Source organism: Neoarius graeffei, chromosome 23, assembly GCF_027579695.1.
Source record: "Neoarius graeffei isolate fNeoGra1 chromosome 23, fNeoGra1.pri, whole genome shotgun sequence".
Taxonomy (NCBI): domain Eukaryota; kingdom Metazoa; phylum Chordata; class Actinopteri; order Siluriformes; family Ariidae; genus Neoarius; species Neoarius graeffei.
Window position 1 is genome coordinate 11,448,244 of NC_083591.1, and position 288,358 is coordinate 11,736,601.

The 288,358-nt window shown below is 42.4% G+C and overlaps 5 protein-coding genes across 5 annotated transcripts; 3 read left to right on the forward strand and 2 right to left on the reverse strand.

Moving 5' to 3' along the window:
* Nucleotides 1-8,715: 8,715 nt before the first annotated feature.
* On the forward strand, nt 8,716-66,106 carry crsp7 (cofactor required for Sp1 transcriptional activation, subunit 7). The gene is made up of 3 exons (XM_060905262.1): nt 8,716-9,033; nt 61,599-61,673; nt 62,978-66,106. The coding sequence occupies exons 1-3, from the start codon at nt 8,962-8,964 to the stop codon at nt 64,580-64,582; spliced, it is 1,752 nt and encodes a 583-aa protein (XP_060761245.1). The 5' UTR covers nt 8,716-8,961; the 3' UTR covers nt 64,583-66,106.
* A 16,728-nt stretch (nt 66,107-82,834) lies between these two features.
* On the forward strand, nt 82,835-130,049 carry trnau1apb (tRNA selenocysteine 1 associated protein 1b). Its single transcript, XM_060905758.1, has 9 exons — nt 82,835-82,995; nt 86,364-86,461; nt 86,554-86,653; nt 95,209-95,261; nt 98,110-98,241; nt 98,654-98,773; nt 99,074-99,305; nt 124,980-125,022; nt 129,699-130,049. The coding sequence occupies exons 1-9, from the start codon at nt 82,960-82,962 to the stop codon at nt 129,824-129,826; spliced, it is 942 nt and encodes a 313-aa protein (XP_060761741.1). The 5' UTR covers nt 82,835-82,959; the 3' UTR covers nt 129,827-130,049.
* A 685-nt stretch (nt 130,050-130,734) lies between these two features.
* cdyl (chromodomain protein, Y-like) lies at nt 130,735-153,863 on the reverse strand. The gene is made up of 7 exons (XM_060905757.1): nt 153,609-153,863; nt 145,652-146,378; nt 143,941-144,212; nt 141,887-142,059; nt 133,167-133,377; nt 131,790-131,933; nt 130,735-131,437 (listed from the first exon to the last, which is right to left on the reverse strand). The coding sequence occupies exons 1-7, from the start codon at nt 153,633-153,635 to the stop codon at nt 131,282-131,284; spliced, it is 1,710 nt and encodes a 569-aa protein (XP_060761740.1). The 5' UTR covers nt 153,636-153,863; the 3' UTR covers nt 130,735-131,281.
* A 21,122-nt stretch (nt 153,864-174,985) lies between these two features.
* On the reverse strand, nt 174,986-220,892 carry rpp40 (ribonuclease P/MRP 40 subunit). Its single transcript, XM_060905759.1, has 8 exons — nt 220,635-220,892; nt 208,087-208,228; nt 207,933-207,998; nt 190,222-190,317; nt 189,995-190,120; nt 175,706-175,898; nt 175,496-175,630; nt 174,986-175,362 (listed from the first exon to the last, which is right to left on the reverse strand). The coding sequence occupies exons 1-8, from the start codon at nt 220,749-220,751 to the stop codon at nt 175,164-175,166; spliced, it is 1,074 nt and encodes a 357-aa protein (XP_060761742.1). The 5' UTR covers nt 220,752-220,892; the 3' UTR covers nt 174,986-175,163.
* An 18,500-nt stretch (nt 220,893-239,392) lies between these two features.
* Nucleotides 239,393-242,318, forward strand: LOC132871976 (succinate receptor 1-like). The gene is made up of 2 exons (XM_060906629.1): nt 239,393-239,410; nt 241,389-242,318. Exons 1-2 carry the CDS (start codon nt 239,393-239,395, stop codon nt 242,316-242,318), a joined length of 948 nt encoding a protein of 315 aa, XP_060762612.1.
* Nucleotides 242,319-288,358: the final 46,040 nt, after the last annotated feature.

Sequence of the window (288,358 nt, forward strand, 5' to 3'; positions counted from 1 at the left end):
ACCAACTTTTCTGGTGTAATCCATGGAATCATTGGACATTCTGGTCAAAGCTGCTCTCACCTTTGCTCACTCAGAGAGACACAGGAGGAGAGGAAAATGCACTGGTGCACTTGTGTGCCGCTGTACTCACGGATTTTGCACTCCACTACCTGTGATATTTTTCTCCAACATGCTTTCATTGGGCAACAAACTTGATGAACTCCAGCTGCTGATGGGGAGAAACAAGCACTTTTCTTCATCTTGTGTTTTACGCTGGGAGGCATGGTGGTGTAGTGGTTAGCACTGTCGTCTCACAGCAAGAAAGTCTTGGGTCCGGCTGACGGGGGCCTTTCTGTGTGGAGTTTGCATGTTCTTCCTGTGTCTGCATGGGTTTCCTCCGGGTGCTTCAGTTTCCCCCAAAGACATGCAGGTTAGGCTAATTGGTGGCTCTAAATTGACCATAAGTGTGAGTGTGAATGGTTGTTTGGCTTTGTGTGTCAGCCCTGTGATGACCTGGTGACTTGTCCAGGGTGTACCCCGCCTCTTGCCCATAGTCAGCTGGGATAGGCTCCAGCTTGCCTGCGACTCTGTACAGGATAAGCAGCTACAGATAATGGATGGATGTGTTTTATGCTTCACGGAGACATGGCTATGCAGACTCGTACCGGACTCTGTGCTGTAACTGACCAGCTTCCAACTTTTCAGAGTGGACTGTAACACAGATCTCTCCAGTAAAATGAATGGAAGTGGAATCTGTTTTTATGTAAACAGCGGCTGGTGCAGTGATGTGTCAGTGATACTGCAACACTGTTCTTCTGACCTGAGATCATTTTTCATTAATTGTAAACCCTTCTACTCCCCCTAAGTGCACTTCATTCATTCTGGTCAGTGTTTACATTCCAGTGAAGGCCAACGTGCAGGGCGCACAAGTGCGTGCTGGACGACCAGATACTGGGTGTGGAGCAGACTAGCCAAGACTCCCTAGTTATTGTCCTTGGTGACTTTAACAAAGGTAACCTCAGCCACGAACTACCCAAATATAACCAGTTTATTAAATGCCCGACTAGAGAAGAGAATATTTTGGATCACTGCTACACTACAGTCAACAATGCCCATCACGCCATCCCCCGAGCTGCACTGGGCCAGTCTGACCACGTCATGGTCCACCTGATTCCTGCATACAAGCAAATATTAAATCTGAGGAAACCTGTAGTAAGGACAACAAAGATGTGGAGCAATGAGGCTGCGGAGAACCTTCAGGCATGCTTGGGTGAGGCTGTGACGTCCAACATCAGCTTCTGTGAGGACTGCTGCATTCCATCATGAACCAGGGTGAGTTAGAATAATGACAAACCCAGATAAGCTGTGAACCAGGTGATTGTAGACTTCAGAAGGAGCTCTGTCACACCCTCCCCATCACCCTGTTTGACTCCCCAGTAATCTCTGTGAAGTATTTCCACTTCCTGGGCACTACAATCACTTAGGACCTCAGGTGGGAGACAAATACCTGCTGTCTCACTTAGAAAACACAGTTGAGGATGTACTTCCTGCAGCAGTTGAAGAAGTTTGATCTGCTAAAGACAGTGATGGTGCACTTTTACACTGCCATCATAGAGTCCATGCTCACCTCCTCCATTACCTTCTGGTACACTACTGCCACTGCCAAGGACAAGGGCAGACTGCAGCACACTGTTCGTTCTGCTGAGTGGATGATTGGCTGCAACCTTCCATCTCTTCAGGACCTGTACGAGTCCAGGACCCTGAGTAGAGCAGAAAGGATTGTGGCCAACCTCTCTCACCCAAGACACAAACGTTTTGAATCACTCCCCTCTGGTAGAAGGTTGCGGTCCATTAGAACCAAAACTTCATGCCATAAAGCCAACTTGTTCCCCACTGCAGCTGGCCTCATCAGTAAGGTCAGAGACCCCCACCAACTCTAAATTCAAACTTTCAATCTGTATCATTAATGCACTTCGTCTCTGAACTGTGATTTTGCACATCTCATGGTCATGTCATACATCTTCATTCTCCATCCATCGATTATCCATAACCGTTTATCCTGTGCACAGTCACAGGCAAGCTGAGCCTGTCCCAGCTGACTATAAGTGAGAGGCAAGGTACACCCTGAACAAGTCACCAGATCATCACATGGCTGACACATAGAGACAAACAACAATTCACACTCATATTCACACCTATGGTCAATTTTGAGCCACCAATTAAGCTAACCTGCATGTCTTTGGACTGTGGGGGAAGCCGGAATACCTAGAGGAAACCCACACAGACACGGGGAGAACATGCAAACTCCACACAGAAAGGCCCCTGTCGGCCACTGGGCTCGAACCCAGAACCTTCTTGCTGTGAGGCGACAGCGCTAACCACCACACCACCATGCCGCCCCATCTTAATTCTGTGAACTTTTATTGCACATTCAGGCTCACACTGTACAGCTTGGTTATTTATTTAACCAAGTGGCACAGCTGTGTAGTGGTTAGCACTGTCGCCTCACAGCAAGAAGGTTCCGGGTTCAAACCTCACGGTCGACGGGGCCTTTCAGTGTGGAGTTTGCATATTCTCCCCGTGTCTGTGTGGGTTTCCTATGGGTGCGCCAGTTTCCCCCACAGTTCAAAGACATGCAGATTAGGTAAAATACCCAGCCACTGGGTTTGTACAAGACAGTGCATACTTAGTGCTGGTTCCAAGCCCGGATAGACTGGGGAGGATTGCATCAGGAAGGGCATCCGGTGTAAAACCTATGCCAAATTTGAAGGCCCAGTGAGTATGAGCTAAACTGGTTATTAACCTTCTGAAAAATAAAGTCAATTAACCCGTTGCACATATTCTCTTCTTCTCACACATTCATGTCATGACTTTTCTTCATCTTCATCCTGTGCACGTTCTGGGACATACTGTAGAGATTGGACTTCATAACAACCCAACCCATGCACATACTCCTTAAATATGTCCAGTTTTCAAATTTGTACATTTTAGATTCTTCTTATTTTTTATTTTATTTATATAACTACTTTTTTTATTCTTCTTTAACTGTTAAAGCACGAATCACCAAAGCAAATTCCTTGTATGCGAGAACATATTTCTTCTTCTTCTTCTTCTTCTTCCAAAAAAAGTTCAGGCCACCTTCTGGTGTATTATCGAACTTGTACGTGGTACAGGTTCCATCCATCCATCCATCCATCCATCCATTATCCTTATCCTGTGCAGGGTCGTGGGCAAGCTGAAGCCTATCCCAGCTGACTATGAGCAAGAGGTGGGATATGCCCTTGACAAGTCGCCAGATCATTGCAGGGCTGACACATAGAGACAAACAACCATTCACACTCACAGTCACACCTATGGTCAATTTAGAGCCACCAATTAACCTAACCTGCATTTTTTTTTTGGACTGTGGGGGAAACCGGAGCACCCGGAGGAAACCCGCAAACATGGGGAGAACATGCAAACTCCACATAGAAAGGCCCCTGTCAGCCACTGGGCTCGAACCCAGAACCTTCCTGCTGTGAGGCGACAGAGCTACACACTACAGTGGTACAGGTTAATTATCAAAATGTACAACCCCAATTCCAAAAAAGTTGGGACAAAGTGCAAATTGTAAATAAAAACGGAATGCAATAATTTACAAATCTCAAAAACTGATATTGTATTCACAATAGAACATAGACAACATATCAAATGTCGAAAGTGAGACATTTTGAAATTTCATGCCAAATATTGGCTCATTTGAAATTTCATGACAGCAACACATCTCAAAAAAGTTGGGACAGGGGCAATAAGAGGCTGGAAAAGTTAAAGGTACAAAAAAGGAACAGCTGGAGGACCAAATTGCAACTCATTAGGTCAATTGGCAATAGGTCATTAACATGACTGAGTATAAAAAGAGCATCTTGGAGTGGCAGCGGCTCTCAGAAGTAAAGATGGGAAGAGGATCACCAATCCCCCTAATTCTGTGCTGACAAATAGTGGAGCAATATCAGAAAGGAGTTCGACAGTGTAAAATTGCAAAGAGTTTGAACATATCATCATCTACAGTGCATAATATCATCAAAAGATTCAGAGAATCTGGAAGAATCTCTGCGCGTAAGGGTCAAGGCCGGAAAACCATACTGGGTGCCCGTGATCTTCGGGCCCTTAGACGGCACTGCATCACATACAGGCATGCTTCTGTATTGGAAATCACAAAATGGGCTCAGGAATATTTCCAGAGAACATTATCTGTGAACACAATTCACCGTGCCATCCGCCGTTGCCAGCTAAAACTCTATAGTTCAAAGAAGAAGCCGTATCTAAACATGATCCAGAAGCGCAGACGTCTTCTCTGGGCCAAGGCTCATTTAAAATGGACTGTGGCAAAGTGGAAAACTGTTCTGTGGTCAGACGAATCAAAATTTGAAGTTCTTTATGGAAATCAGGGACGCCGTGTCATTCGGACTAAAGAGAAGAAGGACGACCCAAGTTGTTATCGGCGCTCAGTTCAGAAGCCTGCATCTCTGACGGTATGGGGTTGCCTTAGTGCGTGTGTCATGGGCAGCTTACACATCTGGAAAGACACCATCAATGCTGAAAGGTATATCCAGGTTCTAGAGCAACATATGCTCCCATCCAGACGATGTCTCTTTCAGGGAAGACCTTGCATTTTCCAACATGACAATGCCAAACCACATACTGCATCAATTACAGCATCATGGCTGCGTAGAAGAAGGGTCCGGGTACTGAACTGGCCAGCCTGCAGTCCAGATCTTTCACCCATAGAAAACATTTGGCGCATCATAAAACGGAAGATATGACAAAAAAGACCTAAGACAGTTGAGCAACTAGAATCCTACATTAGACAAGACTGGGTTAACATTCCTATCCCTAAACTTGAGCAACTTGTCTCCTCAGTCCCCAAACGTTTACAGACTGTTGTAAAGAGAAAAAGGGATGTCTCACAGTGGTAAACATGGCCTTGTCCCAACTTTTTTGAGATGTGTTGTTGTCATGAAATTTAAAATCACCTAATTTTTCTCTTTAAATGATACATTTTCTCAGTTTAAACATTTGATATGTCATCTATGTTCAATTCTGAATAAAATATGGAATTTTGAAACTTCCACATCATTGCATTCCATTTTTATTTGCAATTTGTACTTTGTCCCAACTTTTTTGGAATCGGGGTTGTATGTGCAGGTTTAAAATCAGCCAGTATATATAGATAAAAACATTTAAAATGAGTTTTAGCAGCGTAGGATCATGCTCTGCAGCTCATTCTTGAAGGTGTTAACTAAGGTGCAGGCAATAGTAGATGATTGCAGGTTGTTCCACAGTCGGATTGTATCAGGAAAGAATGAATGCTGATAAATCTGCGGGCTGTTACTAAAACCCGTGACACAGAACGGGCAGTGACCTCCCCACAATACGGGACGGGATGCGACACCTACCTTATTGTCCATTATGGGATATAATTTGTTAATTAATAAATAATTAATTGAAAAATTCTTGTGTTGAATTGTCATTTCTTCTTCTCATGTCATACTCATGTAATCTACGAGTCATCCTGCCATTGTAATATGGGACGTGAAGACCAAAGAAGAAATAAATATTAACACATACACACTAATTTGTTTATTTCTTTCTTTTCTTTCTTTTGATTATTTTTAGGTGGCACGGTGGTGTAGTGATTAGCACTGTCACCTCACAGCAAGAAATAATTTTTAAGTGTGTTTCCTTTGTTTTGAGTGGTATTGGGAAGGTTAGATACATAGTTCTTCGTCTATCGACTGAATTTTCATCAAACTTATGTCGGATATCATTTTTGTTCTGTCTTCCAGTGAAGAGTTTCTCAGTTAGACAGTTTATAATAAAATAATTATTACATTTCTTGTACAAGATTAAAATCCCCTGAATTGACAGTGGGGCCAGTTGTGGCTGTATAGGTTGATGTCCCATTATATTTTTCATTAGAAACACAAATTCTAGGGGTATTGCTTTAGGTTATTTAACAAAGTCTGATTTGGAAGGGTTGAAACTGTGTTTAGTACAGAATTGTTCATAGTCTAATAAATTACCATTTGCATCCATTAAGTGAGCTACAGACCAGATAGTCCTCTCAAACCAATCTTCATAGAACAAAGATTTATTCTGGGACAAAATATATCTATTATTCCAGAGAATGGTCATGTGGGGTGAAAAGTTATGTGCATACAACATTTTCCAATATATGGTTATGGAACTCTGATAATGATACAGGAAGTTTATTAATGTCAAAGTCTGAAATAAGAAGAAGTTTCAATCCTCCAATTTTATTAAAGAAGTGATTTGGAATACAATACCCAAAGGAGTTGGCATGTTTGATCCAAGGTTTTAGCCAATTTATTTTCAAGGTTCCATTAAGGCAATCAAAATCAATAACTTTTAGGCCTCCATCTTTTATTTCTTTAACCATATTCCTTTCTTGTTTCATGTAATGCGGATTGTTTGTCCAAATGAAGTTCATATTAATTTGGTAGATAGATTTTATTAATTTGTTTGGAATAGGGGCGGCACGGTGGTGTAGTGGTTAGCACTGCCGCCACACAGCAAGAAGGTCCTGGGTTCGAGCCCAGTGGCCGACAGGGACCTTTCTGTGTGGAGTTTGCATGTTCTCCCCGTGTCTGCGTGGGTTTCAAACCGGGTGCTCCGGTCTCCCCCACAGTCCAAAGGCATGCAGGTTAGGCTAATTGGTGGCTCTAAATTGACCATGGATGTGAGTGTGAATGGTTGTTTGTGTCTATGTGTCAGCCCTGCGATGATCTGGCGACTTGTCTAGGGTGTACCCCGCCTCTCGCCCATAGTCAGCTGGGATAGGCTCCAGCTTGCCTGTGACCCTGTAGATAATGGATGGATGGATGGATGATTATTCTTAACTAACTAGAGTATGTTATCCAAAGTATGCCATGACAATGAAAACTATAGTATGTTATCCAAACTATACTGTGACAGGACAGCTAAGGTAAGATCCCCCTGGATGGGACAGGACAGCTAAGGTAAGGTTTAGATTCTCATTTGTCCCCAGTGCCATTTCCCTGTTAAACTCAGATCCTCACTGATCACTTGACTTGATTTCTGGTGTTGTTTATGGCATTTTATGGTGTGATGATGATTTTATTTTATTATGATGTTTTTTTTTACTTTCTTTTAATCTTTTAACTTTTTAATGACCAATTGCACTTTATGGTCTGTCCTGTGTTATGTGTTGTCTATATGTGTTTATGTTGTCTTGCTGCACACTCAATCGCCCCTTTTGGGGACAATAAAGTTGAAAGTTGAAGTTGAGTAAGATCCCCCTGGATGGGACAGGACAGATAAGGTAAGATCCCCTTGGATGGGACAGGATAGACAAGGTAAGATCCCCCTGGACGGGACAGGACAGCTAAGGAAAGCTCCCCCTACATGGGACAGGATAGATAAGGTAAGATCCCCCTGGACGGGACAGGACAGATAAGGTAAGATCCCCCTGGACAGGACAGGACAGATAAGGTAAGATCCCCCTGGACGGGACAGGATAGATAAGGTAAGATCCCCCTGGACGGGACAGGATAGATAAGGTAAGATCCCCCTGGACGGGACGGGGCAGATAAGGTAAGATCCCCCTGGATGGGACGGGATAGATAAGGTAAGATCCCCCTGGACGGGACAGGACAGCTAAGGTAAGATCCCCCTGGATGGGATGGAACAGCTAAGGTAAGATCCCCCTGGATGGGACAGGACTGATAAGGTAAGATCCTCCTGGACGGGACAGGACAGATAAGGTAAGATCCCCCTGGACGGGACAGGACAGATAAGGTAAGATCCCCCTGGACGGGACAGGACAGATAAGGTAAGATCCCCCTGGACGGGACAGGACAGATAAGGTAAGATCCCCCTGGACGGGACAGGACAGATAAGGTAAGATCCTCCTGGACGGGACAGGACAGATAAGGTAAGATCCCCTGGGACGTGACATGACAAGAGTTCAATGTCTGTGACAATTATTCCAGTCTGTGACGGGATGGAGAGGCCATTGACCATGAGCAAGAATATGTCATGTCACATCCCGGGTTTTAGTAATCGTCAAATCTGGGTCCGTGTGAATGGTATACTTATCAGTAAACTTGATCCTAATTCTAATTCTGATTTTAATTCTGATTCTGAACAACAACAACAAAGAACCTGACAGGAAAGTATTCTGTATATTCAAGGTGTGTACCAGAACCAGGTCTGTGACGATTCTCAGTCATCCAGGTCATGGTAAACTATGGGTGGTAAAAGAGAGCAACTGGACTTGCTTGAAGATTCTTGAAGACGTTTCACCTCTCATCCGAAAGGCTTCTTCAGTTCTGTCTGACTGGTAGGGAGCATCAGGTATTTATCCTCTCATGGATGAAAAGCTCATCTAAGGTGTCACTGAGTCATCCTGTCGGTGTGGGTCAACTGGCGGCTGGTTGTGAACGGCCTCGAGAGTCGTTAGGATGATCAATGGAACTGGACTTGCTTGAAGATTCTTGAAGACGTTTCACCTCTCATCATTACCAGTCAGTTCTGTCTGACTGGTAATATAGTGTATTATACAGTGTATTATACTCACTGGTTCTGATTATACCAGAACCAGTCAGTATCATACACTGCTGCGAGCTGAGCAGGGATCTGTGCGTGCACGCGCGCGTCCGCGCTGACGTCATGACGTTTTCAGAGCTCCAATTTCCCATAATGCATCGAGAGAACGTTTTGATCCAATTCACTTCATGAAATCGGGGAGGCACTCACCGCTATGAAGCGAAAAGAAACGACAACTGGCCAATCTTCGTTATTCGGCTGAAATGGTTGAGGAGTTCTTAAGCTAACAGTCATATAAGAAACATGCGGGTAGGATACGTCAAGAATATTCAGAAAGAGCTGTAGTTTCTGCAGTGTACGAACCCTTAAACTCGGAGGATTTTCCCCCGTCGGCCGCTTCGCACCGACCAGGCAATGACAACGGCCTCCGCAACCCCGCAGCAGATGAGAGAGCGGCTGCTGCAGGCCATCGACAGCCAGAGCAATGTGAGTAGCTCGTTAGCTAACTAGCAGCACCTTGTTGGTTTGCCATTTCGTAACGTTAACTTGTGAATTTTTTTATTTTTCGAAAATACATTTCAAGCAAATTACCTCAACTCGACGTCGGTGTCAAAAACGGCTTGGTTTATTGTAAAATAAGATGGCCGGTTAAGCTGCTAAAGCAGCCGGCTAACTGTTAGCTGAAGTTTAGCGACGAAGTTGTTGTTCTTGTAGCTAGCTTACCTCAGGTAGTTTTATTAACTTCGGATTTCACACGCTGTATTTGTGACGAATAACTAGTTACTTGCGTTGTTTGAGTTCCAAAAACATGAACTTGTATGCGTTATAAATATTAGACAATAATTAATGTAAGCTAGCGCTCAGCTAACTGCATCTTCTCAGTCAGTCAGGGTGCAGGCTAGCAGTTAGCTGTTGAAGTAAATTAGTTGTAAAAACAAAACATGACATTTATTAGCTATTCTAGGATAATGAAGCATTTTGTAGAGGCATTATTAAGAATGCCACCTAGTCATGTTCACATGGAGCTAATGAAAAATAAGTTGACGCTAAATTTGCTAAGTAAGTGGGTCTCTGGGCTGCACTTTCTTAAACTTTTTTTTTTTTCCTTTTACTGACATTCAGTGTCGAAGGTCTTTAACATTGTGCTGAATATGTAACGCAATATTTTGTACTAATTAGCTGACGTGATTAAAGGAAAATAATGTGCTACTCATCCCAGGGCTGTGTTGATTTTGTTTGTATAGTTGTGAACATGTTCAGTTAGTCAATCGACCTGCAGAGTTTTCACATCAAGATCCTACTTCTGGATTTATCAGCGTCTCAGCAGCCTCACAGCAAGAAGGTTCTGGGTTCAAGCCAGTGGCGGCTGGTAGTCTTTCAAACAGGGGAGGCTGGTCAGTTACGATATTTCCAGATTTTAAAAGAAAAAACATCAATTTTGCCCATACTCTTGCCTCTGATCTGGCTGATTGTTGGCAGGGTCACAAACTGTGAAATAACAGGTTCTTTTGGCCCATTAGCCTACTGTCCAATATACATGATGGTGGTGTTGGGGGGGGGGTATATTTTAACATTTTATATTTTAAAATTGTGGCATGTTTAAAAATTTTTCATTATTGAAAGCAGCTCTTTGTCAGGAACCTCAGCAGTAGAGCTGGGTGCCACACATTTCATTCAATGACACTTTCCCTATATTTTACTTATTTTGACTGAGAAATGTTTTATTGACAATTTTGATAACCCTTCACTTTTAATCCAGGTCTGTAGTGTGAAATGTTCTCGGCTGTGTTTTTGTTTAAAAATGTTTTCCAAATTGTAGCCGTGTTTAATTCATATCCAGAAAAATATATATTCCAATATAATATACTCAGCATAAGCATTTTAAATAGATTCTATATTTTTGGTCCATCCATGACGTATTACTAAAGTAGCCTATTTACTGTTGTTGATGTGGGTCACTTGCTGTTAGCCAATTCACTTTCTCGTACCAGGAGAGCTGAAAGGAACGAGTATTATTCCCTACCTTTTTCACCAAGTCAATTTGAGGCGTTGGTCTACCCTGCTCTTTAATTTTAATTTTTTCCTCGAAAGGAAGACTGGCAAATGGCTTCGCCAAAATTAAATCAGCAATGCTTGGCATCCGTGTGCAGCTTTCTTACTAGCTGACTAGCCCCCTCAAGTTCAGTCACTCAAATAAACGAAATTTCTGGAACTAAGATGCGTAGCAAACTTGACAACACTACACTTTATTTACAATGAAAATATATACAAACTAAAAAAGCTGGTAGAAACCATATGTAATGAATGAAATCGAAATGTAAGCTGATCTCTTACAATACAGCACAGCACTTGCGAATCCGCATGGGACTGAACTGAAATTCACCGCTGCCTGTTGAAACGAGCTGTCAATCAAAGAAAATATCCGGCCGCTTTCACCAATCACCAGTCTCCTCGCGGAAACTGCCATGTCCCTCCCATGTGAGGCTGGGAGTCCGTAGGCGGGCATTTTCGCAGTATTTGTCCAATAACCGTCTTGCATTTTGATATTGAAAAGCGCATAGCTCCCAAATGCCATTGAAGTCCACTGAGGCTGGGCTGCATCGCGCTGTCACGAGGGGGAAAAACTCACGCGCACATTAAAGTTATAAGGGAATGATTTCGCACTGTAGTTCGGTTGAGCACATATATTTCTATGATTCTGGATCTGAAATAGCAATGTTATAAGGTCGGCTATAACATAAGCCTAGCGCAATTCATCCTACATGATGTTCGTCATTTTTAGAGGAGGCTGAGCTTCCCTCGTTGTCTTGGAGCAATCGCCCGTGGTTCAAGCCCAGCGGCCGGCAAGGGCCTTTCTGTGTGGAGTTTGCATGTTCTCTTCGTGTCTGCGTGGGTTTCCCCCACAGTCCAAAGACATGTGGTTAGGTTAATATTGGGCGGTCTTGGGCTGAGGTGCCCTTGAACGAGGCAACTGCTCCCTGGGCGCTGTTAGTATGGCTGCTCACTGCTCTGGGTATGTGTGTGTGTGTTCACTGCTTCAGATGGGTTAAATGCAGAGAGGAAATTTCACAAGTGCGTGATGGCACGGTGGCGTAGTCGTTAGCATGGCCGCCTCACAGCAAGAAGGTTCTGGGTTTGAACCCAGCGGCCGGCAGGGGCCTTTCTGTATGGAGTTTGCATGTTCTCCCCGTGTCTGCGTGGGTTTCCTCCGGGTGCTCCGGTTTCCCCCACAGTCCAAAGACATGCGGTTAGGTTAACGTGGGGCAGCCTTGGGCTGAAATGCCCTTGAGCAAGGTGCCGAACCCCTGACTGCTCCCCGGGCGCTGTAGTGTGGCTCTGGGTGGGTGTGTGTGTGTGTGTGCGTGTGTTCACTGCTTCAGATGGGTTAAATGCAGAGGATGAATTTCACTGTGCTTGAAGTGTGCATGTGATTAAAGGTTTCTTTCTTTCTTAAGAGAATAAAGTTTTTCTTTCTTTCTTTCAACATTTGAGGCCAGTAGGTTCATACATGTTTCATGTAGGACCGTGGCCAGTTACAGCTAACAGGTTACGATGATTAAAATGCCCCGTGAAATAGTAATTCGTTTATCTTCAGTCCGATCAACTTTTATTGTCGTCAGGGTTATGGTGGATATCTCAGGAACACCGAGCGAGTGACGAGAACACAGTGTGAATGGGACACCAGCCCATCGCCTAACACCATGCGCACATGTTGATCACTAGGAATAATTTATCATACTTGGTTTATTTACCAGCTTGATTTTGGAACGTGAGAGGAACCTGGAAGAAACCCACGTGGAAGTCTGCTCCGATAGCGCAGGTTCAAACCAGAATCTCTGAAGTTGTGAGACAGCAATGCTACCTGCTGTGCTGCCCTAATTGTTGTTAATAATGATGACAATGACAAGAATAATTCATTTTAAAGCATGTTCATTTTGTACAAACTATTTCCATGTAGCATAGAATTGCAACTAATAGCTTGTTTGTTGTGGCTACTTGTAAGAATGAGTGTAACAATAGCGCACTGCGCATACCCGTTACAATCATCAGAACGGCAAATCGTGATCTCACGATACGAACAGTTGATCTCGCGTTATCAAAGGTATACAAGAACGAGTGGCGGAGCCACTAGGTCATCGTGATGTAAGAATGAATGTAACAATAGCGAAACTTTGTAACCAATCAGCACTTATCCTTATCAAGTTCGATTACACGTTCTACTCCGCGATACACTTCGGAACCAATCAGAGCCAGAAACGAAATTAGAGAAACCTCGTTTATAACTTTGTAGTATCGAAAGATAATCGGTGGATAAAAAGATAAACAAAATTCACCTTCTCATTTGCCAAGGCTACTGATTCGATATCAAGTAAGTGGTGATTTATTTTAAGAAAATTTACCGTTTGGTCCTTTTGAAAGGTCAAATGAAAGGTTTTGTAAAGGTGTTTTTTTTATTTTTTTTTATTTTTTATTTTTTTAGCTTTTTGGCAGATATTTATGTCAAGAATTCCAGCCATTCAACAAAAACTCGAGAAGGCACCGAAAACAATGTTGGAATCTTTTGAGTGATCTGCTCGGCTTGCAATTACAAAATTCCCATGTGGGAATAAATCAGCTCCTTCGTGGGAACTAAGAGTAAAAGTATAATTGGTCTCACTTCTGCTATTTGCTTTAGTTTTTTAATTTGAATTTTTTTTAGTGTCTTTATACTTGTGAAACAAAATGTGCTCATTAGTACTAAATAATACTTCTAAGACAATTCATGAACAAGTGCTTTCTTACTATTTTGAAGAGTTCACAGCAGTGTATTTTGAACAAAATGCAGTAAACGAAATTGGTAACCAAAATACTACAAGCCCTGATGCTGCTCACAGCTTGGTTGATGCTTGCATGAGGTGAGGATCATTGATAACATGTATATGTGCTATATTTACTGTATGGACATGGGATCAGAAAACAGTTTTATTTATAAGCAGTAGCCACATGTACCCGTACCTGTTTTTGTTCTGAGGCTGCAGGTCCTTGTTGCGTGTAGTTGTGCAATGTCTGTGCTCATGGAGGTCTCTTTTTCATAATTGTAAACAGGAATACACTGCAAACTTGCGATAACAAACTCTTTTACTAAAACTTTCACATATAATGAACAAGCTTGTTCCCCCCACCTTTAGTGACGATGAGTCAGTCTTAAAAAAAAAAAATTGATCACTGTGTTGCGTCCACGTGCGTTGGCACTCTGAGTGTGTGCAACACCATTAGGGCTAATTACAGTACTTTGCACCTGTTCTAAGTTGGAGTGCAATCACAGCGCACACTTATAAGTCACTTCGCAGACTTGAAGTATATGCGCTGCATCTAGCGTCTCACGTTACCAAGCCGTTGTTCTGTAAAGTTATCCTACCTCTTGGATTTGTCCTACCAAGCCTACTGCGCATGCGCAGAACACATGACGTCATATCTTGGAATTTGGACCGAGTTTTGTCCTACCGATCAGCTGGGCTGATAGAAAATCGGTGAGTATTTCACGCATTTGTAATGCGTAATGTAGGCATATTTGCAATTCAGAAACGTATAAAATACAGTATTTATAAACAAACGAAACGATGCCCCGTCATAACTTTGACTGCACAGTGCCCACTGCGTGACAGAATTAGCAAGTTCTCATCCAGACCGTTTTATTATTCAAAACAAGTCATTACAAATTATTTGACTCTGCCAAAGACTCGACCAATACGCACAAAACACAAAAATCGGCAAATGCGTGAAATACTCACCGATTTTCTATCAGCCCAGCTGATCGGTAGGACAAAACTCGGTCCAAATTCCAAGATATGACGTCATGTGTTCTGCGCATGCGCAGTAGGCTTGGTAGGACAAATCCAAGAGATAGGATAACTTTACAGAACACCGTGTATCTGTGCGTTGCCTCCCTGGTTTTGACTTTATTTGGACTCTGCCATTCTGTTTGTGCCTTGTTTGACCTTTTCTCATTTCATAGTCCTGCGTTTGTCTTGCGTCTTTGAACTCTTTGCCTGCCTGTTTGTAAATAAGCACACTTTTTTTTTTTTTCTGCAATTACATCCGTCATTTGCCTGCTTACATGACTCACTGACTACGTTTACATGCACATCCAAATCGAGCTGCTGTCGGTAATCGAGCTGAAGGTCCCAGCAGGGTGCCAGAGAAATCCAATCCTACATGCACAGTGTTTAAATCGAGCTATTGTTATGAGGTGCATTGTGCACCCGAGCCACAGGTGGCGCTACACGCCCCATCGTGTTGGTACACTTCCAGTTATCGTCATGAAGAAGAGGTATTCAAGAGTATAAACAAAGTGACTACAGGCGGAAATTAGCATGCACTGCTATAACCTGGTACAGACATCTGTCCTGACCACAAGGATAATGTTTAATTTGTGCACTGTCCCTTTTAAAAATAAAATAAACTCTAAACTCTAAGAAGAGTGTTTGTAGTTTGTATGTACGAACAGAAGTGTTCCTAATAAAGTGGGCGGCTAAGGTGACGTGTCATGCCGACCGACGCTGTTTTTTCGACACAATTCACAGCTATGCAACAGCTGTACAGATGTATTTGGTGATACAGTAAGTGAGCTAAATTTTAACAGTGCAAACAATGCCACAAAAAGAAAAGATTCATGCCGTTGTCATGATTCGTTGTCATGCCGACCGAGGCTGTTGTGTTTCCCTTGTGGTCTTGTCACTTCCGGAAGGGGCAGTGCTGAAGTAAGTAGCTCGAATACGTAGCTCAATAGGGTTTACATGCACAAAGTAGCTCGGCAGAAATCGCATAATCTAGGTCGTGTAGCTCGATTCCAAGAAATCAAGTTCGGTTCAATTTCAGCCGAATTAAGGTGTATACATGGCATTTTGAACTTCGATTTCAGTCGAGCAACGGCAGAAATTCGATTCTCTCTATGTGCATGTAAACGTAGTGACTGAGCCATGCGTTCCTCTTCCCACTATAGGCAAGCAATAAGTAATCAAGTCTGCAGTCAAGTTAACAATTTAATGCCATAAAACAAAGGTTTAACGAGCCTCGCTTAGGTGTCCATCACTAACAGTTAGAGACTGGTGATCAAAGGATTGATATAAGGATGAAATGACTGCTGATGCTGCTAAACTTAACACCTAGTTAAAGTGTACGGTTGGTGTTTTTATACCCCCCGCCAAGACCCGCAGCACGATATAAAACCTCATCAGTGGTTTGCAAAACATGAATGAGCTGAATGGTGAAGATTTAGGAAACCTAGTGAGTCAGTGTGTGGACATTGACAACGATACACTGGTAACCTACGTCATTTTCCATAAAAGATGAAGAAATCCTCACTTCTGTTCATGATCCTTTAACTTAACTGTGATGGTGACTCAGAAGGAGAAATTAGTGGTGAGGAGAACGTGCCTAAAATTTTGCAAAGAACATGAATGTTTGGTGTGACACACAGGTCCATTTCGGTATTACGGACTTTTCAGTATAACCAACTATTTGGATATCATCCAAGGAGTTCGTTATAGTGTGGTTGCAGTGTACATGTAAATGTTTCTTGTCAGACGTCGGGACGTGAGGCCCTGAACTAGTGACTCAAGTCCTATTCACAATAAGTCTGTTGTGTCGAGACCTCATTCTCTATCATTTGAGCCCACGCCAGCTGTGTAAGCATTAGAGGTATGTTAAAAAAAAGTTCCAGCTGTAAACTCAATAGAAATCACGTTAATGCCAGAGAAACCCATTGAAATCACAAACCCGCACTTTTATTTAAAATCATAATGCACAAGGCTGTCATGATGCAAGATGTAGCTACGTAAAAGTTGTGCAACATAGGAAAACAAAATAAACACACCAATTATTCACTGTCTCACTGACTGACTCATGTCGCATTTTTGGGTTTTGTCATGACCGCTGACAGGTCCAGGGTCTCCGCGGATCCTTAAAAAGTCTTATTTTTAATATGTGTTTTTTAAGGTCTTAAAAAGCATTATATTTCGCTATTTTTTGAGCTATGGTATTAAATTTCACATGGGAGGTATTAAATTTCATCCGGGTAGCCTACGGTAAATGGAAAAAAAAACATATGTCTGGATTTTTTTTCTGCGCTAACGTTATTTATTCAACCAGCGTCGTTTATTATCAAGATGCTGAACAAGTAGCACAAGAGCCGTTGTGTGTCTAGCACTAGTTCTAATAGCGCAGGAACCACGCCACAGGGGGCAGTGTGTTCTTTTATCCATGTAGTAGAACCATTGAGAGTAGAGCAGACGAGGAAGAAGTGGTTGAACTTGAACATGAACGGAGATGGGGAAGTGTAAGTTTAGTAACAAGTGGCTTGAGGAGCCAAAATACAAAAGTTGGCTAACAACAGCAACTTCAGAATATGAAGCGAGATGTAAGGTATGTCGGAAAGACATCAAGTTAACAGCAATGGGCTGTAAAGCCCTTGACGCTCACTCGAAAGAGGAAAAGCATATGCGCTATGCTGCTAGTCGGGCAACAACAGTCCCCATGCCAATGTTCGCCTCTACGGTCACAAAAAGTGCAACGCCAGCTTTAGCGTCTCCGGGTCCCAGCACAAGTGCTTTCGCGGCATTCGCCTCAACCGCTACGCTGAAGGCAGAAATACTGTGGGTTCTGCAGACGATTACCCGACACCACTCATACACTTCAAATGAAGGTGTGGGCGCAGTCTTCCAGGCAATGTTCCCCGATTCCGAGTATGCCAAATGTTCTGTTTTGTAAACTGAAGCTGCACTTATTTATTAAAAAAAATGCTTTGAACTTAACCTAGAGTGTGCTTTTTTTTTTTTTTTTTTTAACTGTACTTATTTGTTCCGCGGTAGTGGTCTAATTTTTTATACTCGGTGGTCTTAAAATGGTCTTAAAAAGTATTATTTTTGCTGACCCTGAGGTCACTCCAGACAAGGCTTCAATGAAGATGAATGAGAGCTCAAGACAGGGCGGACAAAATCTTGCATCGCAGTATGGATAATTTTGTATCTTGAAATGCATCACGATATATTACGTCTTTAAAATTGAAAAATAATCTGTGCAAAATAAGCCCATGCATTCATGACTGGTCTTCAACATGGCTTATAAATAAGCATTTTGTGATCACTATCTATCTGATTTGTTAAAAAGTAGATGGCCTTTTGAGTTCATAAAATTGGTGAAATTTAGTTTCCTCTGAAATCTGGTCATTGTGATGTGTTTATTTCTGTAATATCAAAAAAAAAAAACCAGGCCATTCTGTGGCTGGGAAGTTATTTAATTTGAGGGGATTCCTGAGCAAATAATGTGCATGAAATTGCTCACTTCGCACAGTCAAGCAGACAGAGCGAGTCCATGTGCACATGTGCCAGTTTACCTTCATCTTCATCTTTTGCATTTTACAGCAGCTGGCATCCAGTGTCACATTACTGCCATCTACAGGTTTACCTTTGACCATGCACTTACAGTTCCATCATTCTGTCGCTAAACGAACAGCTGATCACACTGAGGTGCTCGCTGAGCGCCAGTATTTATTAGTTTGGTCCTGCATTTCCTTTCCTTCACAACATGACGTCTTTTCTTCTTGCTTTCCGTTACTGTAGTCGGTCTTTCCAGTTTAATTTGCATCTTCGATTTTTCTCTCCTGTTTCAAATTTGTATCCCACAATGCCTTGTGCAAACAGGGAAAGCCCACCACATGATGATGCATGATGTAATATCTTGAATTGCGTCATGGTGAAGTGAGAAAATGCCAGAGAATTTCAAGCGACGTGGCCCAAAATTTATTAATTGTTCTATTTTTAAAAAAAAATCGAAGTCTGTTATTCGAATTCAGTAGCTTGAAAGATCTGAAGGGCAGTACAGCTTTAAACTCAAACCACGTCCAGGCGACGGAAGTACCTCCCTTTTTAGGTGCATGTTCCCCATCTTTTAGTGGGGTCAATGCCTGTTCTGTGTCGGAGTGTGTCCTACGGTGTGTATCATTGTAACGCACAGCCCAAGCTCAAGAGCAAATGAGATTCAGCAGTGTGAGCTCTTCTTGCAAAAAAACCAATTTGACTCTGTACCTGTTATGGTGGCGTGTGAGTTTGTGCAATATTGATTTGATTTTTTTCAAATATCACACACTATATTTAATCATCCTGAACCATTAGCCTAAAGACAGGAAGGTAATAATTTCCACCATTTAAATTTTTAAGAAAAGTAGGAGACCGTGTAATAATTGTCTTGTAAAAGATAATTTCCTGCTTGTAGTGATGCCATTTGTGGAATCGGGAGAAAACATGAACAACTTTAGTTTCCGTCTTTTTTTGTTAGCAATAAGCTTTCCACTTAACTGTGATGTAATTTATCCGCTCAAGCAGTGATCTTTGTAGTCATTGTTTTAGATTTAACAAGCTAATATTTCTGCACGTTGATTTGATCCAAAGCAAATACAGCACTTGTGTATAGACAGTATCTCATTCACAGTTAAAGGAGAACTGAAGTCATTTTTAAACTTGCTTTATTTCTTAACGTGTTAATTCAATTACATTTTCGGTTTTAATAACCTTGTATTGTGACTCGTATTGGCAACTAAATATTATACTTATCGGCCTGTTCAGTTTTTAGCCATGTTGAATTTAGTTTGTTCGGTCCACGGCAGGTGTCGCTTATCCGTGTGATCCCCACGAGACTTGTGCGAGACTTCGAAACGTTAAATGTCAGCTAGGTGTCCGTGCCGCCATTTTGAAAACTGTTTTCCAAACGAAATATTGCACAAAAACAAGTTTAAATGACGATTACTGCCGACTTTTTTTTTTTTTCAAACTTTCCTGATTGCTATCAAAACAAACACAACTTCCAGCTTGATTACATCATTTGGAAGAAGGCGCGTGTGTCTTTTGACAACGTTGGCAGATGTTGGTCACTTTGATTTCCGCTGTACGTTTTACATCCGTCCTACGATGTCTCGCACAGGTCTCAACAAATCTCATTTACGGCCATTGCTTTGACATACGGACTGATATTACATAGCATATTTCAAACACTCATAACTTGCCATAGCGGTGACAAAGTAGCTGTCAAAAGTGCATTCCTATATTTAATAAAATGAGAAATAGAATTTTGATGATGATAACTTGCCTTCAGTTCTCCTTTAAGAAATGCTGCTTTATTTCTGATGCGATGCCCAGCCATGTTGTTTTGACGTGACGCCGTTTAATGAGGCATGGAGTTGTAGTTAAGATGATTACACCTGGCTGAAAAATAGGAAATTCAAATGAGTTTTCTTTGGCTTTTACTGGTTGGAGGTGGGGAATTACATTGCAACCTTGAGTCAAATACATGTTATCAGCTACACAGTCAGGAACTGTGGCAAATGCGAAAAGTCAGCTGGATGGTGGATTTTTAAGTAAATCTGTAGTAGTAAGCAGTTGGGAGGGAGGAATTGCATTTAGATGTGTTCCTTTTACAAACGGAGTTCACATGGCTAACGTTTTCTCTGTTGATGCTGCTCAGTGTTGAGCAGGAGAGCAGCAGTCAAAAACACAGCATTTTTAATCACTATCACCATTAACAACTTTTTATAAAGTGTTAGATCTTGCACATTGTTATAGGCTAATTTAAAAGTAGACAGCCTTTCGATTTCATAAAATCAGTGAAGTTTAGTTCCTTCTTTTAATTTGGTCATTGCGATGTATGTCTGTTTTTTGTAATATCTTTAAAAAAAAAAAAGAAAGAAAAAGGAAAAAGGCCATTCTGTGGCTGGGAAGTTATTTAATTTGAAGGGATTCCCGAGCAAATGTGCATGAAATTGTCCGCTTCGTGCAGTCAAGCAAACGGAGGAAGTCCATGTGCGCATGCGCACGCTTAGCTTGGTTGTCATCATTGTCTTCATCTTTTGGGTTTTACGGCAGCTGGCATCCACGGTGTTGCATGACTGCCATCTACAGGTTTACCTTTGACTGTGCACTGACGGTTCCATCATTCTGTCGCTAAACAAACAGCTGATCGCACCAAGGTGCTCGCTGAACGCCGATATTTATTAGTTTGGCCCTGCGTTTCCTTTCCTTCACAACATAATGTATTTTCTTCTTGCTTTCCGTTATTGTAGTCTGTCTTTTATGTTTCATTCACACACTCGCATCCTCCATTTTTCTCTCCTATTTCATATTTGTGTATGTACCGTATTTTCTGGACTATAAGCCGCTACTTTTTTTCCTAGGTTTTGAACCATGCGGCTTATACAAAGGTGCGGCTATTCTGTGGATTTTTCTTCCACCGCTAGGGGCGCTCTAACCGGAAGTAGAATCAAAAATAAGATAGACGAAAAATCAATGCAAAGAAGAATTAGCAGCTCTTTAGCAGATAGAACACGCACGACAAATTACTAACTGGTAATTATTTTCAAATCCAGCGAAGATGATTAAAGTGACTTGTGGTTTCAAACACAGGAGAAATGAAGGTAAATAAATACCGGTTATTTTCTCTTGGTTCTGTTCCGTTTTAATCAGCAAAGTTGCTGCCGTGTTAAAAGGCACTGTTCGGAAAGAATCTGTTCAGGTACATACATGTACATTTACAGTACAAAATCGTTCTGTACATGCAGTAAATATCTAATTTTTCAACATAGATATCTGCGGCTTATAGCCCGGTGCGGCTTGTATATCTTTTTTTTTTTTTTTTTTTTTTTTTTTTTTTTTTTAAAAATAGAGCGGATGCGGCTTATATTCAGGTGCGCTCTATAGTCCAGAAAATACGGTGTGTGTGTGTGTATATATATATATGGGATTCAAACTTGCATCCCACGATGCCTTGTGCAAAAAGGGAAAGCCCACCACGTGATGTATGACATTAGTATCTTGTATTGGGTCATGGTGAAGCAGGAAGAAATAGTGGAGAATTTAGGGCTGTGTGACCCTACGTTCATTAATTGTTCTATTTTTATAAAATAAAATTGGAAGTCTGTGATTTGAATTCAGTAGCTTTTGGTCCACTAAACACAAATATTTGGGTGTCAGGAAAAATTTTTTGTATGACCTATACTTGAAAAATCTGAAGGGCAGTACAGCTTTAAGGTTAAAATCTGATTCCCCCAGTGTTTTTTGTTTGCTTTGACTGGTGATATCCCTACTACTACTACTTCGTCATCATCTACCACCACCACACTGGATGCCCTTCCTGATGTAACCCTTCCTAATTTACTTGGGCTTAACATGTTAACGTAGATTTTCTTTCACGTTTAAAGAACTTTTTTTAAATATGTGCCGTCTACCTTGACAAAAAGCAAAGGAGCCATGCAAGATGAGAGCGAAAACTTGGTCGTTTTAACCATTTTCATTTAAAAAAATCCTTCAGTAGGGCAGCACGGTGGTGTAGTGGTTAGCGCTGTCGCCTCACAGCAAGAAGGTCCGGGTTTGAGCCCCGTGGCTGGCAAGGGCCTTTCTGTGCAGAGTTTGCATGTTCTCCCCGTGTCCGCGTGGGTTTCCTCCGGGTGCTCCGGTTTCCCCCACAGTCCAAAGACATGCAGGTTAGGTTAACTGGTGACTCTAAATTGAGCGTAGGTGTGAATGGTTGTCTGTGTCAGCCCTGTGATGACCTGGCGACTTGTCCAGGGTGTACCCCGCCTTTCGCCCGTAATCAGCTGGGATAGGCTCAAGCTTGCCTGCGACCCTGTAGGACAGGATAAAGCGGCTAGAGATAATGAGATGAGATGAAAATCCTTCAGTATATACTGTCCAGTGTATATACTTTATTTAATGGTGATTTTAATATCCTCCGTGTACCTCAACCAAACGTCAGAGTGCACGAGATGGGGGAAGTGGGCACAGCTTCCAGGAAGTTTCTGTGCAGATCATTCCAGATTCACATGTCGGTTGGCTCGCCTGTCATTTAATTGGGCTGTAAAATACTGCTCTGCCATATTTTTGAGTGACAACTTGTACAAATGTGTCGCCAGTGTTTTTGCAGAGATTATGTGCAAAATAAGTAATGGCTGGTGGGTCTCGTTTGTTTGGGAGTATATAATATTACATCACTGGATATTGTGGCAGTGAAGTGTAATGCAGGGACAATAATATCGTTATTGCACAAGCCTAGCGGAGTGTGGAGCAGATTTCCTCATCATGGTCTTGTCCCATTATAGAGTTAAGCAATATCGCACAAGCGAGCGTGCGGTTATACTGAATTTCAGCACGTATTGATATTGCTGTGTGACTGCAAGCGTGATATCACTTTTTTTTTTTTTTTTTTTATTAATATTATAGAGCGGCAGCTACAGTTATCGGCACCTTAACAATCTTTTGGCCATTTCAAAAGTAAAGAATTTCAATATGTAAATTGTGCATGAATAATTACTCAAACTTCCACTAGGGAAAAAAGTCGATTCCCGATTGCTTAGCGTATCAGATCATGTGACACCATTACACAATTATATAGACACCTTTGTCCACAATTATCGACATCCAGATGATTTTATAAAAAATAATCGGTATGTGGTATTGTTAGTTTTTATTTCAAATTTGTTTTATATAGACTTATATTTAGTACAAAATATCTTTTAGGCAGAAAAAAAGTGTTTCCGGTTACCCGACCGACCCTAAACTTTTTTTTTTTTCGTTTTTTTCCCAGTCGCGACTTTTACATATAACCCAACCACGTGAACCAGAAGTTTTTGTCACTCACTGGGAAAATCAGGGCTTTCCACAAGCGCCGGCTGCCGGCCATACAGCCGACTACACAATTAAGTCCAGCCGGCTACTTTAATGACTTATTTTTGTAGCCCACAGGCTCTAAATATTAATTTTCGATTTTAATAAAATTAAATGTTTATCTAACGGACTGACAATGTCAAACTGAACCGCACTCATTTAAGTTGTGATTCGCGCTGTTTGTACCGATAATAACCACAAATTCCCCGCAGACTTCGTTGATCAGGGGAGAGTAATGGTGCGTTCATGTGCTATGGGAATTATGGTAAATACCAAACGCCGACATGGAAAGCACACATGAACGCCCCCTCTTGTGGTATTTTCCACTGGGCAACTCGTAGAAAATTTTGATACACGAGTTGCTGAGATGAGATGAACTTTAACCTTTTCAACATGGCGGCGAGCGGTACAAGACTAGCTTATGAACCAAGAAAGAAGTGGTTTTCACCTACGGAAAGCTGACTCTCACCTTTTAAACGAGTCATGTTATGTATATTATATTATAATATGTATATTATAGCCTAATACAAAATATTCTGTGGCTGTCCAAAGAACGCCAACAATGATCTAGATACTGGCTACTCTCATTGTGGCTACAGCCAAATTTCCAAAAACTGCGTGGCATTCAATGTGTCAAGAAAATCTCTACTTGTCATGATCAGGAAATATTCAGCATTTTTTGACTTTTGATAACTCATATTCCTGCTGCAGATGATGAACAAGGCAATCTATAATTGTTTTAGCCAAATAACAGGCCTGATTCTGAATCTGGTCCACCATCTTTAATTTGTCAACAACAACAAAAGCATGTGAACACAACACACTGGTAAATACCACTTCCCAACTGGAAAATATCATCTTCCCATAGCACATGAACGCAGCATAACTCATCCGCGGCCCCGACATGCGGTGTGTGCGCGCACTCGGCGGAGGCAGTAGTGTGTCGGAGGGAACAGAAGCAGAGATAACACTTATTTTGTCTTTCACTTAGAGACATGATTCAAACTTTAAAACGGAGACAAAATTCTCCTGTGTGGATCTGGCATTCAACTTTTTTGCTAGGTTCTATACTTTTTGATCAGTCACAGATCAAACACCATGAGCACATCTGGAGAAATTCAGGCTTTATAATGGGTGTCTATTGCGTTACACACCAGTGGCGCTCAGGAGTTTAGGCAGCTTGAAAAAAAAAAAAGCTCTAACTTTCTCATTTAAACTGTTTTCTCAGCCACAATTTTCACTCTACACACAGTTTTCTCAAAAGTTGTAGTCACACATTGTGTGAATCAAGACAAGTGTCTCCCTGAGCGATAGGATTTACAGTTTTTGAATGAGAAGCCTGAAAGTAAGGAGAGGACAGCCGCGCTCTCCCATAGACTCCCATTATAAACGTGGCAGCGCTTTTACTGCAAAATCAGAAAAGTCACTTGTTTTTAACTCGCTCTAGTGTCCACATTTTTTACACCAGGGAAAAAAAAAATACATTTATGTGTTCATGGGAGCCTTGTAGCACTCAATGTGAAAGAATTTTGTGAATGGCTCCTTTCGTTTCCGTGTAAATCAGCGTTGTTCGAGGAGAGGGAACTCTGAGAAAAAGCGCTCTTTGCTTATATTGTGTCTTTTCCCTGCACCTGAGCACCGTTACCAAGGCGACGAGCTCCACTCAGGGAGCAGAGAGGGGCGGGGCTGCTCTCTCTCTCTCATGGTGTATAGAGATCTTGCAGTCACGTGACCGGAAAGTACACAACCCCCATCTTGTCGGTCAAAAACACTGCTGAATACTGCTGCACTTGTGTACAGAATGGATCAATTTCAACCGACGGACTACACGGCTCATTTTTCTAATGAACAGATAACTAGATACATGTCTAAATTAAACGATCTACAGATTAGTGACCCTTATGGCTTTCCGGACAGAGTTTTCACGACCGGATTTTGAACTGCCAGCGGAATACCCGGATGTGTATGATTACCTCATCAACTTTCCCTCACTGTTCAGTGGTGAAGCACTGCGTGCTTATAAATCTCTGGACAGGTATCTTTACAGAAATTCAGGATTTGTCAGTGACTCAGATGTGGCATCTTGTAAACAAGAAAATAATACTCATTGGATGGGTAAGTCACTTAAGTATTGAGTATAGCACTGACCAGCCGATTATAGAATAAGGTAATTCCAAATCGTCCGTCTTGTTTACATGGATCTGGCGTTGGAGAGGTAGAGGCTTGGCAGTGGAGGTTTGAGTAGCTGTTTTCTGAGCTTAGTCAACAGGCCGGCTCTGCCTGTAGCCTCGCTTTTGCTTCGGCTCCTGGCGCCGCCTCCTTCGCTTTGCTTCCAATAACAATCCACGGAGACCCCGCTGGTCTCGCTGTCTCGTCCGGAATGTTATTATTATTTCTTTTTCTCGTCCGGAATGTTGTGCATGCTATGGAAATCGCTACAAACCGTCATTTTCTGCTAGAAACCAATGTCCAGTAAGTCCATATGGTTGTAGTGGATATTGAAGTCCGGTACAGACGAACAACACGCAAAAATACACACAAAAAACATAAACATGCACAGGTAGGGAGAGCTTGTAGCCGCAGCCGTTGTAGTAGAATTGTATATAGTAGGGTTTTCCAGAAGAAAAGGTAGAAGTAAAAGCAGAAGTAGAACCAGAAGTAGAAGTAGAAGGCGGAATATGGCGTTTGACCGACACGATGGCGTCTGTCACAATCTGGATCGGCTGTGACGTCACATGCAAGTGCTCCATTGAGCTGTTATATTTACAGAAAAATTCATGTTAAAAGGTGTCTCATGCTGCATCAGATTCATCAGAAGGTGGTAACTCAGGTGACCTGCAAAGAAACTCATTATATTTTGTGAAATTATTCCTGTCTAAATATAGGTTATGGCAGCCATCTTGAAAAAAAAAATTCAAAAAAAAAAAAAATGCCTGCCTACCGGCCCTAGTTTTGAAATCTACGTAACCGGAAACACACCTTTTTTTTTTTTTGGCCTTATATAAATATGTCGGTGCTTATGTAAATGAGGAAGTAATTGTAATGTTTGTAAACAAATGAACTGATGTTTAACTTGTGTCAAATCTTTTTGTTCCACTTTCTAAGTATTTTCGTAGATTGCATTTTGTTCATCATTTGTTTGTATTAATTTCTAGTTTACCAATAAATATCAACAGGCAATTGACACTGCAACCACATGAAAATCCAGGTCAAAGGTCTATATATAAAATTTTTTTAGATTAAATTTATCTAAAAATATAAAATGTATACTAATATTGTAATATGTGGTAGATCTTTACAACAAACTGCAAAATAAAATATTTTCTGAAATGGAATAGAAAAATCTGTATTTCAAGCATATAATTTTTTTTATATGCTAAGCATTTAATTCATGTCTAATTCTATTTATTGCAATAAAAGTCCATTCTGTTACGAATCAGAAAAAAAATATATAAATCACGGCAGTTTTATTTTTTTAAAGTACTTCTACAACGTTACACAAAGATCGATCCGTAACATTTGTAAATGTCACTTAATTCCACAGGGTGTCGATAATGGTGGACGCCGGTGAAAGTGATCACTATTATCGACACCATGTGACTTCTCAAACGCGTGTTTAGATACAAAATGGCAACTGTGAAATGAACAGATAAGAAACAAAGTAGGTTTCGACAAGGAGATCATGAAATATCTGTGAATTTGATGAGTAAAAGCATGCCCATGATCTTTCCACCATGCTTACCTGCGATGATAACATCCGGGTTTTCCTCAAATTGCTGATCGTGCTGAAAAAAATTCCATTTCGGGGAACGAGCTGCGTCGTCAGACGACAAGATCAAAGGGTGAGGAGGGTCTTCCCGTTTGATTTAATTAACCAATAATTAAATTGAACAATAACTGTTGTAACTGAGACTCACCTTTTTGTGTAAATAAAATAAATTTGGTAAATCTGAAAAGGTGTTGATAATTTGTAACCATCACTCTAGTTCTATAAACAAGAAATGAATATTGAATAAGTGACTTTTCAGACACAATATAGCCAGATGTTTGTTTGGTGGGTTTTTTTTTGGTCTGCTAGCAGAAATGGATCCTGAAGAAGCCTTTATTTCTCGTGTGTGTGTGTGTGTGTGTGTGTGTGTATATATATTACAGCACAGTGAAATTCTTTTCTTTGCATTTCCCAGGGTTTTTTTTAATTTATTTTTTAAGGAAGTTGGGGTCAAAGTGCAGGATCAGCTTTTACTGTTGATCCGCCCTCACTAGCTAGCTCATACTGATTTGAGTTGCTTCTGTTAAAATTTGTCCTTTTCGCATTCAACTGACAAGCTTTCATATTTTAATCATTTGTTTCCGAAAAGTATTGTTTGCTATGTCCGCTGATGCCATGTACAACAGTCGTGTAGTAGCAATTTGGAACCGACGAGCAGAGTGATGCACACAGTGAAATGTCTTGGTGCGGTTATAGGAAATGTAGGCACTCGTTCCTGGAATGCTGCTCGGTCATTCAAATTCATGAACCGGAACTAACCGTTTTCTAATCCTGTATAGCAGTGTGACAAATTGAGTGACCTTTATAATGGGCAGTAGAGAAATAATGTTAACTAATTAATTAGTAAACAGTAGGCATGGCTTTTCAGTGAGGGTTCCTGGTAGCTCTCAAACTGGACTTGTTCTGTTAATAAACAAACAGGTAGTCTTGCTCTCCAAATAAAAAAAAATAAGCAGAAATTAAATTTTAACTGCTTATAACTGACGATCAAATGCTGGAGTTGCTTATGACGGATTAAAAAAGGTGGTTGACAAAATAAGCATACATCACAGTCTACGGATTGCGGAAATATAATGGTGGTTACAGATTTTAATACAGATGCATCACAAATGCTAGTAATTTACGGCTTTGTCACGGGCGTTTCGGTATATTACAGATTGGTTACGGATTTCATACGAATGATGCATCACGGATGGTTAATTTTACGGACGCTACTATGAGTCTACGGAGCGATGACACAGACATCACAAAGATTGTCTCCATGGTGACGTTAGCTACCATCGGCAGATACATGATGGAGGTAGAAGCACCAGATAAAGTTGAGCCAGTACTAACTAAACAGCAAAGATGTGGAACATCGAATAATATACAGAGGACACAGCTCTGAAGTGCCGTTTCAGACGTGCACTTTTGCCCTTTCTGCTGCCAGGAGCTCATACGGAAAATGGACCGAGGGTGATGCTTAATGAGACCCTTGACGCTGCACTGTCGTAACACATCCCAGCGAGTGTAGATCCCTGGACTGCCAGAGAGCCACCTCTGATTTTAAACCGGTATTTGCTCACTGGAATACTCAAGCAAAATGTGAAATGCCCTAATGTCTGCGTGCTTGTTGAACATCCCTTTCCAAAGTTGGTCCCTGCTTTGCCGCTGTAACATCCTCCACTCTTCTGGGAAGGCTGTCCACTAGGTGTATTTTTTTTACAATGAAGGGAAACCAGACTTCTACAAAGGCATTGAATGCAATTGTGTGCTTGTAAAGTTGTGGCGACAATTTGGAGAAGGCCTGCAGACTGGTGTGATGGTCAGGTGTCCACATACTTTTGGCCATGCTGTTAATACATGAGCTAACTCAGATGAGTGTACTTAATCGGTTAATGATTTCTCTGAAGTAAACGTTGCTTAACTGCATATTTGAATCGTAGGTCATGAATGTCTGTGAAACAGCCTCTGTGAACAGGTTTGTGTTTAAAAAGTCTCCTATTTAAAAGTCAAGAAAACTAATGGCCATCGTCTGCCAACAGTTCTACCGTTCGTGATTAGGGTAGTCAAATAGTTAACCGCTTGAGGCACCAGTATTCAAATACTCGAATCACTGTTTGGTTATGTCCTACTTTCACATGTAGTCAGTGACATTGTACAAGAAAAGCACGAATCTGAGAAATCTGATGGAAGACAGCGCTGTCGTGTTGTGCTGATAAAGCCTGGTTTATTCTAATGTTTTGGTATCTGTGAACACGTGTAGGTGTTGTACGCAGGTGACCGTGCAAGTGTCTACCGATATATTTCCATTATGGTGCAGGAAATTTGTTGATTTATCTTCTGTAACTGCTTTATCCTTGTTAGGATCATGGTAGATCTGGAGTATATCCTGGGAACACTTGGTGCCCTGAATGAGCAACATGAACACGCACGTTGGCACAGGGGCATTTTGGCATGGCCAGAGTTTCAGAAAATGAAAAACTAAAGTTTCATGGTCATAACACTGAGGTTGACTACCACTGGGTAAATGGCATCAAACAAAATTGGTTGTGTTCAAATTAGCGTGGAAGGAGAGCTTCCTGAAGTATAGAAAAGCTCTTAGTGCTGCAAGATCAACATCTCATCTCCTTTCGTTATCCCTAGCCGCTTTATCCTGTTCTACAGGGTCACAGGCAAGCTGGAGCCTATAGAAGATAACAAAAATAATCCTAGATTCCTGTTTAATACTGTAGCAAAATTAACCAGGAATAAGTCCACTATAGACACATGCATACCTGTAGTATGTAGTAGCAACGATTTCATGAAATATATATATTTTTTTTAATGATAAAATTGGGCACTAAGGTTGCCCAAATGAGGATGGGTTCCCTTGAGTCTGGTTCCTCTCGAGGTTTCTTCCTCATGTCGTCTGAGGGAGTTTTTCCTTGCCACCGTCGCCACAGGCGTGCTCATTGGGGATAGATTAGGGATAAAATTAGCTCAGGTTTTAAGTCGTTCAAATTCTGGAAAGCTGCTTTGTGACAATGTTTATTATTAAGCGCTATACAAATAAACTTGAGATTTTTTTTTTTGCATGCGCTACTTGTTACGACTATCTGATTGGGGCCCATTTACGATGGTTTTATTTTTAAATTAGCAGAGTGGAAAATGTATTTTCTGAAGTCTAGTGAGTGACTGACTCACATTTGCCTTTTGGTAATCGTTACTTTTGCTTTGTGCTATGTCGAGGTGAACTTTGACCTGTGAATTGACCAGCTTCATTCTTGTGCGCTAATGGAAAACAAAGTTATACTGTTGTCTTTTTTGGTTTTTAAAGTGTGTGTGTATTTGGGGGGGCTGCTAATTATTAGGTAGTAGTTACAAGCAACTTTTGCTTTTTTCATACTGTTTCATGATGCTCCTCTCATCTCATTATCTGTAGCCGCTTTATCCTTCTACAGGGTCGCAGGCAAGCTGGAGCCTATCCCAGCTGACTACGGGCGAAAGGCGGGGTACACCCTGGACAAGTCGCCAGGTCATCACAGGGCTGACACATAGACACAGACAACCATTCACACTCCCATTCACACCTACGGTCAATTTAGAGTCACCAGTTAACCTAACCTGCATGTCTTTGGACTGCGGGGGAAACCGGAGCACCCGGAGGAAACCCACGGGGAGAACATGCAAACTCCACACAGAAAGGCCCTCGCCGGCCACGGGGCTCAAACCCGGACCTTCTTGCTGTGAGGCGACAGCGCTAACCAGTACACCACCGTGCCGCCCCATGATGCACACATTTTCTCAAATCTTATGCCATTTGGACTCCCTGAAATTATTTATATTTTTAATCACCAGCAATCGGTGCTTTCGTAGCTACTAACATTTATTAGAAACACGTGTTGTAATGGCTGAAGAAGCCTTTGTCACATGCACACTCAAGTACAGTGAAATTCCTCCTTCTGAAGCAGTGAACACACGCGTGGACACAAGTGAGCAATGAGCGTGCACACATACCCAGAGCAGTGCTATAGTGCCTAGGGAGCAGTGGGGGGTGAGGTGCCTTGCTCAAGGGCATTTCAGCCTTGATACAGACGGAGGGGAAAGTGCTGTTCATTCACTCAACTTCCCTTATCTTCCTTTCTCTCTCTCTCCCTCCCGGTCCGGGGAATTGAACCAGCGATCCTTTGGGCCCAAGGCTGCTTCTCTCAAACCTTCAGGCCATGGCTGCCCCAATAATAAATCAACTATAAGATCACAATAACAACATATGATGCATCAGACTTGTTTTGTTCCATACATTGCTGCACAATAAAATTCGTTCATCATAAAGCACCTAATATTATGTGAGGTGTAGGGTGGCACGGTGGTGTAGTGGTTAGCACTGTCTCATCACAGCAAGAAGGTTCCGGGTTTGAGTCCAGCGGCTGGTGAGGGCCTTTCTGTGCGGAGTTTGCATGTTCTTCCCATATCTGCATGGGTTTCCTCTGGGTGCTCTGGTTTTAATGTGGGGTGGCCTTGGGTTGAAGTGCCCTTGAGCAAGGTACCGAACCCCTGACTGCTTCTCGGGCGCTGTAGTGTGGCTGCCCACTGCTCTGGGTGTGCGCGCGTGTGTGTTCACTGCTTCAGATGGGTTAAATGCAGAGGATGAATGTGTGCATGTGACAAAGGTGGCTTCTGTAATAAACATGTGTGTTCTGGTGGTGAAAATTGTGGTGTCATGCTGTGTTCGGTTTGTAAATTGACAGGAAAACCAGCTTCCTTCACTGTTGGTTGGTCCAAGATTCTTCTCGACTCTGTTCAATTGGAAATCAAGTGTTCTGTTGAAGTAAAGGCTAAAGGGAGTCTGAGCACCTCTTTTGAATGATTCCATGCTAAAATAATCTGAAGGAAGCTCCAACTAAAGAGGTTTATTTTAGCTTGATGGTGCACAGACTGCCCAAAGTCAAATCTTTCTTATTAGAGGCTGGAGTGGAGCACAAATTATGTGTAATGGAGAGGTCTAGCTGTCTCAGTACACATATTTGAATTGTGCCAGTTTGGTTGGTATAAACCTGTGATAAGTCAGAAACAAAGAAAAAATGCAGACAAAAAGTGAAGAATACTTCTTTTGACTTTATTTTTCAAGGAAATAGTGGAGAATATGTTTCAGAACGCAGGTGGAACCTGCAACAGTGCGGTAATATTTTACGAAGCCAAGGACCCTTCAAAGCGGTCAAAAGTAGGGTTGTTAGTGACTACTTCTAAAAATTGATCTTTTTTTTTTTTTCAACTTGCTGATTTGCAAATACAGTTGTGGTCTGGAGTTTATGTACAAAGACATGAATGTAATCAATGTCATGGCAATATTGGGTTTTCACTGATCTCTTTGAACTGTTCTTTTTCTGTGACAATGACTATACAGCATCTTTAATAGGGGGAAAACGAGAATTATTATTATTATTATTATTGAAGCCACAGCCTAATGGTCAGAAAAACAGCTTTGGGGCCAAAAGGTTGCTGGTTTGATTCCCTGGACCAGCAGGACTGGCTTAAGTGCCCTTGAGCAAGGCACCTAACCCCCAACCGCTCTGGCAAAAGTAGTGGCGTACCTTGTGTCTGAATAGCCCATGAAAAACTGATTGTGATTCTCAGTTTGGGCATTGAACCCGACGGATGTATTATTTTTTTATTAATTTTACGTTTTCTGAAATCAAAACTGCATCAGCATTTCACATACAGGGTCAAAAATGTACAGCACACCTATTTTTGTTTAAATATCCCTTAGCAGATTTCACTTTGACCAGATGCTTTTGGTACTCATCAGCGAGCTTCTGGCAGAATTCTGGTTGGATATTTGACCACTTTTTCTGGCAGAGTTGGAGTTGGATTAAATTTGTGTTTTTCCTGGTACATACATGACCTTTTTCAGTCCACATATTTTTGCTAGGGTTGAGGTCAGGATTTGCTGTAAGCTTAAAGGAGATACGCAGAGCCTTTTTATTTAAAAAAAAAATTGAGTGGATAGTATCTCCATCCTTGACTCTTGTATGCTGCATAAATGGGAATAAAAAAATAAATATTTGAGAGTTAAAATCGACCGGAAAGTTGGCATTCGAGTTGCCCCGCTGAGCCAGCCAGCCCTGAGTGCGTGACATCACAGCGGGAGCTGGTTTTAAGGCCGAGGCCGTTTACAACTATAGACTGAAGTCGTCATATAAATAATTTATGGTGAAAGTAAGAAATACTGTTACCGACTTGCTCAACTAAGACTGATTTGACTTCATTGATTGTGGGTTGACTCTCATTAAAACAGGATAGGCGTTATAACTTATGCAACATGCATGCATTTTCACTGATAAAACGTAAAAGGCTAATTAAATAATCAGATGAACTGAGACAATCGCATTCTGAAGCAAATTAAATCTTATGCCAGTAACTTAAATACACAATACAAGTTACATGTATTAATCTAAATGCAGGTAAACGAGTTGTTGTTTTGTATCCAAATGAGGGTCGCATCTTACCCGTCTGTGTTCGTGCTTCTTGAAGGCTGATTTTGTTTTTGAAACCATCTGACTTTCAGTTCATTCACTTCCACGTAAGGGCGAGATGGCAGCAATATCCAGTTTAGAAATCAGACGGCTGCTCCACTCATTCACTTTTCTTCATACTGTGTATTCCACCATTTACTGCTGGGCTCAGGCAATTACTAAAACCCGGGACGGAACAGGATGTCACCGGTTTTGGCAACAACTGCAGGGAGGTCACTGCCTGAGCAATATGTCCTGTCCCAGGTTTTAGCAACAACCCTCGACTCACTCCGGGAGGACTGGTGCAACTGAACTCGCTTTGCTTTTTTAAAAAAAAAAAAAAAAAGATTTTTCCTCCCCCCCTTCCCCCCCAAATTGTTGGGACTGCACCCTCCTTTCAATATGGGCTTATAGACCCCTTTCACTGACGTCACCCGAAACCGGAAGTAAACAGACCCGGCGCCATTTTGGAAGACCAACAAACTCGTGATTAGGGGGAAATAACGGCAGCGGTATGTGAACCCACGAGAATAAAGTGGAGTGGCAAACGACTTAAATCTGAGCTGTTTTATTTATGATTTATTGGCCCAACAGTAGACTTGAAAGAAACCTGTGAGAGACTTGGCAAAAAACTGGATATAATGGATGAGTCTGTGCATGATCTGCGGACACTTTGAGGTAAGCAAATGCAAGAAATTCAGATTTAAAACATGCTAAATTGGCCCCAAGTTGATAACTGGATGAGGAGCAAGCCTCCCAGACTTCTACAATTTAATAATAATAATTTAGGATGGTTTGGGGCTTGCTCTCCCTCCTATTATATAAATAAAACATAGTTGTTGTGTAGGCATATATCATAAATACATATGTATAATTTGGATAAATTAACCTAAATTATGGATACCTTAATAGTAACAAGGTATTAATTTTTCAACTGAAAAGATACATTATTAAAAGATAAATATCAACAAGATTTACCTTGGCCATAACTGTGTAGGTTATTCTTAACAGCTGTAATATCATGAACCAAGCCACTAACAACATAATTGTAAGCCTGTAGCCCTTTGTAGGCTTTCAAGTCATCAGCAGTGTAGGCACTGGGTGTAAACAACAAATAGTTTACAATGTCTGGGTAGCAAACAGATGGCAGAATTAGTGTCAGGTCCTCCTTATGTTTCCATTCTCCCTTGCCCCGAGTCTTATCATATGGGTCAAACCCATCAATCACAGCCAGTTTATCCACATACCGTGCCCTTTCTGCAGCTGGTAATGTACTCACATAACCCGAATTATCATCCATCGTGTCACTTTACTCTCGCTCGTACTTTGCTTTATATTGTGAGTGCATGTACTTGGTCTTCCAATATGGCGCCTAACAAAATCTCGCGGCGCGGTGACGTCATGCGGTAGCCCTCTATAGCCAACGCTCCTCAACAGATCAGAGGTCTCGTACGAGTCTTCAGTAAAATGAGCAGAGGAGAGACCACTTCATCGGCTCCCAATGTGCCCGTGAACAACTCGCAAAACGCGTCCAAATCTTTGCAGTTTGAACGTTCTTGGACCATGAATGCAACGCAAATCCACCTTCTGTCGTTGCTGTACCTGCCAGCAACACATCTACGTGGCATGGTGATAAATTACCTCAAAATGGAGGATCGGAGTTGCAGTCAGCTCTGTGTTTTTAGTATAGCGGAAATGGCGATGAGACCGATAGACTTCCTGCTGTGACGTTGCGGCCGTCAAGGTCATTCACTCAGACCGCTATCTATATAAATCACTTTAATTGTAAAAATTACTATATATAGACTTATTGTTGGCGCTTAAAACTGTTCCTGTGCCATTCTTGAGGTCTCAAGGCATTTATAAATGAAAGTGAGGCCATGGCTCTGCGTATATGCTTTTAATGTTAGCCTCCTTTATCCATTCCACAAACAGCTTTGTAATTTCTGTCTGAGGTTCTGGGTTTGAACATGGCGGTTGACTGGAGCCTTTCTTTGTTCTCCAGGTGCTCTGGTTTCCTCCCAAAGACTTGATTTATAACAACTTGCTGTTCCACATTGCCCATAGATGTGAATGAGTGTGAATGGCTCTTTATCTCAGCCTTGTGATACTCTGGATGGCTAAAGTTTTGCTGAAGAATTGAGGTTGTCCTCCTTCATTATTCCATCCACTTTGTGCTATTCACCAGTTCCATTCCCAGCCTCAGAACAGGATGCTACCACCACCATGCTTAAGTTGGCACAGTGTCCTTCAGTACCTTTGGTCATTGTAGCTGAACAATTCAATCTTTGTCTCATCTGACCGCAAAACTTTCCTTCAGAAGTTATTTTCTTTGTCCATGTGGTCACTTGCAAACTTTTAGTCGGGCTTGAAGGTGTGGATTTTGGAGCAGGGGCTTCTTTCTTTGGACGGCAACCTCTCGGTCCATAGCAATGTAAAACTCGCTTGACTGTAAGGTGTTCCATCAGCTCCCAGTTCATGGTAGGTCTGTACCTTGGTGGTTCCTGGGTTATTCCTGACCATCCTTTGGGAATCCATTAGTATCTGAATCTGTTTAGAAATGTCTCCAAGAGGCATTCCTGAGTTGTGTAAATCTATTATCCTCTTTCTCTGATCTGCACTGAGCTCCTTGGGCTTTCCCATTGTACTACACGTCAATCCAGTGAGTGCTGTCAAACAAACCCTTATGTTGGCATGGAGAAGCTACAGTACCAGCTGTTGTCAGTCATCACTAACAAGAAATTAAAGGGCGCTGACTGCAAAATCATTTATATATATATATATATATATATATATATATATATATATATATATATATATATATAAAATTTTTTTATATATAAACTTGTCATGCATGGCATTTTCTTATGTCCCACAAGAATATCATCTTGTGGACAAAATGTGATTGTTTTGATGTGCTGAGTGTCGCTTTTCTCCATTTTGGGACCATTTTCCTACCTCTTGGTGCCAAACAGTATGACCCCACGGGAACAGTCGAACACGAGGAGCTTGAATTAATTAGCAGAACTATGGAACTGCATCACACCAAGGTGATGTGTGGAAAACATTGTGACACTGCATCGACCTCAGAGTTTTGAGTCCCAGGTATGTAATTTGTGGTTGATATTTGCAAATGGATCCGTGAAACAGACGAATATATCCTTTCTCTGTTACTGCTTTTATGTTCTCGTTTTTCTCTGTAAGCTCAAAACATTAGGTGTATAACTCCATACTCACTCACCAGTCCAAGACCAGCGCTGCAAATTCTTCGTCAGATTTTGTGCCCATTTCATCTTGTGGTCGATCTGAACCTTCAGGAAAATTCTTGCGGGCAACCTTTTGGTTTCCATCGATTTTTCTGGCGTCTTCTAGCTGATTTTGCTTTCGTATTTTCCTTTTCTTTTCCTTTGGCTTTTAGCTGGCGGGAGAGCGGAGTCTGCCGTTTTTGTTAAAAGTAGGTCAAACGCCCCATGGTGGTCACATTGTTGCTCACTTGCTTCAGGAGTCTCTGGAATTGTAAAACATGGGGCTTTTTTTTTTTATATATAAATATCACAGCAAAACACTAACACACAGGATACACTGTGTGCAGCAGTGCAGCTCCTCAATTTCAACTCAAATCAACATGAAACATCTCAAAACTCCAACAGCAATAGAAATGGAACATTTTTAAGAGGCCTTGGCAAGTTAAGATTTAGAAAATGTTGGAAATTATCACTGAAGTAATAATCTAAGTGGATGTATGTATATTTTTGACCATATAAATGTATATAAAAAAGTGTGTATGTGTTATTTTACCAGCTGGGAGGTCCGTATGGTGAAAAAGCGTGACCGAGGTCTTGAAAGCACTGACCGAGGCCCTCTGGGCCAAGGTCAGTATTCAAGGCCGAGGTCACGGTGTTTCACCATACGGACTGACCTTAAGCTGGTAAATATTATAAATTAATATATAATATATATTAATTTAATATAATAATAAATTTGGCTAATGTAGCCACTATTACTCCCTTGCCCATCAATTGCCTTTTTCAGTATTTTTTTTATTTTTATTAAAAAAAAGGTTTTCATGGTAATGCTCTTATCCTTGGGGGAAAAAATATATAACTTTTTTTTTTTTTTTTTTTAAATACAAGTACAGTGGGGAAAATAAGTATTTGATGCACTGCTGAGTTTGCAAGTTTTCCCACTTACAAAGAATGGAGGGGTCTAATTTTTATCGTAGGTACACTTCAACTGCGAGAGACAATCTTAAAAATAAATAAATCAGAAAATCACATTGTATGATTTTTAAATAATTAATTTGCATGTTATTGCATGAAATAAGTTTTTGATACAATAGAAAAACAGAACTTAATATTTGGTACAGAAACAATTACAGAGGTCAGACGTTTCCTGTAGTTCTTGACCAGGTTTGCGCACACTGCAGCTGGGATTTTGGCCCACTCCTCCATACAGATCTTCTCCAGATCTTTCAGGTTTCGGGGCTGTCACTGGGCAGCACGGAGTTTCAGCTCCCTCCAAAGATTTTCTGTTGGGTTCAGGTCTGGAGACTGGCTAGGCCACTCCAGGACCTTGAAATGCTTCTTACGGAGCCATTCCTTAGTTGCCCTGGCTGTGTGTTTCAGGTCATTGTCATGCTGGAAGACCCAGCCATGACCCATCTTCAATGCTCTTACTGGGGGAAGGAGGTTGTTGCCCAAAATCTCGCAATGCATGGGCCCCATCCATCCTCCCCTCAATACAGTGCAGTTGTCCTGTCCCCTTTGCAGAAAAGCACCCCCAAAGTATGATGTTTCCACCCCCATGCTTCACGGTTGGGATGGTGTTTTGGGGGTTGTACTCATCCTTCTTCCTCCAAGCACGGCGAGTGGAGTTTATACCAAAAGCTCTATTTTGGTCTCATATGACCACATGACCTTCTCTCATGCCTCCTCTGGACCATCCAGATGGTCATTGGCAAACTTCAGATGGGCCTGGACATGTGTTGACCTTGAGCAGGGGGATTTGGCGCTGCAGGATTTTAATCCATGACGGCGTAGTGTGTTACTAATGGTCATCTTTGAGACTGTGGTCCCAGCTCTCTTCAGGTCATTGACCAGGTCCTCCCATGTAGTTCTGGGCTGATCCCTCACCTTTCTCATGATTATTGATACCCCACGAGGCGAGATCTTGTATGGAGCCCCAGACCGAGGGAGATTGACAGTCATCTTGAGTTTCTTCCATTTTCTAATAATTGCGCCAACAGTTGTTGCCTTCTCACTAAGCTGCTTGCCTATTGTCCTGTAGCCCAGTGGTTCTTAACTGGAACAGTCTTGGGACCCACAATTTTCCATGGTCATTAGGTCGCGACCCAATTTTTTTTAGCGTTCAAGTCAATTTAATGTAATTCTCAAAATATAACCTGTTGTTGTGTTTGCATCTGCATGGCCATTATATGCTCGATGTCTGATCAATAAACATAGGCAAAACATTTAAATTTTTAATTCATTTAATCAAGACGTTAACTTTATACATTTAACATACGGTAGTAGGCTGTATGAACATTGCAACATGAATTTGAGCTACAACAACTATTTCTTGACATTAAAAAGACCAGGTATTGGGCTTTCAATACAGGGTTGGGAAGATTCCCATTCTGGTTTGTAATGAATAGCAAGTATGAATGCAGCAATTAGCAAAATAACACTTGCCTATATTCTCACGTATGCCTGTACAATGAGGAACACCTTTAATGAGAGAGTTGGGGATGTTTTTTACTAGGTACCAGGGCTTCAAAATCAGGTAGGATGGTAGACAGAGCAACTCATAGATCGTGTTCAGTGTCCAACCTGTTCCTCTGTTTTGATTTCAGTTGGACAAGAGTGGAGAAGCCACTTTCACAAAGATGGGTGGTGCTGAAGGGCAATAAGATTTTAATTGCCCGGCTTGCCAACGTGGAATACTCAGCTGTCACACTGCACCAGAACTGACAGTGACTTTGCCAAATTTTGTTTTCATTGACTGGTCACACGACAGTTCGATCAGCTGGTTCTCTTCCTCACTTGGCAGCGCAGCGTTTTCAACGTCGGTTTCAAAGGGATCACGCACCCATTCTTCCTCTCTGCTCTGTGCACTCTCCGGGAAGTAGTCATTAAACCGCGTTTGCAGTTTGTTGAGCTGTGCAGAGATGGTGCTCTTCAGAGCATTTTTGTCCGTGACGCTATCCAGCTGAAGTATCTCTTGACAGGCGTTGGGGAACATGTCAAGCCTGTTTTTGGGTACTCTAGCTTCCCACAATGCGAGCTTCCTTTTAAACGCACTGACTTTTTCGGACTGCTCGAACTTACTATGTCCCTTCCCTTGCAAAGACATTCAGTGTGTTCAGGTGCTTGAACACATCAAGATATGCAACTTTGGCGAGCCACAAGTTTGCTGTCCAACAGCTCCGCATAGGGCGAGTTGGTCTGAGAGAGGAATGCCGCTAGTTCTGCTTTAAGTTCGTAAAATCTGGTCAAAACCTTTCCTCTCGACAGCCAGTGAATTTCCGAGTGATGCAGCACCTGTAGGTGCTCAGCGCCCAGGTCCATACAAAGTGTTTTGAAACACCGACTATTCTTCCCACTGCGCTTAATATGATTGACCACATCTTTCAGTGTGCAATCAAGCGCTGGCACCATGTCTTTTGCTGCTAGTGCCTCCCGATGGAGAAAACAGTGGTTCCAGGTTGCATTTGGTGCCCTCTCAAGTATTCTCTTCACCACTCCCGAATGCCTGCCTGTCATACAAGCTGCACCATCAGTCGTGATCCCAACGCAATTGCCCCAGGTCAAACCCACTGAGCCCAAGTACAAATCCACCGAGTTGAAAATTTCATCCGCAGTTGTTGTGGTGGGCAGATCTCGGCTGCAGAGAAACTGTTCTTGTATGTCTCCTTCCCAAACGTGTCTCACATAAACGAGTAATATTGCATGATTGGCGACATCTGTGGGTTCATCCATTTGCAATGCGAAGTGGGTGCTTGTCTGGATACGACTTGTAACCTGTTCTTTTATGTTCTCAGACACGTCTTCAATGCGCTTACTTATAGTATCATTCGATAGCAGTATTGTCTTCAACTTATTTGATGCTGCTTCATTGACCATATCCATAGCAGCAGGTAAGATGAGGTCTTCTGCTATGGTGTGAGGTTTCTTGGCCTTCGCTATCCGATGAGCTACATGGTAAGACGCACGGAGTGCCTGCACTTGTGTGGAGCATGCTGCTGTTAGCCGCATTTGCGAAGCCCTCAGTCCTTGGTGCCGTCTTTCAAAATACTCAACTGGTTTATCTTTGACCGTCGGGTGTTTTGGTGTCTAGGTGACGTTTCAGTTTCGACGGTTTCATGCTCTCGTGTGCAAGTGTCTCACCACATACCACACAGATGGGTTTCTGTACCATTTTGTCCTCAACACAAATCCATATTTCAAATATTCGGGGTTGTACCGTCATTTCGACTTGTTGTTCACCACTCAAATGACTAGCACGCACGTTATGTCCCATAAAAATTCTGCGTCTATGGCAACAAATGACACGGAGCTGGAATCGTCTATCAAAATAAGAGTTGTAAATTGTCGCAGAAAAAAGTTGCACTTTTTTTTTTTAGTGAATCAATGAATTAGCTTTTTTTTTTTTTTTTTTTTTTAAAAACACCACAGCTCCGCGACCCACCCAGGACCCCTCCGTGACCCACTTTTGGGTTGCGACCCACCAGTTAAGAAACACTGCTGTAGCCCATCCCAGCCTTGTGCAGATCTACAGTTTTGTCCCTGGTGTCCTTAGACAGCTCTTTGGTCTTGCCCATGGTGGAGAGGTTGGAGTCTGTGTGGGGACAGGTGTCTTTATACAGGTAACGAGTTCAAACCGGTGCAATTAATACAGGTAATGAGTGGAGAATAGGAGGGCTTCTTAAAGAAAAACTAACAGGTCTGTGAGGGCCAGAATTCTTGCTGGTTGGTAGGTGATCAAATACTTATTTCATGCAATAAAATGCAAATTAATATTTTTTTAAATCATACAATGTGATTTTCTGGATTTTTTTTTTTTTTTAAAGATTGTGTCTCACAGTTGAAGTGTACCTACGATAAATTGCAGACCTCTCCATTCTTTGTAAGTGGGAAAACTTGCAAAATCGGCAGTGTATCAAATGCTTATTTTCTCCACTGTATAGAGATCTTGCAGTCACGTGACCAGAAAGTTAACAGCCGCCATCTTGTCGGTAAAAAACACAGCTGAATACTGCTGCACTCGTGTGCAGAATCGATCAATTTCAACTGACGGACTACACGGCTCATTTTTCTAACGAACAGATAACTAGATATGTCTAAAATAAACGATCTACAGATTAGTGACCCTTATGGCTTACCGGACGGAGTTTTCACGACCGTGTCAGTGGATATTGAACTGCCAGAGGTGGAATACCCAGACGTGTATAATTACCTCATCAACTTTTCCCTCGCTGTTCAGTGGTGAAGCACTGCGTGCTTATAAATCTCTGGACAGTTATCTTTACAGAAATTCAGGATTTGTCAGCGACTCAGATGTGGCATCTTGTAAACAAGAAAATAATCCTCATTGGATGGGTAAGTCACTTAAGTATTGAGTATAGCACTGACCAGCCGATTATAGAATAAGGTAATTCCAGCTGTAATTCCAAATCGTCTGTCTTGTTTACCATGGATCTGGCGTTGGAGACATAGAGGCTTAGCAGTGGAGATTTGAGTGGCTGTTTTCTGAGCTTAGTCAACAGGCCGGCTCTGCCTGCAGCCTCGCTTTTGCTTCCTCTCCTGACGCCGCCTCCTTCGCTTTGCTTCCGATAACAATCCACGGAGACCCCACTGGTCTCGCTATCTTGTCCGGAATGTTGTGCATGTGATGGAAATCGCTACAAACCGTCATTTTCTGCTGGAAGCCAATGTCCAGTAAGTCCATACGGTTGTAGTGGATATTGAAGTCCGGTACAGACGAACAACACGCAAAAATACACACAAAAAACATAAACGTGCACAGGTAGGGAGAGCTTGCAGCCATTGTAGTAGAATTGTATATAGTAGGGTTTTCCAGAAGAAAAGGTAGAAGCAGAAGTAGAACCAGAAGTAGAAGGCGGAAATATGACGTTTGACCGACGAGATGGCGTCTGTCACAATCTGGATCGGCTGTGACGTCACATGCAAGTGCTCCATATACGTACTAAATTATATATGCTTGATTCTTTCATTTTAGGAATTTACATTTTTGTTCTTGAGTGCACATTTATTAAAATTTGTGAAAAGATACTTTGGTCTAAGTGGTCTGTCTTTGAGGTTGAGTTTTCTTGTGGAGCTATATTTTCATGAATATGGAAATAAGTTTGGTTTCTCTGCTCAGTAACATTGCAAAACGGCCTTAAAAACCAACGTAAAAATGTGATAAAATTGTGGATGGTGATCCAGCCTGAAAAAGGTTGTTTTTTTTTTTGTTTGTTTTTTTTTCAAAGAATTATACATTTACAACGGGATATGCTAATCATCAATTTGATTACCAGCATCCTCCACATCAGTCAGGTTAAAGCCACCCAGGGCATTTGAGGATCTTCGTCCTCTCTTCATTTGACTAACTCCCAGTGTTTCCAACTCTTTCCAGAGGAAAGTAGCTAAAGCACATTCTTGATGTCAGGCAAATTTGCATATTCATTATCATGGTTTACTGGTGCATCAAATTACAATTTGGGATACATGAAGGAAAGTTTTTACATATAGTGTGATTATCAGAATGGGGGGAGTCATTTTTGATAAATTTTCTCAAGTAACTAATTTGTCATTACCCCACAAACTAAACATTGTTTTTACGAAATGCTCTACTTTCTGCCAAGAATGGAGGAACGTATGTTACGGTGAGTAGTCATGAAGGAAACGGTCACGTACTTTTTTATAATTTGTAAATATCTCCAAGGAATGGACTTTAAAATGGTGGGCGGGGGGATGTTATGAGGGAGGGTGGCGATGCGTGACTGGCACAACACGGTCAGGTATTACACACAGTGAGTCGAGTGAGCCTACTCTCTCAACTCGTGTGTCCACAGCTATAAAATGAGCTGGAGAGCCGTATCAAGTTCAACAGGGTCCGGGGTCACCGCGATCAGAGTCGGCCGAGTCGCTGTCCAATTCCGAGGCCGCACGGTCAAACCAGTGAGCCACGTTCACAGATTGCTTCGCAACAGCCATAGGTTCATACGTATATGGTTTCACCACTCTATTCAATTTGGAGAGTTCCTACTTCAAAATCACTATCGCTTTCAGACATTTTACACAATCTCTCACGACAAAAGTCCGTACACGTGCTCAGTTCGCAAGTAAACGCAGAACTGCTCCCAGTCTGTTTGCCTTGAATGACGTCACGACGACGGTCCCCTGGCGGTGAAAGTGCGCATAAGTGAGATGTAAACAAACGTTTGGAAATTGGGCAAAACAGTATATTTTAACCGCTTTTTATTCAATTTTAGGGTGCAAATTAGACACCAGGAAGATTGAATTTGCTTTTTGGGTCGTTCTTCTAGACAAAGTTGATATTCTACATTCCATCTCCGACCCTTGCCTATGACCTTTTAAGCTGCCGGTTTCTCATCCACTTGGCGCTCCTCATGTGCGCGAAAATGATTCAAACAATAGTTAGCAATGTCGGGGAAGGCCCCCCCCCCCAGTGGCAAAAGATGGAGGACATAGGACTCTTCCCTTCAAAAAAGTGTGCAAGATGTCTTCAGATGCACTGTTAAGTTAGCTAACGTTTACATTACGAATATTCATCATGAGGTCATGTTGGAATATGATCACTTTGTAAACATCAAGTTAGCTCGCCATAGAAAATGACCTTGCATGTTATTTCAAACGAGCAGTCTGTCTACTACTGTACTTCACTCAACACAGTAGTGATAAGCAGTAGAAAAGTGAGGTGGAAAAATTACAGAAAAGAAAGCTATCCGACTTTCTAATTAGAATTATAAATCAGAACTATAAATGGGTCCTATTCCATTTTAATCTCTAAATCAGTATGGTTTTTTTTTTTTTGTTTGGCTGGGTTTTTTTTCCCCTCCCCATGAAAGTATTATTTGGAAATAACTTGTCTAACTCAGTAGGGACAGCTGCCCCGCGTGATGAGCAGGAACAGCATGTAGAAAGTGGAGAGGTGAATGAATTACGGAATTGAGCAGTAAGGTATGAGAGGCTGTGGTACAGATGGGTGACGGAGGTGACGCTGCTCTGGGACTACAAGGAAAACCCAGCTTCCTGTAAAATTTTTGGAAAAAGTTTAAATCATTTGTTTACACTACTTAACTCTTAGGGCAGCACTGTGGTGTAGTGGTTAGCGCTGTCGCCTCACAGCAAGAAGGTCCGGGTTCGAGCCCCGTGGCTGGCGAGGGCCTTTCTGTGTGGAGTTTGCATGTTCTCCCCGTGTCTGCGTGGGTTTCCTCCGGGTGCTCCGGTTTCCCCCACAGTCCAAAGACATGCAGGTTAGGTTAACTGGTGACTCTAAATTGTCCGTAGGTGTGAATGTGAGTGTGAATGGTTGTCTATGTGTCAGCCCTGTGATGACCTGGCAACTTGTCCAGGGTGTACCCCGCCTTTTGCCCATAGTCAGCTGGGATAGGCTCCAGCTTGCCTGCGACCCTGTAGAACAGGATAAAGCGGTTAGAGATAATGAGATGAGACTTAACTCTTATTCCATATTGATATTTTGTGCTAGAAATTTGTTCAACTTTACGGCTAGTTTATTTAGCAGTTATTTCTCACTGACTACGTTTACATGCACGTCCAAATCGAGCTGCTGTTGGTAATCGAGCAAAGGGTCCCATCAGGGGTGCTAGAGAAATCCAATCCTACATGCACAAGTGAAATCGGGCTATTGTGCAAGGTGCATTGTGCACCCGAGCCACACGTGGCGCTACACGCCCCATCGTGTTGGTACACTTCCGGTTGTCGTCATGAAGAAGAGCTATAGTGTTGCCAGATACTGCTGACGTTTTCCAGCCCAAAACATGTTCAGATCTGCTAAAATGCACTTAAAACCCCCAATCTGGCAACACTAGCAGTTCCGTGTTCAAGCTGTTCGGCTTGCTCTAACAGACTATGGCTACAAACTGTCCGGCGCAGACCACTGTTTTGTAAGACAACTTATTTTGCACAATAATATTTTTCTAAAGTCCATTTTTTGCTTACAAAAAATTTTTTTTTGCTTACAATTTAACTTATGTCTTAATAAACACACAAAAAGTTCAATTGTTTTGTTTTTATTGACATTCTTCAGATGTTGGACATTATATATATATATATATATATATATATATATATATATATAAATAACACACACACACACAAATACAATGACTTGTTTATGTACACAATTCACAGCTATGCAACAGCTGTACAGATGTATTTGGTGATGCAGTAAGTGAGCTAAATTTTAACAGTGCAAACAATGCCACAAAAAGAAAAGATTCATGCCGTTGTCATGCCGACCGAGGCTGTTGTGTTTCCCGCTTGTGGTCTCGTCACTCGTCACTTCTGGAAGTAGCTCGACAAGTAGCTCGATAGGGTTTACATGCACAAAGTAGCTCGGCAGAAATCGCATAAACTAGGTCGTGTAGCTCGATTCTGAGAAATCAAGTTCAGTTGAATTTCAGCCGAATTAAGGTGTATACATGGCATTTTGAACTTCGATTTCAGTCGAGCAACGGCAGAAATTCGATTCTCTCTATGTGCATGTAAACGTAGTGACTGATGCTCATCTGATAACACCCCCCACCCCCATTGAAAACCCATTGATGTTCAGCGTCTCTGTAGTTTAATGCTACTACGGGATGTACTTTGATCTTAGTGCAGCAAAGCTAGACATTTTATTGGACAACATGCTTTTAAAACGTTATTTCCTGATGCCCAGCTTCACTGGGGATCTATGGAGAGTCACAAACAGTAAGGTAGGACTGGACGCTGGGCTTCTGTATGATGATTGGAGGAACTCTCAAATCTCCTGAATGTCATGTGACTGACAGCATTTTAAAATTAGACGTCGCATCTGAGGGATTCAAAGCTTAGTCCTTGCAGTGTGTTGGCAATTGGAATCGTGAGACTAGCTGCCGCTCATTCTTGTTCTTTACCTACCAACATACAGTTCTTATTTCCATTTGTATATACTGTAAATAAAATTTGTAAATATAGAGTTTGAGTTTGGTTGCTTTCATTTTGGTTCAGTAAAGGCTGTTTATTTTAAGCCAGGCAATGGAGGGGAAATCTAGCCAGCTAGCTGTTAGCGGTGCGAAATGGCAAACGTTGCTAATGTTGGTGACCTGATTTTGGAGAAGACATTTGATGCTCTTCCATAAGCCAGTATCTCACTGGGCTGCGACAGCTTGCGACCAATTGTGAACGTCATTCGTGAGTGTGTTTCAAAAGTGTCTTGAAACATTCGCGGGGCTTCTCAATTTCCTCCCGTGAGTCGCAAAGTGTTGTTTCTTGGTCGCTGAAATTTTGAACATGTTCAGAAAAATTTGTGACAGTTTCTCTCAAAATGGTCGCAAATGCGTCGCTGGTGTCATAAGGGTAGTATCTCACTGGGCTGCGACAGCCTGCGACTAGTTGGAGACAACAATTGCGATAAAATATGCGAATATCAATTCAGTGTGATTCCAAATAATTCGCATATTTTATCGCAATTGTTGTCTCCAACTAGTCGCAGGCTGTTGCAGCCCAGTGAGATACTACCCTTATGAGGAGAGGCTCAGAACTAAATAGGGCAGATCAATGCCCAAGATGGATTTATTTCAAAAGTCAGGGAGACACACTTGCTCATTTTAGCTGTATTGGTATGATGAAGTAAACTGGTTAACTGGGAGTGCTTTGACCAAGAGAATGTACTGCTGACCTTGTCTCTTAATGACACCATCCCAGGGATGGATTATTTGGTCAAAACTGGGTTTTGGAGATTTGGCCAACTTTGACAGGGCATACAAAAGGCATGAGAAAAACAAGGAACACAAGGTCGTCTCATCTCATTATCTCTAGCCGCTTTATCCTGTTCTACAGGGTCGCAGGCAAGCTGGAGCCCATCCCAGCTGACTACGGGTGAAAGGCGGGGTACACCCTGGACAAGTCGCCAGGTCATCACAGGGCTGACACATAGACACAGACAACCATTCACATTCACACCTACGGTCAATTTAGAGTCACCAGTTAACCTAACCTGCATGTCTTTGGACTGTGGGGGGAAACCGGAGCACCCGGAGGAAACCCACGTGGACACGGGGAGAACATGCAAACTCCGCACAGAAAGGCCCTCGCCGGCCCTGGGGCTTGAACCCGGACCTTCTTGCTGTGAGGCAACAGCGCTAACCACTACACCACCGTGCCGCCCACACAAGGTCATGTGCACGCTTAAGTTTACTTGGTAGAGTCAGAGTAGAATGCGTATTAGAAAGAGTTCTCTTTTAGAACAATACTTAATTTTTACAATAAATGTAAAAACTTTAAAGAACTGAAGGCAATTCTTTTTTTTTTTTTATTACCAAAATTCTATATCTCATTTTAAATAAGTGCATTTTTGATCGCTATTTTGTCACTGCTATAGCAAGTTGTGTTTGAAATATGCTATGTAATATCAGTCCATATGTCAAAGCACTGGCCATAAACGAGATTCGTCAAGACCTGTGCGAGACTTCATAGGATGGAAGTAAAACGTACAGCGGAAATCAAAGTGGCCAACGTTGTCAAAAGATGCACGCGCCCTCTTTTCGAATGCTGACGTAATCAAGCTGGAAGTTTTGTTTGTTTTGATAGCAATCAGGAAAGTTTGGGGGAAAAAAATGGCCAGTAATCGTCATTTAAACTCATTTTTGTGCAAGATTTCATTTGGAAAACAGCTTTCAAAATGGTGGCACTGACACGTCACGTTTCGAAGTCTCGCGAAGGTCGCGTGGGTAAGCGACGCCTGCCGTGGAACAATTTAACTAGATTCACCATGGCTAAAAACCGAGTAGGCTGATAAGTATAATATTTAATTGCAGTTAGTTGCCGATACGAGTCACGATATAAGGTTCCAAAAACGTAATTGAATAACACGTTAATTCAGAAATAAATCAAGTTTAAGAATAACTTCAGTTCTCCTTTAAATATGACTTTGTTCAGATCCTGTAATTGGAGCTACAGGGAGAGGTCCTGCAGGACGGACGGACGCACACAGGGGAAACCCTGGTCAGTAACGTGTACTCACTCACTCGAATTGTCAAAAGGCAGATCATCTCTTCCCCCCCCCCCCCCCCCCCTTTTTAAATTAAAGTCCAATCTAGCAACAAAATTGCTAAGCTGGCAACACTGCTAATCACTCTTCTGTATTACATTGGCAGGGAAATCATTGCTGAATAATTCAGTGAGTTGTGTTGACTAAATTTAATTAATGTGGGGTTTTTATTTATTTATGTCTGCAGTCATCTTTCATGAGCGTAAACCCTCGAACAGTTTGGTAGGTAGTATCTGAACCAATTAGGCTCATATCACTTATGGCCATAGCTGTTCAACCAGTTAATCAAATTGTGCCGTTCACTCTGACGAGCACATTGAGATTTTCGTATGGAATAAAATCAGTCAGCAGAACCCAAACCTCAATTTGTAATATTTTCAGACAATCAAGAAACCAAATGAAAAGCCAGTATTGTTTTTTTTTCCTTTCTTCATACCTGCAAACTAGTCATCTTTCAGCGAAATTCGCCGTTTTGATCCCAAAATAGGTCACTTGTGTGAATCGTGTAGATCCGAAGAGGGTTTTTTTTGTTTTTGTTTTTTTATGGGGGGGGGTGCGCAAGGCTACGTTGCTGAACATCTGGTTTCAATGTACTACTACTTCAAAGTACTACTACTACTTTTCTCCTCACACCCACATTCAGACCATTTCCTCTGCCTTCATACTTCAAACGTCTCTCTGATTGGATGACATTCCAACAAGCCAATAGTCTTACAGAATGCTGGACAGTATCCGCGAATTGTAACTGAATAGAGGCGGGGTTTTCTTGAATACGGGTGTGTATAGGAGGATGGCAGAGATCATCCAAACGCAATGCAGAATGGGACACTGAGTCTTGAAAACAGCTCACGGAATCATATTTTCTGATTGTTTCCGGAACTCTATATTACATCTGGAGACGGGAAAACATTTTTAGTATGCGGAGAAAGCTGTGTTACGATGAGTGCGATTTAAAGAGGCTTTAGGGTGTTTTTTTTGGTACCTGTGATTTGGTGGTCTGTGAGTCGCGTTTTTATGACGTAAGACGCAAGGCTGTTACGTTTGAACCGAACGCGCGACACGGAAGCTGTTTCTGTGGGCTGAAACAAAACAGAAAAAAATGTCAAATCAGTTTGAGTAAAGTCATTTTTTGTTGAACATAAGGCTCTATAAACGCGTGTTTTGGGTAAGAGAAATCATTTTTATGTGAAACTATTGGTGGGATTGTCAAAACTATAACGTAATGTGTTGATCTTGGTTGTATTCAGAGAACCAGTTAGTTGTGTGTGTGTGTGTGTGTGTGTGAGAGAGAGAGAAAGTGTGTGTGTGAGTGAGAGAGAGATATTCTCTCTCTCTCTCTCTCACACACACACACACACACACACACACACACACACACACACACACACACACACACACACTCTCACACCATGAATTTGGCAGCACTGAAGGAAAGGAGGGCTGAATTTGGTGTGCTGCTGGTAATAGGGCAGAGGTGGTGAAGAAGGATAGCATGGCGCGAAAGAGGCACATAGCAGAGCAGCATAAACGTGCCCTTGAACGGCTTGTTCGGGCCAAAAGGTCTAAAAAAAAAAAAAAAAAGATAAACTGGTCTGCTGAAGAAAGTTTCCAGTGTCACACTTCAAAAATTACTTTTTTAAATTTAAATTACTTTTTATACTTTTCCTTCCTTAATGGTAATGTAATGAGGTGTCAGATGCAAAACTGAAAATTGCAAAGCTAAAAATGAATAAATCTTGTCTTTGTTTTAAATGTTGTCTTTTCCCTTTATTTTCCTTGATCGCGCGCTGTTTAAGGGGGCCGGGGGGTTACCGGTAGTTTGTCACCTTTTTCAACCCTCATGAGTTTGCAGGTATGTTTCTTTCTCTGGTGTGTACCTTAACAAGCCCTTGTATATACATGCACATGGGTTTCTGCAGCTGATGTTTGCTGACCCACAGTCTCTTGTAATGACTGCTAATTATTAGGGCTGGGTATCACCAGATACCTCACGATATGATACTATGGCGATATTTTGCCCACGATGGCGATAATATCACGATACAGCGATTCTGCGATAATCGATATATTGCAAGAAATTTCAACCACATCACGATATGTCTCACTGAAGAAAATCAGAATTTATTGACCACTGTAAAATTACATTTCACATACATAACTACACACTCTTGCCAGACATATATTTGTCTCTATTCCACTGCTGGCAAAACCAAGAGTTGCTTCACTACAACATACAGAAAATTCCCATTTCTGTGCTAGTATTCTCAACTTTTCTGTAAGCATGGACACATCAGTGCTGCTTAACAAGCAGAATCAAATTGTTTTATGAAAACTTGCACTGCAGACTGCACATACATTTCAGTGCTAACACTAATATCAATTTGTTCTTTGTAAACTTGAGAACATATACCGGAGAACATTTAACTTGTGCTTATTTTGCAGGAACAACACACTGTCTGAAACATTGAAAAGTGCAGTGTGCAGCTTAGTCTCCTACTGTGCATGCGCGAAGCCTACTGCGCATGCGCAAAACACATGAATTAGCAAGTTCTCATACAGACTGGTTTATTATTCAAAACAAGGCATTACAAATTATTTGACTCGGCCAAAGACTCGACCAATACGCACAAAACATAAAAATCGGCAAATGCGCGAAATACTCACCGATTTTTTTTTTTTTTTTTTTTTTTTTTTTTTTTTTAAATCAGCCCAGCTGATCGGTAAGACAAAGGTACTGTTGAATTTTCCTACTCTCCTGGATTTCGCGCATGCGCAGTAGGCTTGGTAGGATAACTTTACAGAACACCGGCTCACTTTTTTTTTTTTTTCCTCCTTTCCTTTGGAATCCAAAGTGCCTCCAAACATCTGCCTTAAAGTTCGGCGGCGTCTCTAGGTTGACGTTAACAGCCATGCTTACTTGTTTTTTTTCCTCACTGCAACCGCCGGGGAAAAAAGAGAAGACGACGAGTGCCTTGCAGTGAGGGAGCGGCACAGCGACACTCACTGCAGGAGGTGCGGAAGTCGTACTGGATTTACAACCCGTCTGAAACATGATTTTATTATTTGAAAAAATATCGATATTCAAATTGAGTATCGATATTGAATCAGAAGACAAAGTATCGCGATATATCGCCGTATCGATATTTTTGCACACCCCTACTAATTATACATGTAACAGTAGTTTTATCTAATTTTGGAGACAAGGTGCTGGATTTCTAGCCAACCTTTGGTTGGTGAATTCAGTCAAGCTATGGCATGCTACAGAAACCCATGTGCGCACTTGTATGGGATTTTTATGATCTCCACTAGAGGCTTGCTGGGTAAAACTGCTGCTTCTTTGGTTCAAAGCTAGAGCAGTGTGTCAGGCACAGGGCCAGCAGGCTGGGACTGGCCTGATTTTTAAAAACCCTAAAGTTTGCCTAAATTATTTTATTTCAACTCCAAAATCAGACTCTGTTGCCTCTGATTTCATTCTGTACCTTCAATCTTTTTAGGCAGATTGACTGCAGTTGTTGTTGCTGCTGCATTTGTGACACTGGCTCCTTACCTGGTAGGATTTTTGTAGGCAGACATCCAGGTGTAGTAACAACTATGAAGATGATGCACTGGGCAAAGTACGGACACGTTAAATAGTTTTTAAAAAAATTGGCCTAAAAAATAAGTGCCTCTAAATTCATTAAAAAACCTAATAAAATTGGATGTCTGTGATTTGAATTCTGTAGCTTTTGGCCCACTAAGCAAAAATAATTGGGTGTCAGGGAGAATTCTTTTTATGACCCTAAACTTGAAAAATCTGAAAGTCAGTCTACCTTTTAAGCTGCATCTTTTCTTTGCATGTTCTAAAGTGTTGGGCCAACATGAGCCACTAGATGATCAGCTTCAAACTGCCTTGGCTTAGGTTTTACAAGGCCGTGTCCACACGGCAACGGATTCAGGTGAATCTGATAAAATTGTTTATCGTTTCGGCCTGGCGTCCACACGGCACCGGCGTTTTGGGTGCCCCAAAATGAAGTCTTTTGAGAACGGGTTCCAGAGTGGAAAAATTTGGCAACGGCCCCGTTGCGAAGTCGTCTGGATGAGTAGAACGGATTTGTTTACGATGACGTCACAACCACATGACTGTCAGTGCTTCACGCCGGGTAGAAGTGTAACGAACTCGATGCGAGTTGTCAGCAAATCCTATAACTTGGTTCATGAAACGTGCTTACAAAATATTTTCACTGTGAATATTTGTGTAATGGTGCAAAGTGAGAGAGTGAGAGAATAGCCCTTAGGGCAGAGTCTTTAGTCCAAACACTGCAGAAGTACTGAGTATAACCAAACCGTGCACCACCCGTGCGCTTTCCAAAAACAATCCCGCCAGCAAAAATAGGAAAAAAAAAAAGGAGCGATCTCACCTCTTCAGATGTTGGTTTAAGTCCGACAATACATTCCTCAAAAAGGGCATAGAAGAACAAAGTAAGTCCATCAACGTGTAGCATTCAATTTATTCCGGACCATTAAAGAATTCTGGAGGATATCAGAATGTTGGCGCACCGGCTTCCATCTACCCCCATTCATTCCTCTTTCCGTGTCTTTCGTTTTACGCTACTGATTTAATAATCAAAACTTTGTGGCTGATGCTACAGAAGAAGGGGTTTATGCGCATGCGTCTACTTCTATTGTTCTGGTGTCTCCGATGGGACCGTCTTACAGCGCACGCAGTGGTGTGGCATGTGTATTGCATCATTTTCAGCAAGCGTTGCATTGCCATATGAACCTGATATTTTACTGATCCGTTGCCCATATGGACGCAATATTTAAAAAAAAAAAAAATCTCGTTGTCGTGTGGATGTAGCCCAAGTCTCTGGAACTGTACTGGAGTTGACATTACATCACCATAAACATTCTTACAAACAATGCTGGAGAGCACTAATGGTGAACCATGCATGTTGGTCCCGACTTGCCCATAAGTGTTCAATTTTGTTGATCTCGTGTGACTGCATAAAAATCCACAGCGTTTTCCACGAGGAAAATTTCAAATAACTCTATAATGGGATGTTCAAGAAGCACTAAGAGATGATGGTGTGATATTTTGGACTGGAATAATTAGTAACAATGATAAAACAATTGGTTTAAAAAAGTAAGCTGCTGGCATGAAGACACAAGCTGATATTCATGCAGGATGCCACTCCATCACATGCTGCCAAAAAGAGAACTTGAAAGTGGGTTTCAGAAATAATCGTCTGATGGAATGGCCAGCATTTTCAACTGATTTGAGTCCCGTTGAGAATCGATGAAGCCTTATCAAACATCTAGCTGTCTGTTTTCTAAAAAGAATGGTCAGTAAGATGCTTTTTCAACATCAACCATCAGAAATTGAGAATCTAACCAGGCCAGTGGATTATAGACTCCTCTTGGCCATCATGGTTAGATAAATCTTTTCTAAATGAGCAACGCTTCTGGGCAATTCCATGTAAATGTCAACCTCACCATGCAAAAATAAAGCAACATGTAATACATCAAAACCACTCCCAGAGATATCACCTAGGCCTGTATTTTACAGATGTGAATAAGTTGAACCAATTTGTAACCAACCTAATATGTCACTGTCAGTCTTTCTTTCTTATAATGTAAACCCCAAGCTAAAATCAACTTTGATCATGTACAATTCTATATTATTGCCACAAGCCACAGAAATGTATGCTAAAATCCACAAAACAGCAAAACAATAGCCATCCTAAATATTATTTAAGAACTTTGATAGTTTTAGCTGATATTTAGAGAGTTTTTCAAAGGGTTATGGTGGTTAAATTGCTGATTTTCTAAACATATGCCATGTCTATTTCAGACGCGTCACATCCATAACGGAATTTCGTCACATCCATAACGCTGACTTTTCCTTCCGAAACTCTGAATGAAATACAAAATATTTTAAAGATTTTTTAATATTCACCTTGGACCCCTCTATCAAATGGATATCTCCATTTCGACATTAGGTTTACAATTTCACAGAGTTTGATAAAAATGTACAGTCACCCAAGAAAAGTGATACTTTTTCTGTCACATCCATAACGCATCTTTTATTGGCATTTTCTGGCATGCCCTAGATGTACTATGGGAATTGTTCTTGTTCTATCACTTCTCCAGTATGGTACAGCCTTAAAATATGCAACACCTGTTTAAATACTGGGAGACAATAAAACATGCACTGGGTCATTTGTTGCCATTTTGAGTTCAAGTGTCACGTCCATAACGCTGGAATTGCTCTTCTGTAGCAACCGCTTTCATTAAACTTTTTTTTTTCATAGATTTGCATTTGCTACAACCCTGTTTCCAAAAAAAAAAAATCCGAGATGCTGTGTAAAATGTAAACAGAAACGGAATGTGATTTACAAGTCAAGGAAACCCTATACGCTGCAACCCCGCTATAACAGTCTTTTACTGACTTAGTGGGTCAGTCTTCCAAAAAAAAATCTCTCACATCTACACGTGTTGGCCCTGGTGCACTCTGAGCACCATTAGGACTAATTACAGTACTGTACACCTGTTCCGGGTTGGAGCGTAATCACAGCATGCACTTACTGTATGAGGACTTTCTAAACACACAGACTTGAAGTATGTGCTGTACCTCATGTGACCAAGCCTTGTATCTGTGCATTGCCTTTCTGGTTTTGCCTTTGCTTCCACCATTGTTTGTGCCTCGTTTGACCATTGCCTGTTTCACAACCCTGCGTTTTCTCAGGGTTTTGAACTCTCTGCCTGCCTGTTTTTAAATAAACACACTTCCTGCAATTATAGCCGTCATTTGCCTGCTTACATAAGACACTGAGCCATGCGTTTCACTTCCCTCCAGAGATGAGCAATAAGTAATCAAGTACACGGTCAGGTTAACAATGTGTTCATGCCATAAAACAAAGGTTAACGAGCCTCGCTTGGGTGTCCATCACTAAAAATTATCGAGATCATTGATCTTTTAATAAAAGGATGCAGTGTTTCCCACAGACCAGGTAGCAATTTGTGGTGTTCCACTGTGCCGATGAGGGAATCGTGCACGGTGGTGTCGTGGCAGTCGGTGGAGTCGGTCATTGGGGTGTATGCAAAGTGTTTACAGCAGGTGGTGTTCAAACACACAGTATTTTTCTTCAGAGTCACCTGCTGGGACTATTTTAAAGCTACAAGAAGCATTTGAGATTATTCAGTTCAATCTAAATTCTTTTAAGTTCTTTAAGAGAAGACAGCTAAAACAATTTTTACCAGAACCCTGCCTGGTTTCATTCCTCGACCCAACTTTACATTACAGGGCAGGCCATTAGTTTGCTGGGCTTGATGTTGGTGGAAAACCTGTCTTTTTAAATTTATGAAAATTACTCACCAAAATTGAAGTTAAAGTTTAGTTTTTCCCTTAGTTTTTTTTGCCTTTTTGGTGGCAATCTTTCAATCATTCTTTAGCTGACATTCAAGGAATAAATTGCAAAAAACAAGCTGGAGGTTTTTATTTTAAATATTGAACTCAACACTTGGCTCAACCAATACTAAAATGAAATAAATAGTATAATGTAACAACAAAATAATAAAATTAGGCTAGTGGGAAATCCTTATTTATTGTGAATGTCAAGCCATTATTAATAACTTGCATGAATGCTGAAGCGGGATAAACGGGAGAATGCAATAAGGCCGGTTCCTCGCATCAAGCTGCTACTGTATGCATCAAAATTGGTTTATAGCCTGACTCAGGGATGTTCGTTTCCTGTAAGCCAAGAAGGCTATGATAAAGCTCATCACGAGCACGACGTAGGCTACCTTTTAAAATAAGGGGTTGGAAGGCGAATCGGGAAGGCTGCGTTATTTTTAATTAGCCCAACAGGCCTACTTGCAGTCCGGGTATATGCGCAACGGCAGGCCTGTATACACGCTTCTCCGTCTCTCTCTCTCTCTCTCTCTGTGCGTGCGTGAACGAAAAGAAAGAGCACTATGAATGAACGGAACGATACGCAACGGAAATTTTTTTTTTTTTCAAAAATCGCGAGTCTGATTGTGTGGCGCTGCGCCACACAATGGTCTATGTATGGGAAACCCTGGGATGAAATGACTTGACATCAGGAATTTTGCAGCAGATGAATATTTAGAAAACATAGTGAGTCAGTGGGTGGACACTGACAAAGATGCGCTGTTACAACGACACCGCCATCGTTTCCATAATGGACGAAAAATCCGTTCATAATCCTTTAGTTCAGTTGATGAACTACGATAGTGACTTGCAAGGAGAAATTCATGAGCAGGAGAATGTGCCTAAAATTTTGCACATCACGTGAGTGTTTGGTGTGACAAGTGGGTCTATTTCAGTATTACGGACTTTTCAGTATAACCAACTATTTGGACGTCCCCCAAGGAGTTTGTTATAGCGGGGTTGCAGTGTATTTCGTTCTTACAGCTAATTTGGTTAATTGGCAACAGGTCAGTAACATGATTAGGATGCTGTTTTTATACACGGAGAGGCTGAGTCTTTCAGAAGTGAAGATGGGGAGGGGCACTGCATTAAAAGCAGAAGTGTCTGTTGTGGAAATCACTGTATGGGCTCAGGAACACTTCAGAAAACCATCTCTGAAAACAAATCCACAAATGCAAGTTAAAATTCTACTATCCAAAGAAACCATATAGAAATGGTATTCAGATGCCTTCTCTGGGCCTGGGCTCATTTATGATGGACTGAGGTGAAGTGAAACTGTCCTGTGGTCTGATGAATTGAAATTATTTTTAGGAAATCCTGGATACTGTGTCTTCAAGGCTAAGGAAGAGCGGGACCATCCAGCTTGTTCTGTTTGTTCAGTGTGCAATTTTAAAGCCAGGATGGTATAGGGGTGCATTAGTGCACATGACCATGGGGTAGCTTGCACATCTTGGAAGGCATCATAAATGCTGAATGATATATAAACAGGTTTTGGAGCAATGTACACTACCGTTCAAAAGTTTGGGGTCACCCAGACAATTTAGTGTTTTCCATGAAAAGTCACACTTTTATTTACCACCATAAGTTGTAAAATGAATAGAAAATATAGTCAAGACATTTTTCTGGCCATTTTGAGCATTTAATCGACCCCACAAATGTGATGCTCCAGAAACTCAATCTGTTCAAAGGAAGGTCAGTTTTATAGCTTCTCTAAAGAGCTCAACTGTTTTCAGCTGTGCTAACATGATTGTACAAGGGTTTTCTAATCATCCATTAGCCTTCTGAGGCAATCAGTGCGTTTACATGCACATAGAGAGAATCGAGTTTCTGCCGTTGCTCGACTGAAATCGAAGTTCTAAATGCCATGTATACACCTTAATTCGGCTGAAATTGAACCGAACTTGGTTTCTCTGAATCGAGCTACACGACCTAGATTATGCGATTTCTGCCGAGCTACTTAGTGCATGTAAACCCTATTGAGCTACTTACTTCAGCACTGCCCCTTCCGGGAGTGATGAGACCACAAGTGGGAAACACAACAGCCTCAGTCGGCATGACAGCGAATCATGACAACGGCATGAATCTTTTCTTTTTGTGGCATTGTTTGCACTGTTAAAATTTAGCTCACTTACTGCATCACCAAATACATCTGTACAGCTGTTGCATAGCTGTGAATTGTGTACATAAACAAGTCACTGTATTTGTGTGTATATATATGTCCAACATCTGAAGAAATGTCAATAAAAACAAAACAATTGAACTTTTTTGTGTGTTTATTAAGACAAGTTAAATTGTAAGCAAAAAAAATATATTTTTGTAAGCAAAAAATGGACTTTAGAAAAATATACAATTGTGCACAATAAGTTGTCTTACAAAACAGTGGTCTGCGCAGGACAGTTTGTAGCCATACAGTCTGTTAGAGCAAGCCTAACAGCTTGAACACGGAACTGCCAGTGTTGCCAGATTGGGAGGTTTTAAGTGCATTTTGGCGGATTTGAACAAGTTTTGGGATGGAAAACGTCAGCAGTATCTGGCAACACTGCGATTTAACTTTGTTTATACTCTTGAATAGCTCTTCATGACGACAACCGGAAGTGTACCAACACAATGGGGCGTGTAGCGCCACCTGTGGCTCGGGTGCACAATGTACCTCACACAATAGCTCGATTTCCTTGTGTGCATGTAGGATTGGATTTCTCTGGCACCCCTGCTGGGACCCTTAGCTCGATTACCGACAGTAGCTCGATTTGGATGTGCATGTAAACGTACTGAATGAGCAAACACATTGTACCTTGGGTGACTGTACATTTTTATCAAACTCTGTGAAATTGTAAACCTAATGTCGAAATGGAGATATCCATTTGATAGAGGGGTCCAAGGTGAATATTAAAAAAATCTTTGTTTAAAATATTTTGTATTTCATGCAGAGTTTCGGAAGGAAAAGTCAGCGTTATGGATGTGACAAAATTCCGTTATGGATGTGACGCGTCTGAAATAGATATGGCATATGTTTTAGAAAATCAGCAATTTAACCACCATAACCCTTTGAAAAACTCTCTAAATATCAGCTAAAACTATCAAAGTTCTTAAATAATATTTAGGATGGCTATTGTTTTGCTGTTTTGTGGATTTTAGCATACATTTCTGTGGCTTGTGGGAATACTATAGAATTGTACATGATCAAAGTTGATTTTAGCTTGGGTTTTACATTATAAGAAAGAAAGACTGACAGTGACGTATTAGGTTGGTTACAAATTGGTTCAACTTATTCACATCTGTAAAATACAGGCCTAGGTGATATCTCTGGGAGTGGTTTTGATGTATTACATGTTGCTTTAATTTTGCATGGTGAGGTTGACATTTACATGGAATTGCCCAACACTGGAGTGAGAGTTGCTGGAAATGGGCCTCTATACACCCATGTAGTTATTGCACCAAAAACCAGACATTTGCAGCTAGAATAGTCATTTAGCACATTAGCAATGTAGAGTGGATTTCTGATTAGTTTAAAGTGATCTTCATTGAAAAGAACAGTGCTTTTCTTTCAAAAATAAGGACATTTCAAAGTGACCCCAAACTTTTGAACGATAGTGTATACAGTCTTCAGATGTCTTTTCCAGGGAAGGCCTTGCTTATTTCAGCGAGACAATGTCAAACTGCATGGCTCTGTAGTAAGTTTGGGTGCTAAACTGGCCTGCCTGCAGTCCAGACTGTCTCCCATTTAAAACGTTTCATGCATTAAAAAATGCAAAATACGGCAAAGGAGACCCTGAACTGTTGGGCAAATGAAATTGTGCATCAGGCAAGAATGGGACTGCATTTCTCTTCATAACTACAGCAATTGGTCTCCTCAGTTCCCAAACGTTTACGGAGTGGTGTTAAAACAAGAGGTGATGCAACACAGTGGTAACATGCCCTTGTCCCAGCTTTTTTTGAAATGTGTTGCTGACATCAAATTCAAAATGAGCATGTATTTTTCAAACAGCCTTAAAGTTCTCTGTTTGAACATTTGATGTTTTTTTCTTTTGTACCATTTTCAGTGAAATGTAGCTTTCCCATGATTTTACAAATCCTCACATTCTGTTTTTATTTATAATTTACACAGCATCCCAGCTTTTTTGGAAATGCGATTGAAGCAGAGCAGTGGAAAAATGTGCATATTGTTACATTGTGCATCTCTTGGTCTCTCCAAATATTGCTTGAAATTTCTCATAAATTGTGAAACTCACTGGTGTGTATATTCATTATTTTTAGATGTCCGATAATTGGTGTTTTGCCTAAGAGCTTGATATGTACTGTATAGAGATCTTGCAGTCACGTGACCGGAAAGTACACAACCGCCATCTTGTCGGTCAAAAACACCGCTGAATACTGCTGCACTCGTGTACAGAATGGATCAATTTCAACCGACGGACTACACGGCTCATTTTTCTAATGAACAGATAACTAGATACATGTCTAAAATAAACGATCTACAGATTAGTGACCCTTATGGCTTTCCGGACGGAGTTTTCACGACCGGATTTTGAACTGCCAGCGGAATACCCGGACGTGTATAATTACCTCATTAACTTTCCCTCGCTGTTCAGTGGTGAAGCACTGCGTGCCTATAAATCTCTGGACAGTTATCTTTACAGAAATTCAGGATTTGTCAGCGACTCAGATGTGGCATCTTGTAAACAAGAATCCTCATTGGATGGGTAAGTCACTTAAGTATTGCGTATAGCACTGACCAGCTGATTATAGAATAAGGTAATTCTAAATCGTCCGTCTTGTTTACATGGATCTGGCGTTGGAGAGGTAGAGGCTTGGCAGTGGAGGTTTGAGTGGCTGTTTTCTGAGCTTAGTCAACAGGCCGGCTCTGCAGCCTCGCTTTTGCTTCCGCTCCCAGCGCCGCCTCCTTCGCTTTGCTCCCGATAACAATCCACGGAGACCCTGCTGGTCTCGCTATCTCGTCCAGAATGTTGTGCATGCGATGGAAATCGCTACAAACCGTCATTTTCTGCTGGAAACCAATGTCCAGTAAGTCCATACGGTTGTAGTGGATATTGAAGTCCGGTACAGACGAACAACACGCAAAAATACACACAAAAAACATAAAAACGTGCACAGGTAGGGAGAGCTTGTAGCCGCAGCCGTTGTAGTAGAATTGTATGTAGTAGGGTTTTCCAGAAGAAAAGGTAGAAGTAAAAGCAGAAGTAGAACCAGAAGTAGAAGGCGGAATATGGCGTTTGACCGACAAGATGGCGTCTGTCACAATCTGGATCGGCTGTGACGTCACATGCAAGTGCTCCATACATGGCACAGAACATGATAGGATCTCACATTTTATTCAGGTTTCTCATCACCTGTCTGTCTTTCTCTTCTGTCTTTTATGATCAAACCTTAACGTACTGATCTTTTCTGCCCAACAGATCTGTAACATGGTTGCAGTCCTTGATGTTATCACCAATTTGGAGAAATATCCAATCACTAAAGAAGCACTTGAGGTAAGTATGTTCCTCACTGACCTTTTGTGAGAAAGGTTTGTGAAAAGTTTGGGTATATGAGTGAATGAATGGCAAACCATGTAATCGGATGTTTTTCAAAGCCTTGATGATAAAAGGAGGCCTGGCGAGAGCAGATATTCAGGTGCCGGGGGTGACCAACAAGTAAACGGCAGTGGTGATGAGCGGTATTCACACCCACAATCGCTGTCTGTGAGCCATTAGCACCTACTAGTTGTCTTCTGTATTTTGAACAGATAAAGTAGCATAATCGGACTGGTCCAAATGCCATGAAGCTGTGTTTGTTACCTTGCCTGTTGAATGCTGATTCCATGTTTTTGTTTTTTGTTTTTTACTTGAGACAAATTTTAATATTTCAAGTACAGATGTCACGAGGAATGTAATTAATGCTGTGTTCACACTTATACCGGTACAATAGTGGTATAACTGTATCGATACAAAGTATACCGGTTCAGTTTAGTGCATCTGTCCACACTAGTGAGAAATGTTTGCGGTTTTCTTTCATGGAAGTTGAAATGCGCGTGCGCGAAATGTTTCCATGGTTACCGAGTAACTTCCTTCCGAGAATATGGCAGATGAAACGACGTGTGCGCGCTTTTTGTTGTCAATGTAGTCTGTATTTCTGGTGGTCATTTATTCAGTCGAATCGTATAAAACGCGCGAGGCAGTTGAGAAAGGAACAGAAAACGAATCTCCCTTTCTCCCCCCTCACTTTTGTCCCTCTTTCCTTCTCTTCCCCTCCCTTTCTCCCCCCTTTCTTTGCTCCATGTAGCTCCACGGTCGTTTTGAGCCATTTTGACGTTTTATTTACAGCTGGAAAGCACGCGCGTATTGTATGAATAACCCGGAAGACGAATGGTTCATTGCGCTTGCGCATTATATTTGTATCGATACAGAGCCGCTTCATCTGTCCACACTACAGCGAAGCGCTACTGTACCGGTACGAAACCCATACATTTGTGGCTCAAATGTCGTGGCTCAGGTGGATAAGGTGCCATACCATAAATCTGGGGACCCGGATTCGATTCCGGCCCGAGGTCATTTCTCGATCCCTCCCCGTCTCTCTCTCTCCCGCTCATTTCCTGTCTCTACACAGTCCTATCCGATAATAAAGGTGAAAAAAGCCCCCCAAAAAAGTGTCTGTATGAACTGGTTTCAAACAGGGTTATTGCTTTCTTTGTAGCCACTTATTACAACGGCGCAGCCTGACTTACACTTGCTTAGTGATCTGGGGGGGAGCAACACTGGTCAATTTTATTAATTTGATGTTTTTCTTTTAAATACAGGAAACTCGCTTGGGAAAGCTCATCAATGACGTCAGGAAGAAGACGAAAGACGAAGACCTTGCTAAACGTGCCAAGAAACTCCTTCGAAATTGGCAGAAACTGATTGAGCCCAGCCAAAATGATGCTTCTTCTCGAGGGGTGCAAGGCGCCCCAGGCTCAGCCAATGGCAGTTCTCATCCATGCCGAACAGACACGCCTCCAGCTGTTCCCCCGCCCAGCAAAAAATCTCCAGAACTTAAAAACCGAAATGACGTTCACAACACTTACTCAGCTACAGCAGAAAAGTCTAGAAACCGAAAACACAGGGGGGACCAAAGGGATAGTCCACATCTGCCCCCTAAAATGCACAAAACATTCACATATGGGAACACATTTTCTTCCACCCCTCCATCAAATGGATTTAGTGGCAGCCCTGAGCCTTTCCTTGAAAAACCAGATGATGCACCTTCTTCTGATAGAAACTGCCCAGAGCATCTTGACAATGACAAACAAAACAAAATCCCTGTTAATGCTGTTAAGCCTCATCCGAGTTCTCCAGGGCTTACCAGACTCCCCAGCACTTCATCCTTACTCAAAACATCAGTGTTACAGCAGCAATCAAGAACAGAAGGAGATGGCAGTGACAAACATTCAATCAGTAGCCCTCAATTCTCATTAAGTCCACATAGTGTAGCTCGTGAGACAGTGGCTAAGAGGTCTTCAGCTTATGCATCAAAAGGGACTCTGTTGAGCCCGTCTCATAATTCAGCCCAAGTGCCCTCTCTCTTGCCTTTAACCTCCCCAAATCAAATGTCTCATGCTGATGGTCGTCTAACTCTAGACCTAGAGGACTCGGTTCCCTTCAACAGATCAATTGAGAGAACCTCTGAATCCCTTCATAACAGTGCAGCACAGGAGCCTTCGGAACTGTCCAGGCACAATTTCTCACCTGAGGTTCCTAAAGCTGGGTCAGAAAGTGCAACGTTGAACAAAAAAAGAAAGCAGTACAGGTCCAGGAACTACACGGTAAATCTTCAAGGCCAGTGCTCAGAGGACAGGACAAAACCTGTGCGCTTAAAAGAGCGCAGATTGACTTTTGACCCAGTGACGGGACAAATAAAACCCCTCACTCCAAAGGAATCTCACCAGGAGGAGGAATGCCAGGGACCACCAGTTTTCGAGCCTGCAGTTATTGAGAGCCCTCAACAGAGGCCACCTACGACTGCTCAAAATCCTTTCCAGCAAACGAACTGGAAAGAGCTGTCTCGGAACGAGATCATTCAGTCCTACCTTAGTCTTCAGAGCAACGTTCTGACTTCCTCTGGAGCGCAGACCCATGGTGCACACTTTTTCATGACGGAGTATTTGAAACAAGAGGAAAACGCTGTTAGAGAATCGAGGAAAACTCATGTTTTAGTCCCGAGCGGCTCACCCGCTGAACTACCGGGCTTGAGTCGAGAGGTAACGCATGAGGACCTTCACAGAATAGACAAAGAGCACTGGCCAGGAGTTAATGGCTGTTATGACACCAAGGGAAACTGGTATGATTGGACAGACTGTATATCTTTGGATTCTCATGGTGATGAGACCAAATTGAATATTCTGCCATATGTTTGCCTAGACTGAGAACGACTCTGATGGCTTTTGGTTTTCATCGCCCCTACTGTGAGTTTAAAAATAAAAATAAATTAAAAAAAAGTAAAGACTTCTTTATATTCAGTACTGAAGTTTTCTGATATGTGGAGTGAAAAAGGGGGGTGCTTCGGTTTTCTTAAACAAAAGGTAATTAAATAGATGTCCTGTTTGTAATGTGCTGCTACCAACAAAAATTTGCAAACTAAATTTGTAAATGATAGCTCAGAATAACTGGGCCGGTTATTGCACAGTGTGTATAGGAGTCAGAGCACTAAGCAGTGCAGGTTGGAAAGCAAGTCAGAAACTTGTTTGGCAGTTACAAAAAAAGCTTTATGTGACAAAGAATAAATTATACTTTTTTTATCATGTATGCATCTATTTATTTGACTTGATTTTTCCTATCAGAAGGTTTATCTGCCAAGATGTGCGAATATCTTTAAGGCTTTTCATTTTTCATGACTTTTTTTTTTTTTTTGGGTCCGTCCCTCCCTGCTTTGTGATGGACATGTGGTGTGTACATTATTATTATTATTTTTTTTTTTGTCGTCTCATGCTAAATAGTGCAGCCAACAACATTCCATGTTGCATTGTTCAGTTTATCCTGTGTATGTGATTTCCATGAGAGAGAGAAGCTAATCTATTTTTAGACATCTTGGATAAGAAATAATGGAAGTATAATAAATATATTTGCTTAGATAATTATACAAATATCAAAGACATGATGTTTATTTCACTTCATGCCACAGTTGGAGAGGCAGCAGTGTGTGCGCCTCTCCTTTTTATTTAAAGAAAATGTTAAAATGCTGGAACTGTACTCATTACCATTCCTTTAGATGTTTGCCTTACTGGACACACACACTTTAATTTCAAGAGCCTTTGGGAATATAGTTTATTTTTATTTTTTATTTTTTTTTTGTATGATCGTTTCCAGCCCCATAATCTAACTAGCGCACGCGCAAACACAGACAGTAATGTGCATTATCTGCATGTCTGTACATAGTTATTTCAGTCCATGTAAAATGTCTGTCTGTGAGATCACATTGCAAAGTATAAGGCGATTCTTTGTTCTGAAGATCATTCATGTTCGTCAACCTGTCAGTTAATTTAAGATGTAATTATCATGCGCTCAGCATTTTACATGATGTTTTTTTTTTTTTCTTCCCCTTCCCTTTAAATTAAATCTGGTTTGTTTCATTTTCATAACATTTTGTTAAGGCAGTGAAAGTGATTTTGCTGCTGACTTGCAAACACTGTGTGCTCTGCTACTTTCGTACCAATGTGCCTTTTTAATGTAAAGAAAAGAAATTGGAATGGCTTCAGCTAGCTTAACTTGAAAAGTACAACCTATTTCTTAAAACCATGTCCGATATTGCAGGGATACACATTGTTTTTGAAGCAATGAGCTCAACCCTTGTTAAGGGTGTCATGAATCTGCAATAAATCCAGATGGCAAACTATTCTGATCAGTTAGTTGATCAATACTTTTTTTTTTTTCCCCTCCCCCCCAGTGTTCAACATAACTAGTTTGTTCAAAATAAATGACTTGATTTAATCTTGTCCATTATGGTACAGTTTGTTAGTAATCAAAAGTATGTTGGATTTTGCTTCTGTTGTAAAATATTGTCTGCTTTTATTTATTTATTTTATTTATTTATTTATTTTCCTTTTTCGGGGGGGTATTTAAATATCACCGTTTCGAATTGTCCTGTTTTAACCTTGCAGTAGTAGCCTAATTTTTTACTTTAAATGTCTTGATGCCTTACAGAGTATACTGGGGTAAATTCTAATGTAGTATCCCTACTTTGAATGGTGTGTATCCTGACTACATCCCTTGGGGATGGCAGTTTTTCACAGGAGGATTTGAATCATAATCGTAGGTTTACAAAATAAAATGTCAGTGGATCAGATTGATGCTATTCCACTGTTTCAGGTCAGTACTGTATTGGTACATCCACATCCCTCCCTACTACTGTATATATACTTCAATGTCGTCACTGTGATCTGTTCTACATGGCCACACAGGTTCAAGGTTCAGTGGTGTCTGTGCAGCATCACGAGCCTTCACAATGACTGATACAAAACGTTGCAGGAAATTCTGACTTTGATGCTAGGGACAATTGTTAATTACAACATCAATTCCAAAAAAGGTTGGGACACTGTGTGAAAAATAAAAACAGAATGTAAAGATTTGCGAATCATGGAAACTATATTTCATTGAAAATCGTGCAAGGACAATAAATCAAATGTTGAAACGGATTTTATTTATTTTTGAAAAATATGCTCATTTTAAATTTGATCAGGACCACATTTCAGGAAAAGTTGGGACAAGAGCAACAAAAGACTGAAAAAGTTTTGTAATGCTGGGGGGGGGGGGGGGGGAATTAATTTGATTAATTGGCAACAGGTCAATAACATGATTGGGTATTAAAAAGAGCATCACACCGATGCTGAGTCTCAGAAGTAAAGATGGGGAGGGGTTCACTCACCACTCTGTGAAGAACTGTGAGAAGGCAAATGGTGCAACAAGTTAAGAATGACATTCCTCAGTGTAAAATTGCAAAGACTTTGGGGATCACATCATCTATGGTACATAATCTCATTAAAAGATTTAGAAAATCTGGAGAAATCTGTGTGCAAGAGACAAGGCTGAAAACTGACACTGGATGGCTGTGATTTTCAGGCTCTCAGGCGACATTGCATTAAAAGCAGACACGTGTCTGTAGTGGAAATCACTGTATGGGCTCAAGAACACTTCAGAAAACCACTGTCTATGAAAGCAGTCCATTACTGCATCCACAAATGCAAGTTAAAACCAGATATAAACAATATCCAGAACCACTGCCACGTTCTCTGGGCCTGAGCTCTTTTACGATGGACTGAGGCAAAGTGGAAAATTGTCCTGACGTCTGACGAATCAAAACTAGGTGTGGGTGGGGTTTTTTTCTTTTCTTTTTTTTAAAAGGAATCATGGACACCGCATCCTCCAGGCTAAAGAGGAGAGGGACCATCCGGGTTGTTATCAGTGCACAGTTCAAAAGCCGGCATCTGTGATGGTATGAGGGTGCATTAGTGCACATGACATGGGTAACTTGTACATCTGGGAAGGCATCATTAGGCCACACCAATTCGATTAGTTGGTTCTCGGAATCGCCGCTTGAAGAAAATGCAAAATGAAAAAAAAAAAATCAAAGGCAAGTTTATTTATATAGCACATTTCATACACAGTGGCAGTTCAATGTGCTTTACAGAAGTAAAAGCAAAACAGTAAACAATAGAAAATAAAATTACATAAAATAAATGGGGAAGGAAAATAAGAATTAAACTCCTGCTAACAGAAAAGGTCATGTGACGTGAGGTCACGTGACGTCGAAAACCAATCATATCGCCCCTTTTACTTTCGTTAAGGACTTGTGAAGTAGCCTACTCCTGGTCAAATCTTTTTTTTCTGTGCATTGTAGATGTTCAGTTGACTGTAAATTCAATCGTTTATTTAGCCTATCTGTTTACTGGTTTGCCTGTATTGTTTGTTTGGTCTATTTCCACCACTAATTTTACCATCAGAGCATTTTATTTTTATTTCGCCCGTTCGCTTCATATTTTTCCTGAAAAAATCCAAGAACCAATTAATTAAATTGGTGTGGCCTTAATGCTGAATGATATTTACATGTTTCAGAGCAATGTGCTACCATCCAGACAGAATCTTTTTCAGGGAAGGCCTTCCTTCTTTCAGCAAGACAATGCCAAACCGCTTTCTATACATGTTAAAATGGCATGCCTTGGTCCTAAGAGTCCGGGTGCTAAACTGGCCTGCCTGCAGTCCAGACCTGTCTCCCATTTAAAACATTTGGGGCATTATGAAGCACAAAATATGACAAAGTTGAGCAACTGAAATTGTATATCAGGTAAGAATAGGACAACATTTTTCTTTCAAAACTACAGCAATTGATGGTCTGCGTTCCCAAACGTTTACAGAGTGTTGTTAAAAGTAGAGGTGATGCAACACAGTGGTAAACATGTCCCTGTCCCAACTTTTTTGAAACATCTTGTTGACAACAAATTCAAAATGATCATTTTTTTTAAACAAAATTTCTGTTTCAGCATTGTATGTGTCTTTGTACTATTTTCAATGAAATATAGGGTTTCCATGATTTGCAAATTATCGCATTCTGTTTTTATTTACAGTTTACACAGTGTCCCAACTTTTTTGGAATTGGGGTTGTACAACTTCATCATATTCCCAAGCTATTATAAATTTTCTAAACTATTTGTCGGTGTCACTTGATTTATAGTCAAAAGTTGATTTGTAACACTGCTAACATGATTACTACTTGCTAGAGAAAATGGTCAGAATAAGGTCTTAGTAGTTTGTCATGTTAAGATATTTACTATACTATAATTTAAAAAAAAAATTGTGTGGGGGTGCTGATGAGACTTGCTTTGTAAGAATAAACCACATCGGTGTTGCTATCAATTTTCATTCTAAATTGTTTAAAATGATAAATCCTGTGATCGGTCCCGGTAATGCCCTACTGGTTTAACTCTATTATAGTAGGTACAGATGAGGTCACCTAAGTACCAAGATATGCCACATGATGCAATTCAGGAAAGCAAAGTTACCAACCCTTGGTGTCGACACCATCCATCTGTCCTCACCACACTATGTAAGCTTGTGGAGCATCTGAGGAGTTTGGTGGGTGTTTTGAGTCATGAAAGCTTCATTACAATAAATGTGCCATACGTATAAAATGATTTTTATGAACAGAATGTAAGGGAGTAGGGTTCCCCCCCCCCCCCCCCCCTCGTACCATAGAATGTTGCTGGCAGATGAATAACATAATGCCACCTACATATGAAAGCCCTGGCTAACCAGGGGGGACATCCCTGCAACAGATTATTCCCTTGGTCATGAGGGACTTCCCTGCCACAGGTTTGGAAACTTATTTCTGCTGCTTTCATTACTAACTCATTAATTCTAATATTGCCCACAGGATAGAGACATAGATTAAGCAAAAAGCTCATCTCATCATCTCTAGCCGCTTTATCCTTCTACAGGGTCGCAGGCAAGCTGGAGCCTATCCCAGCTGACTATGTGCGAAAGGCGGGGTACACCCTGGACAAGTCGCCAGGTCATCACAGGGCTGACACATAGACACAGACAACCATTCACACCTACAGTCAATTTAGAGTTACCAGTTAACCTAACCTGCATGTCTTTGGACTGTGGGGGAAACCGGAGCACCCGGAGGAAACCCACGCGGACAGGGGGAGAACATGCAAACTCCGCACAGAAAGGCCCTTGCCGGCCACGGGGCTCAAACCCGGACCTTCTTGCTGTGAGGCGACAGCGCTAACCACTACACCACCGTGCCGCCTAAGCAAAAAGCTTTGTCTAGAAACTGACCTACTGTTTTAGAGAGAGAAGCCTTTGTCACGTATACACTTGAGCACACAGTAAAATTTCTCCTCTGCATTTAACCCATCTGAAGCAGTGAACATGCACATACCCAGAGCAGTGGGCAGCTATGCTATAGCACCCAGGGAGCAGTTGGGGGTTAGGTGCCTTTGAACTGTGGGGGGGAAACCCATGCAGACATGAGGAGAACATGCAAACTCCACACAGAAAGGCGTCCGTCAGCCACTGGGATTGAATCCAGAACCTTCTTGTTATGAGATGACAGTGCTAACCACTGCGCTGCCCACCATTTACTACCGTAGACCAGTACAACGATTGTACCGCTATTGCTACTAACCCAATCTATTTGTCAGTTTCACACCCACACTTTGTTTTCCATCACTCATGACAATGATCCCAAGGTACTTCTCTCCACAGGGGTAGGGGATAGGGATTTCTCCTTGTTTGAATGGATCCTACTCTTTACAGGGAGAGAACCATGGCTTTAGAGAGATTTTACCTCAAGCCCCTCCTACTGGAAACTGCTCCAAACTTGTTTGACTTAAATTGAACAAAGCAGACTCAACTGACATGGAGTTCTTAGAGACCAACCCAACTATCCTGTACCCCTGCATTGGCTTTTATGACAAATGGCACAGCACATGGTCATACACTTCTTCCAAACATACAGAGCACTCCTAGTCTGGATGAAGAGATTTCAAAGTGCCTTTGCAAAGGTGTTGGAGAAGTCAAGTGTTTGTGCATTATTCCTTCCGAGTCTTAAGTTGGACTGTCAGACAGTTTGGAAGGCTGAGGAGTGTGATTTCCCTATAATTGGAATGGACCATCTAGTCTCCTTTTTTAAAAATATGGCCCACCACCCTAGTTTGCCAGTCCATAGGTACTGCCGCAGATATCCATGGCCTCCAACTCCAATTTTGTTTATCGCCATTGACATCTCTGGATGAATGTCATACTCTTCTGCAGACTGGTGTGTTTTTTGTATCACTAATGAAGAGCGATGCTGTCTAGTGAAAAATGTAAAATACAATACACAGTGTGATATATAGTTGTTCTTCCCGCTGCCCTGGTATCATACTGTGAAATGCAATGCAGGGGTGTGTAGGTCAGGTACTAATGGATGAGAAGACATGGTTCTGACAATACAGTTGACCCAAAGATGTTTGGTGAATTTGAGGTCAAGGCTCTGTGCAGGCCACTGGATTTCTCCCATACCATTCTCATCAAATTATCTTTATGGACCTCGTGTTGTGCACAGGGACAGTCATGCTGGAACAGGAAAGGACTTTCCCCAAACTCTTGCCACAAAGGGTGGCACTGTCACCTCACAATGAGAAGGTTCTGACTTCCAGCCCAGTGGCCGACGGGGGCCTTTCTGTGTGGAGTTTGCATGTTCTCCCCATGTCTGCGTGGGTTTCTTCCGGGTGCTCCAGTTTACCCCACACTCCAAAGATATGCAGGTTAGGCTAATTGGTGGCCCTAAATTGACCATAGGTGTGAGCCTTGCAATGATCTGGTGACTTGTCCAGGGTGTACCCTGCCTCTTGCCCATAGTCAGCTGGGATAGGCTCCAGCTTGCCCGCAACACTGCACAGGATAAGCGGTTATGGATAATGGATGGATGGGTCTTGCCACAAAGCTGGAAGCATACAATTGTCCAACATGCATAAACATGCCCCTTAGTTCCAGTGAAGGGTACTAGCCCAAACCCTGAAAAACAGCCCAAGGCCATTATCCCTCCTCCACCAATCTTGACTGTTGGCACCATTAGGTAGAATTCTCCTGGCATTTGCCCAACCTGGGTTTATCCATCAGACAGCCAGGTAGAGAAGTGTGATTCATCACTCTCGAGAACACATTTCCACAGAGTCCAGTAACAATGTTTTACACCACTCCAGATGATGCTTGGCATTGGACATTGTGATCTTGTGTGCACCTGCTTGGCCTTGGAAACCCATTTCATGAAGCTGCTGATGCACAGTTCTTGTGCTGATGTTGCTTCCAGAGGCAGTAGGTGATTTTTACATACTACGAGGGTAAGTCAAAAAGTTCTAAGACAAATTGAAAAAAATCTTTATTTATGAAAATAAAGCTATTTCTCTACATATCCTCCATTTAAGTCTAAACACTTCTGCAAGTGATGTTTCCATTGGAGAATTCCTTCTTTGTAGAATTTTGGGGGATGTCTTTCACACCTTTTTGAAATTATAACATCTGTCTTAGAACATTTTGACTTACCCTCATACATGCTTTATCACTAGGCGGCTACGCGCTGCAAATCCATGTGGTCAGCCGAGTCATGGCTGAGCTGCTGTTGCTCATCTCATCTCATTATCTCTAGCCGCTTTATCCTTCTACAGGGTCGCAGGCAAGCTGGAGCCTATCCCAGCTGACTACGGGCGAAAGGCGGGGTACACCCTGGACAAGTCGCCAGGTCATCACAGGGCTGACACATAGACACAGACAACCATTCACACTCACATTCACACCTACGGTCAATTTAGAGTCACCAGTTAACCTAACCTGCATGTCTTTGGACTGTGGGGGAAACCGGAGCACCCGGAGGAAACCCACGCGGACACGGGGAGAACATGCAAACTCCACACAGAAAGGCCCTCGCCGGACCCGGGGTTCGAACCCAGGACCTTCTTGCTGTGAGGCGACAGCGCTAACCACTACACCACCGTGCCGCCCGCTGCTGTTGCTCTTAGACACTTTTTTTGTTTGTTTGTTTGTTTGCTTCACAATAATAACACAGTTGTCCAGGGTAGAAATTTCATGGAATAGCATGAAAATAGATTTCAATGACTCACATTGATGGCAGAGAGCGCCAACGACCCACAGATCACCCTAACGACCCTCTAGGCTGCTAACACTGTTCACACCCGGCCTCCGGTGACCCTAACGCCTACAGGATGACTGAGAGGGTCAACGGCTCATGTGATCTCAACGCTTCCCTTTAGGTTTGCTTTTAGTCCAGTGGAGGATAAATATCTGGAACTCTCCACTAATCAGACAGAACTGAAGAAGCCTTTTGGATGAGAGGTGAAATGTCTTCAAGAATTTCAAGCAAGTCCAGTTGCCTTCTTTAGCACCTACGGAATAGCAAAGATGGCATCCTGTGACTGTGCAAAGTTTTAAAGTCACTGAGGTTGTTTGTTTGTTTGTTTTTTCCCAGCAACACTCTACTGCCAAAATTTGTCTACGGAGATTGTTTGATTTTATACACCTGTTAGAAATGGGTGTGGCTGAAACACCTGAGCTCAATAATAGAGGGACTTCCACATAACTTGGGCTATATAGTGTACTTCTGACACACATTTAATTCTTGAAAGCAATCCCAGGGTGCTGACTTTTTTTTTTATATATATATATATATATATATATATATATAAATTGAAGCGAACTACCATAAATGCAATGCAGCGAGTGTGCGCTTTTCAGTGTGGCACGTTGTCTGCATGTTTACTAATGAAAAGCAATTGCATTTTGATCTGCCACAGAATTGTTTTCATCTTGTCCAACCATTTGATGCTTAATCAGCTGGATTGGAGAGGCTTTGCAGTACTAAACATCTGAAAAAGAAAAAAAAAAACTCGCACAAAATACTATATTCTATTTCTGCAAATTAACAGTAGAAGGGAATTTTAAAAAGTCGTCTTAGGAGGACACACTGCAGCCTTTCCTGTAGTGTCTATAGCGAGACCATGAGATAACTGTCCTGTCCTGGACACACCCTTCAAATACTTACCTGGCAGGGTTTTGTGTGTTATTTCTATAACTTTTTACTTCAATCTATCTGTACTGTGTGCTTTGGCAACAACATTTTATAATGTTTAAACAAGTAAAACCGTGAACCAGTGGTGTCGGTAGGGCCCATCACTGGTATTTTGAGCCTAGCCTTGGGTAATTTTGCCCTCAAAAAAAAAAATGTAGGAGATTGATAGAAAACAACTGACTGAAACGGGTGGGTTTCCCAAAAGCCTCTTAATGCTAAGAACATCTTAACTAGGAGAGTGAGTGTTTATTGTGCTCCTCACAATACCATTTAATGATGATCTTTGTGCTGTCATCCATCCATTTTCTGCCACTTATGTGGGTCTGAGTTGTGGGGGTAGCAGCCTAAGCAGAGCAGCCCAGACTTCCTTCTCCCCAGCCACCTCCACCAGCTCTTCCAGGGGAATACCGAGGCGTTCCCAGGCCAGCCGAGAGATGTAATCTCTCCAGTGTGTCCTGGGTCTGCCCCAGGGTCTCCTTTTGGTGGGGCATATCCAGGGGGCATCCTAACAAGGTGCCCGAACCACCTCAACTGACTCCTTTCTATGTGGAGGAGCAGCAGTTCTACTCTGAGTCTCTCCCGAATGATCAAGCTTCTTACCCTGTCTCTAAGGGAGAGCCCAGCTACCCTACAGAGAAAACTAATTTTGACCGCTTGTATCCACAATCTCATTCTTTCAGTCACTACCCATAGCTCATGACCATAGGTGAGGGTGGGAACATAGATGGACCAGTAAATTGAGAGCTTTGCCTTTTGGCTGCGCTCTCTCCACCGCAACAGACCGGTTTAGCGTCCATCACTGCTGACGCTGCCCTGATCCGTCTGGCCAACGCCCGCTCCCCCCTACCCTCAGTTGTGAACAAGACCCCAAGATACTTAAACTCCTCCACTTGAGGTAGCAACTCTCCCCTGACCCGAAGTAGGCACTCCACCCGTTTCTGGATGAGCACCATGGCTACAGACTTGGAGGTGCTGATCCTCATCCCAGCCACTTCACACTCTGGTGCAAACCATCCCAGTGCGTGCTGTAGGTCACAGACTGATGAAACCAACAGGATCACATCATCCACAAAAAGCAGAGACGCGATCCTGATGCCACCAAACCGGACACCTTCTGCGCCTTGGCTGTGCCTAGAAATTCTGTCCATGAAAGTTATGAACAGAACCGGTAACAAAGGGCAGCCCTGGCAGAGTCCCACATTCACCGGGAACAAGTCCGACTTACTGCCGGCAATGCGAACCAAACTCCTGCTCTGGTCATACAGGGTCTGAATGGCCTGCAGCAGTGGGCCCCAAACCCCATACTCCCGAAGCCCCCCCCGACTTCAAAAAAACAATCCATTATTGTTGGATTTTTCAAAATGAAAACTGAGGGTAAGTTATCAACCGAGAGTGTGTGTATATATAGAATATATCAACAATGTAACCTATCGAATTATGTTGATGCACAAAAACAGCTCTGTGTAGCTTGGTTATGTTGAATTTGTAGGTGCAATTGGTAATTAAGTGATCAGTCTCATTAAATCACTCATTAAATCAGTCTCATTAAATAATACCATTAATTTTGGTGCTTAATAATAAATTAACAAACAGCTAAATTATGGTATATTCCAAATTATGATGATCACTTACTGTATTACATAACTCATATGCACCTTGGAATTCTTTTGAGATTGGATGGCTTCAAAAATATCGGTATAGCAAATAAACACACAGTTTCAATAATAATTGAATTTATTATAACAATGATAAAATTTGAATAATAGCAGTTGAATACATTATATACTGTGTGTGAGAGAGAGTGATGTGAGAGTGTGATTGGAATCTTATCTGAGGTGTGTGTGTTTGTGTGTGTTTTATCCGAGGTGTGGGGGTCACCACGTGTTTCTAAGTAGAACAAAAGAGTTAGCTTTGGTAGCTAACCCACGTGGTGGAGACAAAGATTAGCCTTGTGTTGCTAGCTAAGGTGTGTTGTGAGGCCTGTGGCCTAAACAAAGAATTAACTCTAGGTGAGTGTGACCACGTGTTCCTAAGTAGAACAAAGAATCAGCCGGGAGCTAACCCACTAGCTCATAACATTACTAAATCCCCTGAAATCTTGATGAGGTCAAAATATGTGTAAGAATGAAATTGAGTGTTAGGAAGGAATAGAAGAAGCATGCAAAACCTATCTCATCTCATTATCTCTAGCCACTTTATCCTGTTCTACAGGGTCGCAGGCAAGCTGGAGCCTATCCCAGCTGACTACGGGCGAAAGGCAGGGTACACCCTGGACAAGTCGCCAGGTCATCACAGGGCCGACACATAGACACAGACAACCATTCACATTCACACCTACGGTCAATTTAGAGTCACCAGTTAACCTAACCTGCATGTCTTTGGACTGTGGGGGAAACCGGAGCACCCGGAGGAAACCCACGCGGACACGGGGAGAACATGCAAACTCCACACAGAAAGGCCCTCGCTGGCCACGGGGCTCGAACCCGGACCTTCTTGCTGTGAGGCGACAGCGCTAACCACTACACCACCGTGCCGCCCCTCAAAACCTATCTATTAAACAATTGAGAGATCAACACAAATAGAACAATCATCAATTCAACATGCTGCGTGTCTACAGCGTAAACAATTAAACCGTTCCTGAGTTAAATTCACACTATTTCATAAGCTAATTCCTAAGACTAGTCTTTTTGCCCAAATGCCAGTCTTACTTCAGTATCTCGCCTCTACGCAAGATTATGAGATGATGTTCCGAGACTTTTGGAGTTTCACAGTTTTGGAGGCCTCCATGAAGCGCAGAGAATTTCTTTGTCCGACGCGTGGTCACTCGTGATGAAAAGAAGTCTCTGATCAAACAATGTGCACAGCGCTTTGTTAGAAGGAAGCCGGTCGCTTCTAACTTTAAATTAACTGCTTGGGCTGCAGTCGTACGTACTTATAAGGAACAAATGAAACCGGTTCTATCTCAATCTGAGTCAAAATCGCGCGATTCTAGAGTTTACCGTGGCCAAAGGTAAGTAAAAGAAAAGCACTAAATTCTGATTTTTGCCAGAAAGACGTCTTTATCTGGGTTGCTCGGCCGAGCGGATCTCTTTGTGCCTGCAGACGGCTGGTCCAGACGGAAAAGAGGAAGAGCGGAAACGTGTTCAGTTACTTATGGCTTCACAGAGGATGTGACGTAGTCAACACGGAAGCTGGTGATGGGAGTTGTAGTCCTGAAAGATGAGACAGGCAGTACCTACAAATTTACAGCGTAGGGTCTGTATGATTAGTGTGCCAGGCGAGCTCGAAAGTTCGAGTTGTTTAATGAATATCTACAGTGGTGGTCTATTTGTCCCGACTAAGTTTATTTAACAGGTCAATTAAAATTTGTGTTCATATAGACATTGCCCAGACATAAGTTAATAATCTTTTAATCCTATGCAGAACCAGCCAGCCAACCATCCCATAGCCAGCCTTTGGCATATTAATTGCATATAGGGATAAAATAGTTTTGAGGATTTTTTTTGTTTTGCCACATAATATTAATGTCAACATAAATTTGTGTTGTTCAGATACCACAAATGAGCTGCTGCAGTCAACTGAAAAGATCAGAACAACGACAACAACTTTATCACATACACACTCAAGCAGATTGAAATTCCTCTCTCCATTTAACCCATCTGAAGCAGTAAACACACACATGTACCCAGAGCAGTGGGCAGCTATACTATAGAGCCTGGGGAACAGTTGGGGGTTAGGTGCCTTGCTCAAGGGCACTTCAGCCCAAGGTCGCCCCATGTTAACCTAACTGCATGTCTTTGAATGTGGGGGGGAAACCCACGCAGACACAGGGAGAACATGCAGACTCCACACAGAAAGGCCCTCGTTGGCCACTGGGCTGGAACCCAGAACCTTCTTGCTGTGAGATGACAGTGCTAACCACTACACCACCGTGAGCCTGGATATATTGGAGAAAATGGTATTTGTGTGTGCGTGTGTGAGAGAAAGTTGGAAGACTTTATATGATCATAGTCCTGTGAGATGGGATGTCATCCAAGATTTTAAATTGAGAAATGATATATTTTTATTAAACTGATGGTAAAGTTTCCTGAGACATTATGGGTGTTGATAAAAACAATAAGGAGACAGAAACTGAAGTGAACTATATAAATTTAAAAAGAGCAGTGCAAAAACGAGTAATAAAGATCTGAGAACCTTTGAATGTGTGTGGGTGATATTTCTTGTAAAGTTAGATATAACCTCCCCAACTTATCGATGCCAATCTCCCTTACAATGTATGTAATGCTCCTAAACCACACTTTTTTCCCCTTGTACAAAGCAACAATCATTATGTTTACTGACCATGTGTTTTCGAACCAGAGCTGATCCAAAAGGCCATAAATCAATGGAAAATCAATAAGATCAGCTGATTTTCATGGAATCAGCCAAGACTGGACCGGAAGGTCCTGAAGGAGTGCGTGATGTCACGTGTAACAATCCAGGTATCAATTTTGTTCATGAAGGGGCAGATGATTATCAAGGATATTCCCGAGTAAACGGTTACCTTTTCAAGCATCCAAGATCAGAAACTGCCAGTTCAAAACAGTCCCACTCACCGCCAATAGCGCACCACCAGCCAGAGAGAACTGGAAACACAGATTGGTTTGTGGATTTTTATTCTAAGCTGGCCACTGCAAAATATAGGGAAAATATTTACAAGCATGGGCAGCATGGTGGTGTAGTGGTTAGTGCTGTCGCCTCACAGCAAGAAGGTCCTGGGTTCGAGCCCCGTGGCCGGCGAGGGCCTTTCCGTGCGGAGTTTGCATTTTCTCCCCGTGTCCGCGTGGGTTTCCTCTGGGTGCTCCGGTTTCCCCCACAGTCCAAAGACATGCAGGTTAGGTTAACTGGTGACTCTAAATTGACCGTAGGTGTGAATGTGAGTGTGAATGGTTGTCTGTGTCTATGGTGGGGTTTACATTAGACCGTATCAGCGGATCATCAGATTAACGTTTTTAAAACGATTAGCGTGCACACAGCAACGCCAATACATGATTCGCGTGCACACAGCAACGCCAATACACGGATATGCTCGGCTCCGCAGGCATCCTGCGCTCCAAATCACTCCGCCCTGAACAGCGAGTGCCCTCTGGAGGGTGCGCACTCCGGCCCTGCGCAGCTCACAGAGCGCGCGAGTGAAGCGCACGAGCAGTGATTCGGGACTGAGCCGCTGTGTGTGTGATCCCAGTGCATATCGGGCATGCGCGTCACTTACCACTTGCAAGTGGAAGAATGGCAAGCCTAAAGACAATCATAACTACACAATGGGCAGTATTTGCATCAGTATTTGCAGTATTTTCATACTTTTATACTCTTTAATGAAAGGTGATACAAGGCGGAAGTCCGCGCCGTTTTTCAGCAGTCGTGTCACATGACCAACGCCAGCGAATCAGGAAGGTGGATGTCACAGTGACGTTGTCCAATGACGACACCAGCTAGAGCTCAGCACAGCGTATTCTCAATGTTTACACAGCACCGGACCAGACACGATCTGGATTGAATACGTGGACCCTGGCGGATTCCCGTTTCCAGGCGTTTTAATGTAAACGGACAGTGCATCCGCGAAGAAAACGAGACAGATACGGTCTAATGTAAACTTGGCCTAAGTGTCAGCCCTGTGATGACCTGGCGACTTGTCCAGGGTGTACCCCGCCTTTCGCCCGTAGTCAGCTGGGATAGGCTCCAGCTTGCCTGCGACCCTGTAGAACAGGATAAAGCGGCTAGAGATAACGAGATGAGAATGAGATTTACAAGTACCTCAATAAATGCAGAAATATAGTCTTTAAAACATACACTTATTCAGTGTAATTCCTGAAAGAAAATATGAAGTGGGCAATAATAGGGGAAGCGACGGACTGTCCAAACATCAGATCAAATGTCGTTTATTAAATAAATGGGGTTTTTTGCGCCAGTAATTCCTATGTGGTAGTTCTGGTGGTGATGAACACTTGATGAATCAGATTTATTATTAGTTGGTGACATGAAATCTGCCCCGATCAGGCGGGCCGGCTCTGTGGTCGGCATGAAGCTGGACTCTCTGGTGATGGTGGCAGAGAAGAGGTCTATGGACAAACTATTGAACATCATGGACGATGCCAGTCACCCTCTGCACACCGTCATCAGCAACCAGAGGAGTCTGTTCAGTGACAGAATGCTCCTTCCCGAGTGCAGGACGAACAGACTCAAAAACTCCTTTGTCCCTCACGCCATCAGACTGTACAACTCCTCTCTGGGGGGGAGGAGGGGTAACAGGAGGACAGAGGATGGGAAGGAGCAGTAGCCTAGCCTAACAATAAGCAATACCGGACAATGTGCAATATCTTTCCTGCTCCCCCCTTCCTCTCTTCCCCATATCTTATTCTTTTATATTTGTATATGTAAATCCTTAATTTATTTTAATTTATTTAGAAGTTTTCTCTATTTCTTTTCTCTGTTTATCTGTAATGATGCTGCTGGAATCTTAATTTCCCTGAGGGAACCCTCCCAAAGGGATCAATAAAGTTTTATTTAATCTAATCTCTTCATCCTGGCGACTTGTCCAGGGTGTACCCCGCCTTTCGCCCGTAGTCAGCTGGGATAGGCTCCAGCTTGCCTGCGACCCTGTAGAAGGATAAAGCGGCTAGAGATAATGAGAATGAATGAATCTCTTCATATGCACAAACCTCACCCACTGTTGATTTAGATTAGTGTCATTTCTTGGAAATTGGTGAACTGAATGTCCTGTTGTATATGGCTGTGAGCATCCAAACACAACAGCGCTTTCTCATCATTATTTTTGTAAGATACCAACAACAATATCCAATTTCAGCGAGTAAACAAGCACAGAGTCAGACGACCCAAAATGACCGAGATAACCGAGGTTCCACGTGTGATGTAATGTGAGGTTAGGACAAGGCTGCCTTTTGCCGGGATCCGAAAGCCGTGATTTATCGATAGTTTTGTGCTTGATAATAAAATAACAAATAATTTATATTATTTTCCCCCTGCTTTATTAAGTCATTTTGGTCATTATTAATGATGTATATTTATTTTAAAGCATTACAATAAGCCATTACATCCATCCATCCATCCATTAACCATAACTGCAGGGGTAAGCTGGAGCCTATCCCGGCTGACTGTGGGTGAGACCAACAAGGTGCCAGGTCATCGCATGGCTGACACATAGAGACAACCAATCATTCACACTCATGTTCACACCTACGGTCAATTTAGAGCCACCAATTAGCCTAACCTGCATGTCTTTGGACTGTGGGGGAAACCGGAGGAAACCCACACAGACACAGGGAGAACATGCAAGCTCCAGTGGCTCGAACCCAGAACCTTCTTGCTGTGAGGCGACAGTGCTAACCACTACACCAATGTGCTGCTTTAAGGCACTATCTATCCATCCATCCATTATCTCTAGCCGCTTTATCCTGTTCTACAGGGTCGCAGGCAAGCTGGAGCCTATCCCAGCTGACTACGGGCGAAAGGCGGGGTACACCCTGGACAAGTCGCCAGGTCATCACAGGGCTGACACACAGACACAAACAACCATTCACACTCACGGTCAATTTAGAGCCACTAATTAGCCTAACCTGCATGTCTCTGGACTGTGGAGGAAACCTACGAAGAGAACATGCAAACTCCACACAGAAAGGCCCTTGTTGGCCACTGGGCTCGAACCCAGAACCTTCTTGCTGTGAGATGACAGCGCTAACCACTACACCACCATGCTGCCTTAAGGCACTATCTATCCATCCATCCATCCATCCATTATCTGTAGCCACTTATCCTGTTCTACAGGGTCGCAGGCAAGCTGGAGCCTATCCCAGCTGACTACGGGCGAAAGGCGGGGTACACCCTGGACAAGTCGCCAGGTCATCACAGGGCTGACACATAGACACAGACAACCATTCACACTCACACTCACACCTACGGTCAATTTAGAGTCACCAGTTAACCTAACCTGCATGTCTCTGGACTGTGGAGGAAACCTACGAAGAGAACATGCAAACTCCACACAGAAAGGCCCTTGTTGGCCACTGGGCTCAAACCCAGAACCTTCTTGCTGTGAGGTGACAGCGCTAACCACTACACCACCGTGCTGCCTTAAGGCACTATCTATCCATCCATCCATCCATCCATCCATTATCTTTAGCCGCTTTATCCTGTTCTACAGGGTCGCAGGCAAGCTGGAGCCTATCCCAGCTGACTACGGGCGAAAAGTGGGGTACACCCTGGACAAGTCACCAGGTCATCACAGGGCTGACACATAGACACACACAACCATTCACACCTACGGTCAATTTAGAGTAACTAGTTAACCTAACCTGCATGTCTTGGACTGTGGGGGAAACCCACGAAGAGAACAAGCAAACTCCACACAGAAAGGCCCTTGTTGGCCACTGGGCTTGAACCCAGAACCTTCTTGCTGTGAGGTGACAGCGCTAACCACTACACCACCGTGCTGCCTTAAGGCACTATCTATCCATCCATCCATCCATCCATCCATTATCTTTAGCCGCTTTATCCTGTTCTACAGGGTTGCAGGCAAGCTGGAGCCTATCCCAGCTGACTACGGGCGAAAGGCGGGGTACACCCTGGACAAGTCGCCAGGTCATCACAGGGCTGACACATAGACACAGACAACCATTCACACTCACATTCACACCTACGGTCAATTTAGAGTCACCAGTTAACCTAACCTGCATGTCTCTGGACTGTGGAGGAAACCCACGAAGAGAACATGCAAACTCCACACAGAAAGGCCCTTGTTGGCCACTGGGCTCGAACCCAGAACCTTCTTGCTGTGAGGCGACAGTGCTAACCACTTGAAAAAATACAAGCCTGGTCTTTTCAATAGCTAGAAACGGCCCTGGGTGATCTAAAGCATGGTGGTTCGGTTTGTAAATCGATGGGAAATTCGGGTTCCTTCACTGTTGGTTGGTCCAGAAACGGCTCTGCAGTGAACTGAAATGAGAAACATCCTCAGCAGGGGGCGCTGTGGCTCTGAATCAGCGACCTGTCCGGAACCGGAAATACGGAGAAAAAGAAGAAGAAGACGAGGCGTAGAGTTAGCCAGGTTTTGGCTGGGTTTTGTTTTCCAAATTATATACGCTTTTGTAATTTCGAGTAGCAGGAATATTATAAGCAGCCAAGATGTTTAACAGAATGACAAGTCTGTGGATGGGCGATGTGAGTATTAACAGCGGGTTCGGTTTGCTTTTTATGCGTTTGTAACATGTGCTAGCAGAAAGCTAACCAACTTTAGCTCAGTCTCAGAGAAGAGCTACTGAGGTGTTTTGGAACTCTTGACGTGTTGCTTTATTGTTTGTATTTCTCTCCGACTGTCGCATTTTCATCCAACAAAGATGTGCTCTTGGAAAAATAAACTCTAGTCAGAGCTGTTTTTATTTCTGTTTGTTTTATTCTGTAAAATATGGGCGCTTCAAAACGTCTGAGGTTCTCTTCAGCTTCTCTCAGAACAGACTTAAAACCTACTGGGGATTTCTACTAGAGCGGCGGCTACAATTATCGACATCTTAACGATATTTTGGCCATTGCAAAAATAGAAAAGACTTTCAGTCTGTAAATTATACATGAATAATTACTCAAACTTCCACTAGGGGGACAAAAAATGAGTTGATTCCCGATTGTTTAGTTAGTGTCAGATCACGTGACACTGTTCCACAATTATCGACATCCACATGATTATTTATTTAAAAAAAAATCGGTATGTGGTATTAAGATAACAAAGCATAGTTTTTATTTCACATTTGTTTTACATAGACTTATATTTCGTACAAAATATATTTTTTTAATATAAATATGTCGGTGTTGACGTAAATGAGGAAGTAATTCTAATGTTTGTAAAGAAATGAACTGATAATGTTTAACCTGCGTCAGAAAATCTTTTTGTTCCACTTTCTCGGTATTTTCGTAGATTGCATTTTGTTAATCATTCGTCGTTGTTTGTATTAATTTCTAGGGTTTTTTTTTCATTTACCAATAAATATCAGCAGGGAATTGATATTGTAACCGCATGAAAATCCAGGTCAAAGGTCGCACGTCATTCCTCGAACCAAAATATAAAATGTCTACTGATATTGTAATATGTGGTAGATATTTACAACAAATTAAAAAAAAAAATCTGAATATTTCAAGCTTGTATTTTTTATTTTTTTATACGCTGGGAATTTAACTCTCGTGTAATTCTATTTATTGCAATAAGATTCCATTCTGTTTTGAATTAGAAAAAAAAATATATGCAACCCTGATTCCAAAAAAGTTGGGACAAAGTACAAATTGTAAATAAAAACAGAATGCAATGATGTGGAAGTTTCAGAATTCCATGTTTTATTCAGAATAGAACATAGATGACATATCAAATGTTTAAACTGAGAAAATGTATCATTTAAAGAGAAAAATTAGGTGATTTTAAATTTCATGACAACAACACATCTCAAAAAAGTTGGGGCAAGGCCATGTTTACCACTGTGAGACATCCCCTTTTCTCTTTACAACAGTCTGTAAACGTCTGGGGACTGAGGAGACAAGTTGCTCAAGTTTAGGGATAGGAATGTTAACCCATTCTTGTCTAATGTAGGATTCTAGTTGCTCAACTGTCTTAGGTCTTTTTTGTCGTATCTTCCGTTTTATGATGCGCCAAATGTTTTCTATGGGTGAAAGATCTGGACTGCAGGCTGGCCAGTTCAGTACCCGGACCCTTCTTCTACGCAGCCATGATGCTGTAATTGATGCAGTATGTGGTTTGGCATTGTCATGTTGGAAAATGCAAGGTCTTCCCTGAAAGAGACGTCGTGTGGATGGGAGCATATGTTGCTCTAGAACCTGGATATACCTTTCAGCATTGATGGTGTCTTTCCAGATGAGTAAGCTGCCCATGCCACACGCACTAATGCAACCCCATACCATCAGAGATGCAGGCTTCTGAACTGAGCACTGATGATAACTTGGGTCGTCCTTCTCCTCTTTAGTCCGAATGACACGGCGTCCCTGATTTCCATAAAGAACTTCAAATTTTGATTCGTCTGACCACAGAACAGTTTTCCACTTTGCCACAGTCCATTTTAAATGAGCCTTGGCCCAGAGAAGATGTCTGCGCTTCTGGATCGTGTTTAGATACGGCTGCTTCTTCTTTGAACTACAGAGTTTTAGCTGGCAACGGCGGATGGCACGCTGAATTGTGTTCACAGATAATGTTCTCTGGAAATATTCCTGAGCCCATTTTGTGATTTCCAATACAGAAGCATGCCTGTATGTGATGCAGTGCCGTCTAAGGGCCCGAAGATCACGGGCACCCAGTATGGTTTTCCGGCCTTGACCCTTACGCACAGAGATTCTTCCAGATTCTCTGAATCTTTTGATGATATTATGCACTGTAGATGATGATATGTTCAAACTCTTTGCAATTTTACACTGTTGAACTCCTTTCTGATATTGCTCCACTATTTGTCGGCGCAGAATTAGGGGGATTGGTGATCCTCTTCCCATCTTTATTTCTGAGAGCCGCTGCCACTCCAAGATGCTCTTTTTATACCCAGTCATGTTAATGACCTATTGCCAATTGACCTAATGAGTTGCAATTTGGTCCTCCAGCTGTTCCTTTTTTGTACCTTTAACTTTTCCAGCCTCTTATTGCCCCGTCCCAACTTTTTTGAGATGTGTTGCTGTCATGAAATTTCAAATGAGCCAATATTTGGCATGAAATTTCAAAATGTCTCACTTTCAACATTTGATATGTTGTCTATGTTCTATTGTGAATACAATATACAGACACGTGTCTGCTTTTAACACAGTGTCGCCTGAGGGCCTGAAGATCACAGGCATCCGATGTCACTTTTCAGCCTTGTCTCTTGCATACAGAGATTTCTCCAGATTCTCTGAATCTTTTAATGGCATTCTGTACCATAGATGATGTGACCCACAAATTCTTTGCAGTTTTACATTGAGGAACGTTATTCTTGAATTGTTGCACTGTTTGCCCACACAGTCTTTCACAGAATGGTGAACGTCTCCCCATCTTTACTTCTGAGAGACTCTGCCTCCCTGGGATGCTCTTTTTATACACAATCATGTCACTGACCTGTTGCCAATTAACCAAATTATTATTATTATTATTATTATTATTATTTTAGCATTGCACAGCTTTTTCAGTCTTTTGTTGCCCTGTCCCAACTTTTCTGAAATGTGTTACTGATATGAAATTCAAAATGAGCATAGATTTTTCAAAAAACAATAAATTTCTCAATTTCAACATTTGATATGTTGTCTTTGTACTGTTTTCAATGAAAAATAGGGTTTCCGTGACTTGCAAATTATCCGATTCTGTTTTAATTTACAGTTTACACAGCGTCCCAAGTTGTTTTTTGGAATTGGGGTTGTATGTAATATATGGAACACAGTCCCAAAATACGCAATGACCCAAAATAATTGTTTTATGGTATTAAGTTATATTATTACAGATATTGCCATAAAGACGCTTTCTGAGAGTGAAAAAAGTGGTTCTTAATTCTAGTTAATGAACGTAATCTGTTTTACAGTTAGACCCATACATGGATGAAAATTTCATCAAGCAAGCTTTCAGCACTATGGGGGAGACGGCCTACGGGGTTAAAATTATAACACATCGGGTGACAGGGTAAGAGCGTTTGAATTCTGTTCACAAATACGTCAGCCTTTTCTACCGTTTGTTTTTATTAATGCTCTTTCCATCATGTTGATTCCCCACAGAGGCTCTGCAGGATATTGTTTTGTGGAATTGGCAGATGAAGCGAGTGTTGACCGGTGTGTCCAGAGGCTCAATGGCAAGCTTGTTCCAGGATCAAATCCTGTAAGCGACCAACTTTATGCTACTCACATTTATTTACCTACCTACCTACCATTTTGTCTGTTTCAATATGGATTCATTGTACAGATCCTTTTAACTAAAACATGGCCCCCACCCATGGGGGGAGGTTGGACTGGGTTACACATTTCAGAATGACAGTGCAAACAAAACGGTAGAATAACAAATGAGAAGTACAGTCAGCGAAAGGTGTTAAAAAACAAAAAAAAATCCCACTATAGATAATGCAGACTCTTCAGGTCGGCCTCAGTGGAGCTCTGCCCTCTTGCTTTTCTCCACAGCTTCGTGAGGAAATGGCTGTCTAGCTTGCGCATTAAGCCAATGAACCCTAGGCTGTTTTCAGAAGGGGTGTTCATACGGCAACTTTTACTCCGGTGTAGCACCGGGGCTGCCCCGGTAGAGCGTTCACACGGTACAAAGTTATATCAGTGTAGCCCCTGAAAGCTGCTTAAACCGGTGCAAATCTAACCCTGCTCGGGAGGTGGTTTAAGAAATTTACTCCGGAGTAAATGCTAGTTTGCGGGGCAGCACCGATATAAAATGGGACGTCTGAACGCTACAGGGGTAGACTCGCTACGCGTGACGAGAGTTGATTACATACGGGCATTGCATAATTTGCATCCTGGTATTTTGCGCTTCCAAAATGGCGAATATCAACAACAACAGAACTGCGTGTCTTCCAGTGTTGCCAGATTGGGCGGTTTTAAGTGCATTTTGTCAGATTTGAACATATTTTGGGCTGGAAAACGTCAGCAGTATCTGGCAACACTGGTGTCTTCATCCACGTTGTTTTCCCGGCGCTTGGTGATGCCATGACAACCGGGAAAAGGAAGTACATTTTCACGCATGCGCATATTTAATTTCCGCATTATTACTATCGTATAGCACGGTCGCAAAAACTGCTGTGTGAACGCAAGTGGGGCTGCACCGGTGCTAAAACACTTCTCTCTAGTAAGCAGGTTTGTGACGTGTGAACGCTGCACAAAATTTACACCGGTGTAAGATATATCGCAACAAAATACATCGGTGCAGCATCGATGCAAATATGTGCCGTGTGAACACCCCTAGAGTGATTTCACTATTTTTACTTTTAAGCTCCTTTATTAGTCATTATAACGGCTAGGAACGGTCTAGGCTATCCACATCTTCCCTCGTTTGATATTATACTTGCACATACATATATATTACCGTATTTTCTGGACTATAGAGCGCACCTGTATATAAGCCGCATCCGCTCTATTTTAAAAAAAAAATTTAAAAAAAGATATACAAGCCGCACCGGGCTATAAGCCGCAGATATCTATGTTGAAAAATTAGATATTTACTGCATGTACAGAACGATTTTGTACTGTAAATGTACATGTATGTACCTGAACAGATTCTTTCCGAAAAGTGCCTTTTAACACGGCAGCAACTTTGCTGATTAAAACGGAACAGAACCAAGAGAAAATAACCGGTATTTATTTACCTTCATTTCTCCTGTGTTTGAAACCACAAGTCACTTTAATCATCTTCGCTGGATTTGAAAATAATTACCAGTTAGTAATTTGTCATGCGTGTTCTATCTGCTAAAGATCTGCTAATTCTTCTTTGCATTGATTTTTCGTCTATCTTATTTTTGATTCTACTTCCGGTTAGAGCGCCCCTAGCTCGCTCTCTCTTTTTTTTTTTTTTTTTTTTTTAGTCACCCAGGTTAGTTGTAGAATAGGCTCTTGAACCATACCCCAGTCCAGCAGGTGGCGGTAATGCACCTCATACGTTAAGTTGCCAACCGCCATAAAAATCCAAGAAGAAGAGCGCCCCTAGCGGTGGAAGAAAAATCCACAGAATAGCCACACCTTTGTATAAGCCGCATGGTTCAAAACCTAGGAAAAAAGTAGCGGCTTATAGTCCAGAAAATACGGTAATCTTTATTTCAAAGGAAAAAGATTGCGTCTTATGAAATTTGTTTTTACATGCATCTCACCAGGACGGCACGGTGGTGTAGTGGTTAGCGCTGTCGCCTCACAGCAAGAAGGTCCGGGTTCGAGCCCGGTGGCCGGCGAGGGCCTTTCTGTGCGGAGTTTGCATGTTCTCCCCGTGTCCGTGTGGGTTTCCTCCGGGTGCTCCGGTTTCCCCCACAGTCCAAAGACATGCAGGTTAGGTTAACTGGTGACTCTAAATTGACCGTAGGTGTGAATGTGAGTGTGAATGGTTGTCTGTGTCTATGTGTCAGCCCTGTGATGACCTGGCGACTTGTCCAGGGTGTACCCCGCCTTTCACCCGTAGTCAGCTGGGATAGGCTCCAGCTTGCCTGCGACCCTGTAGAACAGGATAAAGCGGCTAGAGATAATGAGATGAATGAGATGTATCTCACCATAAATTGACCGTGAGTTGGCCTAGTGGTTAGCGTGTCCGCCTCTCGACCGGGAGATCACGAGTTCTACGCAATCTATGGATGATGCCAGTCACCCTCTGCACACCATCATCAGCAACCAGAGGAGCCTGTTCAGTGACAGAATGCTCCTTCCTAAGTGCAGGACTAACAGACTTAAAAACTCCTTTGTCCCTCACGCCATCAGACTGTACAACTCCTCTCTGGGGGGGGAGCAGTAGCCTAGCCTAATAATAAGCAGTGCTGGACAATGTGCAATATCTCTCCTGCTGGCTCCTTTTTTTCCCCTCCCCCTTCCTCTCTTCCCTATATCTTATTCTTTTTATATTTGTATATGTAAATACTTTAATTTATCTAGAAGTTTTTTCTCTATTTTCTATTCTCTGTTTATCCTGTAATGATGCTGCTGGAATCTTAATTTCCCTGAGGGAACCTGCCCAAAGGGATCAATAAAGTTCTGTCTAATCTAATCTACTCGTGGTCGGGTCATAGCAAAGAACATCATAAGAGTGCTCTGAGAGCACAATAGCCCCCGCTACAAAATACAGGGTGTTTCAAAAAAAATTCTATAATTTCACAATCTAATAACTTTGCCAGTTCTCATTCAGTTGACCTCAAAATTTAACAGCATGGGTGGAAACAGGTCAAAATTTTATGTTTAATATATATATTTTGTTTTTATCTTTTTAGGTATAGAAATGCCATTCACTGGAAAAGAAAAGGCGTTTTATGTGTTCGAACAAGTCGAAAATTTCTGAAATCGTTCATGGAGTCCACGTACCTTTTGAATTTCTCATTCAGATTTTGAGGAATAAATCTTGTATTGCTCAATATTAAAGGAGAACTGAAGTCATTTTTAAACTTGCTTTATTTCTTAATTCAGTTACGTTTTCGGTTTTAGTAACCTTATATCGTGACTCGTATTGGCAACTAATTGCAATTAAATATTATACTTATCGGCCTATTCGGTTTTTAGCCATGTTGAATTTGGTTTGTTTGGTCCACGGCAGGCGTCGCTTATCCGCGCGATCTTCACGAGACTTGGAAACGTCAAGTGTCAGCCAGGTGTCAGTGCCACCATTTTGAGAACTGTTTTCCAAACGAAGTCTTGCACAAAAACGAGTTTAAATGACGATTACTGCCTACTTTTTTCAAACTTTCCTGATTGCTATCAAAACAAACAAAACTTCCGGCTTGATTACATCAGCATTCGAAAGAGGGCGCACACGTCTTTTGACAACGTTGGCAGATGTTGGTCACTTTGATTTCCGCTGTACGTTTTACCTCTGTCCTACGATGTCTCGCACAGGTCTCGACGTATCTCGTTTACGGCCGTTGCTTTGACGTTTGGACTGATGTATTGCATAGTACATTTCAAACACTCATAACTTGCTATAGCAGTGACAAAATAGCGATCAAACATGCATTCGTATATTTAATAAAATGAGAAATAGAATTTTGATGATTAAATTTGCCTTCAGTTCTCCTTTAAGCCTGTTCAGTTTCATTTGCTGAGACTGTGTTGTTTCTGGGATACTTGCATCTCAACTAATATCAATTTTTTTTTTTTTGACGCACCATGTATTGCAAACGATATGTATATTACTGTCCTATAACAAAGCCTTTTGCCAAGTTTCGTGAAATTCCTCCAAAAATCATGAGAGGAGTTGATTTCAGAAGGTGAGAACCCTTTCCAGGACGGGCGGGCAGGCTTCGCCACGACATAATCTCCTTTCGGCCAGCAGGGGATAAAAACGGTACCTGCTACCGTCTGGCAAGGCACGCTGCAATATAGATGCGAGTGGGGAAGTCAAACTCGTACAGTTACTAGAGGAGTAGCATAGCTGTATTGAGGTTTTTCACCCACGTGACCAAGTCATATGAGGCTGCCATTTTGGACGTCACGGCTCGAATCAGTTTGAATGCGAGGAAGGCGACAAACGAAAAACATAAAAGAAAAAGGAGCGAGATGCAGAAAACACCTTCACTATCCAGCGACGTAGGGCATTTACAGGGCGAGCAGAGGGAGAGGTATTTGCAAAAATTGAGGTTAGCAGGCTTAGAGAACGACGTTTACCTGCTTCCACCAGGATTGTTCACTGACGTTCGGAAGTACACGAAGCCCTCATCTTTACCTGACTTCGGCCCACATGATCTGTATACCTATGTCGTTAAAAACCCATCGCCATACACAGGTATTGATCTGAAAGCATATAAGAGTTTGGATGCCTACAAATATTTTGTGTCAGGCTGGGTAACATGCCTACATCAGCGGGTCGTCCCTGGAGCCGGTGGTCGCCATCTTATTACAGCTAAGGTTTGTTCACATTTTCATTTACTTTCGGCCCCCAGGATAAACAAAATGTTATTAAATGTCATTGAAATAACTTCTTAGTCTGTTGAGACATGGCCCGTTATAAATTTGCTGTTACCAGGCAATGACCAAGAACTGTATTATTAGGGTCGGTGTCTGTGTTGTAGCAGTGTACTAGCTGTTAGCACTAGCTAATGTCAACAACATAGTAGCTAGTATGTTACTGTAGCAATGTTTACGTTCAGTCATTTGGATGACTGTTAAAACCTTTCAGTCTCAAGTTTTTCCTTTACTGTATTTACTAGTTTACTGTAATTATGATCCGGCAGCTATTTACACCGGATCCAGTGTAAATAGCTGCCGGAGCGCGCTCCGGCTTGCTCCCCCTCAAATTAAGCAGCGCGCTCCGACTTGCTCCTGGAGCACTCCGGGAGCAAGCCGGAGCGCGCTGCTTAATTTTAGGGGGAGCAAGCCGGAGCGCGCTCCGGAACCTCGGCCGGAGCACTCCGGGAGCAAGCCGGAGCGCGCTGCTTAATTTGAGGGGGAGCAAGCCGGAGCGCGCTCCGGCAGCTATTTACACTGGATCCGGTGTAAATAGCTGCCGGATCATAATTACAGTAAACTAGTAAATACAGTAAAGGAAAAACTTGAGACTGAAAGGTTTTAACAGTCATCCAAATGACTGAACGTAAACATTGCTACAGTAACATACTAGCTATGATGCTGTTGACATTAGCTAGCTTGACCTTAAAAATGGCGGACACCGGGGCGTCACGTGACCCTGTGACGTCAGGTGAAAAACCTCAATAGGTGAGAGGTCGAGGGCTATCGAAACGGAGATCGGCGCCACACCCATACGCCTCAAAGAGTTGGTTAGTACTGGGACAGGAGACTGCCTGGGAAGACCAGATTCTGGCGTGAGAGGGACTTTGACTTTTAACACCATAAAATGCTAGCAGTAAAGGAGCCCGTGTTGTGGAGATTGTCTGGAATCCGGCAATATAAGAACCATGATTGTGAGATACTCTGTGACTTGCAAAAATGTGTGCTTAGTGCCTCATGGGAAAATTTTCTAATGTTCTGTGAATTCAAAATCGGATTACTCGACAACGCTTTGTCGCAGAGAGAGAGACAGCTCGTATCATCAGAAAGGTTAACTTCTGCTGTTTCATGATTGTGATATGCTGTACACTGTGAAGCAATAAGGACTTTGTGATTTTATTCAGCGGAGGAGCAGGTGTGTGAAAATGGGTGAAGAAACTTGATTACTTTGCAGAAGTTTGATCTGTGTTCATAGTGTAATTACTCTGGTATGTACAAACGCAGTACAAATGGGACTAGTATTATTCCAAAGCTCCAGTTCCATTCTTTCTTGTGTGTGTGTGTTTTTTTTTTTTTTTTTTTTTTTTTAACATACTGTATATCTGTGCAGTAACCAGCTCATGAATAATTCAAACAAGAGCAATGCATCTGGAGATGGACACAGAGCTGTGTACAAATTATAACCGTGATTAAATTAGATGTAAATGTAGATCCAAAATAAGTTTTCTTGCTAACACTTAGGCCAAGTTTACATTAGACCGTATCTGTCTCGTTTTCTTCGCGGATGCACTGTCCGTTTACATTAAACCGCCTGGAAACGCCGGGAAACGGGAATCCGCCAGGGTCCACGTATTCAATCCAGATCGTGTCTGGTCCGGTGCTGTGTAAACATTGAGAATACGCGGATACGCTGTGCTGAGCTCTAGCTGGCGTCGTCATTGGACAACGTCACTGTGACATCCACCTTCCTGATTCGCTGGCGTTGGTCATGTGACGCGACTGCTGAAAAACGGCGCGGACTTCCGCCTTGTATCACCTTTCATTAAAGAGTATAAAAGTATGAAAATACTGCAAATACTGATGCAAATACTGCCCATTGTGTAGTTATGATGGTCTTTAGGCTTGCCATCCTTCCACTTGCAAGTGGTAAGTGACTTGCGCACAGCCGCTCAGTCCTGAATCACTGCTCGTGCGCTTCACTCGTGCGCTCTGTGAGCTGCGCAGGGCTGGAGTGCGCACCCTCCAGAGGTCACTCGCTGTTCAGGGCGGAGTGATTTGGAGCGCAGCCGCTGAGGAGGAAGCGATGAGCCGCACTGACACATTTCAACTTGCGTGCCGAATTAGTCATGTGATTAGCGTATCCGTGTATTGGCGTTGATGTGTGCACGCGAATCGTGTATTGGCGTTGCTGTGTGCACGATAATCGTTTTTAAAAACGTTAATCTGATGATCCGCTGATACGGTCTAATGTAAACCCCACCTTAGACAAGCCGTCTAAGATCAAGTCGAGCCGTTTCATGTCACATGCCGGCTCTCTGCAATGAACACTTTTTGCGAGCAGTTCAACCAAGACATAATGTGAATTTGGATGTAGTTTACGTCAGTCGGGTTCATAGGGTGAACCTTAAAAACATTCCCTCATCATGCTTTGCAAGAGTTCTAAGTTTCAGAAAAAGTCTTTGGGTGATGTTTCAAAGCAATCTCAAGTATCCTTTTTGTTTTGGAAATGAATCCTGCATCAACTTTTATTGTTTTTAAACTGAATGAATTTCAGGGGACTGAGATTCAGGTGAAAATTGTTACTGTATAGGGGTGTTCACACGGCAACTTTTACTCCGGTGTAGCACCGGGGCTGCCCCGGTAGAGCGTTCACACGGTACAAAGTTATACCGGTGTCGCTCCTGAAAGCTGCTTAAACCGGTGCAAATCGAACCCTGCTCGGGAGGCGGTTTAAGAAATTTACTCCGGAGTAAATGCTAGTTTGCGGGGCAGCACCGATATAAAATGGGACGTCTGAACGCTACAGGGGTAGACTCGCTACGCGTGAGGAGAGTTGATTACATACGGGCATTGCATAATTTGCATCCTGGTATTTTGCGCTTCCAAAATGGCGAATATCAACAACAACAACAGAACTGCGTGTCTTCCAGTGTTGCCAGATTAGGCGGTTTTAAGTGCATTTTGGCAGATTTGAACATATTTTGGCCTGGAAACCGTCAGCAGTATCTGGCAACACTGGTGTCTTCATCCACGTTGTTTTCCCAGCACTTGGTGATGCCATGACAACCGGGAAAAGGAAGTACATTTTCACGCATGCGCATATTTAATTTCCGCATTATTACTATCGTATAGCACGGTCGCAAAAACTGCCGTGTGAACGCAAGTGGGGCTGCACCGGTGCTAACACGCTTCTCTCTAGTAAGCAGGTTTGTGACGTGTGAACGCTCCACAAAATTTACACCGGTGTAAGATATATCGCAACAAAATACATCGGTGCAGCATCGATGCAAATATGTGCCGTGTGAACACCCTTTATGATGCCCCGTTTTATTGTGCTGCTTCACTGTATGGGAGTAAACGTCATCACAGGTTCAGGCACAGATACTTAAACAAAAAAAAAAAGACCTTAGTTTTCGATCAGTATAACAGCGCACTCTGTATTCCTAATTTTTATATGTGAAACACGTACATTTAATCAGATGTGTCCAAGCATTTAAGTGGTGGCTTATTTAAACACGATTATATGTATGATTAGTGATCAAGTCACAGAGCTTGATTTCTTTCTGAATGAAGGTGTTTGAGGCTGTTTACAGTATATAGTGACTTTGTTTGAAGCTGGTGAATAAACTGGTCAGTGTTAGGAACGAGTGGATAAAGCCCAGTACTGAGTGATGAGGTATGTAATCATATACATATGTATGTTAATTTTCTCTATTTTCCAGAGAAATGGGTCCTTCCTTTCGGAATAATTTTATTTTCTGTATTTTAATGACCCTGCCATTATTTTTATTTTATTTTTTTTACTTTCAGCCAAGAAAGTTCAAGCTGAACTATGCAACATACGGGAAAAGGCCTGAGCCTGGGTGAGTCAGGATTTATTCGTGTGCCTTATGTTTCAGTGCTACTCATCTGTAATTCATAGCTGACTAATTAAACTGCCCGAGTGGTTATTAATGATTTTTAGTTGAGACCAAAATGCTCAAAGCTAGACGGCCTTTCGATTTCATAAAATCGGTGAAATTTGGTTCGCTCTGAATTTTGGTCTTTGTGATGTATGTTTATTTCTGTAATATCTCACAAAATATCAGGCCATTCTGTGGCTGGGAAGTTATTTAAGCTGAGAGTATTCCCTAGCAAATAATGTGCGTGAAATTGCTCACTGCGCGCAGTCAAGCAGACAGAGGAAGTCCGGTGTGCGCATGCGCAGGTTTACCTTGACCGTGCGCTGGCAGTTACATAATTTTGTCGCTAAACGAATAGCCGATCACACCGAGGTGCTCGCTGACCGCCGATGTTTTGGTTTGGTCCTGCGTCCTTTCCTTCGCAACATAACGTTTTTTTCTTCTTGCTTTCCGTTACTGTCGTCGGTCTTTCACGTTACATTCGCACACTCGCGCCCTCCATTTTTCTCTCCTGTTTCAAATTTGTATCCCACAATGCCTTGCGCGAACGGAGAAAGCCCACCATGTGATGCATGACGTAGTATCTTGAATTGGGTCATGGTGAAGCAGGAAAAAAATAGCGAAGAATTTAGTGCCACATGCAGAGATGCCAACTAGTACGGATTGGCCGTATTTTGTACGGAAAAGTTACGTAAATACGATGTTACGGCAAACAGTGTTATTCTGTACGGAATTATTATAAAGTCTTTAAAAATTCCAGTGAGTTGTTTTTAAATGTCCAAGCGACTTTTTCAATCCGTGCGCGATTCACGGCTAGGCTATTTATTTTTACGACAACCACACATGCTGTGTGTGACATGCGCAGATTCCGCACATTTGTTCGCGCTATTTTCGATACGGTAGAATGGCCGTGCATTACACCCAGTCAAAAGGGCAATGGATACGCGCACTGCAAACTGTGTAGAACTGACATTAACATCACTCATGGTGGTCGCGATGACTGCACGCGGCATGTCAACTACAAAAAAAACATATGGAGTATGCTGAAATGGCGAGTCAGGCGGAAAGGAAATCTGGGGGTATCCAGCAGTTTTTTACGAAATCTGTGGATGAAAAGACACGGAACGTGACCCGTGCTGAAGCGGTGATGGTTGACCTGTGCTTGAAGTAGAATTTGCCAATTAGTGCCATGAAATGCGAGTTAAACTTATTCAGTTTCTTTTTACATGTCTGATTTTTATTCACTGAAATATCAAACACCGGCTGTACTTCTTTAATTCAAAGTCTTTTCAGTGTTGCAAGTGCAAATGTACATATGGTATGATCAAAAACAGAATTTTATGATTAGTGTTGTTGGGATTGTGGCAAAAAATTGATCATTCCACTGTTTTAAATACAATTATAAATGTCATTTTATTCAATGTCTCTTCTGAAGCATTATGCTGAAGTATTTATATATCGGGACATTAAGATAACAATGTCGGACTCTCTTTGGCATGAAATAAGAAATTTTTTTTAAATTTTATTAGCATCCGTTAACAGGTAGAACATTTTGCCAGGCAATATAATATAATACTTTTGAGGAGTTACATTCAATGCCAGTGATTGGTAGTCAACCGTAATGTCTGCAAACAGGGAACACTATTGTATTTATAAAAATGTGAGAAATTGTATGCTCTAGAACAGACCTGGGCATTTTCCGGCCCGTGGGCCGCATCCGGCCCTTTGGTTCATTCTGACCGGCCCACGTAAGGTTAATGAGAAATTACAAAATAAACGTATTTTCTAATTTTACCTCATGCATGGACTGAATGTGCATTGCTTTTATTTTGAAGTTGTGTTCAACAAAAACGCAACGCGCGCGACATGAACATGACATGAAATCCCACGAAACCTAATCCCGCGATAACTACTTCCGTAATTTGTCCAGACCAACCACAAACTTGTACATCATCCTTCAAACGGTCCAGCCAATCACATCGTGTGACGTCACCAGCAGGTGATTAAACTACAAATGTGGGCATCATTATTATAATATGATGTATCTTGCTTGATATTTGGAGTAGAAAGACAATATTGTGATGTCTTTATTGTGTTTCGGGGTGAATGTGACTGAAAAAAAAATGGTACAAACGTTCACATTTTGTTAACCATTGTTTTGGGAAATTTGATTGAATAAATGACATTTTTTGTAAGGCAACCTCGTTTTTTCCGTACTCTTACCAGTCTTAGCAGCTTGTAAAAACAATGTCATTTACTGCTTTATATAAAGAAATACAATTAATATTATGCAGAATTTAGTTCAGCCTTTTGGTCCGGCCCTCCACAAAATTTTCTGTTTCTCATGTGGCCCCATGAAAAAAATAATTGCCCACTGTTGAGTGGAAATTCAGTTGAGATGGCTGCTCGCGTTTTGTTTATTCAATTCACACAAAACAGTTCTTTTTAATAATTTAAATGTTAAACATATTGGTGTATATATACCTCTTTATAATGGAAATGCGCATAAATTAATGTTACTGAACGTCATTCCAAAATACTGAAAAATGTTTTCAAGAATACTGAAATTCAAAATTTGGGGTAGGCATCTCTGCACATGGCCCTAAGTTCATTAATAGTTCTAATTAAAAAAAAAAAAAAAAAGAATAAAATTGGAAGTCTGTGATTTTTCAAATTTAGTAGCTTTTGGTCCACTAAACAAAAATAATTAGGTGTTAGGGTTTTTTTTTTTTACCTACACTTGAAAAATCTGAAGGGCAGTCTACCTTTAAACTAAATCTGTTGTACTGATTTCTTTCCTGTTTCTCAGGCCTGAATTTTCTGTCTTTGTTGGAGACCTCACACCAGAAGTCGATGATTATCAGCTACATCAGTTCTTTCTGAAAAAATACCCTTCATGCAAAGGAGCCAAAGTTGTCACTGATCCCTACGGAAATTCAAAGTATGAACACAATTCTTGTCCATTTCTGACTGTTTCACTTTTTTTTCCAACCAATATGCGGTGAAGAGAAACTTGTTTCCAGGACTGTTGTGATTTTATGAACCAATAATTTTTGCTTAATATTTATCCTGCTTTCCCAAAAAGGGGCCACACTATACATGGATGTGATTTGCCTTTGTTACATCTGCTAAAACTATCGTTTTTCCCATATAGGATAAGCAAGAGCAGCTCACAAATGAAGTGATGCTACTTCATGTTAAAAGTAAAAGAAAAGTTCTACCGTCAAACTAATTTCAAATTATTTTACCATTCTTTGAAAACTTTGAAATATGTATATATTGCTGCATGGTTCAAAGTGTAGAAACTCGAACATGGAAATATTAACACCTCAGTGTGGTTCTTCATGAAACAGGGGCTACGGGTTTGTGAAGTTTGGTGATGAGAGCGAGCAGAAGAAATCCCTGGAGGAGTTTCAGAATGCTACAGGTCTGGGGGGCAAATCCATCAGAATCAGTATCGCAGTCAACAAAAGGTAAAGGGTGCCAGTTGTTAGCTTGAACAGCTGTCGCATGACTGCTGTGATTTTTTTTTTTAAAGTGTAGCTTGATGTATCGTTTTGAAACACACTGGTACATGTAAATCAATAGTGGCTCAGTGTTCTTGCTCAAGGTGGTTTGGAGCCTTGTTTTTGGTGCATTATGTCAAGGGTAAACCTAAACTGGGCTGTTTGTTCTAGCATGAGGAGTAGCACGTGTTTGCAAGTCTGTCCAAAAGCTGGCAGTGTAAATGTTAGCAAGCCCTTATTAAAACTGTCCTCAATTTACCTTTACAGCAACAAATCAAACAACTACCACAACCAGACTCACAACTATAACAGCAATTACCAACAGCAGTACTATCAGCAACCCTACAACAATTACTACCAACACTGGGGTTATGATCAGTACAACAGCTACAACTATGGCTATAACCCTTACGCAATGCCGCCTCCTGTTCCTCAAGGGATGATGGGACCACCGCCCCCTATGCCCCCCATGCCCCCTGACATGCAGACAACCACAGAGGTAAGTGGCTATTTATGCATGTATGTGTGAAGCCATTACAGCAAATCTGGATAATCACAAGTACCGTATTTTCCGGACTATACGTCGTTCCGGAGTTTAAGTCGCATTAGCCAAAAAATGCATTATGAAGACGAAAAAAAACATATATATGTCGCACCGGACTACAAGTCGCACTTTTTTGAAGGGTTATTCTATCCATAGAATCTGTGATTCTATCTGATAAGCGGCGCGTGGTTACTGCGCAACTGGATTGTTTATTTAATAAACGAACAGCTGAGCAGTGATAACGCGCCCTTTGCCCTGTAAGTAGCCTAGTCTGATTATTTTAAATATCTACTACTATCTTTAATACTATCACTATCGTTATTACTAATAGCCTATATTATTATAATAACTAATATTAGTAGCCTATTACTGATGCATTAATCAGTTTGCTTTTAGAATATTTTTACCGGTAGGGCTTATTATCGCCCCATGGCTCTTTCATCTTTGTTCTTAAAACTGTAGTCATCATCGAGGAGTGTCATTCTTCATTTTTGTCGAATTTTATTTCATCAAATCAGAGGCCAAGTAGTCTATAGGTATATCATCTCCAAAGACAGGTACGGTAGTAAAAACAACCGTCTAGTGAAAAACAACAACAACAACCGCTCAGAGAAAAAAAAACAGGCAGAAAGTGCGCCTGCCAGTTAACGTCATATCAGATAAAAACATTAAACGTTATTCAGACCATTAACACCATAACATCAGAGACGAAGAATAAAGTTCATCTTGGAAGGAGAGTTATTTTGAAAAATGCAAAACAAAATCATTTATAATAGCCCAGAGAAAAACTGGCTGAATATGTACCGCAACATCAAGTTATTCAATAGCCTATAGGCCGAAAATCATTACATAACTTATTTAAATAACTATAGGCCTATCATTAATAATAAAACACAGGTCAGTCAAGTTTATCAAGCTGACGATTTCACTCCAAATCAGCAAATCCATTGAATTCCTCATCCTCGGTGTCGCTTCTGAACAACTCTGCCAACTCCAGCGGCAGACGAAGCACCGTTTCCTCTTCTTCTGCGTGGCTGTCGTCAGACTCGGCGTCAGCTCCAGTTATTCTGCGGTGAAAAAAAACCCATATATACGTCGGACCGGAGTATAAGTCGCATGGCCAGCCGAACCATGAAAAAAAAGTGCGACTTATAGTCCAAAAAATACGGTAACTACAGTTCTGTTTCACGTGTCTTAACCGGCAGCGATGGCGAATATGACCTTGATACTATCTTGTTCTCACACTCATTCATTCGATTACCTTTAATAAATTCAAAAAGGCTGAATAACATGGTATTTGATTTAAATACCATTGTCAAATAGCCATCATTTCCCCGTCACCTTCTTGCTTTGTCCAGGTCAGTGAGTGCCCCTCGCTGTAGGGCTTGTGACTACAGTCGGAGCTTCAGGCAGTAGACACCTATTAGATAGAATCGTCTCCTCTCTTCATGGAGTTCTGAACCGCAGTGCTCAACTCTGGCTTCAGCACCGTACTAAATTTGCCTACCAGCCTGCTAGACCACTCGTACAAAGGATTTCGCAGTGCTACAATGTAAAGACCATGTTGAGAGTATTAAAGGAGGTTTTGGACCATCTGCCATACTGTGCCTGGGTTCTCTGGCATGTGCCTCAGAATGTATGACGGACTAAAAGCTGTTACCTTGCGCTGCATGCCTGCAGTTTCACCATACATGTGCTACTGAAAGGTTGAATGAAGATTACTGATGACGTTCTAACAAGGTATTGCAGCAGTGTCTTGTGTAAGGCGAGTACAAGCAACTTGGTCATTTTGCTCCTTGAATTGGAACAGTCGCTCCAGTCTGCAGCTGTGGCACCGATGTGAGGAAAGTGGTAGGGAGATTCCTAGGCTAGGGAGTAGGGTGGTACACGGCCAATCTGGTTATTTATCTGCACCAAGTATGGTTGGCACAAAGCTCTTTGGGTCTTCGAATCGTCATGTAGCGATATATCATGAGATGATAAATCACGATACAAATTTATAACGACATGAATCGCAATTGTTGAGTTTTCCTAGTTGTAATTGCATTTAGACATTTAGGGTGCAGTAACCCATCTTGGTGGGAATACGTGTGACCTCATCCTAGGCAGAAGTAACGCAGCTCTAATGCCACAAAAAAGCAGATCTAAAATGGGAAACAGTTGTTGTGCAGTTGATTGAACAAATAGATTTAACAACAAATTGGAGTTATCTTTTTACAGGTTGCTGAAAGAGAAGAAAATTGGAGGTAGAAGTGTCCACAAATGTTTTATTAAGAAAAGGCCCAATAGTTAACTTTTTCATTTTTAATAAAAGGAATATTTTAGTTAATAGCCCTCGTGGGGAGTCGAGGGTAGAATAAATCCCCAGCACCCCTTTGCTGACCATAAGAGGTGACAAACGGGGCAACTTGTTGGCTGTGAGTTGTGACCTGTTTTGGTGGTGGAAGAGATCCTGGTAGTTGAATGTGGTCTACTAAGGCTACCACAGAGCCAACACAAAACTTTGGCTCCTGCTTCATTCAGATGGGTGATTGGAAGGGCCCGATTCAACCAGTCGGCTAGTCAAAGGTTTTTCTGGGAAAACATCTGGCAGAAACCCTGGCCATACCTTGACTCTCCCTAGAAGATTTTGGCAGAGGGTCAATCGAGGAAGAACACTTGAGTTCCCATGCTCAAGTATACTATCCCTGTATCCTTGGTGCACATTTGGAGGATAAGCGCAGCTCTGTCTGTCTCCTTATTGGGTTCTGAGGTGGGTGAGGAGCAGAGATGATGAAACTAAACTCAAACGAGCTGGCTAATAAACAAATGCCCAAAAAATGGATGCTAGAACGAGATCTAGATGTTGACTGACACTAGATCAGGGATCCCAGACGTCCGCTATTTAGCGGAATTCCGCTATTTTTCTAGCCAAAGTGGTGGGTTTTTTTTTTTAAATCTCTTGTATATCCGTTAAAAATGTTTAAGTAAAATGACCAGCAGAATACGTTCTGATTTGGTTTGCTTGTTTAGTGATGTTTTTGTCAGCTTCGTTTGTTCTCGTTGACATTCGGGAACACTCGAAAGTTAAATTGATGTAAATACTGCGAGATTGTACGCGATAGAACGAGAAAACAATATGGCTGCGCCCTTTTGCTAGAAAATGTGTTTTAACTCCGTTCGTGCTTTTGTTTCTAATGCGTTGAACTTAATTCAATATGCAGGGCTGTGAAATTTCCGCGGATTCTGTCGCGAAAAATATCATCTTCATAAAACGTCTATTTTTGCATTAAAAATCATTGGGGGGTCTAGTCGGTTTTAATTGCCTTGCACGAGACCGGCGGCTCAATACAGCTGGACTCGCGGAGTTTTATGCCAGCTGAGCGTGGAACACGTCTTGACTGCGAATGACAGAGCTAAAAATAGCTATTGCGTGACCTGGCACCGCGTACGTGGATTTTGTACTTGCAGGGTGTAAGATCAGACATAGTTAAGATGCCATCAAAAAGGAAAGCTAAGGAGGTGTTTGAGAGAGATGCAAAGAGGGCTAGAAAAGAACACACACAGACTGAAGGAAAAGATGAAAAAGAACAAGTTTGCAAAACTGAAAGAGATGGTGTTAAAGAAAAGAAAATTAAAAGACTTTCATTAGATGCTGTTTGACAGACTATGAACATTTTGTAAATAGCTTTAATAGAGGAATGCAAATACTATAGAACTAATAACTAATAGCCTTACTGAAAGCTGAATTGAAAGAAATAGCTGGGAGTGATGCAAAGAGGAATAGAAGGAGCCAGAAGTAAAAGAAAAGATGTAAATAATATATTAGATAAGAAACATTAGTTTTTTTTAAACTTTTGCTCTGTAGACAAGAGACATTGTGACAGATTCTTGGAAAAAGCCAGGACATAATACAAGAATTAAGTGTAATTTGGAAGACAACAGGTATCTCTCACTTAAATATTGAGCATGATTTTTCACAAAGTCATTTTGAAAGGCCTATCAAAGTTTTCTTTTATTGACATTTCTTTAAATTATTTACACTTTTTTAAACTTTTATTTTGATTGAGATAAAATACATAGGCACTTATTAGATATTTCAAGGTATTTTACATGGATCTTTCATTTTAAAAGAGAAAACTGTTGATGGGTATTTTATATGGCAAAATGAAGACCAAGACTAGTCAAATATTTACTTGTTGAGATCAATTTTTTACTTGCAGGAAATGCTCAGAATACACCATGTAACACCTAAAATGGCTTGGTGTCTGGGGGGCTGTGCCCCCAGACCCCCCCTTTTCCTCGGATTTATTATTTACAATTTCACAGCCCTGAATATGTCGTGGAAAAAAGATATCGTCCATAAAAGAGATAGCGGAACAGTGTCCGGGTTAGAATAAGTATATTCTTCAAAGCTACATTTTCATCTAATTTTTATAAATAACAAATTTTTTTTTTGCCACTTATGTCATTGATTACAAAATATGGCATCAAATAGATACACATTATTGTTAAATTCTGTTGCTTTTCTATGTTAAATCTATGTAAAAAATGTGTTCTATAGCATCTTTAAATGTTAAAATCTCAACAGCTTCAGGGGGCTTGCAGCCCCCTTGACCCCTGCTGATAGTTTCTTACATTCCTCTATTTTTTTCAATTACTGCTGGGATCCCTGCACTAGATGGAGGCTTTCCTCAAACAACGATAACTAGCATAGGTTCATAATTCTGGAGTCCCTGCCACCAAATAGGCTTTTCTGTAAACTGTACAGAAAGGAATTTCAGGAGTAGCAGGGACAGTTAAAGAGATCATATACTGGTTGAATGCCAAAAAAAAAATTCCATTTGGAAAACTGGTTGCACCATAACATGCTGGTAAACGTCCCAGTAAGAACTTTCCCACATCCTACACTGAACAACTGCAAAGGAGTAATCTGTACCAGAGAGTTACATGACATGGAAGTGGCTGAAATAGCCTCCAAACTGCAGCAACAAGCTGTGAAAAGAATAACGCTCAGTAAAGATGACAGAATAGTTAAAACCGGTACCTATAACTTCAACCAATACCACCTCCCAGAAAGAATCCTTATAGGCTACCTGAGTGTCCCTGTTTGATACCTTCATCCCTAACCCCCGGAGATGTTTCAACTGTCAAATTCGGCCATGGTTGGGTAGGATGCAAAAACAAGCCAACTGCTGCACCTGTGGCAAAGAAGGACATGAGTGGACTGCCCCAAAATGCAGAAATTTCCTAGGTGATCATGCTGCATTGACCAAAGAATGTCCCATCTAGATCAAGGAAAAAAGAAATTCAAAGGACCAAATGCATTAAGAAAAAAAAACCCTACCCAGATGCGTATAAACTTGGAGAGCTTTCCAACCTACAAATTTGAGAAGTCATTTGCTTCTTTCGTCAAAACAACTTTGCATACTGTTGATTTCCAGATAGATTTGGCCTGGATTAACAAAGACAAACCTCAAATAATCAGCAGCAACAAAAACTCAGGATTCTTAATCAAAAACAAGACTGTGAAGGGCCAAAGGCAGATCACAGCGAGCCAGACTTTTCTTGTTCAAAATAATAGCAGTGTGTTTTAAAAACATGAGTAAAGCTCAAAATCCTTATAATAGTTTTTATTTCCATGCATTGGGAATGCTGTACATTTATATTCTACATCAAAACGAAGAAAAATGTATCAATATTTTAATTACTTTACAGAAAATGAAGAAAAATGAATACTGGGCTGTTCAAAACAATAGCAGTGTCTGCATTTTTCATTACAAACTCGAATATTTACTGTATTAAACTGAAAAAAATCTTTAGGATTTAAGCCATTATTAAAAAATGTTCTGTTTCCGGTCCACCGGCCAGGTGAGTGCCGTTTGTGCGGTTGAAATTTTTTTTTTTTAGCGCCGGTTTTTCGACATTTTTTTCGGGTTCGTAAATCTAAAATCGAACTTGACATTTCCGCATTCCCAGGGCTTTCCACTAAAGGCCTCTGCATGCTCTTGCGACAAGGCTTTCGCAGATAGCTTTTCGCAGACAGTTGTAATTTATTGTTGAGCGGGGAGAAATAGGCGTGCGCGATGTTATTCACCGGCACAACGCAAGGGGGCGCGAAGTCGCTAGGAGTAGTTGGTGGGTGTGGTTAGTGGAGTGTTTATCCTCCGGTTACTTATAATGACTAGAACTTTTTTTTTTATAATGACTAGAACTGGAGTCGTATAGATGTACGTACTTCCTCAATCAACCGCTCTTCATGCTGCTCCATCTTCGCTCGTGTTTTTAAAAATGCCGGTCGTGAAAACAAAACAAACCGGGAAAGTAGGGAAGCGGAAGTGTGTGTACAGCGGATGTAGAGTGGACCAATCAGAGCCCTCTTGTCTGCGAGGCTTCTGCGGTGGTCACAATTTTTGGGAGGTGCGCGCAGAGCGTCTGCGAAGGTGGGGGGGCTACACAGACGCTATCTGCGACACCGTCTGCGAGGACTGGGTTGTCAGCATAAATTGGCCTTAAGGCTCATACTAGCCAGCCATGACAAATAAGTAGCCAGCCGGGGGGGGGGGGGGGGGACACAAAATAAAGTCCTGTGCACGCAGTTCCCAGGATTAAATGTATTTTCCACAGACCATTTATTTATTCACTTTACTCAAATACAAAGTAAAATGGCAGTAAATCTTTCTTTTCTTGCGTATTGCATCATGAGGCGTTCCTGGCTTGTAAACCTCTTATTTTCGGTGCATGACACATTTACGCAGCTGAGCATGCTATGAATTAACAACGACAACGGTCTGCAGTGGCGGCTACACAATTAAACGCTCAGCGAACATTTCTCCATTTGTGTATGCAAATACACTCCAACCACTCAGTTTGGGTTCATTTACAACCAACGGTGTCTTTTGATGCCAGCACGTAATTGAACGAGAGAAGACTGGTTTACCAGAGACAAAATAAGCGTCATCTCTGCTTCTGTTCCCTCCGACACACTACTGCCTCCGCCGAGTGCGCGCGCACTCTGAACTGAATCAGCTCTGCGCATGCGCCGTGCGAGACAAAAAATGGCAGCCACCATGAAGGAGGGAGATCCGGAGTTTTCAAACATTTGCTTAAGTGTGAAATCGCAAAATGGTATTCTAGCGAACAACAAAATAGTAAAGATTCAGAAAAACAAATCATTCAGTGATCATTTTAATAGTGTAATTTCATCCGAACTAGGCCTAACGCTCGATTTAGAGCTACAAAAAGTCCGTGTGTCGGACATTTTAAGTACCTTTGTAAAAGTTTTGCAAATGTTGCAGTCAGCATTTAAAATGCTAACTTAGTTTTTGTACAAGTTTCAGTTGATTAAACCGTCATATTTTATTAAATATGTCTGCTTTTGTAATAAAAAATTACTGAAAGAAAAAGCAAACACAGCATTGTGATTTCTTATCCATCCATAAAAAAAAAATCCCTCCCGACTGAAAATTTTTTTGCTCACCCGGTGGACAGGAAACGGATTTTTTTTTAAGGATGGGCCTTAGCATTCCTGTGAATCACTAAACTAATATTTAGTTGTATAACCACGGTTTCTGAGAACTGCTTCACATCTGTGTTGCATGGAGTCGACCAACTTCTGGCACCTGTGAACAGGTATTCCAGCCCAGGATGATTTGAAAACATTCCACAATTCCTCTGCATTTCTTGGTTTTGCCTCAGAAACAGCATTTTTGATGTCACCCCACAAGTTTTCTATCGGATTAAGGTCCGGGGATTGGGCTGGCCACTCCATGACTTTAATTTTGTTGGTCTGGAACCCTGATGCTGCTCGCTTACTGGTGTGTTTGGGGTCGTTGTCTTGTTGAAACACCCATTTCGAGGGCATTTCCTCTTCAGCATAAGGCAACATGACCTCTTGAAGTATTTTGATATATGCAAACTGATCCATGATCCCTGGTATGCGATAAATAGGCCCGACACCATAGTAAGAGAAACATCCCCATATCATGATGCTTGCACCACCATGCTTCACTGTCTTCAGAGTATACTGTGGCTTGAATTCACTGTCTGGGGGTCGTCTGAAAAACTGGACCCAAAAAGAACAATGTTACTTTCATCAATCCACAAAATGTTTTTCCATTTCTCTTTAGGCCAGTCGATGTGTTCTTTGGCAATTTTTTTTTTTTAAACAGTGGGACTTTGCAGGGGCTTCTTGCCGATAGATTAGCTTCACACAGGCGTCTTCTAATTGTCACAGTACTCACAGGTAACTTCAGACCGTCTTTGATCACCCTGGAGCTGATCATTGGCTGAGTCTTTGCCATTCTGGCTATAGAGATCTTGCAATCACGTGACCGGAAAGTACACAGCCGCCATCTTGTTGGTAAAAAACACAGCTGAATACTGCTGCGCTCGTGTACAGAATGGATCAATTTCAACCGACGGACTACACGGCTCATTTTTCTAATGAATAGATAACTAGATATGTCTAAAATAAACGATCTACAGATTAGTGACCCTTATGGCTTGCCGGACGTAGTTTTCACGACTGTGTCAGTGGATTTTGAACTGCCAGAGGTGGAATACCCAGACGTGTATAATTACCTCATCAACTTTCCCTCGCTGTTCAGTGGTGAAGCACTGCGTGCTTATAAATCTCTGGACAGTTATCTTTACAGAAATTCAGGATTTGTCAGCAACTCAGATGTGGCATCTTGTAAACAAGAAAATAATCCTCACTGGACGGGTAAGTCACTTAAGTATTGAGTATAGCACTGACCAGCCGATAATAGAATAAGGTAATTCCAGCTGTAATTCCAAATCGTCCGTCTTGTTTACCATGGATCTGGCGTTGGAGACATAGAGGCTTGGCAGTGGAGATTTGAGTGGCTGTTTTCTGAGCTTAGTCAACAGGCCGGCTCTGCCTGCAGTCTCGCTTTTGCTTCCGCTCCCAACGCCGCCTCCTTCGCTTTGCTTCCGATAACAATCCACGGAGACCCCGCTGGTCTCGCTATCTCGTCCGGAATGTTGTGCATGCGATGGAAATCGCTACAAACCGTCATTTTCTGCTGGAAACCAATGTCCAGTAAGTCCATACGGTTGTAGTGGATATTCAAGTCCGGTACAGACGAACAACACGCAAAAATACACACAAAAAACATAAACGTGCACAGGTAGGGAGAGCTTGTAGCCGCAGCCATTGTAGTAGAATTGTATATAGTAGGGTTTTCCAGAAGAAAAGGTAGAAGCAGAAGTAGAACCAGAAGTAGAAGGCGGAAATATGGCGTTTGACCGACAAGATGGCATCTGTCACAATCTGGATCGGCTGTGACGTCACATGCAAGTGCTCCATTCTTCGATCCATTCAAATGGTAGTCTTCCGTTTTCTTCCACGTCTCTCTGGTTTTGCTGTCCATTTTAAAGCATTGGAGATCATTTTAGCCCAGCAGCCTATCATTTTCTGCACTTTATACGTTTTCCGCTCTCCAATCAACGTTTTAATCAAAGCACGCTGTTCTTCTGAACAATGTCTGGAACGACCCATTTTTCTCAGGTTTTCAGAGAGAAATGCATGTACAACATGTGTTGGCTTCATCCTTAAATTAGGGCCACCTGATTAACACCTGTTTTTTCACAGAATGAATGACCTCACTAATTAAACTCCACACTGCTATTATTTTGAACACGTCCCTTTCACTTAATTATTCAATTACGCAGACTCAGGAGCATGCATATCATGAATGTTGGGTCTGTTGGTTTTCTATGACTCTACTACACCTACTGGTAAATTGTTTGCCGTGTACAGTGCTCAGCGTAAATGAGTGCACCCCCTTTGAAAAGTAACATTTTAAAACAATATCTCAATGAACACAATTTCCAAAATGTTGACAAGACAAAGTTTAATATAACATCTGTTTAATTTATAACGTGAAAGTAAGGTTAATAATATAACTTAGTACACCCCACAACAAAAACTACTACATCTAGTACTTTGTATGGCCTCCATGATTTTTAATGACAGCACCAAGTCTTCTAGGCATGGAATGAACAAGTTGGCGACATTTTGCAACATCAATCTTTTTCCGTTCTTCAACAACGACCTCTTTTAGTGACTGGATGCTGGATGGAGAGCGATGCTCAACTTGTCTCTTCAGAATTCCCCATAGGTGTTCGATTGGGTTCAGATCAGGAGACATACTTGGCCACTGAATCACTTTCACCCTGTTCTTCTTCAGAAATCCAACAGTGGCCTTAGATGCGTGTTTTTAGTCATGTTGGAAAAGTGCACGAGGGCACGGAGTGATGGTAGCATCTTCTCTTTCAGTATAGAGCAATACGTCTGTGAATTCATGATGCCATCAATGAAATGCAGCTCCCCGACACCAGCAGCACTCACACAGCCCCACATAAGGACACTGCTACCACCATGTCTCACTGTAGGCACCAGGCATTTTTCTTTGTATTCCTCACCTTTGCGACGCCATACAGTTTTGAAGCCGTCAGTTCCAAAAACATTTATCTTGGTCTCATCACTCCAGAGTATAGAGTCCCAGTAGTCTTCATCTTTGTCAGCATGGGCCCTGGCAAACTCTAGGCGGGCTTTTTTGTGCCTGGGCTTTAGGAGAGGCTTCTTTCGTGGACGGCATCCATGCATGCCATTCCTCTGCAGTGTACGCCGTATTGTGTCACGGGAAATAGTCACCCCAGTTTGGCTTTCTACTTCTTTATATAACTGCAGTGAACCTGCATGCCGATTTTCTTCAACCCTTCTCATCAGAAGACGCTCCTGTCGAGGTGTTAACTTCCGCGGACGACCTGCACGTCTCTGTGAGATGGTTGCAGTTCCATCTTTCTTACCACTTTTGCGACAGTATTCTGACTGATAAGTAAAGCTTTGCTGATCTTCTTGTAGCCTTCATCTTTGTGGTGTAAAGAAATTATTTTCTTTGGGGAATTCTGAAGAGACAAGTTGAGCATCACTCTCCATCCAGCATCCAGTCACTAAAAGAGGTCGTTGTTGAAGAATGGAAAAAGACTGATGTTGCAAAATGTCGCCAACTTGTTCATTCCATGCCTAGAAGACTTGGTGCTGTCATTAAAAATCATGGAGGCCATACAAAGTACTAGATGTAGTAGTTTTTGTTGTGGGGTGTACTCATTTTTGCACCACTCTAATTTGAGTAAAACTGAAAAAATGTGTAATCTAAGTTATATTATGAACCTTCCTTTCACGTTATATTAAACTTTTGTCTTGTCAACATTTTGGAAATTGTTTGTGTTCATTGAGATATATTGTTTAAAATGTTACTTTTCAAAGGGGGTGCACTCATTTACGCTGAGCACTGTAGTAATATAATTTCTGCCAAAAACAGTGATTGATCTGGTTAGTCATGTTGGACTGCTATTATTTTGAACACAACTGTATCAAAATCCAAGCATGCTAACAGAACACAGCCGGCCATCAAAAGAGAAGGGGGAGTTGACCCACTACTGTGGCACCCTTAAAAATGTCAAGATATCAGATCGCAGAAGAACAGAAACCCAAAGGATATTGAAATGACAGAAGCCGCAACTTCTTGCAGTCAAAGCCTGTCTTCCAAGGCAAAGAATAAGGGACACGTATCTATCTTATCCACCTGATAAAAGTACTGGCATTTTATCCAATGGAACTGCAGCGGTTTCAAAGCCATCCTCTTTGAAATGCAGTGTTTAGCTTATCTAATTTATCTACACCCGGGACACAGGACCTACTCTGGACTACTACCAAACTTCTCTTGGCAGGTCTGAAGTGACCTCTAGTACCCCTTTTCCACCAAATCAGTTCTAGGGCTGGTTTGGGGCTGGTGCTGGTTCACAACTCGTTCAACTTGCGAGCCAGCTGAGAACCAGTTTGCTTTTCCATAGCTCGCGGTGCTAAGGGAAGCCACGTCAGTTACCTCGTTGTATACGTCAGTTACCTCGCTGTATATGTCAGTTACGTCGCTACGTTTGCATAAACCTTGGCGCGAATATCGAAGCAAAAACACGGAAGAAGCAGCAGCAACAACAACAATAATAATAATATTGGATGACTTCGCATTTGTACAGCTGCTGCTTCTCGTCGCTTAAAAATGGCGATCTTTCGCGGTCTTGTTATTGTTGTCGGTCTTAACAACTCTGCCCCCCCCGCTGACGTAAGCGGTTCTTTCCTCTGGCCCAGCAAAGAGCTGGTGCTAGCCTGGAACCGGTTTTTCTGGCCCCAGAGCCAGTTCTTTGTCAGTGGAAACAGAAAACCCGGTTCCAAACTAAGCACTGGCCCCGAACCAGCCCTGGAACTGCTTTGGTGGAAAAGGGGCATGTGGAAGCAACTACTTCCCCCAGCCCTCTAAGTTCCTTTTTTTCCTAGGGGAGCCACATGGCTCCCATTGTCAATTTTAGGAGCCAAAATCAAGTTCCTCAGAGCCAGAACTATTTTTCAAGGAGCTAGAATCTTAACTTTTAAAAAGAAATGAAACAAAACAGTTTCTGAAGTTTAATCAAACTTCAAGTTACAGTTGCTCAAGTCCACTTTTAAAACCATCGTGACTGGAACAGTAATAGAGTAACTTCAAGTTTCTTCAAGATAACATGCTTAATGCATGTAGATTAAGAACTGGCACTAACAGCCTTAGGTAGCTGAACTGTAACAGTTAAGTCACTTCAAAAAGATAGATGTTCTCTTAGTGTCACTAATGGCCCTTTTCCACTACCCTTTTTCAGCTCACTTCAGCCCGACACGGCTCGCGTTTCGACTACCTTAGAGCAGCACGACTCAACTCGCTTCAGCCCTGCTTAGCACCCAAAACTCGCACGGTTTTGGAGTGGGGCTGAAGCGAGCCAAACCGAGCCGAGTGGGGCTAGGGGCGTTAGCAGACACTCCCCTGTGCACTGATTGGTGAGGAGGAGTGTCCTCACATGCCCACACACGCCCCGCGAGCACGCTGGGATCTGTAAACACCGTAAACCCGGAAGAAGAAGAATTACGAGAATTTCTGAAGCCTTATGCGCCTCGCCTCATCTATACGCTCTTGCCAGTATCTGTTGGCGTTGTCGGTGACAATAAGCCACAGCACCAAGACCAGCAACACTAACGACTCCATGATTATTGTTTACTATCTGGGTCGTGAGACTACCACTTAAAAGGTCACTGATGTCACTGTTTGCGCCGCCTAACGACATCACGTGACGTCCACCCACTTTCGCTAACTCCACCCAATGTGTCCACCCACTTCCAGCCAGCACGGTTCAGCGCGGTTGTAGTCGAAATGCAACTCCAACAACCCAACTCAGCACGGCACGGCTCAGCCCGACTCAGCCGCGTTGGTAGTGGAAAAGCGGCATTAGAGACACTACACAACATTGCCCAATGCCACAGCATGAAGATCAAGGTAATCAGTGTGTGGGGGGGACCATCAGATCCTGTTGCATATTTGCTTGTAACGTAGTGCCAGCATAATTACAACACATCAACTTGAAATCATAATTACAATGAAATTCTTTATTTCCTAAAAATTAAATCAAATTTATTCCAGTATCACACTAATAAATTACTGGAATGCCAAACTACAATTATTGTGTCAATGTTCCCTTTAGGAATTGACTAAACACCAAATGCAAATAATCCACGGACAGTCAACATTCAGCTTTCCCCTCACTCCACCTTTTAATCTATGATTGACGCTTGCACCGTCTGCACAAAATGAAACTAGCTCCTCCTTGAAATCATGTTTACCAGTGCCAGCAAATTGCGAAGATACAGCCTCGATAATACCATGCGCATGTTTCAACTCTGCTAGACCAAGAAGTTTGTTGACAGGTTTTCCATCAGTGTCCAAGTAACACACAATAACAGCTTCAGTTTCTTTAATAGCAGAGTCAGTGGAACTGTCAAACATTACTGCTATGTATCTACTGTTGTTAATTGCAGAAGCAATGTCCGCTTTTAAAGGGGTACAAAATATAATGTATACGGTTGCTGATGTGACAAAGTAACGTATTCTTAAGTATTCTATCAAATTTATGTGCTAGAAAACAACGAAATATCTTGGTAATTGTAAATATAATACTTTATACGCTAAACCGCACAAGAGTCGCCATTTTTAAAAGACCGTGACGTCAGCGCTACCCACTGCACTAGCGGAACTCTCCGAAATAGAGGAGATAAGCGTGTAATCATGGCGTCGGGCGCATCAAGTGAAAGCGACAGCTCTGTCGAATCATACGAAGAGATCCCGCAAGACACACTGCAAGCAGGCTATGGCTTAGAAGGGTACCAGTTTGAACCTAGGAGAGGTACTCTCGACTCCGGTGATGAAATAAGAGAAGAAAGCTCGGATGACGGCAAGGATGAGACTGATGCTGACCATGGGCATGGCGAGCGTGGGGCAGAGCGTCTGCGTGCAGGTGACACGGCGTGGTGCTCGTGCGGAAAATGTAACGTGGAGTTGCTCACGAGTCCAGCAGAATTTATTTGCTGCAATGAGATAGGCGTCACCCGTGGACTTGCGAAATCGTCGCAAGAGGCAGAAACAGGTATTTCACACGTGCTATTCCCAACCTCAATGAGCCAACACAACTGGGCACATACATACGTCATGAGTGTTACGCAGAGAAAATGAACGTGCATTCTGATTGGATAAAATTAATATCATGGCGGGCTGTTCAAACTGCGGAAATATACTAAGTAACTTTAAAAACGCACAATGGAATTCAACACGATATCACTTTAGATCCGTGCATATATTTGAAATTTATGATATTGTATGTAATGCACACACATCTTGAAACATCGATAAAGGACATTTATTGTCAAACTCAAGAATTAATTCACAATAAAAAAATTCAAAGTGACAGTTGGTCCATGTTCGGACCGTCATGCTGGAGATTCTGGGTCTGTGTCGTCCAGGGGTCTCAGCAGCAGTGACTGAGGGTGTCAGGAATCTGTCACGGAGGTGAGCTAGCCTGATGTGCTGATCCTGAACTGGCGTCGTGACTCGAGGCTGACCAGGGCGTGGACGATCCCTGGTGCTCCCTGTCTCTCTGTAACGCTGACTCAAACGGGAAATGGTCGAATGATGAACATCGAAGTGCCGGGCGACCTCTGTCTGTGTACTTCCGGCACGGCCTGTTCACGTTGATTTTGGCTTAGGCGTGGCATCTTCAATAATGACAATTTTCCCATCATTTCCCCCGGGTATTTATAGGCAAGATTGTGTGTACAGTGTATGCAAAATTTGTTTGAAAATTAAAGCCTGTCCATGTCATTGACTACCCGAGTCATATTGTACGTTATTGAGTACAACTCCCTTAAATTCTGATTTGAGCACAGATTTGGAACTTATTCGGGCGGAACGAAGTTATTTTTCCATTGTGATACGTTTCTTTTCTTCTTGAGATAAACTCAGCACGAATTCAGCAAGTTTTATCAATGTGCATTTTTAAAGTTACTTAGTGTAGTTTGCTCAAGCTACTTTCAAAACACTATAACTTTCCAACCTTAGAACAAAAAACTTTTGTAAGTCTTGAATAAGGTTCATCAATGTGTGTTTTATTGTTATATTTACTCTATATATTGCCCTCTGTTCCCCTTTAAATTCGTTAGCGATAGTGGACACCATCTCGGCACATTTCACATCGTTTGCGTAGGTGTAAGATACATCTAAGCGGTTCTTCTTTTGTAATGCTAATAGACCACAAAATTTCGTGAGTGGTAACTCTTCCACTGCAATACAGTAGGCTGTGTTCATCTTGATCAGCAGATCATCTTTGATTTTGTGTGTTCGTGGCTTCCAAACGCCGAAAACAATCAGCTAGCGGTTTACTGTTTGATTGCCAATTTAGGCAAATGTCTCTACACTGCATGTGTCTCTAACTGGCATTGTGTGTTGCGAGCGATTCCACCTTAAAACTCCCATACTTTCCTGTAACAAAGTCCATTTTTCCAGCAACTGAGGGGTTTTCAGTAAAATACGCGCACGTGCTCTTTTGTCGTATCGTAGCCATGTGTATGTGGATAGCCACTCATTACAAAACTTGCGTTTTGCATTGGAACTATTACTTTCGGTGGCCTTGCGTTTGTTGTGCTGGTTTCCTTTTGCTTTTTCGACTGTCTAAATAAGGGGAAAACATGAGGTGGCGAATCATCCTCCACCATTTTGCAAAGCAGAAATGTGGGTGTTACCATGACCACGCTTTCTCCTTTTACATTACGGAAAAGGACAAGTAGTTATGAATAGACGGCGAAGAATTTGATTGGATAGCGAAATATAATTTGGACATATTCGGAACTAGTAAAGTCTTTTGGCGGAAGTAAACAATGGCTGATTATAGACGCGACACCATTAGGCCTAGATCTATTACCGTTCTTCTTTCAGAACTATTGAAACATAAGTCACCAGTGGACTGGAAATGTTAGTAGCCATCATGCGACTAGTAGTATAATTTAGGGCACCAATCACAAAATTTGGTCGCCACTTAGAGGGCTGTCCCCATAATAACCATTACCAAAACAAACATGCAACCAAGAACCCCAAGTTGGTTTACGAAAAAGACTGGAGCACCTTCTAAAGCCTCTGCAGCAAGAAATTTAATCAGAAGCCTCATCCAAAGCAGGATCCCACACACAATTTCACTGAAACTAGTAGGTATTGCAGACGAAAGCGTTCCAAAGACCTCTGCAAAACCAGATCACAGATCCAACCCATGTTTTGATGATAACTGCCAAAAGGCTATTGATGTCCAGAAGAAAGTAGAGCAAGAACCTCACCAAACTGAAAAAATTGTTGTGCCCAAGCACACACGACCATCAATAAAACAAATGGAGAGAACTGGAGGACCTTTTGTATCCAACACATCCACAAAGAACGTATGGGACCTAATCAAAAAGATGAAGGGCAAGGGTAGTGGATCTCAAATTCAACGTATTAAACATCAGTGCAGCCTACTAACTACCAATCAGGAAATGACAAACCAGGTGGCAGAAACATGAGAAGAATTACATCGAGAACTGTCTTCCCAAATTCCAAGCCATCCCAACCCTTCACAATAGAAGAGCTTTTCCAATCCCTAAGGAACACCTATCATACCATATCAGCAGTGGGACCAGATAAAATCTATACTACTAAAGGAAGGCTGTCTTGTCTCTCGTTCACGTATGCAAATCAACACGGCTGGGCGTGCATACTCCATATTTTGAACGTGGCTTGGTGACACCCCAGAGGGGCCCAAGACAATCTTTTCGACTTTCCAAAACATGGGACTAGTGCTAATCCAACACACTCTTCATTTCCCTTAGGTGGTGTTTACATTAGACCGTATCAGCGGATCATCAGATTAACGTTTTTGAAACGATTCGCGTGCACACAGCAACGGCAATACACGGATACGCTAAGCACATAAGTTGAAATGTCTCAGTGCGGCTCAGCGCTTCCTCCTCAGCGGCTGCGCTCCAAATCACTCCGCCCTGAACAGCGAGTGCCCTCTGGAGGGTGCGCACTCCGGCCCTGCGCAGCTCACAGAGCGCGCGAGTGAAGCGCACGAGCAGTGATTCGGGACTGAGCCGCTGTGTGTGTGATCCCAGTGCATATCGGGCATGAGCAAGTCACTCACCACTTGCAAGTGGAAGGATGGCAAGCCTAAAGACAATCATAACTACACAATGGGCAGTATTTGCATCTTACCATGAGCAACATTTAAGAATGACAAAGCAAAGCATTATATTCATACTTTTATACTCTTTAATGCAGTGGTTCTCAACCGGGGGGGCGCGCCCCCCTGGTGGGGCGCGGAGGTACTCCAGGGGGGTCGCGAGTAGGCTTCATGTATGGAGGAAAAAAAAAATCTGGGGCTAACAGGCTATAGTAGCTAAGCAGATGCAACACATTTACCCATGTCAAAATGCAGGACATTGGACTATTACATACAAATCAATACTATTATAAAATCTATCATCAATCTATCATAAAATCTTGTGTGTAGGTTATTTTAAGCCCGTGACGCGAACATGACGCAACGTCACGTGAGTGAGTCTGCATACCGTGGCCACCGTGTGAGTGCTTGCCACACACACACTAGTCTGGTTTCTTGCCGAGTTAACTCGTGCCGACTCTCGCTAGTCTACTATCATCAATCCATCGATACAGCGCAAAACCCAAACAGTCTTTTTAAAGACTACTACCCCACACTGTATTTTTGTTTTCCCCATTTCAGCTCTACCCAAATAATTTGTTGTTTTTGTTGTTTTCTTACTGCTAGTCTACTATGGATAATGCTACTACTGCTGCTACTACTACTAATAATAATAATAATGATGATAATAATAATAATAATAATCTAGCCCAGGGCTATCTATCTATCTATCTATCTATCTATCTATCTATCTATCTATCTATCTATCTATCTATCTATCTATCTATCTATCTATCGGTCGATATAAGGTGCTGTAGGCCAGGTGGCGTCACTGCGGGTGAGTGTGTTTGGGGGGGGGATGGGGGCGGGGCGAGAAGAGGGGCCCCCAACTGCAATGAACCAGCTTTGGTGGGGCCCAGGTTGCAAAAGGTTGAGAACCCCTGCTTTAATGAAAAACAAAAAGGTGATACAAGGCGGAAACAATAGCAGGAAGTGAAGTCCGCGCCGTTTTTCAGCAGTCGCGTCACATGACCAACGTGGCATGAACAACGCCAGCGAATCAGGAAGGTGGATGTCACAGTGACGTTGTCCAATGACGACGTCAGCTAGAGCTCAGCACTGCGTTTCCTCATATCTCAATGTTTACACAGCAGCGGATCAGATACGAACCGGGTTGAATACGTGGGCCCTGGCGGATTCAAGTTGTTCCGCCTGTGGAGTCGTTTCCCGGCGTTTTAATGTGAATGGACAGTGCATCCGCGACGAAAACGAGACGGATACGGTCTAATGTAAACACCACCTTAGGTAGGGATGGGCATTGATAAGATTTTTGCGATTTCGATTCTGCTTAACGATTCGGTTCTTTATCGATTCTCTTATCGATTCTCATTTGAAAAAAGAGGAGAACAAACAGGTCGATTAGCATCAACTTTGTTTAGTTTAGCAGTAACACACATGACCTTACAAACCCAACAGTGAATTACTCACATGTTAAACATTATTCTAATAGAAAATAAAATTCTCCTTTTTAAAAGGATATGTGAGATGAGCACTCAAAATAAAACTGTCATAGACAAATACAATCAAGTAACTGTGCATTGTACAAATCTGCAAATACCAACTATGAAGAATTAACAATTCTTTTGCAGAAAAATTAGCATGTCTGCTTTTTCAGGAAGGATACGTGATCTTTCTGGACTAATGAAAGGAGAAGCTAGAGGTGGAAGTAGTGAACTAGAGCGAGTACTGCCAGCCTCCGAGTCAGTCAGACTCTGTCTCTCGTCGTCATCATGGTCATCTTCTAAATGTAATGCATGAGAAGGCATTCATTTAATGTTAACTGTTAGTAATAGGTTTTACAAAGAAGCAAATGGCGCTAACATGATGTGTGTTACTTGATTACCTGCCGTAGTAACCGCAGAAGACATGCTAGCGTGGCTGCTGCTGCTGGGTTGAGATTCACCAGTCCGAAGCGTGTCGAAAACGTGACATTCATTTAAAAGTATCGCATGCTGTGTGCGCAAATGTTTTTGCATGTTACTCGTGTTCCCTCCCGACGATGTAATATCTACTTTGCAATGGCTGCAGGTCGCCCGGTTGTCATCTTTCCTTGAAAAATGCAGCCAAACTTTTGAGCGTTTAAACCGCTTGGTTGCCATGCTTACTGCATGTCGCTACGCACGTTGCGTAATATACATGACGTTAGTCGTGCCCGCTGGAATCGATAAGGGAATCGTTAGCAAATCTGGCAAACGATTCCATGGAATTGAAACACTGGGAACCGGTTCTCAACAAGAACCGGTTTTCGATTCCCATTCCTACCCTTAGGCTACATGCTCGCGCTAACACACTGCGCGCAGCCTCGGCGGGGAACTCCCTCCCCGACTTGCCTGAGAGTTTCAATTATACGGGCCCTCGCAATCAGCGCTCCTCGCCAGACACTTCTGCTACGGCTGAATCTACGTCGCTGAGGAGACACGAGGAGTGATTTATCATTTTGACAGAACGCAGTGAAAACATTATATATCACGTGTCCACACAATTCTCCACTGGGCTATTCAGAGGAAATCAGGTTCACGGGCAATAACTTCTAGTACATTACCAGTTCCTAAAATACTTAAAACCTCCCTCTCTTCTGGAATCTGGAAACTGCCTCTTCTTCTGGAATCTTTTTCATTAACGTCTGGAAATCAGGAAACGTACTTGGGTCACGGCAAGAAGCAACTATTTTTCCCATCCCCAAACCTGGAAAGGACCACAGTGACCTTAATAACTACTGGCAGATTGCTTTGACAAGCTGTAAAACCATGGTAAATAAACAACTCATCTGGAAACTTGAATCTGAGAACCACTTGAGTAAATACCAAATGTGGTTTCAGATGAAGAAAGAGCACTGGGGATCACATTTGATTTGAGTCCTAGATGTGTGATGGTTTTATGAGAAGATTATGTAGCCATCGAAAAGGCATATGATGCAACTTGGAGAGATGCCATCCAAAAGGACTTATTCCAAATGGGCCTCAGAGATTACGTGCCCATTTTTAATCTCTAACTTCCTGGCTAACAGACACACCCAAGTGGGAACTACTCTTTCAAAACCACAATGATAAGAGCTTGGAGTTCCCCAAGGAAGCATCCTTTCCATCACCCTTTTCAGTGTCAAAATAAACAATAAGTGCTATTAGACCAGGTATTTTCTGCAGCCTTTATGTGGACGTCCTTTGTATCAGCTGTAGGGGGGAAAAGCATGAACACAATTGAAAGACTGCTATAATTATGCATAAATAAGCTCAGTATGTGGTCAGATAAAAATGGTTTTAAAGGGATAGTTCGGGATTTTTGACATGAATCTGTATGGCATCCCCATCAATAGTGTCGTGCAAACACACTGACTTACCCCTGACAGCATCCTGTGAGTCCAGTTCTTGTCCAGTTTTGGTCCAGACGAAAGTAGTCCGGCAAGTTTGTTGGGGTCACGAAAGTAAAACGTTTTTCGTCTCAAAACAGTACGTGTTCAAAAGAGTGATATATTTGCATCACAAAACCGTTGCCAAATAAAAAGTCAGACCTCGAAATCGCTTGGCACTATTTTCTCTCCCTTCTTATCACTGCGCGCTGCCGCCAGGTGACAGCCACGGCTGTTTCATTCATTGTTTACTAGTGATGGGAATTTCGGCTCTTTTGGCTCTTCTTACTATAAGGAGCCGGCTCTTTCGGAAGATTTTTTATAATTATTTCTCATGACTTGTACATTCACATCGAGTACACATATCAATGCAAATTAACACGAAGGGATTTACTAGACCAATTTATATCTGGAACTATTTTCAGCCACAGCACAGGCAAAGCACCGCTGCAGGCGCAAAGACACCGCGCAGCGCCTGAAAACGGGTGCGCAGCGCCTGAAAACCCGTTTTCAGGCGCTGCGCGGTGTCTTTGCGCCTTCCTTTTCCTACCTATTCCTTTAATTGGTGCAATTAACTAGTTAATTCTGATTCTATTTCTCCTCTCAGTTATAATCTGTCCTGCTTTTGAAAAGATCCTCTCTGGGGGGACATGCTGCCACTATACACATCCTCCGTGCCATCACGCGTGTAAGCCGTGGATAGAGTGCAGCCTTGGTCTCCCACCAGCTTAGTGGGTCTGCGTTTCACTGTCACCTGGCGGCAGCGCGCAGTGATAAGAAGGGAGAGAAAATAGTGCCAAGCGATTTCGAGGTCTGACTTTTTATTTGGCAACGGTTTTGTGATGCAAATATATCACTCTTTTGAACACATACTGTTTTGAGACGAAAAACGTTTTACTTTCGTGACCCCGACAAACTTGCCGGACTACTTTCGTCTGGACCAAAACTGGACAAGAACTGGACTCACAGGATGCTGTCAGGGGTAAGTCAGTGTGTTTGCACGACACTATTGATGGGGATGCCATACGGATTCATGTAAAAAATCCCGAACTATCCCTTTAAAACTAGACGGCCTTTCAGTTTCATAAAATCTGTGAAATTTAGTTCCCTTTGAAATTTGGTCATTGTGATTTATGCTTATTTCTGTAATATCTTACAAAAAAAAAAAAAGGCCATTCTGTGGCTGGGAAGGTATTTAATTTTAGGGGATTACCTAAGCAAATGTGCATGAAATCGCTCACGTCGCGCAGTTAAGCAGACCGAGGAAGTCCAAGTGCGCGGGTTCGCCTTCATCTTCTTTTCCTTCTTCTTTTGGGTTTTACGGCAGCTGGCATCCAGTGTTGCATTACTGCCATCTACAGGTTTACCTTGACCACTGACAGTTACATCATTCTGTCGCCAAACGAACAGCTGACACACCGAGGTGCTCGCTGACCGCCGATATTTATTAGTTTGGTCCTACGTTTCCTTTCCCTTGCAACATAATGCCGTCTCGCTTTCTGTTACTGCGGTTGGTCTTTCCAGTTTCATTCTTGTCCTCTGTTTTTCTCTCCTGTTTCAAATTTGTATCCCACAATGCCTTGCGCAAACGGGGAAAGCCCACCACGTGATGCATGACGTGGTATCTTGTATTGCGTCATGGTGAAGCAAGAAAAAATAGTGGAGGATTTAGGGCCACGTGGCCCTACATTTTAATTGTTCTACTAAAAAAAAAAAACTTAATAAAATTGGAGGTCTGTGATTCGAATTCAGTAGGTCCACTAAACAAAAATAATTAGGTGTTGGGGGGGGGGGACGACTTTTAAATATATGACCTAAACTTGAAAAATCTGAAAGGCAGTACATCTTTAAATTCTCCAAAACTGTGTGACCATATTTGTCTCTTGTGGTCCCCTCATGACCCTGAGCTGCTCTGGAATAGAGAACCCAGGAAAGTGGTCAAAGAGTTTAAATTCCTTTGATGATAAGCCGAAGTTCAATCCAAACCTGAAATATCTGAAAACCAGATGTCTCAAAGCACTTCATTATAAGGGTCTTGGCCAGAATCAAATGTAGTGCAGAATACTCAGTGTTACTGTGCATCTACCGAGTGCTTATCGGATCTCAACTGGAATATGGGAGTAGAGTTTATGGGTCCACCAGGAAGTTATACATACAACCCCGATTCCAAAAAAGTTGGGACAAAGTACAAATTGTAAATAAAAACAGAATGCAATAATTTACAAGTCTCAAAAACTGATATTGTATTCACAATAGAACATAGACAACATATCAAATGTTGAAAGTGAGACATTTTGAAATTTCATGCCAAATATTGGCTCATTTGAAATTTCATGACAGCAACACATCTCAAAAAAGTTGGGACAGGGGCAATAAGAGGCTGGAAAAGTTAAAGGTACAAAAAAGGAACAGCTGGAGGACCAAATTGCAACTCATTAGGCCAATTGGCAATAGGTCATTAACATGACTGGGTATAAAAAGAGCATCTTGGAGTGGCAGCGGCTCTCAGAAGTAAAGATGGGAAGAGGATCACCAATCCCCCTAATTCTGCGCCGACAAATAGTGGAGCAATATCAGAAAGGAGTTCGACAGTGTAAAATTGCAAAGAGTTTGAACATATCATCATCTACAGTGCATAATATCATCAAAAGATTCAGAGAATCTGGAAGAATCTCTGTGCGCAAGGGTCAAGGCCAGAAAACCATACCGGGTGCCCGTGATCTTCGGGCCCTTAGACGGCACTGCATCACATACAGGCATGCTTCTGTATTGGAAATCACAAAATGGGCTCAGGAATATTTCCAGACAACATTATCTGTGAACACAATTCACCGTGCCATCCACCGTTGCCAGTAAAACTCTATAGTTCAAAGAAGAAGCCGTATCTAAACATGATCCAGAAGCGCAGACGTCTTCTCTGGGCCAAGGCTCATTTAAAATGGACTGTGGCAAAGTGGAAAACTGTTCTGTGGTCAGACAAATCAAAATTTGAAGTTCTTTATGGAAATCAGGGACGCCGTGTCATTCAGACTAAAGAGGAGAAGGACGACCCAAGTTGTTATCAGCGCTCAGTTCAGAAGCCTGCATCTCTGATGGTATGGGGTTGCATTAGTGCGTGTGGCATGGGCAGCTTACACATCTGGAAAGACACCATCAATGCTGAAAGGTATATCCAGGTTCTAGAGCAACATATGCTCCCATCCAGACGACGTCTCTTTCAGGGAAGACCTTGCATTTTCCAACATGACAATGCCAAACCACATACTGCATCAATTACAGCATCATGGCTGCGTAGAAGAAGGGTCCGGGTACTGAACTGGCCAGCCTGCAGTCCAGATCTTTCACCCATAGAAAACATTTGGCGCATCATAAAACGGAAGATACGACAAAAAAGACCTAAGACAGTTGAGCAACTAGAATCCTACATTAGACAAGAATGGGTTAACATTCCTATCCCTAAACTTGAGCAACTTGTCTCCTCAGTCCCCAGACGTTTACAGACTGTTGTAAAGAGAAAAGGGGATGTCTCACAGTGGTAAACATGGCCTTGTCCCAACTTTTTTGAGATGTGGTGTTGTCATGAAATTTAAAATCACCTAATTTTTCTCTTTAAATGATACATTTTCTCAGTTTAAACATTTGATATGTCATCTATGTTCTATTCTGAATAAAATATGGAATTTTGAAACTTCCACATCATTGCATTCCGCTTTTATTTACAATTTGTACTTTGTCCCAACATTTTTGGAATCGGGGTTGTACAAATGCTGGATACTATTTGTTGTCAAGAACTAAGATTGCTGCAGGGAAACTTCACGACCTCTCTTGTACAGAGCAGTCACTAGAACAGTCTTCTGAAACTTGCCCTCGAATATGCATCCAAACTTAAAGCAAACCAAGATAACCCAGCCTTTGCTGTTCTAACACACAGAGTTAGGAGACCAGACCTGTTTCAGTCCTTTCAGAGTCTGAATAAAACCCCACCTGGAAAATCCGAACAATTAGACTCGGACACACTTTTGCTCCATCCCTTTATGGAATCTGAAAAGACCATGGTCATCATATAAACTTTGGCTTTCAGGAGAAGGCTGTGCCTCAACAAATCTGTCTACCTGAAACAGTTCTCAGACACAAGATGCCGGTTTCCCTTCCATTCTGATAGATTGTTCACTTTGGAACCATTGCGTATCTGCGGCAAGAGCAGCTTGCTATTGACTGCGCGTCCCATGAGAGTGTTCGATTTTCGCAGCTGAAGCCCGGGCCCTTCCTCTAGGACTTGGAATATATACATATAGAAGATGCCAAACAACTAGACTTTCGGTTCCGCAGCGAGGATCATCTCCATGCAAGGGCTACAACCCACTGCATTTTCACGTTTTAGGATTGCCAGCAGTGTAATGCTGGTAGACTGCCAGAAATCTGAAAGGCTTATCAAGTAGTCGTGCTAAGATGCCATCTGCTTTGCTGTACACAATTGATCACACAATTAAACTTTCAAAGTTCAACTTTAGCAGGTGGTGACAGCCCTCATCATTCATACATACTGTACCTCACACCATTTGAATGCATCTTTTTTTTTTTAAACCCTTCTTTAATTTAATCTTTTTTTTTTTTTTTTGTAGCAATCCCAAGAAGCCACTGAAGAAGCTGTGGAGGAGAATGAAGGTAATTGCTTAGTTTCATTTCTCTGCATGACTTTCTCATATTTGCTTTGTCACTGCAGCTCGATTATCGCACCAACGCATACGGGTAAGTGCAGTTGTGATAAGCTCGCAGTACGGCTGGCGTGCACTCTGTCTCAGAGCGAAACTGCAGTGCTGTGCATGGAATGCTGTTTGACTCGGTGCTTCTTTTGGAGCTTTTTTTTTTTTTTGTCGTCATTAATAAGCCACAACATAGGACAATTGTGCGATTGTAAATAATTTCATTATTTACCTTTTTTTTTCCCTTCTCTTCCCTCTCCCAGCTGTGTGCTCTTTTGAGAGCAATCGGTTTTATTCTTGTTTACAGCCTCCAGACACTGAATGCTATCAAATATCTAAAACTCAGACTTAAAGTGTGCATCTTTTGTTATTAATGTATCTAGTATCTTTTTCCTAGAATAGGAAAAAAAGAATCTTTTCTAGTGTCTACGTCTTAAAGCTAGACTGCCTTTCAGAGTTTAAGATTAGGTCATAAAAAGAATTTTCCCTGACACCTAGTTATTTTTTTTTTTAGTGGACTGAAAGCGACTGAATTCGAATCACACACTTCCAATTGTATTAGTTTTTTTTAAACAGAACAATTAATGAATTTAGGGCCACATGGCCTTAAATCCTCCGCTATTTTTTTTTCTTGCTTCACCATGACTCAATACAAGATACTACGTCATGCATCACGTTGTGGGATACAAATTTGAAACAGGAGAGGACAATGGCGGACGTGAGTGTGCGAATGAAACGTGAAAGACCGACTACAGTAACAGAAACTGAGAAGAAAAGATGTTATGTTGCAAAAGAGAGGAAACGCAGGACCAAATTAATAAATATTGGCGGTTAGCGAGCGCCTCGGTGTGATCAGCTGTTCGTTAATGGCCCTTTTCCACTACCCTTTTTCAGCTCGCTTCAGCCCGACACGGCTCGCGTTTCGACTACCAAAAACCAGCACGACTCAGCTCGTTTCAGCCCTGCTTAGCCCCTAAAACTCGCACCGTTTTGGAGTGGGGCTGAAGCGAGCCAAACTGAGCCGAGTGAGGCTGGGGGCATGAGCAGACACTCCCCTGTGCACTGATTGGTGAGGAGGAGTGTCCTCACATGCCCACACACGCCCCGCGAGCGCGCTGGGATCTGTAAACACCGCAAACCCGGAAGGAGGAGAATTACGAATTAGGAGAATTTCTGAAGCCTTATGCGCCTCGCCTCATCTATACGCTCTTGCCAGTATCTGTTGGCGTTGTCGGTGACAACAAGCCACAGCACCAAGACCAGCAACACTAACGACTCCATGTCCTCCATGTTTATTGTTTACTATCCGGGTCGTGAGACTACCGCTGAAAAGATCACTGAATCAGTGACATACAGAGCATCGTGGACGAGTTCGCGGAGCGCAAGGCTCGTCGTATGCCCTTCAAATAATGCGCGCAGTAGGCTATTGATGTTTTATTATGAGCCATGTACAGTATGTCGCCTAATGTTTTTTTGTTTCTGAGTTACATGTTCGTTTGAAGGACTTAATGTACAAAATAACATAGTTGCACCCCGGAGTGTTGAAATTGGTAAACACAGTGCATTCAGTGAGGTTTGCACCGCCCTCCTTTTATTTCTGACTCTTCCCATCACCGTTGCAACCTCTGAGCGCTCATTCGTATGCCCTTCAAATAATGTGCGCAGTATAGGCTATTGATGTTTTATTATGAGCCATGTACAGTATCCTAATGTTTTTTGTTTCTGAGTTACATGTTCGTTTGAAGGACTTGATGTACTAAATAACATAGTTGCACCCGGTAGTGTTGAAATTGGTAAACACCGCAGTTGCGGACATTTTGTAGCCTAAAATGATGTTATGATAAGCTTTAATAAAGGGCCCGGTCATTTGCCCCGCCCCCGGCCCGGCTCTGACTTGTTCCGCCACTGTCACTGATGTCACTGTTTGCGCTGCTTAACGACATCACGTGACGTCCACCCACTTTCGCTAACTCCACCCAATGTGTCCACCCACTTCCAGCCAGCACGGTTCAGCGCGGTTGTAGTCGAAATGCAACTCCAATAGCCCCGCTCAGCTCGACTCGGCATGGCACGGCTCAGCCGCGTTTGTAGTGGAAAAGCGGCATTAGCGACAGAGCGATAGAACTCAGTGCACGGTTAAAGGTAAACCTGCACACGCGAACAATTTCATGCGCATTATTTGCTCGGGAATCCCCTCATATTAAATAACTTCCCATCCACAGAATGGCGAGATATTACAGAAATAAACATGCATCACAATGACCAAATTTCAGAGGGAACTAAATTTCACGGATTTTATGAAATCGAAAGGCTGTCTAGCTTTAACTAAAACTGCCCACCAGCAAATTTTTCCCCAAGCACCTAGCGCTTACAGTAAACCCCCCAAATGTAGGGTTTTTTTTAAATTATTTAAATCTTAGACAAGTGTTTGGTGAAAGGATTGCATCAAAAATATACTGAAATGTCCTATTTTTTTTTGCAGCTGCGGTTAGTGAACTAATAATAGAGCATTTTGCCACTCAAAGAAAAAAAAAAGAGGAAACGGGGTGGGGAAAAATGAAAGGGGAGGAATTTGAATAGATAACTTCAAAAGAATGGAATATTCAATAGTTTTCTTTTGCAGTCTTCATTTTTATTCCCCCCCATGAAGCCAATTAAGGAATTAAAGTACTTCAACTACACTTGAAACTAGTTGTGTGATCCCTCACTATAGTAAGATTTGTATTCATATCGGAACTTGATCAGTCAAAATATAATGCTGAAAGAAAACGCTCACTGCAGGCTTCTAACGTGAATAAAGTTGTGTCTGGCATGTTTTAACATAACTTGTACAATAACTTCAAACACCGCACAATGGCTTCTAAGCCTGGTCATGTGGCCCACAGCTCTTTATCTAAACGCTCATTCCCGTAAACATGGTGGTTCATCATTATTCACAAATTTCCTAGACTATATTTGAGTAGTCTGGCTAACGCGACTTCAAAGCTCTGCGAGCATTTGGTCTGGCAAAGATATTAAGCCCAACCGTTTCCCAAAGGCGTGGTTGACCCGCCTCCCTGAAATGCCACAGTTTGCTACTGGTCGAAGCCAGAAAAGGCTGTGATGAAGCTTAAACCAATCACATCACTCTTTCCTCTGACGTATGTGACGCGACGGAAACTGCTTGAGTAACAGGAAGAAGATAAATACCTCCAGGGCTGCTCTTTGCTCCGTTTTCAATGAGAACTTCCCGTTGAATGCTTTCAATACAGCATCTACCGCTGTGTCAAAGGCTTGCCGCTGCTCCATGTTTGTAATGTTTCTAGTGAATGAAGCACTTCCGGCATAGATTCTATAAACAATCTATGGCTTCCGGTCGCAGTTCTACTACGTCACTGCCTTGAACACGCCTCTACCCAGGGCCGTTGGAGATGCTCAAAGTTGATTGGCTCCCGATTTTTCGGGAGCTTGGAAGAGCTGGAGATAGCTTGCCTTGCCAGACTAAGCTCGCAACAGGCCCTCGTGTTGCGTCACGCTTAGGATGGGTGGGCCCAGGCTAATATTTGAGTACAAGGGTTGTGTGTGTATACGCAGGCTAAGATTTTCACTTATTTTATTACTGCTGTATTTGCTATAACGATTATCGATCTTGATTGAACTGCGAATTGTGGTTTTTTTTTTTTTCTTCCCTTCCCTGGTTGTTGAAATGCTGCACACTTCTTATGGGAGTTTGATTATAGTGAAACTGAGATTTTATATTTGATCATGCGCACCTTTCAGTAACGACTGAACAAAAACTAGATTTGGGCAGTAAACTGGAATTAAGGGTTCGGCTCGGAGTTTGAATTTAACCTACGAAATAACGTCTAAGACCAGATGAGTGTGTAAAACTACAGTTCAGGTTATTTAAAAAAAAAAAGCACAGCTCAATCCAGACAGCAGGAGCATCATCTGGATGAACTAAGTGCTGTAATTATGCAAAGCTCAGAAACTAACTGCTGTTCTTGGTCCAATTTTTGCTCCATATAGGTTTGGTTTGAGGACAAGCAGACTGTTAATCCACTGCTCCACTACTTCATCAATGCTCATGGTTGCTTCTGGGGCGGGGGGGGGGACCGTTAGCAAGCTAAAAAGGGTGAAAGGAAGATATTTTTATTCTCCAAGGTTGTGTAATCCCTTTGTGATGTCATGTCTGTCACTGAGGCGTTGTGTGTTCAGGTTGGCTGTCTGTTCATCTGTGTAATTAGTACGTAATATCCAAGTTGTCGAACGTTTACAGGACTTATATGGTGTGATCGTTACTAGCAGCTTAACTGATTTTTAGATTTGATCCAAACAGGCCCAAGGTCAAATGTCCAAAATAGTTTTTCTTAATCATGTGGAGATATTACTTACTTATTCATTTTCAGGATTAATTCAAGGCCCGTTTTTGGGCCAGCTGCAGTTTTTGCTATCCGCCTGCCAGTCAGATTGTTGAATGTTTATCATTGTAACCATCCAATAAACTGCTTAGATTTTGGAATTGATCCAATCAGGGTCAACCGTCTTCAATAGCTTCCTTCCTATTTGAAAGGTATTTCTGGAACACAAATAATTCACAAGGTTTGTGACTTGCTAAATTTGTTTGTGTTAATCGACCTTTTGGCGTTTTCCCTCCAGAGCCAAACCCTCCAGTGGACGTGGAGTCACTGAACAAGCAGTACATGGAGCGCAGCGAGGAGCTCTACGAGTCACTCATGAATTGCTACTGGCAGCCTTTGGATTGCATCACATCTGAAATCTCTTAATAGAATTTATCCTGATTATCCACATCTCTCTTCTGTAAATGCCTTTTTACATAACACTCTAACTTTTCAAATACACATTTGATCTCTTTCATGTAGAAGTCGTTTTGTACGTGTCTTCAGTCTTTTGTTCATTTTATAGTGTGTTTGGTTTTAGTTCAGTCATGGCCTGGCCGACAATGAGGGAAATGCCTGCTGTTAAAATGTAATAAATTTTGTAAAATAACATGCTCGACAGTATTTAACATTCTGTAGTTCATACTAGAGGACTAATTTGTTGTATTGGAGCTTTTATCAGCCAAATACACTTTCCTGTAACTTTATTTAAACACCACAAGGCTCCACTTTGAAGATAAGGTATTTGGTCCAGAATATCATCTTTGGCTGATGCTTGAGGAGCAGCAGCATGATTTAAATAATTCTGTAGGGTGTTTTTTTTTTTTGTATAAATTCAGGTACAGTATCAACCATATTGTCAATACTGTATTAATGATGTCCAACCCCCTTATTGACAGGAGAATAGATGAAACCAGACACTTTTCTTCCACACACACATGCCCCAGCAAGACTTTGATCTCATTTAAAATGCAGGGGAAAAGTTGTAATTACAACTAGTGTTCTTTATCTGTCTGTTCCTCTTGGGCACAGAGAGCCCTTGAGGAACTTCTTGCTGCAAATATCTAATCTGGGCAGAAAATGAATTGAACTAACCGTGTAGCTGTTAATATATTCATGCATCTAACACTTCTAAAACAAAGTTTAGACGTGTTCAGTAAAGAAATTGGAAAAAAAAAATCCACAATATACTAAATGACTAAGTCATGAGAAAGTAAAGTGATTCTTAATCACCACACCGTCATTAAATTTACAATGAATTGAAGGGGGGGAGGAAAATAAAACACCAAAAGTCATTGTTCAATAAATACTTAATACACTTTATAAAGCATAAATAACTTTTTTAAACTAATTTTATAGGTGGAAGTTTAACACTGTTGACTACCAGGGTACTGCGGTGCAGATAAATCAGAGAGCAGAATAGAAGAGAAGCACAAATCCTGGTAAATATTTTTCTCAGATCCACAAAAGGGGGAAAAGCACAACTGCTCAAGTTTCTGAAAGGAGTTGAGTGTTAAATAAAAAAAAAATAATAAAAAAATCCATCAGCTGCACAGAACCTGAATCAAGGGTCCTGTTTGGATGTTCAGCATCGATTTAGGTATCAGAGGAAGTTGCTGTGTATTAAAAAAAAAAAAAATCTGCAATATTTACAGGCGAAACTGGCATCTTTCCTCAGAAAGGATACACATTTCGACAGTCAAAAGTATAACCATGATCAATACTGAGATTTACAACCGCCATTATTTCAAATCCAAAACTCCAGTCTTTCTCATCAGGCACTTGTGAAGGACGTCCACTGTGTGACGGTGAGTGAATACATTTGTACGTTCTTTTATTAATTCAGAAGTCATTCATCTTCTGCAGGTATTTCAGTATGGAGTCCATGCCCTGGGGGGAGCCCCACACCCTCTTTAGTGCCTCACACTCCCTCTCGTTGGCCTGCTCCAGGGCGGCTCGGTTAACATTCCGCACCAGAGCTTTGGACTCCCGCAGAACCTCCAGGGTTGGCATGGTGGAGAGCAGCATCATGAAAATGAAGTAAAATAAAATACAAAAGGAAAAAAATATATACATGACTTATGGATGTAGATGTACTGTGAAGGTTTACAAAAAATATTCATCAATTTTTTTTTTTTTTTTAAAAAGATGTATGAAATTCTCTTCTGGTTTTAGAAAAAGGGAAGGGGGAAATAAAAGGAAGTTATTCCACCCACAATGTTATTTTGCAAATAAAATGAATGAACAATGGAATGCATTACAAAAGGAGAAAAATATGAACTTGAACATGCTACTGAATTTACAAAAAAAAAAATAATGGAGATTAAAAAAATAAAATATGATGACTTACAACTGAATTACACGAGACTAGCTCTCTAATGCGAGCCATGATCTCCTGAGCAAAGGTCCCTGGCCAAAGCACCTGGGACACCAGACCTTTAGCACACGCCTCCTGGGCAGTCAGCTTTCTCCCACTCAGCAACATCTCATTCGCCTGAAAAAGAAAAGAAAGTATATTTTCATGTGTACCTGTTAAGTGACTGGAAAGTTTAAAAAAAAAAAAAAAAGACTTCATTCTGCCGTTTGCCAACAAGACAACCATTAACTGCTTGAGCATGGACTACTTATATCCATTACAAATATTTGTACATATTGCTAAACAGGTAAACCCCATCAAATAAGTTCCTTAAAAGCTTTTATTAAAATGAATCGTATGCAAAAAGCAATAAAACTCCCCGGTCTACACAAAATAATGACAAAACCCATAAAGCAAAAAGAGGTTCTAAGAATATTTTTTGCATAATCTATTAAAAAAAAAAATAAAAATCTGAAATCTCTAATTTAGACAAATTTTCAGATCCTTTATTCAGTACTTCAGGAATCTCTCTGTACTTGGCTGTATTCCTCCTTTCTAACCAATCTCCCTATCCCTGCCATTGAGAAGCACTCTCCTAGCTTGATGCTACCACCATCATGCTTCGCCATAGGCATAGTATTAGCAGCTGCTAAGCAGATGCATTACTTGAAGTTCAGCTTTTGTCTAAGCAGATCAGAGAATTCTCTCAGAGTTCTTCAAGTACTCATAAGCCTTTTACTCAAGAGTGATAGGAGTATTTCAGAGAGGATTACCCTTCCCGCAGGTTCTCACCTGTGGAGGACTTCTGATGCTCTGTTAGATTGGCCACTGGGGTCTTGGTCATCTCCCTGACCATGGTTCTTCTAGCCCAGTCTACAAAGAGTTTCTTGGATTTCATGGTTTGGTTTTGGTCAGATATACACTGAATTGTGGATCCTCACAGTCTCGCGCCTTTGTAAATCATGTCCAATAATCGAATATGCCATTATGTTGACTCCTGACAAGTTCTAGAGATATCTCCAGATAATCGAACCAAACATTCAACTCAATTTGGAGTGCCTTAGTTAAGGGTCTGAATACTTGAACAATAATGTAAATGAAAGCTTTCAGGTTTTGATTTTTAATACATTTGCAAAAAAAACCCAAATAACTCTGTTGGATTATGAGTTCTTATGCATATATTAATGGCAAAAAAAAAATCAATTTAATAGATTTTAAATTCAATTCAAATCCAAATAAATGTGCAAAAACTGAAGGGCTCTAGATATGTTCCAAACCAACGGCAGTACATCATTTATTTATACACCAAGGAAAGTCGAAGGAACATGAATTAATCAATCTTGCATTTTAGAAAAACGTACACACACTCACCGATGCAACCCCCATGATGTGAGGGAACGTTACAGAGGAACACGCATCTGGTGTCTGGCCAAAGATGGCATAAGGGGTTTGAAACCAGGCCTTCTCATTGGCCCAGATAACATCACAAAGAGGCAGGATGGAGGCTCCAAGCCCAACAGCAGGTCCATTTACAGCAGCAATTATTGGTTTCTTGAACTGGATAAATGTGTTCACAAATGCCCTGAGAATAGATCATTAACAATTAAATAATACAACTGCTATGTTTTGCATTCACTTAAGTAACAGTAGCAGCAGCTCTTGAAGATGGTTTGAAGGGAATGATCACATACAGTGGGGCAAAAAAGTATTTAGTCAGCCACCAATTGTGCAAGTTCTCCCACTTAAAAAGATGAGAGGCCTGTAATTTTCATCATAGGTACACTTCAACTATGAGACACAGAATGGGGGGAAAGAATCCAGGAAATCACATTGTAGGATTTTTAATGAATTCATTGGTAAATTCCTCAGTAAAATAAGTATTTGGTCACCTACAAACAAGCAAGATTTCTGGCTCTCACAGACCTGCAACAACTTCTTTAAGAGGCTCCTCTGTCCTCCACTCGTTACCTGTATTAATGGCACCTGTTTGAACTCGTTATCAGTATAAAAGACACCTGTCCACAACCTCAAACAGTCCCACTCCAAACTCCACTATGGCCAAGACCAAAGAGCTGTCAAAGGACACCAGAAACAAAATTGTAGACCTGCACCAGGCTGGGAAGACTGAATCTGCAATAGGTAAGCAGCTTGGTGTGAAGAAATCAACTGTGGGAGCAATTATTAGAAAATGGAAGACATACAAGACCACTGATAATCTCCCTCAATCTGGGGCTCCACGCAAGATCTCACCCCGTGGGGTCAAAATGATCACAAGAACGGTGAGCAAAAATCCCAGAACCACACGGGGGGACCTAGTGAATGACCTGCAGAGAGCTGGGACCAAAGTAACAAAGGCATCAGTAACACACTATGCCGCCAGGGACTCAAATCCTGCAGTGCCAGACGTGTCCCCCTGCTTAAGCCAGGCCCATCTGAAGTTTGCTAGAGAGCATTTGGATGATCCAGAAGAGGACTGGGAGAATGTCATATGGTCAGATGAAACCAAAATAGAACTTTTTGGTAAAAACTTAACTTGTCGTGTTTGGAGGAGAAAGAATGCTGAGTTGCATCCAAAGAACACCATGCCTACTGTGAAGCATGGGGGTGGAAACATCATGCTTTGGGGCTGTTTTTCTGCAAAGGGACCAGGACGACTGATCCGTGTAAAGGAAAGAATGAACGGGGCCATGTATCGTGAGATTTTGAGTGAAAACCTCTTTCCATCAGCAAGGGCATTGAAGATGAAACGTGGCTGGGTCTTTCAGCATGACAGTGATCCTAAACACACCACCCGGGCAACGAAGGAGTGGCTTCGTAAGAAGCATTTCAAGGTCCTGGAGTGGCCTAGCCAGTCTCCAGATCTCAACCCCATAGAAAATCTTTGGAGGGAGTTGAAAGTCCGGATTGCCCAGCAACAGCCCCAAAACATCACTGCTCTAGAGGAGATCTGCATGGAGGAATGGGCCAAAATACCAGCAACAGTGTATGAAAACCTTGTGAAGACTTACAGAAAACGTTTGACCTCTGTCATTGCCTACAAAGGGTATATAACGAAGTATTGACATGAACTTTTGTTATTGACCAAATACTTATTTTCCACCATAATTTGCAAATAAATTATTTAAAAATCAGACAATGTGATTTTCTGGATTTTTTTTCCCCTCATTTTGTCTCTCATAGTTGAGGTATACCTATGATGAAAATTACAGGCCTCTCTCATCTTTTTAAGTGGGAGAACTTGCACAATTGGTGACTAACTAAATACTTTTTTGCCCCACTGTACATGGCTCAAACCACTTTTAGCTCATGACTCTAGGCTCAAAATACCTGGACTCTGGTTCACTTTTATAGGACAGTTCGTCATACAGTTTTCAAAAACTATACAGACAATTATACTTGACAGTACAGCTGGACAGAGGTTGAAAAAAATGTGTAATGAGGTTGACATGCAATTTGTAGGCAATAAACCTCCATGAGTTGTCACCCAACATCAGCACAAGACCAAATCAGCAACGTTTAGACCGTGGTTTCTTAAATCCATTACAAGTATATGGACACCTGACTACTGAACATCCCAATCCAAAACCATGTTTAAAGAAGGGTGATTCACAATCAGAGCTGTTGGGTATGATTTATTGAAAAGTCATGTAAAATACCAAATACATTCTACACGAGTGTTTCTTAACTACTGGGTCGCAACGCGCCATCTAGTGAGCCGTGAATTTTTTTCCCCCCAGGTTGAAGCCAATTTTTAGTATAGTATCATAAGGATAAAGCACCACAGCCCGTTCTCACTCTGTTTAAACAGCCCTGTTCAAAACGGGTGATTGCTGGGTTGCAGCCGACGTCACATCTGCCTCATTAGATACGCAAGACATGAAGTGGTGGTCAGCCAAGTTCACTGTTCACAAAGCGTTACCATCACTGGGGCGCCTTGCTAGTCATTAAAATGCCCCATGCTTGCTCTGTTTTGGGCTACTCAAATCAAACTGTGAAACTGATAAAAGTTTCTTCAGGGTTCCCCGTGAAGTGATTTACCCCCCCCCCCCCCCAAAAAAAGGGGGGGGTGTGTCAAAGAAACAATTTTACCAAATGTAATTGGTAAAATTACTAAATAATTGACCAATTATTTTTATTTAGTGGACCGAAAGCTACTGAATTTGAATCACAGGCTTCCAATTTTATTTATTTATTTTTTTAAATAAAAATAGAACAATTAATGAATTTAGGGCCATGTGGCCCTAAATTCTCAGCTATTTTTTCTTGCTTCACTGTGACCCAATTCAATATACTACGTTATGCATCATGTGGTGGGTTTTCCCTGTTTGCACAAGGGATTGTGGGATACAAATTTGAAACCGGAGAGGAAAATGGAGGACGTGAATGAAACGTGAAAGACCAACTACAGTAACGGAAAGCAAGAAAAAAAAAAGATGCGAAGGAAAGGAAACACGGGACCAAACTAATAAATATCAGCAGTCAGCAAGCACCTCTGTGTGATCAGCTGCTCGTTTAGCGACAAAATGATGGAACTGTCAGTGCATGGTCAAGGTAAACCTGTAGATGGCAGTAATAAAACACTGTGGATGCCAGCTGCCATAAAACCCAAAAGAAAGAAGAAGGGGGTGGTAAACCTGCACATACGCACACGGACTCCCTCTTGCCCCTTTTACACCAAATCAGTTCCAGGGCTGGTTCGGGGCCAGTGCTTAGTTTGGAACCAGGTTTTCTGTTTCCACTGACAAAGAACTGGCTCTGGGGCCAGAAAAACTGGGTCCAGGCTAGCACCAACTCTTTGCTGGGCCAGAGGAAAGAACCGCTTACGTCAGCAGGGGGCGGAGTTGTTAAGACCAACAATAATAGCAAGATCGCAAAAGGTCGCCATTTTTTAAGCGGCGAGAAGAAGCAGCTGTACAAACGCGAAGTCATCCATTATTATTATTGCTGTTGCAGCTGCTGTTGCTACGATGTTCGCGCCAAGGTTTATACAAATGCAGCAACGTAACTGGCGTATACAGCGATGTAATGACATGGCGCCGCTTAGCACCCTGAGCTATGGTAAAGCAAACTGGTTCTCAGCTGGCTCGCAAGTTGAACGAGTTGTGAACCAGCACTGGCCCCGAACCAGCCCTGGAACTCATCTGTGAAGAAACTCAGTTGTCCAGGTACATAGTAATCTGTGGTTGGTTGAAGAGAGCAACTGGACTTGCTTGACGATTCTTGAAAACGTTTCGCCTCTCCTCCGAAAGGCATCCTCAGTTCTGTCTGACTACTAGGGAGTATCCAGTATTTATTCTCTCATGGATCATCATAGAATCCGAATCAGAATGCTGATGGCTGCATTGTGGGCGGCTGATAAGATGTCATAGACACCCACCTCTGTTCAATGATGGTCGTTCCAGGTTGACAAAAATGAACGATCCACTCTGGCTAAGATGTCTGTCAGTTTTCTGGAGGTCCTCTCATACTCCCGCACCAGTCAAAGGGAACTCATCCCAAAGTGCGTAGAAACATATCTGTGAAAGCGACCTGGAATCACAGATATGTTTCTATGCACTTTGGGATGAGATCCCTTCGACTGGTGCGGGAGTATGAGAGGACTTCCAGAAAACTGGCAGACATCTTAGCCAGAGTGGATCGTTCATTTTTGTCAACCTGGAACGACCATCACTGAACAGAGGTGGGTGTCTATGGCTACGTTTACATTACGTCGAATCAGCGGATCATCAGATTAACGTTCTTAAAACGATTCGCGTTTACACTAAAACCGTTAGCCGTGCACACAGCAACACCAATACACGGATACGCTCGGCTCCGCAGGCATCCTGCGCTCCAAATCACTCCGCCCTGAACAGCGAGTGCCCTCTGGAGGGTGCGCACTCCGGCCCTGCGCAGCTCACAGAGCGCGCGAGTGAAGTGCACAAGCCACGATTCGGGACTGAGCCGCTGTGTGTGAGATCCCAGTGCATATCACTTACTACTTGCAAGTGGAAGGATGGCAAGCCTAAAGACAATCATAACTACACAATGGGCAGTATTTGCATCAGTATTTGCAGTATTTTCATACTTTTATACTCTTTAATGAAAGGTGATACAAGGCGGAAGTCCGCGCCGTTTTTCAGCAGTCGCGTCACATGACCAACGCCAGCGAATCAGGAAGGTGGATGTCACAGTGACGTTGTCCAATGAGGACGCCAGCTAGAGCTCAGCACAGCGTATTCGCGTATCTCAATGTTTACACAGCACCGGACCAGATACGATCTAGATTGAATACGTGGACGCTGGCGGATTCCCGTTTCCTGGCTTTTCCAGGTGGTTTAATGTAAACGGACAGTGCATCCGCGAAGAAAACGAGACAGATACGGTCTAATGTAAACGTAGCCTATGACATCTTATCAGCCGCCCACAATGCAGCCATCAGCATTCTGATTCGGATTCTATGATGATCCATGAGAGAATAAATACTGGATACTCCCTAGTAGTCAGACAGAACTGAGGATGCCTTTCGGAGGAGAGGCGAAACGTTTTCAAGAATCGTCAAGCAAGTCGTTGCTCTCTTCAACCAACCACAGATGACAGCCTTGGAACTGATTTGGTGGAAAAGGGGTATTTGTCTGCTTGGCTGCATGAAGTGAGCAATTTCATGCACATTATTTGCTTGGGAATCCCCTCAAATTACTTCCCAGCAACAGAATGGCCTGGTTTTTTTTTTTACATATTACAGAAATAAACGTATCACAATGACCAAATTTCACCGGTTTTATGAAATCGGAAGGCCGTCTAATTTTAAGCTAGAGTTTTCTCTAGTTGTTACAATATTAACTCATGGATTATATTTTTCTGAAGCAAGAAATACTCAGCTAAATGTGCAGGGTGAGACATGGCGAACAAGGGTTAATAAAAATAAAGTGACTAGGAATTATACGTTTAAGACCGGTATAACAGAGGACGGCTGAGTTCGCAAGTTTTAATCCTCAGCTTTGCAATAGGGCAATTCCAGCGTTATGGACGTGACACTTGAACTCAAAATGGCAACAAATGACCCAGTGCATGTTTTATTGTCTCCCAGTATTTAAACAGGTGTTGCATATTTTAAGGCTGTACCATACTGGAGAAGTGATAGAACAAGAACAATTCCCATAGTACATCTAGGGCATGCCAGGAAACGCCAATAAAAGATGCGTTATGGATGTGACAGAAAAAGTATCACTTTTCTTGGGTGACTGTACATTTTTATCAAACTCTGTGAAATCGTAAACCTAATGTCGAAATGGAGATATCCATTTGATAGAGGGGTCCAAGGTGAATATTAAAAAATCTTTGTTTAAAATATTTTGTATTTCATGCAGAGTTTCGGAAGGAAAAGTCAGCGTTATGGATGTGACGAAATTCCGTTATGGATGTGACGCGTCTGAAATAGACATGGCATATGTTTAGAAAATCAGCAATTTAACCACCATAACCCTTTGAAAAACTCTCTAAATATCAGCTAAAACTATCAAAGTTCTTAAATAATATTTAGGATGGCTATTGTTTTGCTGTTTTGTGGATTTTAGCATACATTTCTGTGGCTTGTGGCAATAATATAGAATTGTACATGATCAAAGTTGATTTTAGCTTGGGTTTTACATTATAAGAAAGAAAGACTGACAGTGACATATTAGGTTGGTTACAAATTGGTTCAACTTATTCACATCTGTAAAATACAGGCCTAGGTGAGATCTCTGGGAGTGGTTTTGATGTATTACATGTTGCTTTATTTTTGCATGGTGAGGTTGACATTTACATGGAATTGCCCAATACACCAAAAAAAAAAAAAAAAAACCCTCACCCCCTGATTTATTGAGGCAGGTACAAACTAGGTAGATTGAAAAATTTTTTTATATTAAATGTTTGCACCTAAATTAAAACACGCTTTCACTTGAGGCGGGGGGGATTAAAATAAACCCATCCTTCATTTTTGCACTCTTGCTGACACTCCAAAAATATACATTCATCAGTTCTACAGCTCAGCTTGATCCCTTGCGGAGGAGGAGGAAGAGAGTTATTACATTAATAGTATCTTTCTCAATCCTAAGGTCGCTTTATATGGGTAAAGAAAAGAGAAATCCCAAAAAAATAAGTAGTACATATTTTCTACATTGTAGCAGATATATATATATATATATATATATATATATATATATATATATATATATATATATATATATATATATATAATATATGCGCATGTGCGTTTGCATGCATGCAATAGGACGTGCCCCGCTATCAGTGTGGAGAGGGGTGTGTGTGTGTGGAAATCACAATGCTGGGCTCAACATTGCGATGAAGGTCAGCCAACAGCGATGGATGAGGTCAATGTCCATCAGCCCAATCCTAGCATGCATTCACACACTGCTGTTGTATGAAACAGGGTCGAAATTAGAAGAGGGGGATGCAAAATTAAGCACTACCAAATGTTTCTTTTCTGTCTACTTTATCCTTTTCCTGCATCTGCCTGGTGGAGGCGAAAAAAAAAAAAAAGCCATTCACATCCATTTCAACAAATGGCTCTTGGGTCTCTCCCTGGTGCGACCTTCCCTACTATAGATGGCTCTGGTTACCATCATTGCCAGCTTTAACCAGAAGGCTGAATCAGAACCTTATGAGACAATTCTGCACCTCTTTATGCTCAGTTGAGCCTCCATTAAAACCAGGAATATCTTTTCATGCAAGCTCAAAACTAGACAAGAACTTTTCTCTCTCAACCAATCATGTTTTTAAACTTGTCCAAGAAAACGGACAAGCAGTGTTCAGTTTCTGATTCTGTACTTTGATGTTTTTGGAAACCAGACTGAAATACAATACTTGTAATTTCTACTTAAAAATAAAACCAAAGGGGAAAAAAAAGGTGGTGTTAGAAATCAGACACTACTCTATCTAGAAACTCCTGAGTATTGTGGTAGGGTAGGATTGTGAAAGGACAATCTATGAATCATCCTTCACATGCATCCCTGGCACCTCCTTTCTTCACTGAAATGCCCGAAAGCTAAGCTCTTCTGGAAACCTTTGAAGACTGAAGCACAAAAACATTCCTCGATTGCTCCTGTCTGGTAGCGGTTAACTTTTGCAATGACCTACAAACTATTTCTTGCTGTTGAATATTTAACAGTTATTCCATGAAATCGAGTTGTACATGAGCTGATAGCCGACGAGGCGCGTAGCACCGAATTGGCTACAAGTCATGTACGATAAGATTGAGTGGAATAACTGTTTTATTCTATCCACATTCACTGGAGTTTGAGAAACGGAGCATTTTTATTTTTTGTAAACTTGATAAATAAAAACTTGATCCAAAACGTCCGACAAAATAATTTCCGCTTAGAATGTAAACAAACCAGTGAAATGACAGGAGCAATTTGTGGACAATGTGATATTTTTTTTTTTAATGACATATATATATATATATATATATATATATACACATAAATATAAATAAATAAATATATACATATATAAACACACACACACACACACACACACACACACACGTTCTTACCATCAAATATTTTTACTCCATATTTTGTTACTTTTTTTTGTATTTTTTTAGGGTCTTGTTTTCGAGTCGAGTTTTCATTTCATCCTCCGGTTGGTTCAGCAACACATTCCGCCATTTTGCTTTTCTCTACTCACGGTATATGAGCTGATTGGCTTCTCTACTACCAGGCTATCAGAGCACGTGATTGCTCATATCCAGTGAACGTGGATGGAATAAATTAATGTTATTACCATTTCAGCATGACTGCATTATTTCTCAGTTGAGGGAATTTAGCATGTGCGGTTTAACGGACTGTGTGTTAACCATCTCATTTGATCACTTAGACCAACCCTTGTGTTGGGTTTAAGTCCGCTATTCTTCATCCAATTTAAACACCTACTGCTCATCCCGTTCTGCAGCACTGTCCATTTCTTAAACAGCCATATACTCAGAATGAATTCTGCCTCACTGGTAGGTTGTTTTAGTTCTACAGTCACCATTAAATACTTGGATGTAAAGATAAACAAGAAATACAAACAACTCTGCAATTCTGTTTCGTGAGTGTCATTTTTACCTAATGGTTTCTGCCATTTTGATGCTCTCTCTTTTGCGGTCGTCTGTAAGTCGTCTGATTAAGTAGATGAAGTCCAAGCCAAAACAGAACACACTTCCAACTGCGCTCAGTAAGACCAACTTGCTGTCGTCAGCCGATGCCGTGGCCATAGCGCTCTGAACCTCCTTCATCACCTGCAGCATTCAGGTGTCAGACAGCACTTTTATCACTTGCTAACAAAACACGTTAAACACATTTAACTTCATGTGTGAAAGCAATATGATGAAATAACAGCATACTTGCAATAAATACAGTGGTGCTTGAAAGTTTGTGAACCCTTTAGAATTTTCTATATTTCTGCATAAATATGACCTAAAACATCATCAGATTTTCACAAGTCCTAAAAGTAGATCAAAAGAACCCAGTTAAACAAATGAGACAAAGTTATTATACACTTGGTCATTTATTTATTGAGGAAAATGATCCAATATTACATATCTGTGAGTGGCAAAAGTATGTGAACCTCTAGGATTAGCAGTTAATTTGAAGGTGAAATTAGAGTCAGGTGTTTTCAATCAATGGGATGACAATCAGGTGTGAGTGGGCACCCTGTTTTATTTAAAGAACAGGGATCTATCAAAGTCTGATCTTCACAACACATGTTTGTGGAAGTGTATCATGGCATGAACAAAGGAGATTTCTGAGGACCTCAAAAAAGCGTTGTTGATGCTCATCAGGCTGGAAAAGGTTACAAAACCATCTCTAAAGAGTTTGGACTCCACCAATCCACAGTCAGACAGATTGTGTACAAATGGAGGAAATTCAAGACCATTGTTACCCTCCCCAGGAGTGGTCGGCCAACAACAATCACTCCAAGAGCAAGGCGTGTAATAGTCGGCGAGGTCACAAAGGACCCCAGGGTAACTTCTAAGCAACTGAAGGCCTCTCTCACATTGGCTAATGTTAATGTTCATGAGTCCACCATCAGGAGAACACTGAACAACAGTGGTGTGCATGGCAGGGTTGCAAGGAGAAAGCCACTGCTCTCCAAAAAGAACATTGCTGCTTGTCTGCAGTTTGCTAAAGAGCACGTGGACAAGCCAGAAGGCTATTGGAAAAATGTTTAGTGGACGGATGAGACCAAAATGGAACTTTTTGGTTTAAACGAGAAGCGTTATGTTTGGAGAAAGGAAAAACACTGCATTCCAGCATAAGAACCTTATCCCATCTGTGAAACATGGTGGTGGTAGTATCATGGTTTGGGCCTGCTTTGCTACATCTGGGCCAGGACAGCTTGCCATCATTGATGGAACAATGAATTCTGAATTATACCAGCCAATTCTAAAGGAAAACGTCAGGACATCTGTCCATGAACTGAATCTCAAGAGAAGGTGGGTCATGCAGCAAGACAATGACCCTAAGCACACAAGTCGTTCTACCAAAGAATGGTTAAAGAAGAATAAAGTGAATGTTTTGGAATGGCCAAGTCAAAGTCCTGACCTTAATCCAATCGAAATGCTATGGAAGGACCCGAAGCGAGCAGTTCATGTGACGAAACCCACCAACATCCCAGAGTTGAAGCTGTTCTGTATGGAGGAACGGGCTAAAATTCCTCCAAGCCGGTGTGCAGGACTGATCAACAGTTACTGGAAACATTTAGTTGCAGTTATTGCTGCACAAGGGGGTCACACCAGATACTGAAAGCAAAAGGTTCACATACTTTTGCCACTGACAGATATGTAATATTGGATCATTTTCCTCAATAAATAAATGACCAAGTATAATATTTTTGTCTCATGTTTTTAACTGGGTTCTCTTTATCTACTTTTATATGACTTGTGTGGAAATCTGATGTTTTAGGTCATATTTATGCAGAAATATAGAAAATTCTAAAGGGTTCACAAACTTTCAAGCACTACTGTATCTAAAATACATTATAGTATTTGTGACATCTCCAGATTGTCTAAAGGAATCCTAAATTCAAAACAGTTACAGCTTTTACTCAGAAAACAGAACTAAAGACACCCTGATCTGACACTTCTGATGCAGGTGTGCAACAGCGCGTTTACACTCACATCAGGATTTAGTGAATTGTTCTCAGAAGTCTTGGTAGAAAACAGAATGTGTGTGAAGCCATCCTGTTTCTTCACAACAATGTCTCTATAGCGATAAGCACTCTCCGTCTGACGAACACTGAATCGCAGGCGCTTGTCGATGGCAGAGCGCTCCTCAAGCCTCCGTTTGCCTATTGCACTTGTTACGCCTGAGCCAGCTGCTACTCCTGCTGTGCCATTCTGTACACTGGCTGAGCCGCTGGCTGAGGAGGCCTCCAGAAGTGTTGATGTACCTTTGACATAAATTACATCAAATGCCAGTCAATACCATGAGGTCAAAGACATACATTAGACATGCATGATGGATGGTTGGATAGAAATGGAGATCAAAAGACAGAAATGAAGATGGCTGACTGACAGATATATTGAAACGGATATGGATGAATGAGGATTGATGGACTTTATTAAATCCCCAAAGGGAAATATTTTCAGACCTGCCAACCATGAAGCGGAACAATGTATTGTCCCACCTAAAGGGAAGTGGGCTATAAATGTAAAAAAAAAAAAAAAAATTAGAAGACAACAGTACATTTTAAAAATCGTTCTTTATCACTTGTCTAATGTCCCTTGTTGAAATATGAGATTATCCCATTTTGCCTTGTTGATCTGCTGCTCAAATAAAAATAGATTTATATTTTTTTAAAGTCATCTTTTTCTCTCTCCCCAGCCAAAATAGCAACTCTTAGGTGATTCCACTGAAGATTCTCAAAAAACGGCATTTTTTGGCCAAATATTTTCGGCGATAAACAGATAACCGATGTTGAATATATACACTTTACAGGTCAGAACTGTAGGTCAGGTGGAATTTTCCAGCCTAGGTTAGAATTTTTAACCCAGTTCATAATTTGCTACTTGTATTCGGGAGGCTAGGGTTAGGATTTAGGAAAACGTTGGACTTTAAGCTACCTGATGACATAAGACTGGACTCATTAATAAATTCAAAATATATCTCTCTCACTCCTTCCATTGCAATCGTTGCTGGTCTAGTGGTTAAGAATCAGAAGGTTCTGAGTTTGAATCCTGGTTAGGTATGAAAAAAGATATATTTTTTAAAAATGCTAAGTGGGTAGACAGGAATAGGTTGACAGACAGACAAGAGGAAATACGAGGTAGGTGTAGACAGAGAGGAAGTGGATGGAAGAAAGAGACAAAAGAAAAGAAATGGGGGGGGGGAACCTGTTAAGAATTGTTGATAATCCATAATTTCACCTCGGTTGGAAATTATGAACTAGGTTAAAAAAATTTTTTAACCCAGGTCAAAAAATAAATAAATCGCCTAGGTTGAAATTTTTTTGACCTGTAACATATACTTGTCTATCCTTGAGTTAGCCAAGTCCAACATTCAATGACATTTTACTGAACATGAATGAACTCAAAACACTGGAAACTGACTGATTTAAGTTGAGAAGAGCGCACCAGACATGAGATTGAGAGAGGATCAGAGCTTCGACGAGTCTCAGTTTATGGAGAACTAGTTCATCTGCGTGTTTTGTTGGGGAAAGAAGAAAACTGCTCTTTTGGTGTATTCTTGGACGATAACTCACACTAGAGTACTCCGATGTTAATATATGGCAAGCCTATACAAAAACGTGTGAAGGTTGGCAGGTCTGTTGTAAATCTCAACGAACAGACAGAGACAAGTACAGCTTTTCACATGCAACACAAAAAGTACCTTTCCCGTTCAGTGTGCGGACAGCAGCAGGTGTGATAGGAACTTGAGGCGGAGGCAGAGCTGCCTGTGTCCTGGGCCGTGTGCCCATGCGTGCCCGCTCCTGTCCAGGCACAAGGACATGTCCGGCTGACTTCTCCTGCACGGCCACCTCAGGTGGGACAGAGTCGGGCTCCTCTCCGCCCTGTTCCAGACTGTGTGCTGCCTCACTGGGAGACTGCTCCGAGTCAGCTCGACTGTTCATCGGGCTTTTCGGCACTAAGATTTTGATCCCGGACTTCACCAGGTCCATACTACAGCGTAAAGTGCTGGCGGTAGGGGTGGATAAAAAAGGCTGCTGTTGTGTGTCTGCTTTAGCATCCATGTTCCTGTTATCCAGTGCGTTCTGTGGCGGCTGCAGTTGTTTTGGAACACTGGTGGAAGGCGTACTCGGAGCAGATGCCGCAGTTGCACTGCTGTTGTGTGGCTGAGGCCTGTTCATCTGCTTGCGTGCATTGTTGTTGGAGGTGTAACCCACAGCCGTGCTGGGAGACCTGCGTGTAGAGCGCATACAGGGTGCGTCTCCCAGCCTCTCGCTGTGCTGACGATTAAACTCATTTATAAACTCCACACAGCTGGTTAGATTAGCTTCAGGCTCCCAAGTGTCCCCTTCAAAAGTATAGCCCCTCCAGCGAACCAAGTACTCCATTTTCCCTTTCTTGTTTTTGCGTTTACCAACAATTCTCTCAACCTGGAGATCACGGAAAAGGGATGACGCAAAACACATTTTAATTTGTGCATAGAAAATGTTCAAGAGAAGAAAAAAAAAAATATGAAAACAGATTGACAAAAAAAAATAAAAAATCAGGGAAATATTACAAATCAGAAGGTGTGGGTTTCCTCAGAGATGAACACAACGCAAATGGCGGGCCAATATAGCACAGAGAGATGGGTCTCAAATTGCTTAGTAACAGGCCTGGGCGATAAAACGATAGCGATAGACATGTCATCAATAACAATAAGAAAATTTTTCTATCTAACGTTCAATAGTTTTAACTTAAACTGTCAGGAAAGTACATAATGAATACGCAGGGTTTGGGTACATGAACAAACCCTCTCTCTCCCTGGCTCAGAAAACACCAGTCATATCCCTTGATAATAGAGTTTGTGACGCATAACATGCAAACAGCCACGCATTTAACAGGTATTATTGTTCAATTGCACCATCAACACATGACACAAACAGAGTGGTGTGAAAAAAAAAAACGAGCAGTGTTTCCCACAGATCCAAAATATACTTGTGATGGTAACCGAAGGAAAAAATGACCAGTATTACCTGCCAGCACAAAAATGCTCTAGCTTGTGTGATTTCGGATCGCGCCATACTCTGCTCAGTACACACAACCACAATCATAGGGAAGACTGCTGACTTGACTGTTGTCCAGAAGATGATCACTGATGCCCTCCACAAAAGGTCATTGCTGAAAAGGGTGGCTGGAAAAGGTGCACAAGCAACAGGGATGGCCGGAGTCTTGAGAGGATTGTCAAGAAAAGTTGATTCAAGAACTTGGGAGAGCTTCACAAGGAGTGGACCGAGGATGGTGTCAGTGTATCAAGACCCATCACGAACAGACATCTTCAAGAAAGGGGATACAACTTTCACATTCCTAATATCAAGCTACTCCTGAGCCAGAGACAATGTCAGAAGTGTCTTATCTGGGCTAAGGAGAGAAAGAAATGGACTGTTGCTCAGTGGTCCAAAGTCCTCTTTTCAGATGAAAGTACATTTTGCATTTAATTTGGAAGTCACGGTTCTAGAGTCTGGAGGAAGAGTGGAGAGGCACAGAATCCAAGGTGTTTGAAGCCCAGTGTGAAGTTTCCACAGTCTGTGATAATTTGGGGTGCCATGTCATCTGCTGGTGTTGGTCCACTGTATTTTATCAAGTCCAAAGTCAACACAGCCATCTACCAGGAGATTTTAGAGCACTTCATGCTTCCATCTGCTGACGAGCTTTTTGGAGATGCCGATTTCCTTTTCCAGCAGGACTTGGCACCTACCCACAGTGCCAAAACTACTACCAAATGGTTTGCTGACCATGATATTACTGTGTTTGATTGGCCAGCCAACTTGCCTGACCTGAACCCCATAGACAATCTATGGGGTATTGTCAAGGGGAAGATGAGAAACACCCGTCCCAAAAATACAGATACGCTGAAGGCCACTATCAAAGCAACCTGGGCTTCAATAACACCTCAGCAGTGCCACAGACTGATCACCTCCATGCCACACCGCACTGATACAGTAATTCATGGTAAAGGAGCCCCAACCAAGTACTGAGTGTATAAATGAATATACTTTTCAGAAGTTGGACATTTCTGTATTGTAAATCCTTTTTTTGATTGATCTTGGAGAATATTCTAATAATTTGAGATATTTCTGATTTTCATGAGCTATAAGCCATAATCATCAAAATTAAAACAAAAAAGGCTTTAAATATTTCACTTTACATGTAATGAATATAGAATATATGAAAGTTTACCTTTTTGAATTAAATTATGAAAAAAAGGAACTTTTTCATGGTATTCTAATTTTTTGAGACACACTAGTATATAGTGCACTCAAAGTATCCCACAATGCATCACGAAAAGTAGTGTACAAGGATGGTCACAAACCAAAGCAATATATCCCATCACGCATTGCAGTCGCGCTGAAAAATCAAAGTCTCACATTTGATTTAATAAAAGGCAGCGGCAAAGAAGAAAGTATTCAGCCTTGATTTATACAGATCACTGTTTTGAGGATGTAAAAGCGCTTTAACTCGAATGCATGAAGATCGATTAAGACGCGATTCTGAGGCAAGCCAAATACTGGACGCGAAAGGAGTCCGACTACACAGCGACTACCAGAAGCCACAGCCAATCAGTAGAGTGAGAGAGCACGAGAGAGAAATAGTCCGATATTACACCAAGGATTCAGGACTAATGCAATTTTAGCTCTTTTCTTGTTCTCTAATTTGGCTAGAAGCTAATCAGATGATATTCAGCTGACTCATTGCTTAATTTTTTTTTTTTTTTTACTGTTATACAGTTAGGGAATTAAGAGAGCTCGAGAACTCATGATATATATTGGTGAGTTGTTCTACATCTCTGTATTTCGAACTCATGTGGTGAGAGTTACAACTAGCTCACACAGAAACACTATCTGTTCAAGCCCATCTTTCCTGACAAGCTGGAGAACAAAACCCGCTGATTAGATAACAAAATACATGGACGACAAGTAGGGTGCATCAGTTGCCCCCTAAAAATGAAAAGTTCCTCCGATCATGATGCATTTTTGTTTTTATGTTCCTTTTGGTAAGAAAACACACTGGGTGAAATATTTTGACAAAATTCAAAAGTTTAATGGTGGCACCAGGAGCTCAAAGTTATGGAAAAAGCTGCTATTTTATGACTTTTATGACAAAATTTCGATCACTTTTCATGAAACATTATGGCACCTTATAGAGTATACCAAATATCTTAGATACACATTTTTAGTACATATTCTAAATATATTATCAAGCACAGTTTGAGTTTTAGCTGTTCATTGAATCATTGTTCAACTACTTTTAAACAATACAAATGTATTATGAATCACATTAATGCTTCTCAATCCCTTGCAAAGGTTCTTAACATGATCTCTGGCTCACAAGAAATCAATAAATGGAGTCCAACATTGTGATTCAAACCTTACGCGAAAACATAAAATAAGCGTTTTTTGGCAAAAAAAATGAACCTCATGGTGCCACCATTAGACTTTTGAATATGGTCAAAAATTTTTACAGGATGTCTTTATTGGTGAAAAGGAACACCCGAACAAAAATGCATCAGATTTTATGAAAGTGAGGGCAACTGATGCACCCTAACGACAAGTCTTCTAAAAATAAATAAATAAATAATTCAGAAACAAGGTGTAATACTTTTGCTCTCTACTCATGTAGAGATATTTGAACATATTCTTGAATTAAGCCATGTTTTAAATATTTATTACTTATTTTTTATTTCAATTTTGAAGAGCTTTGTATTTCTAGAAAGTAAGAAAATGTAAATTAGCACGAGCAATCCAAATTTCGGTTATTCAATGGATTGTGTGCGTGCGTTCAAAATTTTGACCTATTCATTCATTTTTAGCCAGTGGATAATTTCAGTAATGAGAATCGCTATAATACACTTGCTATTGGTAACACAGCCAAAGTTTTGGTACTGTAAGCTCCCCAATAGGCTTACTTAGCTCAGAAAAAAAAAAGCAAAAATCAAGGGCTGTCAAATTTGAAAAGTTGTCATCGTCACTGCTGAACCTGATCCGGGCTTGAGGCGAACCATGTTTGGTTGAATTGGCCAGAATCGCAGCAGTATGGTGGCCGGTTCCTTTCTACGCATTCACACACATGGGCAATTTAGAGTAGCCAGTTAACCTAACTGCATGTCTTTGGACTGTGGGGGAAACCGGAGCACCCGGAGGAAACCCACGCAGACACTGGGAGAACATACAAACTCCACACAGAAAGGTCCCAGTCAGCCGTGAGGTTCGAACCCAGAGCCTTCTTGCTGTGAGATGACAGTGCTAACCACTGCACCACTGTGCCACCCCAATTTAAAAAGTAATTACTTAATCTTTAACATTCAAATGGGTTTAAATGCAAAAAAAAAAAGAGGCCAGCTCGCCCTTCCCAGAACCCAGTTCATAGTTTTTGTTTTGAAAGCACATAACCACTACCTGCTAGCTCTCTGTACAGCAAAACCTCTGCATAAAAAAGACTCTGCATTGTTAGTGATCCCTTCGAAACCCGACTTGATCTTTTTTGTTCATCTATGCATCATACGTTGAAGCTTTGAACAAAATATGCCTTATCTTTTGCCCTTCGAACCTGCCTGCAAGACAGACGAAGCCGGTTTGGGTCCATTACAGTGGAATAACAACAAGAAAACAGAATGGATCAGTTGAAAGAATTTAAAAATGTCCATAACTTGACAAAATATCTTCAATTTCATGTCACAATTTAAAAACGCACGGCTTAGGACGTCACCGGTATGTTGCAGATTGTTTTTGGACGATTGAAAATGGCGACTTGCTGCTTGGCACAAAGGATTCTGGGAAGGGTGAGCCGGCCCCTTTAACTGAATACTAGTTGACAAAAGCAAAGAGAACCACAAAGCGATGTCCTGCTTTTATCTTAAGAATCACTTATTTATTTACTCTAACATAACATCGTCCTGTCACTGAAAGTCATGCAAGAACAAGTCTCACGGTTATGTCAAATCCCCAATGGTATCCTATTAAACAAGCAGTCACTAAAGAGTGCTTTTACAGCACTTATGTAATGCTGTACTTGCTAACTTTAGGACTGCAGTTGTCATGAACAGTTTTGCACTCAAGTTTCCATCAATGAAGAGTTTAAAACATAAACGAAACTGACTTCATGTTAAAACCGTTAATGTTCTAGTCACGCTATCAGTCTGGTTCCTCTCGAGGTTTCTTCCTCGTATCGTCTGAGGGAGTTTTTCCCTTGCCACAGGCTTGATCACTGGGGATATATTAGCTAATGTTTTAAGTCGTTCAAATTCTGTAAAGCTGCTTTGCGACGATGTTTACTGTTAAAAGCGCTATACGAATAAACTTGACTATGTAGTCTAATAAGTTTCCACCGAGGAAAAACATCTCATTATCTCTAGCCGCTTTATCCTGTTCTACAGGGTCGCAGGCAAGCTGGAGTCTATCCCAGCTGACTACGGGCGAAAGGCGGGGTACACCCTGGACAAGTCGCCAGGTCATCACAGGGCTGACACATAGACACAGACAACCATTCACACTCACATTCACACCTACGCTCAATTTAGAGTCACCAGTTAACCTAACCTGCATGTCTTTGGACTGTGGGGGAAACCGGAGCACCCGGAGGAAACCCACGCGGACGCGGGGAGAACATGTAAACTCCGCACAGAAAGGCCCTCGCCGGCCACGGGGCTCGAACCCGGACCTTCTTGCTGTGAGGCGACAGCGCCAACCACTACACCACCGTGCCGCCCTACACAGTATATATTTCAGCCCAATATCACTTTCAGGACACACGTTTCATTCATTTTTTATACGCACATCATTAAAAAACGTGTTAAAATAAGATGTGCAATAATCGAAGTGGATTTATTATAACTCCTTTTCCTTACATAAATTTTTCTATGGTAGTGTAGTGGTTAGCATGGTCGCCTCACAGCAAGAAGGTTCCGGGTTCAAACCCAGCATCTGGCGAGGGCCTTTCTGTGTGGCGTTTGCATGTTCTCCCCGTGTCTGCGTGGGTTTCCTCCACAGTCCAAAGACATGCAGTTAGGTTAACGTGGGCCGGCCTTGGTCTGAAGTGCCCTTGAGCAAGGTACCGAACCCCTGACTGCTCCCCGGGCGCTCTCATGCGTGTTAACTGCTTCAGATGGGTTAAATGCAGAGGATGAATTTCACTGTGCTTGTAACAAATAAAGGTTTCTTCGAAGAACCTTTATTCAACCAATAACAGAAATAACCAAAAGTAAATCTTCGGCTCTTACTACCCTTTTTTTTATGATTTCACTTCAAATAAATGGGCGACACGGTGGTGTAGTGGTTAGCGCTGTTGCCTCACAGCAAGAAGGTCCGGGTTCGAGCCCAGTGACCGACGAGGGCCTTTCTGTGTGGAGTTTGCATGTTCTCCCCGTGTCCGCGTGGGTTTCCTCCGGGTGCTCCGGTTTCCCCCACAGTCCAAAGACATGCAGGTTAGGTTAACTGGTGACTCTAAATTGACCGTAGGTGTGAATGTGAGTGTGAATGGTTGTCTGTGTCTATTACCCTTTTTCCACCAAATCAGTTCCAGGGCTGGTTCGGGGCCAGTGCTGGTGCACAACTCGTTCAACTTGCGAACCAGCTTGCTTTTCCATAGCTTGGGGTGCTCAGGGGAGCCACGTCATTACATCACTGTATACGTCAGTTACGTCGCTGCGTTTGCATAAACCTTGGCGCGAACATGATATCTCGTCGCTTATTTAAAAACGGTGACCTTTTGCTGTCTTGCTATTGTTGTTGGTCTTAACAACTCCGCACCCCCGCTGACGTAAGCGGTTCTTTCCTCTGGCCCAGCAAAGAGCTGGTGCTAGCCTGGAACCGGTTTTTCTGGCCCCAGAGCCAGTTCTTTGTCAGTGGAAACAGAAAATCCGGTTCCAAACTAAGCACTGGCCCCGAACCAGCCCTGGAACTGCTTTGATGGAAAAGGGGCATGTGTGTCAGCCCTGTGATGACCTGGCGACTTGTCCAGGGTGTACCCCGCCTTTCGCCCGTAGTCAGCTGGGATAGGCTCCAGCTTGCCTGCGACCCTGTAGAACAGGATAAAGCGGCTAGAGATAATGAGATGAAATGAGACAGAAAAACTAGCTATATGCAGTAACTTGAAACTGAAAAAGACTTTAAAAAAAAGTGTACTTGGAAATAATTCCCAACGATATTGCTGTTATATCTATCTGCATGACCATTAGGAAGCAAGAGTGAGAGAAAAACAAACAAACAAAAACAAACAAACCAGGAAGTAAACAAGAATTTTCGGTCACCAAGGAAACCTTCCACGTTCAGTGCTGCATCTTTCTTCTTCCAACGCATTTTCCACTTATGAAAAAATAAATAAATACATTTTTTTGAAGCGATAGGCTGAAAAAACGAGCTAAGAATTAATTCCATGCTTAACATTATGACAATACAACAACAGTAAATAATAATATTATTAATGATAATACAGGTACTCAGGAAGCAACGTGTAGGAGCTACAAAACAACTAGCCACGGCTAGCAAGCCACCCAAACACACACCCTGCAGGATGGACCGCCTGTTATCCGGCTCACTGTCCAACTCCACACGCCTCAACGCGTTAATGGTGAACACTGGCAGTGCATGAATCACTCCAGCGGCTGTTGTTCGCCCAGCACTCACCTCATACAGCTCCTCTGTGGCCATCATGGCCTGGTTCACACTCGATGCTGGAGTAGTCCGACTCGAGCCTTTCTCCACTTCAACTCAGTTTCTGGCCTGGTTCTTCAACTTTTTTCGTCCGACCGAGCCACGACTCAACAACACTTCTTCTCAGGAAATAGCATACGGAAAGATTTAATCCAGGCCACCGCTGACAAACTTAAAATAGTGTTTCTAAACTTCGCAGGCAGGGCTTTACGACACAACGCTTCGAAGTCAAAGTGGAGAGATCACGTGGTCATGACGTTCCTACGTCTGGTCAACGAACGTCTTACTTAATAGCCAATCAATGGAATTCCTGTTATTCCCAAGGATTTTTCTATTGTTTTTGACGCTGTGCCTTCGGGCATCATCTCACTTTTTAAAAATCCTAATATACACAACAATTTGCCCATATCACTTGTCTCACATGTAATAACAAAAATAAGAATAAAATTATTCGTCGACTATTTCAGCAGGACATTGTGAGTACACCTTCTGCCATATCCTATTGGTCTACCTTTGTCGGAGATATTAATTGGGAAAAAGTCTGGGTATCACCTCACAAGTTTTTGTTAACTAACAAGGTCAAAGAGATATCCTTCAAGATGCTCCATAGGATGTGAACTGTACCCACTATGACTCATCTCATTCTCATTATCTCTAGCCGCTTTATCCTGTTCTACAGGGTCGCAGGCGAGCTGGAGCCTATCCCAGCTGACTATGGGCGAAAGGCGGGGTACACCCTGGACAAGTCACCAGGTCATCACAGGGCTGACACATAGACACAGACAACCATTCACACTCACATTCACACCTACGGGCAATTTAGAGTCACCATTTAACCTAACCTGCATGTCTTTGGACTGTGGCGGAAACCGGAGCACCCGGAGGAAACCCACGCGGACACGGGGAGAATATGCAAACTCCACACAGAAAGGCCCTCGTCGGCCACTGGGCTTGAACCCGGACCTTCTTGCTGTGAGGCGACAGCGCTAACCACTACACCACCGTGCCACCCGTTAACGAAACCTTGGTCCATTTATTTTGGTCTTGCCCACACACCAGACAACTTTGGGGCAAACTGACACGCTTTATCAGTGATCATATTTACCCTCAGTTTAATTTCATCTCATCTCATTATCTCTAGCCGCTTTATCCTGTTCTACAGGGTCGCAGGTGAGCTGGAGCCTATCCCAGCTGACTACGGGCGAAAGGCGGGGTACACCCTGGACAAGTCGCCAGGTCATCACAGGGCTGACACATAGACACAGACAACCATTCACACTCACATTCACACCTACGGTCAATTTAGAGTCACCAGCTAACCTAACCTGCATGTCTTTGGACTGTGAGGGAAACCGGAGCACCCGGAGGAAACCCACGCGGACACGGGGAGAACATGCAAACTCCACACAGAAAGGCCCTCGTCGGCCACGGGGCTCGAACCCGGACCTTCTTGCTGTGAGGCGACAGCGCTAACCACTGTGCCGCCCGTTAACGAAACCTTGGTCCATTTATTTTGGTCTTGTCCACACACCAGACAACTCTGGGGCAAACTGACACGCTTTATCAGTGATCATATTTACCCTCAGTTTAATTTATGATGGAAAAATGTCTTGTTTGGCTACACTGAATTTGATAAATTCACAGTTTTATCTGATTAATTTGTTTATTATTTTGTCTAGGTTTTACATACACAAATCTAAATTCTCAGGCAAGAAACCAAATTTTCTGGAACTGTCTGCATATGTGAAACAATGTCTCCTCAATATCTGATTGTGAAAATAAAAAAGCTGTTAAAACATACGATCTTTGTAAGCTTTACAAAATATTCATCGAATATTTTTTTCCCGTTCTGTTTTGCTGTAACCCCTGGCATGTTTATGTTTATGCTGAATGTATGTTTCTGTATTAATGTTGTATACACTTATACTATGTACTTATTGTACTTGTTTGTGTGTATACCCCATGTTACTAATAAAGATTGTTAAAAAAATACTTAATAGCCAATCAATTTCTTTTCTTTTAAAACAATAAATACATTCTCATGTAAATGTTATATGCTTTTATTAAATATTATTATCATCAATGATGTTATTTTTACTATCATTTATCATTATGTATTTACATTTGATTCTTGAGCACAATAGAAATAAGTGTGATACACTTTCTTGTGTGATATGTGGTGAAAGTAGAAAGGAGGTTTTGGAGAGATGGAGGTATGCATTGGAACGAAGAGGAATGAAGGTGAGCAGGGGCAAAACAGAGAGTGTAGTGAAGATGTAAAGAAAGTTGGTGAATTCAAGTACCTGGGGTCAAATGGGGGCTGCGATAGTGAGGTGAGAAAGAGAGTGCAGGCAGGGTGGAGCAGTTGGAGAAGGAGTCATTTGTGATAAGATGTATAAGACGGTAGTGAGGCCAGCTGTGATGTATGGATTGGAGACCGGACCCTTAACGAAGAGACAGGAGGCAAAGTTGGAGGTGGCGGAGTTGAGGATAAGGAACGAGCACATCAGAGGGACAGAGCTTGGGAATTAAGCTAAGAGAGATGAGACGGAGATGGTACCGGCACATCCTGAGAAGAGATGCAGAGCATGTTGGAAGGAGAATGTTGAGGATGGAGCTGCCAGGCACATGAAAACGAGGAAGGCCAAAGAGGAGATACTGTACATGGATGTGGTGAGAGAGGACATGAAAGTGGTAGAGAAGGATGTGGAAGACAGGGAGCAATAGAGACGAAAGATCTGCTGTGGCGACCCCTAATCGGGAGCAGCCAAAAGAAGAAGAAGATTATCTCATCTCATCTCATTATCTCTAGCTGCTTTATCCTGTTCTACAGGGTCGCAGGCAAGCTGGAGCCTATCCCAGCTGACTACAGATGAAAGGCGGGGTACACCCTGGACAGGTCGCCAGGTCATCACAGGGCTGACACATAGACACAGACAACCATTCACACCTACGCTCAATTTAGAGTCACCAGTTAATCTAACCTGCATGTCTTTGGACTGTGGGGGAAACCGGAGCACCCAGAGGAAACCCACACAGACACGGGGAGAACATGCAAACTCCACACAGAAAGGCCCTCGTCGGCCACGGGGCTCGAACCCGAACCTTCTTGCTGTGAGGTGACAGCGCTAACCACTACACCACCATGCCGCCCAAGAAGATTATTATAGTATATTATTGTTTACATATTATTATTATGTATTTACTATTTACCCCATTTTGCCCTTTGATTTTTGACCACAATAGAAATAAGTGTTATACGCTTTCTTGTGTGATCCGTGTATCTTAATGTACACTATATTTATGTATTTTGTGCATTATTTTACGAAATAAACTCACTCAATCAATCAATCAATCAATCAATCAATCAATCAATCAATCAATGTGCTTGTCAGTTCTTTTATTATAAACGTATCAGGCTATGCTATTTCGTGAGAAGAAGTGTTGTTGAGTCAAGTCAAGTTTATTCATATAGCGCTTTTAACAATAAACATTGTCGCAAAGCAACTTTACAGAATTTGAACGACTTAAAAAATGAGCTAATTTTATCCCTAATCTATCCCCAATGAGCAAGCCTGTGGCGATGGTGGCAAGGAAAAACTCCCTCAGACGACATGAGGAAGAACCCTCGAGACTCAAAAGGGAACACATCCTCATTTGGGCAACATGACTATAACGTTAACAGTTTTAACATGAAGTCAGTTTCGTAGATGTTATAACTCTTCATTGATGGAAACTTGAGTGCAAAACTGGTCATGACAACTGCAGTCGTAAAGTTAGCAAGTCAACTGTAGTCCTCAGCCATAAAAGCATTACTGTAAGTGTCCAGAGCGTCTTCCAAGTGTGACTTTCAGCTGTCTGTATGGGGCCGTCCTCCACAGGAACGATGTGATGAGACTCCAGCCAGACGTAGGGTGGGTCGGTCGTACGAAAAAAGTTGAAGAACAAGGCCAGAAACTGAGTTGAACTGGAGAAAGGCTTGTGGTGTGGTGCTTATGCACAGAGTGTGTGTGTGCTGTAGTGTTGTAGTTATTCCGCTTCCAGCTGCAGCCACCATCTAGCTGCACGAGCAAAAAGAGAAGCCGATTGTGTAAGCCCTCATCTGATGGTTTTACGGCTACGACACCAAGACTCTCACAGTGTCTCCTAGTTGGCTCACCACGGGTAAAGGCCTCTGCATGCTCTTGCAACAAGGCTTTCACAGATAGCTTTTCGCAGACAGTTGTAATTTATCATTGAGCGGGGAGTAATAGGCGTGCGTGATGTTATTCACCGCCACAACGCAAGGCGGCGCGAAGTCGCGAAATCGCTAGGTGGGTGTGGTTAGTGGAGTGTTTATCCTCCGGTTACTTATAATGACTAGAACTGGAGTCGTATAGATGTACGTACTTCCTCACTTCCTCGATCAACCGCTCTTCGTGCTGCTCCATCTTCGCTCATGTTTTTAAAAATGGCGGTCGTGAAAACAAACCAAACCGGGAAAGTAGGGAAGCGGAAGTGCGTGTACAGCGGATGTAGAGTGGACCAATCAGAGCCCTCTTGTCTGCGACACTGTCTGCGAGGCTGTCTGCGGTGGTCACAATTTTTGGGAGGTGCGCACAGTGCGTCTGAGAAGGGGGGGGGCTTCGCAGACGCCATCTGCGACGCCTGGGTTGTCAGCATAAATTGGCCTTAACGCTGAACTGTGAGGGATCTCGGAGCAGGCTGAGCCCCAGAGGTGCAGTGTGCAGGCCCACCGGTGTGTGGACACACCCTGGCACTCACCAATCAGTCCCCCTGCTGCCTTGTAGGGTTTGCTATTAGAGGCAAAGGCTAGGAGAAGGCGACTCTGAATCAAACCCGCCTGCTGCCTTGTAGGTTATGTCTTTTTAGACTAAGACTAGGGGAGTAAACCCCGAAATCAAATCAGGACGGCGGGACCCGAAGGCACATATTAGAGCAGCTCGAACCTTCATCTGGCATCCCCTGCAGCGACACCAACTTTCCAGACGTATTGATCCATCTCTCTTCTGGATGCTGTTGGTGAAGCTGAGAGAGAGGAAGTGGGAACTGGGCCCACTTTCTCTACACTTTCTCTACACACGATGCCCAGGCACAGCAGTTCAAGAGGTGGTGGAGAGGACACTCTGCACTCATCAGCGATCGTGGGAAAACAATGTATCAGGCTATAAAAAGACGTGGTGAATAGCTAGAGTGTACTTGGGTAATCTGGAATTATTTTCTTGTAAATATTTTATTTCTCCAAAGTTTTCTGCCCACAGACCATTATTTAATAACAAGTGATTCACAATATTTAAATAATATTGACTGATGAGTTAAATGTGGTTAGCTTACCCAAACTTTTGCTTCGGGCCCTTTTCCTTTTTTGTCATTTTGAAAATGTAAAAGATGAAAATAAAAAATTGTTCACACCTTCGGTCAATTTAGAGTCACCAGTTAACCTAACCTACATGTCTTTGGACTGTGGGGGAAACCAGAGCACCTGGAGGGTACCCACGCGGACAACATGCAAACTCTGCACAGAAAGGCCCTCGTCGGCCACGGGGCTCGAACCCAGGACCTTCTTGCTGTGAGGCGACAGCGCTAACCACTACACCACCCCCTAGGATAAACATCAAACTGCTTTTTGACACTTTGTCTCCTCTAAAGGAATGTGTGTGTGAAGTAATTCAAGTGTGTGTGTGGTTTATTTGACAGTCACTCCAAGTTTCTCCAGCACATGCATGCCCTTCTCCTGATACACCTCTCTGGTCATAAAGAAATTATCTTTATTTTTCATGATGTCAGCGAGCATGGGGTGGCACGGTGGTGTAGTGGTTAGCGCTGTCGCCTCACAGCAACAAGGTCCGGGTTCGAGCCCCGTGGCCGGCGAGGGCCTTTCTGTGCGGAGCTTGCATGTTCTCCCCGTGTCCGCGTGGGTTTCCTCCGGGTGCTCCGGTTTCCCCCACAGTCCAAAGACATGCAGGTTAGGTTAACTGGTGACTCTAAATTGACCATAGGTGTGAATGTGAGTGTGAATGGTTGTCTGTGTCTATGTGTCAGCCCTGTGATGACATGGCGACTTGTCCAGGGTGTACCCCGCCTTTCGCCCATAGTCAGCTGGGATAGGCTCCAGCTTGCCTGCGACCCTGTAGAACAGGATAAAGTGGCTACAGATAATGAGATGAGATGAGATGAGATGTCAGCGAGCATGGCTCCGCCCAGAAACGCTATGTGCTTACAGCGAGGGGGGTCCTTAATACGGATCTTACGCTTAGACAGCTTATCATGATGCCCATTGGGCTGTGCAATGCCCCAGGAACCTCCCCATGTCTTTGAGAGAAGCTTCTGATCGATCGATATTTCCAGCCACTACTGCTATCTCCTTTGAGCATATCATTATTTCTATTAGTGGTTTGAAGATGTGGTCCGAAAGTAAAGTGAAGTAGGTGTCATATTTAGGCCTCATTAAAAGGCATATCCACAGACCTGTCAAACAAATTTGATCAGTGGCAGAATGGTCATGTCCAACAAACCACACAGAGTTAAAGCTATACGGCCTTTCGATTTCATAAAATTGGTGAAATTTAGTTCCCTCTGAAATTTGGTCATTGTGATATATGTTTATTTCTGCAATATCTCAAAAATACAACAACAAAAAACAAAACAGGCCATTCTGTGGCTGGGAAGTTATTTAATTTGAGGGGATTCCCTAGCAAATAATGTGCATGAAATCACTCACTTCACACAGTCAAGCAGACAGAGGAAATCCAGTGTGTGCATGTGTGGGTTTACCTGCTTCTTCTTCTTTTCCTTCTTCTTTTGGGTTTTACAGCAGCTGGCATCCAGTGTTGCATTACTGTGCCATCTACAGGTTTACCTTTGACCGTGCACTGACAATTACATGATTTTGTCATTAAACAAACAGCTGATCACACCGAGGTGCTCGCTGACCACCGATATTTATTAGTTTGGTCCTGCGTTTCCTTTCCTTCGCAACATAACATCTTTTCTTCTCGCTTTCTGTTACTGTAGTCAGTCTTTCACGTTTCATTTGCGTCCTCCATTTTCCTCTCCTGTTTCAAATTTGTATCCCACAATGCCTTTTGCGAACAGGGAAAGCCCACTACGTGATGCATAACATAGTATCTTGAATTGGGTCATGGTGAAGCAAGAAAAAATAGCGGAGAATTTAGGGCCACATGGCCCTAAATTCATTAATTGTTCTATTAAAAAAAAAACTAATAACATTGGAAGTCTGTGATTCAAATTCAGTAGCTTTCGGTCCACTAAACAAAAAATAATTGGGTGTCAGGGAAAATTCTTTTTATGACCTAGACTTGAAAAATCTGAAAGGCAGTGTATCATTAAGATCTTTCCTTGGTTTTGCTGACTATTACAAATGGTTTGTGAATAGTCTTTCTCAAGTTGGAGCCCTATTGCATGCTTTGTTTGCCTCTTCTTTCCCCCAAATCAAAAAGACCTCAAAACCCATAAAGCATAAACTGTGCTCTGAGGCTAAAGTAAACTGCTGTCTCTGCAAATTATATATTATGAGACAGAGTCACCTTCAAATTAACTGCTAATCCTAGAGGTTCACATACTTTTGCCACTCACAGATATGTAATATTGGATCATTTTCCTTAATAAATAAATGATCAAGTACAATATTTTTGTCTCATTTGTTTAACTGGGTTCTCTTTATCTACTTTTAGGACTTGTGTGAAAATCTGATGATGTTTTAGGTCATATTTATGCAGAAATATAGAAAATTCTAAAGGGTTCACAAACTTTCAAGCACCACTGTGTGTGTGTGTGTGTGTGTGTGTGTGTGTGTCTGTCACACACACCTGTTCTGAGGTTCCTCTTTCCTTACTAAAAGCAACTTGTTCATGTCTCAAATTATTCTCTACTCCATCTATGATCTCGTCAATGATGATTCTATAGAACACTTTTGGATGGATAGAAGTGATATCCCTCTATAGTTACTACAATTCATGATTTCTTCCAATCTGATGGAATTTCTTGTTCATCAAGAATTCTGTTGAACAGTCTCTGGAAATCAACACAATCTTCTAAAATCAACAGTGTCAAAATTATACATACAGGGCCAAAAATATACAGCACCAGTCAAAAATTTGGACACACCTTCTAATTCATTGTTTTTTTCCCTTAATTTTATGAATTAAAAGTCACTTCATGTCTTAAAGTAATGATGGATGTCATTTCTCTTTGAGCAGTTCTTGACATAATATGGATTACTACAGTTGTGGAACAGGGCTATTTACTCATCTCATCTCATTATCTCTAGCCGCTTTATCCTGTTCTACAGGGTCGCAGGCAAGCTGGAGCCTATCCCAGCTGACTACGGGCGAAAGGCGGGGTACACCCTGGACAAGTCGTCAGGTCATCACAGGGCTGACACAGACAACCATTCACACTCACATTCACATCTACGGTCAATTTAGAGTCACCAGTTAACCTAACCTGCATGTCTTTGGACTGTGGGGGAAACCGGAGCACCCGGAGGAAACCCACGCGGACACGGGGAGAACATGCAAACTCCGCATAGAAAGGCCCTCGTCGGCCACGGGGCTTGAACCCGGACATTCTTGCTGTGAGGCTACAGCGCTAAGCACTACACCACCGTGCCGCCCGCTATTTACTGTATTTTTATTATTTACTATTTACTGTTTGATCTCAAACACATTAAGAAGGCAAGAAATTCCACTAATTAACTTTTGACAAGGCATCTGTTAATTGAAAAGCATTCCAGGTGACTACCTCATGAAGCTGGTTAAGATAATGACAATAGCATGCAAAGCATCAAGGTAAATGCTGGCTACTTTGAAGAATCTAAAATATCAAACATTTTGTTTTTGTTAACATTTTGTTTACCACAGAATTCTGTACGTTACATATGTTATCCCAGTTTTGATGCCTTCAGTATTGTTCTACAATGTACAAAATAGTTAAAATAATGAAAAACCTATGAACGAGTAGGTGTGTTCAAAGTTTTGACTGGTAGTGTACATACAGCACACCAAATATTTAGCTTTAAAATGTCCCTGAGCAAGTTTCACCTTGACCATACGCTTCTGGTAGCCATCAACAAGCTTCTGGCAGAATTCTGACTGGATATTTGACCACTATTCTTGGCAGAATTGATAGAATTCAGGTAAATTTGTGTGTGATTTTTAAGTACAGTCAACATATTTTCAATAGAGTTGAGATCAGGACTTGTTTAAATCTTAATTTTACTCTGCTTTATCCATTCCACAACCAGCGTTGATGTGTATTTGTTGTCATTGTCTTGTTGGAACACCCAATTGTGTCCAAGTCTTCTGATGGTTTGAGGTTATGCTGAAGAATTCTGAAGTAGTCCTCCATCTTCATTATTCCATCCACTTTGTGCAATGCACCAGTTCCACTAGCAGCAAAACAGCCCTAGAGCATGATGATACCACCACCATACTTGGAGTGTTCCTCTCTACCTTTGTTTGAACTGATGGTCTTGGAATCTGCAGTTGTTTAGAAATGGCTCCAAAAGACATTCCTGAGTTATCTCTTGCCCTGAGTAAATCTGTGATCCTTTTTTTCAGATCTGCACTGAGCTCTTTGGACTTGAACAAACCATTTTTTATGTTGGCACAGAGAAGCTACCAGCTGTAGTCAATCATGATCGCTAACAGGAAGTCAAGAGACCGTGGCACATTATGAGACATTTTGGAGCTTTCAGCACTGCTGAATTAACAAAGTGGGTATATGTATATTTTTGACCCTGTATGTTTAATTTTGACCCTGTATTGATTTCAGAAAACCCAAAATAAATTGAAACTTGTGCAGCAAATTGTTTTTTAATGGAAGTTATATGTTGTACAATCATTCTGCCAGAGAAAAAAAAAGCAGCTCAGTGAAGTCATGGATGGATAATATTCCCATATTATTCCATAGATGGATAATGTTCCATAGATGGATGGATAATATTCCAAATTAACAGTGCCCAAAAACACTGCACTTATTGTGGTAAAATGATTTTTTTGTTGGATAAGTCTTGAAGATTAGGCTGAGAGCTCTCCTCTGCCAAAGTTGATGTCCTCTGCTTCTTCTTCCGGCTAATTTATTGTAGTAATTTATGGTAAGTCAATATTTTCCAAATGGCCAAACCCAAAACTCAAGCCCATCCAACATCCACTCACCTATCACTTTATTAGGAACACCTGAATACCTACTCATTCCTGCAATTATCTCATCAGCTAATCATGCAACAGCAATGCAGTGTGTAAATTCATGAAGATATGGACCAGCAACTCCAGGCAATATTCAAATTGACCATCAAAATGGGGGAAAAAATGTGATCTCAGAGACTTTGACCATGGTATGACTGCTGGTGCCAGAAGGACTGGTTTGATTATTTCTATTACAGCTGATCTCCTGGGATCTTCACACACAACAGTCTCTAGAATTTACTCAGAATGGTCCAATAAATAAAAAAAACCCAAAACCACACACACATCCAGTGAGTGGTAGTTCTACCTACAGAAAAGCCTTGATGATGAGAGAGGTCAACAGAGAATGACTGACTGGTTGGAGCTTGTAGAAAGGCTATAGTACCTCATACAACCACCCTGTACAATTGTGGTGAGCAGAAAAGCATCTCAGAATCCACGTCCTTGAAGGAGATGTGCAACAAAAGCAGACCATCACATTGTTCCACATATCTCCACCAAGAACAGAAAGCTGAGGCTGTATTGACCGCAGGCTCACAGTTGAAGACAGGAAATAGTAGCTTGTTCTGATATACAGTATCTCAATTTCTGCTGAGGCACACAGATGGTAGGGTCAGAATTTGGCACCAACAGCAAGAATCCATGGACCCACCCTGCCTTGGGTCACAATCCCGGCTGGTGGAGATGGTGTAATGGTGTGGGGAATGTTTTCTTGGCACACTTCAGGCCCACTAACATCAATGAATCATTGCTTAAATGACACAGCTTATTTAAGTATTGTTGCTGACCAAGTGCATCCTTTCATGGCTACAGTTTGCCATCTTCTAATGGCCACTTCCAGCCTGTGTTGTAAAGTCAAGTCACTAAACCTCAAATCTGAGTCCAGTCTCAAGTCCCCAGCATCCAAGTCCGAATCAAGTCCAAGTCATCATTCATTCATTCATTATCTCTAGCCACTTTATCCTTCTACAGGGTCGCAGGCAAGCTGGAGCCTATCCCAGCTGACTACGGGCGAAAGGCGGGGTACACCCTGGACAAGTCGCCAGGTCATCACAGGGCTGACACATAGACACAGACAACCATTCACACTCACACCTACGGTCAATTTAGAGTCACCAGTTAACCTAACCTGCATGTCTTTGGACTGTGGGGGAAACCGGAGCACCCGGAGGAAACCCACACGGACACGGGGAGAACATGCAAACTCCACACAGAAAGGCCCTCGCCGGCCCCGGGGCTCGAACCCAGGACCTTCTTGCTGTGAGGCAACAGCGCTAACCACTACACCACCGTGCCGCCCAAGTCCAAGTCATTAAATAAAATTTCGAGTCGAGTCTGAGAACAAGACTCCAACTGCACCATTTGACAGTGGCTGTTGCTCCCTTTACTGTATGTGAAACCGTCTCTGATACTGTGTTGGACTAATTTAACTGCTTGACTACCCCATTTTAGTTAAAAGGGTACAGATAAAAAGCTTGTTCATTGCTCAGCAAGCCCCGCCCACTATCAACAGGGCAAATGACATGAGAGAGAGTTAACACTAGCGAGTTCATCAGTCAGCAAGCAAGCCCCACTATCAACAGGTCCCCGCTATATATACTGAGTGCAGAATTATTAGGCAAGTTGTATTTTTGAGGATTAGTTTTATTATTGAACAACAACTATGTTCTCAATCAACCAAAAAGACTCATAAATATCAAAGCTGAATATGTATGGAAGTTAGAGTGGGGTGTTTTTAGTTTTGGCCATTTTAGGAGAATATGTATGTGTTCAGGTAACTTTCACTGTGCAGAATTATTATCCAACTTAATAAAAACCAAATATGTAGCCATTTCACTTATTTATTTTCACCAGGTACACTGATATGACAAGTCCAGATTTGCAAATAAACATATCTGACATTCAAACACAAAACAAAAACAAATCAGTGACCAATATAGCCACCCTTCTTCATGAGGACACTCAAAAGCCTTCCATCCATAGATTCTGTCAATTTCTTTATCTGTTCACGACCAACATTGTGTGCAGCAGCAACCACGGCCTCCCAGACGCTGTTCAGAGAGGTGTACTGTTTTCCCTCTTTGTAGACCTCACGTTTTATAATGGACCACAGGTTCTCTATGGGGTTTAGGTCAGGTGAACAAGGGGGCCATGTCATTATTTTTTCACCTTTCAGACCTTTACTGGCTAGCCACGCAGTGGAGTATTTGGACGCATGAGATGGAGCATTATCCTGCATGAAAATCATGTTCTTCTTGAAAGATGCTGAGTTTTTCCTATACCACTGCTTGAAGAAGGTTTCTTCCAGGAACTGGCAGTAGGTCTGGAAGTTGAGTTTGAGTCCATCCTCAACTCGAAAAGGTCCAACAAGCTCGTCTTTGATGATACCAGCCCATAGCAGTACTCCACCTCCACCTTGCTGGCGTCTGAGTCGGAGTGGAGCTCTGTGCCCATTACTGATCCAGCCACAGGCCCATCCATCTGGCCCATCAAGAGTCACTCTCATCTCATCAGACCACAGCACCTTAGAAAAATCAGTCTTAAGATATTTCTTGGCCCAGTCTTGACGTTTTATCTTGTGTGCCTTACTCAGTGGTGGTCGTTTCTCAGCCTTCCTTACCTTGGCCATGTCGCTCAGTATTGCACACCTTGTACTCTTTGACACTCCAGGAATGTTGCAACTCTGGAATATGGCAGAACTGGATGCTAATGGCTGCTTGTTAGCTTCACGCTTGATTTTCCGCAGATCATGTGCAGTTATTTTGCGCCTTTTTTTTCCCCACACGCTTCTTTCGACCCTGTTGACTATTTGCAATGAAACACTTGATTGTTCGGTGATCACGTTTCAACATCTTCGCAATTTCAAGAGTGCTGCATCCGTCTGCAAGACATCTCACAAGTTTAGACTTTTCAAAGTCTGTCAGATCTCTCTTGTGACCCATTTTGCCAGAGGAAAAGAGGTTGCCTAATAATTATGCACACCTGATATAGGGTGTTGATGTCATTAGACCACACCCCCTCTCATTACACAGATGCACAGCACCTGATATACTTAATTGGTAGTAGGCTTTCAAGCCTAAACAGCTTAGAGTGGGACAACATGCATTAAAAGGATGTTGTGGTCAAAATACTCACTTGCCTAATAATTCTGCCAAATTATTATGGCATGTTACAAAAAAAAGAAAAAAAATCCATAGTCCTCTTCTTCAATTTACAAGTTGGAATGCAGTTAATGCACGAGTCCAAGTCTGAGTCATCAGTGCTCAAGTCCAAGTCAAGTCACAAGTCCTTCAAATTAGGGCATGTGTCCTGTGTCAAGTCTGAGTCCTGGACTCGAGTACTACAAGCCTGCTTCCAGCATAATAATGCACCACGTCACAAAGCAAAAGTCAGTTCAAATTTTTTCATGAACATCACAATGAGTTTAAATGTTCTTCAGTGGCTTTCCTAGTCACCAGACCTGAATTCAATGGAACACTTTTGGAATGCGGCAGAACGGGAGATTTGCAGCATGAAAGCGCACCTGAAAAATCTGCAGTAATTGTGTGATGCAATCATGTCAACATGGACCGGAATCTCAAAGCAAAGTTTCCAACATCTTGTGGACTCCATGCCATGAAGAATTGAGGCTGTTTTGAGAGCAAAGGGAGGCCCTGCCCAGTATTAGTATAGTGTTCCCAATAAAGTGTATGGTGAATGTAGCCTAAAAGGTGTTTCTGGGAAGGGCTGTAATTGATTTCACAGTACACATCCACATTAACAAACTAGCTTTGGAAGTTTTATGGTGATAAATGGCATTCAGAGGTGCAAGTAAAACCTTTTTACCCAGATTTTGTTCCTTATGTAGGTCTATCTGATTCTCACTTCCACTAGATCCAGGTAGATACATTTCTGAAATTCTCTCTCAAAAAACAAACAATCTCCCATTTATAATAACATCAAGATTTTGGTATACTTATTTGCAAGGATTCCTCCATACTTCTGCTTGTCCATGATGATACTCCAGCTGGGAGAATCAACACAAGAATCAATGTCCCTTACTGCCCCTGAACTTAAGTGGGCTCAGAAGCTACAGATAAACTGGATGTAGATTTTAAAATTAAAATTGACATTTTCTACTACTGTAGAGAGAGTTCTAAATACTACAAGACTTCCTGAATTGAAATGTCTCTCTTTTGCACGCATCTCAACCACAATTGAAATTATGTAAGGAATAACATGACCGACCATGCAGTTATATGAAAATCCACACTGAGGTGGTGTGATATGGCCCAAAGTGTACTAATTTCATATAACCACATACAGGGATGTGCAAAGATATTTTAAAATATATTCTGATGTATCAAATACCTAATTGTAAGAGTATCAAAATAAATTACGAAATAGAGTGGCCATGCTGTGCATCAAAATACCGTATTTTTATACTTTAAAAATACTTTCCAAGGGAACATAAAATCATTTTGCAAATCTTCTATCAGTCAGTCTATTTGATCTATCCCCTCACCAATACACTGACTCAGTAGACAATGTTTGAGAGCCACAGCTTTTTTTTTTTAATCTAGCTGACTGTGTTAGATTTATGGCATCATAAATCTGCCACAAAGCCAATCAGCAGATCAAGTATTCTGACCTACCTGTTACATCCCAGATCCCCGCATATCCCTGTGATCACCCAGAGGAAGGTGAGCTTTAAAGTGACCAACAGTTTAATGTTTAAATAACAGTTTGTTAAAAACTCAAAAGTTCTATTATAATGTAGTTCCTTGGTATTTGGTAATGAAAGGCTTACTTTGCATCAGCAATGCACCAGCTCAGTGACAAATAATTCATTCATAAGCAGACAACTGATAACACCTTTATAAAGACCAAGTCATTTCTAAGTAAATAAAGCATTCATCAGAACAGAATCACTTTATTTGGCAAATTTACAATGTACACAAAACTTCATGATATAGCACAGCACATTCGATTGTTAATCATAATTACCATAAATACAGAGATGATTATAGGAAATCACATGCGGTGACTGGTCGAGAGACTGATTATTTCTTGATTGTCACCACCAGCTAGAGGTCTGCGCGGGTCGGATTTTTCAGTCCCGCTCCCGCCCGCAAAGAATTATGATTTTTCAGTCCCGCTCCCGCCCACAAAGAATTATGATTTTCAGTCCCGCTCCCGCCTGCAAATCCCGCATGATGCAGATGTTCGCGTTATTTCTCAGGAAAGTTCTTGTCTTGACACAGCGTGATGGTGCCCCGCCCCCTACTTTGAGTGGATTTGAGCATAAATATCTACAGCTCACGTTCACATTTATTATTTACCTTGTTTCTGAATTCAGCATGTAGTGTCTCTAATAATAATAATTAGTGCTGTCAAGCGATTAAAATATTTAATTGCGAATCGCACATTTTTGTCACATGAGAAACCATTGTAATTCCCTGATCAGCATAAAAAAGTGAATGGGCTTGCTTTGTACCATGAGTGAAGTGATTTACTGCTTGAGTTAGTCTACAACTCTAATCAGAGAGACAGGTTACACAGTGCCGGTAGGCTTGACTCAATGCTATCCCAGAAATCCTTCCTGTAATATGCAAATTTGGCCGCCTCTGATTGGACAGCCAAATTTGCATATTACAGGAAGGATTTCTGGGATAGCATTGAGTCAAGCCTACCGTCACTGTGTAACCTGTTTAAAACACGTTTTTAGTTAGCGGGACTGCAGCTCATCACCGCTCCCACCCGCGCCTGCATATGTGCACTCCTGCTCCTGTCTGCATATGTGCACTTCTGGTCCTGCCCGCAATGAGCTTTCAAAATTTGTCCCGCGCCACACTGCTTTGCGGCGGGTCCCGCGGGAGTGCAGGGCTCTACCACCAGCGACTCGACAAAATGGCAGCCAAGCACTTTGTCACTCTGAAGAAGAATTAGAAATTATGAAATAAAATACTGTTCCTAAAAGCATTAAAAATGCTATCAAGTTTGGTCTAAAACTATTCAAAAGGTGGAATTGTGATTTATTTGACCTATTTCAAAACAAAGTATTTTAAGCGACTCGGCATAGATAAGAGACAAGTCTGCACGCATTATTTGCATGCTGCCTTTGAAGATTGACAAATTATTTTTTAAAATAAGATTTAAAAAAAAATCACGTGTATTTATACTTAATTATATCTACCTTAGGCTTAGTGAATATTGGTGAATAATAACCTTGACTTTGCCTCGGTTATTATCTACCGATATTCACTTCACCTTTGGTGAATAATTCATCTCATCTCATTATCTCTAGCTGCTTTATCCTTCTACAGGGTCGCAGGCAAGCTGGAGCCTATCCCAGCTGACTACGGGCAAAAGGCGGGGTACACCCTGGACAAGTTGCCAGGTCATCACAGGGCTGACACATAGACACAGACAACCATTCACACTCACATTCACACCTACGGTCAATTTAGAGTCACCAGTTAACCTAACCTGCATGTCTTTGGACTGTGGGGGAAACCGGAGCACCCGGAGGAAACCCACGCGGACACGGGGAGAACATGCAAACTCCACACAGAAAGGCCCTCGCCGGCCCCGGGGCTCGAACCCAGGACCTTCTTGCTGTGAGGCGACAGCGCTAACCACTACACCACCGTGCCGCCCTTGGTGAATAATTGTTAAATATAATAATAAATTACGTATCAGGCAGTTGTTCACACAATGGTATGCAAATGAATTATATCATACTAAACAGGTACTGTAATTAGGGTACAATCTAGTAATTAGTTATTTCATTATCAACCAACCACTGGACACCTATCTAGAAGTTGAAAAACATTTTAGCTCTTAGCCAACAATTATCATCAGATAGCCATCTCACAAAGTATTTTACAATATGATGAAACTACAAAAAGCAAAGCAGCCCCAAACCATGATACTTCCACCCCCATGTTTCATAGTTTTTATGAGGTTCTTATGTTGGAATGCAGTGATTCATTATTGCCAAACACTACTTTTCATTTAAACAAACAAACAAGTTCTATTTTGATTTCATTGGTCCATGGAACATCCTTCCAAAAGACTTCTGGCTTACCCGCTTGAGCAGACTTCAGCCAGGCAGCAGTGTTCTTTTTCGAGAATAGTGGCTTCCTTCTTGCTATTCCACTATGTGCACCACTCTTATTCAGTCTTTGCCTAAAGGTGGACTCATGAACATTGACATTGCTCTATGCAAGAGGGTCTGTAGGTCCTTAGATGTTACCCCGGAGTTCTTTGCGACATCCTTTTGTGTTATTTGCTCCACCCTAAAGTTGTCTAGAATTACTCATTAAAACATGATACTCAGTAATGTTTAAAATGTTAGTCTGTACTTTATAGTTTTGACTTAACTGTTACAACAGCAAACAAATGATATCAACCAATCTTCTACAGCAATGCCCTATAGAAATGCTTCTGAACATATAGTGGTGCTTGAAAGTTTGTGAACCTTTTAGAATTTTCTATATTTCTGCATAAATATGACCTAAACCATCATCAGATTTTCACACAAGTCCTAAAAGTAGATAAAGAGAACCCCGTTAAACAAATGAGACAAAAATATTATACTTAGTCATTTATTTATTGAGGGAAATGATCCAATGGTACATATCTGTGAGTGGCAAAAAGTATGTGAACCTCGAGGATTAGCAGTTCATTTGAAGGTGAAATTAGAGTCAGGTGTTTTCAATCAACGGGATGACAAATCAGGTGTGAGTGGGCACCCTGTTTTATTTAAAGAACAGGGATCTATCAAAGTCTGATCTTCACAACACATGTTTGTGGAAGTATATCATGGCACGAACAAAGGAGATTTCTGAGGACCTCAGAAGAAGCGTTGTTGATGCTCATCAGGCTGGAAAAGGTTACAAAACTTTCTCTAAAGAATTTGGACTCCACCAATCCACAGTCAGACAGACCGTGTACAAATGGAGGAAATTCAAGACCACTGTTACCCTCCCCAGGAGTGGTCGACCAACAAAGATCACTCCAAGAGCAAGGCGTGTAATAGTCGGCGAGGTCACAAAGGACCCCAGGGTAACTTCTAAGCAACTGAAGACCTCTCTCACATTGGCTAATGTTCATGAGTCCACCATCAGGAGAACACTGAACAACAATGGTGTGCATGGCAGGGTTGCAAGGAGAAAGCCACTGCTGTCCAAAAAGAACATTGCTGCTCGTCTGCAGTTTGCTAAAGATCACGTGGACAAGCCAGAAGGCTATTGGAAAAATGTTTTGTGGACGGATGAGGCCAAAATAGAACTTTTTGGTTTAAATGAGAAGCGTTATGTTTGGAGAAAGGAAAACACTGCATTCCAGCATAAGAACCTTATCCCATCTGTGAAACATGGTGGTGGTAGTATCATGGTTTGGGCCTGTTTTGCTGCGTCTGGGCCAGGATGGCTTACCACCATTGATGGAACAGTGAATTCTGAATTATACCAAGGAATTCTAAAGGAAAATGTCAGGACTGTCCATGAACTGAATCTCAAGAGAAGGTGGGTCATGCAGCAAGACAACGACGTTCTACCAAAGAATGGTTAAAGAAGAATAAAGTTAATGTTTTGGAATGGCCAAGTCAAGTCCTGACCTTAATCCAATCAAAATATTGTGGAAGGACCTGAAGCGAGCAGTTCATGTGAGGAAACCCACCAACATCCCAGAGTTGAAGCTGTTCTGTACGGAGGAACGGGCTAAAATTCCTCCAAGTCAGTGTGCAGGACTGATCAACAGTTACCGGAAACGTTTAGTTGCAGTTATTGCTGCACAAGGGGGTCACAGCAGATACTGAAAGCAAAGGTTCACATACTTTTGCCACTCACAGATATGTAATATTGGATCATTTTCCTCAATAAATAAATGAGCAAGTATAATATTTTTTGTCTCATTTGTTTAACTGGGTTCTCTTTATCTACTTTTAGGACTTGTGTGAAAATCTGATGACGTTTTCAGTCATATTTATGCAGAAATATAGAAAATTCTAAAGGGTTCACAAACTTTCAAGCACCACTGTAAGTGATTTTCTGTAATATTACAAAGCAAATAATTGTATATGAAATGGAATGAGAAGTTGTGACGCTGGACCTTAAATATAAGCACCACCTCATCCAAGCCGTGAACGGCACCATGAACAGCGATGCAAATATGAGCACCAATACATGGACCAGATGCATAAAACCTTTCTAGGACATAACAGAGGTCATACTCATAGAATTCTACTTTAACATTTTTCCTTTTCTCCACATTAAGCCCAGTTTGGCTTGAGTAAATTTTAATTATACATTTCCTATATTGCACACATTTGTCAAATGTTATAAACCAATATAAAATAATTAACACTATCACAGTGAATTTTGTGCGATTTGTTAATGAGCCAGCTAACGACTACTGTGGAAGCTTTCACAGCTGCAAAATCAAAAAGAACACAGCAAGACTGAGTCACAAACTGGATCGCATGCTTTGTACTGCTTACTCATTAAATGATGCATTTACTTATTCAAACCTGTGAGGAATGAAGTGTTCAGCTGAGATATGAAATTAGTAATAGAGCCAGATTAATGGTCACTATACAGGAGAGTCTGCGATGGAAAGTAAGGAAAGACGGGCAGGAGCAAGACTGGGAAGGGCTTTGGAAATAAGGACATGTAGCTTACACAATGTGTTTGGAACGAAGAGGAATGAAGGTGAGCAGTAGCAAAACAGAATACATGTGCATCAGTGAGAATGGGGATGAGAGTGTAGTGGAGATGCAAGGAGTAGACGTAAAGAAAGTTGGTGAATTCAAGTACCTGGGGTCAACTGTGCAGGAAAATGGGGGCTGCGATAGTGAGGTGAAAAGGAGAGTGCAGGCAGGGTGGAGCAGTTGGAGGAGGAGTTCGGGAGTCATTTGTGATAGGAAAGTCCCAGCAAAAGTGAAAGGTAAGCTGTATAAGACAGTCGTGAGACCAGCTGTGATGTATGGATTGGAGACCGTACCCTTAACGAAGAGACAGGAGGCAAAGTTGGAGGTGGAGGAGTTGAGGATGTTAAGGTTTGCGATGGGAGGTTGGACAGGATAAGGAACGAGCACAATCAGAGGGACAGCACATGTGGAGAGCTTGGGAATTCAGCTAAGAGAGATGAGACTGAGATGGTATGGGCACATCCTGAGAAGAGATGCAGAGCATGTTGGAAGGAGAAATGTTGAGGATGGAGCTGCCAGGCACACGAAAACGAGGAAGGCCAAAGAGGAGATACGTGGCTGTGGTGAGAGAGGACATGAAAGTGGCAGGTGTGGTAGAGAAGGATGCAGAGGACAGGGAGCAATGGAGACGAAAGATCTGCTGTGGCGACCCCTAATCGGGAGCAGCTAAAAGAAGCAGCTTATACTGAATGTGTAAAGAGACTGGCAACCAGTGTAACTGATACAGTACAGGTTTGATCTCCCAGTGTGTGTTAGCAATCAGTCTGGTTCTTATTTCATGTAGCAGTTTTCCATACTTGGCCTGGTGCTCTTAAATACTTCAGATATTCTGTAAACACTTGCATGACTCTTCACTCAGGAAATGGGTGAAAAATATGAACGGCTGTGTGTAGGGGAATGCTAGTGCAGTTTGTTCATCTTACCAGGTGATTCAGGAACAGACATCTCCAAACCCTACCTCTGACCAAGGAAGAAAAAGTGTTTCTGATGGGCAGTATTAAAAAGTGATATCAATAACATTAAAAACTTTGTCTGTTTCATCCTCTTCCATTCCTCTTTTTTTTTTTTACACTATTTCAAAGGAATGTAGATGGAAAACCTGATCTAGCCAGTATTGATTTCTCTTCCATCTTGTACTGCTCCGATTTCGGCATGTGGTTTGACCCTGAGTGTGACGCACTCGGGAGCGAGAACTTGTCATGCCCACTACTGGGTAATATTCGCTTCTTATTTTTTTCCCCTTTGCACTGCTCCTACGATACTTTGAATGAGAAGGTGGGGGGTGTTTGATAAATTCTTTGCCACATTGAGAATACCCCATAAAGCAATACTGCACTGCTATCAATAATACTGTTTAAAATCATGACACAAATAGACCTTGTAGTTTGCGGTAATGCACGAAATGTAATACTGTTCAAAAGAATTTTACATGATTTTATCATCAACAATGTGTTCTGTTAGCAAGATTTTACTATTATTTGGTTTTGCTTTGTTCAAATAAGACATAATACAGTACATAATTATATAAAACAAAAAATTTCATTTCCATACAGATAAAAAGGTCTTCAGGAAATAATTTCCGTAAGTCAGAAACATAAAATTTTTCTCCAATCCATGGATAGTTCATCAAGGTGGACAGCCATCATGTGCACCAGTAGCCATGTGCAACCAGTAATCCTGATTCCTGAAGCAAACAAAATTGTAGAAGTTTTCTCCCCCCTTGAGGAAACCATGTTCTGTCGTTCCCCAGCACACAGGACTATCCACAAAGCCGTGCACAGTGAGAGAGACCCAAACTGCAAACTTTGGTGCATCAAAATACCTTCTGGACGATCAGAGAGATTGAGATTGTTTCATGTTATTATTTTCATCATTACAGATACTTCATTATATGATTCTTTGGGATATAAAAAGACACAGCAACAGAAAAATTAAGTTCTAAAGCCAAGTGAATTTACCTCAGCTCTTGTAGTAGTGCAGAGATGTCTTCAGGAGGGAGGAGTCCAGTTACCGTGCAAAGCAGAGCCTGGCTCACAGAACTGCATGGCTCTGGACATGCATACGTGGATAGGAAACTTGTAGCTGAGTTTTCACTGCAAAACATCAATAACACATCTGCCCGACGGAAGGAATGCCATATTCAACAAACAATTCCGCAGAATACCCACCAGCTGATATTGAGGTTGACTGCCCCCAGCCACTCCAGGAAGAGCTCTGGGGTGCATGAAACTCTCTTTCCCTGAAGATCTGAAGAGTCAAGTGATGGGCACAACAGATCTTTCAGACTGTGGGTACTAAGAGTAGGCCTACACTTTTCATATGCATACTGAGACAAGAGAACCTTCAGATGTCCATCTCGGTCTAAGAAATGAGAATGACACAGATTAACACACACCCAGAAAACACTGTATTAAACACACATACAACCACTAAGGGGCGGCACGGTGGTGTAGTGGTTAGCGCTGTCGCCTCACAGCAAGAAGGTCCGGGTTCGAGCCCCGTGGCCGGCGAGGGCCTTCCTGTGTGGAGTTTGCATGTTCTCCCCGTGTCCGCGTGGGTTTCCTCCGGGTGCTCCGGTTTCCCCCACAGTCCAAAAGACATGCAGGTTAGGTTAACTGGTGACTCTAAATTGACCGTAGGTGTGAATGTGAGTGTGAATGGTTGTCTGTGTCTATGTGTCAGCCCTGTGATGACCTGGTGACTTGTCCAGGGTGTACCCCGCCTTTCGCCCATAGTCAGCTGGGATAGGCTCCAGCTTGCCTGCGACCCTGTAGAACAGGATAAAGCAGCTACAGATAATGAGATGAGACAATCACTAAGGCCCTGGTCACACTACAGCTCGTGATGGGTTTGGAAATACTTGACAATGAAAAATTGGTAGCATTGCCATCAATCGTATAATACACTGCAAATGTTCTCTGAGCTTTGCGAGTTGTTTTTTGGTGTGTGTCCACCTTATGAGCGGCCAAAAACATCATGAAAAATTTCAATGCATGCACTGAAATTTGGTGTTGTTGTTTTTGGTCGGCAAACTAAGCAGATGGCTTTGGGAATATTTTCTGAAGCTCGGGGAACCTTCTTCAAGCCTCTTGAAATGCATTTATCTCGAATCCATGTCCCTGATGCTCGCGGGAGCCTCATCAACACAGCGGCTCGGCATAGCCTAATCTTCCCCGAGACTTAAAAAGTGTATTTGCATTCAGGGATCGTTCGGAGTGCGTTGTGCATGCGCTTGGGACCCAGTCGTTATGGGAAACACCTGATGCTGATTTGAGTGCAATCAGAACGTGCATATAAGGACACTTCACCGAGACTTTGTGAAGTATTCTGTCACGTATGCGGCGATAGACAGATCGATATACAGGAAGTGTTTTTATTAGCAGGCGTGATAGTTACAAAAACAAAACGTGAGGCAAGGTCAGAACAAAAAAAAATAAAATAAAAAAAAAAAAAAATAAAAATAAAAACACAAACGAAACCGAAAGTAGAGTCATAAACATGGCTAGAAACAAATGTGACTAATAATGATGTTACTTTGCAAAGCCTCTGTGAAAACAGCGTCCTCATATGAGCGTGCCGAATCAGCATCAGGCGTTTCCCATAGCGACTGGGTCCTGTGAGCGAGCACAGCCGCTCGAGCACGCAAAGGCGAGACAGTCAAGTGTTCACCTGATGTGTGACCATAACTTTTAGCTCGCCTGTATATCACCATGCATTATCACCAAAATGCCTCATTTTCATTGATAACCCATTGCAAAGCATTGCGAGCTGTAGTGTGACTGTAGCTTAAGCAATAGCAAAGAAGCTTCATGTGAACACTAACAGAGCAGGGCATCAATAATAACATTATTATGACTAATACTGCTTTATTCATATAGTACCCTGATGCACTAAATACAATTTACGTGCATCTGAAACAATACGAAAATGATTGAAAAAGTAAAAGTAGATCCATGAGTGCAAAGCAGGGATACATGGATGGGATGCTAGGCCATCGCAGGGCATCACACACTTGCACACTACATTTACATTTATGGCATTTGGCAGACACCCTTATCCTTGTCTCATTTACACATCTGAGCAGCTGAGGGTTAAGAACCTTGCTCAAGGGCCCAACTGTGGCAACTTGGCTGTGCTGGTTTGGTTTGAACTCATGACCTTATGATTAGTAGTCCAGCATCTTAACCACTAAGACACCACTGACACACAATATAAACCCAAGTGTAATTCAGAGTCAGAGACCAATCCACATACTGGCATGTTTTTGGACAGTGGTAGGAAAACCGTGAACCCTGAAAAACACCAGTTTTTCAGAATGAGCAACAGTTTGAAAAAGAAAAAAAAAAAATGCAGTGGTTGGCTTCATGTGTCTCAGGGGAAACACCTGCTAAGCTATTGTGCAATGGGGAGAACTAGCAAGTGGGGGGAAAATTTACTATTACTAAACAAGGAACAAATAAAGTCATGCTAGAATTTCTTAAATTCACTGTAAACTATAGAAGTGTGTTCTGCGCTGCGTCTTAAGGTGGGGCTTCCACAACTTGCAGGCATGAAGAAAAATATAGCCTTTTTTTTTCATGTTCCTCTGTGGGACATTTAGTAGTCCTGTACAAGGCAAACATGCACATTGATTTATACCAATTAAAAATATATGCCTTTCAATCCCAAGTTGTAAGAACACAAAGACCAAGTACACACAACCCTTTTATCAAGGCCAATGAAATGCTTATTCCGATACTTTTGTGTCAGCACTTTAGCTGCTGCATTTAGTACCAGCTGTAGTCAGTCATCATTTCAACAAATGCCACGCAACAAGTCACATTCCCAGAATTGTAACACTTGTAATTTTAGCAACCATTTACTTCCGTCTTCATTTAAAAGTGCGAACAGAACTGGAAATACCCCGTACCAATGGGGAAACATGCAGATATAAAATATATACACTAACAGCCAAACGTTTGTATACCCCTACTCATTCTTAGGTTCTTCTGTATATTGACATTTTTTTTCTATTGTAGAACAATACTGAAAATATCAAAACTATGAAATAACATCTGGAACATAGAATTATGTGGTAAATAAACAAGAGTGCTCTGACAGCATAATATCCCCTGCTGGCAACTATGCCATAACTCTGGTAAAAATGCGACTGAATTGAACGAAATTGCAATATGCGTATTACTGACATATAACAAAGAATCCTGCCAGGTTTCATGAAATTCCTCCAAAATTTGAGAGAGGAGTTGATTTCAGAAGGTGAGTACCCTTCCTGGGAGGGAGGGACATTGCCACGACATAATCCCCCTTCGGGCCTTTCGGCCAGCAGGGGATAAAAATTGTGAGGGAAGTTGATTTCAGAAAGCAAGCACACCTTGATGAAATTGTCAAAGTAGAAGATTGTTAATAATCAAGAGCATAACTCTGGTAAAATTTGCCCAAATTAAACTAAATTTCAATATGTGTATAACGGTCATATAACAAAGCCTTTTGCCAAGTTTTGTGAAATTCCTCCACAAATTGTGAGAGGAGTTGGTTTCAGAAGAACGTACACCCTCATGAAATTGTCAAAGTACAAGTTACAGTGCCTTGAAAAAGTATTCATACTTGAACTTTTTCCACATTTTTCCACCTTACAACCACGAACTTAAAAAGTTTATTGAGATTTTGTGAGATAGACCAACACAGAGTAGCACATAATTGTGAAGTGAAACAAAAATGATAAATGCTCTTCAAAATTTTAAACAAATAAAAATCTGAAAAATGTGGTGTGCATTAGTATTCAGCCCCCTGTACTCTGATACCTCTAAATACAATCCAGTGCAATCAATTGCCTTCAGAAGTCATCTAATTAGTTAATAGTAGGGCTGGGTATCACCAGATACCTCACGATACGATACTATGGCGATATTTTGCCCACGATTACATCACGGTACAGCGATTCTGCGGTAATCGATATATTGCAAGAAATTTCAACCACATCACGATATCTGTGTCACTGAAGAAAATCAGAATTTATTGACCACTGTAAAATTACATTTCACATACATAACTACACACTCTTGCCAGACATATATTTGTCTCTATTCCACTGCTGGCAAAACCAAGAGTTGCTTCACTACAACATACAGAAAATTCCCATTTCTGTGCTAGTATTATCAACTTTTCTGTAAGCATGGACACATCAGTGCTGCTTAACAAGCAGAATCAAATTGTTTTATGAAAACTTAAAACTTGCACTGCAGACTGCACATACATTTCAGTGCCAACACTCATATCAATTTGTTCTTTGTAAACTTGAGAACATATACCGGAGAACATTTAACTTGTGCTTATTTTACAGGAACAACACACTGTCTGAAACACATTGAAAAGTGCAGTGGGCATCTTAGTCTCCCTGAGCACAATTATGAAACAAAGTGCAGTGTGGGTCAGTGTCCACACACTGAAACTGAACTGAAACCTCAGTGAATCATGTTTCTTCTGAACTTAGAGTAAATACTCAAAATAAAATGCAGTGTCTCACACACACTAAAATTAAAAATGCAAAATAAAGTGCAGCTTCTTGCCTTTGGCCTTAAATGAGAAAATTAAGTTCACAATTACAGTAAGTCACACATCACTGAAGTAGACGGGAGGACTTTGGCGCTGTCCAGTGTAGTTTGCTTCGGGTCGGTTTTGGTGTCTCCGGCTGAGCTAATATGTCGGGGTGGTGTCGTGCTAAGCAAGTTCGCAAGTTTGTTGTGTTACCTGAATATCTAATTGGAGCGAAACAGGTTTTGCAGAGTGCGTACTCTTTGTCCGGCTCACTGTTTTTTTCTCCTTTCCTTTGGAATCCAAAGTGCCTCCAAACATCTGCCTTAAAGTTCGGCGGCGTCTCTAGGTTTACGTTAACAGCCATGCTTGCTTGTTTTTTTTCCTCACTGCAACCGCCGGGGAAAAAAGAGAAGACGAAGAGTGCCTTGCAGTGAGGGAGCGGCACAGCGACACCTTGCGGAGCAGAGGTGCGGAAGTCGTACTGGATTTACAACCCGTCTGAAACATGATTTATTTGAAAAAATATCGATATTCAAATTTTGAGCATCGATATTGAATCGGAAGACAAAGTATCGCGATATATCGCCGTATCGATATTTTTGCACACCCCTAGTTAATAGAGTCCCACTGTGTGTAATTTACTCTCAGTATAAATACACTTGTTCTGTGAAGGCCTCAGTGGTTTGTTAGAGAACACTGAAGAACAAACAGCTCACCAGACAGGTCAGGGATAAAGTTCTGGAGAAGTTTAAAGCAGGGTTAGATTATAAAAAAAAAATCCCAAGCTCTGAACATCTCAAGAAGCACTGTTCAATCCATCATTCAAAAATGGAAAAAGTATGGCACAATTGCAAACCTACCAAGACATGGCCGTCCACCTAAACTGACAGAGCGAGCAAGGAGAGCACTGGTCAGAGAAGCAGCCAAGAGGCCCATGATCACTCTGGAGGATCTGCAGAAATCCACAGCTCAGGTGGGAGAATCTGTGCACAGGACAACTAAGTCGTACACTCCACAAATCTGGCCTTTTTGGAAGCGTGGCAAGAAGAAAGCCATTATTGAAAGACAGGCATAAGAAGTCCCGTTTGCAGTTTGCCAGAAGCCATGTAGGGGACACATCAAATGTGTGGAAGAAGGTGCTTTGGTCAGATGAGACCAAAGTTGAACTTTTTGGCCTAAATGCAAAGCGCTATATGTGGCGGAAAACTAACACTGCTCATCACCCTGCACACACCATCCCCACTGTGAAACATGGTGGTGGCAGCATCATGCTATGGGGATGCTTTTCTTCAGCAGGGACAGGGAAGCTGGTCAGAGTTGATGGGAAGATGGATGGAGCTAAATACAGGGCAATCCTGGAAGAAAACCTGTTGGAGGCTGCAAAAGACTTGAGACTGGGAAGGAGATTCACCTTCCAGCAAGACAATGACCCTAAACATACAGCCAGAGCTACAATGGAATGGTTTAGATCAAAGAATATTCATGTGTTAGAATGGCCCAGTCAAAGTCCAGACCTAAATCCCATTGTTCATCTGTGGCAAGACTTGAAAATTGCTGTTCACAGACGCTCTCCATCCAATCTGGCTGAGCTTGAGCTATTTTGCAAAGAAGAATGGGCAAAATTTTCAGTGTCTAGATGTGCAAAGCTGGTAGAGACATACCACAAAAGACTTGCAGCTGTAATTGCAGCAAAAGGTGGCTCTACAAAGTATTGACGCAGGGGGGCTGAATACTAATGCACATCACATTTTTCAGATTTTTGTTTAAAATTTTGAAGAGCATTTATCATTTTCATTTCACTTCACAATTATGTGCTACTCTGTGTTGGTCTATCACATAAAATCTCAATAAAAAACTTTTAAGTTCGTGGTTGTAAGGTGGAAAAATGTGAAAAAGTTCAAGGGGTATGAATACTTTTTCAAGGCACTGTATTTAATGAAGGGTCAAAACTCTGGGAAAATTTTCATAAATGAAATTAAATCGCAATATGTGCATTACCGTCATATAACAAGGCCTTTTGCCAAGCTTCGAGAAATATGCCCAAAAATCATGAGAGGAGTTGATGTCAGAAGGCAAGCACACCTTCATGAAATTGTAAAAGTACAAGGTTGTTAATCAAGGGCCACAACTCTGGTAAAATGCGACCGAATTGAACAAAATAACAATATGCGTACTACTGACATACAAGTCAAGTTTATTGTCAAATATGCTATACATGCTCGACATACAGCACAGATGAAATTTCAGTCCTCTCTTACCCATGGTGCAAACAGGCAATGCAATAAATAAAAATAGAATAATTGAAATAAACAGTATAAACACTCACGCTCTCTCTCTCACATATATACTAGTGCTGTCAAAGTTAACGCGATAACACGTTAACGCGATCTCAATTTATCGCGATTAAAAAAAATAGTGCCGTTAATGCAAATTCTAATTTGGCCCTGCGAGTCACCCGTAGTTCCTGTTGAGGCTTGTCGCACGCTGCTTCAATATAAACATCCTCGCCGCCATATTGGATGGGGCAAAGTGGAGATTCTTCAACCGTCTCTGGTATAGCGTCTAGACAGTAGCCGAGAATAAAGATGCCTCATTCATGTGCTGCGTTTAACTGTACCAACATCCAAACGAGATCACATGGGATTACCTTTCACAGGTGAGACTGGAAAAATACTTTTCATTACTGTTCCTTCAGTCTTCAGTTTCCCAGCTCATCTCCACCGGGTAGGTGTAGAGTTATAAGCAGTGAGAATTAGAGAATACAGTGCCACACTATGATGAACGTTTTTGAACGCATGATGAATGTTTTTATTTTTGTTATCTGTTTTTTTCTTCTTTTATGGCAAATACTTCTCTTCAAAAGAAACTAATGAAGAGTAAAATAAAACATTTTTTATTTTCACAATGATATGCACTTTATTTTTCATCCCTTGGTTTTCTCATCTAATATGGAAGTTATGGATGTCAGTGGCTGTGACGAGACGTGTTATGCTCTGCAATTAAAAAAAAAAACAAAAACACATTGGTACAAAGCAAGCCCATTCACTTTTTTATGCTGATAAGAGAATTACAATGGCTTTTCATGTGACAAAAATGTGCGATTAATCGCGAGTTAACTATGACAGTCACGACATTAATCGCGATTAAATATTTTAATCGCTTGACAGCACTAATTAATTAATATATATAAATTGGAGCAAATAAACAGTCAAAGGCACTTGAGGTATAGCAGGTAAACATGAAATAAGCAGTATAAACAAACTAATAGCTGTTAAGGTGAGGTAGTGCGGAATAGTGCAAATGAGCGAGGTAAAGTGAAATGTGCAGTTCCTGAGTTCAGTGTGCGAATGAACGTTGAGAGTATGTGTGTGTGTGTTTGGGGGGGGGGGGGGGGCCGCACAATTTTCAAGTTTGGTGAAATTCCTCCACAAATTGTGAGAGGAGTTGATTTCAGAAGGTGAGCACCCTTCCCGGGATGGACACCGCCATGACATAATCCCCCTTCGGGCCTTTTGGCCAGCGGTGGATTTAAAAAAAAAAAAAAAAAGGGGGGGTTAAAAACAATCTTTTTCTTATTTTAGATTCTTCAAAAAGTATCCACTGTTTACCTTGATGATGCTTTTCAATTCACAGGTGTGCCTTGTCAAAAGTTAATTAGTGCAATTTCTTGCCTTGTTAACGTGTTTGAGATCAAACAGTAAATAGTAAATAATAAAAATACAGCGTGGGAAATAAGGCTGGGCCGGTGGACATTTACTAGTAATTTTCACATTTGTCTGTCTATATTTCAAAAGCATCGGACCGGATGACCGAAAAAATAATTTGAATGTGTCCGTCTGCATTTCAAAAGCATCAAACCGGATGGCCCATGAAAAACCATAAAGATATGGGTCTAATCTACTTCTAATTTTCTTCCAAATGTTACACTGGGCAAATACATTATGTTGTAACACGGCCTGTGAAACGGAGGCCCCCACGGGCCCGACTTTAAAAATTCATAACTCTGGTCACCGATCGTCCTAGCCCCACCAAAATTTACAGGCACCTCCCTGTCCCTGAGCCCTTTCGAACCAGCCCAAGCATGGCCCGCTACGACCACGGCTCAGCCCACTATTCACCTCAGAACACCCGAAAAACCTTAACATGAACCCTGGCTAGAGCCAGCCTTTAAAACTTCATAATTCGGCCAACTAAAGTTCTAGCCCCGCCAAACTTTACAGGCACCTCCATCTCCCCAAGTCCTTTCGAACCAGCCCAGGCATGGCCTGCTACGACCCCGCCTCAGCTGGTTATTCACCCCGACCCCCCCGCAAAAGCGCTGTTCGTCGAAAACTTTAAGATGAGCCCTGGCTTGAGCCAGCCTTTAAAAATTCATAACTCAGCCACCAAAGGTCCTTGCCCTGCCAAACTTTACAGGCACCTCCCTCTCCCTGAGTGACACACTAAATAAGACAATAATAATAATAATACACTCAAGGCGGCACGGTGGTGTAGTGGTTAGCGCTGTCGCCTCACAGCAAGAAGGTCCGGGTTCGAGCCCCGTGGCCGGCGAGGGCCTTTCTGTGCGGAGTTTGCATGTTCTCCCCATGTCCACATGGGTTTCCTCCGGGTGCTCCGGTTTCCCCCACAGTCCAAAGACATGCAGGTTAGGTTAACTGGTGACTCTAAATTGACCGTAGGTGTGAATGTGAGTGTGAATGGTTGTCTGTGTCTATGTGTCAGCCCTGTGATGACCTGGCGACTTGTCCAGGGTGTACCCCGCCTTTCGCCCGTAGTCAGCTGGGATAGGCTCCAGCTTGCCTGCGACCCTGTAGAACAGGACAAAGCGGCTAGAGATAATGAGATGAGATGAGATAATACACTCAGTATTCACTGTTATTTTTATTGCACGATGCACTTGAACTAGTGTTTTAGGGTTGACAGTATTTGACTGATCCAGTCAGTTGATTAAGAGTTCAGTTAACATGAAATTTTGCAGTTCAGTATTATGTTAAGTGCCAAGCTGCTAATTAATGGTTATCATGTGCATTTTCCCCCCCATTCATAATAAGAATGACAGTCATATGCTTTGTAGGATGTAGATTTATATTTTAATAGGAGTTTTTATTTTCTTCTCTTTTCTAAGTTGTAGTCCAGCAGATTCAAGTCTGAATATCAAATGATATGACCATTTCGAACTTTGAGTCATTTTAAAAGTTTTGTTCCAAAGTTACTTGGAATCGCGTACTCAAAATTGTAACTCTATGTAAGAAGAGTTGTATTGTTAATTACTGAATTTCTTATAATCTTAGTATAAAAATAGTCATTGCTGACATAATGCTTCATGAGTGTTATTATAGTACCTATATAGGAGGACCAGTAAGTAGTAACCAACTGGAACATCCTTGGCCCCCATACTTTTTTCTAGACCTGTCTTTGCTACTGTTTTCTTGAGTAGAACTTTAAAGGTCAAAGGCAAGGACCAGAGGTGGAACGTAGAATATCAACTTTATTTTCTAGAACAACAACCCAAAAAGCGAATTCAATCTTCCTGGTGTCTAATTTGCACCCTAAAATTGAATAATATAAAATTAGGTACTACCTAATAGCAGAGCTTCCATTCAAATGAAAACAAACATGCTGGTGATGTATTTTGATGTGTTTCAATTTTTTCACGAGAAGATAAATTTCTCCAAACTCACATGTATATTATTCTTTTTATTACTATAAACTACAGTGTGCTCTAGGGATTAATAGCAAAATGTTTCGAAAACAAAAGATACACGATTCATGAAAACACTGACTGGATTCAGGTCAACTTCTCAGATCCCGAAGGATTTCGCAGTGATTTCAAAATCAACATCACTATTTAGAATTAAATTCCTACAACTCATCATTTCTATTAATTCATTTTTTACACGTTTTTTCCTCTTTCAGCTTGTCGCTTTTCTTGTGAAAGATTTCTTCGCCTTTCTCTAGCTCTTTCAAGTCTTCTTTCCTTTTCTTCCTCTGTCAAAACTCTTTCTCTTCCAGGTTTTGACTTCATCTTTCTCTCCTTGGTTAACTTGTTCTGCCATCTTTTTAAAGTTTGTAAAAATGATTATTTTGTTGCGCTGTTTGAGTTGTTCTCAGTGGAAAAATCCGATAAATATGAAATTATCTGTAGACAAAAATAAAGTTATGTAGGTGCGCTCACGCTTCTAGTTCCTGCCAAAATCAAACAGCCAATCAGAAACGCGAGGGGCACGGACAGACCCCTGTGTGTCCATGAAATATCAACTCGATGGGTTACCATATTTTCTTAAGTATGGGGCCCTGCTCGCACGGGCCTTTGGCCCGCATGAAAGCTCCGCTAAAATGGTTAAAATCAGGGCTTTGAACCGGAATTTTTTTCCTATTGGTTCGTTCCGAACAGAAACGGAATTTTAACGTTTCCGGTTTTGGGTTCCACCATTAAATAGACGTTCCCGAACCGGTTAGAACAAAAAAATTTCGTTCCCGGAACGGTTAATTACGTTCCCTGTCAGCTGTTTAACAAATGGCTATAAAATTATGTCTCTGTCTCATCCAGCTTAAGCCAAATGTAGGCTAATTCTATTACAACCTTCATTAAATAAGACAAGAAATAATTCAAAACAATTATTATTTCAAATGTTGGTGATTTGGATTCTCAGTATGTCTTCCCATCTACACAAACAGAAAAAGTGCCAAAAATGAAAGATAATTCGTTTAGTGTGTTACCAAAGGCTAGTCAGGCCCTATAGAGGGCTACCGCATGACGTCACTGCGCCGCGAGATTTTGTTAGGCGCCATATTGGAAGTACACATCTATGCAAGTACATACATACATAAAACAAACTACACCTGAAATGTAGCCAGGGCCGGTTCTGCCCTAATCTGGACCCGGGTGCAACATCGCGCAACCCCCCCCAAAAAAACACCAGTCTAAATCAGGACAACCATCACATAACTATAACTATAAACATTTTATATAAACTATTTTAACTAAATGGGCTATAATAAATAAGCCTGCAGGCAGCCACGGCGGGCTGCCTCAGAAAAGTAACCATTCAATGACAACTGAAAGCCTGCAGCCACGGCGGGCTGCCTCAGAAAAGTAACCATTTGTCCTACCTTAAAACTCGTTTTGCATTTTCTGCCTCCTTTTTTGTGTTTTCAACCCTCCGTTTATTTTCTTTCCTTTTCTGAAAACCCGATTTGTGTCCAGACATTTTGTTCTGCTACCAACGAACTAACTCGTCAGGTCTCGTCTCTCGAGCCCGCGATGATTCCCGTGGGAAGGGCAACAATTGATACATTTTTACAAACAGCCAATAGGGAGGTGGCATCGTTCAGACTCTTCTTTGCTCAGACACTCAGTAATTCACCTAGTATTCACTAGCAGTCCACCTTCCCGCTCTCTCCATTCAATCAGCGAACGTCACACAGGAAGTGAACCCCAGCGGGTCATAGAAACTTGCGCAGGAGAAGAATGACTATTTGTAGGCTACAGAAACTTTGAGGAACGAAATAAAAACCGGTATTAACCGGTTACCATTATTTTTAATAAGCGTTTCTGTTCCGGAACATAAAAAATAATAAAGTTTCTGGTTTCGTTTCTGTTCCATGTGAAATAGAAAAAGTTCCCGGTTTTCGTTTTCGTTCCTTGAACCGGTTCAAAGCCCTGGTTAAAATATACTGGTTTGCGCAAGTTCCAAAAGGTTTGTTTACATCTCACTTATGTGCACTTTCACCGCCAGGGGACCGTCATCGTGACGTCATTCAAGGCAAACAGACTGGGAGCAGTTCTGTGTTTACTTGCGAACCGAGCACGTGTACGGACTTTGGTCGTGAGAGGTTGTGTAAAATGTCTGAAAGCGAAAGTGATTTTGAAGTAGGAACTCTCCAAATTGAATATCGAGAGGCGAAACCATATATGTATGAACCTATGGCTGTTGCGAAGCCATAGTGGAGATAGGTAATGATTACTTGACAGTGCGCTGGTAGGCCACATTAGTCTGCCATCTGCGGTATTTCCTGGTGTCGATATATCAGGCCCTGACATCTCACCTCGTCTATCGATGATTTTTTTTTTCAACTAACGAGCATTTAAATGAAAAAGGTAAAAATGTTTACCTCCAATCTTCTCCTTTTTGCTTGAGTGTTGCTGGTCCGTTTCTTCTTTGACTGCTTGATTTTGTGCTTGAATTTTGTCGGAACAGCATCAGGTTTGAACCTTCTCTGTCCAACACTGACACCTAAACTCTCCAACAGATGGGGATTCTTCAAAAATGAATCATCGTCAAAGTGATCAGAGTACAGAGTGGCGTATTTACCCGGCTGCCAACCCTCTCAGCCTCTTCTGGAAAAAGCCAACCCTCTCGCTTCACGCGCACAATCCACTCTCTCCGCCTCTTCTCCTCTCTCGGAAAAAGGTAAAAACTTCTTCCTGAACCGGTCCCGTTGTTACAGTTCACTGCACAATAAGGCATGGTTTTTCTTTGGAAATTCCCAAACGCACGTCTGCACTCAAGCCGAACGGCAATGCAAGTAAACGGAAGTGGACTCAACTCAAGTGGTTTGTTGGTCCTGAATGACGTCACACACCGAGTGGTCACGAAAATCGCCAAACAGAAATTCGTCGCAATCCGCGCTAACTTATTTTAATTATTACTTATTGGGACCAGAAGAAAATTACAGAGGGTTTTTTAACGTATAAAGTTTCAAGTGTGCATAAATTGAAAACCATTGCCTATGACCTTTAAACCAGTGTAGGAAATTCATGGAAAATATCAGCCAGACCACAGGGCAGGCAACTCTGAAAAGTTGCCTGCCCCAATTTCAACTATAATCTGCCGTAATATCGCATAATTTTCGAAAAATTGTAAAAGAGGCAATGCATGTAATGTTGTATCATGCATGTAATTTCATATGTTCAATTTAGTTTTATGATTTATTACTGGTGTTTATGTATATAAGATATATTTTTGAGAGGTCTTTGGTTCAGGTGGTTTTATCCCAAGATAGTCATACAACATTTTCAGATATTTGGAACAATTAGCAATCAATTTTATGTGATATTTTGACAAAACTCATGTGGTAGGATGCTGGTTTTCAAAGTCACAGACATAGATGTGATTTGGGGAGACTTGGGGTGGATTTCACTGAGCTGTGTGTATCGAGCTCTCCGATTGGCTGAACCTCCGAAGCAACAGCCAATCAGAGCGCTCGTTTCATTTCTAAGCGAAAACTATATGGCCGCGCCCGCGTCGGTAAACAAACCAACAGAATCTAGTGAAAATATCTTGAAGTCCTTCAATATGATGATATATCGAGAGAACGATGAATCCCCTCAAAGAGGGACCGCCCATGGGGCTGGCAACTTATAAATTAATTCCGCCCTTGCTGCAAACTGATCACGACGGGCGGTGGGGTGGGCACCCATTTCCTACACGGTTTAAACATGATTTTCTTGAATCCTCTGACATTTTCTTGTAAATTATATTCAGTTTGTAGTGTAATTAGCAACTAACGTCTAGTGTAATTTGGCCTTTGAAGGTCACAAAAATGTGCCTAGAAATAGCTGAGAAGCCATCTCCAGGCATCTAAAGCCCTTCAGCTTCTGGGGCCTGCTGCATTGTTCTGGGCCTTTGGTCCATCATTCAGACAGGCTGACATTTGGACAGACAGACATTTCAGACTTGTTATTTCCCCACACTGAAATAAATAGATAGATAAATAATACAGTTGTGGAACAGAGCTAATCTATATTATGCCAATAACCACTCAACTAAGTAAAGAGAAACGACATTCATCATTACTTTAAAACATGAAGCATCTTAATGAATAAAAACAAAGAAAAACCACTGAATTGAAAGGTGTATCCAAACTACTGGCCGGTACTGGATATGTATATATTCATCACAGTGATCTCTAATACAAACCTGAATGGCAATCCGTTAAAAGAAAGTCACTTCTCAGTGGAACTCTTTCTTTCAAACTTAGCAGAACTCGCTGGTATCGCTTTGCACCAGGAACCAAAGATTTATCTGCGAGGTCCACAGTTACAACTGCAAGTGTAGAAACACAATAGACAAAAATGCACATTAAACTATCAGATTTAGACAATTTGAGTTGCTGTCTTAAGTTAGATGCTGATAAAACTTTTTACCATATCTCATACGCTTTCTGTGATTGTATAATGATGGTTTTCCCTCCAAGCCAAGCTGCTCGTATGTGTCCTTATCAAGGGATAATATCAACTTTCCTGAGAAGGGAAGGAAAAAAAAAAGAGAATCAATTCACAGAGCACCTGTCAAACACTAAAGTTTGATTCTTGAACTCTGATTACATAACTTACTTTTGTAAATCTGGTATTTTCCATATTACACTGACATTTATGGCCAGCCAATATTAATTTTGTGTTCCACCATATTTTTTATATTTACCATTTATAACTTTCAGAATATGTAAAAAAGTAGTCGTCAATAACTAAATACAGTACTGTGCAAAAGTCTTAGGCATATGTAAAGAAATACTGTAGACCAAAAATGGCTTAAAAAAAAAAAAAAATTCTATAAACACCAGTAAGCCATGAAAAAAAGTCAATATTTGGTGTGAGACGACCCTTTGCTTTTAAATAAATAAATAAAAAAATAGTCTCAGGTGCAACAAGTGCAGTTTTATAAGGAAATGAGCTGTAGGTTTTACTGAGCGAGCATCTTGCAGAACCAGCCACAGTTCTTCTGGACACTGTCACACTTGCTTCTTAAATTTGCAGCAAAACCCAGGAGCCTTCATTACGTTTTCTTTTTTTAAATCTAAAAAGTGCTCTCTTATGTAAAATGCTGCTCAGATACAATTTTTTTCCCTGTTACATTTAATTTTGTGCTGGAAAATGAACGTTTGGAATGCAAATGTTTTTGTACTGACTTAACGCAGAAGTCATGAAATAGAAATCTATAACAAAGTTTGTATGAAAAAAAAAATAGGATGCCTAGGACTTTTACACAGTACTATACATTTTAATACTTTCATACCAGCACCAGTAACACGTTTCAACTTTGGAAAATGTGTTTTTCATAAACATGTGTGAACAGCATTTATGAAATAATTACATAAAATTACTTGATGTATGTATGTGAAAATCTGTGTGAGAAAACCAACATTGAGTAAAATCCATTTTTGGGATGTGCAGATAAACACAAATTTAAGCTACGTTCACACTAATACGTTTTAGTTTTAAAACATCACTTTTGTGATGTTTACACCTGGCATCCACACTACTCCAGAGTTTCTGAGCCCCAAAAACAGACTCTTTTGGAAATGGAAATACTCCTGGACCCGTTTTAGATAGAAAACTCTGGGGTAGCGTTTTCGTGTAGACAGACAAAAACGTAGACATTTGGAAATGATGACACAGACACCCATGTTTGCATCCCAATTGAGTCTCATCTGTCACGACGTATCCTATCACACGACCAGGGCTCGACATTAACTTTTTAATCCACTTGTCCAGTCAGACAAGTAGCAAAAACGGACTGTCACTCACGTGCACTCTGAACAGTGCGTGCCTCTAATGACAAGCACCTGCCCTGGATTAAGCGTAATCAACATGCACATAAACGGACACTGCACACACCGACACGATGCGAAATATTACGTTGTTTATCACCATTACTGAGCCAGTTGTTCTCGTACTGTCTTCCTGGTTATTGGCTCGCGTGTCTGTGTTTTGCTTTCCGATCTTGTCCTGCCCAGTTTAGTCTGTTTGTGCCTCGCTTGACCCTTTTGCCCGTTTATCGTTATTGATTCAGCTTGCCATTTTGGACTACATGCCGGTTTGTTTCTTTTATAATAAAAGACACTCTTCCTACACATACATCCGTCTCCTCTCCGATCAACCTGCGCTTACTGACAGTGGTTAACAAAGTTCATCAAAAAGCAGGTATAGTTATGATAATCATTATGCTTTAATGATTTAAAACATTTCAATAAACTCAAACTTTAACTGTAACAAACAAAAACTATTCAATTCCCCATTATAGTGCATGTGTTGTTCTAAACCATTACCCGATCTGCAGTTTTAAGAGTTAGACTCACTCAAATTCAAAGCTTCTGGAGGAAATAAAAGTTAAATCTTGATCAATTCAGTAAAACATGCAGTATAAACTAATTTAAAAAGTTTTTTTTTTTTGGGGCACTCTGCCATGACACTCCTGGATACACTGAACTGATACTCTAGGTCTGGGAGAGAAGACAAAGCCCACCCACACAAAACACTGATTGGGCTACTTAAAGGGCATATTCTGGACCAATGTCGTTTTTTTTTTTTTATATGAAAGTATGTCCCTTTACACACTCATCCAGAAGGGTAATTTTGCACAAGGCCATCTGTCTACAGCAGAAAAAAATAAAACACATCTGGAAAAATCCCAAGGGAGTCTGGAGCCAGAATCGTGACGTTACATGCGGAAGCGCCAGCAGGCTGCGCGAGCTTTGCACGGTTTCAGTGCACAGCCTGTGTAGACCAAGCGCTCCCATTTCTCTCTCATTGTCCGGTCTTTTGGGAAATGATGAGTACTAATCCCATCAAGATTGGTGTTGCTACACCCTCCTACGATACATCTGTTAACCATTTTAATAATTACATGATAACGTTGAAGAAATTTGCAGAAAACCACCAGGTCGTTTTCTCATAAACAAACCAACGCTGACGTAGGATTCAGAGGGAGGCGTCCCGCACGCGACGTCACGAAAATCAATGTTTCCTGGAAAATCCAAATGCCAAGTTTTTTCAGAGGCGGACCAATTCGCCTCAAATGGCTCGATTTCAACTGAATTTTTCTGGTATTGCGCAAGGTAAAAAAATTGCAGAGAATGCAGAATGTTACAGATATTTGACCAAAGTTTAATATAAAATAGGAGAATTACATTGATCTTGCTCCTGAATTTACCCGTGATATGCACTTTAACAAAACGGAGCAATCAGGATGCGCTCTCTCTCGGTCCGGGAGAGAAGGCATAAAGCCCGCTCACACAGAAAACTATTAGCAAGTTGTCTACTTAGCAAGACAGAGGAATCAACATCAGGGCTAAAAATTAACTTTCCAAAGTTTCACAGCATTTGCATCTGCATTAAAATTGTCAGCCTATACTTCTCTGACCTAGTTTTTGCTACTTGAGCCGATACAGTACAGCAGGCTGGTAGAGTTCTATTAGACTAGAACTAGGTGTTTATGGTTAATATGGTTATAGTTGTGGTGATGGTATCTGGCAGACGCTTTTGTCCAAAGTGACTTACAGTATATAACACTACATTATTAGTAAACCAATACAATTGCTCTACTCTGACAGCTTCCCTTCCAGATGACAGCTGCTGCATGACTTCCTCTTGTTTTTGCTGTAGCTAGGCTCAAACTCAGCCTTTAAGCAAACTCGCCCTCTGTCTGTGAAGATTCTCAATCATCCAGGTCATAGTAAACTGTGGGTGGTAGAAATGGGCAACTGGACTTGCTTGAAGATTCTTGAAAACGTTTCACCTCTCGTCCAAAAGGCTTCCTCAGTTCTGTCTGACTAATAGGGAGTATCAGATATTTATCTTCTCCTGGATCAGAATCAGAATTCTGATGACCAGCTCATCTAAGGTGTCAATCACTACGTTTACATGCACATAGAGAGAATCGAATTTCTGCCGTTGCTCGACTGAAATCGAAGTTCAAAATGCCATGTATACACCTTAATTCGGCTGAAATTGAACCGAACTTGATTTCTCGGAATCGAGCTACACGACCTAGTTTATGCGATTTCTGCCAAGCTACTTTGTGCATGTAAACCCTATCGAGCTACTTGTCGAGCTACTTCCGGAAGTGACGAGACCACAAGCGGGAAACACAACAGCCTCGGTCGGCATGACAACGAATCATGACAACGGCATGAATCTTTTCTTTTTGTGGCATTGTTTGCACTGTTAAAATTTAGCTCACTTACTGTATCACCAAATACATCTGTACAGCTGTTGCATAGTTGTGAATTGTGTACATAAACAAGTCATTGTATTTGTGTGTGTGTATATATATATATATATATATATATATATATATATATATATATATATATCTCCAACATCTGAAGAATGTCAATAAAAACAAAACAATTGAACTTTTTGTGTGTTTAAGACATAAGTTAAATTGTAAGCAAAAAAAAAAAAAATTTTTGTAAGCAAAAAATGGACTTTAGAAAAATATTATTGTGCAAAATAAGTTGTCTTACAAAACAGTGGTCTGCGCCGGACAGTTTGTAGCCATAGTCTGTTAGAGCAAGCCTAACAGCTTGAACACGGAACTGCTAGTGTTGCCAGATTGGGGGTTTTAAGTGCATTTTAGCGGATTTGAACATGTTTTGGGCTGGAAAACGTCAGCAGTATCTGGCAACACTATAGCTCTTCTTCATGACGACAACCGGAAGTGTACCAACACGATGGGGCGTGTAGCGCCACGTGTGGCTCGGGTGCACAATGCACCTTGCACAATAGCCCGATTTCACTTGTGCATGTAGGATTGGATTTCTCTGGCACCCCTGCTGGGACCCTTTGCTCGATTACCAACAGCAGCTCGATTTTGACGTGCATGTAAAACGTACTGATTGAGGCATCATGTTGGTGTGGGTCACTGGAGGCTGTGTGTGAACGGCGAGTCATTAGGGTGATCAAAGGATTGCCCGTTAGGGTGATCAATGGCAATCTGACTCTCTCTGTCCTCCTGTGAGTCACCGACATGATGCCTCAATGACACCTTAGGCTACGTTTACATTAGCCCGTATCTGTCTCGTTTTCTTCGCGGATGCACTGTCCGTTTACATTAAACCACCTGGAAAAGCCGGGAAACGGGAATCCGTCAGCGTCCACGTATTCAATCTAGATCGTATCTGGTCCGGTGCTGTGTAAACATTGAGAATACGCGGATACGCTGTGCTGAGCTCTAGCTGGCGTCCTCATTGGACAACGTCACTGTGACATCCACCTTCCTGATTCGCTGGCGTTGGTCATGTGACGCGACTGCTGAAAAACGGCGCGGACTTCCGCCTTGTATCACCTTTCATTAAAGAGTATAAAAGTATGAAAATACTGCAAATACTGATGCAAATACTGCTCATTGTGTAGTTATGATTGTCTTTAGGCTTGCCATCCTTCCACTTGCAAGTAGTAAGTGATATGCGCTGGGATCACACACACAGCGGCTCAGTCCCGAATCGTGGCTTGTGCACTTCACTCGCGCGCTCTGTGAGCTGCGCAGGGCCGGAGTGCGCACCCTCCAGAGGGCACTCGCTGTTCAGGGCGGAGTGATTTGGAGCGCAGGATGCCTGCGGAGCCGAGCGTATCCGTGTATTGGTGTTGCTGTGTGCACGACTAACGGTTTTAGTGTAAACGCGAATCGTTTTAAGAATGTTAATCTGATGATCCGCTGATTCGACGTAATGTAAACGTAGCCTTAGATGAGCTGGTCATCAGAATTCTGATTCTGATTCAGGAGAGGATAAATATCTGATACTCCCTATTAGTCAGACAGAACTGAGGAAGCCTTTTGGACGAGAGGTGAAATGTTTTCAAGAATCTTCAAGCAAGTCCAGTTGCCCATTTCTACCACCCACAGTAAACTCGCCCTCTCTTTTACACATAATTTTGCCAGTTTTATTACTGTGTAGATAACCGTATGCCTCCATGCTTTTGTAGTTCTTTAGTACAATCGCCATCAACGCCCTCACTAAGAATAAAATAACTGACAATGTCAACGTAGCTGACGTCGGGCCACAACTTCATGTTGTCTATTCGTTTCGCGAGGGGAGATGGATGGGGCACTTTGTATTATCCCTGTCAGAAAATTGGACCCGTGTAACCATCTTTTATTCAATTTTGAGCTTAACTACCTAGCAGTTAGCATTAGCTACAAACATTAACACAGTGGAGTGGAAGAAAGATCCCGGCTTCCACAATGATGCAGCAACGAATCATATAAAGGTCAGAGTTTGGGAAAGTTTTGTGCTGTGTCCGAAATCACTCACTCACTCACTACTCCCTATTTAGGGAATTCTATATAGAGGACTATATAGTGAGCTCATTGGTAAAATGGAAAAAAACAAAACAAAACACACTTTTCGGACACTACTCTGCCGTGCCGTTATTTACGTCATTCCTGTCGCACAATTAAAATATGCCAGATCAGTCAGCTGGTGGGTTTTCAAAATAATAAACATATGCTTATATTTTTGTGATAAATGCCTATTATACTGAGAGTATTTCCCACAAAGTACTTTTGTCTGCTGCATCTTTCAGTTCTTTTAAATCAAGGCTGAATACTTTCTCCTTTTTAGAGATGAAAGCGGAGCAAAGAAAGTCAGACTAAGATTGGGGGGGGGACACGTCCCCTGAAAAAATTTTAATAACACGCAAAACCCTGCATTCTAGTGCATTTTAGTACTTATTTTCACTTAAACAAGTTATAACTTAAGCCTTTTTCTTTCATGTACATTAATGATTAACATGTCAAAAAATATCAAATTTAATTCCCATAGTTAATGAGTAATTTTCAGGAGTGCGTTTAGAAAACGCGGTGATTTTCCTGCTACACAGTTCATTACTTTGGAAAAAAAAAAACAGACAGTTGAAGGTAAACTCAGCAAAATCCCAAAACAGTACTGTTAAAAAGTACCGGTAAAGGTCTGTTAGAGTTTCTAAAGCTTTCAGGTTTCAATGTTGGGGACATTGAGCCTCGTTTATCAATCTTTTAGTAGAGTTGTGCGTTTGCAGAAGCTAAAGTGAACTAAAAATTTCCAATTCATATTTATGCGAGTTGAAGCCAATTGTTTACATTAGTTTGTATTGTCTAAATTTAAACACACCAATGAATACCAAATTTCTCATGTAAATCAGGGGCGTCGCTAGGATTTTTCAAGGGGGTGTCACACACTGACTGGCAGCCTGAGTACATTATGTAACAAAAAAATAATTACCATTGCTAGTTTTAGGTAGCTTAGAAACCGGCTCTTCCATTATTGCTGTTTCTTCCACGTTTTCTTGATGTGTTCTAGAAACGGCACTAAAACTTAGCTTCGAAGCCACAAAATGCAACTTTGATGTAAAAAAAAAAATATATAATAAATTGCTTATCTCTCTTCACGTCGAAAGAAGGAGGAAAGTTTAGCTTGTTTTGACATGGTGAATTATTAACACGAGGAAATACTTGTAATTCGCAACTAAAAAGACTGCAGCTACACTGGCAGCTTGAACATGCTTTCTAGTGTGATTGTGTTGCGCTTGTGCAGAACGGTGTCAGTCCTGCGCGCCTAACGAGCTCCGGCACGTGCACCGTTAACAAAGAACACCTGTCTTTAATCAATGAACTATGTTTGGACTATTTAAGGACTGCACCCATGCAAGGACGATGCGAAGTATTACGCCGCGTCTAACACGAAAAATCCGAAAAATAAATTTCTCCATTCGGGAAACCGGAGATTTTCAAGAGTTTTGTCAAATATCTGGATTTCCGAGGTAAATCCGGAAGACTTTCATCTATATGCAGGGCTCGACATTAACGCTTGTCCGGGACAAGTGATACTTTATGTCAGACAAGTTCATTGTCTCAGTTACTTGTCCGATCGGACAAGTGCCAAAATACGCCGATATTCGGGTTACATATCAAATTTATCAGTTTATTCACATGATTTCCGAAGCATCTCACTCGACATATTGTTTTGATGAATCGCCGGATGTTTCTATTTGGAAAGAGTGATGTGCGCATGCGCAATATTCCACTTGCGAAACCGGCCAATACCGCTTCGTGTATTTGAGCTGAAAAGTAAACGGTCGTTTATGATTGGTTTTAATCGTGTCATACACGTGGATTTGTTGACATTTCTGTTGGTGGGATCATTATTCAACTGTATATTTACGTTATGTGGTAATTTCCAAATCTTTGAATTATTGTTGATGGTGTTCATTATATAGCCGAGCGTGTGCTGGCGGGGAATGTGCGCCTGCACGCGTGTGGATTGACAGGGAGTGAGGAAAGTTATCTATGAAATACCAAGCTGTCAAATGGCTGCTAATTAGGTTACCGGCTGTATTAATTAACTAATTAGTAGTGCTGTCAAAAACATCGCGTTATTAACGCGTTAACTTGACTCAATTTTAACGGCGATAATTTTTTTATCGCGAGATTAACGCTCTGTGACATGCCACGCCCCACACAGCCAGAGTCCTCTGCCCTCCCCCAAAGAGCCATGGTGCTCGGCTTAGGTTTCGTTTTCCCATCGGCGGCTCCAGCCCCACTTTGCAGTGGCTGCGACAAGACGTATTATGCTCTGCAATAACAAAAAAACCAACACATTGGTACAACCAGTGTTCGAACTATGCCGATATTTTCGGGGAGTCCCTTTTTTTTCCCTTGGGGGGTGCTTGCGCTTGTCTCAGAGCGCGGATCTCCATCGCGCGCTCACTTCGGATATGCAAATGCTTCCCGTTACACACGATGGCTATGTCAATAAACATCATTTTGCCAATATTTTAGAGACCCTCCAACATTTCCCAAATCATGTTTTCAAGGGATCTCATGTCTGTTTCAGGGGATCTCGGATCCCCCGAGTACCCCCGTAGTTCGAACGGTGAGCAAGCCCATTCACTTTTTTATGCTGATAAGAGAATTTACAATGGTTTTTCATGTGACAAAAATGTGCGATTAAATTGTGATTAATTGCGAGTTAACTATGACAGTCGCGACATTAATTGCGATTAAATATTTTAATCGCTTGACAGCACTACTAATTAGTAATGGGAGTTTAGGGATTTGAAACATAGGGCTCTATAATTTAGATATAATTATGGATTATTTGAAATGATTAATTATCTTTTTTTGACCATTAAATACCATACAGGAGCCACACTGAATAATTAGACAATTAATCAGTGGAGGATATTCAAAGTTAATAATTTTAAAAATGAAATATATATAAATTTAGCATTGTTATTTGATCTTATTTGCAAACACAATCTTGATTTTTTGCTTCTAACTGAAACTTGCCTGGATCAAGCAAAGAGTGCTACCACCCTTATTGAAGCAGCTCCCCCAAATTTTAATTTCATGAGTGCGACATGGGAAAGGTGGAGGGATCGCAAATATATTCAAAGCCTCTTTTCAATGTAAACAGTCCTCACTTGGTGATTTTACATCCTTTGAACACTTATGTGCACTTGTTACATGCTCTCCTAACATATTGTTATTAACTATTTACAGGCCTCCGAGACATTCAGCCAAAGTTTTTCTGGAAGAGTCTGGTGAACTGTTGTCAGTCATTTGCTTAGAGCTTGACTGTCTAATTATACCTGGGGATTTTAACTTGCATGTAGATAATCCTGAAAACACTTATGCCAGAGAAATGCTTGCACTTACTGACAACTTCAACCTAGTACAACATGTACAGGGGCCGACCCACTCTCGTGGTCATACCCTTGACCTCGTTATCGCAAAGGGTCTCACTGTTTCTACTACTGTTGTTGACCTGGCCTTATCTGATCATTTTTGTGTTTTCTCTGATGTTTCTATGTCCCCTCACATTCAGAACAGCTCAACGACTATGGGTAGGAGAGTCATAAACGACAACACGTGTTCTCTTTGAGCAAGCTCTCTCACGGATCTCAACTAAAATGTCAGACTCTGTAGAAGACTTACTGGAAATTTTTTATTTAAATATGACCCAAATTATGGATGATATTGCTCCATTCAAAATCAAAAGAGTCAATGACAAGCAGAAAGCACCATGGAAGCAATACCCAGCTGTTAAACTGCTAAAGAGAGAATGTAGGAAGACTGAAAGAAAATGGCACAAAATCTAAACTTCACATCCATTATCAAATCCATAAAGAGATGCTTTGTAAATATAATTGGTAAAGCAAGACAGTCTTTCTTCTCCAACATCATCAACAGGAATATGAACAATGCCCGTGTGCTATTTTCAACAGTAGAGAAGCTAACTAATCCCCCACCACAATTAGCACCTGAACTTCTCTCAGTTAATAAATGCAATGAGTTTGCATCCTTCTTCAAAGGTAAAATTGATAAAATATGGCAGAATATTGCTCATAATATACAGTTAGGTCCATATATATTTGGACACTGACACAAATTTTGTTTTTTTTACCCGTTTACTGAAACATTCAGGTTATAGTTATATAATGGACATGGACATACAGTCCAGATTTTCAGCTTTCATTTGAGGGTATCCACATTAAAATAGGATGAAGGGTTTAGGAGTTTCAGCTCCTTAACATGTGCCACCCTGTTTTTAAAGGGACCAAAAGTAATTGGACAACTGACTCAAATGCCGCTTTTCCACTACAAACGTGGCTGAGTCGGGCTGAGCCGTGCCGTGCTGAGTTGGGCTGAGTCGAGCTGAGCGGGGCTGTTGGAGTTGCATTTCGACTACAACCGCGCTGAACCGTGCTGGCTGGAAGTGGGTGGACACATTGGGTGGAGTTAGCGAAAGTGGGTGGACGTCACGTGATGTCGTTAAGCGGCGCAAACAGTGACATCAGTGACCTTTTAAGCGGTAGTCTCACGACCCGGAGAGTAAACAATAAACATGGAGGACATGGAGTCGTTAGTGTTGCTGGTCTTGGTGCTGTGGCTTGTTGTCACCGACAACGCCAACAGATACTGGCAAGAGCGTATAGATGAGGCGAGGCGCATAAGGCTTCAGAAATTCTCGTAATTCGTAATTCTTCTTCTTCCGGGTTTACGGTGTTTACAGATCCCAGCGTGCTCGCGGGGCGTGTGTGGGCATGTGAGGACACTCCTCCTCACCAATCAGTGCACAGGGGAGTGTCTGCTCACGCCCCCAGCCTCACTCAGCTCGGTTTGGCTCGCTTCATCCCCACTCCAAAACCGTGCGAGTTTTGGGTGCTAAGCAGGGCTGAAGCGAGCTGAGTCGTGCTGTTCTGAAGTAGTCGAAACGCGAGCCGTGTCAGGCTGAAGTGAGCTGAAAAAGGGTAGTGGAAAAGGGCCAAAAGGCTATTTCATGGGCTGGTGTGGGCAATTCCTTCGTTATGTCATTCTCAATTAAGCAGATAAAAGGCCTGGAGTTGATTTGAGGTGTGGTGCTTGCATTTGGAAGATTTTGCTGTGAAGAAAACATGCGGTCAAAGGAGCTCTCCATGCAGGTGAAACAAGCCATCCTTAAGCTGCGAAAACAGAAAAAAAAACATCCGAGAAATTGCTACAATATTAGGAGTGGCAAAATCTACAGTTTGGTACATCCTGAGAAAGAAAGCAAGCACTGGTGAACTCATCAATGCAAAAAGACCTGGACGCCCACAGAAGACAACAGTGGTGAATGATCGCAGAATAATTTCCATGGTGAAGAGAAACCCCTTCACAACAGCCAACCAAGTGAACAACACTCTCCAGGAAGTAGGCGTATCAATATCCAAATCTACCATAAAGAGAAGACTGCATGAAAGTAAATACAGAGGGTTCACTGCACGGTGCAAGCCACTCATAAGCCTCAAGAATAAAAAGGCTAGATTGAACTTTGCTAAAAAACATCTAAAAAAAAGCCAGCACAGTTCTGGAAGAACATTCTTTGGACAGATGAAACCAAGATCAACCTCTACTAGAATGATGGAAAGAAAAAAAGTATGGCGAAGGCATGGTACAGCTCATGATCCAAAGCATACCACATCATCTGTAAAACATGGCGGAGGCAGTGTGATGGCTTGGGCATGCATGGCTGCCAGTGGCACTGGGTCACTAGTGTTTATTGATGATGTGACACAGGACAGAAGCAGCCGGATGAATTCTGAGGTATTCAGAGACATACTGTGTGCTCAAATCCAGCCAAACTGATTGGTCGGCGTTTCATAATACGGATGGACAATGACCCAAAACATAAAGCCAAAGCAACCCAGGAGTTTATTAAAGCAAAGAAGTGGAATATTCTTGAATGGCCAAGTCAGTCACCTGATCTCAACCCAATTGAGCATGCATTTCACTTGTTAAAGACTAAACTTCAGACAGAAAGGCCCACAAACAGCAACTGAAAACCGCTGCAGTAAAGGCCTGGCAGAGCATTAAAAAGGAGGAAACACAGCGTCTGGTGAGGTCCATGAGTTCAAGACTTCAGGCAGTCATTGCCATCAAAGGGTTTTCAACCAAGTATTAGAAATGAACATTTTATTTACAATTATTTAATTTGTCCAATTACTTTTGAACCCCTGAAATGAAGGGATTGTGTTTAAAAAATGCTTTAGTTCCTCACATTTTTATGGAATCATTTTGCTCAACCCACTGAATTAAAGCTAAAAGTCTGAACTTCAACTGCATCTGAATTGTTTTGTTCAAAATTCATTGTCGTAATGTACAGAACCAAAATTAGAAAAAATGTCTTGTCCAAATATTTATGGACCTAACTGTATCTCAGTTGCAAATAACTGAAAAGCTGCAATCACAAGTGACACAGAGAGACAATTTCAACACAATGTCAGAATTTTGTTTGATTGATTACGAGACTCTTGAAAAAACTGTACAAAATCTCAGTTCCTCAACATCTGAATTGGACATTCTGCCCACCAACTTTAAGTCTGTTCTTCACCTCATAATTACAGATGTGCTTCAGATCATAAATACATCCCTAGAGACTGGCATTTTTCCTGTGTCCCTGAAAAAAGCCATTGTAAAGCCCCTACTTAAAAAGAATAATCTGGATGTTTCAGTATTGAACAACTACAGGCCAATATCAAATTTACCATTCATCGGGAAAATCCTTGAAAAAATTGTCTTCAATCAATTAACTGCCTTCTTGATATCAAACAGCTGTTTTGATAACTTTCAGTCAGGATTTTATGCCAATCACAGCACTGAAACAGTGCTGATTAAAGTTATAAATGACATGCGTCTTAATACTGATGCAGGCAAAACATCGGTCCTGGTGTTACTGGACCTCAGTGCAGCTTTTGATACTGTTGATCACAACATACTGCTATATCGACTTGAACACTGGGTTGGGTTGACTGGTAAAGTTATCAATTGGTTAAAATCATACTTAAAAGATAGAAGCTTCTTTGTTACCATGGGAAATTGTACCTCAACATCAATGTCCTTGACCTGTGGTGTCCCCCAGGGGTCGATCCTTGGACCATTACTATTCAACCTTTATATGCTCCCATTTGGACAAATTATCAATAACAACTCAATTTTGTATCACTGCTATGCAGATGACACCCAAATTTATTTTGCTCCATCACCTAATGATTATGCCCCCCTTGAATGTCTCTACCAGTGTATCGACCAAATCAACAACTGGATGTCACAAAATTTTCTTCAGCTGAACACAGATAAAACAGGAGTAATTCTATTTGGGAAAAAACATGAAAGACTCAGGATTACCACTATTCTTGACACAAAGGGGATTAAAACAAAAGATATGGTTAAAAATCTTGGTGTTTTCATTGACAGCGAGCTAAACTTTGACAGTCACATGAAAGCAATCACTAAATTGGCATTTTATCACCTAAAAAACATTCCCAAACTAAGAGGACTTATGTCAAAAAATGATCTGGAAAAACTTGTACATGCCTTCATCTCTCGTAGGGTTGACTACTGCAATGGCCTTTTCACAGGCCTGCCAAAAAAGACCATCAAACGACTTCAGGTGATTCAAAATGCAGCGGCTAGGGTTCTCACACGAACAAAAAGAACAGAGCACATTACTCCAATTCTAAGGTCCCTTCACTGGCTTCCAGTAAGCTACAGAATTGACTTTAAAGTATTGCTGCTGGTGTACAAATCTCTAAATGGTACAGGGCCCAATTACCTCTCTGATATGTTGCAGCGGCCTAACCCAATCAGATCTACCAGAACGCAGCAGCAAAATTTACTGGTAAAACCTGTTGTTAAAACAAAGTGTGGTGAAGCAGCTTTTAGCTACTATGCAGTACAGCTATGGAACCAACTCCCAGAGGACATCAAAAATGCTCCTGCTGTTGGCAGCTTCAAATCTAGATTAAAGACCAGGCTGTTTTCAGATGCTTTCTGCTGATAAATGTCATTATTTTTACGTTTTAAACTTTACTTAACTTTTACAGTCTTTGCATGTTTTAAACTTTACTTAACTTTTATTCCATTTTATTCTGCTGTTTTTTTACTGAACTTTTACTTCATTTTATTACTTTATTTCTACTATTGTTTAATTTTCATATTTTTATTTCTCTCTTCTTCCCCCTTTATTTTATGTAATTTTATTTTCTATTGTTTACTGTTTTGCCTTTACCTCTGTAAAGCACATTGAACTGACACTGTGTATGAAATGTGCTATATAAATAAACTTGCCTTGCCTTTCTCCTGTCCAAACTAGTGATATCTCATCAAGTCATAAATTTTATGACAATGTTTACTTTTTGTGATATTTGTTACTGAACTGCAGAGTACTGATCTGTGTAGATATAATGGTTAGTGTTTCTGGAGCTCATAGTATAGTTATTTTTGTTCTTAAAAATGTTCATAATTTCTACTCTATTGGAATATATTGCTTCTGAACTTCAGCATAATAATTGGTGAATTATGGTACCAATCAGTCTGTTTTACTACACTTTTGAACTTTTGCCTCAGTATATCAGGTATTGATTACTTTTGATTCATAGATATTATGCATATGGTGTGAATTCGGAAACAAATGCCATAAAGATTGTTGGGTTACAAATAGTTTGTGTTTTTTTTTTCTCAAATATTTCTTCGGACAAGTCAACTTCACATTTGGACAAGTAAATTTCCTTTCAACTTGCCCGACAGGACAAGTGGTTTCAAAAGTTAATGCAGAGCCCTGATAATTTTGCCGCTGCCTTTTATTAAATCAGATTTGAGGCTTTTGATTTATTCCTTACTCTGCACTGCAACTTTTCTTGGTCTTATTCCATTTTAGCTTATTTTCCAGTCTCTTACTATTTTTAAATGTACTTGAATGTCTGTTTATAATGTGTTTCTTCTACCATCCATTCACCCCAACACACTACAAGATTATTGCCATTTTCGCACCACAACTTATAAATTTGTCTCGTGCCCGTTGTCATGAGAAAAAAAAAAACAAAAAAAACTATTGCTATACTCAGTCTAAAATACTTAGTCTTTATGAAATAGCTTTTTTTTTTTCAGCGCGACAGCAATGCATGATACTATCTATTGCTTGGTTAGTGACCATCGGTTGTACACTACTTTTTAGGATGCATTGTGGGATACTGTGGGTCCACTATATATGGTGTAATAATTCTCACTATACATTCGGACAGCACTACAAAATGGTGAACTCACTATAGAGTCCACTATTGCCGCTTTTCCACTACCAACGTGGCTGAGTCGGGCTGAGCCGTGCCGTGCTGAGTCGAGCTGAGCGGGGCTGTTGGAGTTGCATTTCGACTACAACCGCGCTGAACCGTGCTGGCTGGAAGTGGGTGGATACATTGGGTGGAGTTAGCGAAAGTGGGTGGACGTCAGGTGATGTCGTTAAGCGGCGCAAACAGTGACATCAGTGATCTTTTAAGCGGTAGTCTCACCACCCGGAGAGTAAACAATAAACATGGAGGACATGGTATCGTTAGTGTTGCTGGTCTTGGTGCTGTGGCTTGTTGTCACCGACAACGCCAACAGATACTGGCAAGAGCGTATAGATGAGGCGAGGCGCATAAGGCTTCATAATTCTCGTAATTCACCTTCTTCCGGGTTTACGGTGTTTACAGATCCCAGCATGCTCGCGGGGCGTGTGTGGGCATGTGAGGACACTCCTCCTCACCAATCAGTGCACAGGGGAGTGTCTCCTCACGCCCCTAGCCTCACTCAGCTACGTTTGGCTCGCTTCAGCCTCACTCCAAAACCGTGCGAGTTTTGGGGGCTAAGCAGGGCTGAAGCGAGCCGAGTCGTGCTGTTCTGAGATAGTCGAAACGCGAGCCGTGTCGGGCTGAAGTGAGCTGAAGCGAGCTGAAGTGAGCTGAAAAAGGGTAGTGGAAAAGGGCCATAAATAGAGTGTGATTTCGGACACAGCAGTGGATATGGTGGAGTGATCTGAAAACTCATGAACTTTAGAACTAAACTTTTACTAGAATTCACAAATTTAGAGTTGAGGAAAGGAAAGCAAAGAAAATAAAAGGTCCTCCAAGAAAGGAACATTTTATTTAAATTTTACTGTAATTTTTTTCATATTTCTCAAATCGTAGTTGCCCTTTGGGTGACCAAACATCAACTTTTAGTCGCCACTGGGAACCGTGCGACTGCCAAGTTTCAACCCTGCAGCATGCGCTCGCACGCTCTCTGAGGGAGCCGCTATCAATACGTGGGAGACTCCCGGAACTTTCGGAGAGATGGGAATAATTCAACTTATCCTGTCAGACAAGCAGATGCAGATTTGACTTGTCCGGACCGAACATTTCGTTGTCCCGTCCAGTCGGACTACCGCTAATGTCAAGCCCTGATGACGCTTTTCCAGAAGAAAACAAATGGCATCAGCTGTTAATACCAGCACTATGTACGTAAATGGTCATGTGAGCTGTGTTTTCAGACATGTTAGTATGGACGGAGCTTATTTCTGAAACAAAGCTAAAATGCTCATCTGGACGGAGATCCATTTTATTTTAAAACTGTTTTAATATTAAACATATTAGTGTGAACGTAGGCTTAAGGCCAATTTATGCTGACAACGCAGTCCTCGCAGATAGCGTCTGCGTACCCCCCCACCTTCGCAGACGTTCTGCGTGCACCTCCCAAAAATTGTGACCACCGCAGAAGCCTCGCAGACAGCGTCGCAGACAAGAGGGCTCTGATTGGTCCACTCTACACGCACTTCCGCTTCCCTACTTTCCCGGTTTGGTTTGTTTTCACGACCGCCATTTTTAAAAACACGAGCGAAGATGGAGCAGCACGAAGAGCGGTTGATCGAGGAAGTGAGGAAGTACGTACATCTATACGACTCCAGTTCTAGTCATTATAAGTAACCGGAGGATAAACACTCCACTAACCACACCCACCAACTACTCCTAGCGATTTCGCGACTTCGCGCCCCCTTGCGTTGTGGCGGTGAATAACATCGCGCATGCCTATTACTCCCCGCTCAACGATAAATTACAACTGTCTGTGAAAAGCTATCTGCGAAAGCCTTGTCGCAAGAGCATGCAGAGGCCCTTAGTGAGCTCATCCCTCATTTGCTTATTTTATTAGAAAACTGCAATACAAAATTCTTTGCATGACTGTAATTCAGGGGGCGGCACGGTGGTGTAGTGGTTAGCGCTGTCGCCTCACAGCAAGAAGGTCCTGGGTTCGAGCCCCGTGGCCGGCGAGGGCCTTTCTGTGTGGAGTTTGCATGTTCTCCCCGTGTCCGCGTGGGTTTCCTCCGGGTGCTCCGGTTTCCCCCACAGTCCAAAGACATGCAGGTTAGGTTAACTGGTGACTCTAAATTGACCGTAGGTGTGAATGTGAGTGTGAATGGTTGTCTGTGTCTATGTGTCAGCCCTGTGATGACCTGGCGACTTGTCCAGGGTGTACCCCGCCTTTCACCCGTAGTCAGCTGGGATAGGCTCCAGCTTGCCTGCGACCCTGTAGAAGGATAAAGTGGCTAGAGATAATGAGATGAGACTGTAATTCATTCAAATGTTAAACCCACCTACATACAATAACTGTTAGAGACCTAATCTTGATAAAAATCTACTAACTGTAGCTAATGCACCTTTAAATCACTTAAAAAAGTAGCTTGAGTGAGTGATTTCAATTGGCACTCCAGTAAATCTTAAAATACCATCCTGATTTTTTCTAAGTACTTTCGAAACAATGGCTAGATATGTTTTTAAATCATACTTACTGCTCAAAAACGCAATAACATTGTCTTCATCAAGTCGGGTTTTGTAGGACAGCGCATAAAAACTGCCTGTGAAAATAGAATGAAAAACATTCAGGAGGGAAGCAGAACGGAATAAACAACAAACATTGTGGGAACAGAACACAGTCTTCTTTACCTTTCTTCATTATTTCAAGCATGTCCTCTTCCAGGAATCTGTAAACTGGTAGATCCCGAACAAGGTAATATGAGCTGAAATTATTGATAACTTCTGCTATCTCAGCAGGCAGTACTCCACATTCAGGTATAAGTAAAGAAATCTGAAAATCAAAAATATTTAAAAGTTCATACTACATGAAACAACAGTGGCACTGTTTTTGTACACAAAAGCACAGAGTCTCAGAGTCACAACGAGTTAACAGCTGGCGCGAAGACTTTGGCTGCTGGGGACAGATATTCAGTCCATCAGTACTGTCGTGATTCCCCAGTAAACAGTCCGAGATAGAGTTTAAAGCTCAGCATTATAGGGGAAAATACAGGGTTAGTCAAAATTATGTTAACACTAGTGGATTATTTTTCTCCTGCAGATAGATGTACGCCATGGGTGACAGATTAAACATTACTGTTGCTCGCTGGTTTTTGTGTGTTGAACAGGATGGCGAACAAGTTGAGACCGTCCTGTAAATCATCTCGCACATACGATGCATGTTTTGTGAATAAATGGTTTCTACCATTTAAGTGTTAACATAATTTTGACTAACCCTGCACTTTTAAATGCTCATGATGATTTAAGACAATGGTAGCATTGGCACCTCACAGTTTTAGGAATCCTAGTTCAATCCTGAGCTCAGGTTAATGTCTGTGTAGTGTTTCAGTCCATAAGCTCTAGATCCTTCGTGACCTTGACCTGGATGAAGCTGTTCCTGAAGATGAACTTAGTGAATGGTGACTTATAATTCTGTGGCCTAAACAAATGTTTGAATCTAGGGTTTTTTTTTTTGTTTGTTTTTTTAAAAGGGAACCATTCCCTAGAAAGACACCACCACCATCATCATGAAGCACGAAACTGACACGTTTTGGTTTTAGGGGTACCAGACATCCCCATTTTCCAGAGACAGTCCCTGTTTTTGGTGGCCTGTCCCTGGCTGGAGCTGTCCCTAGAAATGTCCCCGTTTTTAACAATGATTGACAGACCTGGGGCGGGGGGTGAGACCCCAACCGGAAACACCTACCAGATTTCAGCAGACACCTCGCTTATTGTTTAAGACAGGCTCAGGTTGATAGCAGAGATGTTCTAGAACACCTCTGGTGATAGCTTTTCCAGTATTTTGATTGGTGGAGCTGAGGAACAACTTTTTAGTGGAACACTAGAACCTTTGCCAAAACTAAAGTCATTCATTCAGCTTTGACAGACTGCTCCATCCGCTCCTGGAAAGGTAAACCATAGTCTTTTCTTGCAGGCTTAAGTGACATTGTTTGTCATCTATATTATCTCATCTCATTATCTCTAGCCGCTTTATCCTGTTCTACAGGGTCGCAGGCAAGCTGAAGCCTATCCCAGCTGACTACGGGCAAAAGGCGGGGTACACCCTGGACAAGTCGCCAGGTCATCACAGGGCTGACACATAGACACAGACAACCATTCACACTCACATTCACACCTACGCTCAATTTAGAGTCGCCATTTAACCTAACCTGCATGTCTTTGGACTGTGGGGGAAACCGGAGCACCCGGAGGAAACCCACAGGGAGAACATGCAAACTCCGCACAGAAGGGCCCTTGCCGGCCACGGGGCTCGAACCCGGACCTTCTTGCTGTGAGGCGACAGCGCTAACCACTACACCACCGTGCCGCCCTTCATCTATATTATTTCACCTTTTAAATGTGTAAGCTACATTTTGCGATGTTGTATATGACATAACGTTGCTTGTCACACTGTACTGAGATGTAGCGGTTGACCTAACAAACCGTAGCCTACTGCGGCCAATGCTAGCAGGAGAAAGCTCAGTGCTGCACCAGTCAGTCAGGTGAAGTTGTTGCTAGATGTAGCGTTGCTGTAACTGAAATCCAGCTGAGGTAAAATTGTAACAGTTCAACAGCATAAGCTAACTTACACACAAATCGATGTTATCCCACAGAGTAGCTGGCTATGTAAAGCTGTAGGCTTATGGTAATGTTACCAAAGTGTCAGTAATTTGTATAATTTGTAGTGATGTATAGCGGATTACACATTTTGATTAAGGTTACTCATATAGGCAAGGTTGTCAATTCAGCTATGGCTACAATTTAGGCTATGGCAGATCAGGAATCATTTGTATCCTTAACGGATTTAAAAAAAAAAAAAAAAAAGATACCAGGGAGGTTATAAGGATTGGATAATTGTAATCTTACGTTTTTTAGAACACAGATCAATTGTGTCAGTGGGAAGCATGTTCAGCTGGTACAGGCTATATCTGGTGTTGTCCATGTTACCGTCTTGGCAATAGTTTTTCCTGCCAGTGGGTTAAAATTCTATTTTGTGTGATGTAACCGGTACAACTCTATTCACCATAATGTTAGAAATGTTTGTTGGTGATAGCTATGATCTCTGGCATTATCTCCTCGAATGTTCATCAAGTTGTTACCTGAAAGCCATGTAATTCATTAAATGCCTATTCCAAAAAATATCACTCTGCCTGAAAAGTTAATATTCTAATCACCGTTTTGAGATAAATTTGAATAAACAAAATTCAGGCAAGCAACAGGAAGAAGTATTTATCCAATAGTGTACTATTTACTGCTGAAGACTGGACAGGGAGGAGGAGAGTGAGAAATTAAGGGAGTAAAAAGAGTGAAGGGACAAAAGAGAAAGTGAAGAAGAAAGACTGGAGAATAAAAAGTTAAGAATACAAACTGACAAGGAGAGCAAGAAGAATAGAAAGAGAAGGTGGCAACAATGGCTCTCTCCAAGAAAAGGAAATGCCACGTTAATGACAACATAGTGAAAGAGTTTCCATGTCATGACGATGCAATGGCTTTCTGCACCCTTTTGCAATTCTTCTTTTTCAGTTGGCAGTGGAGGAAGAACAGCAGTGGTAGAACACCAACAGACAAAAAACAAAGCCTCCATCATTGCCCATACTGGTGTACCCTTGTCACACCACATTCTTCAAAAGGGTTGAGCCCTCTCAAGTATGATTTAGCTGTGCAGGAGGGTATCTTTGCATTCCACACAATCCGACATAATTACAGTTTTAGGTCTATGGACTGCACTGCACAACTAACATGGAAGCTTTATGAGCCAAAGTTTACATGTGCTAGGACAAAATGTGATGTGACAATTACTAAAAAGTGTTTGCACCATGGGCCACTACACTGGTAACACAGGACCTAGACAGGTATGAAAGTTGCCCCGCAGTGACAACTGACTTGCCAAGTGATGCCATCCATTGGCCATTTGAGTTGCTTTTCCACATGCCATGAGGTGGCGCGCCATAGACCCTGTTGGGTTCATCTGCTACATTACACCAAAAAGCACCCTGCTGCTAGCGCCTTACTGGTGATGTACTATTTAACCCATAGCTGAAACCCAGGCAGGTGCTACCACTCCGGGTCAGAGCGGACCTGGGAGCAATGGTGATTAAGGGGTAACTCCACTTTCCTCAATACTCAAGTCCTCCTGGACCTGAGACTTGCCACCGGTTGCAGTTTAAAGTCATACCCAGGACTATGTCCAGGGTGTACCCCACCTCTCGCCCACAGTGAACGGAGATAGGCTCCAGCTTGCCCGCGAGCCTGCACAGGATACGCGGTTACGGATAATGGATGGATGAATGGCTGTTCTCCCTTATACTACTACTAACGTTACTGTACCTTGAACTTGCTTGGATTGAAGTAAACTTTATTTAAATAGTGTTGTGTGTTTTGTATATACCGTATTTTCTGGACTATAGAGCGCACCTGTATATAAGCCGCATCCGCTCTATTTTAAAAAAAAAAATAAAAAAAAAGATATACAAGCCGCACCGGGCTATAAGCCGCAGATATCTATGTTGAAAAATTAGATATTTACTGCATGTACAGAACGATTTTGTACTGTAAATGTACATGTATGTACCTGAACAGATTCTTTCCGAACAGTGCCTTTTAACACGGCAGCAACTTTGCTGATTAAAACGGAACAGAACCAAGAGAAAATAACCGGTATTTATTTACCTTCATTTCTCCTGTGTTTGAAACCACAAGTCACTTTAATCATCTTCGCTGGATTTGAAAATAATTACCAGTTAGTAATTTGTCGTGCGTGTTCTATCTGCTAAAGATCTGCTAATTCTTCTTTGCATTGATTTTTCGTCTATCTTATTTTTGATTCTACTTCCGGTTAGAGCGCCCCTAGCGGTGGAAGAAAAATCCACAGAATAGCCGCACCTTTGTATAAGCCGCATGGTTCAAAACCTAGGAAAAAAGTAGCGGCTTATAGTCCAGAAAACACGGTATTTAAATACAGTATCCATTACTAGTGGCACATATGGTAATTTAAAGGAACAGTCCACCGTACTTCCATAATGAAATATGCTCTTATCTGAATTGAGACGAGCTGCTCCGTACCTCTCTGAGCTTTGCGCGACCTCCCAGTCAGTCAGACGCAGTCAGACGCGCTGTCACTCCTGTTAGCAATGTAGCTAGGCTCAGTATGGCCAACGGTATTTTTTGGGGCTGTAGTTAGATGCGACCAAACTCTTCCGTGTTTTTCCTGTTTACATAGGTTTATATGACCAGTGATATGAAACAAGTTCAGTTCCACAAATTGAAACGTAGCGATTTTCTATGCTATGGAAAGTCCGCACTATAATGACAGGCATACTAACACCTTCTGCGCGCTTCGGCAGCGCATTGATACGGAGCTCAGATATCAATGCGCTGCCGAAGCGTGCAGAAGGTGTTAGTACGCCTGTCATTATAGTGCGGATTCACATTGTCTTTAATTAACGTTAACCTAAAGCAGTTGCAGAATTGGCCTACAGTGCACTCAGTGAGGAAAATCCCACTTTTTTATGCAATGCATGATCAAAATACATGAAAACCAGAAATGTCTCTCCCCTCCCCCTTTTTATTACAAAGATGAAAACATTAGATGGTTTAATGATATTTTCACGGCTGAACCGAAAATGTTATTTGTTCTACAATTAATTTTATACAATTTCTATTTACTTGGAAAATATTTTAGACTAGATAAAACTCGATGCCAACGGCGTCGATGGGGATGCCTCCGCCTGGTAGACTACACGCCTTATTAAGTTGTGATTTGGGGATGGACATTTGACCTCACAGTAATCTTGACCTGTGACCTTTTAATCTCAAAATCCAATCAGTTCATGTTTGTCCCCAAATGCACAAATGGTGAAAGTTTGGTGAAATTCCTTTCATTTACCTTGGAGATATTGTGTTCACAAGGTTTTCGGACAGACATTTGACCTCACAGTGACCTTGACCTCAGACCTTTTAACCTCAAAATCTAATCAGTTCATGTTTGTTCCAAAGCGCACAAATGGTGAAAGTTTGGTGAAATTCCTTTCATTAGCCTTTGAGATATCGTGTTCACAAGGTTTCGGGACGGACGCACGCACAGACGGACAACCCGAAAACATAATGCCTCCTGCACCTTAAGGTGGCGGAGGCATAAAAATGCAGCAAGCCTGGAATATAATCCAGCCACTGGGGGTGCATAAGCGTACTCTTGGTGCTGGTCCCAAGCCCGGATAAATTGGAGAGGGTTGCGTCAGGAAGGGCATCCGGCGTAAAACTGTGCCAAATCTAACATGCGGATTGAAAAGAGAAATACCATACCGGATCAGTCGGGGCCCGGGTTAACAACGACCGCTTCCGATACTGCTGGTCAACAGAGTGCCGGTGGAAAGGATGCTACTGTTGCATCAAAACGGAGAAGGTGAAAGAGAAGGGGGAGGCGTGTTAGGAGAGAGCGTGATAGATGGAAGGGAAGGAGCTTAGAATTGAGGGCAGGAACATTGAATATGGGAACATTGACTGGCACAGCGAGAGTGTTAGCAGGTATGATGGAAAGAAGGAAGTTGGACATAGTGTGTGTGCAGGAGACGAGGTGGAAGGGAAGCAAGGCCAAGAACATTGGAGATGGATGCAAGTTGTTTTATTACGGAGTCAATGGAAAAAGAATGGTGTTGGTATTGTTTTGAAGGGAGAGTTGGTCAACAGGGTGATTGATGTGAAGAGGGTGTCAGATAGAGTGATGGGCATGAAGTTGGAGATTCAAGGAGTGGTAATCAATGTTGTGTGCGCGTATGCCCCACAGGTTGGATGTGAGAGCAAAGAGAAAGAGTCTTTCTGGGAAAAGATGGATGAAGTGGTAGAAAGTATACCGAGGGAGAAGCGCGTGCTGATAGGAGCAGATTTCAATGGACATGTTGGCGAGGGAAACGGAGGAGATGAGGGCATGATGGGCAGATATGGTGCAAGAGAGAGAAATGTGGAAGGGCAAAATGGTGGCTGATTTTTCAAAGATGAAGAATTTGGCAATAATCAATACATACTTCGAGAAGAAAGAGCAGCACAGGGTGACGTTTAAGAGTGGAGGAAGATCTACACAGGTGGACTACATACTCTGCAGAAGGGGTAACCTGAAGGAGACTGGAGACTGTAAAGTGATGGCAGGGGAGAATGTAGCTAGACAACATCGAGTGGTTGTGTGCAGGATGAGCTTGAAAGTGAAAAAAAGAGGAAGCATGAAATAATGGAGCCAAAGATTAAGTGGTGGAAACTAAAAGAGATTGATCATCAGAGTTTAGGGAAGAAATGAGACGAGCATTGAGTGGTCACGGAAGTCTGCCAGAAGATTGGGATACTACTGCTGTACTAGTAAGAGAGGCAGCAAGGAAGGTGCTAGGGTGGTCATCGGGAAGGAGGAAGGAAGACAAGGAGAAATGGCGGTGGAACAAAGAAGTCCAGGAAATTATAAAAAGAGGCTAGCAAAGAAGAATTGGGATGATCAGAAAGCAGGCGGTTATACAGAGAGATAAGACAGAAGGCAAAAAGAGCAGTAGCGAAGGCGAAAGCAGATGCATACCAGGAGCTGTACGAAAGACTGGAGACCAAAGGAGGAGAGAAAGACCTGTACAGACCAGCGAGGCAGAGAAACAGGGAAGCGAGGGATGTACAGCAGGTAAGAGTGATGAAATATGTAAATGGAAATGTGCTGACAAAGAGAGGTGGAAAAAGTACTTTGAGGATTTATTAAATGAGGAGAATCCAAGAGAGAAAAGGTCAGATTCGTTGGAGGCAGCAAATCAGGAAGCAGAGTTGGTTAGTAAGGATGAGGTGAGGGCAGCCATAAAAAAACCCCGAAGACTGGGAAAGCAGTCGGACCAGATAGTATCCCGATTGAGGCTTGGAGATGTTTGGGTGAGACGGCTGTGGAGTTCCTAACGAGATGGTTTAATAAGATCCCAGAGAATGAGAAAATGCCAAATGAATAGAGAAAGAGTGCGTTAGTCCCAATATACAAGAATAAGGGAGATGTACAGAGCTGCAGTAATTACAGAGGGATAAAATTGATGAGCCACACCATGAAGTTACGGGAAAGGGTATTGGAGATGAGATTGAGAAGAGAGGTAGCAATCTGTGAACAGCAGTACGGGTTTATGCCAAGGAAGAGCACGTCAGATGCAATTTTTGCTTTAAGAATGTTAATGGAGAAGTACAGGGAAGGCCAGAGAAAGCTACATTGTGTGTTTGTAGACCTGGAGAAGGCATACGATAGAGTGCTGAGAGATGAGTTATGGCATTGTATGAGTGGAGTGAATGAGAAGTATATTAGAGTGGTGCAAGACATGTATGAGAACAGTGAAACAGCAGTGAGGTGTGCAGTTGGAACAACTGAATGGTTCAAAGTGAAGGTGGGACTTAGGACTCAAAGCAGATCCTTTTCTTGTTTGCCATAGTGATGGATAGCTTGACGGACGAAGTGAGGCAAGAGTCACCATGGAACATGATGTTTGCAGATGATATTGTGATATGTGGTGAAAGTAGAAAGGAGGTTGAGCTGGGTTTGGAGAGATGGAGGTATGCATTGGAACGAAGAGGAATGAAGGTAAGCAGTAGCAAAACAGAATACATGTGCATCACTGAGAATGTGGATGAGAGTGTAGTGAAAATGCAAGGAGTAGACGTAAAGAAAGTTGGTGACTTCAAGTACCTGGGGTAGGGCTGCACAATTAATCGAATATCGCGATTTTGGCTGCCACGATTAAATTAAAATCGCGATTTATTTCCATTTAAAATGCGGGCTCTACTGCATATCTAAGCACTTTTTGACCAGTACTCCGCCAAACCATTAGGGGGCGAACCGACGCATGTAAGGTTTCATTACTCCGCCTAAATAAGCAAGCAAGCCAAGCGTTGCCAGATTGTGCGGTTTTAAGTGCTTTTTGGCGGGTTTTGAACATATTTTGGGCTGGAAAACGTTAGCAGTATCTGGCAACACTGGCCAAGTGCGCAGAGCTTCAGTGCAGCGGTTTCTTCTTCAAGGGGTGATAGCGTGAGAGTAGGTAACAGATTGAGGTGAGAGAGAAAAGCTAACTATGTCAGAACAACAGACTATTTAGCGCTGGAGGCAATGCTGTGACCTGCCTTCGCTCATGTTTAAAGCCAGAACATGTTGATAGGCTGGTCTTTCTAGCTAAAAAATTGTAGGCCTCAGTATAATGCTATGTAATTGTTGCAATTGAGTTTTCAGTTCCTTTATCCTTTGGTAATTTCTTGGATAAATTTCATTTATTTGTCATTTGGAAATCAGAATTTCTCTTTTAAATTTCATTCTGCACTGAAAGCTGTTCATATTGTTTGTTTGAATATAGTGAAATAAAATTTAAGTGATTTCCCTAACATCAAGAATAATCGTGATTAATAATCGCGATTACAATTTTGATCAAGATAATCGTGATTATCATTTTTTCCATAATCGTGCAGCCCTAACCTGGGGTCAACTGTGCAGGAAAATGGGGGCTGCGATAGTGAGGCGAGAAAGAGAGTGCAGGCAGGGTGGAGCAGTTGGAGAAGGATTTCGGGAGTCATTTGTGATAGGAAAGTCCCAGCAAAAGTGAAAGGTAAGATGTATAAGACGGTAGTGAGACCAGCTATGATGTATGGATTGGAGACCGTACCTTTAACGAAGAGGCAGGAGGTAAAGTTGGAGATAGCGGAGTTGAGGATGTTGAAGTGCATATCATGGGTAAATTCAGGAGCAAGATCAATGTAATTCTCCTATTTTATATTAAACTTTGGTCAAATATCTGTCACATTTTGCATTTTGCGCAATACCAGAAAAATTCAATTGAAATCAAGCCATTTGTGGCGAATTGGTCCGCCTCTGAAAAAACTTGGCATTTGGATTTTCCGGGAAACATTGATTTTTGTGACGTCACGTGCGGGACGCCTCCTTCTGAATCTTATGTCAGCGTTGGTCTGTTTATGAGAAAACCTGGTGGTTTTCTGCAAATTTCTTCAACGTTATCATGTAATTATTAAAATGGTTAACAGATGTATCGTAGGAAGGTGTAGCAACACCAATCTTGATGGGATTAGTACTCATTGTTTCCCACATTGTGCTCACGTGACAATTCCATATTTCAATGCAAAATCGCTAGCTGCTAAACTTGACCTACACCGGCTGTGCACTGAAACCGTGCAAGCTCTCACAGCCTGCTGGTGCTTCCGCAGGTGACGTCACGAATCTGGCTCCAGACTGTTTGTTATTTTATTTTTTTTCTGCTGTAGACAGCTGGCCTTGTGCAAAATTACCCTTCTGGACGAGTGTGTAAAGGGACATTCTTTCATATAAAAAAAAAAAGAATTTGGTCCAGGATATGCACTTTAAGGTTTGCGATGGGAGTGACAAGGTTGGACAGGATAAGGAACGAGTATATCAGAGGGACAGCACATGTAGAGAAGCTAAGAGAGATGAGACAGATGGTACAGGCACATCCTGAGAAGAGATGCAGAGCATGTTGGAAGGAGAATGCTGAGGATGGAGCTGCCAGGCACACGAAAACGAGGAAGGCCAAAGAGGAGATACTGTACATGGATGTGGTGAGAGAGGACATGAAAGTGGTAGAGAAGGATGCAGAAGACAGGGGGAAATGGAGACGAAAGATCTGCTGTGGCGACCCCTAATCAGGAGCAGCCAAAAGAAGAGCAAGCCTGGAATATAATTAACTTTGCCCTATAAAAGAAAAGAAGGAAATTAAATGAGCATATTTGATACAAAGCTAAACTGTAAAGTCAGACGAGTGTTTAGGATGCCATTTTCATGTCTCAGTGTAAACATTGCACTGGTATTAAAATAACGTGACCAGACGTCCCGGTTTGACCGGGACAGTCCCGATTTTGAGTTGCGCGTCCCCAGTCCTGACAAAGGTCCATCGGGACGCTGAAATGTCCCGGTTTACGCCAAACACTAACAAACTGTCCCAGTTACAGTAATCATACATAACCAACGAGGTGTTAATAAAGCTTCTAGCAATAAAGCATCAGTGAGCGTGTGTGCACAGTCAACCTTACAATGTATCTATTTGTACAATGTTACAATATAGAGGCCGCGTTATAACGTTTTTTTTCGCTAGCGGCTGTCAACTACTACGCGACAATGCCGAACGGATGAGCGCTGGGCGGAGATGTTCGCACACTTCAAGAGTAGGGAGATTCCTTACAGCAATGTCAGCCAGCTTTACCAGTTTGCCATGTGCCTACCTGGCACCAATGCTCCAGTTGAGCGAACATTTTCACTCATGAGCAACACCTGGACTGATGAGAGGAATCGCATGACCGTGCCTACTCTCGAAGCCTTGCTCATTACCTGGGCCAATTTCGACGATACTTGCTCGCAGTTTCACAGCAGGCTCTCGGGCAATAAAGCACTACTGGAGCAAATTCACTCATCATATGCAATAAAATGGCATCTTCTTTAGGGTGGGAGGCTGTGTTTCTGAAACATTTTTTTGTTGCCTTTCATCGGTTTCATCTATCTTTAATCTGTATCACAGATTGTCTTGACGGCGGCACGGTGGTATAGTGGTTAGCGCTGTCGCCTCACAGCAAGAAGGTCCGGGTTCGAGCCCCGTGGCCGGCGAGGGCCTTTCTGTGTGGAGTTTGCATGTTCTCCCCGTGTCCGCGTGGGTTTCCTCCGGGTGCTCCGGTTTCCCCCACAGTCCAAAGACATGCAGGTTAGGCTAACTGGTGACTCTAAATTGACCGTAGGTGTGAATGGTTGTCTGTGTCTATTGCCGCTTTTCCACTACCAACGCGGCCGAGTCGGGCTGAGCCGTGCCGTGCTGAGTTGGGCTGAGTCGAGCTGAGCGGGGCTGTTGGGGTTGCATTTCGACTACAACCGTGCTGAACCGTGCTGGCTGGAAGTGGGTGGACACATTGGGTGGAGTTAGCGAAAGTGGGTGGACGTCACGTGATGTCGGTAGGCGGCGCAAACAGTGACATCAGTGGCCTTTTAAGCGGTAGTCTCACGACCCGGATAGTAAACAATAAACATGGAGGACATGGAGTCGTTAGTGTTGCTGGTCTTGATGCTGTGGCTTGTTGTCACCGACAACGCCAACAGATACTGGCAAGAGCGTATAGATGAGGCGAGGCGCATAAGGCTTCAGAAATTCTCGTAATTCGTAATTCTTCTTCTTCCGGGTTTACGGTGTTTACAGATCCCAGCGTGCTCGTGGGGCATGTGTGGGCGTGTGAGGATACTCCTCCTCACCAATCGGTGCACAGGGGAGTGTCTCCTCATGCCCCCAGCCTCACTCGGCTCGCTTTGGCTCGCTTCAGCCCCACTCCAAAACCGTGCGAGTTTTAGGGGCTAAGCAGGGCTGAAGCGAGCTGAGTCGTGCTGCTCTGAGGTAGTCGAAATGCGAGCCGTGTCGGGCTGAAGTGAGCTGAAAAAGGGTAGTGGAAAAGGGCCATATGTGTCAGCCCTGTGATGACCTGGCGACTTGTCCAGGGTGTACCCCGCCTCTCGCCCGTAGTCAGCTGGGATAGGCTCCAGCTTGCCTGCGACCCTGTAGAAGGATAAAGCGGCTAGAGATAATGAGATGAGATGAGATTGTCTTGACAGAGGCATTTTGGGTAAAGGTTCGGAGGTGACAACGATTAGGCTCATGCGCTCGTTCCTGTTACAATGCATAGCCTATTGTTTAAAAAAAAAGTTCATCGCATAAAATGTTGATGTTAATATAGAAGCAATGCATTTTCTTGGCGTTTTCACAAAGGTGAAATAAATCAGTTGAAATTTAGGCTATTGGCCTGTTCCCTATCATCACATCTGTTGTCTGATTTTCTTACTTTAACTGAATTGTGATAGAAGTACATGTAGATAACAAGAGAATGCTTGATTATTCTCTGAAATGTTGATAAAAGTGAGCTTCTACAAAATGATAAAAGCAGCTGTCTGAGCCGGCGCATGTTTACATCAAAACGTGTGCGTGCACGAGTATCACGGTCACGCGCAAAGTGTTCCGGTTTTAGACTCGGGAAATCTGGTCACCCTATATTAAAACTACTCAGCCAGGTGTATTTACAGCTTTCTGGAAATATTGACATTCCGAAGTTTTGCCTGAATAATGTCAACGTCTATGCACAAACCTTTAACCTGCCATCATGTAAAGCATTGGAAAGAAGCTCAGTGCTGAACACTTGCTCCAGTGTTGTAAGCTCACCTTATAGTTGAAGCTGTGTTTAGACACGTGTGCTTCATGACGTGATGCTTCATTCAAGAAGTTTGATTTTTCACCGACTAATAACCTCCTCGGACATTTCTCCAATCCTGGTGGCATTTTTACACACAGCAAGGAAACGTATGATTCGTGTGTTTTATGGAATTGAAATGAATTTAGAAACTTCTCTGCGCTCACGTTTCTTTCGCCTCGTTCTTCTTCTTTGGGTTTTTACGGCAGCCTGAGTGTCACACTACTGCCATCTTCTGTATTGGAGTAGTTCTTCTTCTTCTTTTTGAATGGCGGTTGACAACGACTTCGGTGTATTACCGCCACCGCTGGACTGGAGTGTGGAACAGCAGTTGCCATCTCATCTCATCTCATTATCTCTAGCCGCTTTATCCTGTCCTACAGGGTCGCAGGCAAGCTGGAGCCTATCCCAGCTGACTACGGGCGAAAGGCGGGGTACACCCTGGACAAGTCGCCAGGTCATCACAGGGCTGACACATAGACACAGACAACCATTCACACTCACATTCACACCTACGGTCAATTTAGAGTCACCAGTTAACCTAACCTGCGGACTGTGGGGGAAACCGGAGCACCCGGAGGAAACCCACGCGGACACGGGGAGAACATGCAAACTCCACACAGAAAGGCCCTCGCCAGCCACAGGGCTCGAACCCGGACCTTCTTGCTGTGAGGCGACAGCGCTAACCACTACACCACCATGCCGCCACAGTAGTTGCCTCTTCTAAAAAATTAAATGCATCTTATTAGACCTGTCTCTTTCAAAAAAGTAAACAAAACAAAAAAAATCTTCCCATTACTTCTTTGTAAAATATTTTTTAGTCTGAATGTTGTATCATTGGCCTCTACGTCTCATCTCATCTCATTATCTCTAGCCGCTTTATCCTGTTCTACAGGGTTACAGGCAAGCTGGAGCCTATCCCAGCTGACTACGGGCGAAAGGCGGGGTACACCCTGGACAAGTCGCCAGGTCATCACAGGGCTGACACATAGACACAGACAACCATTCACATTCACACCTACGGTCAATTTAGAGTCACCAGTTAACCTAACCTGCATGTCTTTGGACTGTGGGGGAAACCGGAGCACCCGGAGGAAACCCACACGGACACGGGGAGAACATGCAAACTCCGCACAGAAAGGCCCTCGCTGGCCACGGGGCTCGAACCCGGACCTTCTTGCTGTGAGGCGACAGCGCTAACCACTACACCACCATGCCGCCACAGTAGTTGCCTCTTCTAAAAAATTAAATGCGTCTTATTAGACCTGTCTCTTTCAAAAAAGTAAACAAAACAAAACATCTTCCCATTACTTCTTTGTAAAATATTTTTTTGTCTGAATGTTGTATCATTGGCCTCTACGTGTTCAATAAAAACCTGTCTCTCTTGCTGGTATTTCCTACAGTGAATCAGGACATGCTCTACAGTTTCTGGGCTTCCCATGCAGAATTCGCAGTTACCATCAGCGTGCCTGTTCATTTTAGCGAGAGTGCTATTCAGCTTTGTGTGCCCCATTCTCAGTCTGGCCAACACCACTTCTTCTTGCCTTGCACCCCCATCACCAACAATTTTCGAGACTTGAGGCTGAATGTTAAAAAGATGCCTCCCAGTGGGCCCACTCTCCCAGAGCTGCTGTCATTTACTGTTAATTTTGGTTTTAATTATGCTCTTTACTTCTGCCTTGCAATACTTTATGTGCGTATCTATATTCTCTTTGCTTGCTGCTCTTTTGGCATATTTATCTGCCATCTCATTCCCCTCAACCCCTATGTGAGCAGGAACCCATAAAAAAGAACACTTAAAACCCGCCTTTAGTAATGCACTTGCCAGCTGAAGAATCTCAAATAGAATGTCATCCCTGGTTGTTGAGTGAGAGAGCTGAATACTTTGAAGGGCTGAACTAGAGTCAGATGCTATAACTATTTGCCTGTTTCTCATGTCATTACCCTCTAACCAAAGCAGGGCAAACCATATGGCTACCAGTTCCGCTGTGTATACCGCCAGATCATCTGTCAGCCTCTTATATATGGCCAACCCAAGTTCAGGGACCACATGCGCCACTCCCACCCTTTTGTCTGTGCCCCTTGAGGCATCTGTGTACAAAATCATACACTGGTTGTAGTGTTCTGATATGTACCCACTCACTCTCCATTTGTCCACTTCACCCTCTTGCCTTTCCTCAAGCAGCCCAAAGTCCACTTTTAATTCTTTCAATGTCCAAGGGGGAACTATAGGGTATGACACTGTTGGGGCGATATCAAGTCCACTTAACCCCATGCTATTGGAGTAGTTCCTACTTGTCAGGGTCGTCAAGTTTCCATAACACTGGGGAACAATTTGAAAAAAAAAATTCTGTTGAGTTAGATTTTTATGCTGATTAAAACTAAAATTGGCATGCTGATTCCAAAATTGCAGTCAGTTTTTTTCTAGCACGTCAAGTTTTTTCTCCACAGCTTACCCTCCAGATAAGCAAAATTCCACTGTAGTAAGACTATTTGAAGGTTATGGAAGAACGTTATCAGGGTAGATGGGATGTACATATTATGGCTGACTATTGTTGGAGCATCAAACATGATAGTCCTCAAGTTGAACACTCCAGAAAGAGCTATAAGTGTAAATTTTTACCTTAACTCCTTGGACAGGCGGCACAGTGGTGTAGTGGTTAGCACAGTTGCCTCACAACAAGAAGGTTCCGGGTTCGAACCCAGCGGCTGGTGAGGGCCTTTCTGTGTAGAGTTTGCATGGTGTCTGTGTGGGTTTCCTCTGGGTGCTCCAGTTTCCCCCACAATCCAAAGACATGCAGTTAGGTTGACGTGGGGCGGCCTTGGGCTGAGGTGCCCTTGAGCAAGGTACCAAACCCCTGACTACTCCCCGGGCGCTGTAGTGCGTGTGTTCACTGCTTCAGATGGGCTAAATGCAGAGGATGAATTTCACTGTGCTTGAAGTGTGCATGTGACGAATAAAGGTTTCTTCTTCTTGCACACAATTATAATTACAGTAGCCATATCCTTTGTAAAAACATCTCATCTCATTATCTCTAGCCGCTTTATCCTTCTACAGGGTCGCAGGCAAGCTGGAGCCTATCCCAGCTGACTACGGGCGAAAGGCGGGGTACACCCTGGACAAGTCGCCAGGTCATCACAGGGCTGACACATAGACACAGACAACCATTCACACTCACATTCACACCTACGGTCAATTTAGAGTCATCAGTTAACCTAACCTGCATGTCTTTGGACTGTGGGGGAAACCGGAGCACCCGGAGGAAACCCATGCGGACACGGGGAGAACATGCAAACTCCACACAGAAAGGCCCTCGCCGGCCACGGGGCTCGAACTCGGACCTTCTTACTGTGAGGCGACAGCGCTAACCACTACACCACCGTGCCGCCCCTTGTAAAAACATAATAGTGTTAAATAAACATTGCAGTCGTGCCTGTTTCTTTCATATTTCATTGTATGTCAATATTTGTAAATTTTTATAAAACAAGCGCATATCTGTTAAGTACAGTATTTTTCATAAGAAAATGGGGATCCTATAGTTCAAAAACTTGACGTGATAGAGAAAAACTGAGACCAGTTTTGGATTCCGCACCCAAAAATTAGTTAAAAACAGCTGTCAGACCTAACTCAACAAAAATTTTGTTCCCCAGTATAATCAGTCCTGTTTTCCTTCTCCTTTGCATTATAGTGCAATCTCAGGACTTTCAATTACATAATTTTGGCTACACCCTGTATTTCTGAATTTGGGCTTTTCTGCATGCACAAAGTGCTGTTTTCCCAGTGTTTAAGAAGAAGAAGAAGAAGAAGAAGAAACCTTTATTTGTCACATGCACACTTCAAGCACAGTGAAATTCATCCTCTGCATTTAACCCATCTGAAGCAGTGAACACATGCACACACACCCAGAGCAGTGGGCAGCCACACCAGAGCGCCCGGGGAGCAGTCAGGGGTTCGGTACCTTGCTCAAGGGCACCTCAGCCCAAGGCCGCCCCACGTCAACCTAACTGCATGCCTTTGGATTGTGGGGGAAACTGGAGCAAACCCACACAGACATGAGGAGAACGTGCAAACTCCATACAGAAAGGCCCTCGCCGGCCGCTGGGTTCGAACCTTCTTGCTGTGAGGTGACCATGCTAACCACTACACCACCGTGCCACCACGGTTAAACCTGCTGCTGCTTTTTTAGCTACAAAGTTATGAATAAATAAAGAAATTTATTTTTTTCGCGGTCCGGTTTCCATCAAATCATGGCTCGCGAATGGTCCAGAATCCTATGATCTGGACCCCAGTTACGGACCTTTAAGCCAGTATCTCACTGGGCTGCGACAGCCTGCAACTAGTTGGAGACACAACAATTGCGATAAAATATGTGAATTAGCGACAATTTTCACTTGGAATCACACTGAATTGATATTCGCATATTTTACCGCAATTGTTGCGTCTCCAACTAGTCGCACGCTGTTGCAGCCCGGCTTTCCCTCAGCAGGCAGGGAAGTAGAGGAAGCCTCATGGAAACTGACTTGAGAAGGGTTCGCGATGGCTTTGCGACACCAGTGACACATTTGCGGCTATTTTGAGAGAAATTTTGTCGCACAAATTTTTTGAACATGTTCAAAATTTCAGCGACAAAGAAGTGACACTTTGCGACTCGTGCGAGGAAATTGAGAAGCCCCGCAAATGTTTCAAGTCACTTTTGAAACTCTCTCGCAAATGACGTTTGTAATTTGTCGCAAGCTGTTGCAGCCCAGTGAGATACTACCCTTCGCGACTCACTCGTTCACAACAACAAATATAGTAGCAATTTTTGTCAACATTTATTTTCGCATTTCTCAGTATAACAGCATTAATTTTATAGCATGGATAGCGATAATGACTGTATTGACAGCGAAAGCGAGTTTTACTACCCTGATGAAGACGAAATAAAAGAAAACATTTCAGGAGAAAGCCGAAAACCTGTAACTGTTGCTAACACCAAGCAAATCCAGTTGTTTATTGAGGAGCAAAGGGCAGAAAATACAACAAAAAAGACGACCTACGACCTCAATGTCTTTGGGAAGTTCTGTTGAAACCTAAATGAAGGTCGAAAGGTGGAAGACATACCTGGCAAAGAACTAAGCATGTTGCTGTGCAACTTTTTCATATCCACAACAAAGGTTTCTAATGAGTTTGTAGCAGGTTTGTTCTAAATATGGTTTTCCTTTCATGCGCTCCCATTTTGTTAGAATTTTGTAAAGGAAAAAATATATATAAAATATTTATGTATATATAACCCAGTTAAACAAATGAGACAAAAATATTATTATACTTGGTCATTTATTTATTGAGGAAAATGATCCAGTATTACATATCTGTGAGTGGCAAAAGTATGTGAACCTTTGCTTTCAGTATCTGGTGTGACCCCCCTTTTGCAGCAATAACTGCAACTCAACATTTCTGGTAACTGTTGATCAGAACCTGCACACCGGCTTGGAGGAATTTTAGCCCATTCCTCTGTACAGAACAGCTTCAACTCTGGGATGTTGGTGGGTTTCCTCACATGAACTGCTCGCTTCAGGTCCTTCCACAACATTTCGATTGGATTAAGGTCAGGACTATGACTTGGCCATTCCAAAACATTTAACTTTATTCTTCTTTAACCATTCTTTGGTAGAACGACTTGTGCGCTTAGGGTCGTTGTCTTGCTGCATGACCCACCTTCTCTTGAGATTCAATTCATGGACAGATGTCCTGACATTTTCCTTTAGAATTCGCTGGTATAATTCAGAATTCATTGTTCCATCAATGATGGCAAGCCGTCCTGGCCCAGACGCAGCAAAACAGGCCCAAACCATGATACTACCACCACCACCATGTTTCACAGATGGGATAAGGTCCTTATGCTGGAATCCAGTGTTTTCCTTTCTCCAAACATAACACTTCTCATTTAAACTAAAGAGTTCTATTTTGGTCTCATCCATTCACAAAACATTTTTCCAATAGCCTTCTGGCTTGTCCACGTGATCTTTAGCAAACTGCAGATGAGCAGCAATGTTCTTTTTGGAGAGCAGTGGCTTTATCCTCGCAACCCTGCCATGGACACCATTGTTGTTCAGTGTTCTCCTGATGGTGGAATCATGAACATTAGCCAATGTGAGAGAGGCCTTCAGTTGCTTAGAAGTTACCCTGGGGTCCTTTGTGTCCTTGCCAACCATTACACGCCTTGCTACTGGAGTGATCTTTGTTGGTCAACCACTCCTGGGGAGGGTGACAATGGTCTTGAATTTCCTCCATTTGTACACAATCTGTCTGACTGTGGATTGGTGGAGTCCAAACTCTTTAGAGATGGTTTTGTAACCTTTTCCAGCCTGATGAGCATCAACAACGCTTTTTCTGAGGTCCTCAGAAATCTCCTTTGTTTGTGCCATATTACACTTCCACAAACGTGTTGTAAAGATCAGACTTTGATAGATCCCTGTTCTTTAAATAAAACAGGGTGCCCACTCACACCTGATTGTCATCCCATTGATTGAAAACACCTGACTAATTTCACCTTCAAATTAACTGCTAATCCTAGAGGTTCACATACTTTTGCCACTCACAGATACATAATATTGGCTATAATATAATATTTTTGTCTCATTTGTTTAACTGGGTTCTCTTGATCTACTTTTAGGACTTGTGTGAAAATCTGATGATGTTTTAGGTCATATTTATGCAGAAATATAGAAAATTCTAAAGGGTTCACAAACTTTCAAGCACTCCTTACTATGATGAAAGCACCTGGTTTTGTGTCGCCTAGATCAAGTTTTTCACTTTTGGAAAATTCCGAGCTGATGTAACTTGTCAAACAGGTTTTTGACTAGCTTGTAGCAGGTTTGTTCTACATATGGTTTCTCTTTAGGGCGCTCTCATTTTCTGTTAGAATTGGGTAAAGAAACAAATAAATATATTATTTACCAGCTTAAAGTCGATCCGTATCATGAAATACTGTGACCTCGGCCCAGAGGCCTTGGTCAGTATTTTCAAGACCTCGGTCATGCTATTTCACGATACGGACCTCCCAGTTGGTAAATTTAAAAAAAAAAAAAAAAAAATATATATATATATATATATATATATATATATATATATATATATATATATATATATGTGTATAACATCCACAACTTGTAACGTAGCACCAATAACCTGTTTGTCGTTTAATTTGCACTACTTCACCACTACTACCTCTGCTATCTCTCATCGATGCAATTATTATGTGCAATAATATAGGCCCTAAACTATTTTTATGCATACTTATATTTTAATATAATTTATGTATACATGTGTGTATATATACAGAGTCTACCTGTAATGTGCAATTTTTCCGAGCCTCTCAATAAGGCAATTTTTCTATACTTTTTCACGGTAAATAATGCAAATAGCCCTCTGTATTTAATCCTTGGTTTGTCTAATTTTTATTTCAGTTTTATTTGTTAGCTGTTTGACATTTTCTTGCTACTGTAACACGTGAATTTCCCCAATGTGGGATGAATAAAGTGAATCTAATCTAATCTAATCTAATCTAATATGAGGGTGCATCAGTTGCCCCCTAAAAATGAAAAGTTCCTCCGATCATGATGCATTTTTGTTTTTGTGTTCCTTTTGGTAAGAAAACACACTGGGTGAAATATTTTTACAAAATTCAAAAGTTTAATGGTGGCACCAGGAGCTCAAAGTTATGGAAAAAGCTGCTATTTTATGACTTTTATGACAAAATTTCGATCACTTTTCATGAAACATTATGGCACCTTATAGAGTATAACAAATATCTTAGATACACATTTTTAGTACATATTCTAAATATATTATCAAGCACAGTTTGAGTTTTAGCTGTTCATTGAATCATTGTTCAACTACTTTTAAACAATACAAATGTATTATGATTCACATTAATGCTTCTCAATCCCTTGCAAAGGTTCTTAACATGATCTCTGGGTCACAAGAAATCAATAAATGGAGTCCAACATTGTGATTCAAACCTTACGCGCAAACATAAAATAAGTGTTTTTTGGCAAAAAATGAACCTCATGGTGCCACCATTAGACTTTTGAATATGGTCAAAAATTTTTACAGGATGTCTTTATTGGTGAAAAGGAACACCCGAACAAAGATGCATCAGATTTTATGAAAGTGAGGGCAACTGATGCACCCTAATTTATATGGTGGTGTAGTGGTTAGTGCTGTCGCCTCACAGCAAGAAGGTCCGAGTTCAAGCCCCGTGGCCGGCGAGGGCCTTTCTGTATGGAGTTTGCATGTTGTCCGCGTGGGTTTCCTCCGGTTTCCCCCACAGTTCAAAGACTGGCGACTCTAAATTGACCGTAGGTGTGAATGGTTGTCTATGTCTATGTGTCAGCCCTGTGATGACCTGGTGACTTGTCCAGGGTGTACCCCACCTTTCACCCATAGTCAGCTGGGATGGGCTCCAGCTTGCCTGCGACCCTGTAGGACAGGATAAAGCGGCTAGAGATAATGAGATTATATATATATATATATATATATATATATATATACACACACACACACACACACACACACACACAACCCCGATTCCAAAAATGTTGGGACAAAGTACAAATTGTAAATAAAAACGGAATGCAATGATGTGGAAGTTTCAAAATTCCATATTTTATTTAGAATAGAACATACATGACATATCAAATGTTTAAACTGAGAAAATGTATCATTTAAAGAGAAAAATTAGGTGATTTTAAATTTCATGACAACAACACATCTCAAAAAAGTTGGGACAAGGCCATGTTTACCACTGTGAGACATCCCCTTTTCTCTTTACAACAGTCTGTAAACGTCTGGGGACTGAGGAGACAAGTTGCTCAAGTTTAGGGATAGGAATGTTAACCCATTTTTGTCTAATGTAGGATTCTAGTTGCTCAACTGTCTTAGGTCTTTTTTATCGTATCTTCCGTTTTATGATGCGCCAAATGTTTTCTATGGGTGAAAGATCTGGACTGCAGGCTGGCTAGTTCAGTACCCGGACCCTTCTTCTACACAGCCATGATGCTGTAATTGATGCAGTATGTGGTTTGGCATTGTCATGTTGGAAAATGCAAGGTCTTCCCTGAAAGAGACGTCATCTGGATGGGAGCATATGTTGCACTAGAATCTGGATATACCTTTCAGCATTGATGGTGTCTTTCCAGATGTGTAAGCTGCCCATGCCACACGCACTAATGCAACCCCATACCATCAGAGACGCAGGCTTCTGAACTGAGCGCTGATAACAACTTGGGTCGTCCTTCTCCTCTTTAGTCCGAATGACACGGCGTCCCTGATTTCCATAAAGAACTTCAAATTTTGATTCGTCTGACCACAGAACAGTTTTCCACTTTGCCACAGTCCATTTTAAATGAGCCTTGGCCCAGAGAAGACGTCTGCGCTTCTGGATCATGTTTAGATACGGCTTCTTCTTTGAACTATAGAGTTTTAGCTGGCAACGGCAGATGGCACGCTGAATTGTGTTCACAGATAATGTTCTCTGGAAATATTCCTGAGCCCATTTTGTGATTTCCAATACAGAAGCATGCCTGTATGTGATGCAGTGCCGTCTAAGGGCCCAAAGATCACGGGCACCCAGTATGGTTTTCCGGCCTTGACCCTTACACACAGAGATTCTTCCAGATTCTCTGAATCTTTTGATGATATGTTCAAACTCTTTGCAATTTTACACTGTCGAACTCCTTTCTGATATTGCTCCACTATTTGTCGGCGCAGAATTAGGGGAATTGGTGATCCTCTTCCCATCTTTACTTCTGAGAGTCGCTGCCACTCCAAGATGTTCTTTTTATACCCAGTCATGTTAATGACCTATTGCCAATTGACCTAATGAGTTGCAATTTGGTCCTCCAGCTGTTCCTTTTTTGTACCTTTAACTTTTCCAGCCTCTTATTGCCCCTGTCCCAACTTTTTTGAGATGTGTTGCTGTCATGAAATTTCAAATGAGCCAATATTTGGCATGAAATTTCAAAATGTCTCACTTTTGACATTTGATATGTTGTCTATATTCTATTGTGAATACAATATCAGTTTTTGAGATTTGTAAATTATGTTTTTATTTACAATTTGTACTTTGTCCCAACTTTTTTTGGAATCGGGGTTTGTTTATATATATATATATATATATATATATATATATATATATGAATGAATGTTATTTTTACCTTTATTGCAAAATGTCTACAGTATTAGTCCCTCTTGATGTATATGTACATGACAAAAATAATTAGAATACAGTTAGTTAGTATTTAAAAGATGTGTTGGGGCCTGAAGAGAGCCTGGAGGAAAGGAGCTTGTGAATGAAAAAGCAAGTTATGCACTGTTGCCATCAAAGAGACAAACCTGTAGCAGACCTGTGACACAAAAGGTTTTTCAGTCACATCACAAGAATTGGCAGTGCAATTCACAATATGTAGTCAGGTAAAAGATCTTAGTTTAAATGAAAGGCCAGTGTATTTTTTTAAATAGCATCTCGTTGCCATTGTTGTGTGGATGTATGTGAAGTATACCATTTGCTATGTAGCTAAAAATCTCTGCAGATACTCCTCATTTTGAGCCTCTAGTTAAATTAGCTTTGTGTGTTTGGGGAAGGATGCCTTGGTGATTCTGGATGCCTTGGTGATTCTCTTTGATCTCATACTAAATACTGGCTCCATTCTTCAAGCTTTCAAAGAAGCTCTGATAATAGTGCCCTTCAAAAAGGGTAGCCGACTCGACTGCAGTAATTACCACCCAATTAGCCTCCTAAGTCAGGTCTACAAACTGTTTATTAGCATTATTGTATCACAAATTAAGCAAGCTCTCTACGCATCCTTTATTGAATCTCAAGCAGCCTATCAAGCTGGTAGAAGCACTATTGAACAAATTATCACTTTGGAACAAATCATTGAGAAATCAATAGAAATTAACACCCCAATTCATACAGCATTCATTGACTTCATTAAAGCCTTTGATAGTGTCAAACTGCCATGTCTGGAAATTGCTCGAAAGCAACAGTATTCATAAAAGATACATCAATCTCCTTAAAGAAACATATGACAACACAGCTGCAGTAAAGACAGACATAGGAATCTCCAGGCATATCAAGACTCTGAAAGGTGTAAAACAAGGTGACATTCTTCAGCTATTCATTTTTGCATTGTCATCGCATCTATAATCTTGAAAACTGAAGCCGAATGTAACTCAGGTATCTCCATTGGAGGTCAAATAATTTCAAACCTTAGCTATGCCAATGACATTGCTGTTGTAAATAGCTTCAACAAAAATTTACAAAAGAACCTTGATTCACTAGCTGCCCATGCTGCCGAAGTTGGGCTATATATAAACGTTTCCAAAATGAAATGCATGTCCCATTGAGTGGTTTCTATATCCACTTCTTTTGAGTGTACTTCTTGATTGTAATAACTTGCTTGTTTGTTGTACACAAACATGGCAATAAGTTCTCATGTTAATCGACCAGACTCCACTTTTGGATCATTAATCCCTTTTGACTGAGAATGCCCTGCATGCATCGTTTTATGTTGGCTTCTGGCACATCTATACAGTTTTGAATACAATACCTACAATTAAAACAGTTTGTTTTTATTGCACTTATTTAATTCCTGGGCTCCCATCTGTGACAGGGAGTGATGTTGCATCCCATTAATACACTTTACAATAGATTATTATATTCTAATAGAATAGATGAGTAAAAATAATTGGGGATCTTTTTTAATGGGCCCGACTCGTTACAAGTATGAATAGGTGGGCCTCAAAGCAGAAAAGGTTGAGAACCCCTGCCCTTTGTGCCACTGTTTTGCAAGATAAAATGCTTCCTGCATTTTACAATTCCGAAAATTGCCGAAGCAAGTGAGCAGCAATATCATGTGACCACTGCGGGGCATGTTTGACCTACTTTTAATCAAAACAAGTTGGCATGGGCAAACATGGTGGACTCCACTCTCCTGTGAGCTAAAAGCCAGTGGAAAAGAAAAGGAAAGCTTACTGAGTGCAACAGCAAGATAGAGCAAGGGTAGATGACATGTCCTTTTTCTCGACAGATAAAAATGACATCGGTCCCTAAAAGTGAAGCCAATGTAGAAGTGCTAAAATCTGCAGTTCCTTGAATGGCCACTTGAAGCTGGCTCCAAATGCGAGTTAATTCCCATAGACTCCCATGTTAAAATGTCCAACTTTCCAGTGAAAACAAACATGTTTACAGCCTGGTACAAAAAAAGGTTTCGGTTTCTATAGCTAGTTTCCCCCCCCCTTCGTAACAACTGTTATATTGAGCCATAAATTTATGCATAATTAGGGGCTGGGCTGATTTGAAGGACAGCTGGGTTTGTGTCATCTTGTTAGCCACTCGCTGATATTACCTCAAAACTCAAGCCAAATTCACTGCAGGTGATGAATTTATGTAAATAATTTATGGAGCCTTGCCTATTTTTGTCTAAGAGCTTTTCTCATGCAAACAACCTTTTACACACTACTACACCTGTATGTTACTTTAATTTCCTTTACTATATTGTACTTATCTTTCAATATTTTTGATGTAGTCACTGTCGATGAAGTTTATTGGGGTCTTCCCTTCAGTAAATTAGGCTCAGACTGCCAATTTGACAGCTTGAGCTACTAAAAAAAATTACATGTTGCAGTTTGACATAGAAATAATATCCATTCATCATAAAGATTCGTGTAGCAACAGCCAGTCGTTCACCAAGAGACACATCTCTTAACTAAATTGCAGGTTTGGTCAATTGTTTATCAAATACACTGTGCTGTGTGACCATCACAGACTGACCATCTAACAGTAGCTACTATCAACCTCAGCTACTCCCAGCTAGCTATATCACTAGCAAGCTAGCTATCAACCAAGCTAATGCTAGTTATCTAAGCTGTCAGGTAAAAAATACATCAAAAGAAGAAGAAAGCACAACTTTATTCATCACACACTTGTGAAATTTCCTCTTGCCACCCAATATTATTGCTAATGTTGTTTTTATTAATTATTAAGATTGAAAAGATGACACTTTTTGATCAAATGTTATCGAATGGTTCTACGCCCAGTGATTTTTATTTTTATAAACTGGCCTTTACATGGTCTGTATTTTATGGAGTGGCTTCTTTTAGTTTAGCCAGTAGCTTGTTGGCTAGCTTGCATAGCTAGTTTGTTGGATTCCAGGTTAGGTGTGTTCCAACCATACTATTCCAGCAGTCAGGCTTCACTATCCCTGCCCCTTTCTCTATTTATGGACTAGCCAGGAGTTAAGCAGAGTCAGGCACTGCAGACACCCATAGCCTCCTTATTTGAGCTTCAAACCTACTCTTTAGAAATCCTATTAGTGATATCACAGAGGCTTTGTCCATTATTTTTACAGTCTATGCTTTGGACGCAACATATTCTATTAGACCTAATGCTTGGTCTAATTAGCAGCATGTATGTTCTGTACTGATAATGCAGATTTGGCTAAACACTATAAATCATGCTACATCTATGCCCTGGCTTGTTTATTATTATTAGCAGTCCACATTTGAGCTTACCTGTGTCATAATAAGAATTTATCAGGAATTTCCCATAACATTCTGGCATGCACGAAACCTACCTTGAAATATTGGTGGGCATCTGTACTTTCATATGCCTTTAGCATCTCTGGTGTATTTAGAAGTCCTAAATACTAAATGGTTAAGGATTTCGTAGTATCCCAAATATGGTAGCTGGTTTGCCATACACTTTTCAAGTGGAATAAATACATATATGTGAGTAAATTAAGAAGAACAAGCCTTTATTTTTGTCACATGTGAACTCAAACACAGCAAAATTCCTCTGCATTTCATCCATCTGAAGCTGTGAATACGTGCGTGTGCACACACAGTCAGAAAGAGACAGAGAGAGAGACAGCGAGAGCAGTGAGCAGAATAAATAAATACATTTGTGGATAAATTATATGGATCTGTGATGCCTGCATGTTTCAGAATTTTGATGCAACACGATCTGCTGGTATAATTAAAATTCAATCAGCACAATGTTTTCCATGCATTGCTATCTTGGTGTGACGCAGTTCCAAAGTTATGCTAATTAGTGAAAGCTCATGTTCGGTTGTTTCCGTAGGGCCATACTGTTTCTCAATAGGTAGGATAACAGTCCTAAAATGGAGAAAAGCAACCCTCAGCCCATCAAAAATGATCACACCTCATCCGCGTGATGTTCTCGTGAGACATAAGAAAATGTCATGCACAATAAAAAAAAAATGGAAAATTGGGTCCAAGATGAACCTGGTGGGGACCCAACTTCTCTCCTCTGGACCATAGCCTTCCCAGTCCACCAGGTACTGGAGTCCTCTGCCTCGCTGCCACACCTTCAGCAGCTTCTTGATCGTGTAGAACTAGAGACCAGAGGTTTATGCTGAGATACATGAAAGGTAGGGTGAACACATCACATGGTGAGTGGTAATGCCAGTCTAACAGAACATGGGTTGATTACCTTCTTGATGAGGAAGGGTCCAAGGAACCTGGGTGCTAGCTTGTGAGAGATGGTCCTAAGTGGCAGATGGTGCGCGGAGAGCATAACTCGTTGACCTACTCGGTAGGTGGGTGCCTTGGAGCGACGTTTGTCAGCCTGCCTCTTGGATGCAAGCGCGGCGTGAATGAGTCTTCTCCGGGCCAATGCCCACGTCCTCCTGCAGCGGCGTATAAAGAGCTGGGCTGAGGGTACAGCGACCTCCTCCTCTTGGCTGGGGAACAGTGGTGGTTGGTAACCTAGTGAGCACTGAAATGTAGAGAGACCTGTGGCAGAGGAAGGAGAGTGTTATGTGCATATTCGATCCAGGGTAGGTACTTGCTCCAAGAACTAGCATCCCTGGATGCCATGCACCTGAGTGCAACCTCCAAAGCCTGGTTCACCTGTTCTGCCTGGCCATTGGTCTGTGGGTGGAAGCCTGAGGAGAGACTACAGGTGACTCCGATGAGTTTGCAGAAGGCTCTCCAGAACTGTGCAGTGAACTGAGGACCCTGGTCAGAAACAATGTTGGTAGGCAGACCATGTAGGCGGAAAACGTGGTGGACGAGTAGTTCTGTGGTCTCTTTGACTGAGGGGAGCTTGGGCAGAGGAATGAAATGGAAGGTCTTAGAAAAATGGTCAATAACAGTGAGGATGCATGTGTTGCCACCTGAGTTGGGGAGTCCTGTGATGAAGTCCAGGGTGATGTGAGACCAAGGTTGATGTGGAGTCGGGAGGGGTCTTAGTAAGCTGGCAGGGGGTCGATTGGCTGTCTTGTTCCAGGAGCATGTGTCGCAGGCTGCCACGAACTCCTGGATGTCCTCCTTGATGGATGGCTACCAAAAGCACTGCTGGATGAGAGCCAGGGTTCCGGCAGCTCCCAGATGACAGGCCAGCTTGGAGCCGTGATCCCACTGCAGCACCTGAGTTTGCACAGGACAGGGAGCAAACAGATGGTTACGAGGAATGTTGTTGGAGTTACCTTCACCGGGGTCCTGCTCCAGGGCCTTCTGCATGAGTGTCTCAACCTCTAGAATAGCAGCTCCCACCAGGCAGCGTGGAGGAAGGATGGTTTTGGGTGGCTTGGACTCCTCTTGGTGGGAAGAGAACATTCTGGACAGGGTGTCAGGTTTGCCGTTCTTGGAGCCTGGGCAGTAGCAGAGCGTGAATTTGAACCGGGAGAAAAAGAGAGACCAATGGGCTTGACGGGAATTGAGACATTTGGCAGACTTTAGGTACTCCAGGTTTTTATGGTTGGTCCAGACTAGGAAAGGGAGATCAGACCCCTCAAGCCAGTGCCTCCACTCCTCCAAGGCTAGTTTCATGGCCAGTAGTTCTCTGTCACCGATGTCGTAGTTCCGTTCGGCTGGGGATAGCTGGCAGGAGAAGGAGCATGGATGGACCTTGTTGTCATTGGCTGTCTGGGATAGGATCGCTCTGACCCCTGACTCAGAGGCATTGACCTCGACGATAAACTGCTTGGTTGAATTGGGTATGGTGAGAATGGGTGCTGTGGTAAACCTGCACTTGAGACTGGAAAAGGCTTTATCTCCTTCCTCCCCCCACTTGCACTTGGTCTTGGTGGAGGTCAGGGCTGAGAGAAATCCGGCCACCGTGCTGAAGTCGTGGATGAAGCGCCTGTAGAAGTTGGCAAACCCCAGGAAGCGCTGGAGCTCTCATCTCGAATATGGGGTGGGCCAATCAGTGACTGCCTCCAGCTTGAGGGGGTCCATCTGGATCTTTGCTGGAGAGATGAACCCCAGGAATGAGACAGAGCCTTGGTGGAACTCGCTCTTTTCTGCCTTGATGAACAACTTGTTCTCTAGAAGGTGCTGGAGGACCTGCTGGACATGACCCTGATGTTCCTCCAGGGAGCAGGAGAATATCAGGATGTCATCCAGGTACATGAAAATGAAGATGTTTAGGAAGTCCCTTAAGACGTCGTTAATGAGTGCCTGGAAGACTGCGGGCATGTTGGTCAGGCCGAAAGGGTTCCACGAGGTACTCATAGTGACCAGTGGTGGTGTTAAAGGCTGTCTTCCACTCGACCCCCTCCCTGATCCTGACGAGATGGTATGCATTGTGTAGATCTAGCTTGGTGAATACCTTGGCTCCCTGGAGTAATTCAAAGGCCGTGGTTATGAGCAGTAGTGGGTAGTGGTTCTTGACCGTGATGGCGTTGAGACCCTGATAGTCAATGCAGGGATGGAGTGACTTGTCCTTCTCCACAAAAGAATCCCACCCCTGCTGGGGAGGAGGAAGGGTGGATGATCCCAGCTGCCAAGGATTCGGAGATGTACTTCTCCATGGCTTGCCTTTCGACAGGAGCGAGAGTAGAGTCATCCTTTGGGTGGCACTGTCCTGGGTAGGAGGTCAATTCCACAGGGTCTGTGAGGAGGGAGGGACACTGCTTGGGTCTTGCTGAAAACAAGTTTGAGATCCAGATATTCCAAAGGCACATGAGAGAGGTCGGGGAACTCGCTGGCTGAAGGCTGTGGTGGTTTGGTGGGAGGCAGAGTGGAGTTCAGACAGGAAGCTAGGCAGGACTGGCTCCAGCCTAGGATGGTGTTGTCAGCCCAGTTAAGGTGGGGGCTGTGCTGCATTAACCATGGTAATCCTAGGATGATGGGTATGTGGGGGTTGTTCATGACGTGAAGTTGGATGATTTCTGAGTGGTTACCGGAAATCCTCAGGGTGAGCGGGGTGGTAAGGTGGGTAATGCTGGTCAAGCCAGTGTCATTGAATGTCAGGACAGTGAGAGGGACGTCGAGAGCAAGTAGCGGGATTCCCAGACACTTGGCAGTAGTGGAGCAGATCAGGTTCCTGTCCGCCCCTGAGTTGACAAGGGCCTGGAGGTAGTCATGCTGGTTGTCATGGATAATGATGACAGGAAGTAATGGACGATTAGTGGGGGACTGGTTCCGAGCGTTGCCCACCAGCACCCCTTGATTCACTGGTGGGCTCGTCCTTTTAGCGGTTGGCGAGGTCCATGAGGCTGGAGAGGTCTGACGGCAGTTCCTGTGATACCAATTCATCCTTGATGGCGTTGGACAAGCTGTGCAGGAACACATCGATCTGGGCGTTCTCATTCCAACCGCATGAAGCTGCCAATGTCTGGAACTCAATGGCATAATCCGAGGTAGACTGGGACCCCTGCCGCAGCTCCATGAGCTCTCTGGCCGCCTCCTGGCTGGACAGAGAGCAGTCGAAAGTTCACCTCATCTCCTCAGAGAAATCCTTGAAACTGGAACAAAAGGGTGCATTGGCATCCCAGACCACTGTTCCCCACTCTCTGGCCTTGCCGGTGAGGAGCATTATTGTATATGCTACCTGGGAGCATTCTGTGGGGAAGGCCAGAGGTTGCAGCTCTAGGATTAACGAACATTGAGACAGAAACAATCTGCAAGTACCTGGTTCTCCCTTGTAGGGTTGAGGCATTGGAAGGCTCGGTTCGTGGAGAAAGGCGGTAGCAGGAGCTGAAATAGGAGACAGCTGAGCAGGGGTAGGCATGGCTTGACAGCGCTGCATCTGCATGGTGAGAAGGTTGAGTGCGTTGGACAGGGTGGCAAGGTTCTGGGTAATTTGTTGTAGGTCTTGTTGGTGGGTCCTGAGGAGAGTCCCTTGCTGTTGGATGGCCTTTCTCAGATGGGTGAGTTCCGCTGGATCCATGTTGGCCAGAACATACTGTTAGGGTGGGTGGAGGTATGGTGAAGTTCAGATCCAAACGCAGAACACAGACAGTAATCCAATAAATAAGATGATTTAATACAGGGAATAAAGGGTGTGGCAAAAGGTAAACAGGACAAAAAACAAATGGCAAAAATAGTCTGGGCAAAATGAGAACAAACAACTTGACAAAAACATGAGACAGGCAAAGACAAAAACGCTAGCGCAAAAAATCCTAAACAAAAAAAAAAGACCCTTAGTGCAAGAAACCACGAATCAGAAATAACCCTTAGTGCATAAAACCATGAACAAGATAAAATCGCTAGAGAGAAAAACCATGAGAAGCAAGAGAGGCACAGAAACAGCTAGAGAAGCAAACAAGACATCTGAGTCTGACAAGGTCTGAGTCTGAGAAAGGTGTATTTATAAGCAGCGGTGAAAACCAGGAAGTGAATGCAGGTGAGAAGGAATTGCTGTCCCGGATCCGGATCGGCGATGGCGTGAGAGATCCGTAATCTCCGGAGTGGATGTCCTGGATGGAGCATGACAGTATCATGATCATGCCTAATACGGTATGTGACTGCATGGAACAACAAACATGGCTGCCTCCAGTCATTTATGCCGAGATTCAATCTTAACACTTTTAGTTTGTAATTTTTGATGAGGGATATAAATCAAATATACCATGCACTGAGAGGCACTAGGAATTATGGATTCTCTGAGGTACTATGACATAGTCCTATGCCAGTCACCACAAAAAATCCATAATTTCAACCGGAGCCTCTCAGTGCATGGTGTGTGTGTGTGTGTGTGTGTGTGTGTGTGTATATATATATATATATATATATATATATATATATATATATGTATGTATGTATGCATGCATGTGTGTGTACACATTTTAGGACAAAACGAATGTTAACAATTAAAGTGGTATAAACTACTTTCAAGGTTATTTGTGACATCTGAGACATTGAACTCATGATCAGTTCACTTCAGGTGTTTCTGCTTACACTGCATTACTGCTCTGATTGAGCACCAATAGTATGACTGGAGTACAAAACCTGCATCACACTGAGTCAACAGTGTTAACAAAACTCCAGTTACATCTCTGTAAAAGTTACAGAAATGACAATAAACAAAAAACAGGACTGAAATACAAACACAGAAGCAGAGAAAGAAAGAAGAAAAGCACCAAACTGATCATTGCATCAGATTGCATCAGTGAGTCATTGCATCAGATCTCTGGTTAGAAAAATAACAAATAAATACAGTGTACACTTTACACTTAATGATGATGTGCTAGAAGTGGGCGGTACAGTGATTTTTGCAATAAGGGACCCTGAAAAGCTGACTTCACACTCCCAAAGCCAACAGATCAAACAGCACAATGGTAAGAATGCTCCAAATATACATACTTTGTGTGTGTACTAGATAATGTATATGAATATGTATAATGGCTACCACCACTCATTATTCATAAGGTTACTCATAAGGTTATTATATTGCCATTAATTTATTTTCCCATCAAATAATCTCATATTTAGGAAGAAAATTGCAAACTGTGGTTAAGCACAAGCGCCTTACTACTTACCATAAGAGATTAAAGTTGTGTTTGTTCTTAAAAATGTAAGCCACATATAAATGATAAATAAATGTTGTGTTTATTACCTAATGCATTAGTTTGATTTTATATATATCTACCCTGAACATTAGTTGGTTACAATGTATTTTTAATACTTACCCTTTGCTTGAAGGGTGATTTTAAGTTTCATTGATAATTAAAGGTTCTTATCTTCCATAAAAGGATTCTACTTCAAGCCCTTTCTGATAGTGAAACATTCTGTTGTAGGCTTTGATAAAGAAGTTTTATGTTAAGGCTTTAAAGCCAATAGGCTTCATGCAAAGAAATATTGCATGCTTTAAATAAATCTCATTATTCTGATGAGAAATTCCCTGTGCGGCATTAACTCTTGCAAAGATATAATCTCAGTGTACAACCTCATACCACAGAGAATTTGGGCTCTATTTTCATGGCCATGGCACACATACAAAAACAAGGTCGTATTTTCATGAGCATCGACGCAGGTGTTATCATGGCGCAAATATAAACAGGGGTTGGGTTTCAGTGAATACATTACTAAAAGGTGTCCAATCCAGTTGGCCCCTTTTTTTTTTTAAAAATATCCAAGTGTGAGCTGTGCAACACAGTGAGGTTTTTATAATGACATAAAAAATGAATTGTCATTTATGTTTGCTCTTTTTACAGTCATAATAATCAAGTTTGTTGTATTTAGTTAGTATTTGGATCAAGTAGCCTATTTACATTGAAATGCAGATTACGTTAGATAATTTAAAAAACACATTCGTGAAGCACGTTATTTTATGACAACAAAAATAGCAAGTGAGTTAGGATTGCACCCCCCCAAAAAAACAAACAGACAAAAACAAAACAAAACAATGTTAAGTAGCAAATTATGCTTGTATTGGCATGAAAATAGAACCATTTGTGTGCATTAATTATATGTAAAATAATCTTATTGGCTGCAGGACAACTGTTCCAGTCTCGTCAGTCCACTGTTAGAGAAATATTACCTCTCTCCAATGTATGGCTCACTAGCTGCCTTTGGCTTCATCGGAAACCTGTTCGTGGTGTTAGGCTATACCTTTTGCCTCCCTGCTTGGAAATCCTCAAATGTGTACCTGTTTAACATGTCTGTGTCTGACCTCTTTTTCCTGTGCACTTTACCTGAACTGTCCTACAACTACGCTTACAACTTGAAGAGATTCAATGCTTCATTATGCGTTCTTAATCGCTACATCCTCCGTGTGAACATATTTGCCAGCATCATTTTCATGATGTGGGTAAGTGTGGACCGGTACTTGTTGCTGTGTCACCCACAGCGTGAACATGTCCTGTTGACTTTCAAGGCTGCAGTGTATATTTCCATTGCAAACTGGATCTGGGCGAGCATTCAAGTTTCTCCCCTTATCGCCTTCATTATCCAGGACTTAGAGAAAAATGGCTGGACAGTGTGTCGTGATTTTGGGAGCCTGGGACAGTTCAGAGTTACTCTGACCTACACCATAGTGGTCACCATAACTGGATATATAATGCCACTGTTGGCTTGGTTTATATCAACACAAAAGATGATTTCTCTACTCACAAAAAGAGAAGAGATGTGTGGGACATCCTTCCAAAGGCCAGTAAGAATCATGAGGATTGCAGCAGTTATGTTTCTGGTGCTCTACACCCCCATCCATGTAATGAGGATTGTGCGTCTTGTATCTCGGCGTCCTGAATTAAACTTGTCACAGTGCAGCAAAGATTATATCAATGCGTTTTACATTGTGACAAGGCCAATTGCATATTCTCACAGTGCCATCAACCCTGTGTTTTACTTTCTCATGACAGACAGCTTTAAAGAAGCACTGCAGGACAAATGGAAGAAGGTTAAAAGGATACTAATGAGTAAATAATAAGCAAATCTGACCTATCAAGCAATGATGGCACTGATAACAAGTGCCTTGGTTTCAAATCTTACTGTGGTGTATGTTTATATACAGAGGAGTGACAAATTAGACCCAAAGCCAAAATAAAGTGTCTTAGTAAAGTGCTTAAAACATTTTCAGTACGCCTTGGTATAGATTTTACGTTTCTAGAAATGTACTGGAGAGATAAACTCCATTCTTCCAAAAGATACTTACTTAATTGGTGTTTTGATGATGGTGGTAGCGAGACCCTCGAAGAGCACACTCCCCTCAGAACATAAATGTTTCATCATATGATAAAGGTGATCAGTCAGAAGAACTTTGTTAATTTGCAGTGATTCTTCCCTCCAAGGCAGACATATTCAAACTTACACTGTGACAGAAGGGGGTAGCATTTGCATCAGCATTTTATATCACTGTCCAATCAATAATGACCCTTTAAACTTTTTTTTTAAAATTGCTAGGTTTAAAACTTCATTGTAGGCCTGTTTAATGTTTTTGTTACCATGTTAAAAAGGATGAGGCAGGTCTGAAAGTTTTTTCTAACCTTCACCTCTCCAGTTTCAGTGAGCCTGTAACCTCAGAATCCCCATGTGAGCTTCTGCTGTTGTAGCCCATCTGCCCCAGGGTTCATGTGTTGTGGGTTCGTAATTGCTTTTCTGCAAACAACAGTTATAAAATATGGTCATTTGAATTGCTGCAGCCATCAGCTCAAACCAGTCTGCCCATTCTCCTCTGTTCCCTCTCATCAACAACGTGTTTCTGCATAACACTGGATGCTCACTCGATGTGATTTAGTTGTTGCACCAGTCTGTGCACACTCTAGAGACTGTTGTAAATGAAATTCCCAGGAGATCAGCAGTTTCTGAAACCTTCAAATCAGCCCATGTGGCGCTAACTACATTGACACAAACACACTGAGATCACATTTTTCCCTAGTTTGACATGTACATTAACTGAAGCTCTTGACCTGTAGCTGCAAGGATTGTGTTGCTGCAAGATGATTGGATGATTGCATGAATGGACAAGTGTAAGTGTGTTCCTATTAAAGTGACCAGTCAGTGTCTATATACATTTTACCTTGTCCCCCCAAAGTGGAGTCAGTCATAGCATATTTCTTGTGTGAAGATCCCTGAGCTATACGTCCAAGTTGATTTTTGGCCAAACTATTCCTTTGACATAACAGTGATATTAATTTATAGTTTACAGCTCAGGACACCAGTAATGAATATACATGTTTCTGATATTTTTAGAATGCTTTTTATCTTGTGATTATATTCACTATCTATAATTATATTATGTAACTTATTTTAAATAAATTCTGGTACTTTGTGAATTTTAATATTTTCCAAATATCCCACCAAAAATAGTCATGTAAAATAGTTATTTGCAGGCATATGACTTTAGGGGGAGCTATTTTTTCAGCAGTAAAATACTATTACTCCACTAGAATGCCTGTTGTTACTGAATAATTCTGAATAAAATGGGAGCTTCATGATCATTAGTGTGTTTTCCATAAAGTTATTGTATTTCTTTTGTTTTAGTTATTATTAAGCAGACAAATGTTAATAAGACTATGTAGACAGATAGATCACTTTATTAATCCCAGATGGAAATTCACAAATTATGACCGCATCAAAAAGGTAGTGTGAAAGCACGAGTATTCAGAATAATAAAAATAAACATTCAGGACAAAATTATAAAATATACACTACCGTTCAAAAGTTTGGGGTCAACCAGACAATTTTGTATTTTCCATGAAAAGTCACACTTTTATTTACCACCATAAGTTGTAAAATGAATAGAAAATATAGTCAAGACATTTTTCTGGCCATTTTGAGCATTTAATCGACCCCACAAATGTGATGCTCCAGAAACTCAATCTGCTCAAAGGAAGGTCAGTTTTATAGCTTCTCTAAAGAGCTAAACTGTTTTCAGCTGCGCTAACATGATTGTACAAGGGTTTTCTAATCATCCATTAGCCTTCTGAGGCAATGAGCAAACACATTGTACCATTAGAACACTGGAGTGATAGTTGCTGGAAATGGGCCTCTATACACCTATGGAGATATTGCACCAAAAACCAGACATTTGCAGCTAGAATAGTCATTTACCACATTAGCAATGTATAGAGTGTATTTCTCATCTCATTATCTCTAGCCGCTTTATCCTGTTCTACAGGGTCGCAGGCAAGCTGGAGCCTATCCCAGCTGACTACGGGCGAAAGGCGGGGTACACCCTGGACAAGTTGCCAGGTCATCACAGGGCTGACACATAGGTGGTGTTTACATTAGACCGTATCTGTCTCGTTTTCGTTGCGGATGCACTGTCTGTGCACATTAAAACGCCGGGAAACGACTCCACAGGTGGAACAACTTGAATCCGCCAGGGCCCACGTATTCAACCCAGTTCGTATCTGATCCGGTGCTGTGTAAACATTGAGGAACGAGGAAACGCTGTGCTGAGCTCTAGCTGACATCGTCACTGTGACATCCACCTTCCTGATTCGCTGGCGTTGGGATCACACACACAGCGGCTCAGTCCCGAATCACTGCCCGTGCGCTTCACCCGCGCGCTCTGTGAGCTGCGCAGGGCCGGAGTGCGCACCCTCCAGAGGGCACTCGCTGTTCAGGGCGGAGTGATTTGGAGCGCAGGAGGAAGCGCTGAGCCGCACTGAGGTTTATTTACACATTTCAACTTATTTACCTCCTTCAGGCGCTTAAACTCAGTGAAAACATGAACATCACAGCCAGGTGTGTTTATCTGCTGGAGAAGGTGTTCGCTTGCCATCCTTCCACTTGCAAGTGGTGAGTGACTTGCGCATGCCCGATATGCACTGGGATCATGTGACGTGCCGTCTAATTAGTCATGTGATTAGCGTATCCGTGTATTGGCGTTGCTGTGTGCACGCGAATCGTGTATTGGCATTGCTGTGTGCACGCAAATCGTTTTAAAAACGTTAATCTGATGATCTGCTGATACGGTCTAATGTAAACACCACCATAGACACCGACAACCATTCACACTCACATTCACACCTACGGTCAATTTAGAGTCACCAGTTAACCTAACCTGCATGTCTTTGGACTGTGGGGGAAACCGGAGCACCCGGAGGAAACCCACGCGGACACGGGGAGAACATGCAAACTCCACACAGAAAGGCCCTTGCCGGCCACGGGGCTCGAACCTGGACCTTTTTGCTGTGAGGCGACAGCGTTAACCACTACACCACCGTGCCACCCTAGAGTGTATTTCTGATTAGTTTAAAGTGATCTTCATTGAAAAGAACAGTGCTTTTCTTTCAAAAAATAAGGAAATTTCAAAGTGACCCCAAACTTTTGAACGGTAGTGTACCGTAATATTGGTGTAAATATAAGTGAGGGTCACCTTATATCAAGTATTTTGAGTAAATGTGAAAGTGTCAGTGCAATACTAAAACATTAACAGTATAAAAGTATAATGTGAATATTTTACCCTTTTGTTCCTTCCTTGTTGAGTTTGCAGTTCTATCTGTAATTGTTCTATATACACGAGAAAACATTTTCTATGAAATTCTCTCTTTTGGCCTTTTATGGCCACAATGTGAGGAACTGGCGCTAAAGCAGCTCATTCCAGTGCAGTCATTCCGGCCATTTATAATTCCTGAAGTGTGGAAGCAGAAGCTTTAATCATGGAACTGGTGGAGTATTGAAACAGGTCATTCTTGTCCTTGGAGTGTCTGTCATGAACCATAACACAGTAAAAATCTATTACATTTTACTTGCCACAGTGTAAGAAGTGATTTTGGAGAGTGGTAAATATAATCTATGCAAACCAGATAAAATTTACTTGATTATGGGTTGTTTTACAATCAGGGTACAAAGTTTGTGTCACAGGGGTTCAAAATTCAAATTGATTCAAACTGGTTCTTGTACCAGTTTTTAAGTGAAGGACAAGTTAAAGAACAGATAGGCATGTGTAATAGTTTGTATTATAACAAGATTAAGTGTAGCTTTAAGCAGGGCTGGGAGAAACAAATGAAGTGATTCTCGGAGAGGACTTTTTTTTGACAATTCAGAATCCACTACTTCCATAGTGCTTTTAAATATAAGGCTGTAAGCTTTGTGTTAGTTGTCTCTAATATTTATGTCCCAATATCTTGACCACATTTTAAGATGAAAATAATCATTTTAGATATCTCATCTCATTATCTCTAGCTGCTTTATCCTGTTCTACAGGGTCGCAGGCAAGCTGGAGCCTATCCCAGCTGACTACGGGCGAAAGGCGGGGTACACCCTGGACAAGTCGCCAGGTCATCACAGGGCCGACACATAGACACAGACAACCATTCACACTCACATTCACACCTACGGTCAATTTAGAGTCACCAGTTAACCTAACCTGCATGTCTTTGGACTGTGGGGGAAACCGGAGCACCCGGAGGAAACCCACGCGGACACGGGGAGAACATGCAAACTCCACACAGAAAGGCCCTTGCCGGCCCCGGGGCTCGAACCCAGGACCTTCTTGCTGTGAGGCGACAGCGCTAACCACTACACCACCGTGCCGCCCCCATTTTAGATATGTTATTTTATATTGAAAAATTAGCTGTCTCGGAGAGGACATTTTTTTGACACAATTACATACTCATTTGATCAAAATAGTCTGAAAACTTACTGGCATTCAACATTAAAACTTAACTATGTTTCCAATGATATGGAACCAAATATTTGTTATGGTATAAAGAATGATTTAAGTGCATCCCTTTTGGAGCTACCTGTAGTCAAAAAAGCACTTTTTCTAAATGACACGAGTAATTTTGCTAAATATGACATTGCCATACATTCACCAAAAATAACGTTATCACCAAATTTTTTTTGCATGGTAAATAGAGCTATCACAGGGCTACAATAAACAACCAAGTTTATTTAGTCAAGCCTTTTGATATTGAAGATAATAAGTGTTAAATGTGATTTTTAGCTTGCGTATCCTGATTGTAAAACAACCCTTATTGCAGTCAGCCAAGGAATTATAAAGTAATGGGTAAATTATACATATGCTACCTATTCGTTAACAGTAACAACCATTACATTGAAAAATACAGTAAAATATACCCCAAAGCCGTGAATCCTGTGCTCCAAATTGTGCGTGCGTCAGACCACGTGTTTGAGTGAGCGGGACAGGGAACTCTCAGACTGCCATCTTCCTCTCTCCGGCTGTTAGTTTAGTGAGTTATAAAACAGGTTCATTACTTGAAATGTTGTGTGAAGCTGTTGTACTGCACTTTATTTTGTGTTTTTTGATCATTTGGTGCATCATTGCTGCATATAAACAAGGCGGTTCAGTTATTTGTTGTATAAATGCACCTGAACTGCAGATTTGGTCAGTCCAGAAACAACATTTGAAGCTGTTAGTGAGTTATAAAACAGGTTCATTACTTGAAATGTTGTGTGAAGCTGTTGTACTGCACTTTATTCTGTGTTTTTGTTTTTTTTTGATGATTTTATGGATTAAAAACATTGAGATGATGAACCATCTGAAAGTCTTTTTTTTTTGGGGGGGGGGGGGGGGGGGTACATCTTACCTTCTCCAAATAAGTAATGGCTACTAAGTGATATTAATTACCTTTGATTAGTAATTATCAGGTATTACCTACTAGCAAACAAGAGATAATTTTACCCAATTTCAATGAGAAAGTAGCTGTTGAATAGATACATAAATATGAGGTAAATTTTACCCAATTTATTTAAGTATTTCATAGCTTTTTATTTCAGTTATTTTATACTCAATATATGGAATTACGGTAAATCTACCCCAAACAAGTCAATGCAAATTGTTACCTCAGATTTATTGGGTAAATTCTATAGGTTACTTTTTTCAGTGCATGCACACAGTAAACAGGAACTATAGTTTTTCCTTTGTCTGGAAATGTTAATTTGGTGAAATATATGAAAAGGATATAACAAATCAGTGACTGTATTAAACAGCCCCCCCCCCCCCCCCCCAACACCCGGGGGGGGGGGGGGGGGCTGTTTGGAGGACCCTTATGGAGCACTTGCATGTGACGTCACATCCGATCCAGATTGTAAACAGACGCCACCTTGTCGGTCAAACGCCATATTTCTACTTCTACTTCTGCTTCTACCTTTTCTTCTGGAAAACCCTACTATATACAATTCTACTACAACGTCAACTCCACTGAAAATCAATAAAACATAAGACGAGTGGAATCCTGTGTCCGAGTCCTTCCCTTTCAAGTGTGGGAAACCCATGATGCTCACATACACTTGACAGTAGGCTGCCACGGGACCCTGACAGGCGTGCAAAATGGATTGCTGCTATCAGGTATACCATATATACAGTAATAGTGATAGACTACTGATACTTGATCTAACATTGGTTTCCAGCAGAAAATGACGGTTTGTAGCGATTTCCATCGCATGCACAACATTCCGAATGAGATAGCGAGACCAGCGGGGTCTCAATACTTAAGTGACTTACCCGTCCAATGAGGATTGTTATTTTCTTGTTTACAAGATGCCACATCTGAGGGGGGCTGACAAATCCTGAATTTCTGTAAAGATAACTGTCCAGAGATTTATAAGCACGCAGTGCTTCACCACTGAACAGCGAGGGAAAGTTAATGAGGTAATTATACACATCTGGGTATTCCGCTGGCAGTTCAATATCCACTGACACGGTCGTGAAAACTACGTCCAGTAATCGATAAGGGTCACTAATCTGTAGGTCGTTTATTTTAGACATATATCTAGTTATCTGTTCATTAGAAAAATGAGCCGTGTAGTCCGTTGGTTGAAATTGATCCATTTTGTACACGAGTGCAGCAATATTCAGCTGCGTTTTTTACCGACAAGATGGCGGCTGTTTACATTCCGGTCACATGACTGCAAGAGGTCTATTTATCAATGTAAAAATAAATATGTAAAGCAATACAATATGTAAAGCAGTTGCACTAATTATAGACACAAAGAAACAGTTTATAATGTTTAAAAAATTTGTTTAAAATGTTTAAATTTGCACAGTGGTTTTATCCACTGCCTGCCTTAATTTGTGACTATAGAACAGCATGGGATTTTGTGAGTATGCCCATGGTGTCAGTAACAGTGTTGAGAGCGCAAGCTCGAAACAGCCTCCAAACACTTCAAACTACACTTCCCACGAATCACAGCACCCTCTTGCCCCTTTTCCACCAAAGCAGTTCCAGGGTTGGTTCGGGGCCAGTGCTTAGTTTGGAACCGGGTTTTCTGTTTCCACTGACAAAGAACTGGCTCTGGGGCCAGAAAAACCGGTTCCAGGCTAGCACCAACTCTTTGCTGGGCCAGAGGAAAGAACCGCTTACGTCAGCGGGGGGGCAGAGTTGTTAAGACCAACAACAATAACAAGACCGCGAAAGATCGCCATTTTTAAGCGACGAGAAGCAGCAGCTGTACAAACGCGAAGTCATCCATTATTATTATTGTTGTCGTTGTTGCTGCTGCTTCTTCCATGTTGTTTTTGCTTTGATATTCATGCCAAGGTTTATGTAAATGTAGCGCCGTAACTGACGTATACAGCGAAGTAATGATGTATACTGCGACGTAATGACGTGGCTCCGCTTAGCACCGCGAGCTATGGAAAAGCAAACTGGTTCTCAGCTGGCTTGCAAGTTGAACGAGTTGTGAACCAGCACCAGCACTGGCCCCGAACCAGCCCTGGAACTGATTTGGTGGAAAAGGGGTACTGTCCCCTGTCTATTAATTACATCTGTCACTCGTTTCCTTGTCAATCAGCTCAGATATTTAAACCCCTCACTCTCATTAGACGCAAAGTATTGTTCAGCGTTTTCTCTCCTTTTGTACTGAGCTGTTTAGAGTCTGCCTGACCTCTCATATTCTCTACCCTATTCTTGCTTTCCCCGACCTTGCCTTCTTGTCTTGCCTTCGATATCCTGTTTGCCGATCGACCAACCCTTGCCCGTTTCTCTGACCACGATTCTCATCTTCTGATTTGGCCTAGTCTACAGTTTGCTTCTCCCGCTCTCCCCTGCATCTACTATACATCCGTAAGTGACTGCACCCTGACACGTAGTGGCTGATGTTCAGTAAGTAATGTGGTAATGTTAGGTTCCAACAAAGGATGTATCAGTGAAATATTCATTTACTTTTACCAATGAAAAAAACAGTACAGTATTTGTAACCATTCATAAGCATTCTTTTCCCACTACTGAATTATATCCCAACCATGTATACCTCGCAATCTAGTTGCCAGCATGCAGCACACCGAATTTGAGCTACTGAGAGAAGTAATGGTTCTATCTTCTCAAAAGACACGACAGTACTAGCAGTCAAGCAAGTAATTACAGTTCACACTCACTTTATGATTATAATTGAAGGCAACAACTGTATAGTGCATCTTTAAGTTGTTTTACTTTGGGTGCTCGTTGATGTGTTTTGTGACATTCATAGAAAAATCAGATTAAACCTTTTGGGTGATTTTTATATGGATCATTCATTTTGAAGTCCTTATTTTGCTTTTATAACTGTACTATTTTTGAACTTTATATTTATTGTAAAACTATCATCATTTCTTTGAAAAAAAAAAACAAACACACTGCCAATCAGCATGCACAACACAAGCTTATTTAGGGCACAGCCTCTCATTCAGTGGTTGTCCACAAAAAACATTTTAAGAATACAGAACAACTTTTATTGAGGTCTACATAATGCATTGTGCACAAGCTGTGAAAAAGCTGTGAGGATCAACCTAATATTCTTATTCTATATTATTCATCATGTTACTGTCAATTTTGAATAGATACTTTATACCTCAATACCCATTTCAGATAGTCCTAAGGAATGTTTGAGATAATGAATGTATGTGTGGCTTTGAAAAAAAAAATTATTAGACATGTAGTAGTAATTACTGTGCAATTTATAATTATTAACTGTGTTTGCTACATCAGTACTTTTGACTTCCTGTTCAGGAAATGTGGTTGAGAAAATTTCATTTTTTATTGATTATTTTCTCTGGCAAACTGAAATGGAATTTTAATGATTCAATAACTCCCTTACAAATAGATCCATATTATGAGTCTGATAGCCCCATGATACAGAAGGCTTCACTGAATGCACTCTCTCCACTCTGCTGTCACATCTCAAGGCCATGAACAACAACTCTGGTAGATATCCACAGCCATGGAAGAGATCATCCAGGTTTGAGAGGGAAACAGATTATGCCTAATTCTATATCCGGGAACCCACATGAGGATTAGGATTACTTCTACTAACCTGAAATTGTACTGCATATCACTTTGGCTAAGAAATGCACTATATGGCCAAAGGTATGTGGACACCTGAAGAATCACATGCATGCATGTTTATTGAACATCCCATGTAGCTGTGGGGATTTGCCATTCAGCCAAAATAGCATTCGTGACATTGGGTAGTAATATTGTGCAGAAAGGCCTACTGTGCAGCCAGTGTTCCAATTCATCCCAAAAAGTGATCAGTCGAGGTCAGGGCATTGTGACTCAGGCCACTCATATTCAACCACACCAACCTTGGCAAACCATGACTTTATAAACTGTTTTGTGAAGAAGGGTATTGTCATGCTGAAACAGGTTTGGGCTAGGCATCTTGGTTCCAGTGAAGGGAATTATTAATGCTACAGTATACAAAATATTCTACACACTTCCTTGTAGACCTTTGCAGCAACAGTTTGGGGAAGGCCCACATATGGGTGTAAAGGTCAGGTATCCAAATTCACATACACGTGTGTGTGTGTGTGTATAAAATGATGATTCCCTGGGGAAAATATTAAAGATTTTAATGCAAAGTGCCATCCTGTTTGTTCACCAAGTGCTTACCTTGCTAACTGGAAAAGTGCTCATTTAGGCCATTACTACCTTTGACCTTCTAACATTCAACCAAACATATGCTGACTTTGAAGAATAATTCTGAGAAGTCTTTGACCACCCAGAATGCACAAAAGACTTCCATCATTAAAGTAGCGTAAACAAGCCACTGCAGATCATGTGCTAGCATTTTGCACTCTGGCTGCAAAAAGAGGATGGAATGAGACAGCATTGTAGATGATGGTCAGACAAGGCCTCAGTGACACTTCATTGCGAGCTGGCATGTTGAGATGACTCACTTTCAGTCAGTTCATCCAGCTAATTATTCCCAATAATAATCTGCTCAGGACCCATAAACCTTGTCAGGATCACAGCACCAGCTCCAGAGCACCAATCGTCATACATGATGTAGGACCCATGGTAACCCTTTCCAGCAAAGAAAATGAGCCTTGTAAGAAATTCCACCTTTGTCTCTTCTGTAGGAGCAAAAGGTACATTTGAGCAGCTTATACTCTGAGGCCCAAAAACAATGAATGCAACCAGGTGAATCATCTTCTTAAACCAGTGATTGAAACACATTACTCTGCCCTTAAAGCTCTCATGTTTGGAGGCCCATGTCTTTCCATCACTAGAAAAGAAAGCACAATTCACTAGGGCAGCTGGTAATTTAATAGATGAAACATTGGCTCAATTGTTATATAACCCTCTTGTCCCTCTCAAAGTCTCCTTAACTCTCATGGCCCTCGATGAAACTTGTTTAGGAGGTAGAAATGTTTCTAAATGCAATGTGCCCCTTTATATGCACACAGGCATATTACATTTTTAACCTCTCTCATATGATAAGAGAATTTCCCAATAACCCCATTTAGGTTGACCTTGGTTATCTTATCATGACTAGTAAATATCCTGGACACAAGGTGAGTAATGCTGGCCTAACACCAAATGAGCTTTCAAGCCAGTTCACTGCTGCAGACATATTTCCAATGTCAGTGTAGCCTGGTGAATCTGTGGGAATAGACGATTTTTTTTTTTTGGGGGGGGGGTGAATGTCACTAATTGGGATGGGAGCAAGCATTTATTCAGCCAGCTAGGGTCCTAGGAACAAGCATATGTGTAGGCATGCAAGGTCCTGAGAGCAGTCTCATCCCACTGCCGTTGAGTTAGCATGGGTATGTGTGTAGCAGTGGCCTTGGGGCCTAGGTTTTCAGCAGTAGCTGTAAAGTGTTGTAGCACTAGTATGGGAGTTTTAATTTATTTACTGTGATTAAGTACACAGAGGATATTACACAGTTGCGTGAAGATATGAAGTTTATCTTTGAGTGGTGAACATAATCACGAGTGAGTGAAGCGAATGAGTGAAAATATTTAACACAAAAAGATAAACTTCATTCATGCCACCGTGTAATGTTCTTTATATTATATGGACACAGCCACAAAAAATATACGCAAGTTAATTTAAAAAAAAAAATTCGAACCGGTTTGCGATTTTGACAATGCACATCGAGTCTTCAGGAAAAGACTGGGATTGACGCCATCAGAGTGAAATATCGAAAATTATTATATACAGGGGGGCGGCATGGTGGTGTAGTGGTTAGCGCTGTTGCCTCACAGCAAGAAGGTCCGTGTTCGAGCCCAGTGGCCGGCGAGGGCCTTTCTGTGTGGAGTTTGCATGTTCTCCCCGTGTCCGTGCGGGTTTCCTCCAGGTGCCCCGGTTTCCCCCACAGTCCAAAGACATGCAGGTTAGGTTAACTGGTGACTCTAAATTGACCGTAGGTGTGAATGTGAGTGTGAATGGTTGTCTGTGCGTCAGCCCTGTGATGACCTGGCGACTTGTCCAGGGTGTACCCCGCCTTTCGCCTGTAGTCAGCTGGGATAGGCTCCAGCTTGCCTGCGACCCTGTAGAACAGGATAAAGCGGCTAGAGATGATGAGATGAAATTATACACAGGACATTTTTTTCGATGGAATAAAAACATGCATTCTATTCCCTTCTAGCGGGATTCATTCATTTGGTTTGATAGCATGCAATATTGTTAGCATATTGCTTATCTTGCGCATATTATATCACTCTACCCAATGGAGAATGAGCATTGGTTTACGATATTGCATGGTTGTCAAGACATGACATCGCACGTCGGAGCTGATGTGAGTATCCAATGAGTTTTCTGCTGCACATGTGCAGAAGCATTTCTTAGTTTACTGTGGGTGCCACCAGCAAACAATCACAGTGAATTGAAAATGCCATAAAATGTGTATTACACAACTTCTGTGCTAGTGAGCAACTGTGACAATTTGTAAACAAACATGGCAACTAGGTTTGCTTTGTTAAATACTAAAGATTGAGAGAATTTTGAAAGATAAAGACGCGTTGAACACCCGAAAGGTAACTGTTCCATTGAATGTATGTAAATAATAACAATAATAATAATAATAATAATAATAATAATAAAGGCTGCCTTTTTTTCGTGGTATATTAGATATATTCCATTCAGCTAGCATGATATTGAACTTGTCTTCGACTTGTTTAATATTATGCTAGCTGAATGGAATATATCTGATCACTCAACACCAGCCAATATTATTTAAAGGTCCCATGGCATGAAATTTTCACTTTGAGGTTTTTTAACATTAAAATGAGTTCCTCTGACCTTCTTAAGTCACCCCAGTGGCTAGAAATTTCATAATGTGTAAACCAAACTATGCCCAACATTTGAGAATGGCGCGTCAAAACAGCGCATTGATAAACTCTTCCCTTGCCTACGTCAGCAAGGGAGGTGATCCCCACGCCCCCCCTCTGGATACCCACCCACTGTATGGATTGCCCGCCCAGCTCAAAAGTTGCTGTTTGTCCTACCAAGCCTACTGCGCATGCGCGAAGCCTACTGCGCATGCGCAGAACACATGACTACATTTTGTAGTGAGGAGCCCATAGAAGACACAACATGGAAATTGCGCTGTACATGGATGTGACAACACAGAAAGGAGTCTGTTTTTACTGCCGATGGGAGAGCCCCTGAAGATGCAGTGGCTTAATTTTATTTACTTCAATAATACGCCGTCGAGTCTACCTAAGACGGTGTATGTTTGTCAGAAGCATTTTCCTGATGAATGTTTCCACAACTTGGGACAGTAGGGCAGGTTTTGCACATCAACTGTCACTGAAGCCTGGGTCTGTGCCAAGCATCCCTGCCGCATCAGCAACAAACACCGAACAAGTAAGTGTATAACTGGTCGTTTTGCCGTGTTTTAAAATCGATGCATTAGCCTAGCAATGGCTACAATAGCTGTGCAGCTAACCGCTTCCTGCAGTTAGCCAGGTACATGGGCTCGAGTTGTACCATTTTTTTAGACAGGGCGGACGGACCAGGGCATTCGCCCGCCTGGCCGTGCCCGACGAGGAGCGCTCTCGGCCGGCTTGGGAGGCAGACGGCAGCCCCTCCTGGAAGTGCAGTTTTACCATGGGCCTCATGCGGAAAAAAATGACAAAGTCCCACTGCTCAGTTTTACCATGGGCCTCAGGCGGGAAAAAATGACAAAGTCCCAGTTTTACCATGGGCTCGAGTTGTACCATTTTTTTAGACAGGGCGGACGGACCAGGGCATTCGCCCGCCTGGCCGTGCCCGACGAGGAGCGCTCTCAGCCGGCTTGGGAGGCAGACGGCAGCCCCTCCCCCTCCCCCCATGGCACGCCCCCACCGTCTACCCTTCCCCGCCTCCTGCTTCTCATTAGCAAAACGACGCACTGGGAAAAGCGCTGAAATGGGGCTTTCTCCCAGGAGGCTATATCTACGTACCGAGGGTTCATTTCGAGAAAGGCTGCGGATATAACATCCGGAAGCCTCCACGAGCCCGTTTAAAGCATCAACAAACCACCATGCCATGGGCCCTTTAAACATATCACTCAGATCTGCAATGTATTTTGTATGAAAAATGCAAGTTTTTCAACATGAGAAGATAAACTTAATATCTTCAAGTCAACGTGCGATGTTCTTTATTATATAGACACATTCACAAACAAAAAGTACCCAAACTTATCAAAACAATTCATAGGATTTCCATGAGTGACAGAGATTTATGTCACGGTTTTGGATCTCTGTGTCCCAGATGTAGCTCGTATGAAAAATATGAATCGTGCATTTCCCAGTAAAACACTCATTTCCATATAATATATAAAGGTATGCTGCAGAGTGCACTGTTCAAATTATTTTATTTCATGGGTAATCTGGTGCTCATTTGTTTTCCATTAGCATTCAGCTAAGTAATACACGTTCTATGGAAGGTGCAAACAACCTCTCTGAACATAACTTTCAACTAATGCTGTTAACTTATTGTTGCAGAAGGTGTATCTTGATTATGTGGAGCATTTATTTCCCCATTACTGTAGTGTAGTGCAGTTCATGGGGAATATCCTGTAATGGAAGAGGATATGTTGCTGATATTGTGCATATTACACCTCATGTTTGTGTATTCTGTCAAAGTAGGCAATCAGTCTATGTCTACAAGTTTGGTATGCTTTATCCTTGACTGATTTTATTCGATGAAGAACTTAATGGAGTCCTCCCAATGTGTGTGCACTACACTTGAAGAATGTAAAAGATTTAATGTATCTTTCTTTTGTGTATTTTATAGACGGATACAGCTGATGTTCTGCTACTAGTTGCTGTTTCTCGAGCTCAATTATCATGACTGTGTTTTTATGTTTTACTTGGCATGCTGCTCTAAATTTTAAATAGTATTTTAGGGTTTAGTTTCCCTGTGGCCCATTGGCTGTATGGCGTATGTGGAAATGAGTATTAATTGAATTATGAGCCACTGGCTAGAGTGGTTTTATTTATTCCAGCCTATGTACTGGTTGAGTCAGGGGAGTTTGGGGACTAACTGGTAATTGAGGTGTTTGTGCTGTGTTCACCAGAGGACAAGTTTGCAGTGTAGTGCATTTTGAAGGAGTAGTGTGTACTGCATAAAGGATGTGTAGTATTTATTTATAAAAATGGTGAAGATTATAACACCTGGATTGGTGCCCCAACTCCCGTGGCTTGATTCTTTCAGATAGCTAATTTCTTTCTTTCATTGACCAACTAAATTAACTGAGTTGACACTTCAAGATATTTAATAAAGTTTGTATTTTTCTATGTTGTGGGTTTTTCTTGTAGACAGAGCTACTCTTTGAAGACAGAGTTTGGGGGCATCACATCATAATAAAATTGAGGGTTTTGTTCAAGTTGTGGCATGCTCCCATCATCTTGATTGTTTGGTGTAAGGTGGTCAGGACAGCTGTCTTAATTCAATCTTTTTCTCATCTTGATGTTCCTAAAAATAATAACCAACCATGTTTAATAATATGTATTTAGTCTTGGCTCATTTGAATAGTGATGCGGACATTGTCAAAAACCAACAGGTGAGCTTTCTCCAACTCCAAAAGGATAACAGTAAAATGGGTACAGGAACATGTCTCAAAAGGAATCTAGTTGTAGTCTTGCAAATAGTGACCTTGCAAGGCTTAGTCTTTGCAAAATCATAGTCTGTGGCTAAGAACTCTGTGACTAATGATGCATTGTTTTTAGATGTGACATGTCCGTTTAGTCTTTTTACAGTTCTTTCATAGTCTTCTAGTGTATGGTTAGCATAAGTCAATTGATAGTATTTTGAGATGCAGCTGAATGACAAACTGGTCTAGCCAGAGAACATGGACAAACTATACAGGAAGGGTCAGAGCTGCCTCTATTTCCTGAGGAGGCTGGGGGTCCTTTAATATCTGTAGGAAACTCCTACAGATGTTTTATCAGTCTGTGGTTCCCAGCATTATTTTATATGCTGTGGTATGCTGGGGAGGTAGCATAAATGAGATGCTATGCAGCTGGACAGGTGAGCTGGCTTTGTGGTTGGCATTGGGATGGACTGACGGTAGCAAAGGGAAGGACCCTGTGCAAATTGTTGTCTATCATGGACAATGACAGTCACCCAGTGCATACCACTGTAATGAAATAGAGTATTTTCTGTGGCAGGCTGCTGTCATTGAGCTGCTCAACAGACAGGCTTGGGAGATCCTTTGTCCCTGGAGCCATAAGGTGGGTGGGTGGGAGTGGGGGTTGAGTACTGGGCCAGATGCTCTGCTCTCTGGTTTTGCTCTATTTCATTGGCTTTATTAGCCCTGCATACTATGTATCTCAAGTCACTTTATTTACTGTTATTGCACAATAATTTCTTTACTATTTAATTAATTTATCTACATCAACAGTTTCCATCTCAAAAAGACTGTATAGTTCAAAATGTTTATTCTTTAAATCAAGCTATTTATCAAGAGCAAATCATGTAATAACTCTCTCTGCCATTCCACCCACAGCAAACTACAGTAGTCTTCAGTACATCCAAAGCCACTCAGCTACCACCACATCATCCTGCATTCTACATGGTTCACGTACCCTCTGTCACTGCCAGAAGCCAAAGCTACAGTGCCTTGCAAAAGTATTCATACCCCTTGAACTTTTTCACATTTTTCCACCTTACAACCATGAACTTAAAAGTTTTTTATTGAGATTTTATGTGATAGACCAACACAGAGTAGCACATAATTGTGAAGTGAAATGAAAATGATAAATGCTCTTCAAAATTTTAAACAAATAAAAATCTGAAAAATGTGATGTGCATTAGTATTCAGCCCCTTGCGTCAATACTCTGTAGAGCCACTTTTTGCTGCAATTACAGATGCAAGTCTTTTGTGGTATGTCTCTACCAGCTTTGCACATCTAAACACTGAAATTTTTGCCCATTCTTCTTTGCAAAATAGCTCAAGCTCAGCCAGATTGGATGGAGAGCATCTGTGAACAGCAATTTTCAAGCCTTGCCACAGATGCTCAATGGGATTTAGGTCTGGACTTTGACTGGGCCATTCTAACACATGAATATTCTTTGATCTAAACCATTCCATTGTAGCTCTGGCTGTATGTTTAGGGTCATTGTCTTGCTGGAAGGTGAACCTCCTTCCCAGTCTCAAGTCTTTTGCAGCCTCCAACAGGTTTTCTTCCAGGATTGCCTTGTATTTAGCTCCATCCATCTTCCCATCAACTCTGACCAGCTTCCCTGTCCCTGCTGAAGAAAAGCATCCCCATAGCATGATGCTGCCACCACCATGTTTCACAGTGGGAATGGTGTGTGCAGGGTGATGAGCAGTGTTAGTTTTCCACCACACATAGCGCTTTGCATTTAGGCCAAAAAGTTCAACTTTGGTCTCATCTGACCAAAGCACCTTCTTCCACATGTTTGCTGTGTCCCCTACATGGCTTCTTATGCCTGTCTTTCAACAATGGCTTTCTTCTTGCCACTCTTCCAAAAAGGCCAGATTTGTGGAGTGTACGACTTATAGTTGCCCTGTGCACAGATTCTCCCACCTGAGCTGTGGACTTCTGCAGCTCCTCCAGAGTGATCATGGGCCTCTTGGCTGCTTCTCTGACCAGTGCTCTCCTTGCTCGCTCTGTCAGTTTAGGTGGACATCCATGTCTTGGTAGGTTTGCAGTTGTGCCATACTTTTTCCATTTTTGAATGATGGATTGAACAGTGCTTCTTGAGATGTTCAGAGCTTGGGATATTTTTTTATAACCTAACCCTGCTTTAAACTTCTCCAGAACTTTATCCCTGACCTGTCTGGTGAGTTCTTTGGTCTTCATGATGCTGTTTGTTCTTCAGTGTTCTCTAACAAACCACTAAGGCCTTCACAGAACAAGTGTATTTATGCTGAGAGTAAATTACACACAGTAGGACTCTAACTAATTAGATGACTTCTGAAGGCAATTGATTGCACTGGATTGTATTTAGAGGTATCAGAGGACAGGGGGCTGAATACTAATGCACACCACATTTTTCAGATTTTTATTTGTTTAAAATTTTGAAGGCCCTGTGATGACCTGGCGACTTGTCCAGGGTGTACCCCGCCTTTCGCCCGTAGTCAGCTGGGATAGGCTCCTGCGACCCTGTCGAAGGATAAAGCGGCTAGAGATAATGAGAATGAGAAAATTTTGAAGACCATTTATCATTTTCATTTCACTTCACAATTATGTGCTACTCTGTGTTAGTCTATCACATAAAATCTCAATAAAAAAATTAAGTTTGTGGTTGTAAGGTGGAAAAATGTGAAAAAGTTCAAGGGGTATGAATACTTTTGCAAGGCACTGTATGCATGAGTAAATATCATGGACACTAGCATATGAAGAAGGGCTACATTCACCCTTCAACCTCACTTACTACACCTGGCAACTTTTTTTTTTTAAAGGTAGACTTCAGCCTTGCATTGACAATCAAAATTGAATGAAGTCACAGTGAAGTATCATCACCTTCCAATGGTTCCTTCCAACATAAAACGGGTAACGGGAGCAAAAATATTCACAAAATCTAACTTGCAAAGTAGAGGTCTGCGCGGGTCGGATTTTTCAGTCCTGCTCCCGCCCGCATTGTGCAGTCCCGCTCCCGCCCGCAAAGAATTATGATTTTTCAGTCCCGCTCCCGCCCGCGCCCGCAAAGAATTATGATTTTCAGTCCCGCTCCCGCCCGCGCCTGTCATATTTTGTCCCGCTCCCGCCCGCAAATCCCGCATGATGCAGACGTTCGCGTTATTTCTCATAAAGTTCTTGTCTTGACACAGCGTGATGGTGCCCCGCCCCCTACATTGAGTGGATTTGAGCATAAATATCTACAGCTCACATTCACGTTTGTTATTATTTACCTTGTTTCTGAATTCGGAATGTTGAAATGGCAGCATGTAGACCTAATAATATTAATTATTTAAGTAGGCTAATCATTTAAGCATGCGCTCTCCTGTGGTGCGTCTCCTATGAATAATTAGTGTGAAAGGAGAGATGGATCGCACTCTTGAACTTATTCTTTTAGTTACATTTCTTTTCAGTTGTTTTTAGCAGCAGAAGGAGACAAACGTTTCGGCTGTTGCCTTCGTCAGTGTCTCTAATAATAATAATAAACAATAAAAAAAAAGACAGACTAGCACGTAATTCCAAGTGGAAATTTGGTATATTTATTGTTCAGCCATACAAAACATTAGGCTAACCCAATTTACATTTGTAAAGCATTCCTAACTAAAATGTCCGATTTCAGGACTCTTGAATGGTAAATGTACCTCTTTTTAAAGCAGCACTTACTTTTGAAGCACTGTGAGCTTCAGTAGAGGAGCTCTGCTCTTCTGCCATGATCAGAGATCTCAAACACGGAAGAGGAAAGGAATTGGAAACGTACGAGAGTTATTTATCCTCTCCTGGATCAGAATCAGAATTCTGATGACCAGCTCATCTAAGGTATCATTGAGGCATCATATAGTGTGGGTCACTGGAGGCTGGGTGTGAACGGCGAGTCATTAGAGTGATCAAAGGATTGCCCGTTAGGGTGATCAATGGCAAATTTAAGATGCCATTCCTCACTCAATCTGGCAATCTGACTCTCTCTGCAAATTTAGGCATCTTAAAATGTTTTTATTAATGCCAAATAAAATATCCAGCACAAATTATATATGATGGACATAAATTAATAATTTATAAATTTTATTTTAAACACGTTTTTAGTTAGCGGAACTGCAGCTTATCACCGCTCCCGCCCGCATATGTGCACTCCCGCTCCCGCCCGCGCCCGCATATGTGCACTCCTGCTCCCGCCCGCGCCCGCAATGAGCTTTCAAAATTTGTCCTGCGCTGCACTGCTTTGCGGCGGGTCCCGCGAGTCCCGCGGGACTCCCGCGGGAGTGCAGGGCTCTATTGCAAAGGTCACAAAACCTCATTCACATCAGAAAGAGATGAAAGGAAGACAGCATTTAATACTAACATAGGCCATTGCAAATACTTGGTGATACCATATGGGTTTTTGAATGCGCTAACAGTTTTATAGGCATCAATGAACAAAATCCTCAGAGTTCCAGAAATCACTGTCATTTACATAGATGACCTCTTTATCCACTCAAAATCTGAAGCCGAACATTTTCAACAGTTACAAGCAGTTCAAAGCTCCTTGAAATTAACCTGTATGATAAACTGGACAAATGCGAATGACACAAAAAACCACTCAGGTTCCTGGAATACATCCTAGATGAAAATGGCATTGATATGGACGAAAGCAAAGTTGAAACAGTTACATCCTGGTGCCAAGCTACATGCCAAAGGACTCCAACACTCAATAAACCTTTAGATTTTTCTATATTTCTGCATAAATATAACCTAAATCATCAGATTTTCACACAAGTCCTAAAAGTAGATAGAGAACCCAGTTAAACAAATGAGACAAAAATATTATACTTGGTCATTTATTTATTGAGGAAAATGATCCAATATTACATATCTGTGTGGCAAAAGTATGTGAACCTCGAGGATTAGCAGTTAATTTGAAGGTGAAATTAGTCAGGTGTTTTCAATCAATGGGATGACAATCAGGTGTGAGTGGGCACCCTGTTTTATTTAAAGAACAGGGATCTATCAAAGGCTGATCTTCACAACACATGTTTGTGGAAGTGTATTATGGCACAAACAAAGGAGCTTTCTGAGGAGCTCAGAAAAAGCGTTGTTGATGCTCATCAGGCTGGTAAAGGTTACAAAACCATCTCTAAAGAGTTTGGACTCCACCAATCCACAGTCAGACAGATTGTGTACAAATGGAAGAAATTCAAGGTCATTGTTACCCTCCCCAGGAGTGGTCGACCAACAAAGATCACTCCAAGAGCAAGATGTGTAATAGTTGGCGAGGTCACAAAGGACCCCAGGGTAACTTCTAAGCAACTGAAGGCCTCTCTCACATTGGTTAATGTTAATGAGTCAACCATCAGGAGAACACTGGACAACAATGGTGTGCATGACAGGGTTGCAAGGAGAAAGCCACTGGTCTCCAAAAAGAATATTGCTGCTCGTCTGCAGTTTGCTAAAGATCACGTGAACAAGCCAGAAGGCTATTGGAAAAAATGTTTTGTGGATGGATGAGACCAAAATAGAACTTTTTGGTTTAAATGAGAAGTGTCATCTTTGGAGAAAGGAAAAACACTGCATTCCAGCATAAGAACCTTATCTGTGAAACATGGTGCTGGTAGTATCATGGTTTGGGCCTGTTTTGCTGCATCTGGGCCAGGATGGCTTGCTATTATTGATGGAACAATGAATTCTGAATCATACCAGTGAATTCTAAAGGAAAACGTCAGGACATCTGTCCACGAACTGAATCTCAAGAGAAGGTGGGTCATGCAGCAAGACAACGACCTTAAGCACACAAGTCGTTCTACCAAAGAATGGTTAAAGAAGAATAAAGTTAATGTTTTGGAATGGCCAAGTCAAAGTCCTGACCTTAATCCAATCGAAATGTTATGGAAGGACTTGAAGTGAGGAAACCCACCAACATCCCAGAGAGCTGAAGCTATTCTGTATGGAGGAATGGGCTAAAATTCCTCCAAGCTGGTGTGCAGGACTGATCAACAGTTACCAGAAATGTTTAGTTGCAGTTATTGCTGCACAAGGGGGTCACACCAGATACTGAAAGCAAAGGTTCACATACTTTTGCCACTGACAGATATGTAATATTGGATCACTTTCCTCAATAAATAAATGACCAAGTATAATATTTTTGTCTCATTTGTTTAACTGGGTTCTCTTTATCTACTTTTAGGACTTGTGTGAAAATCTGATGATGTTTTCGGTCATATTTATGCAGAAATATAGGAAATTCTCAAGGGTTCACAAACTTTCAAGCACCACTGTAATCTATTACCAGCTAGCTGTGATAGGTTTGCTTTCAAGGCTTGTTTGATGTGAGATTGACAATGACTGACCAAACATTTTGAGATGAATTTATTGGTTTGCATGCTCACCTGAGATGGGACTGAGGTCACATAGCATTTATCATCCAGAAAAACTACAAATCTCTGTGACTGTACCAACAAGGTTACAGCATACATCCAGAAAAACCCCACAAAGACTAGACAATGATGAAGACTAATGACATGATTTAAATACTCAGCCATAATGAGGGAAGCAGGCACATGACTAATAGATAAAGAGACACAGGGGAGGCAATTAAACATGCAAAACGTTAGAAGGAGCAAAAGAGTCTCTCTGGCGACATCTGGTGGGGAAGACAAAAAAATCTTAATAATATTATTATTCCAGTAGAGCATGTGGTCCAATGTTCTTTTCCACTTTGAGTGCACCTGATTCCTCCTGGAATAAATATCTATCTATCTATCTATCTATCTATCTATCTATCTATCTATCTATCTATCTATCTATCTATCTATCTATCCACTGCCTAAAAGTGAAGCTCCCAATGAGTGTAAAATGCGTTCGTAAATAAGCCCACATTATTAAAAATAAATAGATAAATAAAAATCTCTCTTATATAAATAAAGATACAAATTTCGTTGTCCGGTGGTCAAGTGTTTATGAGATACATTGCCTTGCACTTACAATCGGGTACCCTATGGTCGTAAGAGCCATCAAAAAATCAGGTTGATGCATGACCGTATTTTCTTAAATATGGTGCTACGCTCCACTATTAATTTAACTGTACATGTTTTACAAGGTGTCGAAACTTCAAACTTTATTGTTCAGAATAAAATGTTTTCATGTAAACATCTGACTGGATCTATGAACATTCCTCAGAGCTTTGTATGTAAAATAGATTGGGGCTTGTAGATGACAAAATGAATGTAATTTGGGAAGATCTGTGGTCAAATTTAAAAGATGGTCCAGGTTTAGAGGCTGTCATGTGTAGATCAACTTTACTTTTTGTTTCTAGTTATATTTCACACACACACACACACACACACACACACACACACACACACACACAAAAAAAAAAAATAATTGTTATGGATTTATCACATTTTGGGAAAAATTGCATTTTGGAATAAAAATCTAATCTCATTCATTATCTCTAGCTGCTTTATCCTGTTCTACAGGGTCGCAGGCAAGCTGGAGCCTATCCCAGCTGACTATAGGCGAGAGGCGGGGTTCACCCTGGACAAGTTGCCAGGTCATCACAGGGCTGACACATAGACACAGACAACCATTCACACTCACATTCACACCTATGGTCAATTTGGAGTCACCATTTAGCCTAATCTGCATGTCTTTGGGGGAAACCGGAGCACCCGGAGGAAACCCACGCGGACACGGGGAGAACATGCAAACTCCGCATAGAAAGGCCCTAGTCAGCCATGGGGCTCGAACCCAGGCCTTCTTGCTGTGAGGCAACAACGCTAACCACTACACCACTGTGCTGCCAGAATAAAAATACATTTTTAAAATAAAAATTTTAAAAACTAAAATCTAGATTTGCGTTTTTAATGTTATTCCAACCTCACAGTGTTGTATTAAAGTTTAAAACAGAAAATAGTGGTTTTCATGCTATTTTCTAATTTTCTAATTTTTTTGATAGACACCGTTCTGTTTTAACAAGCAGTAACTTTTTCAGCAGATTGTGCTACAGTATCTCTTCTGTGGGATTGGACCATTTGGGCTAGCCTTCATGCCCCATCCAAATCAATGAGCCTTCAACACCCATGACTGTGTCACTGGTTCACCGGTTGTCCTTCCTTGGACCACTTTTGGTAGGTACTAACCACTGCATACTGGGAACACCCCACAAGACGTGCCATTTTGGAGACGCTCAGACCCAGTCATCTAGTCATCACAATTTGGCCCTTGTCAAAGTCGCTCTGATCCTTCCGCTTGCCCATTTTTCCTGCTTCCAACACATCAACTTTAAGAACTGACTGTTCTCTTGCTGCCTAATATATCCCACTCTTTGACAGGTGCCATTGTAATTAAATAATCAGTGTGATGCACTTCACTTGTCAATGGTCATAATGTTATGGCTGATCGGTGTAAATTCTGGGTAGCTGATCCAAATGGATTAAAAGTTGTAGCAGTATAGGGTTATAGCTCATGATCCTCAGTCTCCCTTTGCAAGGAGAAGGGATGCTGACACTACTGGTTAGAGGGTCATGTTTGAAGTCATTAATGTGCATGAAGGCTCCAATAGAAAATCCCTTGCTTCAGAAAAAAGACTTTGAGAGTTTTGGTAAGCCGGTACCAGTCCTCCACTCTGCTTATTGCTTTCAATCCTACAAGGCCACAAATGCAACTTGAACTCCAGCCAAGCATCTTTGAAAGCCCCATGCATCAACTGTGTCATCTGTTGCAGTGAGAACACCCCCAAGTCATTGCGAACTTCTGCAACTTCAGCAAGAACACATAAACAAACTTCCATTCATTTGATAATCTGGTGCTTTCCTATTAAAGGTTCACCCCCCGTGCCATCTCGTGTCACTAAAGAGATGCATAACCAGTCGGTAGTAACTAACGCGCCTGCCAAAGAAGCAATGCCCCATTTGCCTCATATAGCCCTCTAGTGGTCAACACGCGAAAGACCACTAGTCACATTTGTAGATAAGAACACTTTAACACAGAAGCGATCCTTGCATCTGCTTTTGATTAAGACAAGTGAGGCTAAGGCTACATCCACATGACAACGGCAACGAGATTTTTTTTTTTTAGCGGGTAAAAAAAATATTGTGTCCACATGGGCAACGGATCAGTAAAATATCAGGTACATATGGCAACGCAACGCTTGCTGAAAACAATGCAATACACATGCCACACCTCTACGTGTGCTGTAAGATGGTCCCATCGGAGACACCAGAACAATAGAAGAAGTAGGATGCATGCGCATAAACCCCTTCTTCTACCCGGCACCGAACTACTACTACTCTGGGGTCCGCCATTGTTGCTGTTGTTATGAATGATGCGTGCGAGAGTGCTGCTTGTTCTAGTCATGTGGTTGTGACATCATCATAAACAAATCCGTTCTACTCATCCAGATGACTTCACAACTGTGCTGTTGCCAGATTTTTCCACTCTGGAAACCGTTCTCAAAAAATATCGTTGTGGGGCACCCAAAACGCCGGTGCCGTGTGGACGCCAGGCCGAAACGATAAAAAATTTTATCGGATTCACCTGAATCCGTTGCCGTGTGGACAGTGCCTAATACATTGTGCTTTGATTTGATTTCATTTTTTTTAAAGAAAGTAACTCAAGCACCATTCATTTATTTTTGTTAAAACAAACCAGTGTGGGGGCGGCACGGTGGTGTAGTGGTTAGCGCTGTCGCCTCACAGCAAGAAGGTCCGGGTTCGAGCCCCGTGGCCAACGAGGGCCTTTCTGTGCAGAGTTTGCATGTTCTCCCCGTGTCCACGTGGGTTTCCTCCGGGTGCTCCGGTTTCCCTCACAGTCCAAAGACATGCAGGTTAGGTTAACTGGTGACTCTAAATTGACCGTAGGTGTGAATGTGAGTGTGAATGGTTGTCTGTGTCTATGTGTCAGCCCTGTGATGACCTGGCGACTTGTTCAGGGTGTACCCCGCCTTTCACCCGTAGTCAGCTGGGATAGGCTCCAGCTTGCCTGCGACCCTGTAGAACAGGATAAAGTGGCTAGAGATAATGAGATGAGATGAGACCTCCCAGAGGGTAAATTTCTAAGAACTACTCTGACATCGCCTCTCAATTGGTTGGGTGACACCAAGTGGATGCTTTCCAATTTTGACTGAGCCAGTCCTCTGGTCAGTGTGACAAATTAGCTTTGAGTGCAGTCTTGCAGTCAGGCTTATTGTGTTTATGGAACACCCTTCTGAACCTGACATTGTTGGGGATTGTTGACAGTCAGAGCCAGCAGAGAGAAGTTTGACTGAGAATAAACCTTTGAGGCTAATCTTGGTAAGCTTGACTGGGAGCACCCAAACATCTCTGCCCATAAAAAGCCATTCTACACCGACCACACTCATCCTTCCACCATTACATCTTAACATACACACAAATAACCTTTTTCTTCATTACTGGTTTATTTGTTTTGTTTGTTGCTGATTTCATTATTTCTACGATCTAATTCCCTGCCCCTTTTTTTGTTTTTAAACAGCTCAAATAATCATATTTCTTTTCATTTAATTTCCTTTTGAGTTACCTGTCAACCAGGTTTAAGGTATCAGTCTACTACCCCAGTCAGTATCCTTACTGAGTGAATAACCACTGTTCATTCATTCAGTGGACCCTCACTCCTAAATTGCCAACAGTCAACATGGCCTACAGAGCAAGCCCCTTTAACCAGTGGGAGGACCTAAGAGCCTGGCTTGATGTCATGACTGGTGACTTCCTGCCCAGCTTTGCCAACCAACTGCAGTCACCAGGTCCCGACCAAATGAATCAATACGTTGCTGAGTTCATGGCAACCCCTCACAAACAAAAATATTGGCACAAGGAACTTACTAAATTACTGGACTTCCTGGCACACAACCTCTTGGCCAGATTGAAGCTAAGTGAAGAAGTATCCTGACTACAACAGAAAGTCAACACACAGCACCTGAGTAAAACTTGTGGACTGGGCAACATCCCTGGTGCCCTGCTAAAGAACACGACACGTGAAATGGTGCCATTTTTGTGTTGACTCTTCAATATGTCATTATCCCCTGCCCAAACCAAATTTGATGGGGGATATAGAAACGGGGTCTGTCCGTCTGTCCGTCCGCGCTTTCGTTTCTGGGCCATATTTTAGCTGTGAAAGCAGACACCTCTGAGTCAGGGGTGGGGCAGTACTCTTGCAATGGTTTGGAGAGAAACTCAAATTATATCCAGTGGCATTCTTTAAAAAAAAAACCAACCCCCCCCCCCCACCTATGGTGCAGAACTACAACATTGGTAACTGGGTACTCTTGGCTGTCAAATTAGTATTGGAGGAGTGGAGACTGGCTTGAGGGAGCCACACACCTGTTTACCATATATACAGACCACAAGAACTTGGAGTACTTCAAGTTGGCCAAGAGACTGAACCCATATCAAGCCTGCTGGGCCCTCTTCTTCACAAGGCTCCAGTTCACTAGTGCATACCAACTTGGTTCCAAGAACACAAAAGTCAAGTCAAGTTTATTTTTATAATGCTTTTAACAACAGACATTGTCACAAAGCAGCTTTAGGGGCACATCACCACTGCACCACTCAATCTGGAGGGACAACCAGTGTACTTGGTGCATAGGATCCTCAACTCTCATCGCAGGTAGGGGAGTTTTGAATACCTGGTGGATTGGAAGGCTACGGCCCTGAAGTACGCAGTTGGGTCCCAGCCAGGGAGATTCTGGACCTACTACTCTGTCAGGGGTTTCATTCAAAACACTCCAACAAGCCAGCCCCACATGCTGGATGCTGCCCCAGGAAAGATAGTGCTCCCAGAGCGAGTGCCTTGGGGAGGGCTCTGTCACATCTGCCCTTGCTCAAGATGCCAAAGCCTGGAGTTCAGGGCAGCCTTCAACCATGGCTGCCATGGACTACAATCCCCAGCAAGCACTGCACCCCTCCCCAGAATTCTGATCAGCTACACCTTTTCTTCATTTCCAACCAATCATAGATAGATAGAATGCCTTTGTCACTGCACAAATGTACAATGAACTTTAGTTCATCATAGGTCTGGGTATTGGTTTTGTGGCCCGGCTTTTACCCATGTTTTACACCTACTCGCCGGAGGAATTAAAAAGCCTTAGTGCGCGGCACTGCTTGGATTCCACGGTGTGGCAGCGGGGGCGTGGTCAAGCACCGGTCTGTGACAGGAGGGCGGAGTTGGGGAAGGTAAGTGGCAGAATCGCTTCACCTGAGTGTCATTAACCTGTGTTTTGTGTGTTCTCCCCAGTAAACCGCCCTATTTAAGGAGGGAGAGCGAGAGCAGAGGAGATCATCCCCGGACGAGACGCTGTGTGTGTGTGTGTGTCTCTCTCGCTATTTTGAGCATTATTGTAAACCTGAAAAGTGTGGCAATAAAGCCGATAGCTAAACCTGATCTCTGTCCTGCCGTCCTCTGTGCTCCACCCACACGCGATCTTCGCTACAGTGGTGCCGAAACCCGGGAATCGTGGAGCACCTGTCCTGCAGGCCCATGGAATCCTCCCTTTTCGCGGACTTGGTCCACGCCCTCGCCACGGCTCAGCAGAGCCAGCACCAGGCGCTCGTCACGCTCCGGAAGGAGCAGGAGCGCCGCTTCGAAGCCCTGGTGCTGGCTCAACAGGAAGACCGTGAGGCGTTCCGGCGCCTCCTCGCGTCGGCGGGGTCCACCAGCGCCCCGGCCGCGGGCCCATCTCCCATCACCTTGACTAAGATGGGCCCGCAGGACGACCCCGAGGCGTTCATCGCGTTGTTTGAACAGGTCGCCAAAGCCTCGGGGTGGCCGATGGAACAGCGCGTGGCGCGCCTCCTCCCCCTCCTGACGGGAGAGGCGCAGTTAGCCGCACTACAGCTCCCCGCCGACCACCGGCTGGCCTACGCCGACCTTCGCCGGGCTGTCCTCCAGCGCGTGGGGCGCACGCCGGAGCAGCAGCGCCAGCGCTTCCGCACGCTGCGAATGGAGGAAGTCGGCAGCCCGTTCGCGTTCGGCCAGCAGCTCCGGGACGCCTGCTGGCGGTGGCTGAGGGCCGAAGATCGCGACGCCGAGGGGATCATCGACCAGGTGGCGCTGGAACAGTTCATCGCCCGCCTACCCGCCGGAACCGCAGAGTGGGTCCAGTGCCACCGCCCGGCGTCGCTGGATCAGGCCGTAGGACTGGCGGAGGATCATCTGGCGGCTGTCCCGGCGGCAGGACAACGGATGTCATCTTCTCTCTCCTCTTCTCTCTCTCTCTCTCTCCCCCCTCCTCCCGTGTCCCGTCCTCGCCCCATTCCCCCACCACGGAGGCGGGGGCGGGCCGGCTGGGGTGGGGCCAGCCGAGTGTGGCACTCCCGTTTCTCCCTTCTGTGTCTGTCTCTCCCCCCCTCAGGTGAGTGACCCTCAATCCACAGCTGCAGAGGGGAGGCCCGGGCCGGTTTGCTGGCGCTGCGGGGAACCGGGCCACCTGCAGTAACAGTGTGCCGTGATGGAGGTGGGGGCGGTGGTGCGGATCCCTGATGCGCCAGAGGCTGCCCTCGATCAGGCCGGAGCATATCGCATACCGGTAAGTGTACAAGGGGCGACCTATCAGGCGTTGGTGGATTCGGGTTGCAACCAGACCTCGATCCACCAAAGCCTGGTGCAAGACGAGGCATTGGGGGGAGCACAAGGGGTGAAGGTGTTGTGTGTGCATGGGGATGTTCACTGCTACCCGTTGGTGTCGGTCCACATACATTTCAGAGGGGACAAATCTATAGTAAAGGCGGCGGTTAATCCTCGCCTTACCCACTCTTTAATCTTGGGGACTGATTGGCCGGGATTCCGGGGGTTGATGGCACACCTAGTAAAGAGTGGGTCCTGCCAGTTAGCCGGGGGGGGGTCCCGGTGTCGTTTTGGCTGGAGCTGCGGTCGCAGAGCCGTCTACGTCATCTCCGCGACAGAGTGAGGAGCCCCCGGCCCCTCCTCTTTCTATTGGGGAATCCCTCGCGGATTTCCCACTGGAACAATCGCGAGACGAAACTCTGCGACACGCGTTTGACCAAGTGAGTAATCGATGGTCAAACGCTCCAGCCGAACGCCACCCCGACCTTCCCCTATTTTTCCATTTTAAAGGATAGGTTATACCGAGTGACGCAGGACACTCAGACGAAGGAGCGTGTCACCCAGTTGTTAATTCCAAAGAGCCGCCGGGAATTGGTATTCCAGGCGGCTCACTTTAATCCCATGGCGGGACACCTCGGGCAGGATAAAACACTCGCCCGGATAATGGCCCGATTCTATTGGCCGGGGATTCGCGGCGACGTCCGTAAGTGGTGTACGGCGTGCCGCGAATGCCAGTTAGTAAATCCAGCGGCCATTCCAAACGCGCCCTTGCGCCCCCTACCATTAATCGAGACCCCGTTTGAACGAATTGGGATGGATCTCGTCGGGCCATTAGATCGGTCAACACGAGGGTACCGCTTTATATTGGTTCTGGTGGACTATGCAACGCAATACCCGGAAGCAGTGCCTCTTCGCAATATCTCCGCACGTAGTATTGCAGAGGCCCTCTTCCACATCATCTCCCGGGTCGGAATCCCGAAAGAGATTCTGACTGACCAAGGCACCTCGTTTATGTCACGAACACTGGCCGAACTGTATGGGCTACTGGGTATTAAGCCGATCCGCACCAGCGTGTATCACCCACAAACGGACGGTTTAGTCGAACGGTTCAACCGCACCCTCAAGAATATTATCAAAAAATTCGTAAGTGAGGACGCACGTAACTAGGATAAGTGGCTCGAACCCTTGTTGTTTGCAGTGCGAGAGGTCCCCCAAGCCTCCACGGGGTTCTCCCCATTTGAATTACTGTATGGGCGTAAGCCGCGCGGCATCTTAGATGTACTGCGGGAAAATTGGGAGGAGGGACCTTCGCAGAGCAAAAATGAAATTCAATACGTTATGGATCTGCGCGCAAAACTCCACACGCTCACCCACTTAACTCAGGAGAATTTGCGGCAGGCCCAGGAACGGCAAACCCGCCTGTACAACAAGGGCACGCGCCTTAGAGAGTTCACTCCGGGAGATAAGGTACTCGTCCTGTTGCCCACGTCGAGCTCCAAATTAATCGCCAAGTGGCAAGGGCCCTTCGAGGTCACACGGCGAGTCGGGGACGTCGACTATGAGGTTAGGCGAACGGACAGGGAGGGGGCGCTACAGATCTACCACCTCAATCTGCTGAAGCTCTGGAATGAGGAGGTCCCCGTGGCGTTGGTGTCGGTAGTTCCGGAGAAGGCGGAGCTGGGGCCGGAGATCCAAAAAGGGTCATTGGCATCTTGCACCTCTCCGGTCCCCTGTGGAGACCACCTCTCCCCGACCCAACTCACGGAGGTCGCCCAGTTGCAGGCCGAGTTTTCGGATGTGTTCTCGCCCCGGCCCGGACGCACCAACCTCATAGAACACCACATAGAGACGCCCCCGGGGGTGGTAGTGCGTAGCCGTCCTTATAGATTACCCGAACACAAAAAAAAGGTGGTTCGGGAAGAACTTCAGGCCATGCTCGAAATGGGCATCGTCGAGGAGTCCCACAGTGACTGGAGCAGCCCGGTGGTCTTGGTCCCCAAGGCCGACGGCTCGGTCCGGTTTTGTGTGGACTATAGAAAAGTCAATGCGGTGTCTAAATTCGACGCGTACCCAATGCCTCGTATTGATGAGCTGCTCGATCGACTAGGCACGGCTCGCTTTTACTCGACACTGGATTTGACGAAGGGATATTGGCAGATCCCCTTGACTCCATTATCCCGGGAAAAAACGGCCTTTTCCACACCGTTCGGCTTACACCAGTTCGTCACACTTCCGTTTGGGCTGTTTGGGGTGCCCGCTACGTTTCAGAGGCTGATGGACCGGATCCTCCGGCCCCACGCCACCTATGCGGCCGCTTACTTAGACGACATCATCATTTATAGTAATGACTGGCAGCGGCACCTGCAACACCTGAGGGCTGTCCTTAGGTCGCTGAGGTGGGCGGGGCTCACTGCCAACCCGAAGAAGTGTGTGATTGGGCGGGTGGAAGTACGGTATCTGGGCTTCCACTTGGGTAACGGGCAGGTGCGTCCCCAAATTAATAAGACAGCAGCGATTGCGGCCTGCCCGAGACCCAAGACCAAAAAGGGGGTGAGACAGTTCCTGGGGCTGGCTGGCTATTATCGTAGGTTTATACCTAATTATTCGGACGTCACCAGCCCGCTGACTGACCTCACTAAAAAGGGGGCGCCAGATCCAGTCCAGTGGACGGAGCAGTGCCAGCGGGCTTTCTCTGAGGTAAAGGCTGCACTGTGTGGGGGGCCACTTTTGCACTCCCCTGACTTCTCTCTCCCCTTTTTGTTGCAGACGGATGCGTCGGACAGAGGGCTGGGGGCCGTTTTGTCCCAGCAGGTGGGGGGAGAGGACCGCCCAGTGTTGTACATCAGCCGGAAGCTGTCAGTGCATGAGGGGCGCTACAGCACTATCGAGAAGGAGTGCCTGGCCATCAAGTGGGCGGTCCTCGCCCTCCGTTACTACCTGCTGGGGCGCTCTTTCACCCTCTGTTCGGACCACGCGCCCCTCCAGTGGCTCCACCGCATGAAGGATGCCAACGTGCGGATCACCCGTTGGTATCTGGCGCTCCAACCTTTCAACTTCAAGGTGGTCCACAGGCCGGGGGCGCAGATGGTCGTGGCGGACTTCCTCTCCCGTCAAGGGGGGGGGGAGTCGGCTGTGGGCCGGACGGGCGCCCGGCCTGAGTCGGGCGGTGGGGGTATGTGGCAGCGGGGGCGTGGTCAAGCACCGGTCTGTGACAGGAGGGCGGAGTTGGGGAAGGTAAGTGGCAGAATCGCTTCACCTGAGTGTCATTAACCTGTGTTTTGTGTGTTCTCCCCAGTAAACCGCCCTATTTAAGGAGGGAGAGCGAGAGCAGAGGAGATCATCCCCGGACGAGACGCTGTGTGTGTGTGTGTGTGTCTCTCTCGCTATTTTGAGCATTATTGTAAACCTGAAAAGTGTGGCAATAAAGCCGATAGCTAAACCTGATCTCTGTCCTGCCGTCCTCTGTGCTCCACCCACACGCGATCTTCGCTACACACGGCATTTAATCTGTGCCGCTCTATTGGAATCGCGCCCCGCCCTCGGTATATTCACCGCTCTCCGCGCTCTCCGACTGCTCATTATGCTTCGGAGTCTTCCATACCCATCATATGGACTCACAATCGGATTGCCAAGGTCAATAAGAATGCTCATGGAGTTAATCACGGTGTTCTTCGCTCACTTGGGAAACTGCAATGTTCTGCTGTCTCTGGATTGTCACCTGTGTTTCCTGCGAAGATTGGGCTTTTAAACTCCTGCTCCATCACCAAGAAAGCGGCACTTATTAATGACCTAATTATCCAAAAGACCCTGGACATACTTCTGCTGGTGGAAACATGGCAACAGGCTGAGGACTATCTACATTTAAGGGGTCATCCATAATTTTCATCATTATCATGAGTCTACAAAGAGTAGACTTTTGAGCAACCCCCCTCCCTCCCCCCAAAAGTGTACATTAGCAGACAAAAGAAATGATGATGGATCTACGTGGAATAGGAATTCAAAATAAAACCATGTCTTGTATTACTTTTTATTAAAATCGGATGACAAGACAATACAAAGATTCACAAGAGAAGAAAAGAAGACACAAGACGGGTCCAGAAGTTTTCATAGAAAGCAGGCAATTAATTTTTCAGTCCCCCCAGGATTTCACGGGCCTTTTTTGTGATTGTTGCGGGCTAAAATGTCTGATGTTGCGGGGGGTTCTTCCAAAAAATTGCGATGAAAGTTGCGGTGTTTTTTTAGGTTTTTGTTGCGATTACATTGTGGGAGGAAGTGAAAGTTGCGAGAAATTGTTGCGATTTTCTCTTTTTGTGATTAAAATTGAGTGATATGTTAAATATTAAGTTATTACTGAAAAACTATTGATTAAAAAAACAAAGACACTGAGAAATGGTCCTATAAACAACTTTACCAATATAAAAGATTACCAGGATTACAAAAATGCAGAAAAATAGGCTTTACTTATCCAAATGCACCTGTTGGTTCAAAAGTTAAAGTGCATAGAACCTCACAGCACAACATGAAGTTACCTTAAAATATAATATAAATGCCTCAGCTTTCATGTAAGAAAAAAAAACACTATTAATACTAGTACTGTGTGCAGGCAGTCTCTCCTGAAGACTAAATTAAACAATAATTATAAACTAATAAAATAAATGGCTCAGGCTTCATAGAAGAAAAAAAAACAATTTGAACAGAATCTCACAGTATGATGCTGAAGCTGCCTAAACAATGGAAAATAAAATACCATTTTGGCAAAAATGTTGGCATCCATTAATTTCTTGTATTAAGTAAAAAAAATAATGCAAAGTGCACACAGTCCTTCACTGTAAACATAACACACTTTCAGTAACAGAATTTAAACCTATATAAACACTGACTCGCACGTGCTGCTTCTCTTGAATGTATACACGGAAATAAGCAGTGTTGCCAGATACTGCTGATGTCAGTGGCATGCACAGATAGACACGAGGTGGTGCTCAAGCACCTGCCCCTCTGCCCTCTGTCCAAAAAAGTGCCCTTTTAAAATTTTTTTTTTACAGTTTACTGAGGCCAATGTCGACATGATCTTTTAGAAAAGCAGCGGCATTAAAAGCGTGTGTGAAAATAATGTCCCAATGTGTGTCCCCTCCGCACACACACCGGACCTCTGTCTCTCTTGCTCTGTCACATGAACAAGTGTGCAGTGCATTCAATGTGAGGTTGCAGCAGCATAGCGTCCTGGAAGCCACGGCCTTGTCATAGCGCAGACAACACATCGGGCAGTCAGTCAGCTCTTCCCCTGCCCCACCAGCCAGGTAACACATGAATCGAGTGAAAATGTATTGTTTGCCCTCTAAGCCCAAGCTGTAATTATTTTGTCATGAAGTAGCCCGTCGCATACAGAAACAACTGCACATGGCAGCCTTTGCCAGCTTATTTGCTCCCTTTCCATATGGAGAAACAAACTGAACAACATTTTAAATGTAGCCTAAACCATTGAGGCAACCCCACTCTCCATCAATTCCGACCTGTTTTTATAACATGATTAAGAATATCACGTTATGCTAGTATGCACGCCGTTATGCAAATAAAGGCAGCTCTGTTGAGCCCATTGAGTGTGTATATTTCGTTACAAATTTTAAGATGATCTCACGGAAATCTGTGAATAAACACAGTCTTGAGACTCAAGTCAGTGACGGGAAGGTCAGACTTTCAGACTTTATCAGACTTTTTAAAGATGGAACTACAGAAAAATACCACAAACTTTGATATGATTATGAACACAAGAGGAGGGTTAAATCTCAGACTTTTATAATAAGGCGTTCCACATGCGCAAAAAAGTGCCCTTTTTCCCCCCCCAGAGCACTTGCCCCCCAAAATGTTTGTGCACGCCACTGGCTGATGTTTTCCAGACCAAAATATGTTCAAAACCCGCCAAAATGCACTTGAAACCCCCCAACTGGGCGGGAAACCGCCCAATCTGGCAACACTGGAAGTAAGGCGGAAGGTAGTTTGTCAACGTCACCTCAAGACGACTCCAACGATTGGTCAAATTTGCGGGAAAGTTTCGGTGATTGGATATAATTGCAACACCGCCCTGAATTCGCGGGGATTGGTTGAATTTGCAAATCGCAACATCCGGGAGGGTCTGATTATTGAAAATTAGGAACTGTCTTTTTAAGGGGAGCCGTTGCCTTTTGGCTTTGAAACGTTCATTTTTGATTCTTTCCAAGCAGCCTGTCCTGCCCTAACTGCCTCCTGCCGCTTCTCAGATGAATGCAGGAAACAATAAATGTTTAAAAACTGCTCGTACTCGTTTGAAGGAGTCTTGTGAATAGGTATTTCTGCGATTCACAAATTTATAAACGCGGTCAAAATCTGGGTCAGCCATTGTTGTTGTATTGAAGAAAGAAAGCATGTAGAGCTCTCTGGCAACACCGATGTGGCGCGAAATTTTTAACATGGTGGCCGCCGATTCGCACATTGACGGATCATCATTTTTTCATTTTTAAAAAGTGTACGCCTGGTCATTAACCCCCTCCCCCCCGCGTACGGTTTGTACGCTCGTGATAATGGTGAAAATTATGGATGACCCCTAAATAGGTCTTCACCATCTGGATACACATATATTTCAAAGCCCCGTCTCACAGGGAAGGGTGGAGGTCTAGCTGCAGTTTTCCGATGTGATTTGAAACTTAAAGAGATTGTTTTTCATGATGTTACATCCTGTGAATATCTGGCTTTGAAAACCTCCACTCCCACACCGATGTTGCTGATCTTAATCTGTTGACCTCCCAAATCATCAGCATCTCTTTTTCTGTCTGAACTGAATGAACTGCTAATTGTAGCCTCATCTGTCTGTCCTGCCGTCATTCTTCTGGGTGACTTTAACATTCATGTTGATATTAGTTGCTCCCTTACTGATGAGCTCTTGACTGTCTTTGAATGTTTTGGTTTAACTCAGCATGTTGACTTTCCCATGCATAATCATGGTCATATACTTGACTTGCTTTGCTCTACTGGTACAAAAATTGTATCTGTATCAGGTTCTGATGTAGGTTTTACTGACCACAAGTTGATTGAGTGTTGTCTCAGTGTGCCTTCTTCTAAACTTCCTCTGCGTTCTACTGTCTCTTTCCGTAATCTTTCTTCTATTGATGTGCATTCTTTCTCTGCCTCTCTCCTCTCTTCTTTTTGTAAATTTGCTGAGGTTTCCTCTCCTGATGATACAGTTGCTTTTTACAATAATACTATATCTAACACACTTAACACTTTCACTCCCCTTAAAACTAGACAGGTCTCCGCAAATCGCGCCTCTCCTTGGTTCACCTCTGAGCTTAGGGCCATGAAGGCCAAGGGAAGGCGGCTAGAGCGCCTTTATAAGAAAACTGGCCTTACTATTCATCTTTCACTCTTCTCTGAACACATCACAAAGTATAAGGATGCTCTTAATGCTGCTCGATCCTCCTACTATGCTAACATCATTAAGAGTGGCAATCATAGACCCCAAACTCTGTTTAATACAATAAATAAACTTCTTCAGCCTCCTTCCTCAACCACTCCCAGTTCCCCTGCTCAGTGTCAGGCTTTTTTGGATTTTTTCAAGGATAAAATTATCAGTATTTACCAACACTTTCATTCTGAAATACATTCTTCTGTCCCGCTAGTAGCTCTTTCTCATAAAGCTGACTGCTGTCTCTCTGCTTTCTCTCCTGTTGATTCTTCTAAAGTATCAGAAATTATGACTAAGTCCTCCTGCTCATGTCTGTTGGACCCTGCACCCACTGCACTTCTTAAATCTTGTGTATCTGCTATCTCCCCTTATATTGCTCATTTGATTAATCAGTGTTTTGCTTTAGGCACTGTTCCCATCTCCCTCAAAATTGCTTCAGTTACATCAATACTAAAGAAACCTGGTCTAGATTCTCTTTCACTGTCCAATTACAGACCCATTTCAAATCTCCCTTTCCTAGCTAAGGTAATGGAGAGAGTTGTAGCCTCTCAGCTTCATACTTTCCTTGCTCATAATGATCTCTATGAACCCTTTCAGTCAGGCTTTCGCAATATGCATAGCACTGAATCTGCTCTCTTAAGAGTTGTTAATGACCTCCTGCTCTCAACTGATGCTGATCATCTCAATGTCCTTGTTCTCTTGGACCTCACAGCTGCCTTTGACACCATATATCATGAGAGACTCATTTCCAGACTATCTTCTTTTGGTATTACTGGCTTAGCTTTATCCTGGTTTCAGTCATATCTAGCAAACAGGCAACAGTTTATTTCTATTGGTGTTCATAAATCATCCACTGCTACTGTTGCTCAAGGTGTGCCTCAGGGTTCTGTCCTTGGTCCCCTTCTTTTTATATTATATGTTTCTCCTATAGGCCAGATTATTTGTAACCATGGCCTTAACTTTCATTGTTATGCTGATGATATTCAAACCTACATCACTATCACCCCTTCCATAGCCTCTGTTCAGCTGCTAAGGACTTGCATCACTGACCTTAAGCAATGGCTGCATAAGAACTGCCTTAAACTTAATGCTAGCAAAACGGAGGTTCTATTAGTAGGTACCAAAAGACAGGTTCAGAATTTCTCCAGTTTTACTATTGATGTTGATGGTGTGTCTATTCATCCTTCCCAAGTTATAAAAAACCTTGGAGTTATCTTTGACTCCACCCTTACGTTTGAACCCCATCTTAAACTAATTACTAAGAATGCTTTCTTTCACCTCCGCAATATTGCACGTCTCCGCCCTTTTCTCTTGGAAACTGATGCCAATATGTTGGTCAATGCATTTATTTTTTTCTCGTCTTGACTATTGCAATTCTCTCTTTTATGGTCTCCCTGCCACATTGCTCAATCACCTGCAGTACATCCAAAACTCAGCAGCAAGAGTCCTCACACTCACCAAGCGCACTGCTCACATCACTCCTGTTTTACAGCAACTGCATTGGTTGCCAGTTATCTCTCGGATCAAATACAAAATCTTGCTTTTAACCTATAAAGCTCTTCATGGTTTCGCCCCTTCCTATCTCTGTGAGCTAATTCATTTGTACTGTCCCTCCCGCTCCCTCAGATCTTCTGTCTGTGGACTTCTGACTGTTCCACATTTTAAACTGGCATCTATGGGTGGCAGATCATTTAATGTTGCTGCTCCTAAACTTTGGAACTCGTTACCACAATCACTTTGTGACTGTTCCACTCTCTCTTCCTTCAAAGCTAACTTGAAAACTTTTCTCTTTACCTCACACTATTCTTCCTAGTTTTTTTTTTTGGTGGTAACTCTTGTGTAAAGCGTCCTTGGGTTTGTGAAAGGCGCTATATAATTTGAAATTATTATTATTATAGGAGAGCAAAGCTGCTGCGTACAGCCCAAGGCCATCCCATGTTAACCTAACCGCATGTCTTTGAACTGTGGGGGAAACCGGAGCAATGGAAAGAAACCCATGCAGACACGGGGAGAACATGCAAACTCCACACAGAAAGGCCCCCGTTGGCTGCTGGGCTCAAACCCAGAACCTTCTTGCTGTGAGCCAACAGCTTACGCCACCGTGCCACCCATCACTGCTTACTACTAAAAGACTCATTCATTCAACTCATTGTGAAGTATCATTCAGTGTTTGCTGCCTGACTTTACTGAGACTTTATTTTCTGCACTGATTTCCTGGCTTTGATCTCATTTTCTGTAAGTCTGACTTTGATTTCTGCTCTGCCTCTGATACTCTGTCTGTGCCTTGCTCAGCCCTTTCTTCATCTTGACTTTGCTAGTGGATCACAATTTGGATCTGTTTGCCAGTTTGTTGAATAAACTCTCCCCCTCACCTTTATATCGGTCTGCTGCCTGCACATCTGACAGTGCTGGCTCCTACCTGGGGTTTTATCAATATATCAACATGAGGAATTAAAAATGGTATTTATAATCATGACAAATCAGAATAATTTTATTTATCATATATATATTTAGGGCGGCACGGTGGTGTAGCAGTTAGCGCTGTCGCCTCACAGCAAGAAGGTCCGGGTTCGAGCCCCGTGGCCGGCGAGGGCCTTTCTGTGTGGAGTTTGCATGTTCTCCCCGCGTCCGCGTGGGTTTCCTCCGGGTGCTCCGGTTTCCCCCACAGTCCAAAGACATGCAGGTTAGGTTAACTGGTGATGCTAAATTGACCGTAGGTGTGAATGTGAGTGTGAATGGTTGTCTGTGTCTATGTGTCAGCCCTGTGATGACCTGGAGACTTGTCCAGGGTGTACCCCGCCTTTCGCCCGTAGTCAGCTGGGATAGGCTCCAGCTTGCCTGCGACCCTGTAGAAGGATAAAGCGGCTAGAGATAATGAGATGAGATGAGATATATATATTTACATGAATTAGGATATTTTTCTTGGTGTTTGGTCACAACATGATGCATTCAACACACATCTCAAACAACACAATACAATTACCATCCTGTACAAATATTGCACAATTCATAACAATATATAAATGACACCTTAAGTGGAAATGGTAGGTTATGAGCCAGTCATAATTTACATTACAGTGGAGGTAGAAATAGCAACTGGATGCAGTTCAAGGTGCATTAAACATAGTAGAACAATTGTGTGACAGTCCCCTCCATGATTATTGGCATTCCTTGTAAAGATTAGTAAAAACAGTTAGAAAAATTGACCTTTTGGTGAAGTGGCTTCATCTCACTAAAAAAAAAAAATTGAGAAAAACCCAATCTTTAATTCAAGTAAATGTTAGGGATACTGGAGGTGTGGCGAAATTTGGATCCAGAAGCAGAAACACACACAGACAGTAATCAGTAAGTAAAGTGGGTTTAATCCAGGGAACAAGGCGTGGTAAAAAGGTAAACAAACTAGAAGAAGAAAAAATAGCAAAATAGTCCAGGTAAAAAAAAGACAAAAAATAGACAAAAATGAAGCAGGTAAGGACAAGAAAAATGCTAGAGAAAAAAAACATGAACAAGAAAAACGCTAGAGAGAAAAACCATGAAAAACTTTTGAGGCACAAAAAATGGCTAGAGACGACAAATGAGACGTTCTGGCAAAGTCTGCTTCTGAGAACAGCATTTATAAAGGCAGCAGTGAAAACAAGGAAGTGAATTCAGGTGAGTGCTCGCTGAATGGGGAAGCAGGCAGGATGGAATTTCTCGTCCCGGATCCGGATCGGCGTTGATGTGGGAGATACACAAGCTCAGGGTCGGATGTCCGGGTCGGAGCATGACAGTACCCCCCCTTCAACGAGCGCCTCCAGGCACTTTAGAAAGAGCGTTGGGGTGTTGCTGGTGAAAGTCAGTGATGAGGGTTGGGTCCAAGATGAACCTGGCAGGGACCCAACTTCTCTCCTCGGGACTGTAAACCTTCTCAGTCCACCAGGTACTAGAGTCCTCTGCCTCACCGCCGCACCTTCAGCAGCTTTTTGACTGTGTAGGCTTTGCCCCCATCTATGGGCCTGGGAGGAGAAGGGGGTTTAAAGATAAAGAACTGGAGACCAGAGGTTTTAACTGTGATGCACTGCATGGTGAGTAGTAGTGCCAGTCTGATGGAACATGGATTGATTACCTTACTGATGAGGAAAGGTCCCACGTATCTGGGAGCTAGCTTGCGAGAGATGGTTCTGAGGGGCCGATGGCACGTGGAGAGCATGACTTGCTGCCCCACTCGGTAGGTGGGTGCCTTAGAGCGGCGTTTGTCTGCCTGCCTCTTGGATGCTAGGGTGGAACATAGGAGTCTTCTCCGGGCCAATGCCCACGTCCTCCTGCAGCAGCGTATGTAGGTCTGGGCTGAGGGTATGGTGACCTCCTCCTCTTGGTTGGGGAAGAGTGGTGGTTGGTATCCTAGGGAGCACTGGAGGGGCGAGAGACCTGTGGTTGATGAAGGTAGAGTATTGTGAGCATATTCAACCCAAGGTAGGTACTTACTCCAAGAACTGGCATCCCTGGACACCATGCACCTGAGTGCCACTTCCAAGTCTTGATTTGCCCGTTCTGCCTGGCCATTGGTTTGAGGATGGAAACCTGATGAGAGACTACATGAGACCCCAATGAATTTGCAGAAGGTCCTCCAGAACTGCGCAGTGAATTGAGGATCCCATTCGGAGATGATGTCAGAGGAGAGTCTGTGTATGCAGAAGATGTGGAGGATGAATAGTTCGGCAGTTTCTTTGGCTGTGGGAAGCTTGGGCAGAGGGATGAAGTGGACTGACTGTTTCTCCAAGTCAATGACTGTGAGGATGCATGTGTTGCCACCTGAGTTGGGGAGTCCTGTGACAAAGTCCAGGGCGATGTGTGGCCAGGGTCGATGAGGAGTTGGGAGAGGTCTTAGCAAGCCGGCAGGGGGTCGATTGGCTGTCTTGTTCCGGGCACACGTCGCAGGCTGCCACGAACTCCTGGACATCTTCCTTGATTGATGGTCACCAGAAGTGCTGCTGTATGAGTGCCAGAGTCCGAGCAGCTCCCAGGTGACAAGCCAACTTGGAGCCATGACCCCACTGCAGCACCTTGGTTCACACAGAATGGGGAACAAACAGATGGTTATGTGTATATTGCTAGAGTTACCTTCTCTGGGGTCCTGCTCCAGGGCCTTCTGCACTAATGTCTCTACCTCAAGTAGGGCGGCCCCCACCAGACAGCATGGAGGAAAGATGGTTTCGGGCATACTAGACTCCTCCTGGTGGGAAGAGAACATCCTGGACAAGGCATCAGGTTTGCCGTTCTTGGAGCCTGGGTGATAGGAGAGTGTGAACCGGGACTGGGAGAAGAAGAGAGACCATCGGGCTTGGTGTGAATTAAGACGTTTGGTGGACTTGAGGTATTCTAGGTTTTTGTGGTCGTTCCAGACAAGGAAGGGGAGATTCGACCCCTTGAGCCAGTGCCTCCACTCCTCCATGGCCAGCTTGATGGCCAACAGCTCTCTGTCGCTGATGTCGTAATTATGCTCAGCAGGGGACAGCCGGTGAGAGAAGAAGGAGCAGGGGTGGACCTTATTATCATTGGCCCTCTGGGAGAGAATGGCTCCGACCCCAGACTCAGAAGCGTCGACCTCCACGATGAACTGCTTGGCCGGGTCGGGTATGGTGAGGATGGGTGCTGTGGTGAATTTTCATTTGAGCATGGAGAAAGCCTTCTCTGCTTCCTCCCCCCACTTGAACAGGCTCTTGATTTGAGGTCAATGCCGTGAGAGGTCTGGCCACCGTGCTGAAATCACGGATGAAGCGCCTGTAGAAATTAGCGAACCCCAGGAAACGCTGGAGCTCTCGTCCAGAGGATGGGGTAGGCCAGTCAGCGACTGCCTCAAGCTTGAGGGGGTCCATCTGGATCCTCGCTGGGGAGATGATGAACCCCAGAAACGAGACAGAGCTCTGGTGAAACTTGCTTTTCTCCGCCTTGACAAACAGCTTGTTCTCTAGCAAGCGCTGGAGGACCTGCCAGACATGACCCCGATGTTCCTCCAGGGAGCGGGAGAAGATCAGGATGTCAACCAGGTACACGAAAACGAAGATGTTGAGGAAGTCCCTTTAGACATCATTAATGAGTGCCTGGAAGACTGCGGGCACATTGGTCAGGCCGAAAGGGACTACAAGGTACTTGTAGTGACCGGTGGTGGTGTTAAAAGCCATCTTCCACTCGTCTCCCTCCCTGATCCTATCGAAATGGTAGGCATTATGTAGGTCCAGCTTGGTAAATACCTCGGCTCCCTGGAGTAGTTTGAAGGCCGTGGTCATGAGCATTAGTGGGTAGTGATTCTTGACTGTGATGACGTTGAGCCCTCGATAATCAATGCAGGGGCGGAGTGACTTATCTTTCTTCTCAATGAAGAATCCCACCCCTGCTGGAGAGGAGGAAGGGCGGATGATCCCAGCTGCCAAGGACTCAGAGATATACTTCTCCATGGCTTGCCTTTCGATTGGGGAGAGTAGAGTCGTCCTTTGGGTGGCGCCGTCCAGGGCAGGAGGTCGATTCCACAGTCATAGGGTCTGTGAGGAGGGAGGGACACTGCTCAGGTCTTACTGAAGATGAGTCTTAAATCCAGGTATTCTGGAGGCACATGAGAGAGGTCGGGAAACTCGCTGGCTGAAGGCTGCGGTGGTTTGGTGGGAGGCAGAGCAGGGCTCAGGCAGGAAGCTAGGCAGGACTGGCTCCAGCCTAAGATGGTGTTATCGGCCCAATTTAGGTGGGGGTTGTGCTGCATTAACCAGGGTAATCCTAAAACGATGAGTACATGGGGGTCGTTCATGACGTGAAGTTGGATGGTTTCTGAATGATTCCCGGAAATCCTCAGGGTGAGCGGGGTGGTAAGGTGGGTGATGGTGGTCAAGCCGGTGCCATTGGGTGTCAGGACAGTGAGAGGAACGTTGAGAGTGAGTAACGGGATCCCCAGACACTTGGCGGTGGCGGCGCAGATCAGGTTCCTGTCCACCCCGAGTCGATGAGGGCCTGGAGGTGGTGATGCTGGTTGTCATGGATGATGATGACAGGGAGTAATGGTCGATCAGTGGGGGGCTGGTTCTGAGCGTTGCCCACCAGGGCCCCTCGATTCACTGGTGGGCTCATCCTTTTAGCATACAGGCTTGGCAGATGTGTCCTAGCTGACGATCTGGGCATTCTTGTTCCAACCACATGAAGCCGCCAACGTCTGGAATTTAATGGCGTAATCTGAGGTAGACCGGGACCCCTGCCACAGCTCCATGAGTTCTCTAGCCACCTCCCGGCCAGACAGAAAGCGGTCAAAAGTTTGCCTCATCTCCTCGGAGAAATCTTTGAAATTAGAGCAGAAATGTGCATCAGCTTCCCAGACTGCTGTTCCCCACTCCCTGGCCTTGCCAGTGAGGAGCGTGATGGTATAAGCTACCCTGGAGCCTTCTGTGGGGAAGGTTAGAGATTGCAGCTCTAGGATCAGTGAGCATTGAGACAAAAATGATCTGCAAGTACAACCCCGATTCCAAAAAAGTTGGGACAAAGTAGAAATTGTAAATAAAAACAGAATGCAATGATGTGGAAGTTTCAAAATTCCATATTTTATTCAGGATAGAACATAGATGACATATCAAATGTTTAAACTGAGAAAATGTATCATTTAAAGAGAAAAATTAGGTGATTTTAAATTTCATGACAACAACACATCTCAAAAAAGTTGGGACAAGGCCATGTTTACCACTGTGAGACATCCCCTTTTCTCTTTACAACAGTCTGTAAACGTCTGGGGACTGAGGAGACAAGTTGCTTAAGTTTAGGGATAGGAATGTTAACCCATTCTTGTCTAATGTAGGATTCTAGTTGCTCAACTGTCTTAGGTCTTTTTTGTCGTATCTTCCGTTTTATGATGCACCAAATGTTTTCTATGGGTGAAAGATCTGGACTGCAGGCTGGCCAGTTCAGTACCCGGACCCTTCTTCTACGCAGCCATGATGCTGTAATTGATGCAGTATGTGGTTTGGCATTGTCATGTTGGAAAATGCAAGGTCTTCCCTGAAAAAGACGTCGTCTGGATGAGAGCATATGTTGCTTTAGAACCTGGATATACCTTTCAGCATTGATGGTGTCTTTCCAGATGTGTAAGCTGCCCATGCCACACGGACTAACGCAACCCCATACCATCAGAGATGCAGGCTTCTGAATTGAGCGCTGATAACAACTTGGGTCGTCCTTTTCCTCTTTAGTCCGAATGACACGGTGTCCCTGATTTCCATAAAGAAGTTCAAATTTTGATTCGTCTGACCACAGAACAGTTTTCCACTTTGCCACAGTCCATTTTAAATGAGCCTTGGCCCAGAGAAGACGTCTGCACTTCTGGATCATGTTTAGATACGGCTTCTTCTTTGAACTATAGAGTTTTAGCTGGCAACGGCGGATGGCACAGTGAATTGTGTTCACAGATAATGTTCTCTGGAAATATTCCTGAGCCCATTTTGTGATTTCCAATATAGAAGCATGCCTGTATGTGATGCAGTGCCGTCTAAGGGGCCGAAGATCACGGGCACCCAGTATGGTTTTCCGGCCTTGACCCTTACGCACAGAGATTCTTCCAGAGTCTCTGAATCTTTTGATGATATTATGCACTGTAGATGATGATATGTTCAAACTCTTTGCAATTTTACACTGTCAAACTCCTTTCTGATATTGCTCCACTATTTGTCAGCGCAGAATTAGGGGGATTGGTGATCCTCTTCCCATCTTTACTTCTGAGAGCCGCTGCCACTCCAAGATGCTCTTTTTATACCCAGTCATGTTAATGACCTATTGCCAATTGACCTAATGAGTTGCAATTTGGTCCTCCAGCTGTTCCTTTTTTGTACCTTTAACTTTTCCAGCCTCTTATTGCCCCTGTCCCAACTTTTTTGAGATGTGTTGCTGTCATGAAATTTCAAATGAGCCAATATTTGGCATGAAATTTCAAAATGTCTCACTTTTGACATTTGATATGTTGTCTATGTTCTATTGTGAATACAATATCAGTTTTTGAGATTTGTAAATTATTGCATTCCGTTTTTATTTACAATTTGTACTTTGTCCCAACTTTTTTGGAATTGGGGTTGTACCTGGTTCTCCATTGTAGGGCTGAGGCGTTGGGAGTCTCGGCTCGTGGAGAAAGGTGGTGGCAGGATCTGAAATAGGAGACAGCTGGGCAGGGGTAGGCACGGCTTGATAGCGCTGCATCTGTGTGGTGAGGAGGTTGAGTGAGTTGGACAGGGTGGCGAGGTTCTGAGTAATCTGTTGTAGGTCTTGTTGATGGGTCCCAAGGAGAGTCCTTTGTTGTTGGACGGCTGTTCTCAGATGGGCGAATTCCGCTGGATCCATGTTGGCCAGAACATACTGTTAGGGGTGCTGTAGGTGTAGTGAAATTTGGATCCAGAAGCAGAAATGCACACAGACAGTAATCAGTAAGTAAAGTGGGTTTAATCCAGGGAAAAGGGCATGGCAAAAAGGTAAACAAACTAGAAGAAGAAGAAGAAGAAATAGCAAAATAGTCCAGGTAAAAAAAAAAGACAAAAAAAGAAGCAGGTAAGGACAAGAAAAACGCTACAGAAAAAACATGAACAAGAAAAACGCTAGAGAGAAAAACCATGAAAAATTTTGAGGCACAAAAAATGGCTAGAGACAACAAACGAGACATTCTGGCAAAGTCTGTTTCTGAGAACGGCATTTATAAAGGCAGCGGTGAAAACAAGGAAGTGAATTCAGGTGAGCGCTCGC

Excerpts from the sequence above, each read along its gene's own strand:
- crsp7 (XM_060905262.1), top strand. The coding sequence starts at position 8,962 with ATGACAACGGCCTCCGCAACCCCGCAGCAGATGAGAGAGCGGCTGCTG. Across the intron at positions 9,034-61,598 it reads CCATCGACAGCCAGAGCAAT|ATCTGTAACATGGTTGCAGT; the intron begins GTGAGTAGCTCG and ends TCTGCCCAACAG. Across the intron at positions 61,674-62,977 it reads TCACTAAAGAAGCACTTGAG|GAAACTCGCTTGGGAAAGCT; the intron begins GTAAGTATGTTC and ends TTTTAAATACAG.
- trnau1apb (XM_060905758.1), top strand. The coding sequence starts at position 82,960 with ATGTTTAACAGAATGACAAGTCTGTGGATGGGCGAT. Across the intron at positions 82,996-86,363 it reads CAAGTCTGTGGATGGGCGAT|TTAGACCCATACATGGATGA; the intron begins GTGAGTATTAAC and ends TCTGTTTTACAG. Across the intron at positions 98,242-98,653 it reads GATCCCTACGGAAATTCAAA|GGGCTACGGGTTTGTGAAGT; the intron begins GTATGAACACAA and ends TTCATGAAACAG.
- cdyl (XM_060905757.1), bottom strand. The coding sequence starts at position 153,635 with ATGATGGCCACAGAGGAGCTGTATGAG. Across the intron at positions 142,060-143,940 it reads ACAATTCACTAAATCCTGAT|GTGATGAAGGAGGTTCAGAG; the intron begins GTGAGTGTAAAC and ends TGAATGCTGCAG. Across the intron at positions 131,438-131,789 it reads TAGTCTCGTGTAATTCAGTT|GTTCTGCGGGAGTCCAAAGC; the intron begins GTAAGTCATCAT and ends CCAACCCTGGAG.
- rpp40 (XM_060905759.1), bottom strand. The coding sequence starts at position 220,751 with ATGCCACCAGGATTGGAGAAATGTCCGAGGAGGTTATTAGTCGGTGAA. Across the intron at positions 207,999-208,086 it reads GCTTGAAATAATGAAGAAAG|GCAGTTTTTATGCGCTGTCC; the intron begins GTAAAGAAGACT and ends CTATTTTCACAG. Across the intron at positions 175,363-175,495 it reads GCACTACTACAAGAGCTGAG|AAGGTATTTTGATGCACCAA; the intron begins GTAAATTCACTT and ends CTGATCGTCCAG.